This window comes from Haliotis cracherodii, unplaced genomic scaffold (genome assembly GCF_022045235.1).
Source record: "Haliotis cracherodii isolate W230 unplaced genomic scaffold, xgHalCrac1.p SCAF_15, whole genome shotgun sequence".
Lineage (NCBI taxonomy): Eukaryota > Metazoa > Mollusca > Gastropoda > Lepetellida > Haliotidae > Haliotis > Haliotis cracherodii.
In genome coordinates this window covers 21,427,042-21,694,228 of record NW_027266270.1, presented here as the reverse complement: position 1 = coordinate 21,694,228, position 267,187 = coordinate 21,427,042, and the positions used below count along the sequence as shown (strand labels likewise).

The 267,187-nt window shown below is 39.5% G+C and overlaps 9 protein-coding genes and 2 pseudogenes across 10 annotated transcripts; 9 read left to right on the top strand and 2 right to left on the bottom strand.

Moving 5' to 3' along the window:
• Positions 1-2,531: 2,531 nt before the first annotated feature.
• LOC139462376 (CD82 antigen-like) lies at positions 2,532-23,094 on the bottom strand. 2 transcript variants are annotated; one of them, XM_071244054.1, is made up of 9 exons: positions 22,940-23,094; positions 8,942-9,016; positions 8,114-8,323; positions 7,519-7,593; positions 6,847-6,954; positions 6,427-6,489; positions 5,286-5,420; positions 4,294-4,377; positions 2,532-3,876 (listed from the first exon to the last, which is right to left on the bottom strand). In XM_071244054.1, the coding sequence occupies exons 2-9, from the start codon at positions 9,005-9,007 to the stop codon at positions 3,820-3,822; spliced, it is 798 nt and encodes a 265-aa protein (XP_071100155.1). In that variant the 5' UTR covers positions 9,008-9,016; positions 22,940-23,094; the 3' UTR covers positions 2,532-3,819. The 2 variants fall into 2 exon arrangements, with proteins under 2 accessions (XP_071100155.1, XP_071100153.1); XM_071244052.1 differs by lacking the exon at positions 22,940-23,094 and adding an exon at positions 20,513-20,656.
• A 5,543-nt stretch (positions 23,095-28,637) lies between these two features.
• Positions 28,638-57,283, top strand: LOC139461941 (uncharacterized). Its single transcript, XM_071243427.1, has 19 exons — positions 28,638-28,737; positions 36,195-36,214; positions 36,965-37,046; positions 37,477-37,568; positions 38,241-38,331; positions 39,145-39,281; positions 40,277-40,362; positions 41,349-41,431; positions 42,884-42,985; positions 44,097-44,222; positions 46,171-46,359; positions 48,880-48,977; positions 49,508-49,598; positions 49,763-49,899; positions 51,394-51,479; positions 53,565-53,653; positions 54,491-54,589; positions 55,561-55,680; positions 56,790-57,283. Exons 1-19 carry the CDS (start codon positions 28,677-28,679, stop codon positions 56,954-56,956), a joined length of 1,956 nt encoding a protein of 651 aa, XP_071099528.1. The 5' UTR covers positions 28,638-28,676; the 3' UTR covers positions 56,957-57,283.
• A 3,818-nt stretch (positions 57,284-61,101) lies between these two features.
• LOC139461940 (A disintegrin and metalloproteinase with thrombospondin motifs 20-like) lies at positions 61,102-85,778 on the top strand. Its single transcript, XM_071243426.1, has 6 exons — positions 61,102-61,405; positions 73,514-73,663; positions 75,298-75,572; positions 80,245-80,418; positions 84,538-84,682; positions 85,565-85,778. The coding sequence occupies exons 1-6, from the start codon at positions 61,102-61,104 to the stop codon at positions 85,627-85,629; spliced, it is 1,113 nt and encodes a 370-aa protein (XP_071099527.1). The 3' UTR covers positions 85,630-85,778.
• A 6,669-nt stretch (positions 85,779-92,447) lies between these two features.
• LOC139461939 (uncharacterized) lies at positions 92,448-101,222 on the top strand. Its single transcript, XM_071243425.1, has 6 exons — positions 92,448-92,754; positions 93,531-93,704; positions 94,263-94,528; positions 95,870-96,040; positions 100,265-100,409; positions 100,921-101,222. Exons 1-6 carry the CDS (start codon positions 92,448-92,450, stop codon positions 100,959-100,961), a joined length of 1,104 nt encoding a protein of 367 aa, XP_071099526.1. The 3' UTR covers positions 100,962-101,222.
• An 11,441-nt stretch (positions 101,223-112,663) lies between these two features.
• Positions 112,664-125,671, top strand: LOC139461938 (uncharacterized). Its single transcript, XM_071243424.1, has 6 exons — positions 112,664-112,970; positions 118,558-118,731; positions 119,460-119,725; positions 122,405-122,575; positions 124,745-124,889; positions 125,631-125,671. The coding sequence occupies exons 1-6, from the start codon at positions 112,664-112,666 to the stop codon at positions 125,669-125,671; spliced, it is 1,104 nt and encodes a 367-aa protein (XP_071099525.1).
• A 26,908-nt stretch (positions 125,672-152,579) lies between these two features.
• Positions 152,580-175,113, top strand: LOC139461937 (uncharacterized). The gene is made up of 7 exons (XM_071243423.1): positions 152,580-152,918; positions 153,412-153,502; positions 167,357-167,524; positions 169,856-170,124; positions 172,605-172,763; positions 173,239-173,380; positions 175,073-175,113. The coding sequence occupies exons 1-7, from the start codon at positions 152,580-152,582 to the stop codon at positions 175,111-175,113; spliced, it is 1,209 nt and encodes a 402-aa protein (XP_071099524.1).
• A 13,386-nt stretch (positions 175,114-188,499) lies between these two features.
• Positions 188,500-197,325, top strand: LOC139462138 (mucin-22-like). Its single transcript, XM_071243642.1, has 4 exons — positions 188,500-188,548; positions 193,709-194,188; positions 195,309-195,836; positions 196,400-197,325. The coding sequence occupies exons 1-4, from the start codon at positions 188,500-188,502 to the stop codon at positions 197,323-197,325; spliced, it is 1,983 nt and encodes a 660-aa protein (XP_071099743.1).
• A 5,544-nt stretch (positions 197,326-202,869) lies between these two features.
• On the top strand, positions 202,870-209,677 carry LOC139461584 (uncharacterized). The gene is made up of 4 exons (XM_071243060.1): positions 202,870-202,912; positions 206,521-206,997; positions 207,805-208,326; positions 208,785-209,677. The coding sequence occupies exons 1-4, from the start codon at positions 202,870-202,872 to the stop codon at positions 209,675-209,677; spliced, it is 1,935 nt and encodes a 644-aa protein (XP_071099161.1).
• Positions 209,678-224,507: 14,830 nt separating this feature from the next.
• On the top strand, positions 224,508-233,899 carry LOC139461936 (adhesive plaque matrix protein 2-like). The gene is made up of 9 exons (XM_071243421.1): positions 224,508-224,547; positions 224,778-224,934; positions 228,354-228,497; positions 229,500-229,616; positions 230,161-230,277; positions 230,823-230,939; positions 231,484-231,600; positions 232,343-232,456; positions 232,900-233,899. The coding sequence occupies exons 2-9, from the start codon at positions 224,901-224,903 to the stop codon at positions 232,974-232,976; spliced, it is 837 nt and encodes a 278-aa protein (XP_071099522.1). The 5' UTR covers positions 224,508-224,547; positions 224,778-224,900; the 3' UTR covers positions 232,977-233,899.
• Positions 233,900-237,104: 3,205 nt separating this feature from the next.
• Positions 237,105-240,696, top strand: LOC139461935 (uncharacterized; annotated as a pseudogene).
• Positions 240,697-242,928: 2,232 nt separating this feature from the next.
• Positions 242,929-245,671, bottom strand: LOC139461934 (uncharacterized; annotated as a pseudogene).
• Between the last annotated feature and the right edge of the window lie 21,516 nt (positions 245,672-267,187).

Genomic DNA, 267,187 nt, shown 5'->3' with positions numbered 1-267,187 from the left:
TGTTGAGTTGCAGCTGCCAACTGTCTCTTCGTGAGTTTTCGCTGTAACTGATGTATGTACACATGATCTCTTCATGTGTTGAGTTGCAGCTGCCGACTGTCCCTTCATGTGTTGAGCTGTAACTGATGTACATGTATGTACACATGATCTCTTCATGTGTTGAGTTGCAGCTGCCAACTGTCTCTTCATGTGTTTTCCCTGTAACTGATGTATGTAACATGATCTCTTCATCTGTTGAGTTGCAGCTGCCGACTGTCTCTTCATGTGTTTTCGCTGTAACTGATGTACATGTATGTACACATGATCTCTTCATGTGTTGAGTTGCAGCTGCCAACTGTCTCTTCATGAGTTTTCGCTGTAACTGATGTATGTAACATGATCTCTTCATCTGTTGAGTTGCAGCTGCCGACTGTCTCTTCATGTGTTTTCGCTGTAACTGATGTACATGTATGTACACATGATCTCTTCATGTGTTGAGTTGCAGCTGCCAACTGTCTCTTCATGAGTTTTCCCTGTAACTGATGTATGTACACATGATCTCTTCGTGTTTTGAGCTGTAACTGATGTATGTACACATGATCTCTTCATGTGTTGAGTTGCAAATGCCAACTGTCCCTTTATGTGCTGAGCTGTAACTAATCTGTGTACACATGATCTCTTCATGTGTTGAGTTGCAGCTGCCGATTGTCCCTTCATGTGCTGAGCTGTAAGTGATGTATGTACACATGATCTCTTCATGTGTTGAGCTGTAACTGATGTATGTACACATGATCTCTTCATGTGTTGAGTTGCAGCTGCCCACTGTCACTTCATGTGCTGAGCTGTAACTGATGTACGTACACATGATCTCTTCATGTGATGAGTTGCAGCTGCCGACTGTCACTTCTCGTGTTGAGCTGTAACTGATGTATGTACACATGATCTCTTCATATGATGAGTTGCAGCTGATACATAATACATGATGTGTAAATGTCTTGGGGCGCATATGGTGTATGTGCACACGATGTTTTGAGCTACATCTACACTCATTCTGCATTTAATTTGGCTTTTATATGAAAATACGCATGCATCGATTTCCATTACAACCTGAGAGATGAATATTTAATATGTCATACGTTTTTGTCACTTTGCAAACATAAACAAATGCCTAAGGAAACTAACATTCCAAAGATTTTGGTATAAACTAAACTAAAATAATGTGTTGCCTAACTATTCTCCCACTGTATACAAGGCATGTTTGTAGTGTCTACTTAACATCTGACATGCGAATGCGAACATCTAATATAACCATTGATTGCGAGAACTATGCCTTCAGTTCATATATGGCCAAGTTCCAGAACATTGCATGTTGGGAACATTAGCACGTACAGAGTTACCCCCCTTAGCATGTTCGACGCGATTGTGTCTGCGTCTGATCCCAAATGATTCCTCATGTTTTTGCTGTTGTTTATTATATGGTATAAGGCTCTCTTTGCTAATGTATTCCGGCTATTATTATTTATTTCTGAAAATGTAAACGTACTACAGTGCTTTGTAAAACAGAGAACTATGCCAAGTTAATCTTCACGTGTAACACAACAAATGACATGTGATGTTTCAGGAGAAAACATATCGATACAAGACTGGTAACAGAAAGTGACTGTGATAAATACACACTTTGTAAGGACAGTGTTGAAACATTAGAATATATTTTCTTCGATTGCACCCGTGTACAAACAATGAAAAACCACTTTGACAGTTGGAATAAACAAAATCAATTAAAAATGTATAATTAAGTTATAATAGGTTTGGAATTATTAACACGTATAGATATAACTGTCGACATAACGAAGGCGTCTTAGTCTCTCAACAATTGTTGAACCTCAATTTTTCTATTTAATACCTGAAAAAAAAGGTAGAATAATCAGATGTTTCAGGAGAGTATAAGAAAATAATGCTCAGACGAGTCAGCTCTGGTGTTCTGTTGAGCAGAATATGTTTTTTATACTTAAACAAACGAAAGTTATAGGTAACAGTATTTACCGACTTAATGCACGTTTACAGCGTTGGTGAGACGTTGACAAACCAAGGATCATAATCAGGACGAATACATGATAGTATCCTGGCATGCTTAATGGACACAACTTAGCACAGAGAATTCCGGCGCCTTAGACGATGTGCCTATGACCACCATCCCCTCTCGTGTCTCCAGTAAATGGTCTCTTGATAATGTATATCCTGGATGACGTACAGTCGGGCCACTCAAGCAGGTCAGTGTGTGTCCTATTCACCCGTCACCATAACGTTGTGAGTGAGTGAGTGAGTGAGTGAGTGAGTGAGTAAGTAGGGTTTTACCCCGCTTTTAGCAATATTCCAGCAATATCACGGCGGGGGACACCAGAAATGGGTTTCACAAATTCTACCCATGTCGGGAATCGAACCCGGGTCTTCGGCGTGACGAGCGAACGCTTTAACAACTAGGCTACCCGACCGCCCCCATAACGCTGTGGTTTGTGCCCCACCTTCCAGAACGTCACAACATGGACATCGTGTAAGAAATATACTTTATTTTCGAATATTAAAAGACTATATACACAAGTATTGTATAAACGGTACATAAATGTTTTATATAGAGAGTGAGACTCTAACAAAGTGTCCATAGCCATGTTTAACCAAACGTCTGTGGAACGAAAGTATTTGCATAGTAAAGAAATGAGATTGAAGATCTTTTCAGAAATATTTTCTGGCAATTTGCAATTATACAGCGCAGAAAGTAACGGATTCTGAAGATTCATGTATGTTAAAATATTTCATACCACAACGATTAACGTTGAAATTATTTCGAAATATACACAAACTTGTTAAATACACAACGAACAATGAACTGAGCAAACCGTCTTTATACAATAAAATCCACTGGAACTATTTTTTCATGAGTATTGTATTAGCTACATAAGGTAATGTCAAATGTACTTAAAACACATAATAATTTACATTTTTTAGAAATATTTGAACATTCAAGTGGATTAGACACGGACAAAAAAATATTTTCAAATGTATCCATAAAATAATTCATGCAGCTGATTATGAGTAACACAAGGAATACCAACGAATTAAATAAAGACATGAAACGACGTGTACAAAAACATGGATGCCTGTGAGAAGATATGGTTCTGCGGGAAATGTCTTCACTAGATTCACGAATTATTGTACAAGTCGAAAGTAACAGTTGAACATCAATGTATTGGTTAATTCACAAAAATACCATCCAAATTGTTTTCATCACTTATCAGACGTCATTATTTTGATACCGTGACTGTTGTTTATGAACAGAAATTGAATTCTGTCCACAACTCGATACAAATAGCGTTGGTTGAAGTTATCTGGCAGCCAAATGCATGCTCTCGAAGAGAATATGTTTACAACGAGATATGAAAGAAATGTACGCATCTGAGATGTATCTAAATACTCACAGCCATGTCCATTATACAATTTTATTTCAAGGAAAGACCTGAGTTTAGGAATGTTGTGGGATTATATTTATCAAAGAGCAGGTAGAATGCATTTTCCTATAACTATAACTAGCGTTCTTAATGTTTCGATTCATGTGTCGTTTAAATACATCACCCTCATTCAACTAAAATCTGTCACTTCTTATTCAGACTCTTGTGAACCAGCCATCGAGATATGTGGATACAGGACCAACATTAAAGAAGCTTGCGACATGTCCCTTACCTTACTCTTGATGAGAAGCGTTTAGATAATTTAATTACATAATAAGTGTGATATGCTCTCTACGGAACAACGTCATGACGAAACTCCGAAAATGACGTGAAGAGATCATACTTTTTCTTCACCTCTTCGGCACAGACACGCAGCAATAATGATCCCAATTATCTGAAAAAGATATAGAGTTTTTTTATTTAGCATACTTGCATTCAATTCGTTATTCCGACAATGGAGTGGCCCCGTCGTCTAAGGCGCAGCAATTCGCTGTGCAGAGGTATGTCCCTCGGTGAAGCCAGAAGCCTATGATCGTGTGTTAGAATCCCGGTTCGCCCAAATTATGTTTCTAGGTTTGTCAGCACCATACCCATGCTCGTGAGTTTCACCAAAGTGGCAAACGTCTGAGGCCTGCATTACTCTGGGCTCTCCTCCGACATCAAGCTGAAACGCCGTGATATAAGTTGAATTCTGTTCAAAGCGGCGTTAAAACCCAACTCACTCATTCACTATCCCGACAAAAATATTAACCTCGACAATTATCTTGATTTGACGTCTTTATAGACGGGTTATATCGATATAACTGCTTACTGTGATGGCAATGATGACTGCCTCGACAATGAGAAGCACAGTGCTGTACTGCTTCACCGTATCCCTCAGCAACTGGAAGCAGCCCTGTAAGAAGAACCGTTATATTAGTATCAACACAGACACAACCAACACGTGACATCACTGTACACATGCAGATCAGACGCCGCAATTCATTGTGACTCGGGTCAGTAAGACATGCCAGAAACCTGTGACCATGGATTTCAACCCAGATTCGCCCTGGTCGGGATGCTGGCTTTGTCAGCACCATCCCAGTGCTCATGCGCTGCATCAAAGTGGTAAACGTCTGAGACATGCATCACTTAGATTTGCCTTCCACTTGATGCAGGCTCTCCGTGATATAACCGGCAAAGAGTGTTTCATATTTAATATCACTATATATATGTTAGCATGTGCCTGAATATCATACACTTTGCCATGAGCACATGTTTGTATGTTAGAGTCGTGTACAGCATTCATTGCCATCGATGCATGAGTTTTTCTTTCTTTCTTTGTTGTTTAAAGCCGCACTCAGCATAATTCCAGGTATACGACGGCAGTCCGAGTCTGGACCAGACAATCCAGTGATTGACATCATGAGCACAGATCCACACAATTGGGATACGATGACATGCATCAACCAAGTCAGCGAGCCTGACCACCCGATCCCATTAGTCGCCTTTTACGACAAGCATAGTCGCCTTTTACAGCAAGCATGGATGACTGAAGACCTATTGTACCCCGTGCCTGTATATATGTGCATATGTATGTGGGATTGACATAGGCACATTCGCTCATGTGGTATTACATGTCCCACATACATTGTGCATGTACATATGTTTATAGTCGTTAGCACAAACGTGAATACGTAATATGCACCAAATGTGTCTTCATTTGTAATACGTATGTCACGCGTGCATGTAACAAGAGTGTAAGTAGATTGCTGAATAGTAAGGATATGTGATTATTAGAAAACATATCTGGCGATGTCTTACCCTTGTGTGGAGCTGTTCACTCTTTTCCAGGTTGGATTTTCTAGAGTCTTCCATGCATTTTGTTCTGTCCACTGGCATAGGATCATCGGGTTCCTGCGCTCCTTTCAGCTTACAGCAGGTAACTGGTACTTTCTCCTAAACAAATGTATTAGACAAATAATGTACAACATTTGTCGTATCGTGTCACATATCTGAACATTAATTTCGTTTCACTTCTGTGTCTTTATTTACACATGACGCCATTATCATTATGTGAAGCAAGATGTTGCGCTGTCATCAAGGAATGCTTGTTGGCTTGTTTCTCCCTTTACTGTCGACAACCGTGTACGATCTTTTAACAAAGTTTGTGTTTTTATCTCAAGGTGATACTCTTTACGTCAAGCCCAATTTATTATGTGTTAGGTTTCCTGGACATGCCATAGTATAATCTATACAAAATAGAAAATAAATACATGTATGTATATCCGTCACGCCTTCAGTGGATATGAATCTCACTTATTCTGATTACATGTGCTCTGTATTTAGTCTTCGCTTAGATTCTGATCAGTGATTATAATTCATTAAATTGTGATCTGCAGTTACGGTGTGCCGGGTGCGACCCATGAGGTAGGTCACACTCGCCATTTCAGAGACACCTGGTATATCATCCCAATTTGATATTGATTATTCTATATAGCCTGACGAAGGGACGAATCGTAACGTGTTTCATTGTACCAAACTGCAAATAACAATGGGTGAGTTGAGGTGAGGTAAAATTAGGTTTAACGCTGTGTCCAAGATTATTGCACTTATACAGCGACGTGCATGCACGTGTGTGTGTGATTGTGTGTGTGGCTCCTTGTGCCGATTTATAGTGCCAGCCCACTGAGATACCATGCCCAAGTTTAACATGAATACACCACTCAGACACAGTATACTGATTCCGAGCCGACCAGTCCTTGTTTTAGCCCCTTAATGCCGAACACCGGACAGGGTAAGAACAAGTACCATTTTTTAGCGTCTTTCGGTATGATGTTGCCTGGGATCGAACCCTGGACCTTCCTCTCTTGGGTGCACGTTCGAACACTAAACTACGGAGGCGGTCGCAAATTACAATAGCTGTGTCGTGAAACATTCGCCAGCATGGTCACCCGAGACTTACCATGGTATTATTCACGTAGACTGGTGCATAGTTGGAGTAGCTGGAAACAGCGCAGCACTCGAACTGTGAAGACAAAGATACGGACTGTGAATACAGGTTTACAAACATCCTAGCACTTCATGAAATATGTCGATGGAAAGGAAGATAGTTTACAGTAGAATGTTCATTAAACGAAAATGAAATTAACATTAAATGTCTTCATGGTGCAGATTTGTAACATTATAATAACATGTAAATATACATGGTTTGTATGAAAATAGTTAAAAAGCGATATGATCATAGGTCTTTTTTAAAAGTATGAACTTCTCGGCGAGTTCTACAAATTACTTCTCATTATTATGATTTGAACATGATATGTGACCCACGGTCATATATCGGACTATTCCAGAAAATGTCCCTGACTGCTGAGGATGATCTCACCGTTGCCTGAACGTAATCCCAAGGTTGTGTGTACTTGGTCCTTCCGGGTCGGTAGTTATCAGCCAGTGTCTTCGCAATAGTGTTTTGGAAAGCGTCGACGTCATCAGACTGAGGGAAAAGACGTATTAATCCTGAGTCAACTTTTAGGCCATGCCTTTCGCAAATAATCGACTGCATTGTACCTGAATAACTGTCAGATACGGCGAGGTTTTAAATACATTACTGTAAGATGAGTGAGTGAGTTTGTTTTTAGGCCCCCTTAGCAATATCCCTGCAATATCACGGCGGAGGACACCAGAAATGACCTTCACACATTGTACCCATGTAGAGAATTGAACCGGGGCTTCGGCGTTACGAGCGAACGTTTTAACCACAAGTCAACCACACCTCCCCCATTACTTTAGGGATGTTCCCCACGGTGGATATGATGGAGAGGCAAGACTAGGCCATGTGTCTGAAAACAACTGCTGGAGCTGGTGAATAGATATTACTAATTGTAAATATTATGTATATATAACATCTTCTGATTTGAAAATCCTTATATTCTGCGTTTTGTGAACGCATTGTAAAAGTCATCGATAATTTTACATTTGAAATCTGTATATACCTTCAACTCAACTGAATATCTCTTGACTCGGAATTTGAATGTGTCATATAATAGATTACACGTACCCGTACAACGAACAAGATTGTGACAACAAATGCTCCTATTTCTCCGATGACGATGATCACTGCAAAGATGATGTACTGAAACATTAAATATACAAGGTCAACGCCGGAGAATATTCAGTCTCGATTATCCGCCGAAACAGAAAAATATACGAATGGATCACTGAAAATCAGCGATCACACCAGACATATTTATGAAACAAGCGATTGCAAATTAAAGTTACTGAGAAAACCATCCACTGGGCGTAAAAGATAAAATAGATGTGAAAATATATGAATGGATCACTGAAAACCAGCGATGGCACCAGACATACTGTTATCATGAAATAAGCAATTGCAAATTAAAGTTACTGAGCAAACCACATAGCCCGATCCAGCTCGTCATGGTAGAGTTCATATTTGACGTGCCAAGCCAAGGCTTCATGACGTCCCATAAGTAAAGATGTACTTACATATCACAGACTCATGTAATCGTGTGTAACATTTAACTGTGTAAATGCATTCAGATATCGAATATGGGAACACAATGCGCAATATATATATATTTTTTATACTTTCTTAGTGACTTTTGTGAACAAGAAATGTTATTTGTTCGTACCAGCCCCAGCATGCACTTGTTCTTGGCAGCAGCTCCGACACAGCCACAGAAGCAGACCAGCAACACAAGGGCACCGAAGCCAATGATGATCCATGCGCTGTTGGTGAGATACACCGATGAATTGCCCAGTTCCACTAGGTTTAGTAGTTGGGCAGTTGAAGGGTGTACCTTGAGAAAAATCCCAAACCCTACTGTGGCTAAGCCGACAATCTGTAGAAAATAATAAAAAAAACATTCACTTTGCGATCTTGCTGAGGCGTATACAGATGTAGAGGAAAATACAGATTCTAGAGTGTGTGAGTATGGTCTTGCGACGCATTTAGCAATGTTCCAGCAAACAGCATGGCGTAAGACACCACACATAAGCTTCACACATTGTTCCATATGGGGAATAGAACTCGGGCCTTCGGCGTGATGAGTGAACACTTTAACCACTATAACGCACCAGAAGTTAAGAAACACTCGATGCTGTGTCATTGAAATCATAAGAGTGATACGCCTGATATGCGCGTATTTCTTCGATTTTAAAGAGTTAATTAATATTTAATAACAAACGGTGCATCTGAGACCTGAGAACGAGAGTAGTTGTTAACGTAATTATACTGAACAAAAAATGTTAGGGATCCTATATTTTTTTTGGGATGTTTTTTGAGGAAATGGCCAAGCACACAATTTCTTAAAAATATGCCAAAGAATTTTCATGATCTACAGTTCACTGTAGTTTGATAACATTGCATATGTTATAAATGATTATGATCTTAATGTGACTGTCATGCCATTCCGTATTTGAAAACATCTCCACAAGGAAGTGGATGTATCTGAACTTACCGCAAAGATGACATTGAAGAAGATGAAGAGACAACTGAAGGTCTTCCCACAGCAGCCGAACGCCATTTTGATGTGCTGTAACCAAGACAAAACTGTAAATAGCACACCAGTGTTTATTGCTATCGATAACGTAGAATCTTCAAACGGTGGCGAAGTTAAATTAAATATAATACACGTAGCACAAAACTCAGGAGCATCAGTAATAGACGAAGGAGTAGAAGTGTAGTGGTAACAGAGGTCGAGGCAGGAGTTTTAACGATCACCTACGACGACCTTACTTATATGTTGTTGTTTGTATTGATTTATGCATATCAAATATCCACACATAAATATTTCTTTCACCCACTGTTTTCTCTGCAACAACTATAAAGTCTGTAATTAATACTCTGTGAAAGCTTAAATCCATCTACATTAAAAACCTAAAAGAAAAATAATGTTTGGAGTTCAATATTGAAGAAAAGCGTATGTATTTGTGATGTAGACCTCTTAGCGTATGAACAGACAAAGACACACTGTTAGTCATTGTACTTCTTGTAATGAATGACAATCACAACAGAGGTCATAGGGAGCTGGGAGTGAAATACCTGAGTAACATAGCTTTTGCGCTGTCCGTATGAGTTCCTCCATAGCCTATTTGGATCGGATTTGTCAATCTGCACTCGCAATACCCCCTTCACAATGATCCACGATAGTTAAGGAACCTATTAGTGTCACATTTAATAAAAACAGAGAGCATGTCGTGGTGTTTGTTCGTTCAAATATCGTCTTTTGTTGACGGATTTTACGATAAATATCACTCTTGTGCTCACTGAAGCAACTGGTTGTTACAGCAACGCCCCACTGGCTCTGCTATTTGGGCCTAAGGATCACTTAAGAACATACAATCATATAACCAAATTATCGCCTACGCCCAAGACCTGGAATGCTTATTCGGCTGAAAATTTGTGACCAGGAGTTTGCAAGGTATAAGCATAACACGTAGTTGTCTCGTAAAACGTGAAATGTTCAGGTTCTATAATTGCTCAGGATTGGATCCCTTTTGGCTCACTGGAAGTTTTATAGTTACTTCATAATAATAACTGTGTGGTTGACGACCAGCCTTTTCTCTTTCTTACACTATCTACTGATATGGTCAACTATATTTGCCATATTCACAATAGCGTCATTGGGAAACCCGCAGATTATTTTACCTCAGTGACAAAAGAACTCATCGCCTTTGCTAAGATTTGTGTCAAAAGTAAGATAACTTTGGGATAGGTTTTGACAGCTTAAAGAATAGACCCTATGGTGATGGCAGTCGTTATTTTAGTCGTAAGTTACAAATATTCATCTTTGCGAAGACAGCTCCGTCAATAGGCCGTCTAGTAACTTAAACATACGATAAGGTCATTCCAATTTGTATTGACTGTACAGCTGATTTCACTTCCTCGTCGCAGTGAGGAAAACACTTCAAATAGATACTACATAACATACATACACATATTTTACATCATGCATGCATAGTAGACGTATCGATTACACCTGTAAACAAACAATGAACGGAATAGACAAATACCTCCTTGGAGTCACAACATCTATTGTTAAGTTACAGAGCACCCATTCACACCCGGTGTCAACGCACTCACTATATGGTGACTTCTTGTGAACTTCTGAATGCTTGGCACTGTTTCACGAAACAATGTGCCCGTGGACAGTTAGTGGCGAGCTCTTTGGAGACCAAATGACAATACGTATCCGTAGAGGGTACATAAGAGAGCTCTACCACTAGACCACGGAGGCGGTCATATAAACCATAAACATAAGGCCTATGTGTGACTTAGTCTTTATGATCTTTTCGAAGTAAAGTTTCGTGAAGAAAGATTGCGGATGTGAGGATCTGAACATGTGCCAGTGACATGAGAAAATTTAGACAATTTGTTAAATAGCATCCATTTCTATAATCATAATAATAAAAGCGTCAAAATCGGGAGCTGCTGAAATATTACTCGACATCAAAGGGAAGTTGACTATTGAAAAGCTGATGTCATCCGTCTTGTCATACAATCGTGCGGATATTTTTTGTCACTCTCAATCTTAATGTACATATCTAAGTTTGAAACAGATAAGGCTGTTTCACAGTTCTCTTTTATCTCTAGTTCGGGTGGGTAAATCAGTGGAATGGAATTGGATCGTGGATATTTTGTATCGCCTAAATCTTTATGCAATCTTATCGATATACCCGAAGCTTCAGTTAAACATCCTGGCTAAATTCTCTTGTTCTGGTTTTGTCAATCCGATCAGTAATTCCAGCTCATGTGTATAAAGAGATCAACAAGAAGGACAGCAGAATTAGTGCCCATAGAGATGCATCAGTCATGCTTCAAAATAGCGCCTTGAATATATCGATGCAACAACTATGTTGACTTCCGCCACGCCTCCAGCCTATACATATGTAGGTTTACACTGTGTATTACATTTGCAATGCACATGTAACCAGGTGATAAAAACATCCACCATACATAAATACAGTACAGTGGTCGGTATTGATTTCAAGACAATTATTTGCTGTATATGGTAGGTATATTCAAACACAAACCACCTTTACTCAACCATATAAAAAGACTTTCAAGTCACTGAGACGCAAATCTCCCCACAAGGTAAACGCCTAATATCATGTGCCTTTGTTAATATTATTCTCGTAGTCAAATGTAAATATGTCAACCTACGACCAATAGGTAGGTCAATGTTTTCAGGTGGAGTGAGATCGCCAAATGTTGCCATAACACTGCATGCGGCTCACCTGATATATTGTATGGATTTAGATAAAAACACAATTGCGTGAAGCTTGAGGTAAATGCTATTGAGGGAAAATAAATGGTAATTGATAGTTCAAAGTATAGCACCCAAGTATAAAAGTAACATGAGTCCATCACATGGATGCATTTGTTGGTCGGGGTTTACATGAAAGTGAATTGTAGGTTGAAGTACGTTAAAATCGTACACTGCCAGATGCATGTTAGCATTAAGCCCTGATACATGGAAATGGAAATGGTATGAAGTGGACGATCCTTGACAAGAGAAGTAAAATATATATATTTCGGTATAATATAAGCACTTGGGTGGAGTTTTTGTGAATGGCATTGCGAACATGTCCATCCATTTGCATCGATGTGTTAGTTGTGTTTTCCCAAACGGCGAAATAATTAATCTTTGGACTTGAGACATGTTTGACAAATGATCCAATTTCAGTTCATTTTCGGAAAATTAATTCAAGAAACTATGGGTTGACACATTGCTACTGGTAAGGAAGTCTGACCCTTATAGATCTATGTCAGCAACGGTGTTACGCAGGTAGTTATGGTAATATCTCAAACAGTGTTTGAACACTTTCCTGTCTCATACACTTTTGTACAATATCAGTGACCTATACTGTAGACGAACACCACCCAGCCTTAAACATATGTAACACATACACATTGCGTGCGTGTATGTGTGTGAGTAATAGTTATAATAAGGACTAATATTGAGGTAGAATAGGTCCCTGCCTAGCACACCAATGTAGAGCGTACACTCATATTACAATAGACTACGCCCTCGCGGTACACGCCTGTCTATACTGAGTACTCATACTTAGATAGAACAAGCCCGTGCCTTATACGTGCATGATCAATAATGATGCGTACCAACACACATATCAGTGAGTGAGTGAGTTGGGTGTAACGTCGCTTTGAACAGTATTTCATTCATAACACGGTGTGTCAGCTTAATTTCGGAAGAAAGCCCGAAGTGAAACCTTCTAGCATGGGTATATTGATATATAACGTACATGTAACTACACAACGTTTATCTGTATGAGTTATATCACATCATTGGCATGGTTGGCATGGTGTTGACCAAGGATCACAAACGAGGCAAGTCTAATACATTATTACCCCGGTAAAGGGATCAGTGTGCAGTCGATTTTCATTACCAACTTCCTGGGACATATAGCACCTAAACTTCCAGTGAGGCGCCAGATAGTTAACAGTCACATTACTATCTCATCCTACTGGGTACCTATTCCTTGCTGGGTGAACAGAGACATTTTTCGACCATAGTCTATTGACTGAGGAGACACCACATGTGCTACATGTGCTTCATTGTGGGGCAGAACTGAAACCCCCGAAACAGCCGAAAACGACCACCTATCCTACTCTCCGCGAGCAAAGTTGCTTAACTAAACTATTTGTTGTGACCTGTGCGCTGTACGCACGTCCAGCGGATTCTTGCTGCGCAGGGACGAAACTTGATTTGCACTTCGAGTTAAAAGAGTACTCGTAGCAGTAGTATTACTTAGAGAAAAGAAATGAACTTCAAGTCGTGACTCAAATTTCAAATAAAGGATATTAAATTGTCCCGCAAGAATTCTTGTGCGACTAAACTAGGAATAACCGGACACATACGATGTTCTATACATCTGCGAATGAACGATGCTCCAAGTAACCAGTCAAGTTTGCGAATCTCTTCTAGGCCAGTTATCAACTTTAGACCATTCTCAACATTACGTAAGCATATGATTTGGCTCACAAGAAGAAAATACTCACTATTATACCTTTCTACACGCCACTCACAAATGACAGACAAAAATAAAGATGATAACTGCCAAAAGTTAAAACACTTTTAATGGAATCGTACTAATAGATAGATTTAAATGAACACGCCCTTTACCTGTCTATCGTTAGGGTATTAACAACCACATTCTCGGCGCAGCCATACACAAACACGTGTTATGTATATGGATAGACAAACAAGTTATTTTTGTATCCACATCATGATCATGTGTCATTCCTAGATTCTATTGAAAAGGGAAGGTGAATCTATTTCCTTGCCTCTGTACGTATTGTCTTGCACATGGTAATTACAAATAACAGTAAATGTATATATGTAACTGTTTTTGAAACAAGCTTAATTAGTTGTATACTAGTACTCATAATATCACTCATTCAAGTCAATGTGGTGTTTTGTAAAGGGTTAATGCTAGGCATAGATATGTTTGCCTAATGTTGACACTGTCTGTGAGTTCATATTGACATGGCCACTCGAATTTAATTGATCACGTCACGCCATTGAGATGACGAGGAGAATACAAGGGTACATCGTGGGACTGTACATTGCGCAACCTGCAACTGGTTTCTAGTTGGTCTGTAAACAGACAGCGAAATGACTCTGAGTCAGTACTCGCTTCTGGTCGTGACGATGTTAGCAGTTCCTAGCCTGATGCAGTGTTAATGGATGTAAACAATGTTTTACTTTAATTTAATTTAAACACACAAAATGTCCAAGCTGAATTTTGAACTGTAATTTGAATTTAAAAACTTCATAAAAACGTACAAATAAAACTGTATTTATTTGGGTTAACCTAAGCCAAATTAAACGACAGTTCATGTTTGAAAATGTTATTGATATACTTTTGCTTTTATATGTACAATTACGGTAGTTCACACATATCGCTGGTACAGTACATACATTGACTCATGAGTGTGACTGAAAGTGTGGATGTTGATATGTTTAAGCCCAAGCAATGCAGTCAAGCTGTAAAGTTCTCAGAGATAGTTTAGTTTGAATTGACTTTACACCAAAGTATCAAATTCATGAAATAGTACAAAGTGTCTACTTTGTATCGGAAAAAGAGATCTTGATACATTCTTTTCAATCATTTCATGAAAGCACTTGGTCTATGCAAGAAGACATCAGTGAAGCTTTCAAAATGTTTTATGGTGACGTGTGGAGGACATTTTCAAATTTTATGCATCAGTGACAAAAATGATGTCCGAGGCAATTCCCTATTTGTACTTGTACCATATGTTACTGTTATGTTTTTTTACTATCCCTTGCGTGTATGTGTGACGGGTGCCATCGGTACGGTGGGGCAGGATATGCTCAAAGTTTCGTGAACACCTGGTGTTGCATCTATCGTAAAAGAAACTCTGCTTTTAGCGGATATTTCATATGTTTATGGAAATGTATTTTGTAGCTTATATTGTTCTGAAATAACCGATTATTTCATGAAGGAGAATTCAAACATGGGACTCATTGTTTGTGATCATATTGTTACACAGCAGACTGCCAATTATTAGACCACCACAAACGACGAAATTAAAGCCACATAATGATCCAACTAAGCATACACACTTGATACAGTGATATGTGTAACATTAGTTTCTGTCTATTGACATCCACAACAAAACAAGTAATCCCTCACCGATCATTGTGAGATTACACACATCTAATGAAACACGTCACGGATGTGCCCCGTCAGTGATTTAACTGAATCAGAAGGTAGACATGAATGAAACTGATCTGATTGCACCACTTCAACCTTTCCAGCATTGTGTGTTGGAGCTACACCAAAGTCAATCATCGGAAATCGATTCCGCATTCGGCTTAAGGATATTGTTATCGACATTTGACGTGCAGCACTTTGACGGCCTGCTTCTTGACGCCCAGTCAACCCTTTCCACTATTTCCTTGTACACACGAGGGACGTTAGTGTTTTTTTTTATTTATATCGCAGAGGATATTACCCAGGAAGGGCATATAGAAATCAACATACATGTATGAAGGTCCATAAGAGCACAGCCAGTTGGATGTATACAGATCGACACCCATCAACTCTTGATAACATGGACGGGGAACGTTGCAGATCAACACACATCTTGCCATGATAACATGTCCTATGCAGTATACAAATCAAGCCGTGTGCTTCATATAACTTCACGGACGATGGATTGTTGCAGATCAACACGTATCATTCCGTGAAACTATGGCTGATGGGTTGTTGCAGATCAATACGTATCATTCCTTGATAATATGACCGATGGAATGTTGCCAATCAATACGTATCATTCCTTGATAACATGGCTGATGGAATGTTGCCCTTCAACACGTATCATTCCTTGATAACATGGCTGATAGAATGTTGACCATCAATACGCATCATTCCTTGATAACATGGCTGATAGAATGCTGACTGTTAACACGTATCATTCCTTGATAACATGGCTGATAGAATGCTGACTGTTAACACGTATCATTCCTTGATAACATGGCTGATAGAACGTTGCCTATCAATACGTAACTATCATTCTTTGATAACATAGCTGATAGAATGTTGCAAGTGTTGAACGGGGTCTGGTTAACTATATCCGTATCACTAAGATAGTAATAGGTTTGGAACGGGGTCTCGTCAACTACATCCGAATCACTAAGTGAGTGAGTGAGTATGGTTTTACGCCGCTTTTAGCAATATTCCAGAAATATCACGGCGGGTGACACCAGAAATGGGCTTCACACATTGTATCCATGTCGGGAATCGAACCCGGGTCTTCGGCGTGACGAGCGAACGCTTTAACCACTAGGCTACCCGACCGCCCCCGAATCACTAAGATAGTTACACGTGTTGAACGAGGTCTGATTGACTAAATCAGTACCACTTTAATGTTACATGTGTTGAACGGTGACTGGTAAACTACATCCGTATCACTAAGATAGTAACACGTTTGGGACGGGGTCTCGTCAACTACATCCGTATCACTAAGATAGTAACATGTGTTGAATGGTGACTGGTAAAGTGCATCCGTATCACTAAGATAGTAACACGTTTGGGACGGGGTCTCGTCAACTACATCCGTATCACTAAGACAGTAACACGTTTGGAACGGGGTCTGGTTAACTACATCCGTATTACCTTTGTGGGTATTGCTAGGGTGTCTCACTTTTAAAGTTTTCAATTACTATTAGTGCTAAGATGAACCTACACGATTCCCATCCGTCATGGCGACCTGCTGTAATCTGTTGTGGGCACATCACCGACCACTTGTTACAGTTTGGTAAAGGCGTATGTAATAGACAGTCTATAAATACGGCGGCTAATTTAGCTTTGTGATATGCCACGTATTTAGACTATCATTTCTATTCTCAGATTTCCTTTTTATGCAATTTGTGTGAGTGGCGGGCGTATGGTAGGACATGCTTACCCTTTTCGCGAAAACCTCGTGTCAATGATTTTAAGTTATTCATTCAGATAATTGTCACCGCTATTTTGACTTTTACGCCAATATGGAATATGTTTCGGCGGAAAATCGAGACTAGTTAATATTTTCTATTTGGTTTTGTGAAATATTTCTCGGGTCACCAGATAATATTCTCGATTTTCCCAAACTGCTAGTGTTCATGTAGGGTATCTGGTTTCATCGTCAGTGATTTTCGAGAACACATGGTTGCATCATTGTTTGAAAGTGATATCATAAACACAGGCTGATGATATAGTCGGAATCATACAATGGACTTTCAATGATCAGAGATTTCTTGTGATTATGGAAAGGGTTTTGTCGCTTTTATTTACAGTAGTTTGTGAATGTGATGCAGAGTGACTATGCCAACAGGCCTGCTATGGCTAACAGGCCATATGGTCATGTGCATATGCACATATAAACTGACGTCAAAAAGAAACTTTACCAACTGAAAATATAAATTTCAGACAAAGTATAATTTTTTTTCGATGAAGTCTATCTAAAACACATAACTTAAATACAACAATAGTGTATGCAGAAAATGTTAATCGTCTGTTACATGTTTGCGAGATAACACGCGAAAAAGTGAAAAACACGTGCACCACGGACAACTGCAAATGCACGTGCGGGTAAGGGTATAAAACGATTGCAACGGCAAGTCAGACATCCAGAGTGATAAAAATACCTCCAAAGAAATGCCACGACTCACAGTCGAACAACGTGAGCGAGCCTTGGGTATGGTCGGATGGGAGCCACCCACGCCCATATTGCACGAACCTTCGGTTGCTCCCGTGTTGCCGTTACCAACTTGATGCAACGTTACAGACAGACAGGGCGGACCGCTGACAGGCCAAGAACAGGCAGACCCAGGGTGACCACGCCCCATGATGACCGGTACTTGCGTACCTTGCACCTCCGAAATCGCTTCCTGACAGTGACGTCGTCGGCCTCAAATGCCTTAGGTCACAGAGTTAAAAAAACAACTTTTAGACAATACAGAGGACAGCTATTGACAGCGCAACATCGTCGTCTGCGATTGAGATGGGCCCGGACTGTACGACGTTGGCAACGCCGTGACTGGCAGAGGGTTGTCTTCACTGACGAAAGTCGATTCTGTATGTTTAGGGCTGATGGAAGACAACGTGTTTACCGCCGAAGGGGTGAACGAACGGCAGCGAATTGCGTGCAGGAGGTCGTACCATATGGTGGAGGGAGTGTCGTGGTGTTGGGAGGGATCTGTGGGCAGGAGAGGACACTGCTGGTCATCGTTGACGGAAACGTGACAGCTCAGCGTTACATGGATAACATTCTTCGTCCAGTTGTCCTACCATTTCTCCAACAGCAGCCACGTGGTGTCATTTATCAGCATGACAACGCTAGAGCCCATACAGCCATAATTGTCACTAAATTCCTCGCAACCAGCAACGTCAACGTCCTGCCGTGGCCTGCACGCTCACCCGACATGTCCTCCATGGAACACCTCTGGGACTTGATGGATCGTCGTATTCGACAACGACCACACTCTCCAGCCAACCGGCAAGAACTGATCTTGGCCCTCCAAGACGAATGGCGTCAAATCCCACGTGACCTCATCAGACGACTGACTTTTTCTGTGCGCCGAAGAGTTTTTGCGTGTATTGAGGCATTTAGAGGTCACACACGCTACTAATGACTTGTTATTGAACGTGAGCGATTGTTTATGTACTCTGCCTATTGTCCATGATTCTGAAAGCTCGAGTTTTGTACCACACCCAACTTTTGGGGGGGGGGGGGGGGGAACTCTGACGGCATTCTCGGTCGCGGTATGATTGTCATTTTCAGTGTTGATTATGTTGATATATTGATCTTCGCAATACACTTTACTTCATGCATGTATGTTTTGGTGTTTTTGAGCAAGAGTGATTTCAAACTCTGGTAAAGTTTCTTTTGGACGTCAGTTTATATGATCATGCACAGATACATAACGAGATACATGCATAGATAGATACATGTATATATTCATATATACACATGCATATATATATACACACACACATATATATGGTTAGGTGATTATTGCGTTCAAAATTATTGCACTTATATAACGACGTGCATGTACACGTGTGTATGTCTCTGCTTGTCCAAGAGCGTGCCCACTGAGGTACCATGCCGCAGTTTAACATAAATATCACACTCAGACACAGTATACAGACTCGGTCGGGGATCGAACCCACGACCTTCTGCTCTCCGGGTGGACGCTCTACCACAAGATCACGGAGGCGGTCCAATACATATACAGACACACACACACACACACACACACACACACACACACACACACACACACACACACACACACACACACACACACACACACACACACACACATATATATGTACACAAAAATGTTAGACAGGGTGCGGAGGTATACACACATGCGTGTCAACATACCCGGGTAGAATGAGGAAGCATACCCTAATTATTGACACAGCCTGTTAAAAATCTGATACCAACACACTATGTATTATGCTCTATTATTATACTTCGTGGGTACAGGTTTATCAGGTAATTTACACTACCACACCGAGAATGCAATTGTATTGACTGCGTCAGCGCAGTTTTGGGGAACATGCCCGGCCTGCTGTCGATACGTTTGCGTGATGATCCCCATTGTATTCCGGGATTACTCGACATGTTAAACGGGTTACTTCTCGTTTTCTCCGTCACGATTCCTCGTAACTGTATTTCGGAGTCCCGTGTAAGAGGCTGAGGGTGTGTTTGATCAGCCATAATACATGTATACCCTAGCTACTGAAAATAAATACGCCCTGAATCTGAACCAGCTTATGTCGTAATATGAGTTTCTGAGCAGTATAGTAAGCTGTCAGAGGTTTTCCTATTGGAATATCCTCACAATATTTTGATTTAAATACTAGTCCAACCTGTGTCAAAGTGGCAGCTTAAGAGCCTTCTTTTTCTTGCTATGTCCACGAATGTCGACGGTAAATCCGTACGAGTAAATATGTGTATGGCATAACATTAAGTTTTTGGTCAAGACGTTCCTCTCAGTTTCTTCTCTGCCAAGATATAGATCTAGATATATACCTAGACCAAAGTAGTAACCAACATCTACCTATATACGAAACATATATTTAATCAGAAACGTGACCTAGAGCTTTAGGCAGTAATCTTGATCTTAATCTACTAGTACATGTATACATAAATCTACACCCAGGTCTAGACATAAGCACGATGCCCCGAAAACTGTACCATCTATTACTAGGAGGATACAATTGGAGCAGAAACTATACAAATTCTGAAAAACGACACAGATACAAAAAAACCAGAATCTATGGTTGATACAGACGATGATTTAAAAATTATGTAAAATGGTCTAGGTTAAAAGTACTTATATTGTACAAGGTGTCCCGCTTCCTGACCGTACTCCAGCTTTCACGAGAAACACATAACTACCTTTCGTCACATTCCACAACACAGAATTAACAGAACTAGAACAATCTAAACTATGATGGTTAAGTGTAAGGAATGTCGAGGATCTCACCTGGGCCTTTAGGTAAACAACCCTTGATATAACGTGTGTAGGAGACCCGCTCACAGCCAACTGATGTCGGTTAAACTCAGTCAGATAGCTCGGCCGCTGGCACACAATCTACCCCCGGAAGGCAGGAGGCGGAGCAGCACATCCTCAGAGCTCAAACCGGTTATATCGGCCGACTGGTCATGCAAGAAAGTGGTGAAAGTGTCGCGGATATGTGTATTCTGGGTTGCAGTTGCGTGGTCCCCTATTGTGAAGTGACTGATGTTTATTTTCTTTGCGTTCTTTCTACATTGTGCTTCTTCCAACTAGATAATAATCTCAACAGTAAAATGTGGAATGTTTGTATAGAGTGCACATGGTGGCTGTCTAATCTGCTAACGAATGTGTAAACTACAGTAAACTACGGTTATAACAAACTCAAAGGGACCGCTAATTTTAGTTCATCATAGCCGTTGTTCGTTATACAGCATATATACAGCAAATAATCGGGGGAAAAAGTAAGTTCGTTATATCCGTATGTCAATACAGTGGTATACAATCAGCATGAATACTATAGACTATTCCAAAAAATAATAATGGAGACTATAAGAATAATGTAGAATATATCAATATTTGACAATGCGTGAAAGCCGCAGAATGCATAAATACAGGGCTATGCATGACCAATATAGTAAGCATGCATTAAGTATGCATATTAGACAATAAGGATTCGTATGGATATTACAGAATATACGAATACTTAAGAATGTTTATTTGTTTATTGATATTCCAGCTATACGATGGCGGTCTGTATATAATCGAGTCTGGACCAGATAATCCAGTGATTGACATCTTGGACATCGATCTACGCAAATGGGATACGATGACAAGCCATAAACCAAGTCATTGATGATGACCACCCGACCGCGTTAGTCGCCTCCTACGACAAGCATGGGTTGCTAAAGATCAATTCTAACCTGGCTAGTCTCGGGGACTTAAGGATATAATTTATGTATACTAGATAATGTATCATATAATAATGATAATACTACTGAGTTATAACTGTACATGAATAGTAATATCAAGACTAGAATTCGAGGAAAAGTATGAATACTAGAAGTATCAATGTAAAATTACTAAAAAATGTAAGACTGTTCGAAAACGTAAACACCCTGATATTGTAGGAATACTAGAAATATAGTAACAATACGTTTCGACTATGAAAGTACAAATAACTAAAATTCAATCACTTTTCAGTGTGTGCAAGGCATATGTCAGAACAGGTTTTGGTATAACGGGGTGATTGCGCCGTCATACATTTTCACGCTGTACGTGTCCCTGCCTGTTTTAAAGGAGTTTCTAAACCATAGAACGAACTGACGATTTATGCCGTGCCCCATGTGTGGAGCGCAGCGAGAGGGTGACAGGCGGAATAACAGGGCCATGTAGGGCGTGTAAGGGTTTCACAGACAGGTCATGCTCTGATTGTGCTGGTATTCCCAGTAGGGTGGGTCATACCCCGAGTATAATGGGGCGAATATATTCAGCCGGTTGGGTCACGACGTCGACTGTGTGAAATACGGGTGGCTATTCAGGTTTTCAATGCGGGTGTGGTCTACCCACGCACGGGCCGATCTTCTTACAACTGTTGGATGACCATGTTAAGGGGTTGGGGTGATAGATAGTGTAGGAATGTGGAGGATGCATGTATACGTATGGTTGATATATATTTATAAACAAACAGACAGACAGAGAGACAGACAGACAGAGAGACAGACACACACAGACACACACACACATACATACATACATACATACATACATACATACATACATACATACATACATACGCATCCATTTCTAATGATAAAGCTAACTATAACGGGCTGGCAAACAAACAAACAAACAAACAAACAAACAAACAAACCAAAAAACAATAAGTAATGTAATTGAATGAACCAACCAGCCGTCGAACGAACGAACGAAGTTGACATTTAATCCGGACTTTGTTACCTTAATGCTTACCAACATCCACCCTAACCCCCCATCCCCCAGTTAGTGTACTTTATTTAACTTTAATTAATGTAGCACGTCTATGAACAGTTGTGTTTGTTACATATATGTCCGAACGTGCTGTGGACAATTCACAATTCACTGAAACCTCTGCATGACAGCAATACAACATTGTTGGTTTTGGCTTGTGAAACTATGTCAACAAATCAGCATTCAGGCAGTCAATGTCGCCTTCCGCGGGTACAACGTATCCACCCTTCCTGAAACCCCTATGGATTGTCTATTACTGTCGATTTGTTATCTGGCAAACACATACACCTTATAACATTAACTAAACAATCTTCACAGCATTCAACAGAAGACATGAACTCAAACATTAAAAAAAAGTCAGAGGTATATTATAAATCAGATCGGATAATGAATCAAATAAGTTCTTACCCGGAGTACCTTTGCTCTGTTGTGTTGATAGGAAGCCGTAGCCTAGTAGAGGCCAACAATACGTCGCGCAGCTCGGGTCGATACAAGACGTATATATTATTCATGCAAGATTTAACAGCCAGAGTGTTGTTAACAGCGAACGCCTTACGGGCCTGCACACAAGACTCGGCTAAACCACGGTAAATTCACGCTTCGTCGAGAACCGGTTGCACAATAGTGCTGTGTTAGCTTGGAAGAGTTATCTCCACTGAATGATTGTTCCTCGCCGATGTGTTGAAGCATAACTGGTTTTATAGTCCGTTTGGCTCCAAATGAGAACGATGAGCCAAAGGGACTGGACAAAAATCAACCTTGGTGATGAATGGGGTGGTAGGATTGTTAACAGGGACTATTTCGTCGGTGAGAGAATTGGGTTTAAAGCCGCGTTTAATATTATTCCAGTCATATCACGGCGTGTCAGCTTACTGGAGGAGGAAAGCCCGAAATGATGCAGGTCTCTGACGTTTACCAATTCGGTGAAACCCACGAGCACGGGTATGGTGCTGACAAACCTAGAAACAGAATCGGTGCGAACCGGGATTCGAACCCACAATCATAGGTTTCTGGCGCAACTCTGCACAGCGAATCGCGGCTCCTTAGACGACTTGGCCACCCGTGCCCCCGGGGACTATTTGGTTGTGGTGGTTGTGTGGTGGAGGGGCCTATTACCTATGTAATATATTTCTATCAAGATTTCAAAGAGCGGCATATGACTCTTGCTCATAATCTGTTTGATCAAGGTTACACCAGTTAAGGCATCAGTACAGTTTTCAAAAGGTATTATTGTAGACAAGTCGTGGACATTTCCAAATTTGACGCACCAGTGACAAAAATGATGCCATTCCCTATATTGACATGTGCCGAATGTTCCCATGTTGTTTTCAGGTGAACATTTGACTTTCCCTTGCATGTGTCTGCATGTGTCACCTTTTCGCGAACACCTGGTATCATTACTATTTGATAGTTATTCATAAACACATACTCATGATATAGTCGGAATTGTACAATCGACTCTGCTTTATGCAAAGATTTCTATTGGATATGGAAAGGGTTCTGACGCTTTGTTTATGTACACACATACAATATATTTCTTTTCAAAAGTCGTATTTCGATTAACATTCTTTGAAAAAGGGTTATGTGAACAGGTACGATTGTTTACTTCTCAGCTTACTGGAGCATAAACACTCTTTTCTTAAAACAAACCGATTAATTAACAATACGATCAAATAGAAACACTGAAAAAGTCACTGCTTAATCTGGAACGAACATTAAAATGAAGAAAGTTTAATCTTTGTTGAGCTCCTTCTGCACACTGTATTACCACGGCCTGTACATTAGATTATATATGCTGTTACAATTTTTCAAGTAAACAGTTGACTAGACTTTGCATGTGTTTGTGTCGGATGCCGCCAGTTGGGCAGGATACGCTAAAATGTTCCCGAAAACCTGGTGTCGTCACTATTTGATAAGTATGTCTGCTAACACCGTTGAGCTTGTCTTGTAGGGCCGGTAACTCAGGTACTCGGGTCGGGTGGGTCCTGAGTAGGACCCATCTACCCACAGAACTACCCGGATCCGTGGTTAGTCACGTTATATGTTGTTTTATGACACTTACTATAGCTCAGTGGTTACACTACAAGTCGCTAATGTTCGCATTTCTTTCTGACGATGCACAAATTCCTTTTGACTCGTATATGTTGTTTGATACTTGTATCTTTATAGTTTTAGCCAGGGCCTCGGTTAAACAATTACCAATCAGACATTTTGTTCCCTACTCTTGAGACTTGCAGTGGGTACTCGGGTAGGCTCGGGTAATAGGGGTCGGGTACCCGGGTAATAAATTTGGACTCGTCCTAGCCCGAGTTGTCTCGGTTGGTTGGTGTAGCTGAGCCGACCATTAACAACTTGCGTTATCTAGGCTGGATGAGTTACCTCCCTTGAAGTGATGTACCATGACTGTAGCATCAAGCAGTGGCCTTCCTTATGGCTTCTCTGATGGTTACGAGTTACTTCTATCTGCTTCCCACCCGAACATCTCTGTGACATCGTTTGGCTTGTACTTCTTTTTTTGCATGTTGAAACACAACGAATTTGGATTAAAAATCAATTTGGAAATACAAATATGGTACAACTATTTCGGTTTATAATTTCATACAAAACACGTACATCTGTGAATAATCTCCTTTGCACACGCAGCACAAGGGCTTATTGGGTCATCTCGTCATATTCAATTCAAGGACAGACAATCATATCGTAGGCAACTGACATTTGAACCATTTGAAATAGTTCAACAGACTCATATCTCAAGCAATCGAGCCTAGTTGTAAAAGCGTTAGCCCGTCACGCCGAAGACCCGGGTTCGATTCCCGACATGGGCACAATGTGTGAAGCCCATTTCTGGTGTCCCCCGCCGTGATATTTCTGGAATATTCCTAAAAGCGGCGTAAAACCATACTCACTCACTCAAGCAATTGATGGGACATGTTGATAAGCGTATTTTACAGACGTTTCAAATTTATGTTTCCGATGAAAGTTAATGGCAGTTCCATTGATATAGTCACGTACTCTTTCATTCCCTTATTTCTTTCCGCCTTCATCCGTTTGAATTATGAACTCACTTATAAAACGGATTAAGTACCTCCAACACATGTCTTCATTGTCTATTAAAATGCGTTGTCTCAAAACACTCAGTCTGTATTATACGTGTCAGGGACCACGAATCCCTTTTAACAACAATGAAAAAAGTGAATTAATGTCAATACAAATGAAGGACAAAATATGGCACATATTAATTCAAGGCAATCGAATTTAATCAGATCTTTTACTCGGATACACCTCTGCGTGAAGATCTAAGGACATCTCCATAGAAGGTTGAATCAGGCGAACGCCTAACGGCCTTTAAGCTACCCCCACCCAACACCCCCTCCCTACCCCCCACCCCCTCCCCATCCCTACCCCCGCCCCCTACCCCTCCCTAACCCCCAACCTCGACCCCCACACCCCCAGTCTAAATGAAGTATTCGTGGCTTCATGATACAATCAGAGTGTAAGCTTTCTAAAACTATTTGGCTTAATTTCTAGATTCAAAATTGCGAGCTTAGCAAAATAACCCACCACAGACATATACCCCTTTTTGGCACAGCGCTCAGAAACCACAGAATGTGAATTCGGAACTCCCCGATTACAGCAATTTTAGAGATACAGAAATCAGATATGTTTGTCTGAATGCTTCGTTCACTCGTACCCATAATTTAGGAGCCTCGATGCGGATTGGCTGGATAAAACGTTCACCTATTATGACTTTAAGGAACATCTTACATGTTTGTTATCTCACATTACTTAAAATATTTTTGCAACTGACTATATATAATATCATGTTCGAAAGATCAATGTTCTAAAGTTGCATATTTTCACACACACACACACCCTCCCAAGCTACGGTTCTGTATAAGTACAATTCTTCGATGTAAATCTGCAAACAGAAGCTGAACGACAGTGAGACGCTGATATGCCATCAATGACATGGTGTACACACGTTATTGTATCCTCATCTTATCCATGTCCTCCTTATGTTTTAAATAAGGAGTCACCTCCGCATATTTGACATTTTTTAGAAATGTAGGTGCGAGTAGATGGTATGTTTATATCTCATTTTGCTTCTTCTATAATGTTCAGTTTTGTCATCAAAGACTTTCTTGATGTCATGATTGATTCCCAAGTTAGCATTAATTTTTTGTGGTACCATTATTTCAGCCTTAGCATATGCCGATGATAATATTTTATTGACAGAATCTGAAGATGACTTGAAGAAATTGCTACACATTTTAAATAAGAGGTATGAAACTATGAAAAGTCTCATATTGTACATTTTAGAAATCCTTGTGTCCCAAGAACACAGAGCAGTTTGTTGTTGCTGGTTCGGCTTCAGATTAAAGCTGCCAGGGTTTATCGCTGACTGAGCACATCTTGAATTCAACGCAATGTCAAGGCTGTGGCAATCTCAGCTGACAGAGATTAAGGCCTACTTATTTTCAAATTTAAGACAATCGGATGTGTGCTTTGCAACACTTCAAGTTATATATGGCACTATTGTGTGGTCATCTCTTAGTTACGGCGCGTCCGTAAGGGGTAATCGTGTCTGATGTATCTGCAGTTAATGCACTTTACCACCAGGCTATCAGGTGTTTTTTTCGGTATGTGCAGATATGCACCTAATCTAGCTCTATATAGAGACACAGGGTGGATACCTCCGATTGTAAGTCAGTGGATATGTATAGCTAGACAGTGGTGTCGTTTTACAAATATGCCTGATCGATTAAATAAACATGTCTTTCTATGGGCGGAAAGGAAGGCCGCTAATAGTAGGAATTGAAACTCACGTTTTTCGGCAAAGTTGGCCGACTTCAGCACTCAGTATATATTTAACACACCACTGTTTTTAATACGACAGCTAATGCAAGCAAAATGCAGGATGTTCTTATGGAAAGGTATCTGATAAGCTTGCAGGAACGTTTATTGAAAAATAATGTTCGTATTGGTACAAGTAAGCTCAGTACATACAGGATATTTCAAGTTTGTTTTTTCTGTGAAATATATGTCAATGGCTGTATGTCCCGGAGTTACCGTTCTGTCTTTGCCAAACTGAGATGTGGTCCTGCAGCTTTGAGACTCAGATATGGCAGATATGTTTAGTAATACTAAAATATAAAAGACAGAGTGTGTTTTATCTGTAATGATCATATTGAAGATGAAGACTATGTTTTTTTCAATTTTTCAATGTCCATTATACAATGATCTTAGATTTACCTTCATAACAAGTGCCCAAACATTTTAAACCTGTTGTGCGTCGTAAATGTCACTGCCCAAACTTGATGTTTGTTATATTACAACGCAGATAGCATTTCTTATATTGAGTAAAGTCCTGATAACTCTATCATTTAGTTTTGTACCGGCTGTTATAACATTATATGGGAGCTGTAATATTGTTTTTCTATATATAAGCTCCTATTGTATGCTTGATTTTATTATGTAGAGCTGTAGGACGAACATAAAATACATGTCTTTCTGCTGTTAGATCCCCCGGAGACACTGGATAGATAAGATGCCACTAATGACATGATATTATTACGTCAAATGCAATACAGTTTTAAGTTTTTAAGAAGCAGTCACCCGGCACATTGAAAATGTTAAATTTGCCTCAAAGAAAGGAGAACGTTATTCGAATGCGGTAATAGAAATAGAGTGACCACAGGCGCGTGCAACACTTGATCAACTGATAAATGTTAAAGTCATTTCGAGTGATATCAATGTGTGTTTTTCTACTAAAGTGGACAATGCCAACCCCGTTAACGTATATGTTTGAGAAAAAAATTATTTATTATATTTTATGTTTCCATTTAATTGTTTCAAACCCGTGGAATGATAAGTAAGAGGTTAGATCAATGGCTATTTAATGTAGTTGTTGTTAAGTGTATTTAAACTCGTCTTTTGCTGTTTGTTTTCTCCGCAACTGATAAGAAACGGCGCGTGTCTATGTATGAGGAACGACATAGCGGGCCTGGGCGTATGGACGGTTGTTATCTGACAATTTATCAACTCCATAAACCCTCTGCGCATGCCCATATCCGTCCACGTTGCAAGAAAAATAAAATAGGAGAAGTTCAATTAAGTTTGATTTGATCTCTACCACACGTTCAGAATGATGTTTAAGATCGTGTTGCTATGGTTGTTTGTAGCCGGGGAGAGATGTGGAGCAACTGGTAAGTATTGATTGATTCTTCATTTTCTGTTATCAATAATTCCAATTGTTGTTATGTGAATACACTGTTTTTGTTTCTTTGTTTATGGAGAACAAAGAGGTGTTATATTATTACTATTTTTTTGCGGCGACCAATATATACATATAAGTCTTCAGGGATGCTACTAAAAAAGTCAAACGGGTCTTTGTTAACCGGTAATTGATACGTAAAGACAAACGGCGACTTTGTAAAAACACACATTCTCAGTTTATAAACGCTGGTATATTTGTTGTGATAATGACAAAAAAACATTCAATCCTTATGAATTATAAATTTAGACTGAAACAGTTATTTAATTTTCTGCAATAGTTTAGTGACTATGTCCTTTTCATACATGCGTGCTCTTGTACGCCATGAAACAATGTTATGCCTGCATCACGTACACGAAAAGCTATGATAAAATCAGATATGCACAGGTGAAAAAGTGCTATCTACATCACACTAGAAAAAGCGTTACTGATAATATCCACATTGTGGCGATACACCATATGTCTGTGTGTCAGTGTGTACATGTATTTCGTCGTTATATTTGTGATAGTCTTCCAAGGACTCTGTGTTGAGTCGTAATGCAACATTGAGGCCACACTTTGGGACGCTGTTTCACTTAAAGCGGACATTGTTTAATTGCTTCTACCTAAAAGAGGCGATGCTATAGGAGGACCTGAAATGACATATGTGGAAATGTGCGTTTCAGAGACGAAAGAGACTATTATGTGCACGATCAATAGTGTTTTCGTCAACATGTCAATCTATTTTCTTATCTGTGATTCAATAGTGGGCGAGGCCCGTCAACTCATGTGGATTAAGATAGCGATTCATACGTGAACTGGACTGTTCATATTAAAACGTCAAGGGAAAAACCAATCCAATCTAAACACTAACTGATAAGCACGATATTACTCGGCTTTTCAGTGCATGTCACGTTTTTGATTTGAATTTTATACAGTATTGATTTAATGACATTATAATGGCCAATGTTTATTTTATCTGAATTCTAGAATTTGGACATTAATCATAATTCTGTCAAAACATTTCTTCATATTAATGATAAACGACTTGTTGGGAAAGTATATTTGCCCAATATTGAATTGGACAGAAAAAAACATACAAGTAAATGGACATGTAATTTCCCTAAAATATAAAATACCCTTCAACGCCAGAAAAAAATCAGTCACGATTATCTAACGAAACAGATTACAGTAAAGTACGGTAATAACGAACTCAAAGGGACCAGTGAATTTAGTTCGTTATAACCGTTGTTCGTTATAAGCACAGTTTAGCATGTATACAGCAAATGAACGGGACCAAAAAACAGTTTGTTATATCCGTCAGTTCGTTATAAACGTAGTTTACTGTACATTGGGCGTAAAAGAATGGATTACTGAAAATCAGTGTTGACACCAGGTGTTCGCGAAAGCGGCAATCATGTTCTGCTCTACGGGTAGCTCAGGCTTCTCGCACAATTTACAGGGGCGGTCGGGTAGCCTAGTGGTTAAAGCGTTCGCTCGTCACGCCGAAGACCCGGGTTCGAATCCCGACATGGGTACAATGTGTGAAGCCCATTTCTGGTGTCCCCCGCCGTGATATTGCTGGAATATTGCTAAAAGCGGCGTAAAACCAAACTCACTCACTCACTCACTCACAATTTACATAAAAGTGTAACTGTTGGTTGTATAGGTTACAGACAACGTAAAAGGCAGTAGACATTATTTGACATGAACCAATACAATATGTATCCAGGACATAGATAATTCATTGCAGGGAAGAGTTTTGTTGTACATTTGATTAAAGGAATAACTTTAAACGAACTGACAATCTTGCTATTACAGATCTTATGTCAACATTAAGTTCATGCAGTTTGATACACTAAACCTGACATGAGTGCAACACACAGCATAAACGTGGTGGGCACCCGGTAATTCTATATACTCTTAAAAAAGTAGGGCTGAAAGTAAGAAATAAGTTAAGTTTCCAAAAGTGTAAGATATATCAGTTTCTAGTAATAGTTGTATGATAATAATGAATGAATTGGGAACACATTACAACCGGTGGTGACATATGACAATAGAGGTTATGACCATGAACGATCTCGGAGGACGATAGGGCTTACAGTAAACTACGGTTATAACGAACTCAAAGGGACTACCAATTTTAGTTCGTTATAACCGTAGTTCGTTATAAGCATATATAAAGCATAACTACAGCAAATAGTCGGGGCCAAAAAGTAAGTTCGTTATATCTGTCAGTTCGTTATAAGCGTGTTCATTATAAACGTAGTTTACTGTATATCGGAATTTTAAAGTTAACGTTTATGGCTCAGTAGTAGGTAATACCGCCACGACTGGTCAAACATTCATTCACTCGACGAGGCATACTGCGTATGAGGCTCCCAAAGGCGATTTGAGGGAGCCTGCCCCACTCATCTTGCAGTGCCTGGCCAAGTTCGGCCAACATGGTCGGCGGCCTATGACGTTGACGAACACGAATCCCTATCATGTCCCATATGTGTGCACTTGGGGAAAGATGAGGGCTCATTGCTGGCCATGGCATTCTATGGTGGTTGTGCCGCTGGAGGTGAACATTGACGATTTGTGCACGGTGAGCATGGGCATTGTCGCCCTGAAAGACAAAACTTCGACCAAAACACCTTACAAAATGGACAATAAAGCGTGTCAGTATGGTGTCCCGATAGTACTGTTAAATTACCCTTCCTTGCACAATATTGAGTGGGGTTCGCTTTGTCATAGTGATGCCACTCCTCGCCATAACCAATCCAAAGCAAAGTCTCTGTACTGAGGCCTCAGGTTGACATTGGCATGGCGTTCATTTCGACGTCGCCAAACACGACCACGTCCGTCAAAGAAGTGTTAAATGAATCGGGACTTATATGAAAATGCATATGACCATTGACCAGCAACGATTACCCAGTTTCGACGTTGTGTACACCACTGACGTAATTTGGCAATATGATGATTTGTATGTGACCGTCGAACATTGAGATGAACTACAGGAAGACGATTTGTAATCGTCTGATTCGTACCTGGTGCTCCAGTAGCCCGATCAAAGATTGCAGCAATTTAATTCGCCGTTTGAGCTCGATTTCGTAGAGCCTGGTTTCGGATCAAACGACCCTGTACTCTCGTCGTTGACCTGGGCTGCCCTGGTTCGATCTTCAACCGTTAATTGAATGTATTGGTCACAGCACGCTGGCTTCTGACAGTTTCCAGCATGTCAATAATACGTAGACGCTCCTCGCTTCCTCGGTATTTCATACATAAACAATGAATGCAAAGAAGTTAATCACGATTGTATGATAAGCAGAATCAATAAGGTTGACAGAAATAAGTCCACAGAGACTTAAGTCCACATAAGTCCACGACCTTCCGTGAAAGTCTCAAAATCAGGAATGACACCCAACGCATGTGCAAATTGTAGGATGTGTCTTGATGATGCGATTTACAGACATAAACGTTATTGCATAGGATGTTTGCTGTCAACACTTTTCTTTCTTCTGATACTTGGTATCAATATTTATATATAATGATCCTCTACTTTGTGTTATCAAACTGTTTACATTGATTAATACCACAGTGTAGCAGTCACCCAAACACACATGCGGGAGAAACTCTGAAGTATAAGGGGGCACGGGTGGCCCAATCGTCTAAGGCGCCGCGATTCGCTGTACAGAGTTGTGTCCCTTGGGCACGCCAGAAATCTATGATTGTGGGTTCGAATCCCGGTTCGCTCCAATTATGTTTCGAGGTTTGTCAACACCATACCCGTGCTCGTGGGTTTCACCGAAGCGGTAAACGTCTGAGACCTGCATCACTTCGGGTTTTCCTCCCATTAAGCTGACACGCCGTGATATAACTGTAATACTGTTAAAAGCGGCGTTAAACCTAACTCACTCACTTACTCTGAAGTATCAAAGATATAGACCATAAAGTTTACAGAAAATTCTATTTGGTTTGACTTGTTTTAAAAAAACATCTTATATGACCTGTGCGTTAAGGAACAGCCAGGGTTCTGTATTAATACAATGTGTGAAGCCCACTTCTGATGTCCCTCGACGTGATATTGCTGGAATATTGCCCAAAGCGGCGTAAAACCATACTCACTCATTCTGTATTAATGCTGCTGTATAATCTGTGTAATAATCAGTCGCATATACATCTTAGGGAACAAGGGTTAGGCATGCCTTGAGCATATTTGCCAGAAGTTTTCGAATATCCGTTTACCTGAACCAAATAGACTAACCTGTTTAAACAATTCGTGTGAAGGGATCCTGACATTACAGCCAGATATTGGAATGTAATTGCGTCATTTGACCTAAGTGCCACAAGGTAATTAAGGCGTGGCCTTGTAGGTCGGCATCATGACGTATGTCGGTGTACGATAGGTACGCCGATAAGAGGATGTTTAGTATCGTGGATGGGCGATATCTATGTTGTCACCTGAAAGTGGTTTTCAGTGAGTACGTCAGACGACCTCACGGAGTCAGGTTATCAAGTCCGTCGACGCCGACTGGTTTCACTGTTTCTGCGTGGTACGCCATCTACTGACATGATGTCAGCGTCCACGTGTGGTGAGGTGAAGAGGGTTTAACTGCGCGTTCAAGATTATGCATGCACGCATGTATGTTTAGCTCATGTACTAGCCCGGACTAAGGGGCGGTCGGGTAGCCTAGTGGTTAAAGCGTTCGCTCGTAACGCCGAAGACCGCCGTGATATTGCTGGAATATTGCTAAAAGCGGCGTAAAACCATACTCACTCACTCACTAGTCCGGACTAAAGCCTGCTCTATAGTGCTAGCCCACTGCTATGCCGTGCTGTGGTTTAACATCGATACCCCTCACAGCCACAGGGTACTTACTCCAAATTGACCTTTCCTTGGCATGTCCCCTTAATGCTGAGCTAACAAGTACCGTCTTATAACGTCGTTTGGTACGACGAAGCACAGGCCTTCAACTATCTGCGTCTACATGTAGATATGGAGTTTGTTAGGATAGGACACCTGGTGTCATCACTGATTTTCAGTGATGCATTCATGTAGTTTTCACCACTTGTGTGCCCTTTACGGCCAATGAAATTTGTTTCGTCCGATAATCGAGACTGGCTATTCTCTGGCGTTGACGTAATAGATTTATAACGTTGTAATGCGGAGTAACTGATAACAACACATTGTATCCATCCTCCCGAGGCAAGGGCGCCATCTGACTATAAAGTCAAGTTTCCACCCATGCCGAACTGGCCTTGCATTTCCTGGCTCGATCATAGCGTCACCAGTGGCTATTACGATTACGAGTTATGTCACTTGTATGTCCCTCCAACTGACCAATCAGATTCAATCTCTCATATCACTTGCATTTGCTTCAAACAAAGCGGCGGGCCACAGTTAAGACAATCTGATCGATAATCATGATCAATATTGTTATAAAACAGGGGTTTACCCGCAAAGTGCACCAAATCCTGTGAGGACCTTGATTAAAAACATGAAAAGATTTGCAAAATATCTGTTGACGATACACATGCTTCGCAAATCCTGCAGTCGACCGAAATCTGCGCGTTGAAATCCATGTTGTTTATGAACCGATTGTCTCGTTCGTTACGCGATTTTACGTTCGTTTCGCGATGGCTTATCCATGGACGCGTTAGTGTAACGCCGGAATTCAAGCCTAGTTAGGCAAGGTTGGAAACTTGACTTTTATAGTCAGCTAACGCTCTTGTCTCGGGAAGATGCATTGAATCGTGTGACAATTAATCTAGAATATGCGTGTTAATTATATCCTTCTTTATTAATGTTTGCGCATGTCAAGTGTATGTGTATCTTACAGAGGTAATGCACATTGTACGATTGCGATACAAATCATGCAATGCACAACTCCCCACGAGACAAGAGGGATTCAACTTTCCAATAGTTAACTTTTCCTTTATGTCGAGCAATATGTTTGTAGCTCCAGCCCTTTGGGGTCTGATTTCACAGCATTGTAGGTACTACCGAACCAACATGGACTCTTGCTCAGAAGCTGTTAGAACAGTCAAAGCCTTCAGTAAAGCTTTTAAAAGGTTTTATGGTATGGTAGACATATTGAATATATTTCCAAATTTAACGTATCAGTGACTTGTACCAAATGTTCCAATGTTTTTGCAGGTGAACATTTGACTTGCCTTTGCATGTGTTTGTGACGGGTGCGACCGATGGGCAGGATACGCTCACCTTTCCGCGAACGCCTGGATTCACTACGAAATATGCTTATGATATGGTCGGAATCGTACAATCGACGAACGGGTTTTATCGCTTTCAACCAAGCCCCTTTATCAAGCATTTACAAAAAAGTCGTCCACCTAACCGCGAATAACTGCAATATTACCGATGCGGATAAAACCAACATTCACTCACTCATGAGTCACAGTTAGAGCATCGACGAATCTAGCTACCTCTCTAAAAAAATGATGTTAAATCACTCAGTGCTTCACACACGAGTTCAGATCAGTCATGTCTGAGTCAAGTTTATTCTGTAGGATATTCGCGGGACCATGTGGCACACTTATAATTAGAAGCGACCGCATCCGTGGTCTATTGGATAGAGTGTCCACTTGGTGGGTCGGTGGTTTGATCCCGGCCCCGTGATACCAAAAGATGTTAAAAGATTGGACTTGTTGGGATGGGACTTGATGAATACCCTTCTCAGACACAGTACACTGACTCCGAGCCGACCAGTCCTTGACCAGCCCCTTAATTGCGAGTGCCATCAAGAAGGGCCATCTTTTAACCGTCACGTCTTTTGGCATGACGCGGCCAGGGGTCGAGCTGTGAACCTTCCGCTCTCCGGGCGGACGCTCTACCACTAGACCACGGAGGCGGTCGTATCACAGCTGAGCCGGGTCTCTAATGAAACAACTCCTCAACTAACATTATAAGCATTTTGCCTGACATGGACATCCCATACAAAGAGTGTTATTGACGAGGGGAAATCGAAAAGTTCCTTGTTTGTGACAAAATCTCCACCACGCATGAGTGAGTTTAAGGTAGAGATTCAGAGGGTGCTGGATCAGTACAAGGAAGTAAAACAGTGCCACAATCAGCAACTGCATCCACCTGAACGGAGCACTCCTTTATAATAATTTAAATGCCTTTGCATGTGTTTGCGATGGATGCCACCTGTTGGATAGGATACTCTCACCTTTTCGAGAATGCCTGGTATCATCACTATTTGATATTGATTACAAAAAAACATGCTTTTGATACAGTCGGAATCGTCCAATCGACTCTGCTTTTAGCTGAGATTTCTTGTGGCTTTGGGAAGGGGTTCGTCGCTCAGCTGACGCATTTCTGTGGCATCGTATTGCCCATTGATAATCTGACCTTGTTAAATGTAACCCATATATACCATATATATATTGTTGCCTCTTTTGCAGGACCTGAAAGCACACCAACTGTAAGTATTCTTGAACAGTATTTAGTTATATAATTGTGAGAAAACAGGAGGAAACAAACAGTAACGCAGGTCAAGGTTGTTTTTGACACACGTGTATCCCACGAGCACGGGTATGGTGATGGGAGACCAAGGATCATAATCGGGATGAATATCGGATTCAAACCCACGTTCAAGAGTCTCCTTGAACGACTGAGGGACACAACTATGAACAACAACCCTCGGCGCCTTTGGTCACTGAATCTCAGACAGTTAGACATTAGGCTGATGAGACGTTTGCTTCAATTTTGAATTCAATTCGCTTTTAATTTTCGTGGTCGCACAGGTCACAAATCAAGTGAAGTTAAGCAACGTCGGTAGTGGAGAGTACTTAGATCGGTGACCGCGTTTCAGCAGCTTGGCTCCTTAGAGTTCTTGGTTTTCGGCCATGTCCCACACTGAAGGGCAAGTGACTTTGTTCGAAATGTGTCTCTGTTCCCCCAGCAGTGAATGGGTACCCGGTAGGATTAGATGGATGTTTACCTTCTAGCTCCTAACGGGTAGCTTGGATTGTATACTCCCCAGGGAGCTGAACTGAGAATGATTGTTGAGTGCACACTGATTCGGTGATCGGGGTAATAATAGCGTTTTGAGCATGCCCCTGAGTGGTATGGATATATGTGCAATATAAATAGCCTTTCATTATTATTATTATTTTTATTATTATTATTATTATTATTATTAATAATAATATTTATTTATTTATCATTTCAGGCAACAGCATGTACTGAAAGGCTGAAACAAGTACCCGGACACACAGCATGTCTCAAGCCCTCACCTCTTGTTAAAGTGTCAGGTATGTCAGTGTTGCAGGGCATTATCTAATCGCAGTTTACAAAAAGTGTATTACGATATGCATGACAGTCGCGTTATTTGTTCTCATAAATAGGATTGCCATCTCGCCCAGACTGGTGCTATCGGTAGGGTCGGACATGCTGGGCAGTGGGATTGATCACCTGGTACTTAAGCAGTGCTGTTATTTATTTACCCTTTCTATACATTTTTATACAAACTACTACATATAAACAATGAATTGCCACAGAATGAATCCTTTGTTTTGAAAGTATGATTGACAGCTTGAACACATAAATATTACATTTTGTTTGTTTGAATGTATACCAGTCTGCACATGTATGTTGAGTATTATTATATCATACGAAATAAATGAAAAAGAAATACACTGTCGGAGTTAATATACAAACAAATCATTATTTGATTCATTTCAGGTGTAAGTGAAAATGAAAAGAAAATCATCATCGACGAACACAACCGATATAGAAGCAACGTTCAACCGACAGCAACCAATATGCTGAAAGTGGTATGTAAACCTCAACATAGATGTTAATGTACCTCGACAAAAATATTTTAAATGATTATTATTCGACCTCTGGTGCAGCCTACATGAATCTGCAATTCATTCACAGTGCAGCATCCCAGTGCATATTGTACATTGTAGATGTACTTGATAGTATTGTCATAGCCCGTGTTTACGGCGTGATAGTGCAAGAAAAATCACAATTATTGCAATAAAACATTTTTTTCAGAATTCAGCGGAGATACCGATTATTCGCAATTTTATTGCAGAACACAATAACAAACTTTTGAGTTGTAGTCGAAGTCTAAATATGTATGGGTCATGTAACTTGAAATGTGTTTAAGTCGTTGTAAAGACAGGATTCATAAAAAAGCCGGGTATAACCTTGTACACGTTTGGTCATTCACACCGTACGTGCATTTGTGATGAAAAGCATTCACTATGCTGCATAATCTAGGATGATTACATGAAGCGTATACAATATATACTGATTAAATGAAATAAACATAGATTGAACCATTTAATTAATTTTGTTCTTCATTGTGGGTTATACATTGGTAAGAAAGTAAGGAACATTACAACAATATTAACACATTTATGATTATTCTCTTATTAGCCAAAATGATCATTTACGCTTTTCTGTTGCAACTGAAATCGTGTGGTGCTGTGTTCTAGTACTGGAACGAGGAACTGGCGCTCATAGCTCAGGCCTGGGCGAGCAACTGCAAGGTGGAACATGACGCCATGGGCAAGAGAAACATCCCCGGTACGTCAAACATATTGGACAGGAATTCTTACATGATATTTCATGGTGAAACATAAAACAGAATAACATAAACTGCTATTATTTATATCTTACATGAATACAAAACATGTTTGAATCAATAGAGTCAACATTAACATATATGTCTATTGTTATGGATACAATGTATGTATATTTAATACAACCATCTTCCTTTAACACGTGTAGACAGGGATGTCATGGTGGTTTATATATCACGGCGCCATACTTAATTGTCCAGGGCCCTAACCAGTGATAGGATATACTTTACGTGGTTTCGAGTTCGAGATTCTTGTTTTGACACGGGTTTAAATCCCTGTTCAACCAGATTATGTTTCTAGGCTTGTCAGCACCATATCCGTGCTCGTGTGTTTCACAAAAGTGGTAATGGTATGAGATCTAGCACGTCGGACTTTCCTCCCAAATTAAACTGACACGCCGTGATATAACTGGATTACTGTCAAATAAGCCCAACTCACTCGCTCACGCTCACTCACTCTTGTTTTGTCAGCACCACACCCGTGCTCGATAGTTTACGGAAGTTCTGCACGTCAATGCAGTTCGTTTCTTTCGGCTGTCCTCCCATGTCAAGCTGACAAGCCGTTTTATAACTGAAATACTTTTCACAGCGGCGTTAATTTCAAACTCACTCACTATCTCATTCAATGAAACTTGAGTTCTTTGATTTTATTGTCTCTTTCTCTTCCCCGAGTATGATCCTCAGTCTTTCAGCACAGTACCTGTGCCCAAAATGGTCGTTAATGAAAGACTACATACATGAACTTATGGGTTGATCAGGGGTGTACCAGATTGGCCAAAATTGGGCAATGGACTACCGAAACTGGACACAATCTATAGCAGGCTGGCACTCGGAGGTCAAGTCCTTCACGTATAACGGAAATAACGTACCAGACAAAGTGGGGCATTACACACAGGTAAATTATAAGGTTATAGACCCCACCCCCAAATTACTCAGCATGTATTTAACACAGCCAGCTTTGTCGCCTTTATTTATGGTAAGGTGAGGTGTGCGTTTGGCTGCCAAAACTTGCTCGGACTTATGCCAGTTTTATAGTGCTAGCTCACGGAGATACCATGCCGCAGTTTAACAAGGATTTCCTTCACAGGCACAATGTACTTTGAGCCGACCAGTCCTTGTTTTATCCCCCTTAATGCCCAGCGCTAGGCAGTGTAACAAAAAGCACCATCTTTTGGTATGAGGATCGAACCAACGACCTTCCGGTCCGCGGGCAGACGATCTATCCACTACACCCCGTAGACGGTCCTTTTATTCAGGAACAGCACTGATTTAGTCATTATGGCTATGCTTGTTACCAAAGCTGAGTTGGAACCCTGCAAATTAATCTTGGTTTGTCTCCACCTCATCAAAGCTGGTGGGCTCGAGTTGTGATTTCGTCACACACTGTTTTGATTTCCCTTTCGGTATTGACGTGAAAAACAATGAAGAATATTGAAATGCATATCTTTTGTATACAACTATGTACAGAAACGGAGAAGAAGATCCGGGGTAGAATAGAATTTCAGCAACCCATGCCTGCTGTAAAAGGCGACTATGCTTGTCGTAAGAGGCGACTAACGGAATAGGGTGGTCAGGATAGCTGACTGGGTTGAAGCATGTCATCGTGTCTCGATTATGTACAGATCGCCGTCATATAGGTGGAGTGAGGCGTTAAACAACAAACAAACAACGAAAACAAACAGTTTATATGTAACCGTAAGATGCATTCCAGTATCAGGCTTCATGTAATTCGATATGGTGTTTATCGGTTACGGATTCAGGCTGTGATTTGTGGAAACGTGCGATATCATGTATCTAAGAATAACCAACTGGCAAACTAACTCGGACTCGAACACAGTCTGTTTAAATACAACATATGACATACTTAAAGCTTTATAATTATATTTACAGCTGGTATGGGCGGACACAACAAGAGTAGGATGTGGATTCGCCAACTGCAACACTATGCTGTTCTATGTCTGCAACTATGCCCCTGCGTAAGTATATATGCCACCAACTGAACACGTCCCGGCAAGACAATGTCGCCCATATATAGTACTAGAAACCCAAATGAATGCAAGGGCAAGATCTGTCGAGTGTACCAGTGTTGTTTCATGTTGTCAGAATGATTCTGTTCTCTGAGTGAGTGAGTGAGGTTTGACGCCGCTTTTAGCAATATTCCAGCAATATCACGGCGGGGAACACCATAAATAAGCCTCACTCATTGTACCTATGTCGGGAATCGAACCCGGGTCTTCGGCCTGACGAGCGAACGCTTTAACCACAGGTCTATCACACCGCCGCCTGTTCTCTGAGGCTTTCCACTTTTGTAGTAGGTGATAGTAAACAGCTTAAACGTGATGTAATACTGGCAGTCATTCTATCTTATTGTTATACCTGTATTGCGAATCTTGCAATTCCATTATTTAATCTGTACCACGTGGCGAAACATTTCAATGTAGACCCCAAATCACGTGATTGGCACCGGCCTCGAATATTGACTTGTCACATGATCAGTATTGACCTATCATGTGGTGAATATTGACTATCGCCTGCTAGGAAACAATATGGCGTCTGGTAATAACATTTCACCGTTCGCAGGCAGATTTTTATGTGAAAAGAGTATAAGGGTTCATAAACTTTCATGTGAATTTCTGTAGAATAAAACAAATGATTACTCTCGCACCTGTCCCCTCGCATATTGTCCTCTCGCATATTGTCAATGTTTACTCTTACATAAAATTCCGCCGAATTATATGAACACGAATCTAGTCCATCTGGATTCATTCGCTAAGAACTAAAGGATGTCGACAAGTGTTTTGAATTATATGTAAAGGAAACACGTCCTCACAATGTAGAGCTAAGCATTGTAACATCTTAAGCGTGTCATCAGATATGTTTGTCGGATAGTCAGGAAGATTTACAAATGAATTATATACATTTATACTATCGATAACATGTCATTTAATCTGATCCGTTTTAGGGGCAACAGAGGTGGATACAAGCTACCGTACAAGAGAGGGACGCCTGCAGCCGAGTGCAAACAAACAGACAAAAATCTTTGTGGTAGTCCTTTTTAAGTCATATTTTGGTTTCTTGACATTCGTATACTGACCATGTATGACTCTTATTGTCGGATTTAACGTTGCTTGGTAACAGATGTCTATGCCGCTTATGGGTTGATCAAATATTAGTATTACAAACAGTACTGTACCTGCACCTTCGCCAAAATAGATTCTATTAATGTTATGACCATCTTCCACCACTGTGTTTTACACAAACATTCTGACATCCTGCAAATATAGTTCTTCATATAAAAATGATGATGTGATAAATGTCCCCCCCCCCCCCTCCCCTCCCCCACACACCTCCTTTACACAGTAACCAGGCAAACTTGCATTGAACTTTCTCATTAACAACGAAGGTTGATCGATATATTCTTGCCCCCCCCCCCCCCCCCCCCCCCCAAAAAAAAAAAAAAGACATCAAAATAATATATTCTTTACATAATCGCCTTCCATATTGATACTATTGTCAACGAAGTTGGGGTTATTTTGTACCGGTTTCGTATTAGTCCTCTTTGTTGTCCAAAACTTTCTCTGCTATTGGGTCATCGTTCTAATCGAAATGGGTTCCGACAAGAGCTTTATTCGTGATTGGATTATAAGGTGGTGCTGAGTAAGTTCAAAGTCACACTCGTTGATTGTAGAAAATAGCAGTGACTGACTGGTGCGATGGTGCTGTGTCTGCGTGGAAGTGTACATCTCTTCTCGGCATCCCATGTTCGTAGTCTGTTTCATTCGGTAATTGCATCAAACGTGCAGCACGTCAATATACCCAGTTTATTGTTTTACCTTTTGGAAGATAGTCCACCATGATGACACGCCGGTTGCATTCTTTGGTAATGGTGATTTTAAATGGTTCCCATGTTTTGATTGTTGTTTGGACGTGGTGAACCCAGGTTTCATTCACAGTCACAATCGTTGCAAGAACCTTCCTGGATCAGCTTCAAACAGAGCTACATTATCACGAGACGTGTGGGCCTAGTGCGTTTTTGATTGCACGTCAGACGTTTTGGAATCCAAAGGAGCTGATACTTTCTTCATTGTCAAGGTTTCTGTGATAATTGCATGTACTCTCCCCTACAAAGTGTCAACAGAACTAGCAACATGATGTTTAGTTATTCGCCGTCCGGTCATCACCATATCATGAATTATCTGAGTCATTTCTGGTGTTGCTGACGTTACAGGCCTTCCACAACAAAACACGTTACACAAATCCTTCTATTTTACGCTCCGGATTTGAACCCGTAGATAGCATGACATTCCGTTAATTTATCTGAATCTGCCATATTTATTAATTTGATTGACGCGGTCATGGTGCGGCCATGGCATCACGCTCGACTGCGACAACAACACAAATAGTCCGGATAAAATCAGCAAGTTGTTAAACAGTTGCACTTATTACTGAAAGCTGCGTAAAATACCATTCGTGAAACGCGTAACATTCTACTTCCAGATTGTGGAGGGAAAGCGTGTGAAAATGGCGGTACGCTTAACAGAACAACATGTACCTGCAAATGCATCGTAGATAACGTCTACGTAGGCGATGTATGTAAACGTAAGTATGTTGTTCCTTTATATTTTCGAAATCAACCACGATTCGTTGTATTGTGAGAAGTATGCATCGACATAGAAATGGTTTGAGCCAGGAGTGAGTGAATGAGTGAGTTGTGTTTAACGCCGCATTTAACAGTAGTCCAGTTATAACGAGGCGCGTCAGCTTGATGTTGGAGGAAAGCCCGAAGTAATGCAGGTCTAAGACGTTTACCACGTCGGTGAAACCCACGAGGAAGCGTATGGTGCTGACATTGAGCCAGGAAACATTTGTGAACAACTCATAGCTAGAAAAAACAAAGTGCGCAGTTTTTAATTGTGATCGCGTCTCCACAAAACGTTATGGATGTTAGTGCCAACGTTTTGTTTTTCAATTACGTTTCCTTGTAGGGCAGCGTGCGTTGGGTTTTACACCTTTATAAGGGTCTTACAGTGATATGACGTAGTATCTGCAACATGTTGGAAGAAAGTCTGTAGTGATTCCGGTCGCATAATTTTACCACTTCAGCCATACTCTCGAAAAATAGACGTGATGTCGAGAGAAAAGTGTCATACTCTTTGAGAATATGGGATTCAAACACAAGATTCGCAGCTCATGGCACAGCTAATTACAAGGGACGCAAATCATTACAACGAATTGCGACACCTCAAACATCTGGACTCCCATTGACCTTCCAAATATTAATATGCATTTACAAATAACATGGACAACCTTCTCTAAAATCATTTCACAATGAGGTGAAATTTTTAACTATATTTGTATTCATGAATCGTTTACAATAATTATTGTTAAACTAGTTTGGAAAACATATTTGACACATGTTCCGTTACTCGTGAGACATGAGACTTTATACCGGTACTACATATGTACTTTCAGTCTGACACAATGACACAATGGTGTTCGTAGTAAGATTATTATGGACATCAGTAAGAAAATACATATAAATAGAACGTATGCATTTGTCTTTTATTATCAAACCTATTCATCTCCTCTCATAACTTCTTGATATTTTGCAAGAAAAAATACAATATGCTCTGCAATGTATATATCCTGACCACAATTTGAATGAATAAATGAGTACATGCTAAAGCATGATCATTTTGCTATATTTCAGTTGACTGCGAAAATGCAACTGTTAAAGAGCCATATTACTGCAACAAAACCGCCTACGTTGAAGAAAACTGTCCCAGAATAGCTGATGTACCAGACCGCTGCCCTAAGATGTGCCACAAGTGTCCATGTGAGTAGCATTAAATAAATGCAAAAGGTATCAACAAAATAGGTGTAATCATGCCAAATGAATTAGTTACGGTCTGATACCGCTCTGAACAGTGTTCGCTTAAGTCAGGTCGTAGACACATACATGTACGTCTTTTGCGAAACCCATGATCGTAGATATGATGTTATGATGATATGATAAAGACTAAGTATGATAATGGGATTATTCTGAACTTTGAACCTACGACCAGTGATTCCTTACAGCTACTTCGTGCAACCTGTAAGACAATTAGCGAAACCACTGACCAATAAATGACCACTTTCCCAAGAACGTTTCACGAATACTGCACTTTGGGTCATACTATATGCCTCAAGTTATACAATGAATCGCATGGTCAATTGTCAACGTTATGTTAACGTAAACCGTGCATAAGCTCGAACAATTACCACGATATCCTATATTGGCGATTCCAATTCAGAAGGGTACATTGACATGCCCATGGCCAGGTTGCAGTCAAAACGGCCATTTTCAACCGGTTATGGTTTCCGACCAGAACAAAAAAGTTAATTGTTTCGTTTCATTTTGAAAAATTCAGGTATCAAGAGGAAAAGAAAAGAATTGTTTTCAGCTGTTCACTTGAACTGCCGGGCAAAATGAAGTATAAACTTGAAACTTGGGTTTGACCAAACAATTACAAACGTTAACAAAAGATTACTAAGCTGAAAACGGTAGCCTAAGCACTGCAAACTTTAGGTCCAAAACAGAACTATGATACCTGTATCAAATACATGCCAATCGAATAATCATTTCTTGTCAGTTTCTATTTTAGCCCCCAGCAAACATGGGTATATACTGTCACTGCAGTTTATTGTAGAACGTCAGAATCTTGCTGAAAGGATCTTGCTGTGAATTTGACATGTTGATAGCAGTTTACCACATTCAAATATAAAATACATCACAACTACTACGTCAAGGTCATCATATGCACTACACCAGGGTGATCAATCATAGTCTGGCTTACGATAATACGACAATTTGGAGATCCTCGGGCATCAATGAATGACGTTGGACATTGCCAGCAACGACCATATCCGTGTCATATTCTACCATGCCCGTGCAATATTTTACCCTGTCCGTGTCATATTCTATCATACCCCTGTAATATTTCACCCTGTCCGTGTCATATTGTATCATGCCCGTGTAATATTTCACCCTGTCCGTGTCATATTGTATCATGCCCGTGTAATATTTCACCCTGTCCGTGTCATATTGTATCATGCCCGTGTAATATTTCACCCTGTCCGTGTCATATTGTATCATGCCCGTGTCATATTTTACCCTATCCGTGTCATATTGTATCATGCCCGTGTAATATTTCACCCTGTCCATGTCATATTGTATCATGCCCGTGTCGTATTTTACCATGTCCACGTCATATTGTACCATGCCCCTGTCATATTGTACCCTGTCCGTGTCATATTGTATCATGCCCGTGTAATATTTTACCCTGTCCGTGTCATATTGTATCATGCCCGCGTAATATTTTACCCTGTCCGTGTCATATTGTACCATGTCTGTGTCATATTTGATCATGTCCGTGTCATATTTTACCCTGTCCGTGTCATATTTGATCATGTCCGTGTCATATTTTACCATTGGAGCTGGGCATAGTTTTTGACCAAATATTAATTTGCAATAGTTGATTTTGACACATACATGTCAAACCATATACATGAGAGTATGCAGATGTACATATTAAATAATACGTTTAGTGTATGATGACTATACTTCTACAACTGTAAACGTTTAGTGGTATATGTGCTCGTGCAAATGCACAACTACTGATGTTTCTTGTCGCCTGAAAAGCTAAAACAACACGCTCTCAATCCCACAGGTAACTTATATACAATATGGCATACTTAAGGTTCATAAATATGTGAAGGCAAGTATGCCCCTTTTCAATCTTCAGATGGTGACTACAGATACGATTACAATGAACCTAAGCCAGGAACTCCTACAACCACGATCACAACCACGATCACAACCACGATCACAACCACACCGAAACCTCCACGAGTGTGTAAAGACAAATTTAGTGTTCATCGTGGTCATTCCGCCTGTCTACAGCCTTCAAAACGACTCAACCAGACAGTAGCAGGTATGAAAACATTTATTGAGTGTCAACAACAGAAGATAAGATTGCATTTTATACCATTTAATAACAGAGCATAACATTATGTTAACGTAATGTAAAAACAAAAGTTGCGATCAAATCATCATATTAATTACCTGAAATAATTTATATTCCATTGTTTATTAGTAAAAGACATGGCAAACACTCATTTAAGGTACACTGAAACACCAATCCACTTCCGACACAGGTCCCTTTGACATCATCAGTGTAGAGCGTGACACCCACTAGTACTCCTAGCCGTCCACTCAACACCAGTCCCCTTTGAAATCAGCACTGTACGGCGTGACAGCGCCCCTCCGTCCCCACCCCTCACCCACCCACTCCCGGCCGCTCACAAAACACAAGTTCCCTTGACATCATCACAAAACAGTGCGACACCCACCCACTCCAGGTCGCCCTCTAAACACATGCCCCTTTGAAATCAGCACTGTACGGCGTGACACCCACCCACTCCAGGTCGCCCTCTAAACACAAGCCCCTTTGAAATCAGCACTGTACGGCGTGACACCCACCCCCTCCAGGTCGCCCTCTAAACATTAGCCCCTTTGAAATCAGCACTGTACGGCGTAACACAAACCCACTTCAGGACGCTCCCGAAGCAAATCTCTTGATATCAGCAGTGTACGGCGTAACACCAACCCACACCAGGCCGCCCGCTGAACACGAACCGTAAACTCCTGCGATCGAAACATACTCGGCCCCGTTCCACAAAGCGATCTTGGCGCAACGATTGTCTTTGACCTGTGTTAAAGTATGTTAGTTACGATCGACTTGTTGGTCACAGTCACATTTTGGGTTGAAGGATTCCACAAATCTTAATAGACTTTGAAATCGTTCCTATTTAACGCCGCACTCAGCAGTGTTCCTGCTGAATAACGAAGGCTTGTAAATAATGGAGTCTGGGCCAGACAGTCCAGTAATAAATGTTATGAAAAAAACGTCGTCGGAGTACGCTGACACGCCATCAACGAAGTCACCGAGTCTGACCATGCAATCCATCGAGTCGCATCAAAGCGTAGGTTGCTTGGGACAAATTCTGTCCCGGAATCCTCACATGTCCCCACGTTATTTGCCTCTAACGGTTTTCAATGTGGTGCTTGGGACATATCCCACCCGGTCCCCCACGGGATGCTTCGGTATTTGTACCTCATCTGATATGCAGGGCAGGTCGATAAGGGGAGTAAACAAAAGGTAATCAAAGCTACTATATTTATTGACCGCCTCCGTGGTCTAGTGGTAGAGCGTCGGCCCGGAGAGCGGAAGGTCCGGGGTTCGATCCTTGGCCGCATCATACCGAAAGACGTTTAAAAATGGTACTTGTTGTTACCCTGTCTAGCGCTCTCACCAGGACTGGTCGGCTCGGTGTCAGTATACTGTGTCTGAGTTTGGTATTCATGTTAAACTGCGGCATGGTATCTGGCACTATATATCTGCATCAGCCCGGACTAGTACAAGCAACCACACAAACACACACATGTACATGCACGTCGCAATATAAGTGCAATAAATCTTGGACGCCACGTTAAAACCAATTTCACCTCACCTACAATAGTTAGACAAAACGTAATTTAATCACTCAGCATTTGTAACTATACTATCATGTTATTGTTAAGATGTTAATAATTTATTTTAATATTATGTTTTCTCTTAATGTTTTCCTTCGAATATATGAAAGCATCAAAACTTAAAACATCAATCTTAAAACTCATACCGTGCGTTTGGTACTGTTTGTGTTGTTAGGTTCGGTTAACTTGTCTGGAATCGCGCACATCGTAACGTAAACGATTGACTTTTGTGTACTCATTATGACCCAGCTTTATTGATTGTTGCTTTAGAAGTGTATATTGCGAAATTACATTGTTGGAATCGATTAAATCAAATCGATTAAAAAACGCCGGGAGCATGTACATGTATTATCAAGATTCTTTGGGAATTAGTATTCCTAGTTGTTTCAGATTAGCATCTGAAGGGTCCATTGCCGTGATTGTCCGTTGTTGTTATTCCAGATCGTGTTTTATTCTGATTTTGACAAACACTTGAAAGTGACTAGCAGCATCAACACTGACGATATAGAACTCATACATATTTAGACAAAGACATAATTATAACAACCGGTAAGCAATCGTGGACTGTGAGAATCTTGTGGATACATTGACCATCGTTTGTGCTGTCGACGCTTTAAACTAACAGACAGATAATTACCTTATATTAACTTGCCTGTTATGGAGGTTGATACTATCAACATCTGAATATTGCACAACCAAGTTGATGGAAAAGGGTTTGTGATTCACCAATTATGCATCAGAGTCATTGGTAGAGAAAACAAACATGACATTGATACATTAATAGAAGTCAAACAGAAGTCAGTTCATAATTACACATCTGCTACCCACCATGACATACATGTTGCCTTGGTAACGTGCGATGGATATCATTATTGTGCAGTTGTCATGAGCGTTTAAGTATGTTTCTTTTATTTGTCAGATATGAATATATCATCATCCGATATAGAGCTGATACTTCAACAACACAACATGCACAGACGAAACGTGACGCCATCAGCCAGAAACATGATGAAATTGGTAAACATATACGTTAAATCGAATTAGTTTGTCGTATGTCACATCACTGATGTTCATCGAATATGGATGAGGCTGTGATATAAAAACAACAACATTCATTACTGTATGTCTTTGTCTTTTGTGAACTTAACTTCAAGCTTTAAAGCGAATAATTGATGGGCGAGTGCACGTGCAAACCCAATAAAATCATTTTTCTTATCACGCTTGAATTTAACAAAAATTCACTCGGAAATGTCTGAGAAATGTGTGTGTGTGTTCTGGTCTGTCAAATGACTCATTATATCGACTTCTCGTGATCTGATAAGGAATGCTCTTGTATGATGGCGTATATGCTTCGTTAACTAACATGATGATATGAAGATGCTATTTGATGAGGAAAAGGGTAGGAAAATATCTTCCATTGGCATATCATTTTTCAAAACCGAGAGTTCATGGATCCTAGCAATGTAATACATTGTAAATAATTGGAAATGCTGTTTTAGGGTTTAATTTATTTCGAAATGGTGTTTTAATTTTTGTTTTATTTTTAGACTTGGGACGCTGAGATTGCCATGGTTGCACGTGTGTGGGCGGAGGCCTGTGAAGAGGGCTCAGATGAACCATCACATCGAACAATTCCTGGTATCCTTAGAACTTATGCACTCACTCGTTTCAGAAACATTGTAGCTAACCAGATCAAGTGTAAGGATAATGATGTCGTAAGATTAAAACATGCAACTCTATATGGATAATGCCGTTTTTTGTCTTGTGTAAACAAAACAGTATCAATTTTTTTTATATTTTAGGTCGTTTCCGTTTAGGGCAAAACATTGCCGTTGGTTTAGACAGTTGGACAGACGCCATCGACACATGGTGGCACTCGGGGAAGGATTTCGTGTATGGCAGCAATACCAATGTTGATAAAACAGCCCCTTACACACAGGTTAGCAAAATACACTAATATAAAAAGTTAGGGATCCTGAATTGTGGGAAGAATTATGGTCTCAGTCTTCACTACATAAAAACATCCTTAAAAATTATTCCTAACAGTTTTTGTTCAGTATATATAACAGTGAAACACGGAAGTCCATACGGTCGAACATAAAGTGAAACCCCGTTAAACCAGACGGTACCGTTCCTTTTTAATCACCCGGATTAATATATCTCGGGCACGTATTATTATTTCTTAAATCTTAATACTGTATTCGACGTAATAAGCGCTCTCAAAATTAGAAAGAGGGGGCTCTTATTAGAATATTTTTTGGGTGAAAAAAAACGGAGTTGATTGATAAATTTCGTGGTTTATGCTGACAGCCTGAAATGTTTATGTATTAATTGCCCATAATTAAGGGTGCATATAACACACGAGTGCGTATTATTCGCGAAAAAATGAGTCTTGTGTACATTGATCAATCGGAAGGGGTGCCAATTGGGATTGTTCACTAGCCGTGGGGGCTTATTAGAGCGGGGCGCTTATTACGAGGAATACGGTAGTATTCCTCCGCTTGGCGGGTTTTCCATTTTAACGGGGTCCGGGTGAACGAGGTTTCACTGTTGTTCGAGATATGCGTAGTTCGAGGTGACAAGAGTGTGGATAACAATTTTGTCGGACCACTGCATATGGTCGTCGTAAACGATATATGGAGTCAAATGAGTTTAAAATTAGATCAATGTACTAACCGAAACATCTGACACCAGATGCCCTTATGTTCTAATAACATGCACATCTACAATCGAGGAACTATGTCCCTTCAAACTTGTAGTGGGTTCGTGTCCGAGATGCGCCCTGATTATGACACTTGATCAGTCATTACCATACCATTTTGTGTAAGTTTCACCGAAGTACCCAGCGTCAAACGACCTGCGTCACTTCTGACGTTATTCTCACATTTGTCTTTCAAGATAAAATATAGTATTATTTGGTGGGGCAGATGCATAACGGAAAACTATGTGATTCTTTGTCAATAATCTTGACCTAGAAAATTTGAAACGTATAAAAAATTTAAAAAAAAAAATTAAATTGTTATAATTTATAAAATATGTAACAACGACTTGAATGTTGTATGCTTAACAGTTATCGGGTTTTATTGATATATAAAGTTCTACACCAGAATGTACATAAATATTTAGCATATGCACTTTCAAATTCCTACAAATATGCAAGGATCTGTCTTGCTGGTTACCATTTTTATAGAATTTTAATTCTTCAGTGTGTGGTGAAGAAAATAAAAACCAAAAATCGACTTGAGCACTAATGCCTGCAAATCCATTTCTTCCTGACATTTCGCCCTGTAGTCACAACTGTCATACTGTTCAAACTTGTGTGAACCCAACTCACCCTGAGATACAACTTTCCCGTGGGGGTTCTGGGAGTGCATTGGTCCCTAACAGTCTGTGCTGGTAGTAATGAGGGGTTCATTGTTTACTTGTTCTTCAGCTCGTGTGGGAATCAACGACAAGAATTGGGTGTGGTTTCGCGGACTGTGACGGAAGGTTTGTTTATGTCTGCAATTATGGACCAAGGTAAGAAATCAATCAGTTTGTATAGCCATGCTACATTTACATGCATAATTTATATTGCACTAATTAATGTCTGATTCCCATGGAGCAGTATGGTCAATAGTTTAAATCGATAGAAAAATGGATGTGTTACCATCGTTTTGAGCCCTATAGGCATTAAAATAGTATCTCACTATTCTGTTCAAAAATGATTTACCTACATGAAGGTATACAATGGATATTATCATCATCGCTTATCAATTTTCAGTTCTCAAAATATACTCTTCGAAAAAAGAAACGCAAAGACGGATTTGTATGGACCGCCTCCGTGGTCTAGTGGTAGAGCGTCCGCCCGGAGAGCGGAAGGTTCGGGGTTCGATTCCCGGCCGCGTCATACCAAAAGACGTTAAAAGATGGTACTTAATGTTACCCTGTCTGGCGCTCGGCATGAAGGGGCTAAAACCAGGACTGGTCGGCTCGGAGTCAGTATACTGTGTCTGAGTGGGGTATTCATGTTAAACTGCGGCATTGTATGTCAGTGGACATGAGTCCGGACTGGTACAAGTTGCCACACACACACACATGCATACACGTCTCTATATAAGTATAATAATCTTGGACGCGACGTTTAACCTCATTTCACCTTACCTTACCAAATTTATATGAGGTAGGACAATACATTCACACGAGGAACCGTACAAGGTACTGAGCTAAAATGTTGTGGAGAGAACACTTGGTGATTGTAGTCATCTTAGTTATCGGTACACAGGAAAGGTCTAAGGTGAAGGTCATCTACCATCAATAACGCGTATGTCCTCCGTTGCAATCGATAGCGGCCGTGACCATGGAAGAGAAGAGTATGCGAATCAAATCCTGGGGAGAGGTAACCCACTCGACCAGCAACGCAAATGCAACTGCTGCAACATCTGGGTTTGTGGTTGACTGCTCTATCGGGTTCAATTCCAGGGATCTGGAGGGCCAGGGGAGAACATCAACGTTATTGTTGTGTAGACAGGCTCTTGTGATCCGTGCTGTATGCGGTCGAGCTTTGTCCTGCTGGAATACACCGTTGCCGTTGGATGCAATTGGGAGGACGTATGGTAGAAAAAATTCGTTGATGTATCGTTGACCCGTAAGATTACCCTGGATATGGACTAAACCTGTCCTGCCATGATGAGAGTTATCTACCCACATCATAACGCTACCCCCACCACACCTATCGACATTGTTCGCAGTTTCGGGCGTAACGTTCTCCCCGACGTCTGGAGACCCGTGCTCTCCCATTCCCTCGACAGAAGAGATATTCGTCGCTGAACCAGACATCTCTCCATCGCAGTTGAGACCATTCCCTGTGTTGACGACACCAATGCAGTCGTTGTTGACGATGTTGTCGAACAGGACGTCTTGCTCGTAGACCTGCTGCTCTTAAACGGCTTCGCACGGTCTGGTCGGAGTTTCTGCGCAGTCCGGGTATTTGGGATGCGGTTGAGGTCGCGCAATCGGATGTAGCGATCGTGGGCGGGGTTGGTTACCCTTGATCGTCCCGACCTTGGCCGATCACATGTTGACCCATGCTGTTGAAACCGAGCCCAAGGCCCTGTGATGGTGCTGGGCACTACATTGAAAACCCTGGCCACGGGATTTCCCTGCCTGCAAGCGGCCTATGACGTTGTGTCTTTGAACTTCTGTTAATCTTGGCATGTTGTTTAAGGTCACTGTTCGGTTGACGCAGATAACAGGCAATCAAAATCCTATCACTTTAATACCGCACATGGTGCTCCTGCACGTGCAGTACGTGCAGCTCCATGGCCCTTTTGTTAAGGCACTGTGTGCGTTTTTCCGAATCGTACTCGTTTCCCGACTAAAGGTTTGCATGTCCTTGTTGTGATCATTTTGATCCGGAAAATGTGTCACTGACACTATAACACATTAAACCTCTTTATTTAAACCTTAAACCTCTTGGTCCGATAATTTTATTTTTATTTTTGCGTGTTTTTTAAGAGTATATTTAAATGCGTACTGTTACTTTTGTCCTAAAAAAACAATAACATATGAAGTTGCAGTACTACTTGACGTGTATACATATAAGGGTGTTTGTTGTATGTGCAGGGGCAACACGCGTAAGGACAACAGCAAACCTTACACCAACGGTACAACGTGCAGTGCCTGCATTAGCAACTGTGATCGTGGACTTTGTAGTGAGTCGACTACTTTATCTTGTTTAACATGCTCTGGGTTTCAACAGTGGCCGCTTGATGTCAGTACCTCACTACATTGAAAGTAACACTTAGATGTAGTCATTGCCGAACCCCTATCAGAAACCTAGCATGAGCAGACATCGTGATCTTAACCGTGAACCCAATCATATCGCAAGATCTTATTATTAACCAGTGTTGATATATACAGATGTACTTGGAGCAATACAATGTAGACGTGCGTTAGATGTACGAGTTGTATGTGGATGAGTGAGACACCATTAACTGGAACCCAATTACCACGATACATCGTGAGTAAGTATTGGTTAACGCCGCTGTGAATAGTAATTCATTCATATCACGGCGTGGCGACGTGAAAGCGTGAACTGATACATGTCTTAGACGGTTACCACTTTGGTGAAACACGACCACTGGTATGGTGCTGACACGCCTAGAATCAGGGCCAATCTGGGATTGAAACCCACGATGAGAGGTTTCTTGCACATCTAAGGGACGCAACTCTGTTCAGTGAATTCCCGCGCCCATGTCGATTTGGCCACCAGTGATCCCCTGCAACTTCTTGTTCCTGATAAAATTACTGTTAAGACCATGGTCCAATTTTAAGACCTGTGTTGTGTCTTGTGAATGGATACATGGTAACCAGAATACCTGTCCGAATTCTAATGTAACATTCACCAAAATAATAAGTGACAGAACATAAGCCTTTATTAATCATTTTTTTAATATGTTAATCCGTACATTTAAACATTCATCCTGTTATCCAATTATTTATTTTTTGTTGACAATTTCTTGCAAAACCAACAATGGTCTGCATTCCAGATTGCAGCGACAAGTATTGTGAAAATGAGGGTATCATGGATCCTTCTGAATGCACGTGTTCCTGTAAGACGGAATTCAATCAACACCCCGGGTGCACATGTGGGTATACATAGCGGTCACAGATACCTCTACATGTTTTCAAGGAATATATTTTGTTAAAATAATGGCATTCATCTATTACAGAATGAACAATTGTGTTCCTTTCGCAATGATAATTATTCACTTACAGTCAATGCAAGTCCTGATAACAGGTTACATAAAATAACTATATTTTGTGGCTATACTTGGCGTTGGAAATGGATTCTTGACGTCTTTAAGTTTAGATAGCGACCTTAAACCTGAGCATGCACTATGCAAATATATACTTTATCTTTCTGAAACAACATGTGTCATATGTGAATAGATACTTTATCTTTCTGAAATATAAGCGAATAGTTTCTTTGATTTTCTGAAATATCATAAGTGAAAAGTTACTAATCTTTCTGATATATAATAAGTGTCATACGTAAATGGCTTATCTTTCTAAAATAGCATGCGTGAATATTTACTTTCTTTCGGAAAATCAGATATGTCATATGAAAATGGTTATCCTCTTTCTGAAATATCATAAGTGTCATATGTGAATAATTACTTTATCTTTCAGAATTAATGAGTCACTATATATCATCGAGTATCAAGTGTATCACATCTTCATTATTATGCATTGTAATGATTCGGTCTGTATCCTACAGTTGCAGTTGTTAAACTATATGAACAATGTGTTTTTAAGTATGTTAATAATTTTCCCGTGGATAAGTCAGTGATAACAATATTTCCGTCTCGTTTACATTAGGAGATTATATCAATAATCAACTGTTACAAGACGCACACTGGACGCGTCACAAAAGTGCGTAGATAATATGTGTCACTGGACGCGTCACAAAAGTGCGTAGATAATATGTGCTATGAACCAAGCTTTCGAAAACATCTTGCATACTTTATAAAGGTAGTGTGATAAATCTCCTTTACGAATTCTTTAGAGGATAAATCTGCATTACAATAACTGTCATCCATATATGATGTATCCCCAGTGTCCTGTGATGACGTCACAGAGCCATTCTTCTGTAACGAAGAGACCTTTCCGGGCGATGCGTGCACTAGGAATCCCCTAGCTCAGGTCTTCTGTCCTATCCTGTGTAACGTATGTCCATGTAAGTCTTCAAACATTCAAATGTTCGTTGATATAGTGAATGCATATTCCACATCTTATGGCATCTGCATGTCAACATAAGCGACTGTAAAAGTCGACTATGTTTGTCTTTAGAGGCGACTAACGGGATCGGGTGGTCAGACACGCTGACTTGGTCGATGCATGTCATCATATCCGAATTGCGTCGATCGATGCTCATGAGATCAATCACTGGATTGTCTAGTCAAGACTCGATTATATACAGACCGCCTTCATATAACTGGAATATTTCTGAATGCGGCGTTAAAGAACAAACATTACAACAAACAATGTACCTTTAAGTTTCCAATATTGCAGAACAATACGTTATAACTGCCAAAATAACTCTGTATTGAAGGCAAGCCATTCATTGCCTTGCAGTTACAAATAACCACACTTAGTGCGCTTCTGAAGACTGTGTTAACTTTCTCTCTCTCTCTCTCTCTCTCTCACACACACACACACACACACACACACACACACACACACACACACACACACACACGAACACACGAACACACACACACACACACACACACACACACACACACAGACTGCCTCCGTGGTCTTGTGGTAGAGCGTCCGACCAGAGAGCGAAAGGTCCGGGGTGCGATCCCCGGCCGCGTCATACCAAAAGACGTTAAAATATGGTACTTGTTGTTACCCTGTCTGGCGCTCGGCATTAGGGGCTAAAACAAGGACTGGTCGGCTCGGAGTCAGTATACTGTGTCTGAGTGGGGTATAGATGTTAAACTGCGGCATGGTATCTCAGTCAGCTAGCACTATAAATCGGCATCAATCCGGACTGGTACAAGCAGCATATGACATATATTTGTGTTCATGACATTTGTGTTCATAACATATATTTGTGTTTATAACACATATTTCTGTTCATGACATAAATGTGTGTTATGAAACACATATGTATCTGTGTTTATGACATATATTTATGTTTATGATACATATTTATGTTCACGATACATATTTGTGTTCGTGATTAATTAAACAAGAACCGAGTTCTCAACTGTCAAGGGAGTAGAACAGTTAGGGCAGTGGGGTAAGTATATTTATATATTGTGTTTGTTATTTCAGATGCCGATCCTAATTACGTTGATGTGGGTGCGACTCCGCCCCCTCCCACACACACCCCCATCGACCCCTTCCCGTGCGGGCCGATCCAAGCTGCTGCTCATCTTGAAGTCCAGATGAGAATTGTAATTGTCAGTGTTGTAATTGCAGTCACAACGTCATTGTTTTGAAATCATACAAAAATATGACATTACTGTATTCCGTACTCGTTACGGACTAACTTCGAGCATAACATAATAACTATTTCACAAAATCTGGTATAAAATAATGATCAAATGTTGTTTTGCACCTTAACCAAAGATTTCGAGTAGTTTTTCAAATGTGTTTACATGTTCGATATCAAAATTTCATCTGCAAGTCAACTGATGCCTTTAAAGATATGATTCGCTTAATACAACATGTATATGATAGTTTACATAATCAGAATTTCTCCCCATCACTGTCTGTCATTTGTGCATGAGAGAATGACAATGAGTTAAAATGTAATAAACCTGTTTCGCCAGATAATCGAGATCGGTTATTTTCTTGCGTTGACGTATTGAATTATGTAACTCAACAAGTACCTGAGAACGTTAACATATATGTCGCAATATAGCGTTGACGCCCTTACAATATCAAACAAAAAGTGTCCAATTTAACTAAAGCGGGACATGGTGACAACGAAACAACGGTCAAAATGTCGCGTTGTCTCCCGTACAAACACAAAGCACGACTATACCCCAACACGACAATGTCCCTTCCAGGATTCCATAGAGAATAGGCTACCTGGTCGGCTCGGAGTTAGTATAAATATTAAATGCGACATGGTATCTCAGTAGGCTTTAACTATAAAACTTTGTATATAACAAGGGTCGTCATGCGGAGGGTGAGCGAGTGTGAATAAGTGATTGATGTTTACGCAAATTAAAACAATATTCAAGCCTGTAAGCAGTTATTTCTACAGTTGAACCGCATTATGACACAGTGAATTATGTAGACAATAACACAATGTACATATATGTATATATGTAATGTTTGCTTAAAAGGTTTGTCAACAAAAGGTTTTTCCTCACACAGACACGCCGTGATATAACTGTTCATTTAAATCGTTTCATCGTATTGAGTGGAGGAATATTTTTCTCAATACCAACACAAGCAATAGTGGGTGTCATTCCTTATAATATATAAAAGCGACAAAACCCTTTCCATCTTGAAAAGAAATCTCTGCCAAAAAGGAGTCGATTGTACGATTCCGACAATATCATGATCATGCGCATGTGTTTATCATTACCAGATAGTGATGATACCAGGTGTTCGCAAAAAGGTGAGCGCATCCTGCCCCACAGGTGGCACCCGTCACCAACACTTGCAAAGGCAAGTCAACTGCCCACCTGAAAAACAACAACACGGGAACATATGGTAAAAGTCAAAATAGGGAATTGCATCCGACATAATTTTCATCTCTGATGCGTCAACTTTGGAAGTGTCGTCCAGGTGTCACCACAAACGTTTTGAAAGCTTAACTGAAGGTCTTGAATGTTGTAACCTTGATCAAACAACTTCTGAGCAAGAGTCACATGACGCTCTTTGATATCTTGGTGTAAAGAGCATGCACGATTGTACCTCAAAAGCTGTGAAAGAAATGTATAAAGAAAGGTATAAAGCAATGCACGGCAGTTTGAAACGGAAGATGAAGTGATTTTTTTATTTCTCACTATCCTAAACTGTATAGATTAATCCTCAACAAGAAAAGTTGAACCCTTCATGTTTTTCACCTCCTTTGAATTTACGTATTTGTCATGTTAAAACGCAGGTTGGTTGGGTGCGTGGCCTTTATGTATATGTGCCCTACCTGCGTATGGGATTTCTTTGTTTCCATGTTTCTGTTGATTACCGAGTTTCATCAGGAGCTCATCAGTCGTGAATTATGCTGAGTCAAATACAATCTTATAAAATTTAGATCTTAGTTCTCGCTGCCGCTGAACAAAAATCTGACGACATCCCATTACGGGTCACGTCAGACCGACCTTTCATCCGACCAATCAAAGCGTCGCTTACCAAATCATGAAAGTGACAGTCGGGATGTGTTTTCAAATCATGCAATCTCGAAAACGTTAAAACGGGGTATTCCAAACGACAGTTACGGCCCCTACGACTGATTCCGTCAAAATTATCGTCTATCTCTCGTTCTCGTGGGATAAAAATTTGAACGGTGGGGGCGTTGCACAGTACGTGGGAAGCACTGCCGTACAATCGCAACCGTATATTAGACATTCCGGAATGTTCGTTTATTCAGTTTTCAAAATTTTAATCGAGAACTGTGTCAATATATTTTTCAAGCGCAGTCAAAATGGAAGTCGCCAGGTTGAAACGAATACCGTAAAGCTCGAGAAAGCTGCTTTCTAATTGGCTGATGTCGACTTCTTGTTAGTCGTTTCAATGGTCGGTCAAAGTTCGCGAAAGGTCGTTCTGACGTGACCGGTAAAGGGATGTCCTCAGATCTTTGTTTAGCGGCAGCGAGAACTTAGATCTGATTCACAATTACTATATCGTTTTTCGTTCAAACAACATTAGTAAACGCGCTTTCGTGTGATTGGATTTCTGTACATCACTTTAGCACTTCCCTTTCTATGCAAATTGTGTGAGAGGTGGGTGCTTCCGGTGGAGCCCTCAGGGTGGCTTGTACATAATCAGTCATGTCTCCATTTAAAAGCATAAGGCCTTCCTACGCCAGCAGTGGGTAGGAGCTATTTCTTTCTGGATATCCGCTTAAGATCAAAGGATCAAAACGTCTCTCTGACACTCTGTCGTCGTACAATGCTGACTGGGCTTCAGCTATAACAGCAGTATTCAGATTCCAGTATCACGTTAATGTTGAACATATTTAAAGATCGGGGCGGTCCTCATAGTTCATGTAATTTATAAATCGCCCTGTCACCGTGCACGACGGTTTTTCGCAGCCATGGACACTGAAAAGTAACGGAAGTAGGTTAAATGATTTTAAATATGTATTACTGTTAATAGGCAGTTATTTCAAACCCACTGGTACCGGACACATTACTTCAACGCCAGAGGATAATCAATTTCGTTCATCTGCCCGAAGAGATTCCCCGGGCGTAATAGACAAAATAGCGGTGAAACCACGAATGGATCATTGAAGACAAACACGTGCTCGCGAAACTTCAAAATAAATAAACGCTGTGATTTTTAGAAATTGAGAAATTTAAGAAAAGATTTATTTGAGCATTTTCGTCACTACCTCTTGAACCTGTCACCCCTAAAATGGAAGAGATCATGTCATATTGTTTTCAAAGAAGTGAGATACATGTATGTACACATGAAATCGATAACAGCAATGCTGTTTACAAAACAAAGCAAACATGTCATTATTAAACAGAAACGTTAGTTATTTTGCTCAATATATTTACTGCAAAACAGAATAATATACTACCTATGCAACAATCAAATTTAGAATTTTTCCTTCACAAATCACTCTTTTCAAAAACATTGCTGAGGTGTATTAAAGTGGAACTCATGCATTTGCGTTATGGTAACTGGCGATTATAATGACCTGTATATTCTTCAAAATATGATTTTCTTGCGAATTACAATCAAAGCTAAATTATGGCACGCATATGGATTGCTTTGTGTTGCTACATGTACATATCATATCAAATTTTTCGGTTCTCCAGAGTTTCAACAAATTGATTTTTTTTTCATATACATTCAAGAAACGAAACCCGACTAAAACAGAATTAATGTAATGTAAAGATTCAGCTGACTCTGACGCAGAATACATTTCTAAAGGATAAACTGACGGACAATGCGGATGTCATTGTTCCATGTGAGATACTAAAAGGCAAACATAGATGACAATAACTGCCTCATTTCATCAAGTAAAAGCACAATATATGCTAATCAGCCACTATACAACACGTATTTGTCTTTCACTCATCGTGGTCTGGTGAGAATATGATCGGAAAAAATGTTGGCATATTTTGTTTAGATGCGAGTTACTGGCCTATCAGCAGAATGCAAATATGGGATGCATGCAGTCCATGCATCGCTGATAGTGAATATATGAGTAATCCTGTCTCGCAAACTTATCTTTAACAACCACAAGAGATCAATGGACACTTCTCTCTGAGCAGTGTCTGACTGTCCTGGCTCTGCATACAAACGGCTCCATTAATTATGAATGTTACGGGCATTGAAGAGCTTCACTTTCTGTATAAAACTTACACTGTCGATTCTGACACAGTTGTTGCAGGAGCTCAGATCATTCATTTGGAATCAGTTGGACTTATGTTTCCACAATATCCGTGTTTATTTCACAATGATCTTGTATTTTAACGTTGTGATCGAAGTTGTCATCTTCATCAGCGGTTGCTGTCAAGGAAACGTTCGTACGTTAACATTTACTGAACATGTAGAAGTCAGAGAGAAAACAGTAAACTTCCCTGCGTCCAAGACGGTAGGAAAAGTTTCGAGAAGATACTGTGCCATATTATGCAGCACCAGTAACACGTGCGGGTCGTTCTTCTATGATGGCAATAACCAAACATGTCATTTGCATGATTTTGTATTTCCAACTGCCGCTGTGACTACTTCAAGTCCATCGACAAGATACTATATTCCAAGTAAGTACATTTATCATATAACGTGGGGCATCACACATCCTTTTTTCATTACAATGAATATGACATTTTCCTCAATAGTCTGCAAGTTCTATTTAAACGTTACATCTGTGCTTAAGTGACTAGGATCTAAATACATTGTTGTACCAGGTATACTACTATTTCTGCTGACAATACTTTTCGGTCATATAATCCTTTTCATATTTTTAACTTTACACAAGTAACTGTCATGTTCTCATTCGTCATGTTGTGAAGAAAATAAATCAAAACTTCTCCTAGACTCCCTGAAGTGATTTAAACATACAGGTGTTTCATTGGACCAAGAAGAAATTTCAACGATTTTCCATTTCTTAAATCATCTGCCCTGATCTTTCGTAATATATTTAGGATATTGTTATCTATACTGTCTATAAAACCGAGCAATCTAAATCATCATAATTATCCACCGTCACGAAACTGGGCGGGGGGCATAGGTTTGGGCTCCGCCCGCCCGACTTCATGATCAATTAGAACAGATTTCCTTGGAAGCTTTTATGGACAATTTGCATAAATCATTAAGGGATTATAATGTTGATCATAGACAATTATTGCTTTGAGTTATGACCCTTGTTTGATCGTTTTATCATAGTGCACATGTACAGTAGCGACAATGTTTTTGAAAAGTGAGTTTGCTGTAATACTTGCAGCAAATTGTAATAATTTTGACGTAAATTGTAATAACAACGTAAATTGTAATAAAATTTGACGTAAATTGTAATACGCAAATTGTAATAAAAATTGACGTAAATTGTCATAATTTCTACTTGCGGTAAAATGTAATAATTTCTTACGTAAATTGTAATAACCTTACTACCGTAGTGTCCAAGACGCCAATTGACTAGAAATGATCTTTGTCAGTTGAGCTCACTGCGTTTCACATGTACAATTCGAGAAATACTGTGTATGACAAACGTACAAAACTGTTAAGTTAGGAATGGTTGGTATAGGCTTTATCGTACAATCGTCATTAAAGGGTGGTGTCAACATCGATAAATTTAAATGACTGAAAGATCCATCCTCGGGTTCAAAATGATGGGTTACACAACCGTATATTCGACAAATAACTTAATTGTGACATTGTTCAATACTCTTATCAGGCTATTCAAGATGTTTTTTGCATGACTTGCTTCAACAGTACGTTGACCAGTTCGACACGACTGAACGAGTGATGACGAAGGGTACAAACACAGGCTGGTCAACCAGTGTGTCGATTTGCAGTGGAAACGCTATACGAGTTGATAAGGACTACATGATCCTTTTCTTGAAACAAACGGGGAGATTTAATCATATTTATACAATTCATTTTATTTTGACGAAGAATTCAAATACAACAAATGAGTTGACAGATCCCGTGCATACACAAATAACATCCGGTATCTTCGGGTAACTCTTGCACAGTTTCAAAGAGTATACGAATTATCATAAATTTCTGGCAATCAATTGCTGAAATATATCTGCTTGTATCCAAATAGAAAGGAATTGAAAATTTATAATGAAAATATGTTTGTCACTAAAGTAAATTTTCTCTTTGACCTTGAAACGTACTTGAAGATCATTAAACTCGACAATCGTTGTTGGATGAAAACACTAGATACTATCGTCCACTTACATACTTCCATCTACGTACATGATACTGTCATCTAGAGTATGTGGAAGTGCAGTCATATATGTGATACCAATGACATACTGTCATTACATACACACCTACATGCGCGCACGTACACACACACACACACACACACACATATATATATACATACATACATATATATATAGTGTTTGTGTGGGGGTGTTTTTGTATGGGTATGTAGTGTGTGCAACACGTGTTTGTGTCTGTATCTGTGTGTGTGAATGTTTGTGTGTGTATGTGCGTGTGTGTGCGTGCGTGTGTGTGTGTGTGTGTGTGTGTGTGTTTGTTTATGTTTGTGTTTGTGTGTCTATGTTGATGAGTGAGTGAGTGAGTGAGTTGGGTTTAACGCCGCTTTTAACAGTATTCCAGTCATATCAAGGCGTGACAGCTTGATGTGGGAGGAAAGCCCGAAGTGATGCAGGTCTCAGACGTTTACCACTTCGGTGAAACCCACGAGCACGGGTATGGTGCTGACAAACCTAGAAACATAATTGGGGCGAACCGGGATTCGAACCCACAATCATAGGTTTCTGGCGTGCCCAAGGGACGCAACTCTGCACAGCGAATAGCGGCGCCTTAGACGACTTGGCCACCCGTGCCCGATCTATGTTGATGAGGCCCAAGTATCGCAGCAACATTTGGTTTCGTTGATAGTTACTAGTCTTTTCATCAGAATTTTAACAAAGTATGTTGTAATTTCATTACAGTACTTGATGTTAGCTGGAATTATTTTAATCCTCTTAAACCCCCAGAGAAGATTATCCTCTGAGATCGAGAATACACAATATCTAATAGTATATGCAATGTAGGTAAAGAATATCCGAGGCTCCTCTTTTGATATTAATAAAACATTGCATATAATGTTATGTATTAAGTATTCTCCTTTCCCATGCATGGGAAATCTATGCTGCATTTGCTGACGACTGTTTTTCCCTTTGCCATTGCACAGGAGATCTGTCAATCATTTGTTGTGTTTGAATTCTTCGTCAAAATATAATGTATAAATACGATTGAATTGTCTCGTTTGTTTCAAGGAAACGGTCATGTGCTCCTTATCAAATTAAGTAAACCTCCAATGCAAATCGATATAATTTCAGGGTCCAGTTGCACTCGTAACTCAATCTTATTGCAATGGACTCCTAGCTAAGCTACTATTGGATGATAAATCAATTAACCTATTTGTCGAATAGACGTACCTAATGTAATCCATCATTTTTAACCCGAGGATGGCTCTTTCAGTCATAAATTTCGATGTGTACAGTTGCTAGAGTATCATTCAAACAATACAGACATGACACAAGCTGCACGTAAAATAATTGATAAAGGTAGTCCTTGCGGGTTCACATACCTACATGTACATCGCCCAGGACATTGTCATTATTTGCTTTACATCCTCCGAGCAACGTTAAAAAAATTGAAACTTGAATAATAAAAAATTGATATTATGTATGTGAACATGTATAAATCAGCTTGCACACAGACTATTGCAGAATGACATGTCATCCATTTGCTAGTTTAGTTTAGTTTAAACATATTTTATTCACAGAACAAAATGAGAATTGTATTGGGGACAAGTTCTTGCAACTTAGTAAACCCCACTCCGTATAAAATATGTACAAATATGCAGTTGCAAAATAAATAAATTTGCTTCAGTCAGTAAAATCCAGACTTTCCACATTTACACATCAATATATTTGTGTAAGTTTGTTACGTTATAATCATTCCATTGTGTATATTACTACCTACTTTACCAATTGAAATATGATTCCATTAGGTTAAATATAAACAATTAGGATTAAAATCGCCAATAGGATATATTACAATTAAGTACAAAACACACAGAGTATTTCTCAAATAAATAAGAAAACTAAGTTCATTCTTGTAATTAATCCTCTTATGGACAACCATAGAAATGAAATTCCAATGCGTTTATATATACATATAATTATACAACAATGTACGATAACGACCTCAATCCTCCCCCACACCCATACTTTCATGACGATTGTACGATTAACCCTGTACCAACCCTGACAAGGATAGGTTCGAGTCATTTGACGCCTTTGACACAAAACTTATAAGGTTATTACAATTTACGTAAAAAGTTATTATATTTTACCGCAAGTTGAGATTATTACAATTTACGTCAATTTCTAGTAGACACAGCTAGTTAATGATATTGGACGATAATTGGATGGGTCTGTATGAGACCGTCCGGATCCAAGTTTTGGAATAGGAATAATAATAGCATTGTGCCATGAAGGAGGAAAATTTCCGGTTGTCCATATTTCATCAAATATATTCAGTAACGTTTCCAAACATGAATCGAGCAAGTGTTTCAGGAGCTGATAGTGGATGTTGTCGACTTCTGCTGCAGTGTCATGAGCTTGCCCAAGGGCAGTATATAATTCATGGAGTGAAAATGTTTCGTTACAGTCCTCACCATTATCAGAGTTAAATATTACTTTTTTCTTTTCCCGCTGTCTTTTAAACCTCTGAAATTGAGGATTATATTTTGATGATGAGGAATGGTTTGCCAAAGTGTCACCAAGTTTGTTGGCAATTTCGGATTTAGTAGTTAAAAGTGTATTACCATCTTTGAGATGGTGAATTTGGTTCCTTTGCCCTTAATCTTTTGAATCATGTTCCACACCTTGGACATTGGTGTGCAGGAATTGATTTTTGATTCATAGTTCCTCCAGGATTGATGTTTATTTGGCTTAAAGGTACGTCTCGCTTTGGCGCCGGGGATTTTAACATTATTCAAGTTGTGGACTGGGGTTTCGGCAGAAATATTTCTCAGCTTTCTTCCTATTTTTTTCTAGCTTGTTTACAATTATAATCGAACCATGGTTTACGTATACGAGGGTTTGCAGAGGACTTAGGAATGCTTTCGTCTCCAATAGCATTTACTATATCTGATAAAAGTTTTATATTATCAGGAACATTTTTATAACTTTCAGGTTTTATTTTTTCACTTCAGAGTGTTTGGAATAAAGACCAATTGACCTTTGTTAAGTTCAACCTTGTTGAAGGTGGTTCGTCAGACGGATTAATAGTTGTAAGTATTGTTGGAAAATGGTCACTTCCACAAAGGTCATCATGGACCGACCATTCGAATTTATTCAAAATATTTGAATCTGTCAGTGAATGATCTAGGGCAGAGTATGTGCCAGTGTCAGGATGGAGATTGGTATTAGCACCATCATTGAAGATGCATAAATCATTGTTCGAGGTACAATCTTCAGGACGTTTCCTTATTATTTGTATCAGTACTCTCCCATATGGGATTATGACCATTTAAATCGCTCATGATGATACAGGGCTTCGGGAGCTGATCGTACTGAAGTCTGAAGATCTGATTGTCGGATAGATGAGGAAGGTGGGAGATACAATGAACACAGTGTAAACACTATGTTCAAAGTAACACTGACAGCAACAGCTTGTAGAGTAGTGTTGAGTGGAACAGGGCTATGGATTATGGTCTGCTTAACCGGGACAGAAGAACCTACTGTAGCTTTAGCACCAGGAGGGGAAAACAAGTGTACTGTACTGATCCTTTTTTACCGTAAATCGTTATACAGCAGTGACAGACGGTTGGACAAGTTCTTTGACTATTTTATCCTCGGTCATGCTGGACAGGCAGCGAGCCCTGTCACGGTCAATTCACTTGCATCAGTTCAGTGTCCTGTTTTCAGAGACAGCAATCTTGATATTTAAAAACTCTTTCAAACTAAGAAGATTGATGGATTGCTGTCTCCATGCACATTCCACAAGGAGAGAACCGGATCGAAGCTAGGTACCAGCGATACCTTTGGAGATTACAAACATATTTAGTTTTATGGGTTTTTCGATAATCAAAAAACGTGTCCAATAGTCAGATCGGTTGGTGGTATTTTCGTCATGTGAATTGTCAGATTCAATTATATCTATGTTTTGAACCAGGGTGTTGGGAAGCCATGTCAAAAGGAAAACGATTCAGCACCCCTTTTCCCCACCCACCATGGAGTGTCTACATGGACAGTCTTATACTGCAGCGGATTTCCAGTCTGCAAAGACCGAGGATAACGGGGTTTTATACTCCAGCAAATTTGACACGAAAAGCTATAGCTATCAACCAAATTAAGTCAGGCTGGTTCGGCCCATGACAATTAATTGGAGACGTACAGAATTCGGAGGTCAGCAACACCAGATTGGCCCATGCCTTCTGGGCATAGGGCTCTAAGCAAGTTGATAGATTCATATATATACATTTACAATAGACATTAAGAATAGATTTATTATTAGGTATCAAATGTTTGTGCGAAATATTGTATGCACAGGGCATGACATGGCCAGCCGGTTGATAGAATCGGGCCCATTCTACCGCCCGTCTAGGCAAAGTTAGGGTCGAAGTGGACTAAGGAGCACTATTGCCGGCTCCATCGCCCTCAACCACCAGAATCCCTTCCTCTGCCGACACGGGGTCGCAGCCCACGGCAAACAGGCAGCCCATTTCGGTCGCCTTTTACGACCAGCAATGTGGTGCTGAGAACACATTCTCGTGTATCTTCCCCGGGTCCCCACGGTGAGTTTCTGAAAACACTAAACATGACATCGTGAATACATCATTGAATGATGAAGATATTTTCGCATCATTCCATAACTATTTTAGGGAGTAATGCCCCTTGTCTTTTTAGCGTTTTCTCAAGTAAGGTATATACACCGTTTCATATAACTTTGTATACACACCAGGCAAACGCGGTACTGGTGCCTTTGCTGTTCGGGTCTTAAAGAAAATATATCTGTTGGTTTTCCGAGGCAACACATTCAAATTAGGATGGGATTTCTTTTCAGACGCCAAGCTGTGCATTACGTTCTTTCTAAAACTTGCAATTATATTGTGCTGCCTATCGTTTTCGCATAAATTCAATATTAGAAGTTTAGAATTGTAAGAATGCAAGGAGTTTTTAGAAAACATCAGAAGATAAGAAATCCCACGACCTCCACAATAGCAAAAGGCACCACCTCAGTCCCTGACTAATACATGTACCAAGTTTGGATGAAACATCTTTTACGGTGTTCAAGTTAAGCTCCAACTAACGAAATACGGACGAACGGACAGACAGACAAGATGTTTACTATTACCCCCTACATTATTTGCCGAGGGGATACAAATGACAACTATATGACTAAAAGCCATCCTGCACACATAATACGTTTCTTTGAACGTTTTCAGGATCGCTTTTAGTCATATGGTAACAGTGATTATTGATCAAAGAATTATTTGATAATTGATTAAGTCTATGAAACGTGGAAATCAGAATATGCAAAACTATTTCATTGTCAAGAGCGATAAAAAAACAGGAAACAGGAGGTCAGAGGGTAAACACACTGCTTATAACTTCTACGGCCCCTTTAATGAGGCCGAAGTGGTCTATTCCTTTCGTTGTGTCAAGCATGGGAAGACTTAGAGAATATATGATTACGGAACATTATCTCAAGTATATATTTATTAACCGGTGTTCCGTAAGCGGGAACCCAGGGCTACTTACACCCAGTACTGACCCACATGACTTATTATCATAAAACATATCACCTTGAGGTCAGTGATGTACAAGCTGTACTGTACTATCTTAAACATCAGTCTATCGGCGAGGGCAGACAAGAGTCATCAGAAGATGACAAATGCCCTCGGCCCCCACAAAGTCGAAAGAACAAATTATCTGCCTGTTAAGTCCACTTGATGAAGATTTTCTATTTGATCTGTCAGTCAGTATACAAGAGTAGTTATTGAGCTATCAAAACAATACCATGGAATTGGGATTCGGAATTTTGTATTTCTATGTCAGGTTCACACCAACATGAACAGTCAAAGTCAAACTTGTTGCCAGGGAAACGGAAGAAACATAAATTTTAAATAGCAAAAGGCACCAGATGACAAACTGATCATATGTGTGCATAGTTTCAAGGAAGAATACCTATTAGTTTTAAATGCCATGAAAACAGGAAAAAAATATCTAAATTCCTAAAAGACACCACGTCAACCCCTGATTAATACATGTTCCAAGTTTGATTCAACACTGTTGAACAGTTTTTAGTGCTGCTCCAAAAACGACACCAACATGTACCTCCGTTTCAGCAAAGTCTAACTTGTGTCCATGGATACACGGAAAAAGGAAATTTTGAAACATTCCTAAATAGCAAAAATATTTTTTTTTAACAATTACAAAGTAACAAAAGGCACCACTTCAGCATGTGACTGATCCATCTTTCAAGTTTCATTCAAATATACTGAATTCTGCCCCGGAAACGGATCTCATCCCCAATGCAGTCTAGGTCCATAAAAATCTTTAAAATTAAAAGTCGAAAAATCCCCAAATATCCAAATGCAGCACGTCCTGTCCCCGAAAAGGAAATTATTACAGACAGACTGGCTGATCGCTATATCCCCCGGGGGGAGCAGTGTCATTATAGAAAGGGGGGGTGGGGGGGGGGGGGGGGGGGGGTTTGGCAGCAGTGTCGTTATGGAAGTGCCAAATTGGTTCAGGAGAGGTAGAACCATCGTCAATCACCTCTCTCCATTGACGTCAATCGTCAAAACTAGTACTCTCCGATTTTACTGGTTTTATTGATTTAAAAAAAGCTTACGACTTTGTTGGTCCATGTATCCTCCGGACAAGGCTCGGGTAAAGGGGCCCCTGCTGCACGTTCTGCAAGACATTTATGCAAAACTATGCCAATCAGAGCAGAAATTCCGACTCGTTCCATAAAGTCACAGATCAGAGGAGCACAAATTTTGCCCACATGGATGCCCTCCACCCATTTGACATAGATGTCATCAATGAGGAAGTCCAAAATTTTACATATTGTTTCCTCAGTTAACTGCTGATAACAACTGCTTTCGTTTTTGACAAATTTACCTGAACCTCAGAAAATTAATATGCAGCTATATCTATGGTCACCATGTTTTGTAACAAATGCCCAATGGATCAAGCAATGACGTTTTCCCTCAAGTTTCTTATGTAGTATAGTAGCGTACACGGTTGAACAATCAAATGATTTGACAGAATTGAACTTTCTGACCTTGTAAAAAAGAATTAAGCAACTCCTTTGTTCGCTTGATTGTTTGTTTGCTTGTTAACGCCGCACTCAGCAATATATCAGCTATATGACGGCGGTCTGTAACTAATCGAGTTTTGGCCAGATAATCCAATGATTAATATCATGAACATCGATCTACACAATTGGGATACGATGCTTTGCATCATCAACTAGGTCAGCGAGCCTGACCACCTGATCCTGATGAGATTCCATGACGTCCACGTTCTGCAACACGTTCCTATAACTGAACAACCTCATTGAAATTGTGTTCATAGGAAAATGAAATATTAGGTGGTTCTGAAATTGGAATAGTGTGGGACATTTTGGAAACTGATTTGTGTCTGAGAATGCTACTTAAATTTAAGGTATCAATTTCAAATTTAGGAAGACGTGGTGTTTGTCTGATTTCATGGAGTCTATGTCTGATGTGGCCAAATGTTTGAAAGCAATATCAACTATACTCAAGTCGATACTGGTGGTCCAGTTGTTTGTAGACCCATCCACCGTTTCTTTCAATAACACAGAGTATACTCTTGTTCTCACTTTGCGCAGTCATAATGGCCCCTGAAGGAGCGGCAACAAATCGTTCGTCCTCCAGTTGTGACCATTACTGCGTCGATGTCTTTGAGATGCCGGAAACATACTCAAGACGTTGGTAGTCCGTCGGTTTGAAAGATTGCCGACGTCTTTTGTCTTTCCAGTACATCCGTATCACATTGCTGTACACAACAGTCGAATCAAATGATTTTCTCTGGACATTCTACAAGGTCGACTGTTTTTAAGGTTATTAGATGGAAGGTATATGTTCTATAATATATTTACTTGCATGGCTGCCTTAAATATATGCATCAATGAAGTCTCTCTTCAACTGTATTTGAAACATACCCTTAAGATAAAAATGAAAACCGAAAAATTCAGGAGATTCCAGAAGACGAACTGAAAGATCTCTCGTGATCCTTTCCTTGAAATTCAGACAAATGGAACAGTTAAGAAACATACGCAAAATAGAGCAGTAAAGGGAACTTCCAAAGCGAAGTGATCATGACCCCATATCCAACATGCATTGAGATTCTTTTAGAAAACAACATGGATCCGAAATCCTCAGGCGATCATAACATTGTGCAATTTGGTCTCTGTGGAAGTGATAAGTACAGGGACATTTGTTGGGGAATTATTTCCTTAGAACTGCTTCAAAAGGAAACAAATACTTATGTTTAATCGAGAAGCCATCCCAAACATGTCCTGGCGATGGTAATTCAGGTGATACAGCGAATGTGAAGCCGAAAATGCCACACTGGCACGAACGCAATAACAAATTTATTTCTGTAAACTGATGAAGTCACATGGTTCCGTTGTCAGCGGCTGCGAACATTAAAGCGTTCCTAATATCTGAACCTCCAACACAGCCGGCCGTTGAGTTTGCTGCTTGTGACGCTCGAGTGCCCTGGTATGCATGCAAGGGAAAGCCCTTGTGCTTTACAATGTTGCAATATTGAATACAATTCTGATTGTTGATTGTGTGATTCTGAAAAACGTTCTTGTCACGGAATGATAAACCTATTTACCACATAATGATAATTTGGGCGGTTCCATGAGACGGAACGGAATGCCACCTAGAGCTTTCATGGAGCTTTCTTGATATTCTCACGAGGTTTTTAAGGTAATTATTAATTCAGTGAGTAAAACAATGGAAAATTGGGTGATGTGGAAACCCCGAAGACTACAAAATCTTTGTTTTGTCTGGTCCCTAGAGTGGTGTGAAAACCCGTAAACAATATGGCACACTTTTACCATGTATTGATTATCATTTATATGTCAGGTACCTTATTCATGTGTTGAAAATGTTTTTGCAACTTTTTAGCGGGATTATCTAGCACTTGTAGATCTTTCTCGTGTATTTATGGTCATTCTTGCCACCAAACTAATTGTACATATCAGGATGTATAACTTTACTGGTACCGTTTGATAGCTTATGTTGGGCGCTCTATCTTCGCTTACATGCTCTGTTTTGGTTTTGTAGTTTCCCTGTGGTAAGAAACTCACTTTGGTCCCCTCACCAGGCTATTGTTTTCCCCAGTGCTGACCAGTTGTTCTCTACGAGGTCCGCGCACACGGGTTTACAACCCTTGTTAAAGTCAAGTGTCGTTACCTCCAGGTATAGCCGTTTACGGGTCGTCTTGCTTCCGGTTTGGTCAGGTCGAAACTTAGGTGTCGTTAATAAGTGGTTAGTAAATTCTCTCTGGTACTGGTACTCCAGTTGTATTAAGCTTATTGTATTGGCTATTTCATTGTCCAAGAGACGTATGTTAGGGATAGGCCCTCTGGGTTTAATTCCCGCTATTTAACCAAGCCGAGGTTATTCCCGCATTAGGGTTTTGAGTTAAAAACCTCCCAGGTGATGATTGGGCTGTTCCTCTCGTCAATATATTGTCAAAGTGTTGTTTTAGCTACCTAAATTTTATTATTGTTATATTGTTGCTTAGCTAATCAGCTTGTGTATATCTCATTTATTTAAACAGTGACCACTGTCAGTGTAAATTGGGTTTTTGATCCTTTCTATTATCATCTATGCTTACAACTAGCAGATAATGATAAACATGTGAACCCTTTACCAGGTTGTCGCTATTTTTTAAATTCCTTTTTAATAACACCCTGGTCTCAGAAGCACAGCTTCGTGACAATAGATTACATTCATATTGTTTGCGGCAATGTCATTTGAAGAGCCTGATCATGATATATAACTGTGGACATTTGCCTCTTTTCAAGGTTTTTGACAAAATCATTTTGTATTAACTTATCACTTACTCATCCAGGAGGCATTATCACAAAGTACCTTTTTAGCAGTTGTGTTTCTTCTCATAATATATCACAGTCCTCTTGATACTAATGTGGCCACAGGGCGATATTCTTTTTAGAAAAGTTCATAAAAAATCATTGAAACTGTTCGAAACGTGAAATTTATACCTTATGCGTATTATCTTGCTCTTGTGTGATATCTAAATGGTAGACAAAAAACCTTTACCAGTTTTTTATTTGAATGGGCAGTAAACTTGTGAATGGTAAAGATATGTGCAGATGGTAACAACTAGCTATTTGTCGCTTTGTCACTTGGAACGGTTGGGTAGCCAAGTGGTAAATTATAAAGCATTTGCTCGTCACGCCGAAGACCCGGGTTCGATTCCGAACATGGGTACAATGTGTGAAGCCCATTTCTGGTGTCCCGGCCGTGATACTGCAGATTCTAAACTTGCAACTTCTTCCAAAAACCACTTTTAAGCCGCGTCAAGGGTATCTTATTTACGGATTGAGTTCAACATGGCTTTTGTACATGCTAATGACTTATAATTTTTGTGTTACAGGTTGTGATGAAAGTACGCCACCGTTTTCGAATACCACCCTGCTATCTCTGAATGGCGCACCGAACATTAAAGCTGGTTGTGTTAAATCAGGGGATCTGTCTGAGATAGCCTGTGCATCACATGGACATTTTATGATTTACGCCTGTAAGAGTAAGTACAATATTTTGGAACTGCAGATCTGTTTATGTTTTAAATCTCCTGTTATACTACACAGGTCGAGTAAATTTGAGGCAGTTAACATAAGCACTTCGTTCATGGCGCGCCCTGCTTAAATGACAGAGGTCTTAAAATATAAACATTCACAAGAAACACAGTACAATATGGTTACAATCAGGGAGAATCTTAGGGCATCTCATCAAACGGTCCTGGACGCACTTGTACCAAAGTTGAAGGATGAAAAAAGTCAATTGTCATATTTTTTTCATCATCTGAAACAACAACTAATGGAGCTGCACATGGTTAATGCGTTCACCCAACACGTGTGAAACTAGTATTCAATTCACCACACGGACGAAAAGGAATCACAACTATTGATAATTGTAACAAACTTTTTTTCCAGTTCAAAATAATGGTCACAATATGAGTTTTTCAGAAAGTATTGATGAAATAACCCTCAATAGATACCTATTCAATTTCATCTTAACCTTGTGTATAGTTGCACTGTTCCTGAAAACTGTTCAGTAATCGATCAACTGTGATGACTGAAATCAGCACCTGAAACTTCCTGTAGTCCTTCATAATGTCCCACTTGTCAGTCAGTATCGTGTGAGCCCATCAGGGCACCACAACGTCTGTTTGTGACCTTGGGTTTTATTGCGGAGAACTTGGTAAATGTAGCGCTGTCCAGTTACGTTTCCTTCCCAAAAACGACCAAATCCATCTTGACTTGGCTGCAGATGCCGCGACCTCCAAATGGATTTTTTCCTCATCGGTGGTAGATTCGAACGCTTCCATCTGGTCTGAAAACTGGAATCTGCTCTCGTGTTTGAACATGACTCTTTGCCAGTTTGCGTTTTACCAGTGTCACAGTGTTGGAACCCATCAGCGTATTAAAAGTTGGTTTTCGGGTGTCATCGTTATGCCTGAAAATTGTCTGTAAGCTTTTATTTTGTACCACCGCAGTCTTATTGATACTTTCCAGAGACTTACAGAATTGTCAATGCAAGTCGCCTCTTAATAGTAAGATTCAGTATATACCTGTTTAAAGAAGACTGTCTAAATGATATTGTAACGCATATTCCATTTTTCTGGTAAACACGTAAGATATTAATTTAGATTATGCTGTTTATGCCTACTTTCTTGTGCAATTAGCAAATATTCCATGTGTATGGAAGCCAATATTTCATGTTTAACGAGTGTGACATTATTTAAACAACATACTACTACTACTTTCAAATACTTAGAGGACACAAGAACTTGTTTTTAATCATCACACCAACTTCTGAATGTAGCTCTCAGAAGTTACATACCTTAATCGACTCTCTGTTATCTGGTAGTCAGTATGAAAGTGATGTCTTCAATTGAAAATGATTTAATTTAAGACATATCTTATACCGTTTATTTGTATTTACTGTTTCGAAAGGTCGAGATCACGAGAAGGCCCCTTACAATATTCCAATGTAAACACTCATTTTTTTAATTGTTTGAGAGGCATTACTCAGAAGTTGACGGATGGCAAAGTATTTATGGACAGCATCTACTTTATATTACTGTTATGGCGTCGTTTTGGTACGGATCAGTATACTGTTGTCAAGCATGGCTCATTTTTCATTCTGATGATACAGAGCCTGAATCGTGTGCGGATATCAAGAAGTTAATAAATCCCCCCATGGATGGTGATTACTGGCTATACCCTCCGGGACTTGCGGGTCAGGAGAGAGTTCGCATCTACTGCCACAACATGATCACCACCCCGGAAGAATTCATCAGTCTACCTATCCCCAATAGTGGTAACTACCCAAACGAAGAGTTGATACCATGTTCTGGGCCTAAGAAGTACAGAGTCATCGGTGGCGGTTGGGGCTCGTGGACTTACAACAAAATCAAGTTGGCCTTGACGGTAGAAGTTTATTGTGCAACGTTCTGATTTGATGTACATAACATTTGTATTAGTGTAGCCATTGTTAGACAATGTTTATGACGAAGGGTACATCAGAAGATCTCTTTACACACGCTAGCTAGATACATGCGAGGACACTGTCCCTATCATTATCAGATCCACGAACCCTGTCTATCGATACTGGGGGCACGGCTGGTTCATGTCACTGAGGAGAGCTGCGTCCCTAAGGCGTGGAAGTAACCTCCGTTAGTGGGCTTGAATCCCTGTTCGTCCTCATTGTGTCAGAAACTTATAACTGAAGTACTGTACAAATCAGCGTCACAACCAAACCATCATTAGGTCAAAGATCAATTAAGCATCAAAGTAAATAAATGTCTTTTCTTTGTTCTCAGGCGTTGCACTCTCGAACAATTCAGCTATATGATGGCAACAAATTCACCTATCTTAACCACCATTTAGGCGCTTCCTTCGACACTGTCGCTGTGTGTTGCTGAGGACGTATGATTCTAAAACTCGAATCCTCACGGTGACTGTCAATATAATGATGGTTCATACATTATCGATAATCTCGAACACTGTCATTATCAGATCAGTTATCTCGGCCTCTCTCAATATCACATCGAAGTATGTATATATATATACGGAACAACAAAAGTTCCTGTGACATTGAATAAGATTTAATGCAAAGTTATGTTTTTTACCAAATCTGAAACAATTTCGGTTTGCAACAGATAAAAGAGTATGTTCTTGAGTTTTGTTTGTAAAACTGTACTGTGTTTGGTATTTTCGTTCCGTTTTAGAAGTGCTTCGAAGTCAGTGTAAATTATGTATGGTACCGACATTTGATTACTATAATGCCCAAATTTCATAGATTATATCCCCTTTTAATTTAGGCATAGCAGTGATAGTAGTCTGCCCAACACATCTGTGGTCTTCTTTATGCTCTTCTGAAAGATCTTGTCTGCTGTATCGATGCAGACATCTTTCTTTTCCTTATGGGTTGTTTGATCATATAATAGCCTGCTTAAACTCTTTATCCATGTATAATGAAATTTCCCATCTGTTTCGACCAGAAATAAATTGTGTACAACAATTCCCTTATAATGCCCGAAAACATTTATAGTCAAACCATTTTCCTTTTCCACCTTATTAATTTGTGAGATTGGTGTAGGCACACCTATACCTTTACAGTTGAGTCCATCGTTTTGGGGACAGCTCGAAGGTCTATCTGAATGTTTGTTTGCGGGAAACAAGGCAGATCTTAACATCCATCTTAAACAGTTATCATCATTATGTTTTGCATTAATTATGTTTTTTTTTCCTTATAATAGGAGGGTAAATCGATATAAGATGCACATTTCAAAGGCATATAATTTGCTATATATAAATGTAAAGTATCTATTCTATCTGAATCACCACATTTTTACATAAATGGTTTCTAGCGTTGAATTAACAGAATTTGATATATTTTGCAATATTGTGCTACATTTTGCTGAAATTTACCAAGCAGCTGCTAATTGTTGCTTAGCAGTTGCTAAATTTCCTAAAATTTGCTTAGCAGTTACCAAAATTTCCTAAGCAGTTATTTAAACTTGCTAAGCAGTTGCTAAATTTTGCTAAGCAATTGCATAAGCAGCTGGTCGGTCAGTTTTTAATATGTGTTGAGATTTCTTTGTTTCCGCTAGCAGTTTTCTTACTTTGTCTCGCTCGAGCTTGGTAGAAATAACATCATTTTCGCGTAGACATTCCTCATATGAATCTCGACCTGTGATGATCGGGGGATTGTATTGATTGTTTGATGCATTCCATGCTTGATCCTGCGGTAATGTGGCACTAATTTCTGCAAGTATATGTCTAATCTGATAGTATACATGAAATCATAAAACAGACTTATTTAGTTCAAAGCGGGCGGCAAAAAGAGATATACCACATCCTGTTGTGGCACTATATATGGCAATGTTTTTGCCAAAGAGTTGGTTTTGCCAAAATTGCATTGGATTGAGGAAGCAATCATGCACCATTTTGGCGCTAGCTGCTGTGAACCTGTATCTTTCAAAGATATCAGGGAAATGAACAAAAAACTTAGCACCAGAGGCTCTTATAAAATCAACTAGTTTGTAACGTTGATGACATATTTAAGTTATAATATAGTTTTTTTGAAAATTTAATATGTATGTTACACTCCTGGGAATAACAAAAGGCCAGTCTATTCAACTGCATCATGCTACTGATAACTCGGTGGGGCAACTTGAAGTTGCTCTCAGCGAAATAATGTATTACCCATGGTGGATCAATATAAGTACTGCGAGAGGTATTAATAAGTTATAACTAGATAAAGACCGTCGTACTATATCTGATGGATATTACAGTGTATGTTCACTCAATGATGAACTTTTAACCCTTTAGGAGCTAGTCTCACACGAAATGAGTCAAATGGGTGCTGATTCTAAGCAGTGGGACACGTTCTATAAAACTTGACAGGGACTTAGCAAATTGGAATTATAAGAAGAGAAGTGGCACCCAACACAACAGTGCATGGAGTTAATTACCCGATATAGTTCCCTATCAAGAGTTGTGCATCCATCTTGAACAGATTAGTACAAAGGATAACATTCAACGTGAAAGTCGTTCAACTCAGTCAAAGATGAAAAATACAATAGTGGTAGAACATAATCTTTCTCGTCATTGCAGTATAAGAAGTTAAGGCGAGGTATTATAACAGAGCTCACAGTTTCTGTATTAGATGTAAAACATCAACCTGTACATATAGGATATTTGAGTGTGTCACTTCATATTATAAACAATGGTTGATTCTTCAGGTCCTGGAGGGCATAACCTTAGACAATGTAATACAATTGGGCTTTCCAATCTTGGAGACACAGAAGGATTTGATAAACCTGGTATCAAGGGCAAGTTATATGCTTTACACTTACTAGATCATGTATACAAGCGGAAGGAAGTTGTATTCACAGAAACTAATTCCTCAGCACCTAACTTAGGGGATTTAAATGATATCAGGGTAAGAAGACAGCATAAAAACACTTCATACAATCTTGCTCGCAACGATTACAATGAATGGGTTATGCTCGAAACAAAAATCAAATGGCTACTGAATACTGTCATTGCCCCACCATATGTGCGACGGGTAAGGCACATCATTTAACTAAGATAATGAATAGTGGGATCATACTCGGGGCTTATATTCCCTCAAAACGAAAGAATGTGTTAGTTGCTCCATTGAGTGAGTGAGTGAGTATGGTTTTATGACGCTTTTAGCAATATTCCAGCAATATCATGGCGGTGCTCCACTGACAGATGGCCCAGGCTATATGTTATTGAGTTGTCCAGCATTAAAAGATATTTACTTAGCTTTGGTTGCTGAATTCAATTATATATTAAATAACTTGAATGCTATACCCGATAATTATTATGGAATTCTTGATGGGGGACGCGCCAGAAGATGTCCAAGTGATATTACCGGGTCTATCAATTAAATAGCTAAGAAACATGAAAGTCAACGTTGTAATAGTATTATTCAGTCAAGGAGTTCCGTTGCAACAGACCTGTGAAGATTCCGGTGTAGAATAGGTCTTCAGCAACCCATGCTTGCCGTAAAAGGCGACTATGCTTGTCGTTAGAGGCGACTAACGGGATCGGGTGGTCAGGCTTGGTGACCTGGTTGATACACGTCATCGATCCCAGTTGCGTGGATCGATGCTCATGATATCAATCACTGGATTGTCTGGTCCAGACTCGATTATTTACAGATCGCCGTCATATAGCTGGAATATTGCTGAGTGCGGCGTTAAACAACAAACCAACCAACCAACCAACCGTTGCAACACTTAAGCAACACCAAGTTAATAGTTGGAACATTTTGCTTACTAAGATATTTATGCCCAATCACATACACCTAATAAGGCTATGTTTATTCTCAAGAAATTGTCGATTGACCAATTAAAGACTCTTATATAATATAATAATATATATTATGGGTTTATATCCACCGCTCGGTGTACCATCTGAAAAGATGGATACTGTTGATTGATTTTGATTACATCAAATAAGTGAAATAAAACATCAACTAGAGAAGGATACTTTGATTGTATAAAGAGAATCACAGAGCTGTGAATTTTCTTGATGGAGTTGACACTGCACTTGTAGCAGCTGGCATCGATGACTTCGGCCTGTTATTGTCAGATCAATAATCTCGGTGTCTGCAAGACTGGTCGATGATTTCGGCATCTGTCATTATCAGATCGACGATCACGCCCTGTATCAATATGACGTCATTCAAGTCATATTGGGGCTGTCGTCTTTTTATGGGATAAAGAATGGCGCTGGAGGATCGTAGGGAAGGTCTAATTGCATACCCCTGAGTCCAGATTCGACTACTTACATACCGTCGCCATACACCTGGAACATTGCTGAGTGCAACGTTAAACAGCAAATATACAAATCTGGGAGAGCATCCACTGTTTTTGAATCAGTTTCACATGGGGTCTTTGACTTACAGACATTTTCAAAATTTAATTTAAAGTATAAAGTATATGGAAAAAGAAGTAGCATCGTGCTTAACATTTTAAATGTGTATATTGAAAAATCCTAATACAAGACATGATGTCACAGGAGTTGTCTAAATGTTACATCAATACCCAATGCTGTGTTACAGACACTGGTGGTTAATCAAACCGACCGCACCTTTGCAACATGGATTGGGACTCCACAAGACTACGGCGAGTCCTTGGACTGCTACCACAACCATGGCACAACTCGTGGTCTATGCGGTCCAGTAGGAACCTTCACAATAGACACAACTGGGACCGGATTCCGTGTCAGCCCTTCCGTATGTAGAGTCACTGGGTCCCCTGGCTGTATTCCGCTACCTTCATAATATCTACCCGTGAAAATTTGGGTTAAAGTTGATCTTTAGCAGACGATGGTTATCGTAAGAAGTGACTAACGGGAGTGGTTGGTCAGGCTCGGTGAATTGTTTGATGCATGTCGTAGTATCCCGATTGCGTAGATCGATACTCATGTTGTCAGTCGCTGGATTGTCTGGTGCAGTATCCAATATAGCTGCGTTAAACAACAAACAAGCAAACAAAAATGCGAGACCGCAGTGTTTAATGATAATGTTTGTTTACACTGTAATCTCTGTAATGCCACCTTTTCTAGTCCATTATGGGGGATACGTTATTTATTAGTCATTTGGAGCAGCACCTTTTATACAGTATACAATCGTGAGTACTGGTAAATGGATTTGGGCCTTTTAATTTTTTAAGTATCTAGAGGGTGGCACCAGGGAGATCTTTTGTCTCCATACATATTTCTTTTTTGACCAGATATACTAGCAATATTGACACGAAATGATTAAGGAAATACAGTCGTGCCTCGTTTATACGGACACTTGCGTCATTTAACAATTCGTCCGTATAAACGAATTTGCGTATAACTGAACACAGCTTCTTACTGGAAGAGTTACTTCCCTTCAATTATGCAACTCATAACAGACGACAGGGCAAACAGATACATCCACTCAATCTTTATTCAAGACATACACGTTTAAAAAAAACTGTCATGGAAGTTTGAACTTTACCACATTTTGAGGTTTGAATTTTTAACAATAATTCCAAATTGTCCAGATCGCCTGTGTTCTCGTAATAAAAATGTTTAAATGTCACCAATTGTACCAAATCACAATTCGTTGATTACACCACCTGTGTTCTGCATGGTTCCGAAAGATAACCCTACACAGTAATACAAATGCAAATAACTTTAAGGTTATTTCGTGCTCAACGGAAATTTAGTTTTCACTTTCATTTGAAGATGAGAGCAAATGGAAACAATGCAGTCACGTGCAGGAAACTAGTTCCATTATATATTAGTGCTATTGTTGTCCGAGATTCTATGAGGCTGAGACGAGCTGAAAGATCGTGAAACCAGTATTCAATATTCCAAACAGAATAAGGGAGACCGTGGGTGAACCTGTAATATAATTACGATGTGTTGCTCTCAAAAGCTTTCAAAATTGTGACTACATTGATGAAGAGGCAACATTCCATGTCTTTTGATATGTTACGGTCTACAAATAAAACTAATGACTAACGGTTGGATGATCTACCTGCTGCGATAATACCATTTTAGTAGGTATATTGTTTAACTGATCGATTACTATTCCCGAAAGGACATTTTTTGTGGATTTTCACATTCTAGTTGATGTGCATTTGAAATTAACGGAACTGCATGTATGTATATTTTGAGGACGCGTAATGGTCGTCCTCGGATTCGGCGATACACGAGAGAATGTAGTGAAATCAATTATCAAATATTTGAAACTATTTTTATAAGCTTAAAAAGCTTCAAAAATAATATGCATGGTGCTGTATTACATTATGTTACCTATGATGGCGTTCATTTACTTAGAGAACCCCTTGCCGAGAAAACAACTGGTAAAAAGCCAGGACAAAATTATATATCATTGTTCAGGGAACATTATGTCTTATTTCCCCGTTAAAACGTGCTGAAAACGTACAGGTGATTGTTAAATACTATACCCCCATCACACCAAACTAATTCTAAATAGGTTCGTGAAAATGTTGTCGAACGGGCTCCAACTGTGTAGGATCGTAGCAACTATTGGCAGTCTCTTTACGAACTTCATGGACGGGCTCGTACGGTGTGGGTGCTCTAGAACTTTGAGTCTGCTCAAAATGTTATCCCTTGCATCCCGTTCTACAATTAGTCGGATTGACAACGTACTTGTTAAAATGTTAAACGAACGGAATTGCCGCACGTCGTACCGACTAGGGACGTGTTTCGACGTGGTGCAGTCGGACATAAACTTCAGTACGTGTGCACACCGACCGGAAGAACGCGATAGAACTGCAGTGGTGTGATGGTAGCATTAGGACTGCAAGAAATATTAATGCACTTAGCACAAAGTATTGTAAAGATCAATTTGCGACTGTTGCATCATGTTTAACACTTGTTGCGTGCATTTGCTATGAAGGAATCTGGTTTATTATCTAAGTACTTTCCACATTCTGCAATTTAACTTTGAGAGAGGAGATATGTGTCTTACTTATTAACGAACACACAGTTACAAGTATGTTCACCTGAACGTAACATGGAGTTAACAATTTTACTTTCGTGCTAAGCCTTGCCACGAATAGCTGCACGATTGCAGATGCGGCGTCACGCAGTAGTCACTAACTTACTCGTGGTGAGTAATAAAAGTATGTAATTTCAGATTTAGTAATATGTATATTAAAGTCAACACGTTCATATTCTGTTGTTTCTGAGTACAAATAATACTTTATGTGTAAAAGTTAAGTCTATAAACATTTAGTAAACAAATATATGCATGTAAATAGATGCAAGATTCCTTTATATTTTTTCTGTCAGACACTAAGGCCTATTCCATTAAAATCTGTCAGGTTAGACGCAGATGATTATTGATGCATTCGTCCATGACCTACGCTGTCTTGATGTGTGTAAAGAAAAGGTCGATACATAATGACATTGTGTAATGTAAATTATCTGCATAATATATATGTCGCAAACGCCAGAGAAAACATAGTATCGATTATCTGCCAAAACAGAATCCAGTAGGCGTAAAAGGTAATTAAGCGGTGAAAACCTATTTGCTTAAAAATTAAGTGTTTGTTGCCTTTTCTGCCATGCTACGACGGTGTCACAGACCAGACAATAAAGTGATAAACCAGTAAGTCAAGCGACACGATGACGCATTTCCTGATTATGTTGAAATATTTCAAATGAAGTTAATGCAAAATTATAATCTAACCCCAAAAGAAAACTGTGCATGGGAATAATTAATATAATACATGAAGTATAAATCACAGGAATAAGAGAAGTAAACCCAAAAGTGCGTGGGTGATATTGAAAAGTCGGCTGACCGTGCCAATGAAAATGCTTTTGACGTTGGAAGGCGTAATTCACGTGAGGTAACAAGCATGTTTTGCATGTGAAAAACGTGCAATGCATGCAATAGTGCGAGTGAGATGCAGTGCGATATCGTGATGAAGTTGTGGCACCAGTTGTTATTACCTTTATTTAACGTCATGGCCCTGGCAACAATGGCCCCCGTGTTATGCAACAATTTCTCCAACAGCAACTAGTCGATGTTCTGCCATGGCCAGCAATTTCACCGCACCCTCGCCAAATGCGCATGTTTGGGACGTAATGGATCGACAACTTCGACGTATTCCACACCCCTCTGTAACATCTCGTGATCTGCAATTAGAACATGTCGGAATATGGAATAACATCCCTCAACACTTTCAAACGCGATTAATTTCATCCTCGATGTACAGCTGTAGTTCATGCAGCCGTCGGACATACTCGCTACTGAATCTGTGACTTTTAATTTTGACCCCATGCACCTCATTAGCATCCTGAAGTCGATACTGTATAGCACAGACATTTAATGTTGCTCATTTTTGTAGACAAATGAATTTCGTTTCATACAATATCATTGCTTTTGAATAAATTCATATTGTATCATTTACTGTATCCATTGTTTGCTATGCACAGTTTCATTTTTGGGGTTAGTATATATTTTTATATAGCCCAGATGTGTTGTTAGAATGTATGCAACGACGGTAGTTAATATACACCTAGCTATGCATTTACATGTGTGAAGCTATGTGAACAGGAATATATATTTATCAATACTGTCAACAATAATATGAGTGAGCCCACTAACTAAAAAAGGACTTAGCTTTTTTCAAGTTCGTCTCTTGTAAACAAACACGAACGTGCAAAATCATGGTATTATATGGCATGCTAAAAAATTGGCCCATGGTACAGATGAGGTACTGAGATTACTGTATATTACACAAATATGTTCCGCTAAAAAGTAATAGCTGCTCATGTCGGTGATGAGGTGTTTGCATGTATGGTGCGTTTGAGCTCCTTACATCCCATTTTCCTACATTTTCAGCTGTCATGGAAATCGTTCGGTTGGATGCCGTGGACCATCTTCTCTCGTGCCAGCAATGGCTTGGTGGTGAACTTGAACTGTGGAGGATACTGCGGGGGTTGTGCTCCTGACGGTCTTCTCACACTCCAGCTATATAAAGCAGATGGTAGGACATGGGAAATTCTGATTCGCCCTGGTAATGATTCCTGGTTTGAGAACGCTGAGGGCCAGTATCAATTTCTCCCACATTAAGCTGAAACAGTGTGCAACTGAAATAATGAAACCGGTTTTCACGCACTCATCACTCAGACATTGTAGTTTCAGAAAAGTAAGTGACTATGGTTTTACGCCGCTTTCAGCACATCTCCAACAATCTCACGACAGTGGATACCAGAGATTGGATTCACACTTTGTACCAATGTGGAGAATCGAACTCGCCACGATCGAACGCTTTAACCACTAGGTTATCCCATTGTAGGTAAAGGGGCGGTCGGGTAGCCTAGTGGTTAAAGCGTTCTCTCTTCACGCCGAAGACCAGGGTTCGATTCCGGACATGGGTACAATGTGTGAAGCCCATTTGTCTGGTGTGCTCCGCCGTGATATTGCTGGAATATTGCTAAAAGCGGCGTAAAACCATACTCACTCACTCATTGTAGATATATGCGTCCACCGGTACCGTAGAGTTATGGTAGGTGTAGCCGTCACAGTGTAGTAATATTGCAAATATATAAGGTCGTTGTTGCATCATTCCAATGTAGAAGGACATTATATCACATAATAATATACCTAAAAGTGACCATTGCAGCATTATTGTGTAGGAGGTCAGTGCAGCATTATAATAAATAGATGCCTCATTCGTTTATCATTGAACGCATATTCCATCGATAATTTGTGAGGACCTTCTGATGGCGTTGTCCGGTGCCCATGCTGTCAATCACTGGCGTGACTAATCGTAAATGGATCGTGTACAGATTACTGTTACTGTGTTAATGTCATCTTTGGCCTACGACACCATTCAATCAATAATTTGTTTCTCCGTTTCGTCTAGAGCCACCTTTATCCGAGGCAACAGTAAGTCCAGTGATCTTCGAAGTGGCCCGGAAGTTACCATAGTTTGGAGTCATGTAAGCTGCTCATAGAAATACAAGGGGACAGACTTGCATTGGTGCGTTTATTCCATAATACGCATTTGTTATGACAGGGCTTGCTATTAATGTTATCTTGAATGTTAGAATTGTTTTGTTTGAAAGTGAAATACTTATTTGTTACAAGCCTACCGTATTTTTTTTTATATCTCAGAATACACAATTACATCCACGTAACATCAAAGTTTGTATGTGTGAATAATAAACTGATGATATTCTTTAACGAATTTCTTCGATGAATTTGCCTACGTAAGGATACATTTCGAGCATAACCTACAAGTTCGAGGACTGAATGCTCTTCTGGAGCTGTATTTAAGTGTTGTTGGAAAGTATAGTGCCACGAAACTGTTCCTCACGTGGATATATAGCCAACAGATTAAAATGTATACAAAGACATCATATAACAAAGTTCCTGTCACCTTGTCAGCATTTGGGATACCAGAACAAACAATCAACCAAATCAACGAAACTGACATCCCTATCCAGGTGGTTTTAGGACATATCATTGGGACCGGAATCCTCACCGGTTTACGTGGCCAAACATGCATTATTCCTTATATGCAAATATATTTTTAGAGTAGATATTGTTATACTGGAGTAGAGTAGCCAGTTATGTACACACAAGGGTAGTGATGACAATCATCGGTGAAGTCAGTGACATAAACAAAGGATGAAGCCATTAATATAAACAACGGGATTATGGCTGATTGGGGTCTTTGATGAGTTGATGGTACGCCAGGGGCTCTAAAAACACCCTCCTCTCACTCTATATATCACTAATTAGGTCCAAACTAGACTATGGCAGTGCCATTTACGACACCTTAAACAACTCTCTCATTAAAAAACTAGACTCAAAACTAGTATCAGGCCCTAAAACTAATTACACGAACTCAACATGGCACCTCTTCCACCTCACTCCAGGCCTTAACAGGAGAAATGCCACTTAAACTACGTAGGGAACAACTTACCCTAAACTTCTGGGCCGCGTCCCAATCAAACCCACTAATCGAAAACTTAATAAAACAAAATATTAGCCCTAGAAACCAAGCCCTAGCCCGGAAACATCCACTACTTACTCCAATTTCCCAAAGAATAACCAATTACCTAAACGAACACAAAATAAATAATCTTAAACAAAACAATAAATCATCCAATATCTTCACTCCAGAACTTAAAATACCAAAAATAGACACAACACTAGCCGATACACTAAATAAACAGACCGATCCTAACATCGCTAAAACCACCACACTAGCATACATACATGAAAATTGGCCAAATTGGTGTCACATATACACAGACGGATCCTCAGATCCGATCTCAAAACACACAGGTTTCGGAGTCCACATCGCACAACCAACCAAAGACACACAATCTTACCGACTCCCAAACAACCAATCCATATTCACGGCCGAACTAATGGGCATGGCCTCAGCACTACACAATCAGCAATCTAAAAAACACCAAAAAATCCTCATCCTAACCGACTCCCTCAGTGGACTACAAGCCCTCAAAAATAAAAACACTAAAAACCGCCCCAAACTAATAAATCAAATACTCAATAGCTCAAACAACTTAACTAAGGTAGGTAAACAAATAGAGTTCATTTGGATCCCCGCCCACGTAGGAATCTTTGGAAATGAAAAGGCAGATAAAGCAGCAAAATTATCCCTTAAACTCCCAGAAATAAGCTTAAACTTACCCAGCTCAAAATCAGAAATCAAAAGTGTCACTAAACAAAAAATTAACAAAAACTGGCAAAATATATACCAAAACTCAAATAGCCAAATCAGGAAAGTACTCAAAAAACCCCTAAATAAACCCAAAATACTACACCCATCCAAAAAAATCGACAGAATAATTACCAAACTACAAACAGGCCACACCAAACTAAATAATCACCGTAAAATAGCTAAACTACACACAACAGGAAACTGCCCACATTGCAAACAACAAGAAACACCAGAACACGTACTCATTCACTGCACACACTACCAAACACACCGAACAACACTACAGACCACCCTAAATCTTAAAACCGGACTAACACTAGAATCAATCCTAAATCCACAAAATAAATTAGAAAAATTCAAAGCCTTAGGCATATACCTAATAAAAACAGGACTAATTAGTCGCATTTAAACCCCAAATAAAATATTAAAACCAAAACTACCTTATTTGATAACCACCCAACACACACAGCTCCCTTAGTTCGTCCCCCACCCACTCTTGGCATTCTTTCCAAATCTCAAAATTTCAAAATTACTATATAAATAACCCCTAAAGCCCCCTCCTGGGTTGCACAAACTCACTTTTCCCCTTTTTGGAAACACATTAAATGGCCTGGCCGGGCCCGTGTGCGACATACGCTTGCAGTCGGAAAGCGCACGTTAAATCTCCAATATAAGTAAGTAAGTAAGTTCTGTATATCACTTGCTTGATAACGGTGTTAGAACTTACACCGAAACGTCGCTCTTAGTTGTAATAAAGAAGTTGTTCATCCATAAATTCTTATCCTTACTTAATACTCCAACTTATAAATCAAAGAAGTAATGAATTGTATTGTTCATTATGCTCAAATATGTTTCACAACTTGTTTTTAAATAAAACTTTGCATAATTAACTAAATTGTAAAAATATTAACTTGGTCTCGTCGCTATATAGCTGAAATAATGCCGATGCGACGTTGAAATGTTAATTCACTCAGTCACTCGAAAGTTGTGAGAATGCTTACCTCTCAAATCCTGGTGAATTTCTAATACATCTACTATGAATCCTTTTATAGCTTTGTTTGTTGCAATATCTACTGATGGGAAATATGAAAATAAAACATTATTTTAAAATATGTAAATTACAAAGACACTATAAAAACCTTAGACTTACACAAAACAAAGTCTCGTGGAGAAGGACATATCGAAACTGAGGTAAAATTGTTGGATTGCTTCCATTCAATTCAAGTCTAAGTGTATGACATTTCCATAGAAACAAAATCATTTCGGGAATCATAAATAGTAAAAGCCACATCTACACAAAAGGTGAATGCGTTTTCCAAGTGTCTTAAAGATATCTCTAATAGTTTTCGAGTTTTGCTCCGGAAATGAAACCCACTGCTTCCATTCAGTTCAGAGAGTACAAATTTTAAACATTTATATAAAATATTTGTCAAATCCAGGGGAAACCGAAATAGCAAATGTATATGTGCATATCAAATGTTTACATTCAAAGTAACTGAACTTATCAACTTATCGCGCTTATTAATGTCCTGTCCCTTAATGTCTTGCCCGAACCTGGGATGGCCTGAGAATTAATTTAATTGGATAGTGAATTGGAATTGTGAACCTTGGATAATGAATCTGTTTATATAAATTGTATAAGCATGTTTACTATCCAAGGTTCACAAGTAACTGGAAAGTTAAGAATTGTTAGGATGTTCTCGTTTCTTGCAGTCAGTCTCGCCTCTTTGAGCGATATATGGGTAAAATGATTTACTCTGTTCTACGTGCCGAGTAATTATCCAAACTAGCCATCACAAGTAGGAATATGTTCTATCTTTCTGGATTCGGCACCTTGGCTGGTTAATCTACAGTATCAACACAATGTATATGTTACTACGTAAGCTACCAAAGCGACATCTGGCCTCACATACATGTACATGTACGCAGATGGAAAATTTGACATACAATGTAACTGTGAACCATTTTTTAACACTCATTAGGACAACGACTTAATATACATGTGTTGGCGAGCATGACATGATACACCAGACAATAAGTTTGTAATAACTTTGGGTTCATTTGACCTCATGACGATTCTAATGCCATTTTTCCAAGGCTCTTGGTTATTAGCATGTTATTCACACCTGATTAAGAAACAGACGGTGCGATACAAAATCCGTATTATTAAAGTGTAGAAAGCCCATTAATGAAGTGTTTGTAAATGTCTCTCGTTTTCATGATATTCCGTCACTTCTCTCTCGTGGAAGTAAAACGATGTAAATTAATACCGTCACAAGATTGCTTATGAATGACAAAATATATACTCTGTAAAAGAAGAAACGCAAAAGTGATTCTAGACGTATATTTTATACATCGCATAAATAATCAACAGATGGTAATCGAGTGTTTAAAATTTGCACACATCATTATCATTGACCCAGCTGGCACACACGGAAAAGTAGATTTTCAAGGTGGAGGGACACCATTAGATTCCAAAACTTACTGCCATCGTCGTCCCATAGAAGCAGCCAGATCCTGAATTGTGGCCTGCGGATTGTTCACCCACTTTGCCCGCAGTGCTTCTTGTGTCAACTGTCGGAGATTCTATGGTTGTTGCTGACGTGCTTGCAGTCATTGATCCAGTGCATCCCAAAAATGTTCGATTGGATTTAAATCATAATACACAACAATACATACTTGAAGTCATGCACCGAATGACATTTACAGTGACCCTAACGTTTGATTGAATTCAATAACGCATGGGGAAGTAACTTGTAATAAGGTGAAATTAAATTAATTCTTTCTAAGATTGAACACTGTATTATAAAGTGTACACGTAGTTATGCCTGGAATCTTGACTTAAACCAGAACCTTGTTTCTTACACACCTGTGGGTGAGAAACCCATTTGGGATAACTGGTATCAAACATATGTGTGAGATCGAATTCCAAGCCCGTGATTGGCTACTCCTTGGTGATGACCAGAGGTCAGATGATGACAGACTACTCTCCTGAGTGTAAGTCATTCATAAGTTTCGGTCGAATGTTCACCTACTTTTGTATTGAACAACAGGCCCGTGTAATTAGTAATAAAAATGAAAAAAACCCGTCCTCGTCATTATCTGTTATGTCAACGTTATCGGTTTTCTGAGTGTAAACCCCCTGGATGCCACAGCGACACATATGTCCTTCCTCTTCAACCCTCACTTCGAAATCGAGTAAAATTCAAAATACATCACGCAAACTAATACACCTTACAGTTTTAATTTGCCCTTCTGTTTATCATTTACTGTCATTTAGGCAAAGTAAAACTACTGATCATGACTTCTGAAATTTAGGTACATTGTAAATCTCGCCAAATTACAATTAACGACGTTATTTACTGTCTGTTTTGAAATCTAAATATCGGATATTTACTCGAATAATTAAAGGAGAAAAATAACATATTTGTTATCACGGGTATCAAATCACTAATGCTAAGTCTGCAACGTCGCTGATAAGCCTAGAATCGTTTAGAATGTTTTGGAAAATACGCATACACGTACGTTCCGCCATATTGGATTGTGTGTACAAAATGCCGGTTGTGAGACGCCTATTCGATCAAACCTGAATTCCTCATACATTTTAGAAACAAATGACAAATGGTCTTTGTCACCAATGCAAATTATCTTGATGAAATCATGCGAAATAAATTAGGCATGGAAACGAAAACTGTGCTCGGAAAACTGTACTTGCTGAAATGTTAACAAAGCAAAATTCAGATTTTACTGTGTATCATTTTTAGAGGTACTTTTGTCTAATTGTTACATACATTGGCTCGATCACGCAAGAATATTCATGGGAAGAGTATCGTTGCACTAATTATGGAATTACACATATATACATTACAATGTTGTTGTAAATTCATCAGAAGCCGTAAAAGTTTCCGTCCTGTCTGACGCCATGAGTGAGTGAGTGAGTGAGGTGGGTTTAACGCCGCTTTTAACATTATTCCAGTTATATCGCGGCGTGTCAGCTTAATGTGGGAGGAAAGCCCGAAGTGATGCAGGTCTCAGACGTTTACCACTTCGGTGAAACCCACGAGAACGGGTATGGTGCTGACAAACCTAGAAACATAATCGGGGCGAACCGGGATTCGAACCCACAATCATAGGTTTCTGGCGTGCCCAAGGGACGCAACCCTGCACAGCGAATCGCGGCGCCTTAGACGACTGGGCCACCCGTGCCCCCTCTGACGCCATGACTGACGCTAAATCACATGACGAATAGTGACGGTAGTTATCTGCATTTCTGACTAATTCTCTTTGTTACATTGGAAAACATGGTAAACAAAAAAAGTTCGCAGATTGTTAGGATGTTTCTGATTACTTACGTGACGCATTTATGTATATACGATCCCTCAATCAACGAAAATCCTCCTCTGGAAATCTCGCGTACTGTTGTCAGTGAACACGCCATTTTGTAAATGTCGGTCACCGGTACTGATGTCATACGGAAGTTAACATTGTTGTATATATTTTGTAAACTTTTAATTCGACACCCAGCGTGTTTTTTTGTTTTTGTAATGTTTGCATTATTACCATCACCTTGATAATCTACAGATATCGCGGAAACCCTTTTGTGTAGGGTCACATTATTTATGAGTAGTAAGCAGTACATGGGATGACGTCACTTATGACAGTGATGTTATGTTTTAATGCACTGCTACAATCATGAGAAAAGACAAAATGCATCGGTTCGATGCTAAAAAGGTGCGACACAGACACACGGTTATCAATGTGAAAAAATACACAACAAGAGCTGAGACTAACACAAAGACGCTTTTTGTTCTCAGATTGTCAAACGTAAGTTGTATTGGTGAGAAATCAGGTGATAAAAGTCGTTTCCTTTAAGGAATGATGAATGGGTATTCACTCGCGCATGTGTTGTACTGGCGATATTCCCTATAGTAATCGTATTGACATGGTTCGTGACCATATCTCTTAGTTACCAGGCTAAGAACATTCAGTATTCGCTGTCTCTCGGCGTGATGAACTGTTCATTGCCTTGGTTGTGAAACACCCTCGTTCGAGTATGATTATGAGGATCGCCATACTATTGTTAGTAAAGTTAAAATTATTGTTGGCGACATTATGTACAGAAAGTAATTTCGCCTGGATATATGTGCCATCCCATGATGGAATCATTAGCTATGAAAACATCCTCTTGGAATTGAGCGGAGTACCCCGAGCAGAATGTGCTGCAAAGTGTGGGTCACATCCAGCGTGCTGGTCTTTCTTCTACAATGAGGGAAATTTGTCTTGTCAAATTCACTCCATGATATTTGTGGAGCCGACTGGGAATGCCAGTGACGGTAGTGCCTACTTCAGGAAACCGACAGGTAACTTGTGTTCACCTTCTCTTGAACTCTTTTGCCGCGTCTATAAAATCTATTGTTGCATCATGTAAACGTGTTGATAAAGAGCATGCACAGTGCACAGTGTTACACAGTGTTATTAGATCTTCAATGAAACACGCCAATCCCTCACATGTGTGTGTGAACATTATCTGAAAATGTCTGAGACATTAAACTTTGTAAAGAAGGTGACCAATGTATGTCGGAAGTAGCTCAAAGGTGGTAGAAAAGGTTCACCACAAGGACTATTTAATCTTGAATCGTAGAAATGAATTTGACCATAATTATTTGCGAGCCTCCAAAGCAGTGAAAAATAATTCACCCCTTTAAAATCGCTTGTTTACCGTAACAACAGTATTATCCCTACCAACAGCATTATCATGTGGTTCTCATGACACATGAACATTGATAAGGATGATTTGCCAGTTTAACACTTTTGACCTTTTTCATATTCAATAGAAATACACATGGTACACATTTCCTGAATTATTATAAGTGGTTACATTTTGGTGAATATCACTCATCGCTGGTGTTTGCATATCATGAATGTCAATTGTGGCCGGTCAACCCCGGGTTGATAATATTTCATTTTGAAGAATATGACAATGTTTTGCATTCCAATTCTCTGTGATGTTATCAAATGTACATAATTTCGTGTGTAATAGTACAGATGAACAATAACTTTACGTTTAGGATTTAAATTTCGCGAAAGCTTTATGTATGGTATAAATGTTTCCCATACGTCATGCTCTTCTTTTCAGAATGTTCTGCAGGCCCCACAGTTGAACACAGCATGAAGTTGTTCGATCCCACGCAAGAACCTTATATTGCCGGCGAGGTGGTGACCTATGACTGTGATACAGGTCGGTTACCAGACACAGAGGATGATGTTACCTGTCTCATCAGTGGAAATTGGACATCTATGATTTGCAAACGTAAGCGAAAAGTTTAATTGGCACATAATAGTGTTTACCTCCACTGCACTGTTAAATTTAAAGCAATGGGTGTTTTTCAAGATATATAAAATATCAAAATAAAGATGTATCAGGATGTTCCTCAGCATTAATAGTCTTCGGTGATGTCTTGTAGTTTGATAGTATATCAAGCACTGGAAAAGAGAGTCTTTCTAGAAAAAGAGCAGGCTTTGTTTACCAATCCAAGCGTTTCCCTCCACTGTGCTATTACATTTAAAGCAGTGTTTTTTTCGAGATACATGAAATATCAAAATCAGCGGACTGGACATAAAGAGAATTAGAGTTATCAGGATGTTCCTCAGTAGCAATAGTCTTCATTAATGCCTTGTAGTTTGGAAAAAGAGTTACTTTTTGTTCAAAATATGGATAACCAATAAAAAAAGGAATATGAACAGAAGAAGAAAAGAAGTGTTTTTGTTTCAACCTAACAACCCTGACTTTTTAGGCCAACGATTTGTTTCATGTGTTTAATCTTAGTCACACTTTGACTATATTTACAACATGTATATGCGTTCATAGGTCCTTCCACGTGTGCAGAGGTAAAGCGCTGTGAGACCGGTCGCACTGATGGAGAATACTGGCTCTACCCTCCTACGTTTAATGGCCAAAAGGCCAGGATTTATTGCCATGGAATGTCGGGTAACGCCCCGGCCGAGTATGTGTCACTCGGGACTCCCAACAGTGGACACTTTCCGAACACGAAGAGAGCAAACTGTGGGTCAACGGGAACATGGCCAGGTAAAGGCGGTGATACAACGTTTACCAAGATAAAGGTCAACCCTGAAGTAAGTGTATATGACGTCCTTCAGTGAATGTGAAGTTAATAGCTTGTGGCAGTCTGAAATATACCTGAATGTGCTGACCTAAACAAAAGAAGGGACATTGTGTCATCTCTCCCAGGTCATAAAGTAACCTTTTTCAACATTTTGTTCAACCATTTGCTTTTTAGTCCATTTTCCAAGACAGATTATTCGACAGGACCATTATAATTTAGGTGATACACATATTGTTGTCCAGAATGAAGTAATCCATGCATGACGTATAAATTCAATTCCGTTGTATAAGGTATATATGCCAACAATATGAATACAAAACTTTCTCAGTACTTTTCTGTAGCACCTCTTTTATGCCAAGATAAATCCAATTAGTTATCTGGAAAGTAAAGATGTCTGCAAACGAATAATTGGGTTCATTTCCGTACTTTTCACTGCGTACTTTTCTTAATGGGTATCATTTTGTCTCAATCCCAAACTTGAAAACGAACCGTACAATTCGGGTTGGCAAAATGTATACCGGACTGATACAATAATAAGTTTGATCAACATATGTCAGAAGAACCTCGAACCTTAAATTGTTTTTTGTCCATATTCTGCTAAACAAGCGGAAACAGTTATCACGGATGAATAAGACGTGAATTTTAAAAAAACCCACATATATGAAATCGAAGTTCATAACCTCTACATTTAAATCATAGTTGTTTTGTATATATGCTATCTTGACACAGTCAGAAAAACAACGTGAACTTTTTGGTAGTAGTGGAAATTGCTCTGCCACGAAAATAGAAGACAATGTAATTCTTCACACCGATCTTGTTAATTGCCGCTTTGAACAGTATTTCAGATTACCACGGCATGTCAGTTTAATGCGGAAAGTGATGCATGTCTCACCACTTACGTTAGGTTTTGAAATTACTAAATTCAAGGCTTGGTATGGCTGGCAAGCTTTGGTATTAGGTTTCAAACAGGTTGCCAGGATCTCTTCGGACAATCATATACATAGATAGTCGTTGTTTTGTCGCACAATTGCATATTTTCTTGACGTATCCATGAAGATGAAACACAATCAGACATGTCACAAAGCCCGATCCCAACGATATTTCGTTATTTTTCAACTTTACAAAGTACATATTGCTGGAAATATCACATAAACGATTTGTTTCTTCTGCTACTGTTTGAGGTACATGGTTATTAAATTGAAAGGCACAAAGACAATATTCCAGCTGAGAAATAAGAAAAATGATATTTTGCGATTGGGCATCACAACTGTATCAATGAATGATAAACGTGTGATATGCCATCAAAGAGTGTTCAAACAAAGCTAGTAAATTAGTTCACATATTCCTACAGACAATGGAGATTGTGTCTGCTGATCATCAGTTCGCTACATCAACGAATAACCTGTTCCCCTATGGGGAGGCCCACGATTGTTACACAAACCACGGGTCCAACAACAATTGTGGACCTCTTGGGACGTTCACTATCGACACCACAGGCACTGGGATGAGAGTTGATCTTCAGGTGAGTTTTTAGGACCCCGTTTTATTCACGATAGCGTGTTTGAATCTATTATCATGAGACATGAGTTCTCATGAACATTTCCCTGAATACAAGCATTTGTCAGGCATGTTGAATTAAACATCAAGCGTGATCAATGCCAGACACCAATGCCAATAGAAGTGTCGTCGAGGACATTCATTAGTGACATTCCAGTGATTCTTACTTCATACATGTACCATTAGAGAGGAAATACAATTATCGGCCTACCTTTAGAATACAGTAGCACAAACTGTTCAAACACCTGACAATACCGTATAACGTAATTTGTAGTATTTTGTTGCCATTCACAACGGCGAAACAATGCCCTGTGACTTTAGGGGTTATCGCGTGTGCATAAGCTCCTACCAGTGATCTATCATCTCTACTCGAAATGTCATTGAATACGCCAAGCGGTGTGGGGAGTTTTGAATATTGGCTGCGGCGGCGCATTTTATAGCAAGCGCTAGTTTACGAAAGCACTTTTATTTTTTATATATCTTTTATTTCGTTTTTGTCGTAATTCAAGTGGCTAAAATGGTTGTAAATGGGAACTAAAATATATATAATATTATTTGTTCGGTTCATTAATTTGCATTATTATGCACAAGAATGCAGTTGATTAGGGATATTATATTGTTTCTGAACACATCCAAATATCGCTAGTGTTAGGGTAGATTACCCCGAACTGTCTCCTTAGCCCTTGGATCCCCTTTACGATCAATCACCCCTTTACGATCATTAGGGTAAGGTACCCGTTTAGTGGCTATTAGATTACCCGAACTCAGTCCTTAGCCCTTGGATCCCCTTTACGATCAATCTTCCCTTTACGATCATTACGGTAAGATAAATATACCCGTTTAGTGGCTACTATAGATTCTATAGCGGCTCCTAATATTCTTCACACAAAAACGTCGAGTAAAAAGGATGAAATAGTTTTGTGTCGAATTCCTTGGCTACTGGAAACTGTCCTGGAACATTCACACAAGCCACTTTCACCGGCTACATTTTTTCAGTACTGATTCAAAAGCGAACTCACCGTTGTGTCGTCACTAACAATGCACATGCCTCCCTCGTTCCTTACTATTATCCACATCATCCTTACAGCGTTCCCTACCACAATTTTGTGTCACAAAATCCACCCGACGAAGTATTAAATACCATGTCATTGATTCGAACTCGCGAGTTCGACGTCTGACGCCTCGGGCCGTTTTCAGAGACATAGGTGCTTTTGGTTCAAGGTAAAGTACAGTTTTGACCCCGCACACCCTCTTGATATTTCAACTCGGAAGGGTGTTAAGGTTTCGCGAACATTTCTGGGTTTGGTCCTTGGGCTCAAAACGGTAGAATTTAGACATTTATCGGGGCTCCAAGCCAGTATCTTCAACCTAAAATACTTCATACTGTATGGCGCACTTATCGCAAACTAAATTTGGAGTCAAAAGCGACAGAATTCTTTCCATAATCAGTAGAAATATGTCCATTCTATGATTTCGACTATATGATATCACTATCACATAGTGCTGATACAAGGTGCTCACGAAACGGTGATCGTATCCGGAGGTATTCGTTTCAAACTCATGCTAATGCAAATTTATTATACACCTGAGATAAGGGAACATATGGTTCAAGTACAGAATTGCATCAGACCTACGTTCTGTCACACTTATATATACTGAGTCAAATTAAAAACTTCACATTTTTAAAAGTAATCCCATATATGATATACAACGGACAAATGTATCAGAGAAGGTAATTTTTAATCATTAATGTCCAAAGAAGGATATTAATTAACGGTGGTAACCATAATTTGTTCCAAGCACCTACGGTATTCGGTAATAACATCAACAGTTTAAATCATAAGTCCCAAGCACGAGAATCTGATGGCACACAAGTTCAGTAGCGTGTATGGCCACCATATGCGTTGACAACTGTCACTCAACGCCTCCGCATGGACCTTGAGATGCTTGTGAACACATGGTTGGGAAGACGACGCCATTGTTGCTGCAAAATGGTGCCAAGATCTTGCAAATTCCGTGGTTGGTTCTGGAGAGTGCGCAGACTTCTGCCAAGAGCATCCCAGACGTGTTCGATGGGATTGAGGTCGGGAGGCCTTGACGACCAGTCCATGACGTTGACTCCCGCATTCTGAAGGACATTCCTTGTCAAAATTGTTGTGTGGGATCTGGCATTGTCGTGTTGGAAGATGAAACCGGGTCCATGACCGTGCTGCCATAAAAGGCAGAAGTTCTGGTGCCAGTACTTGGTTGCGGTAAGCATCAGCGTTGAGGTTGCCACGGATGACACGAAGCCTTGAACGTGCATTGCCACAGAAAGCACCCCACACCATGACACTTCCGCCTCGAAATCTGTCAACTTCCTGTACACAACACTGGGCGTAACGTTCATGACGGCGCCTCCACACCCTCGCCCTACCATCAGCAAATCGAAGATTAAATCGGGATTCATCACTGAAGACGACTTGATTCCAATTCCTCTGAGTCCATCGTAAGTGTCGCTGTGCCCACAATTGACGTTGACGTCTGTGTAATTGAGTCAGAATCGGCCCGAGGTATGGCCGTCGTGCTTGAAGGTGAGCAGTTCTCAGACGGTTTCGAACAGTTTGCGCACTCAGTCTACCCCTAAACAGTTCATTTCTGGTTGATGTAGCCGTCAAAAATCGGTTACGGGGGTAAGACAATCTGACGATCCTCTGCATGTGACGTCACACGTGGTCGACCTGGCCGAGGGCGATCAGCGGTGGTACCCGTTTGCTGTAGACGCGTCTGTAAATCATAAACAGTGCGTCGACTACAACCCATCGTCCTTGCGACTTCAGCTACGGACGTTCCCATCTGCAAAATGCCGATGGCACGTTCACGTTGCACATTTGAAAGGCGTGGCATGACAAATGGCCGTAAAGACTTTTGTTTTCTTGTGTTTTTCTTTTTTGTTTAGTGACTGCTAACAAGTATGGCTGAAAACACGTGCGGTATTATGGCATCGTGACCAGATGCACGTGAAAAAAACACTTTTGCCACTCTAGTGCTGTGCACATAGTTTTGGTCGATTCACCTGCACAAGAACGGGTGTTATATGAAGACAATATGTGGCCGTTACTGTTTAAATACACAATAAGGGCCCACAAAGATAACTGGTCAAAATTTTAGGATTGTGAAGTCTTTAATTTGGTTTAGTATATCTTCCATGTGTCGGAAATGTCCTCCACATGTCTACCATAAAACATTTTGAATGTTTGACTATCACCTTGACTGTTGTTGCCTGATCAAACAACCTTGGAGCAAGCGTACATATGTCGCTCTTTAAAATTAATCTCCGGCGCTGCTGGAATATATGGCTCAACACAATGGAAATCTGACTATTTGAAAACTGAAGTCATCCCTCTTGTCTTGGCTAGTCACTCTGAATCTTTATTCGTAGATATTCAATATTAAATATTAATCTTATGAAGCGCTTTCACTGGTATTTTATATTTCTAGCTCAGGCGGGTAAATCAGTGGAAGAAAATTGGCTATTGGAACATTAATGAACAATATGAGTCCTCGCTTATCTGAAGCATAAGTTAAACTTCTTGGCCAATTTCCCTTGTTTCGCCAAACCGAAAAGATATTCTGACTCGTATGCATAAAGGAGGGGAGTGCAGCTGGTGCCCATATGGATGTCTACTTCTTGCACAATGTCTTGTACAGATTCATTGGATGAAGCTGAATTCCTGTTGCATTACGTGTTTCCGAAACATGATACGACGAGGCATTGAATTAACAGAACTCATTTCAAAATAACCAAATCAGGCGTTACCTGTCGCAATCTGTCAACAAATGTTAAAATTATCCATGAATATAATACGATATGGATCCGTGTAAATTGTGCCATAAAACTGTCAAAAGTGTTGTATTTGGCTTGTGGGAGCATATATGAAAAGGTAGTGATGAGGTTGTGTCTGACTTGTGACACCGCCATTTTCTAGTGCCCGTGTGGACAGAATAGGTCCCCAATCCCATTCCTGTGATGCACGTCGACTTGGCCTTGTTGATCACAGTGCAATAGGTAACAGACGGCGTGGACCCTTGCCGCTGCTGGTACAACAGGTTTGCCTAGCTCGTTTAAGTACAGGCCGACATAGTACCTGAAGACTAAGTACTGTATGTAAACCATCATTCACTCAGTTGCCATATTCTGTATCCCCAGGTTAACTGGGTTGGACGTGGATGGATGCCGTGGGCGATATTTAGTCGCTCTAACGATGGACTTGTCATCAACTTGAACTGTGGAGGTTTCTGCGGTCACTGTGAAGCTGACAGACCATTTGTTCTGGAACCATATCCGTCCCAAGGTATGTCTACTAGTTGCTAATATAAGTTAATCCTTGCAAAAATAGATCTTTACAATAAATTACTGGTCTATTTCAGCGTCACAGCGATAGAATATTCAACAAAACGTCGCTATTACAATATTACGTTTTAAATGTATGCTATTTTGTCGGCCTCTCACCGGTGAATGAATCATCACAATATTACTTTATTTATCTATCATATATTATGCATTGTATTCGTCTAAATGGCGTTTTCTTGCCAATAAAATACACAACAAATGACAAAAGTATATTTCCATCAATGCATGTTTTCGGAAAATATTCAACATTGGTTTTTAATCAATATAACGGGGAGATTATACGTCAACATACTTAACGAAATAACTTTGGTACTAGTAACATCGTTCCATCATGTGTGTTTTCGGAAATTATTGCATTCCTTTTAACATTAGTTTTCTGTCAATATATCAAGGTGAATAACATGAGTATTTTTGTAGAAATACATTTCAGGAGTGTTTTTTATTGTTTGCAGAGCCTGACATCACCACGGCTACCAGTTTGACATGTGACTAAACTAGACATTCACTGGCTTCCGGGACAACAACAATACGTAAACTGATGATTTCAGATGGATTTTGGACCCACAATGTGTTATAGGAATTCTTCGTAGATATTATGATCCCCATATTGAGAGAATGAATGTAGACACTAAGTTTAATGATACTTCAATTCTTGGAATGATAGTGTCGGCTATAAACACACAACACTAAACAAGCATAATTGTGTTTTACGTTTACGTGCAGTGCATTTCATGACGGTGAATGGCGACAGTAGTGCATGATAGAAAACAGTATAATGAAGCCATAAATTGTCAGTAGACTTGCTTGACACTGTTTCCGATAGAAAGTGACAAATCGCGTTAAGAACCGTTCTTCTGGGGCTGTGCCATAGAACAAGGATCATTGATCAAGTTTATTCCAGGATATCTGAGGATTGCAAGACCAACCTCTTCAAATGAGCATACGACAGAGCGCTCGTTAAAATTTCAACAAAACATGAAAGGAACCACATTTAGATTGGGCTGTTTATTTATCAATATAAACATTTATCTTGAATTTATAACCGTAGCCAGATATATCTTTTTAGAGGTATATACCCATTATGTTGTTAAGAACCGCTCTCAGCTTTAATCCAGTTATATGACGGCGGCCTTTTGATATTCAGGTTTGATCCAGTCAAATATGTAATCATTTTTAACGTCCCACACAATTGTTTCTTTGTGCATGCCAGGACATTTAAGTTTGGTTTGTTTGTGTTCAACAACGAACTCAGCATTATTCTTAAAATAGTCGAGTCTGGACCAGACAATTCAGAGATTGACATCATGAGCATCGACCTACGCAATTGAGACACGATGGCATCAACCGAGGCTCCGAGCCTGACCATCCCATTCCGTAGAAGACGTCTTACGACAAGTCGGGATCGCTGAAGATCAGTTGTAACCAGGATCTTCTCGGATCATTCTACGGGTTCGAAATTGTACAAAGCTGGGTGAGCAGCTGTTGACAGCATAATGCATTACGAAATAGGGCAAAATTTCGGTCTTTGATAACGTAATATTGTGATGAAATCAGTTAATGATTCTTGACAGTGCTGACAATAGTGTGATAATATGCTGAGTGTGTTGATTACCTGTATAGATGCAGAAGAAAACACACATTTTACATTAGATCCGACGGGAAATGATCTTCGTATGAGTTATGAAGAACGCATAGAAACGGACCAAATACTCACCAAATACTTATTTCTATTTCCGACAATATTTTGGAACAAATAGAAGATTGATAACGTCGAACGTGTTCCAGGGACGGAAATTAAAATATTATTTAAAAAAATAACACTTTTGTCACATATAACATGTCGCACTGGTACATTTGAGGAACCGTTTTATATCTTATTAATAATATCGTAGGTCAAAAACATTGACGCTAAAAGAATCATACTAACGATATCGCTATCCCGAAACAAGTGAAATACATTTTCATCTGCGTACCCAAACCTTGATTGATGAAAACTTCGTCCGTTTGCTAATTTCATCTGACATAAGGTGAAGAGTAGATTATTCGAACCACAACCACGAAACCACCCCTGGAGGATCTAATCCCGAATATCAAACATTGATGATCCGATGTGCAGCCAAACGAAACACGATATTCTCATGAGCACAACCCTCTTTCACAAATCTAAGAAACCTGCTGACAAAAGAATCCCAACACTTTTATGCCAGTCCCCAGAGCTCGTAGTCACACTATGAGACCTTGTACCTTTGCTCACTGAACAATTCAATGTATCGACATTACCGGAAACTTGGTAGCCTTCAATGGATTTGTTAGTGTTAGTGTCAGAGAGTTTTGTTTGGACAGTTAATGTTAAAGTAAAGTGGGTACGAGCAGGACACCACGCCTTCTCAGATGTATTTGTTATAAATCGTGTTTATTTTCTTAAAAATTGTTTCCCGGATGTCATGAGAACATAATACCATATGTCTATAAAATGAATTGTATGTCGTTTCATTTCAGAGTTAAACAATGTGTGTTGAAGCAGTAATAAATATATTGAATAAATGCGACAAAGCTCTTTCCATATTCAATAGAGTTCTCTGCTAAAAGCAGAGTCAATTGTACAATTCCAACTATACCATGAACATGCGTTTATGGATTACTATCAAATACCAGGTGTTCCCGAAAAGGTGAGCATATCCTTCCCCACCAGTGACACAAACACATGCAAAGGCAAGTCAATTGTTCACCTTCAAAAACACGGTAAAATGAGGAACAAGTCAAAGTGGGGGCATCACTTTAGTCACTGATGCGTCAAATTGGAAATGTCTGCTATCAAAATATTTAAAGCTTTAGTGAGGCCTTGAATGTTGTAACCTTCATCAAACAACTTCTGAGCAAGTGTCGTGTGATGATCGTTGTAGAAAGAGCATGCTTGATTGTATCTCAAAAGTTGTGAAATGTAAACCCCAAAGGCTGGAGCTGCTGGAATATTGCTCGACATGAAGGGAAAGTAGACTACTGGAAAGTTGAAGTCATCCCTCTTGTCATACAGTCTTTCGGTGAGTGTTTTGACACTGAATCGTTATGCATAGATCTAAATATGAAACAGATAAGGCGGTCTCTGTCTCCTTTATGTCCAGTTCAGGTGGGTAAATCAGTTGAACGGATTTGGCTCTTTGATGGTTATTGAACGATATTAGATAATCGAACTTAAGTTAAACCTTTTGGCCAAATTACCCTGTTTTGTCTTTGCCATTCTAGGCAGAAACGCCGATTCATATGCATAAAGAAACAGATCAAGAAAATGCAAGAAGGGGATCACAATTGGTACACGTGGTGATGTCTTCTTCTTTCCTAAATGTTTTACACCCACATTTTACATGTTATCAGTGAGGAAGTGCAGCATTTCAGATATATATTGTTTTCACAGTACAATTCAGATGACATTTGCTTTCATGTTTGACAAATCGCCCTGAACCTCTGAACATAGATATGTAAGTGTATCTGTGGTCACCACGTTTTGTAACAAAAGGACCATGGATCACGGGATGACGTTTTTCCTTAGGTTTGTCAAGTGGGATAGCGGTGTACAAGATGGTCATAATTCCACACTTCTCAAATAATTTCTGTGTCATTCTTTGATTGTATTAAAAATGATAGTTCGTCTTTGAGACAAGGATTTAGTTGTACACTTGCTGAACCCAACAATACATCCCTTGTTGTACGGGTTTGTTTTAAGCTTTGGAATCCAGTACGAAAGAGGAACGGACAGATACTACTGATGCATGGTTTGCATGTAAAGCCCATTGATAGCGTACTTAGCCGTGACCTGACTGGGATATAATCAAAAACGACTTCTGAACAGATTTATTCTTTCACTTGTTATAAGTTAAAAAATAACAAAAACGTAAATAACTTTAGATGTCACAACTGACATGTACATGTTTGGGCATATTGTATCTCCTTAAAATTTAGCGGGCGAATTAGATTCATGGCGTCTGGCAGATAGCTATATGTACTTCTTTAAGCTGTATGCCCACTAGCTCATGCATTACAAACAAACAAATATCATGCATTATGGATGACCTGTGTCTACATGGAATAAGAACTCGAGATTCATAAGTATTTTACATAAATCTCCTGAGTGCATCAACACATATTCAACAAAAAAGTTGTTTGTTTGTCTTATTTCCCGGCCGAAGCAACGGAAATGCCACAGAGCGGCAGAAAATGTATGACATAGAGTTTATTTTTGGCAATTTTTTCAGGCTGTTGCTTGTTCCTTCCGCACATGTATCATACTGGAGCATGAAGGGAGTCCGATATATACACAATGATTTTAACAGCATTCCAGTTATATATCAGGGCGTATCAGCTTAACCATGAGAGCAAAGCCAGAGGTCAGACGTTTACCACTTCGGTGAAATCCACGAGCACGGGTATGGTGCTGATAAACCTAGAAACATAACCGAGGCGAACCGGGAATCGAACCCACAATCATAGGTTAGGTTGTCGTTATGAATTAAATAGGTACAACCATCTATCCTGGATTTTCTCGAACTATTAACCTTGCCATGTTTGTTGTTTACACAACGTTGAAAATTACTCGCTGCGGTATACCGCGAAAATCGGGCCCCGTCAGCACTCAACATTTTGAGACCGCTTCAACTAACTGTTGGCAATGTCTGAGACAAGGTATTTGCATGTGTAGCGCGCATGAGGTCCTAACATCCCATTCTCCCACATTTTCAGCTGAAATGGAAATTGACCGGTTGGATGCCGTTGATCATCTTTCTCGTGCCAGCAATGGCAGGTGTAGACGTTGAACGTATATTCCATAAATATTTTGTAAGAACGTCCTGATGGCGTTGTCCGTAGCCCATGCTGTCAATCACTGGCGTGACAAGTAATAAATGTATCATGTATAGTTTGATTGCTATTACTGTGTTAATGCCACCTGTGGTCTACGGCACTGATGTTTTGTTTCTTTATAGCCACCTGTTTCAGAGGCAGCAGTAAGGCCTATCATAGTTTGGAGACCTGTAAGCTGCTCACAGGAAATACAGTATATTACAATACATATGAATATTCTTCTGCAGTAATATTATCTTGAATGTTAGATTTGCCTTGTTTGAAATCAATATCTGTTACAAGCCTACCATACTTTTTTTGGATATCTCAGAATACACAATTACAAGTAAGATCGAAGTTTGTATGTGTGAATAATAAACTGATGATATTCTTGAACGAATTTCTTCGATGAATTTGTCCACGTTAGGATTCATTTCGAGATAACCTACAAGCTTCGAGGAATTACATAAGTCCTTTCTGTAGCTGTAAATAAGTGTTGTTGGAAAGTATAGTGTTGTTGGAAAGTATAGTGCCATGGCACTGTACCTCACGTGGAAATATAGCCAAAAGATTAAAATGTGTACACAGACAACGTATAACAAAAGTTCCTGTCAACTTGTTAGTATTTTGGGTACGACAAAACGCACGTCACCGAACATGGCACACTGCTGGTTGTAATCAGGCACGTTAACACCACACCATCAATCTTCATCAGACTGACCATGCCAAAGATCCTTTCAAATTTTGAGGTACATGTACATCCGGAATGGGACAGAACCAAACCTCGTCTGACCTGTCGATATATAGGATCTTTGGTTGTTGCTGAGGTGTTCGCAGTCGTTGATTCAGTGCATCCCAAAAATGTACGATTGGGTATAAATCTGGAGATCTGTGGGGGGTGGGGGGCATGGCAGGACCCGGAAGTTGTGTTTCCTGAAAAAAAGGCCCCAGAACTTACATCAAGTCTCTTCTACCAGGTTGCCCACATCATCACACTACAATCACAACATGTGTCCACTTCATGTTTCGTGCATAATGTTTTCCGCGACGCCTATAAACACGACGTTTATACGCCGCTATTTCAAACTTGTCTTCATCGCAGTTGTGGCAATACTTTCTGACATTGACACCACTGACGTCGCAGCCGACGATGCAGGTCCGTTTCAGACACTTTGAACTTGTCGTCTTGCGCAAATACCTAGTAGTGATACATGGTCGACCCGATCTGGGAAGGACCCAACGTGTGTCTGATAACGGTTTATGGTCTCTAATAATGGTGCTTGGTGCTACGTGAAATATCCTGGTTACAGCTGAAGAGTCCCCTGTTCGAAGTCGGCCGATGGGGTTGTTGCATTGGTGGTGGCATGTTTTCGCTGTTCGCTTGCTGTGAGATTGTGATGGCATGCAAATGAAAACCCAACGTTTATATAGGCCAATAAGTGATGTTGCACGTGCATGTCATGTGTTGTTTCGGCGCCTGACTCTCACGCTGTGTTTTTGCGATTATTTCATCTTTTCACCAAATTTCGCAGTAGCTCATTCCTTCACACTAATCAATCCCAAACCATGCAGAAATGACCAATTAATATTTTGGTATTAATTGTATATGGATGTCGGCAACACTAGGTCAGATATTTACGCTTTTACTACTTTTGCGGGGTTTAATTTTCAGAGTATATTTTACATGTGACCGAGGTCACGTTTATCCAGTTTAATTGAAAAAAACGAGGTCAACCTTGTATGACACACGTGTGACGTACGGATGCATTACCTCACCGCCTGTATCTTCATGGGGTTAATACTGTAGGAATTACACTGGAAATAATGGATAAAACAATCTGTACATTTATTCGACGTATATATAAGTCTGCGGTGAAATCAATGGACACTACTGATAATAGCACACACAGGGACACAATCCGTTCAGCCCTCCATACACGCCACGCAAACTAATATGGTTAACATCCGTTGCAATGTATACACATTTTAACCATATCACAGTTTACGGTCACAGTCCTTTAGTTAGGCTGGAGGATGCCTGTCTCAGACAGGTGGCACTTCTTCCTCCCGACATGCACCCTCAAACCGTCACATGCGTCTGACTGCAACGCAGCCTCCCCAGATGAAACACACATATCACTGGTGCTGTTATCATCAACGAAATTGTCACAAATCCCTGTTGGACCACCCATCAGTGATCTCTGAGCTATCAGATTACCTTGTAATTTCATGTTTAGTTCCCTGGGATAGTGTTTCTGTATGACTCATACTTGTGCAGGTGCCCCAGTGAAGATGTTCACTTTATTCCTTATGAACCATTATTCCTAGGAACTGTTTTTCTCCTGTTCTAGATGTTGATCCTATACAGGACGTCTTACAGTTGTGATAGCATTTCGTGTGGGCCTTCCCACCACTTGTATAGTTTCTTGCACTCTTCTCGGCGAGGAATAGGCTTATGTGGCCAAACCTTATCCCCTTCTTTTAAAAGTCCACTCTGTGCTGTCTGGTTGTGTGTGTTTCTTCGAGTTTGAGAAGATACTTTTAAATTCTCTCGTACCTCCTTAAACGCTGCTTCCATCTTTGTCCTTATGTTATCTGTATGTTTGGCAGCATCTACAGTTACAGTGTATTTCTGCTGGACTGCCATACACAATGTCTGGAGGCAATCAAATTTCACGACCAAATGTGAGCACTCGATTATTTACAGACCGCCGTCATATACCTGGAATATTGCTGAGTGCGGCGTTAAACAACATACCAACCAACCAACCAACATACCAATCTGTTTACTGATTGTTTACAAATGTACTCAGCAGATCTCCTGGTGTCCTATTCAATCTTTCCACTTAGCTGTTTGACTGATGGTGGTAGGGAGTAGTGCGCGTCTTTTGTATTCTAAGAGTATTACACAGTGATTTGAATGCAGTCGATTCACAATTTCTTCCTTGACCAGAGTGGAGCGATTCTGGTACGCCATGTCGACACTCAAATTCAGAAAACAGTTTAATGCTTACTGTTTCTGCTTTTTGGTCTGGAATTGGATATACGTCGGCCCACTTTGTGACGTAATCCACAACCACAATGTTATATCAGTTCCCTTCTGATGTAGTTGGCAGTGGACCTGTTATATCAATAGCTCGTCTCTCCGTTGGTGTTTGACGAAATATCACTAACAAGTTGGGCTTTTAGTTTTCGATACATACCGTTGTTGACCCATCAGATTTCTTAACCAGCACTATTGGAGATGCTGGACTTGGTGAAGGCTGGATCACAGCTCGATCCAACATATCTACCACCATTTTTTTCACTTCTTGTCTATAATGAAAATGAACTCTCCTTGGTGCATGATGAACAGGTCGATGATTTCCAGTATCAATATTGCGCTTCATGATGTTAGTTCTGCCTAAATCTTTTTCCGTCTTCGAAAAAACTAAATGATATCTGCTCAAGATATCATAAGTTTTCTTCTTCTGACATTTGGAAAGATTGCTGTTAATATTTCTATCTTGTCTTGCCAGGGTTTTTACTATGTTATTTTCTTGAGGGTTCCTTCTGTATTCCTGGCTAAACAGCATACTTCCTCTTGTACCTGATCCATATCATCCATTAAAGGAATGAACATCCCAATATTGGTATTCTGTAATGGGTCTATCACCTTCTAATGTTCCCTTCAAATCATTTGTGCACTCCTTTAATTTCTCCGAATAATTTAGAATCCTCAAGCCAATCATTAAAACCCCTCTCACCTGTGTACGAATTCGGCAAAACAATTGGTCTTGAAATCCTTGTATTTCCATCTCGTTGTATTTCATTTTCCACATTCGCATTGCCAGAGGCATTTTACATCTTGAATAAGTGCCAACATTGTAGGAATTACATCGAGAACACTGGATGAAACAATCTGTACATGTATTCGACATTGTTTTGTTTTTTTACCCTACTTACTTAATGAGGGTTGGGTATCTTTGTGTCAGCTCCTATTCCGTGACGCTGGGAAAGTGCAGCATATAATTAATGAGAGTAGTTTTTATCATGGAAGATCCATGTGGACGTGAGCTCGGCGTTTTGTAAAGGATGGCCGTTGCATGCGTCATGTAAAAGAGATATAGCAGTGTTGTCTTCACGGGTCCATTGAATAACACTCCCAGCGCTACTGTCAATACTAGTATATCTTCTACTTTAGCCTTGATCACCATTTGGCATTGAGGATGTATTTTTTCAACGTACATTAATATTTTACATGCATGTGTTTCAGAGCATTTGCAATTTAGTAAATAAGGTGGTACATAATTATTATTTAAATCGCATAAAAAATACGAAAACAAGATATATATGTAATCCTAAAGTATATGTTCCACATGCAGAGCCAGGACAAAAACTGATAAAAAAGAAGAAGCTTGCCCTTACATATATGTAGAGACATCATCTGAATATGACTACTCATGTAAATGTTACGATACTGTGCCTATCTACACAAACTATTATAAAAATGGGCATAAGGTAATGAAGTCAAAGGCTATAGATATAATACGATCAGGAACAATATTAATTTATGTGGTCATTATGTGATCGAGACGGATCCCCGGGAAAAAAACACTGAACTTTTAATTAGTAAACCAGTATTTATGCAACATAAATAATACATCTCTTACATTAATACCCACTGTTTGTCTTCTTGATGAATACAAAATGATCCAGTCCATTCTTCATAAAAGCTAGACGTGTGACTATCAGACCATAACTTGTTGTTTTAAGACTGTAGGCACGAGTGGAGTGAAGGCGATATGATACCAATCCATAAATATTTCATACATGCTGACTGACACTCTTGATGGGTGTGTGATTAAAACAAATCAATACACACGCGCGTGCGTGCGTGCGTGCGTGCGTGCGTGCGTGCGTGCGTGTGTGTGTGTGTGTGTGTGTACAAAATAAGTAGTAAAACTGAGTAAGCTGTGTGATCGACTGTTGTGTAAAAACAATGCTTCAGAATGGTCGACGGCATGTCTCTGTGAACAAACACCTATAGATTATGGATAGGTCTGTTGGGTTTCTTAATACTTTATTACATTTGCTGGATAATATATTTCTTGTACATCAAAATATGTGAATGTTAAGGCTTTACTACCGTTTTTCTTTATTTAGCTGTCCCCTCGTACCAAAAACAGCCTAACTGTTTACTTACTATATCCCGCTATGTTTTTCATCTAAACTGTACATTACTATTATATCAGGCCTTAATCTTATCTTTATTTAAAACTTTCTCCTTCTTTAACACAAGCCATTGGTTTCAGTATTATTAGTAATATATCCGTATTTACATATAAACATCCATCATTTATAATTTAAAGTCAACATATTTCAGAAATAAACGACACATGGTCGTTGTTTATCGTACAATAAAACACTGCAAGAAGAATAGACCACGTGGGGCTGCGCTTGTCTGAGCTTGGCTGTCGTAGGGTGCAGACGTGTTTGGGGATAGCTCTGTAGCACGGGCCTTGCGTATTTATACAAAATATGCACATCTGAACATTTATATAGTCTCTGACAGCGATGGCGCAACCTTCTGACGATGAGTCCGTCTCTACTGTCATGGCGTCCCAGGTCAAAGCGATCAGTGATGACATTGATCATCCATCAACACCTATTAAATCTAACATGTGAATAAACTCAGTTCACTGAAACTTAAATAATTAAATAATTAATACTTCATCGCAAATAGACACATGCACCTGTGAATGTGGAGATCACCCCCAACAGTCGTGGTGGCCGTAACCTTGCATATCAAGGTTTTAAATACCGAGTGAAACAATGACGAGATCCCGCCTACACTGGAAATGTTGTATGCTGCATGTCCAACAACCGCCAACACCTCTTATGATTTTATGGCGAACCAGAGCCTTGCATAACTAATCTCATGACATTGTCCCTGAACTGGTTGAGTGACTTCCTTCCATCAACATGAAAGGATTACCCTTAGAGAAAGAAAGGATTAAAATCTAAAGATAACCTATCTACACAGTACAAGTAGTCACAACTATTTTTCTCTATTAATAAACTGTTACCTTTGGTATTCCCTGCAAAACTCACTTTGGTTATAGGGCAAAAATCAAAACCCCAAATGAGATTCTGTCTACATAGTCACAAAAGGTGATTGTAAAGATCTCAAATTCTATCAACAATTAAACACCATGGCTGTTCATATTCATTTCCAATATCCTCTTACAATTTGTGGCGAACATTGAACAACCCGCGACAATCCTGTCAATTCGGGGGTTCCCCTGGAAATGAACGCGCATCCAAATTCACTACTCTGCTACTGACGGCAAGCCACAATGGCTAAACTGGACCCTAGTGGAATGGTTCATGCCATATAAGTCCAGCAACCGAACATTAATTAAGCGTAGCCGACCTTGGGTTTATGGTCAATATGACAATAGCTGCTCATTAACTCAAGATTTACATATCATTGTTTTGATTAATCTCACCATTCATTTGATCTGTTTGTCACTTTCAACCGAAACCTATTCCCGTGTTACACGCATGACACAGGCGTGTGCAACGATTGACCCACGCGTGCTTAACGGGTTGCGCACCCGTGGCACATGAGTGTTACACGCGTTCTCAACGCGTGTAAGGGGTATGAACTCCCAGGCAGTAGTGTATATGCTTTGCCAGAAAGCAAAGCGTATGATGAGAGAGATGTTATGTATTTCGAATGTATGTATTTGCAAAACACAGGTCCTCGAACACACATACAAAATATAGTTATCGACAGCTCAGACGAGGATCTCAGTTTTCATTCAGGAGATACCTTAAATTTGAAAGGGCCTAGGCATTTCCAGTCTGATGAAGACTGAAGATGTGGTGCTAACTTACTATGGATCATAATCAAATCATAATATAGGTTTTGAACCAGCAGTTTGTTGATCCTGGCAAAGCTTACATACGAATCTTTGAATAATAGCACCTTTGACAACTGGATACGTAATGTGATTATCTTCGTGGTATTTAAACATACATACATGGAGTGATGCCGAGAATGACCTTTACTGTGACTGAGTGAATTCAATAACGCATTAAGAAGTTTGTTCACCAACTCATCATTTCGTTGGGAAATAAGAACTAATTTATTAAGTATTGGTGAGAACTCACGTTTTACATGTTGTTTCCATTCAGGAATGATGAATGTGTAATCATACGTCAATGTGTTGTACTGGCGACATTCCCTATGGTAATCTCTTTGACATGGTTCGTGGCCAAGCCTCTCAGATTCCAGACTAAGAGCATTCAGTATTCGCTGTCTCTCAGCATGATTAACTGTTTACTGCCTTGTTTGTGAAACACCCTTGCCCGACTATGATTATGAGGATCGCCATAATATTGGTAGTAAAGTTTAAAATATTGTTGGCGACACTATGTACAGAGAGTAATGTTGGCTGGATATATATGCCAACCCACGGTGGAATCATTAACTATGAGAATATCCTCATGGAATTGAGCGGAATTTCCCGAGCAGAATGTGCTGCAAACTGTGGGTCACATCCAGGGTGCTGGTCTTTCTTCTACCACGAGGGAAATTTGTCTTGTCAAATTCACTCCATGATATTTGTGGAGCCGACTGGGAATGTTAGTGACGGTACATCCTACTTCAGGAAACCGACAGGTTATTTGTGTAAAATTTAATAACGTCATATCACTAACTGAACTGGACATACGATATGGAAAGGGCATATGTGTATCTACTGTTGCATCATGTTGAAAAAGGACGCGTATGTTAACGTTACATCTTTAACATTGCTTATTTACCTTGCCCAACAGTATCATCCCTGCCAACAACATTAGCATGTGTTTCATTCCAAATATGACATATAGACCTGTTTAACACTTTTGAATTTTTTATCTGTTAAAAGCAATAGATTTTTGTATGTTTCATTCAACGCCATGGCTGACTGGTACTTCCCTTGTTTTGACTACCACTCACATCGGCCTGTGACACTTGTGACAACGCGAAGCATATTCAAAGAAATGCATTTGAGGGCCCGACTATTTGATACGCTGGTTTAGTAGCTGAAAATGAAAAAAAACCATATCTAATCTCGAAACAATACAGAGTTGTAGAGTAATACAGTATTCCGTCAAAGCATATTTCGGATTGTATAGAATGACACAAAACATTAGGCTTGGAAACAAACATTGTCATATTTCAAACCGAAAAGGTTGCAACACACAATCAGACTCAAACATAATAGGTATCAACTGAGAGCTAAGAATCAAATGCTGTGAACAAAAGTGACCTTTGTTTTAAAAGTTATTTTTGTCATCCCTTTTTAAAGCAATAATTTCTCGATTGAATATGTTTCTTTAAGTAGTTTTAAAAAGTATATTTTTTTCAGTTTGATTCCTTTGATACCCCATGCATAAATATGCCTTTTCCCCAATAAATGTATATGACTGATTAAAGTATTTGTTTCATTGCATTCCCAAAAGGCATGGGTGATGTTCCCATTGACAGCATTACAAAAGCTGTCTCAAATATTGTTTATAATTAAACTCACAGTCAAACATAAAAATAATGATTGATTGCCATTTATTACTAACTTGTTATATCATATTCATTTAATATTAATTTATCATAAAAAATTCTAGCGCCTTTAACAGGTTTCATCAGATCACTTAAGCAACTGTTCTTATACACATTCTGTAAAAAGAAAATTGTCACGTTTTCTTGATTGTTGTTTTCCATGAGTCTGGTGTATTGAACATTAAATATCTAAAGTCTAATATTGTACTTTTTATCGGATATTTTAGTTTCAGTTCTTCAAATGACATTGCTTGTCAACATTAGCACCCACAGAGAGTACATGTATATCTTTAATTGGCTCTAATGTTAATCATGCGTTATCCACCTTTCTCATATGAAGAGCTTAGGGCGAAAAGGGGCCAAAATGCACTTTGGCCCTTTTTTCATAGTATTGCATAAATAACATCCATGAGTTCTTGTCTGCCTGAAAAAATATTGTATGTTTTCGTTGATGCGTTTTTGAAATATAGCAACTTAAAATTCTATAAAAGGGCCAAAGTCAAGTTCCAAAAGGGCCAAAGTCACTTTGCTAGATTTTGGCTGTTTTAGCTCTCATTTCCGTGTGTGGTTGAGACTGAATGTCTGAGAGAGATTTTGAAAGTTTGAACACCTTTTATTTATATTTCAACCATTTCAACAAAATTAGCATTAGTTTAAATCATTGAAAAGTACTTCAATAGTATGTATTTGTACTTTATCAATCTCACATGTTAAATCCCATGCAAATGCCTGAGGGTCAAAAAGGGCCAAAATACAGACATTGGCCCTTTCCACCCTTACAGAAATTAAAAACGTAAGTTTATTCCTTTTGAATGTTTTTTATATCAACATTTATATCTCTGCTGTCAGAATGCGTTAATGTCTAGGGATTTATCGGTAAAACAAATGTTATTAACATGCATAATATTATGTGTTTTCATCACTTTTCTCAAAACAGACTCCACAAGACATTGGCCCTAAGCTCTTCAATTATTTTCTTGTCAAAGTGGGCGTTTTGCTTTTGTCTTTTTTATTGTTTCGGATAAAATTGTGAATTTTTTTGTCAAGTGATGAGACAAAGTCCCCAGGAGGGTGTGGTAGCGTCGAAAATATGTGAACCAGTTTTGACAATGCTAAAGGTTTAATGACTGTAATTTTTCCTGTTATAGTTAGATTTCCTTTTCTCCAATTTGCAAGCAATATATTTATTTCTTCTGTCTTTCCTTCTGTATTGATTATCCAGAGTTCACTTAAGTTTAGAAGAAACATAATTCCTAATACTTCATAATTCCTTATTGTGCAATTCTATTTGTAAATCTTGACATAATCGTTCATTGCCACCCGCTTTTGAGCCTATCTGTATTGCTTTTCTCTTGTCTAAATTACTGTTTAGGCCAGACATTCTTTAGAATATGTTAAGTGTTGCTCGTCTTTTAATTTACGAACTTCATTGATGACATATCTTGTTCAGGTGGTGATATGGATGTGCAGTTACATTATAATTCTAGCCCTGGTGATCATGAATTAGATATACAGCCTGACTATTCTTGCATAAACAAATCTGTTGTTATACAATGTCACCTAGGGCCAACTTTATAACAAAGCATATACAATGACATGAAGCAAACTGTCGGGCTTAGGCATATATACACTTCTAGAAACCTTTGTCAAATTCATGATCAGTGATGCTGATACAAAAATCATATATCACAATGTCAGTAATGGGCATTGAATATGTAACTTTGGTCAGTTAATTGAACAGTTCGATCAAGTCTCAAGTGAAGTCAAGTAATTTAATTCTCAAAACCATCAATGGTGGTACAAGAGCTGATTTTACAGAATATTTACAATTATGCACATAATTACACGTAATGAAAGACAGACACATTAGTTCGGGTTCAATATACAGCATTATTATATACATTATTTCTTTTTTTATATTTTAGTCTTGCAGGACAAAACACACGTTTATATTTAAAAACACTTGGCAATGTAAAATCTTTTCCCTGTAAATGCATATATCTATGAGAGCTAAAATTAAAATAGATAGAGAGTGAGTGAGGAAGTGAGTATTGTTTTACGCCGCCTTTAGCAATATTCCAGCAATATCACAGCGGGGGACACCATAAATGGTCTTCACACATTGTGCCCATGTGGGGAATCAAACCCGGGTCTTCAGCATGACGAGCGAACGTTTTAACCACAAGGCTACCCCACCGCCCCAAAAATAGATGGAGAAGCACACAGACGGCATGTTGTGTCCCCACGGTCAATTATAATCAGAGGTTCTGTCTTTAGTAAGTAAAGGCATTGATATGTTGTGGGGAAGTAATAAATATTTTTCGAAAGGAGGAGATTCTTTAAACGAAGAATACAATAAACCCTTGTAACTATAGGATGTATAATTCCTCCATGATGGTATAAAATGATCTCGTAGTACAGAGGTGAGGTGAAATTGGGTGTAACGTCGCGTCCAAGATTATTGTACTTATATAGCGACGTGCATGCACGTGTGTGTGTGGCTGCTTGTACTAGTCTGGACTGATGCTGATTTATAGTGCTATCCCACTGAGATACCTTGCCGCAGTTTATCATGAATACCCCACGCAGACACAGTATACTGACCTCGAGCCGACCAGTCCTTGTTTTAAGCCCCTAAATAAGTACCATCTTTTAACGTCTTTTGGTATGACGCGGCCGGTGATCGAACCCCGGACCTTCCGTCGTAGTACAGTTTCAACTGAGATTTCGGTAAAGGTATTAGAATTTTGGAATACTGCACAAAGTCCAAAGTGATCCCAAATTGTCATTACATTAGATAACCAATACTTTTTGTTTTTATTTATACCATTATCAAGTTTAAGAAACTTCAAGATCGTAAAGGAGACTGTGTTTAATCCTTTTTTCGGTCATCTTCTCGAGGCAAGGGCATTAACCGACTACAAAAGCCTTGCCGAACTAGGCTAGAATTTCCAGGTTCGGTCGTAGCCCTATTACGAGTTACGCCCTTTTCATGTCCCTCCTATTGACTAATTAGATTCTATCACTCATATTACTTGCATTTGCTTCAAGCAAAATGGCGGCGCCCAGTCTAAACGATCTGATCGATAATCAAGATATATTATATTAAAACGGATCTTACGCAGGAAAGTGCATCAAACCACTTGAGCACCTTTATTAAAAACATGGAAAGATTTGAAATCCATGTAGTTCGTTGCGCGATTTTGATTGGACTATGCAGACTCGTTAGTCCAGCCAAAATGTAACTCTGGAATGCCAACCTAGTTCGGTAAGGGTGTGAACTAAACGTTTATAGGCAATTAACGTTCTTAAGGCAATTAAGATGTTTTCAGTTGATATGTTTTACCGATAAGTAATAATTTATTTTGAAATTTGGATTCTTCTGTGTTATCTTCCCCGTTCGCCATATACTAGCAAATTTGGAGTAGAGTTCCTAAAACCAGTTATTATATTCTTAAATTCTTGGTTTTCACATCCCCAGATTTCACAATACAGCAGTATTGGCAGTACCATTATCCCAACAGCCTTGATTGTGCAGTCTATTGATAGACTGACTTCGTTGTTGCTCTTTTCAGAAGAAAATAATTAATAGTTGTTAGTGTTTGTTCCTATAAAAAATTTAAATCTAGATAATTATAAACATCTTTAATTTCAGTTTAGTCTACTCCGAAGCAAAAAGTCAATCGACAGTTGTTGGCTGGCTCGCCGCCAAACTACTTTCATCTTTGATGGATTAAGAAATGATTTCAATTTGGAGCAGTCTCATGCAAATGCAGCTAACGACTTTGTAAAGATTTGGGGTTATCGCCAAATATAACTGTTTCCTCTGACATAAAGGAGAATTAACATTTTAACATTAATAATAACTTATCATCTTTAGAGCATTCACTATGTACACCATTACATTCGTGAGTTAACGGGTATGTTTTCAAGTTTTTTACGTACAGTGAAAATAATAATGGTGACAACTTTTTATCTTTTGTCTCACGCCCGAAAAACTGTGGAAATATTCTGCGGAAGTATTATTTACAAGAACACACGACTTCATATTATCATACAGACATCTTTATAATTATCAACTTGTTATTATTATGGATCGTTGCTCATAACTTACTCAATGGGTTGACTCCTCCAGACTCGATTACTTACAAACCGCCGCCATGTACATGGACTAATGCTGAGAGTGGTGTTAAACACACACTCGCATGCACGCACACACGCACCCACAACTCTTTCATAAACGTATAAACTGTGCCTATTCATCATGTCAAAGCCATTTGGGGATTCCAGAATAAGTCCAGACATTTCATGTTTGACGACGGATCAAATCAAAATGGACATCGGGTAGCCAGTCTTTATGTTGATTCCGGTGACTTGGATCAATGCTCATGATCATGCTACCCATGACTGGTTTGCCTGGTCTAGACTCTATTATGAAGCGACCGTCGTGACACAGATATATATAAAATGCAGACTATGGCATTGAACAACATGCCCTTACTCAATAATGCTTAATGCTAACCCAAACATTTTTAGGATATGATGAAAAAGCTAAAACAGTGGTAACTTCAAAAATCAGTTACCATTACCTTTATATTCAGGATTTAAACTTCGCAAAAGCATTATGTACGGTATAAATGTGTCCCATACGTCATACTCTTCTTTTCAGAATGTTCTGTAGGCCCCACGGTTGAACACAGCATGAAGTTGTTCGATCCCACACAAGAACCTTATATTGCCGGCGAGGTGGTGACCTATGACTGTGATACAGGTCGGTTACCAGACACAGAGGATGATGTTACCTGTCTCATCAGTGGAAATTGGACATCTATGATTTGCAAACGTGAGCGAAAAGTTTAATTGGCACAGAATAGTGTTTACCTCCACTGCACTGTTAAATTTAAAGCAATGAGTGTTTTTCGAGATATGTGAAATATCCAAATTAGGATGAATCAGCATGTTCCTCAGCATTAATAGTCTTCAGTGATGTCTTGTAGTTTGATAGACTATATTAAGTACTGGAAAAGAGAGTTTTTTTCGCTGGCTTAGAAAAAGGGCAGGCTTTTTTTCGAAACTTGGTTTACCAATCCAACAAATTGTAATGTTAAAAGAAGAAGAAAACTAGTGTGTCATTTTTCCACCAAACACCCACGATTTGTACTCAGCAATTACAATCCTTCAATGTGTTACCGTGCCCCGAACTTTTCACAATAATATTCTTGTCACGACTATTTAGTATTTCAGTTGTAGACTGCTTTTGATTTCCTTTGCCTGTGTCATCTGAGTTGGTATCATGTCTTTGTTGATATATGTGGAAAGATGGCAACTACGTTATGAAATAGCATAATTCAAGAAGGATGGGAAAACAAGTGTTTCCCGTATGAAATAGACCAAACTTCTTGTTCAAAATATGGATAACCAATAAAAAAGGAATTTGAACAGAAGAAGGAAAGCAGTGTTTTTATTTCAACCTAACAACCTTGACTTTTTAGGCCAACGATTTGTTCCATGTGTTTAATCTTAGTCACACTTTGACTATATTTAGTGTATAACATGTATATGCGTTCATAGGTCCTTCCACATGTGCAGAGGTAAAGCGCTGTGAGAGCGGTCGCACTGATGGAGACTACTGGCTCTACCCTCCTACGTTTAATGGACAAAAGGCCAGGATTTATTGCCATGGAGTGTCAGGTAACTCCCCGGCCGAGTATGTGTCACTCGGGACTCCCAACAGTGGACACTATCCGAACACGAAGAGAGCAGACTGTGGGTCAACGGGAACGTGGCCAGATATAGGCGGTGATACAACGTTTACCAAGATAAAGGTCAACACTGAAGTAAGTGACGTTCTTCAGTGATTTGTTTGTTTGTTGTTTAACGCCGCGTTCAGCACTATTCCAACTATATTACGGGCGGTCTGTAAATAATCGAGTCTGGACCAGACAATCAAGTGATTGAAATCATGAGGATCGATCCGCGCAATTGGGATACGATGACATGCATCAACCAAGTCAGCGAGCCTGACCCTCCGATCCCGTTAGTCACCTCTTACGACATCATAGTCGCCTCCTTCAGTGAATGTGAAGTGAGGAGCTTATGACGGTCTGCTGAGCAAAACGAAAGAACGAACGTTTTCTCTACAGGGTTATAAAGTAACCTATTTCAACATTGTGTTCAACCTTTTGCTTTTTAGTCTAGTTTCAAGGAGAGATTTATTCAGAAGGATCATTATAATATAGGTGATAAACACATCGTTGTCCAGAATGGTCGGCGTAATGAAGTAATCCATGCACGACTTTTATATTCAATTCGTCTGTATGTATAACGACATGAATACAAAACTTTCTCGGTACTTTTCTGCAGAAACTCTTTTATACCGTGAGAAAACCAAACGGTAATCAGGAATGTAATGTCTGCAAGAAGTCGACTGGGTTCATTTCCGGACTTTTAACTGCGTATGAATACATTTTTTGATGGGTATCTGTTCGTCTCAATTCCAAATTTGAAAACGAACTGTACCATTCGGTTTGGCAAAATGTAACACTGATACAATATTAAGTTTGATCAACCAGAAGAACCTCGATTCAGTTGTTTTTGTCCATATTCTGCTAAACAAATGGAAGCAGTTATCAAGGAAGAATAAGACGTGAATTTGAAAAGTATACATATATGAAATCGAAGTTAAAAACCTCTATATTTAAATCATAGTTGGTTTATAAGCATGCTCACTTGTCACAATCAGAAAGGGGGCACGGGTGGCCCAGTCGTCTAATGCGCCGCGTTTCGCTGTGCAGAGTTGCGTCCCTTGGGCACACAAGAAACCTATAATTGTGGGTTCGAATCACGGTTCGCCCCGATAATCTGTCTAGGTTTGTCAGCACCATACCCGTGCTCGTAGGTTTCATCGAAGTGGTAAACGTCTGGGACCTCCATCACTTCGGGCTTTCCTCCCACATAAAGCTGACACGCCGCGATATAACTGGAATACTGTTAAAAACGGCGTTAAACCCAACTCACTCACTCACTCACTCACAATCAGAAAACAAACCTGAAGGCTTTGGTTGCAGTGACATAGGTTGAGACTGATATTTTCAGTATATGTAAAGGGCGAATTTAGGAATCAGTAAATCTTGTTTCATCTGCTCACATGTGCCTGCTTCATGTACCCAAACCATGATGTTCACCATTATATTTGAACCACTTCAACATACATTCCTAGGGATAATGAAGCGACCTTTATGATGATGTGTTCACACCACTACTATGATGGTTGGAAGTCTTAGCATTGTGACGCGATAGCGATGATGTGGCAGTACGTAGCGCCGAAAGTCAACTTGACTAAATTGTACACTTTCTACATATTTTTTCGTCAAGCATATATTTGTTTTGTCAGGCGATTGTTCAGTGTTATGACCTATAATTTTGTGGCCTTGACACAGTGGTCACCATGTATTTTACTCATTTTTTGTGCGTTCTGAAATAGATTTCATCATATTTGAGAAGGCGCCGTATACTCGCTAATGTGTTAACGGTGGCCATTGGTATATGCGTTGATGACCAGACTACCGATAGATTGTTGTACTCATAAGCAAGGCTTTTGTGTATATTTTAACGCATATTAATTTTGAGTTATCGAATGAGATTATATACCTGATTTAAATCTTATTTTGCTAAATGAAGCAAGCATTCCTCACTGTCATGGTAGATTGTATCATGACGTTATGACATTCAAGTGTGACAGTCTCAAAACTGTGAGAGTGCTAAGAGCATTACTGATAACTTTTGTATTATACAATATCGATGAACATTAATTTTGCCCCCTAATTTGAAAATACATAATTCTATGTTCTACAATTTCAGAAGATTTCCGGGTTTAGATTCAACAACCTTTTTTAATTGATCAGATTGCCGCCACATGCATTGCGCGGTGTTTTTAGTGGACACACAGAAAACAAAAATGTTATTCTTCATACTGAGCTTGTGAAACCCTGCTTTGAACAGTATTTCAGATTATCACGACACGTTAGCCTTATGCCAAAAGCCCCAACAGATGTCTTACCACATACGGATGGTTTTTAAAATGCGTATTTTAAGTTTGGTGTGGTTGGCAAGTTTAATTTTGGTATTAGGTTTAAAATAGATTGCCAAGATCTCTTCCGAAAATCACATACATATATAGTCGTTGTTTTGTCGCACATTTGCACATTTTCTTAACATATCCATGAAGATGAAACACAATCAGACATGTCACAGAGCCCCCTATACCAATGATGTTCTGTTATTTTCAGCTTTACATTGTATATATTGCTAGCAATACCACATAAACAATTTTTTTCTGATAATGTTTGGGGTACATTGCCATTAAAGTAAATGGTACATAGTGAATATTCCAGTAATCAGAAGAAAATACAGCGATTGGGCATCACAACTGTATCAATGTACCAATGATAAACGTGTCATATGCAATCAAAGAGTGTTCAAACAAAGCTGGTAAATTATTGTACATATTCCAACAGACAACGGAGATTGTGTCTGGTGATCATCAGTTCGCTACATCAACGAAGATCCTGTACCCTTATGGGGAGGCCCAAGATTGTTACACAAACCACGAGTCAAACAACAATTGTGGACCTCTTGGGACGTTCGCTATCGACACCACAGGCACTGGGATGAGAGTTGATCTTCAGGTGAGTTCTTAGGGGACCCATTTTATTCATGATAGCGTGTTTGAATCGATTATCATGACACATTAGTTCTCATTAACATTGACCTGAATACAAGCATTTGTCAGGTGTAATGAAATGAATATTCATGCGTGATAAATACCAGATACCAATGTCACAAGCAGTGTCGATGCCATTCATTCCCAAAAGGTTTGTTAAGTAATTCTAACTTGATACATGTATCATTAGTCAGGAAACACAATTATCTTCCTCTAGGTTAGCTAGAAACATTGGTCATTTTGGTTCAATCTTGTCGTGTCACCCTGGGCAAGTGAATTTGTTCAAATGTGCCTATGTTCACCCAGCAGGCAATGGGTACCCGATATATGAGGTGGATGTAGAACCTTCTAGCGCCCCAAGGCACCCTGGGTTGTATACTCGGCAGGGAGCTGAGAATGATAACTGCAATATGAACGGATCCACTTGGCGGGGAACATATAAAACCGCATTTGATTAGATACCAGTACCTGGATACCTGCGCTATTTACATGTATAATATTATAATGATAATAACATAGACATGTGTTTCCCCAAACCGTAATGTAAGGTATTTATTAAATCGTTAGAATACATGTGTTTTCTGTACTAGGCCATCATGTCACAGTGGCCAAGAGCCATATTGTTATTGTACAATCTGTTATTGTCATTATCTTTTATCATTCCGCCGTTTTTTACCAGCTATATTTCAAGAACAAGTCGTCCGATCCTGTCACCAGCAGGAGGACCAGTGCATATCAAGATCAAAACTTGGGACTAAAGGCAGAAAATTAATCCATTTAAGATGACATTGTTTATGCTCCCCAGCAGCCTATTCAGCTGTCAAACTTGGCAAGCTTTGCAGCATCAAATGCCCCTTTTTTGTCTTTGACTTATCTGAATAATTGCGTTGTTCGGCAGACATATTGGATTTAATGTTTTCAAATTTCATTTTGAACTCTTTTGGGGTAATTGTCTTCTAAAATGTCTGGTACAAGTCAAAATTAGAGGCATCGGAAATCATTTGTGTCACACACATATATACTTCAGATATGTCCTCCAAAGCGTTACTAAGACCTCGAATGTTGTAACCTTGTTCAAACAAACTTTGGGCATGTGTCAAATGTCGCTCTTTGAAACTATCTCCGTAAAAAGTCGTGAAATGTTGGCATCAAAGGATAGATCTGCTGGAATCTATAGCTCGTTATAAGGGAATGATAACTATTGGAATATTAAAGTCATCTCTCCTGTCTTTTAGTCTGAATCTCAATTCGTAGATATTTACTATTAAACATAAATAAGATGATGCGGTTTCACTGGTCCGTCTTATCTCTAGCTCATGTGGGTAAATCAGTGGATGGAAATTGGCCTTTTGGAACATTTATGAAGGATATCATCGATCTACCTGAAGCTGAATATGAACTTCTTGGACAATTGCCTTCGTTTGCTTTTTGTTAATCCGAGAATCTATTCTAACTCGTATGCATAAAGAAAGGAGTGGAGCCCAATTGGTGCCTACTTCTTGCCCAAATGTCTTCTACCCCAAATTCACATCAATATGGAAGTCCATTTTTATAGCAACTGTTTTCTCAAGAAACTTCTGATGACATTTACGTTCTTTGTTGACAATTGCGTGTATCCTAAATGTTTGGAGATAGCTCATTGTGTCTGAACTTACATCAAGCTTGAAGGGAATTCACCTGATCAAGCAAAAAAATCCTGTTGCATTACGTAAGTGTTTCCGAAACATGATACGACGAGACATTGAATTAGCAGAAGTCATTTCAAAATAACAAGTCGCAATCTGTCATCAAATTTAAGATATGGATGCGTGTTGAATCTACCATAAAACAATCAAAATGTCAAAACTGTTGTACTTGGCATGTTGGTAGTTGGGGGGCATTTATGAAAAGGTAGTGATGAGGTTGTGTCTGTTTTGTGACACCACCTTTCCGAATAGGTCCCCAACACCCCATTCCTGTGATGCGCGCAGACTTGGCCTTGTTGGTCACTGTGCAATCGTTGACCTTGGCCCCTTGCTGCTGCTAATACAGCAGGTGTGCCTGGCTCGTTTAATTGCAGGCCGTCAGAATCTCTGAAGACAAAGTACTGTATGTAAAATATCATTCACTCAGTTGTCATATTCTGTATCTTCAGGTTAAATGGGTTGTACATGGATGGAAGCCATGGGCGATATTTAGTCGCTCTAACGATGGACTTGTCATTAACTTGAACTGTGGAGGTTTCTGCGGCTGGTGTAGGGCCGACAGACCATTTGTTTTGCAACCATATCCACTCCAAGGTACGTCTACTGAATGCTAATTAATTATTGCAAAAATGGATCTTTAAAAGAATTAACCGGTATAGTTCAGCGTCATAGCGATGAAATCTTCAACAAAATGTCGTGATTACAATATTCCATAAACAAGAACATTGCTGTCTCTATTATGTTGTTATTAGTTTTAAATGTATTCTATGGCATCGACCTCTCACCAATGAATGAAGAATCACAATATAACTTCATTTGTCTGGCACATATTATGCTTTGTATACGTGTAAATGGCTTTGGGGGCGGTCGGGTAGCGTAGTGGTTGAAGTGCCGAAGACCAGGGTTCGAATCCCAACATGGGTACAATGTGTGAAGTCCATTCCTGGTGTCCCCTCCCGTGATATTGCTGGAATATTGCTAACAGCAGCGTAAAACCATACAAACTCATTCATTCACTCACTCACTCACTCACTCACTCACTCACCCAAATGGCTTCATCATGCCAGTGAAATACACACCTCATGACAATAGCTTATACATGTTTTCTGAAAATATTTCCTTCGTTTTAAAATTGGTTTTTAATCAAAATACAGATGGAGAATATACATCAACATACTTAACGAAATATCTTTGCTAGCAGCATCGTTCCATCAATGTATGCTTTCGGAAATTATTACCTTCCTTTTAACATTAATTTTCTATCAATATATCAAGGTGATTAACATGAGTATTATTGTAGAAATACATACATGGGGTGTTTTATACTGTTTGCAGAGCCTGACATCGCCACAGCCACCAGTTTGACATGTGACTGAACTGGACTTTCACTGGCTTCGAGGTCAACAGCAATAATTATCACCCGCATCTTTATATAGGAATTATTCGTAAATATTATGATCCTCAAATTGAGAAAATGAGAAAAGGAATACAGACACTTAGTAAAATGAAGCTCCATGTATTGGAGTGATAGTTTTGGTAATAAACACACAACCATTAGCATGCGTAATTTGTTTTACGTCTACATGCAGTGTATTTCATGGCGGTATACAGTAGAATATGGTATAGTACAATATAACGAAGCCATAAATTATCAAGCGACTTGCTTGACACTGTTTCTCATAGAAATTGACGAATTGCGTTGTTAACAAACGTCCTTCAGCAAAACTGGGACTGTGCCATAGAAAAAGGATCATCGATCAAATTCATGCCAGGAGGACTTCAAAATCAACCTCTTCAAATGAGCTTACGACAGCGCGCTCTTTAAAATTTAAACAAAACCTGAAAGGAACCACATTTCGATGGGGCTGTTTATTTATCAGTTGAAACATTTATCTTTAGTCTATAACCATATACAGAGGTGTATATCCTTATGTTACTTAAAGCCACACCCAGCTATAATCCAGCTAGAGTTATGACGGCGGCCTGAAAATATTCGGGCTTGATCCTGCCAAATATGTAATCATTTGCAACGTCCCACGCAATTGTCTCTTTGTGTATGCCAGCACATCCAAGTGGTTTTTATTTGTTTGTTTGTTGTTTAACGCCACACTCAGAAACATTCCAGCTGTATGATGGAGGTCTGTAAATAACCGAGACTGGACCAAAACAAAAAGTCCAGTGATTGACATCATGAGCATCGATCTACGAAATTGGGATTAAGACAGTTCTAACCCTTATTGGGGCGGTCGGGTAGCCTAGTGGTTAAAGCGTTCGCTCGTCACGCCGAAGCCCCGGGTTCGATTCCCGACATGGGTACAATGTGTGAAGCCCATTTCTGGTGTCCCCCGCCGTGATTTTGCTGGAATATTGCTAAAAGCGGGGTAAAACCATACTCACTCACTCACTCTTACCCGTATGTTCATGGGTTGGAACTGGTACAAAGCTTGGTGACCAGCTGTTGATAACGTTCTGTGTGATGATTAGCTGAATGTGTAGGTTACGCAAAATAACACAAACGGGAAATTAAATTGGAATGATAATTATAAAAAATGTCAGAGACGGGCCGTGACATCAAAACCAAATACTCACAGGTCAAAAGACAGGTGCAGACCTTTTATGTCTATTTCCGACACCACTCTGATACAAATATTTCAATAACGTCAAACATGTTCCAGAGATTGAAATAAAAGAAAAACATAACACTAACGTCACATATGACATGTCGCGAATATCTTATTAATAATATCGTAGGTCTATACTTAATCTTTTCTACTTTATGACAAAAACATTGACGCTAAATGAATGATACTAACGATATTGCCATCCCGAAACACATGAAATATATTTTCATTTGCGTACCCAAACATTGATTAAGGAAAACTTCATCGATCATTTCATCTAACAAAAGGTGAACAATAGTTGATGTATTTGAACCACGGCCAAGGATCGTCCACTGCTTAATCTGATCCCATCTATCAAACATTGATGATCCTATGTGCAGCCAACCGAAACACGACATTCTCATGAGAATAACCGTCAATAGAATAGCCCAAGCAGTTTCTACCAGTCACCAAAGCTCGTAGTCTCACCATGAGTAGACAAATACCATTTACATATTTAACATATGGCAATGAAAGGACGTGATGAAAAAAAACATGTTAGTAGCCTTCAATCAGTTTAATTTGTTAGTGTTATTGTTAGGGGGTGTTTTGTGACACTTCATGTTAAGGTAAAGTGTGAAGGAGCTGCAAATAGGACGCCACGCCTTCTCAGATGTCTTTATTATACATCGTATTTTTTTAAATAATTGTTTAATGGATGTCCTAAAAACATAATGCTATATGTATCTAAAATGAATTGTATGTGTTTTCATTTCAGAGTAAAACAAGGTGTGTTTAGTCAGTAAAATATATTGAATAAAATATTCTGTCTCAAGTAATATTAGTTGGAAGAGTCCATATACGTTTGGTTAAGCCCAGGAGAAGTGACATATGTTTACATACCATGTTCTATTCCCTTGTTGATGAAAGTGTAAAGCCCATCGATAGTGTACTTGCCGTGACCTGACTGGGATATAATCAAAAATATCTTTGGATGCCACAACTGAACCGTTTTCGTATATTAAATATCCTTAGAAATTTGCGGATGAATTACATTCACGGCATGTGACCAACAGCCATATGTACTTGCACTTCGTTAAGCTTTGTGGTGACTCGCTTATGCATTACAAACCAACGTCATGAGGAGCAACAGCATGCATAATGGACTACCTGTGTCCCCATGGAATAATGGAATAAGGACACAAGATCTGATTCTTCTATTCAGAGCAATTCATTATGCATGAGTACTGACATATTCTACATAAATCTCCTTGGTACATCTACACTTACTCGAGTTTATATTTTTTAAAATTTTATTGTTTGTCTGTCTGTCCCCAACGAAGGAACGAAAATGCCACAGAATGGCTGAAAATGTATGACATCGAGTTTATTTTTAGCAATTATTTTAGGCTGTTGCTGTTCCTATGCGTGTTGTATCATATCGAAGAATGATAAGGTCATTGATGTTTATAGTGTCTTAATGAATTATACAGGTACAACCATCTTTATGAAAACTGCCCCGTCCTGAAACCTCTCGATTTGGAAGGCTTCTTAGTCACTAGCTGCAGTCATGACAGTGCTCAACATTTTACCAACGCTTCAATAACTTTCTGCTAAATAACAGTAACTGCACCATGTATTTGCATATGATTGTTGTAATGCAGATGCCCACTGCACACTGAGGCCTCAAACTAATTTCCAAAACAAGAATAATCGAACCTCATTATCACTCACCGAGTAAACTCGAATCTTTCGATATATAAAGATGTAAAAATTCAACCTGTGTATTGAATAATAAACACATCAGATGGTATACATGTATATATCGTTAGAAGATGTGTCCATATTGTACAATGATACTACAGTTCGGAGATTAACCTCAAATTTGAGGTAGACGAATTACAGATAAAGTGCTTCGTTCTAAGTTAAAATGAGAGAAATCTAATCTGTAGTTAGACTACCTCAAGCTTTAAACAGCAGGTTTATGTTCATTCTACCATGAGGACAAGAACTCTTTGACAACAGTGCTCTGTGAACAGGCATACTCACACATAGTGCAATAGGCCATCCATCTTAAATTCTGCCGAAATGGGTCATAGGCTGTGACAAACATAAACAATATTACTAAAGTTCAAGGTAAATTATGGGGGCATGGGCGACACAATGTGTTGTGCACATTTGCGCCCCTTGGTCAGGTGATCGTGGGAATCCCGTTTAGCCAAGAGTATGTTTCCTGGTTTTTCATCATTATACCTGTACTCGTACTCTTGTTCAAAGTGGTAAAACCTGCATCACTTCGGGATTTTCCCCCACTTGAAACTGACATGCTGTGATATGGAATATGGAATACTTTTTAAAGCAGCGTCAAACCAAACCCACTCACGTAAGATTAATTCCTTATATTTGTGACTACACAATGGTTACAATACATAGTTTTACAAAAGGAATTGATGAAATAACCATCATAGAGGTATATTTATACCATTCCAACCTGTTGCATATTTGCACTGGTTGGACTCATTTCTTGAACATCAGCATGACATCTTCCATAGTGGAGGTCAAAGGTTATAGAAATGGTGATAAAGAAATGCTCAACTAATTTTCTTTTACAAATCATTAGGAAGTTGTGATTTTGTACTAGTTGGTGTGAAGTAATTCCCCAGTAACAGAAATACATAGTCAGGTTGACTAGCTCTCCAAACCAAACTTCGACATGCCTGAACTTGACCTACCCCCGTTACTCTTCACGTGCCATGGATGCCGAAATAGTTGTTCAAGGTGACCGTGCTGTATACAAATTGCATAAATCCACGGGATCAAGGCAATTTGTTAATAGAACCGAATTATGTTCACAACTAACATGATGATTCACTGATGAGCCTGTTGGCACAACCTAAATGCAAACGGCACCGTCCTGAAGCGTGTCTGAAAACCGCAGTTTTTTACTGCAAGCGAGTCGGCATTGTGCCACACGAGAGAATGCTCATTTTGGGGACCGATGATCGAATGGAATTAGATACATGACACATGATTTGACTAATCCGAGACAAACATTCTTCAGTGTCAATTTATGCATTATAGTCCACTATTATAAACCTCTTCTTTCGTGTGATGTTTCTATGTAATCGTCATGCAACACTTGAATACTGGATTCTGTCAACAAAACTGTTCACGACATAAGCACATTTTAAAAATAAAAATACAATAATTTCTGTCCTTCTCTATTTGGGATTTACCGGCAGAATACGGACATAAAATATTCGCCAGGAAATATCTTTAAAACGTAAATAATTATTCACATGTTTGATGCACATCTGAGACCCGATCGTAGAGCGGTAATGCCAGTGGCTTTGCAATCAGATTGCAATGAGTTTGAAAATCCACCTAGATCGGATAACATTCATTCGTTATTGAATTGCTACCACATGCCAAGATTGACAGGAAATCAGCGACACCAAGCCCTTGGACGATTGCAAACTGGACAAACCGCCCGGCAAGTAGCCAATGCATTTCAAGTCCACATAAGGACAATATACAGGCTCCAGCAACGGTACCAGACCACCAACACTACAGATGACCGACCACGTAGTGGAAGACCAAGGGTCACCACCCGACGTCAGGATTGTCAGATTGTGCGACAGCATCTTTAAGATTGCTTTGTTACTGCTGCGGAAACTGCTCGACAGACCATGGGGACACATTAAGGCGGACACCGCGCGTCGACGATTGACGAGTAGACACCTCCACTGTCACAGGCCAGACCGAGGACCCATTCTGACACCACGTCATAACCCGGACCGGGTTTTCAGTGGGCAACACAGCACCAGCATTGGCGCCACCAGCAGTGGAGAAGAGTCCCCTTCTCAGACAAGAGCCGTTGCTGTATCTCAACAGCAGATGGCAGAGAGAGAGAGGGAGTCTGTCGACGCCGTGGGAAACGTTATTCGGATGCTCGTGCTGTTGAGAGAAACTCGTGGGGTGGTCCGAGCATCATGGCGTGGGGTGGAATTGGTCTTGCACAGAGGGTCGGCCCCGTGGTCTTCTTGAACAACGATCAAGGGAGAGGCAATGGTGTCACAGCAGCTCGGTACATTGATCAACTCTTGAGACCACACGCCATACCTCATATGGCACGTCGCCGCAACCACGAGTTTCAGCATGATGACGCCCGTGCCCACACTACAACAAGAGACTTCCTCTAGCAGAATAACATCAGAACCATTCAGTGGCCTGCCCTCAGTCCCGATTTAATTCCCATTGAGCACCTGTGGGACGAGATTCAAAGACGGCTGAATGACGTCAGACCAAGGCCGACAACTGCAGCTGAACTGCGTCAGGCATTCCTCAGAGTGTGGGATCAAGTGCCTATGGCCTTCATCAAACGCCTCATCCATTCCATATATCGACGCTGCACGGCAGTCATCAATCCAAATGGCGGACACACGAGATACTGACTTGTGATGCCATGTTGTCAGAGACTAGTGTTGTGTTTCACTTTAAGAACATTAGACACTTTAATTTCAACCTTGATGATCAGTTTTGCCAAGTTTCATCTTTTTAATATATCTCAAAGTATGTTTACAGTGTTTGGACAAATAAAGTGTCTCATATATCTATCCATGATGACGTTTCTTTTGCGGTTCAGTGTATTATACTTCTACTGTGGACATGCAAAGAATATATCTAGCCACATTGCCACGGTTATAATAAGAGTATCCATGGAAACGAGACCAACGTTATAAAGGCTTTTGTTATATTGAATATTCTGAAAAATGACCGCATTCGCTGTGCAAACTTGCGTCTCACAGTATTGACAGAATCTGCTTGACATGTGTTTGAATACCCGATTCGCCTGCCTTGTAATCGTTGGGTTGTCAGTACCATACCCGTGCTCGTAGTTGGGTTGTGACGTTTACAACCTGTGCGACCTCGACCTTTCATGACACCGTTGTGAACTGAAATACTTTTCAAAAGCGGCGTAAAGTCAAACTCACTCACTCACACCCTGAGCTGAAGATAGACAGACACAGCAAACACAGATGCAAACTATGAACGATGCGCCGTTAGACGCAAGAAAAATACCGACACGAAAGAGGATTTCTGGTTTTAATGCTGAAACGAACACACTACAATGATATGCATCATCCACGAATATAATCCATATGACCTGTGCACGTGTGATTGCAGCGTCTTCTCGGTGAGCGAAAGGTTGGTGGTTCGATACGTTAAAAGATCATTATCATGGTATTTGTTGTTAGCCTGCCTGGTGTTCGGCATAAAGGCTAAAACACAAGGACTGGACAACTCGTGGTCTGTATACAGTGTCTGAATGGGGTATACATATCAAACTGCGGCATGTTATCTCAGTGTGCTAGTACTATAAAAGCAGCATTAGTTTGGACTTATACACGCAGCATATACATACATAGAGCGTCTGTCCGGAGAGCACAAAGTCGTGGTTTCGGCATTCAGGGACTTAGACAAGGACTGGTCAGCTCGGAGTCAGTATAAGGTGTTTGAGTTGGGTATTCATTTTAATCTGTGGCATGGTATCTCAGCACTATTAAGTGACTCGGCATTAGTCCAGACGAGAACAACAGCAACACACACACACACACACACACACACACACACACACACACACACACACCATATGCATGCAATATTCTTGAAGGTGACGTTAAACTCCATTTCACCTCACCTCACGTAGGTATGTAAGTGCAATGATCCCCCTTTCGCCTCACCTATTTAATCCACGGAGGGTACTCAGTCATAGCCAGGAAGGGTCCTTGTTTCAAATTTGCTGTAGGAACATTATGTACAACAACTCTTGAGAAAGTGTCGAACCAATGCAGAAGCTACGCTCGGTGATAACTTCTTCAGTAGATACATCAGTAACAGCTGGCCACGATTACAAAATACATTTCCATTTTCACTCTTCGAAAGCTTGGGCGCCCTCTGTGTCTGTCAAAACAAGATTGAGTTGTTAGTGTGTATATATGCTCAAAGTATATCTGAAAAAATGTGATGTGAATAGTGATATTTTTGGCTCCTCATCAGGGTACAAATGCATGTTGTTTGTGATGGGTGTGCGTCTGTGGAACAGGAAGGTATTCACAAACACATGTTTGATAGAGTCACAAACATATGCTCATAATAGAGTCGAAAACGCTCTTAGCAATGATTCCGTATTAGACGAAAACATACAACGCAGAGCACCCCCCCCCCCCCCCAACCAACGCCATCACACACACGCCCCCCCCAAAAAAAACACACAAAAAAACAAAAAAAAACAACAACAAACAAACAAAAAACAAAACACAAAAAACAAAACAATAACAAAACACACACACGCAGACCCACAAAGCATATATTGAGGTCGCAAGAGTTTGTAAGGGTATAAGGGGTTAATACAGTCTGATTGGGTGATTGAAAGTCATACATGGAAATACAACTTTAAATCGGTTTCGACAATGCATATTAGATTAACTCATTTGTTTAAAACAATTCATAAGTAATGTGCCTTTTCGGTGCTTTGAAAGGTATAGTCCTTGTCACTTGAAGGAGAATGATGAAATATCGCAATCATTAATCAACAAAGACAGCTATATGTGTACTAATACTTTTAAAGTGAAAACAAGCCATTCCGCCAATAAATGATATTACTTAATAAATGACCAAAAAGGCAGAGTGGTAAACATTATCGTAGAGTTTTGATCACGTGGTTACAATCCAACTGCGAGTGACTATATTGAGCATCGCGTGCAGAGTAGGTACATTATCTGCACGAACTGAAGGAAAAACACGCGTAGATGTAGTATTTAAAGCGCATGTGCCCAAGGTCATCACTCGCAGTCATCTGATTTGGGATTGATTTTCGACCACCATTTGACGTTTTTGCCACATATTAAATATCTAAAGACTACATGCCTGAAGGCCCTTGATTTTTTGAAAGTTGTCTCGAATTCTGACTGCCGATTCGTACCCGGATTGAAACCACGTGAAACTCAATGATAATCTTGATCGCTAAGAAAATTGACATTTCTTGAAAAGCACACTTTGCAATGTCTGTCATTGCTTTATATAGTATCTCTTGTCGGCAGAATGACTTTTTTGAATTTAGCGCACATGCAGCCATCTTCGTTAAATGATCATCGCGATATTTCGTGATTCTATTTCAAGTGGCAAGGACTATAGTAACGGAAGCAATCGCAACTTTCACCATACTTACAAAAATCCCGGGCCATGGCAGCATGCATCCTGTTTTCATCCCCCGCATCCAAAGAGTTCCGGAGAATACCGGACACCCATCAAAAGAATCCATTTCGACATCAAACCTCTTCTGCATCAATGCATTAAATCGAAATGCTTGAACGGCGAACCCTGAAGATTTATCTCTAATATGTATGACACTTTCATCAGAGTCACAGCTTTCATCAGTTACAACCAGGTACCAGATGTCATCGACTTCGACCTTTCCTCTGGGGACCTCAAACCTCATCCTAATCATGTGTCCAAGAGAGGTTAAGCGCTGTCCTTCATCTACTGGGTAAAGGATCACCATGCTACCATCTATGTTGTTGTTGGGTAGCTCGTAGTAACCCCAGTTATTGATGAGAACTGTTACGAGGACTTTGCTCTCAGATATAACAGTATACATCTCATGGGAAGTAAGCTTAACTACCTTGGCCTGTCCTCTGGACAGAGAGTATGTATAATTGTTGATGCGAACGGTATTGTTGGATTCGATACTTAGTATTTTAGCTTGGTAGGTTCGTGGTAAGTCGGGAATGATCGGAACGACGTAAAGGGTGCCAAGAGCTTGAATTGGAGGCATTTGCTCAATTATGTTATCCTCTCCTATCGTATGTGTGAAATAATCAATTGTTGTGACATCAGAACCGGAGAAAACAGCGACACGTTTATTGGATCGTACCAACGTTCCGGAAAGATCTTCAGAACACTGAAGTTGCAATGTATCATACTTATCAAGAAACATGTTTAACGATGATCCTGAAGTGTATTTAACGTTTTGGAACTTCACAACACAAAAGACTTCCATATGGAAATATACTGTCAGGTATGTCTCGTCTTCGGTAGCAACAATCATCACCAGGCACACGTTCGTTTCACAGAGGGTGACCACCATGTACTCTGTACCGAGTTGGGCGACAGGGAGGACGAGAAAGCCGCCTACAGAAAACCGGCCAGTGTTGAACCCCTGAACATAGATGTCCCGTTCGCTAGTTACTAATATCGCAAGTTTGCGTTTCGATGTGTAAGTTTGTATGAGACTTTCAGGAAGTTCTATTGTGAGGGAGGTATTTACGACTGCCCGGATTGGTGATAGGTATCGTAGCGTGTGTGGCATTGAGATCAAAACGGGTGTAGGGTCACTGCCCTTGTTAATGATAGTCAGCACAGGTTGTGACCTGCCAGTTTTATGTTCGCAAAATGCCAAAATAAACTCTGTCCCTGAGAAATCCAAACTGTTTCCATCTAAAACGTGAATAAATTTGTTATCAGTAACAATATTTCATCATTTGAGAGCAAGTGAGTTGTGTTTAACGCCGCTTTGAACAGTATTTCAGTTATATCAAGGCGTGTCAGCTTGATGTGGGATAAAGCCCGACGTGATGCAGGTCCAAGACATTTACCACTTGGAACCAAAAGGCATGGTGCTAGCAAACCTTGAAACATAATCGGGCTAACCTTGATTCGAACCCACGATCATATGTTTCTGGCGTGAAGGAGAGACGCAACACGACAGGACCACCTGTGACATCTTCATCACCTGTAGCGACACTGGTGCGCGTGAGTCGAGTTTAACGCCGCCTTGGACAGTATCTATGAATAACATCAACGACGTGTTATAAGTAAGACATTTACTACTTTGGTGACACTTTGGTATGATGCTGACTAATCATACTCACGGAGAATGTATATGAGACTATCAATCCAAGCATCATCGTATTCTGGCACTACTAAGGGGCGCTACTCTGCACAGCGAATTCGACGCTTTTGACGACTGGGACACCAGTTTCCCGGCAATATTTGAACATATCAAAACATGTTGCTATGGTCTTGTAATATTCGGAATTGATGGTCTGCTTTTATCGAATCTTTGTCGTTTCACCCAGAGTGATAAGGCAGTTTCAAGCATTACGATTTTTAAATCTATTGTTACATGCATGCAATTTGGTTATCATGTGTTGTTGCGTCAAATGTAACGTATATACTGTCATAATCACAGCCTCTCAGAATACTACTTAATTACACCATCTTAAAACACATCTGTGACTTCGTTCTATGGTTTAAACGCTCCATTATGCTTAATGAATGGACAGTTAGTTGACAATATTACATTATCTGGAACAAAATTTTCAATTAATTTACCTTTGGAATACTCAGAACGATTTGATTTCATATTTTGACAAGAGAATGATTTCATATATTGTCCGAGTTCGAACCTGCATCGTTTCGCCCATTGGGGTCTAGGCTCCATGACTTTGATTTGGTTGGTTTGTTGTTTAACGCCGCACTCTAGCAATAATTGCAGCTATATAACGGCGGTCTGTAAATAATCGAGTGTGGACCAGACATTCCAGTGATTAATATAATGAGCATCGATCCACGCAATTGGGATCGATGACATGCATCAACCAAGTCAGCGAGCCTGACCACCCGATCCCGTTAGTCGCCTTTTACGACAATCATAGTCGCCTTTTACGGCAAGCATGGGTTGCTGAAGACCTATTCTACCCCGGAATCTTCACGGGTCCCATGACTTTGACGGAAAGCAGAGTTCCTCGAACATTGCCCTCTTATCATATTTATAGTTTTAACGACATAACATGCTTTCAAAGTTAGGTCATTTTCATTATGTTAAAGAAGTAAATTATGAACTCGAGGTTCCCAAGTCCGAGTAAAGATTTATTTATTAATTACTACCAACCGTTTCCAAAGGCCATCGCCCAAAGTGAGTGAGTGAATAAAAATGCAATGTTTCATCGGCATAATTTCAGCCATATAGCGACGAGAACAAGTTTATATATTCACAAGTGGGTCATTTCTGCAAAGTTATATTTAAAACAAATTTTATCCAATACATTGGCTTAACACTATCAATCATACAGTTTAGAAACACGGGCTTCAGGCCACCAATAACCAAAGCTAGGCCACCTCCCTGGGGATCATTGGGACTTACAGTACCTCTGCTTCCTGCATGATACCCAAATTAAAATATATTCAAAAATGAGTTGGCTTAAAGCACTTGTTCATGATAGTTACATCGATTATGATAGGATTACGTGTCACACAGGGTCTACAATCATTTACGGTACTTTAGCCTCGTTGACAACCATGTTAGTTAGTTAGTAAGATCATCACACCAGATTTCTAAACAAGCAATTCATTATTCACATACATATTTAAAATTTATTATACAGACTTATTTCTTTCATCTAGCTGAAAATGAGATGTCCGCTTACACGGGAAGAGGGATCTTTCAGATTTACCGTTTGATAATGTGAATCCCTTGCGATTGCAAGGTCCACACAGACAAGCAATACATGCTTGAAGGTGAACCTAACATCAGAAGGGATACACTATCGCCCAAAGAGTTTGCGGGAAATCGCTTGGGGTCTCGCTTGTTTATTTCGTCAAAAGTAAAATTAGAAGTTCCCGAGATCTGGATGTGTTGGCTGTAAAACCGTTTACGTTTTTTGGTTGGGATCTATTTTCAATAATCAATAATAGTTGGATGCCAAACACGATGATCTTTGTGTACAATAGAGACATGTTTCTCCACCAAATACATTCAGGGTGTTGATCTGGAGGATATAACTTTGAAAAGTTTTGCCTAAAAGTATGCTTATGATTTAGGTATAAGGTCTGCGAGATCATATTACATAAATACACATGATAAAATATATAATAAAACATCTTGACACAAAAGATCATGGTACTTACACAATAGGTAGCACAACTGTGTACAGAAGATGGCTCTTAATACTCGATTCCCCATCTGCAAGCGTTTAATGTTCCCATGAAAACAAAGCATGGACATTGAATGACTTTTTTTTCAAACAAATCATTATTTGGAGGTATTAGTATATGAAAATAACAAGCATTTTAGTACGTTTAGATTTTTAGTCAATGTGTACCAAATGTTTCACTCTAAGGTGTTCAACCATACTTTGTTTCAACGATATGAAATCAACATTTCAAACGTTCAGTCAGTAACATAACAGCATATTACATTGTTAGCTTTACAATATAGTTTTTAAGCGGTAAAACTCACGTTACCGTTGTATGTCCAGTGACGAAATGGTAGCCGAGGATCTGAATATAAAAACGACAACACACATTCATTTAATAGGTCATACAACGCAGAAGCTCGAGCTACTCTGTTCATAGATACATATCATATGTCATTAGTATTTATAAAGTTCATCTCTGATGACTACTGTTGATACGAGTTCGACTGAAGTTTGACATTCTTTAAAAGGACAGGAAATAATATATTAATACCTATGGGTGATGACAAAACCTGATAACAGTATAACATTAGATGTCCTTGATGCCCTGTGCGTGTATACGAACGTTTCCTTCATGAAATATTCACCGATACTGCCTGATCAATATCTTCAATATGTTTTCATCCAGGCGATACTGACACACAAAGGCTGTTAAATTGACCATAATTCCCTCGTGAAATCATATTTCACAGAACGTTGTATGATAACGCATTGTAACTGGCTGAAGGGCGACCCAGTCGTCTCAGGAGCTCAAGTTCCGTTTGGGTGTTTGAGTCACTTAGGCGTACCGAGACCCATTGGTTGCGCATTGGAATGACGAAATCGCCCTAATTATGATAATTGTTGTGTCCGCACGACTTCCGTTTCACCAAAGTTGTAAACGGCTTTTAAAAAAGACGTGCATCACTTTCACCAAAACCGAACGATACCCTTGGAGTAGAACCGTACGCCGGATGAGGGTTCGAATCCCGGTTCGCCCCGATTATGTTTCTAGGTTTGTCAGCACCATACCAGTGCTCGTGGGTAAACGTCTGAGACCTGTATCACTTCCCACATTAAGCTGACACGCCGCGATATAACTGTAAAAAGCGGCGTTAAACCCAACTCACTCACTCACGTACGCCGGAAGATTGAAAATTTGCATTGTGAGTTTCGGTACCTTACGCCAGCTGGCCTACCTAGAATGCACTGTAATCTTCATGATTTTAAGAAAGAGTCTTTTAGACGGAATGTTATTCCATGCACCTGTCAACCGTATTTCATGTTTATACCGGCACCTTTAAATGATGGAGAGAGGATATGTCATTACAGACAGCGTTCAGCTCACATATTTGTGTAACACCCGATTCTTGTGAGACAAAAATGGGGCACGAAGCAGCAACAAAAGATGACTCAAGACTTTAAGTCGTGTTTTTAGTCCCTAATAAAAGACCCATACTTGCCGTAAAAGGCGACTATGCTTGTCGTAAAAGGCGACTAACGGGATCGGGTGGTTAGGCTCGCTGACTTGGTTGACACATGTCATCGATCCCAATTGCGTGGATCGGTGCTCATGGTATTAATCACTGGATTGTCTGGTCCAGACTCAGTTATTTACAGACCGCCCTCATATAGCTGGAATATTGCTGAGTGCGGCGTTAAACAACAAACCAACCAACCAACCAACCCTAATAAAAGTCACTGCTAAAAGATGTTAAAAGAGCCAAAATATGTTAAAAGATGGTACTTGTTGTTACCGTGCCTGGCTATCGGCATTATGGGAATGAAACATGGACATGCAGGCTCGTTGGAAGCATATTGTCATGTGTACAGTTAAACATGGGGCATGGTATTTCGGAGGGGGGGGGGGGGGGGGGGGGGGGTTGGGGCGGCTAGCTATATATGCGAAATAATTCCATTTCATCTCACTGTTTCTTAATAGTCTACATAGGCAGGTAACCACATATATGACAGATCAATATGGCTACAGTGATATACTGAAACAAGCGGTCCGAAATCGTGAATATTTCCCATCTCAAATTCTCGGATATGAAATTTCACAATCCAAATGAATAACACCGAGTGAAGATGCACTACTCAGCACTCTGGGTGCCGAGTAAAGTTTCGGGGGCACATTTTTCTTAAGATCTGAGAAGTACTCGTTGTGCGGGAACTGCGGTCGCTCGGCACTTGGTCTACTGCTGACTATAAAAATTACACAAAGCTGTACATTATCCCATTTCCTAGCGGAAGGTATGAAAATAATGTAATATGCTAAACAAGTTTGAATAACAGACAGCGCTTTATGTTGTTGTGTTTCAAAAAAGCAAATGTCGCCACGTTTCACTTTACACCGATAGAAAGAAAGTAGAGCTTGAACTACGCAGTGTTTTGTTTTATAACTGTCAGGAGACTGTGAGCGAACAAAATACTGACACATATCCTTATATAAATATCTGTCAAATAGATTTGTAAGTTTGTGTTAAATGTTATACATTCAACATAGGTCAACACCAGGTCAAAAGCGACCGAGAAGTAGAGACACACACAGAGGAAGAAAAGGAAGAAAAGGGGACATAACTCTGCTATAACTCTCCATTGAACATTGAGGTGAAGAACAATATATTTGTTGTTTACAATGAATACCCCAGGCAGACACAGTATACTGACTCCGAGGTGATCAGTCCTTTTTTTAGCCCCGTAATGCCGAGTGCACAGGGTAACAACAAGTACCATCTTTTAACGTCTTTTTGGCGATCGGGCCCCAGACCTTCCTTTCTCCGGGCGGACGCTCTTCAACTAAACCACGGAGGAGGTCCATATGGCTGGAATATTGCATTGTACGACGTGACGTAAAACAAAAAACAAAGAAACAATTCAAACCTTGGAGATACATACATGTCCCTGGTACAATCCCATATCAATAGATATTCAAAAAGAGGCAAGCGTTTTTGTTGAGAGGGATGGGTGATCCAGTCGTCCAAGCCAACATTGTTCGCTGTGCAGATTTGCATTATGTAGGCGTGTTTGATTCGTGGGTTCGAATCCAAGATTAAGCCTGCGAGCGATTCTTGACATGTCAGCACCAAACTTGTGCTCTTGAGATTCACGATAAGCTGAGTGGTAAAATCTGAGACTTGCATCACTCCGGTCTTTCCCCACACAAGACGTCCACACGCTTTCATACTACTGAAATACTCTTAAAGGCTGCGTAAAACCAAATTCAGTTACTCATTATCAAGACCTCCACGATACATCGGAAACAATTGTCATCGCAAATTCAAGTCTCAAATGTACGAATGATCACTGCACTAGGGCAAGTTTCCCATGGCTTAGGGGTTAGAATCCCCAGCAATCGTTGTTTTTAGTAAGACGCGACAAGGTGAATCGATGACCAATGGGACATTTGTCACTGAAACGTGGTGCCATTAGATAGAGTTGAATCTCTATTTGCAAAGGGTTTGGACAATTTGATAAAACAAATGTCACCTGAAGTAAACTGAGAAAGCAATATGTGAATTGCTGCACTTACTCGTATATCATAAGTGAAATTACGGGGTGAGACATATGTGCAAGAAATAAGTATCTCCGAAGGCATCAACTGTACTCCCCTCCATCTCTCTTTATGAATATGAATAAGAATTACTGCTTGGATTGGCAAAATCAAAACAATGGAATTTTGTCACGAACATCAACTTAAGCTTCAGGTAAACATATTGTCTGATATCGTCCTATATCGGTCGGGTGTTATCATTTACCTACCTAAACTAGAAATAAAAGACACAAGTGAAACCGCCTAATCTGTTTCATATGAAGATCTGCGCATAAAGATCCAGATTGACGAACAACTCTCCACAAGACTTAATGACTGGTGGGATGACTTCAACTTTCCAACAGTCAAAATACACCTTATGTCAAGCAATATGTCTGCAGGTCCAGCCTTTGGTGCCTACGTTTCACAACGCTTTAAGTACAATCAAGCATGCTCTTTCTACGCAGATTCAAAGAGTGTCATACGACTCTTGCTCAAAAGTTGTTTGATCATGTTTAAAAGTAATAGTCAAATCTTTCTAAAAGTTCTGTGTTAGACATGTTGAGGTCAATTCTATATTTGATGTATCAGTGGTGAAAATAGTGTCCGATGCCATTCCCCTATTTTAACTTGTACCACATGTTTCAGTGTTTCTTCAGGCCATTTCTTGACTCGCATTTGCATGCGTTTTGACGCATGCCACCGATGGGGCAGGCTACGCTCACGTTTCGTGAACACCTTGCACCATCACGAGTTAATGATGGTATTGTCGGAATCGCACAACATACTCTTATTTATTCTCATTATGTCTTAAAATTATGGAATTATTTTTGTTCGCATTTAATGGCAATCCACACTTTTTTCGAATGTACATGTAGTCAGACTGCCAGATCAATATTTTTGTAAATTCATTGAAGATATGGGTGTATGTGAATCTTCTATTCCAGTTTTTCTGCTCAATTGGAAATTCTTTCTGCATTTCTGCGCTGGTAATGTACTATTGCAAAACAATTAAATAATATAAACTTATATCAGAGAATTATAAAAATGAGGAAGGTTATTTTAGTTGTGACATACTATTATACCTTCTGAATATTGTTATTATTCAATTTCAACGCAGAATATGTTTTCCATCACCATAGTTGTTAAACGACAGACATACACAAGTTAAAATCCAAAGCTAGAAAAGACGCATTTATCACATGATTCGAAGCAATTAAAATGAAATTTGTTCATAGGTAAATGTTTGACTTTAAAAGTAAAGATCACATAAAAACAAATGTCACTCTATTAAGGGAATCATTGCTAAATCTAATGTATCACTGAAGTAAACATTTATTTCTGTAAATGTGACATATATTGCTTCAGCAGCTCAAAATTTTTAAATGAGCTTGGTGAGGGGAAAATGTAACGGTAGATACAAAACTGACAATTGTAAACATAATGGAGTGTAAACGTCCAAACTTGAGGACAGACACCCCTTCAGCAACAGATTGAAGAATGTACATGTACGTTTCATTTAGAACAAGAAAGAAGTGAGCAAAGCTCATATACCCCCGTTATCTTGCAAATATATTTCAAGCAAGTGTGGGATAATCAATGCTTAGCACTACATGCATTCTTGATGTTTCTTAATGTGTCCACGAAAACGGCAAAATTAAAAAATTCAGAATCTTCAAATTAGCACAAGGTACAAGTACTCATTGTGGTAAATGGGTGTAGCACGTTTGGTGAAGCTAGGGTGCACGGTTAAAAAGATATGGGCCGCACAAAACACCCACCCTATCAGTTTAAGTTTCTAATGTTTCCATGGAAACGGCAAAACATTACAAACTACAGAATCTTCAAAGTAGCAAAAGGCACAAGTACTCATTGTACATGTGGTTAATGTGTGTAGAAAGTTTGGTGAAGCTAGGGTGCATAGTTAAAAAGATATAGGCCGTACAAAACACCCACCCTAACAAAATATGTTTCTTAATGTTTCCATGGAAACGGCAAAAATTTAAAAATTCAGAATCTTCAAACTAGCAAAAGGCACAAGTACTCATTGTGGTAAATGTGTGTAGCAAGTTTGGTGAAGCTAGAGTGCATGGTTAAAAAGTTATGGGCCGTACAAAAGCTCGGACGGAAAGAAGGACGGACGGACGGAAGAAAGGACAGACGGAACGCTATAAACCCCCGATTTACGTCGTAAACGGGGGTATAAAATGTGTAAGTGTCTTGAGTTCTAATCAGGTAAAAATCGGACGGACATGCTGCTAGCTAAATCCCCTGCATTATATGCCAGGGGATAAAAAACTGTTAAACATTCATGTTCGTTTGCCGTGATAGCCTTGAAGGAACAGTAAGCCTGTTTATATTTGGAAGATGTTACTGAATCAAAAACGTAACACAAAGTGAGTTGGTAGTACGATGTATTTTATTGAATAAATATGGAGGAAAACTACAAGTAATATCAGATGGAAAATTTTAATGGTAATCATCAAAGATCTGCACCACTTCAGGCTGCCAATAAACATTAAGCTGATATGAAGTTATGTAACTGAAATATCAAGGTAATCTTAAATCGATAACACGTACCAGCATAAAAAGAAATTGATTATGGGCAAGGCTCAACTAATACTAGTATAATGATGAAATAAACATGCTGAATACCGTTAATCGATAAGCCTCTATGTTGGATTCAATATGTCAAGCTTCCCACCGTCATTAATAACGAAATTCATTGCCTTTACTTAAACTGACATTTTCATTCAGAGTTTTTCTTTTGAAACAAACGTAAGAAAAGTGTTTAGCTGACTTACCCATATAAGTGTTAGGTTGTCGCATGTCTTCCTATTTAGATGTACTGACGAACTGTCATTGACAAACCCTAAAAATAGAAGGTATGTTATCGCAACGTGTAAATGCATAGACTCGTGTTGTTGTCATGAACTCCTCTCTGAACACCTTCTTCACCATTTCAAAATAACTGACAATACTTCTGTTTTGTAGGGACGTCAAGGTTATCACATGATTATCGTCGAGAGACATCGACTTAAATACGTTTGGTTATTCCCATAACCTTGGCATTTGGGATACCTCAGCTGTAGTATAATTATAAACACTTAGGGTACCTGCATTATTTGTCTTAATTGACACTTCCAACCAAATAATTAACGTGTGCTTGACAATTTGACGACATTCAACCGAAGCGTACCGCCTACAACATCCCTTTACTAAAACTGTACTTTAAATTCTGTCAAAAAGTGTCTGAAGAGAGAGTTACCAGCAAGACAATATTGTTCCTTTCATTCCATGACATAATTTCGAATATATTTCCGAGACACAATTACCTCTCTTTGGTGAGAGCCAGTCTTTGAGGATCTTTGATGTTTCCTCATAAACATTAAGACTGCTGTATATGTCGCAGGAGCCAGTGTGTAGGGAAAAAATGTATTTTTCTCCTTTTACGCCACGTACATGAGGAATGTTGAACTTGTGAATCTCTCCTGTTCCAGCTGTGAGATAGAATAGCCTCCGGGTCTTTCTTTTCACGGAAAACTGTTGGAACAAAACTGTGGAATAGGAACAGTAAGGTACTTTCAGTCTAGATGATTGTAGAACTTGTTTGTCGGTTTGTTGGCGACATTCTTTTCAGGTCCCGTGTCACGTGCTTTCGTATCCTGAAATCCAAACTTGGCACAAACACCCTGACAGTTGTGTTCTGGTCCTAATTCTGTGCACTCTAGTTCCTTAACTTTTAAGATGAGGGACTCTTTATTAGACACATCCAAAATACCGAATATTGATATACACATTTCAATGTTAAAACAATGACGACTACGTTTTGTATTATAACATCCATCCCGTATATGTTGAGACGGAAGTCGAGACGATGACATTTTGATTGATTCCGTGTCTGGTATGTATCCAAGGAAGTGAACTCAATTAAATCTATCTGTGTCATTCAAGCAGAATATCATATACAACGTTCGGCACAACCGAATCTTTAATATGATTGACAATGTCTAAACATTTACTGAATTGGAACGGAGAAGCCGAGTGACATTTATTGATCTAAGGATGGAGGTGCTGTTGCGAGCGCCACCATAATTGGATCCAGGACAATATCTTTAAGACTTCCAGATAACTGTTCCATTTTTACGGCTGAAACCAAGACCATATTAACAGCATTAGAATACATAAATAACCAATCCAAACATAAGCAATATATTATATTTTCAGACTCACTTTCGTGTCTTCAAGGCAATTAAAAATCAATCTTGTAAGCATCCACTTTTACTTGAAATTATTGAATTATTAACTGTTCTTGCTCCTGGCCAATGCGACATCGTTTTTTGTTGGTTACCCAGCCATGTTGGTATCATTGGTAACACAATGGCCGATGCTGCAGCTAAAGCAGCTCTCAACAAATCTGTGACATCACTTCATATTCCATTCAGCGATTATAAACCAGTGATCAGATGTTATATCCGAGATCTGATTCAAGAGAAGTTGGACACCCAAGCAGGCATCAATAATTCATATGAAGTTAAACCAACTATTGGCTACACCCAGATTTGAAGAGGTAATAATACGACGATGTCGTATTGGCCATAGCAGGTATACATATAAATACATATTGAAAGGTGAGGATCCTACATTTTGTATCCCTTGTGATGAGAGAATTACAGTCAAGCATGTCCTGCTTGACTGTATTGATTTTTCCATCACAAGGGATAAATATTTCAAAGCGTCATCAATTAATGTTTTTTTAAAAGCATCACTTCTCACTCCAGGCTAATCATTCGGCGATAAATCAATGTACATGAAAACACAAATGATACAACCCGTACCAAAAATCTAGATTTTCCTCGAAACACATTTTCAAGCGGACGGAAGTGCAGGCGGGCAGACAGACAGACGAGACGTCGACTATATTCCCATCCATTATGTAAGGGGTATGAAAAGTAACAATAATGTTCTACTTAAATTGTACTATAGGTCATATATCAATAAAATCTCTTCTGTTTTGTAACATTTTATGTCTCAAAATTATAACTATCATGGCACTAGTTTTTACGCGTTTGTCAAAACCGGTGGCCAGTATAAAAAAACGAAAAGTAATTTTTATTTTTTTTTAATGATTTTACAATGAAACTCACAGGAAAGTGACATAAAACAGATTGTTTCAAAATTTTGGATCGACGGACCAGGTGATATAAATATAGCTAAACATCCATGATTTATTGCCAAAAGTACATGAAGTAGGTATACAGACGAATAATATTGACGAGTGAAATTGGCGTAGTCGTAAGTATCATTACTGATCTTTAGTGAACAGGGCGTAGATCTGACAGGATTTAATTTATCCTCGATTGACCAATATATATATGTCCTTTCTAAAACGATAAACACCCTGGACACATTTCCTACCATAGCTTTAGGTGGGAACGAAACGAGGAAAAAACTAGACATTGAATCAAGTCGCACTGTTATAAGTGTTGAAAAAACGTCGATATCACCAATACCCGGCACTGCCTCGTTACATATTGTCTCAAGGAATCCTTGATTAATACGCATTGAAAACAAGGCGCATGATCATTGAGGATCTATGTCCAACTCTCGCTCTGAAGAGTCAAGTCGATATTTTGTGGATTCCATGCTCAAGAGCACGAGAGCTACGTTAGTGCTATGGTAGATAGTAGCGAGGTAACTTCCGAGTGCGTACGTGTGTTTGTGTATATGTGTGTGTGTGTGTGTGTGTGTGTGTGTGTGTGTGTGTGTGTGTGTGTGTGTGTTATTATATTTTCGGTGCATCATAGTGTATATTGTAGTGGTTAATTATTGTTCGTCTAATTAACGTTCCATTTATTAAATCTCGCGTCTCACAATAGATGGCACTTTATATACAGGCATTGGCTATCGCGGGTGACTGGTCTGACGCTACTTTGAACAGTGATTTAGCTACATTGTATACCACAGTGCGTCATCTTCATGTGGGAAGAAAGTAAAACAGGTCTAAACAGGGAAGTGTACACGCAAAAATCACTTTCTAATTCGAAACTAAACGCAATTTTAGAATTAGTAATTGAAAATATAAACTCACTTTTCTCACAGTGAAAGTAGGAAGCTCACAATAAGTGTGAAAATGCTATGTCGTTTTCCCATCTAAACAGGCCTGAGTTATCCCCCCTTGGATTATGACGTAATTGGTGCCGATTTAACTGGGTCCCTGTCTTGTCAAAAGGCAAAAGATGTCAAGTACCAGTTTAAGGTGAGACAACACGGCATCCGATACATTGCCTGATCCGAAAGAGTTCCCTTGATCCATCAAGAAATCGCAAAAACATACGCTTATGAAACAACGCGAGAAGTTTCGCAATATGGAAACGATGAAAATCAAGTGGAAACAAGAGAAGACCCACATGAACTGATGTGTCACCCGACCCGGACAAGCCATGTACACAGTTACCAGTGACAACGTGGTAAGAATAACACTTTGATGTGTGTATATCTAAATTACCTATATGCTCATTATTACATATTCAGAAGCCGAAACGTAATATTGTAAGAGATATTTGTAACGCGTGGTGACCTCGCATGTTTTGTCAGCAGGCCTATTCATCCTGTCCCACCCTGTTACGACCCTATCGCCGGTATCGGCATTGTCGTCAGTCTAAGTTTGCCTATTTTAGGTACACCTATTCCCACCACCTATAAGGACGGTCGGGCCTTGTGGTTAAAGCGTTCGCTCGTCACACCGAAGACCCTGGATCTTTTCCCGACATGGGTACAATGTGTGAAGCTCATTTAATGTGTCCCCCGCCGTGATATTGCTTGAATATTGCTAAAATCATTCTCACTCACTCACTCATTCCCACCATCTATAGGCTACCGATCAACTTGTCAATATCAAGAAACAAATACGATCTGTCGCCAAACGTCGTCTCAACAACATTTTACACATTACCAGCTCTTTATGAGAGGATATGCTTTGAGTAACATCAACAAACCGTCCCCATTTGAAAGTGAAACGATAGATCACTCCATTGATGTCTTTAGTGTTTGAAACCAGTTACTGTGGTAGGCTTTTATCTCTTTAATAGATAATTGGTTATTGGTTTGTTCTGACAACCATTCATGGAAAATGAATTGCATCTTTGTAGGGAAACTATTTATCATCCATTATGAGGCCAGATTATTAAAACCATGTTCATAAACTAAAAAGAATAGAAGAAATGTATGATATATAATTAATTATTAAAAACAGTGGGTTGTTTAATTGAGTGGACCAGATATATGTAAAATGTTTACAAAAACCTCATTTACTGTCACGATCAATACTTTATTATCAAATACAATAATTTATGTAAGAAACTGTAAGTAAAACTTTAAAAATAGCGGAAATTTTAAAGTTTTGTTTTGACTTTTGGACCTCCTGACCTGACTTTTTGTGCAAAACATCTGAAACAACAACCCCTCAAAACTCTGTCCAAACTGACTGGAAATAATCACATGCAGATCAACCATATAACCTCTGTTCAGTAGTCCTAAATGTTAACATACCTTATATCATGCGGTACAATATCAATTTTATAACAATTTACTGTATGTGTTCAGTATAACAGTGTTATTTATGTACTTACACATAATTAAACCATTGTGGCGATTAGGATCAATTATGTAAATTAAGAGATATAATATATTAAGTACATGTCCACAATATTACAAGAAGGATTCAAAGCAATAGTAATAAAGAGATCATGTCAACATGATAAAAAACTATAAACTGTTTTGGTTATTATTGAATTATTACCATGGTGTAAACATTATGCATATATCATCAATATAAGTTGCTTCTTATATAGGCATCCCTTTTGTAATGTTTTGTATAGTGCGAATAATAAAAGACACTTTTTCATTTCAGAATCTATCTATACCACATAAACAGGAGGTTCACTTTTGTGATGTGCAGACATAGCTGAAGGATCATAGAAAAGTTATTCCATCTTGTGTTGTCGGGGTGGTTCGTGAACGATTTCCATCTGATGTATATACTGCTTTTCTCAATGCTCACTAAACTAAACATGTTCATTGAAATCTTGTTTTTTGACAACAATCAGCCTTTGTTGTTTCTTTTTATAAGTTTCTGTAATACAGGGTCGCTGATGCTGGATGAGGGAGTTGTTTGCAAGGGCGAAGGACGGAGAAAAGACTGACTAAAATAGCACAAGCACTGGCTGAATGCTTCGTGGCGACTTGTTAGTGCATTAGTTGACTATTTCAAAAGTACAGTTCTCGTGTTGTCTAAAGCACTGTACCTCACAAGACACACTTATATTTTCATGACTTTTCGCTCTGCATGAAATAAACACATTTTGCACACAATGAAAATGAATCTCAACACCAGGAATTTCTTCTGACACTGGTGGGGCAGGATATTCTCGCCTTTCGCGAACACCTGGTATCATCACTATTTGATAGCGATTCATCAACACATGCTCACGATTTAGTCAGAATCGTACAATAGACTCTGCTGTTGACAGAGATTGCTTATGAATATGGACAGGGCTTTTATTTTCTTCCCTATAATCATTTAGGGACCTGAAAAATAACAATTTGTTTATATAAGTTTGTCAAAATAATACGTACACTGACTAAGTAATTGTAAAAGTAGGCGGTAATACATTTAGTCATCCGCTGTGTCAGGCATGTCATTGGGTGCCTGAATACAAATGTCATCAGTTTACAGTGTACAAATTGCATAAGATCTATACTTTTATATGACATTCACGTTATACTTTCATACGTCATCCACACTATACTGTTACATAAAAAAAGACATTCATGCTACACTATTGAATATGATAGATATACAAAATAGTTCAATACAGAAATTATTTGCATATTGTATCTAATAAAGTTTTATGACGTCATTCCTTTATCAATTGGCGCCAATGAACTCTCGGTAAATATGGAAAATATGAACCAATTAAATGAATAAAATAAATTAGATACTTGAAAAATAGGTTCATGTTCGTGTGAACTTGCCCTTTAAACTTATACCACAATAGTGAACCAAGTTTGGTGTTGAAAAGGCTTGAAACATGAAAAGGCGAAACGGGATTCGGACCCTCGTGAACAGGTTTCTGGCAATTCGAAGAGATACGACTGTGTCACACGTGCCCTTCGCAAACATAGTTCTGCAAAGATGCTATGTTGTTCATGTGTAAGATTGATTCGGTATATATATATATCATTGTAGATTACCAAGTTTGTTGTTATTATCGACGCATGTAGGAATGTATTAGTGTTCATGTAACGCACTACTTATTATCTATGGTTCTGTCCTATTACACTCACATGCGTGTTGTGGTCCACGAGTATTTCGCTGACTCAGTGTGAGAATTATGATCACCTGCGAAACCCTCATGAAATAGACCGCCTCCGTGGTCTAGTGGTAGAGCGTCCGCCCGGAGAGCGGAAGGTCCGGGGTTCGATCCCCGGCCGCGTCATACCAAAAGACGTTAAAAGATGGTACTGGTTGTTACCCTGTCTGGCGCTCGGCATTAAGGGGCTAAAACAAGGACTGGTCGGCTCGGAGTCAGTATACTGTGTCTGAGTGGGGTATTCCTGTTAAACTGCGGCATGATATGTATGACTATAAATCGGCATTAGTCCGGATTAGTACAAGCAGCCTCACACATATACAAACACATGCATGCACGTCGCTATATAAGTGCAATAATCTTGGACGCGACGTTAAACCCCATTTCACCTCACCTCTTGAAATATGTTTGTGGTATTACGATGTCGGATTGTACGTGGCATCGTGTGCAGAAGTTACAAATATACTGATTACACATGCATGAGGTGTGAGTCAACCGTGCGATATATTTTGCTTTAAAACGATTCACCTGTATATGTTAACAGACTGAGGGGTAAAGGAAGGAATACCGAGTAATCGGAAACTGAGTGAGTGAGTGAGTGAGTGAGTGAGTGAGTTGGGTTTAACAGTATTCTAGTTATATCACTGGGTGTCAGCTTAATGTGGGGGGAAAGTGATGCAGGTTTCAGACGTTTACCATTTCGGTGAAACCAACGAGCATGGGTATGGTGCTGACAAATCTAGAAATATAATCGGGAACCGGGATTCGAACCAACAATGACAGGTTTCTGGCGTGCCCAAGGGATGCAACTCTGCACAGCGAATCGCGGCGTCTTAGACGACTAGGACACCTGTGTCCCCAATGGAAAACTGAAAGAACTGTAGTTACATTTAATTGTGTTATCTATTTAACCATCAAGCATTCCGGCAAGAATTTGATTGGTATTTCTTTATTCATTTCGCACTGTAGGCCATCGGCCCATTGTACATTTAGATAGTCAAGTCCACAATGGACATTAACTAGCTTCTGATATTCATGGAAAGAATTTGTAAAAAGCAAACTGTTGCTGGGTACTTTTATGTAAGAATAGATTGGTTCTATGACGACTGGGGTAAGAAATGACCCCTACCATGTTCGAAATGACAATTTGTGCCATAAAAGCAAATTCCCTGATTTTCAAAGAGATAACCCATACGATGTTGGATATTGTGCGAAATGCTATGTTTTAATTTTTAATTTCATATTAAAAATATAACCTTGGATAGGCATTCTTTGAGTGTTGAGTAAGTTTATTCTTTGAAAGTAGTATCGCTGACATAAGATAATTTCAAATGAAAATCAAACATGATAATACAATCATCTGAGTGGTTTCTTTTGCCTGAGGCTCTCAGCCCTTATAAATAACATGGAAGTTACACCATATGTTCTTGTCTGTAGACGTTATTGTTATTGACATTTTAAACATGAACAAACAAGCAAGCAGAAGGAAAGATCACTAATCATAGGCAGTTTTAGATATGCTTGTACATGAAATATACTCAATCAATAGATGCATTACCTTGTATATTTCACGGCTTTAAACACATTGAAACTGCATGCATTATTAATGGACAAATTCGACGTGTAAATAATTTCTAATGAACCACTTAAATTTCCCATTTTCGGGTCGTTGCCATGGGCACATATAAACATATTGATACGAAAGGTGTACATGCATGGCCTTACCAATAGACATACATTGAAGAGAGCCTCAAAACACTATGCCACGTCTAATTGTGAACTGGATTCGTAGAACACTATTTCTATATACAGTTGTTGACTTTGTTGGTGCCATCGAGAAGACTTGTTCCCCCATTATTCAACTACTTGTACAAGAGAATTCAAGATTAACAGGAGCTGTGATTGACACTGTTATATCTTCAGGTGTTGTTACTTGCGCCAAGGAATGCCTGTCAAGACATGCGTGCAAGTCCTACAACTTTCATCTTGATGACGGGACATGCGAGCTCAATAGTGAGGATATCGCAAGTATTGATGGAGCAGTGTCAGCTACAGGGGTGAAACGCTTTGTGTTCTCTGTGTCACAAAATTGGCCTCAGGTGAGTTTACCTATATTGTTAAAATTTATTCAGATATGTATTTCATCACAGTTATTTATACATACATATATAGGTTAGGCAGATCACACAGTAACCGGACTTAATAATGGTATTTATGATTTTTTTGTGTTTATAGAAACCTATACGCTGAATGTAATGTTGACAAATACACAGAAATGGTAGAAGAACAATCATATCTTGATGTTAATCTATTAATGTTTCGAAAGATGTCATCATAACAAGATTCTTGTATTTTGCTTTTAACATAGATTCGTTCTTTCAGACACTGGTTTGCCTGACCCAGGCTCGATTATTTACATGACATGATATGGCTGGAATATGCTGATTGTGGCGTAAAGCAATATTTACTCCATTGTCGATCTTTAAATTTATGTTTACAGTTCATAGAATCAGTTACAAATGTCATAGTGTATATACTATATTTTCATTATATATTGACAATTGATTCTGATAAAACTCAATCTCCCACCAGAGAATACTTGGTGCATGTAAAGACCACAACTGTCCTTTAAACACACGGTGTGTGGAAGTAAGGGGCAATACCTCGCTGTGTGTTATAACATGTAAGTATGTTGTACTAAAATACTGAACCGCAAAAGAAACGTCATTATGGATAGATATATGAGAAACCTTATTCGTCCAAACACTGTAAACATACTTTGAGACATATTATAAAGATGAAACTTGGCAAAACTGATCATCAAGGTTGCAATTAAAGTGTCAAATATTCTGAAAGTGAAACACAACACTACTCTCTGAGAATATGGCATCACAAGTCAGTGTCTCGTGTGTCCGCCATGTGCATTGATGACTGCCTCGCAACGTCGATACATGGAATGGATGAGGCAGTTGATGAAGGCCATATGCACTTGAGCCAACACTCCGAGGAACGCCTGACACAGTTCAGCTGCAGTTGTCGGCCTTGGTCGGACGTCATTCAGCCGTCTTTGAATCCCGTCCCACAGGTTCTCAGTCAGATTTGAATCGGGGCTGATGGCAGGCCACAGCATGGTTCTGATGCCATTCTGCTAGAGGAAGTCTCTTGTTGCTCTCGCAATGTAGGCACGGGCGTTATCATCCTGAAACTCGTGGTTGCGGCGACGTGCCAAATGAGGTATGGCGTGTGGTCTCAAGACTTGATCAATGTACCGAGCTGCTGTGACACCATTGCCTCTCCCTCGACCGATGTTCTGGAAGACCACAGGGCCGACCCTCTGTGCAAGACCAATTCCACCCCACTTAATGATGCTTGGACCACCACTCTCTAAACAACACAAGCATTCGAATAACGTTCCCCGCGGTGTTGCCAGACTCTCCCTCTGCCATCTGCTTTTGAGACAGTCCCGGCGATCACGAGGTGTCAGAATGGGCCCTCCGTGTGGCCTGTGACAATGGATGTGTCTGCTCGCCAATTCTAGACGCACGGTGTCCGCACAAATGTGTCGCTGGTGTGTCCCCATGGTCTGCCGAGCAGTAACAAAGCCATCTTGAAGATGCTGTCGCACAATCTGACGATCCCGACGTCGGGTGGTGACCCTTGGTCTTCCACTACGTGGTCGGTCATCTGTAGTGCTGGTGGTCTGGACCCGTTGCTGGAGCCTGTATATGGTCCTTACGTGGACTTGAAATGCATTGGCTACTTGCCGGGAGGTTTGTCCATCTTGCAATCGTCCAAGGGCTTGGAGTCGCTGATCTCTTGTCAATCTTGGCATGGTAGCAATTCAATAACGAATGAATGTTATCTGATCTGGGTGGATTTTTATAGGGCAAGAAATGGGGGAACGCATGTGCATTTCAACTTGCACGGAACTCACGTGCATCTGGTTACCATGGCTGTTGCCGTGATGCGTTTTGGCGATCGGTGTTATTGTCATCTGCTTTCATCAAATTTCATTTTTCCGGACAAGGAAATGTTAAATTTTAGAAACTTTGATCAAAATTACCCAGATATCTAAATGACAATTGTTCATGCAATGTTACTTGGGGTGACGTTTTTTTTGCGATTCAGTTTATATTGATTGCGTCCCTGTCATAATGAAGGCACGTCTGAACCGACGCTATTCGCTGTGCAGAGTTGCGCTCCTTGAGCACGCCAGAAACCTATGAATAGAATCCCGGTTCGCCCCTGTTATGTTTTTTATAGCTTTTTTCAATGCTCTGGGTTTATCCGATGTAGTAAACGTCTGAGACCTGCATTACTTTGGGCTTCCCTTCCACAATAATCTGACATGTCGTGATAGCACTGGAATACTGTTCAAAACGGCCTTAAAGCCAACTCATTCACTAACTCCTGTCCTGAAGTTGTGGTTGTGTGGATGCTTGAAATTAGAATCCATTTTTATTGTTAAAGTAGTTGGCAATAATTGAAAACATCACGTCCTGCGTCACCGTGGGATTACGGTTTTGCCTAAAGTTTGGGACACAAAGGTAAATTTCAAAGCCTAAATAAATATATTTTTTCAGATCTTCTTGTTGTAGTAACAAAAATACTTCGTCTATGTCTTTAACAAAATTACCAGCACCACCCCTACTCCCCATTTAACTCTCCGAAATAATGTATTGCTTTATTTATCAGTAATAACGTTCACCGGTCGATTTTACAATGAACAAAATTTACATGCAAATAACATGAATTCATGAATTATCAACCTACTGCATATTTATAGTGACAAAATACTTGTACACATTCCTGACGTCAAATGGGATATCACTTTGAAGACATGACACAGAACGGATGTCAATCATTCGAAAGATCCTATCGATTCTTTTAATTATTTGGTAGAGAATATTAAACAGTTCTAAACCATAGCTTTCGTTTTACTGTTAACAAAATCGAAACTGTCACACCGGTGCAATTCAGAACGAATCGCTATGTTTAACGTAAACTAAGCTTTGTCAGTAGCATCGCCCTTCACCTGGAGCTGAAACACCTAGTCACCTAGTATATACTGTATATATTCAACAAATCGCTTTGTACTTCCTGTCTCAACTGAACAGTACATACTCTCAATACTAAAGCTACATTGGGCAAATTGAGGTGCACAGAAAACACCAAAGAATGTAGTTGCCCGAATATATAATATCGACATGAATGGAAAGTTGAAGTCACTCCTCTTGTCATTCAGTCTTGTGGATCGTTTTTATCGCCCTGAATCTTTATGAATACATCCACATGAAACAGATCATCCGGATGCATTGGTCTTTTTCATTTGTAGCTTATTATTCTATGACCACTTATTAACGATATCAGATCAGCAATATACCTGGCGCTACTTCTTGGCTAAATTCCCTTGTTTTGATTTTACCAACCTGAGAAGAAATTCTGATGCGTTTGCATAAAGAATATATCAGTAAGGAAACGAGAACAATGTGTTTGCATAAAGAATATAGCAGTAAGGAGACGTGCACATTTTGTGGTCATTAGAAGGCCTACTTCTTGCTAAATGTCCAAATGCCTAAATTCACTTTGATATTATTTATGATTCATTTCAAATATTGTTTTCTCGGTATACTTCAGATGATATTTACCTTCATTTTTGACATCTTGAACTAAACGCCTGAAAATAGAGATGTATCTATGTATATGGTCACTGCGTTTTGGAGACATATGCCTCACCTTTTTAGAACCCACATAGTATTTAGGGACCGACCACTTGATATTCTAGGTATTTTTTATTTAAAACTACGATCCTGAATTCCCTTTAAAGACAAACATTTTGCATCAATGTAATTTGTCAAAGGTCTGAAGCAAAATATGTTTTACAAGACGACAATTGTATATGTTTTCTATAAAATTGATAAAATGTTCGATCCCTAACTCCACTTGTCTCAAATGCTTTCTGTGAATGTAATGAAAGATCTTTCGTGATTGTATCAATAATTATATGGTTAAGGTTTGAGGCTGGAACTCGGCGGTACATTTGCCGGACCCAGCAATAACTTTCTCTTTGAAAGGAATTTTATAGAGCTGTGGATTCCAGTACAAAAGAAAAATGTATATGTCTTCAGGTTTGAGAGTCAAGTCAAAGGTTCATAGTGTTGATGCGTGGTTGTGGCAGATTTCTTCCTCAGTTAACATAGTGTCCTTATATTGACATTATTCGATATGTCCTTTATACAAAGTTCTGTCTCTTATACTAATGAATGTTAAATGCGTGAATGTTAAATGCGAAAAGCAAAATTCGATCATTCGTGGCAAGTCAATAATATAGGCGGTGAATTGTGAAACCAAAATCGACCCAACACGAAACCAATATGTTTCTTGTTAATTATCATTAATGTTTAACATATGTCGAAAGAAAATCTTCATGTGTTTTCGCTTGGTTGTGCTGTAATAATGACATTGTCAACAAGTTCATTTGTATCAACGCCAAGCGAAGCGCAAACGATGCCTCGTTAAAACCAATTAGTTTCGAATCTTGAGACAGCTGTCTTGTGATGCCAGGAGATGCAGTCATGTGTGTATATTGGAAGAACAATAAGAGTCACCAGGGCTCGTCTCAACATGTTTATTGCACACAACTACACATGTTATACAGATTATTTTAAGAATTCATACATTGCACAGCAAATAATCTGATGTGTCTACATGTCATTATCATTTATTAATACACTACATAGCACATAATCAAATTCAAAACTACCAATTTAGGTTCAACAAGATGTGAAACAGAATCTGTATATTGTACGGGTGTCTTTACATGGGCCAGAGGCTGGTCCTTTTCGCGTTGGAGAAGGTGTTCTAAATCTCTATACTTCTGTCGGGGAGGATGACGGCCACCTGACAACAGCTGACTGATGGTTATCTCGGTATGATTCTGCTCTTTTTGGAGGATGCTGATGAACTTGAACAGATTCGGATGTGGATGACAAGTCTTGTTCATTTTGGCATGCCAACCCTCTACATTTTTCGTGGTTCTGGACCCATCGTTGCTGAAATGGTTCCACATTGTTCTATCAGGTTTTTCTACCCACTGTAATGTCAAATAGTCCGCAAGCTGAAGTAGTGAAGGGTCGGCGGCTGGGTTTGCAAGGTCGGTGTCTTCAATGCCATGCCACCAGACATTATCCATGTCACCAATCCTCACCAACGGCAAGGCACAAGCACGTCTGACAAACAGTTTCACGACTGGGTCAGTATTGAATCTTGTCTGTAGTCCAATCTGAACATTTCGCCATATGGCCTGTCTGTAGTGAAACATGCAACCACGTAGTCGGCACTGAAACACTTCTGCGGCAGCTTCTTGGTGATGTAGGTTGGTCTCAGGTGAAGATTCAACTCGGCTGTCTTGCTCTGGATGCTTACTTACTTTAGAGATTTAACGTGCGCTTTCCGACTGATGCGTATTTCGCACACGGGCCCGGCCAAGCCATTTAATGTACTTCCGAAAGGGGCGAAAGTGGTCTGTGCAATCCAAGAGGGGGGTTTAGGGGCTGCTTATATAGAATTTGGGAATTTTGAGATTTGGAATAGATGCCGATGGGGTTGGGGAGGAGAACTAAAGGAGCTGGGTATGGTGGATGTTTGTTTGTTTATGTGATTTTGATTTGGTAGGTTATTGTGTTTTTAGATGCGTTTTATTAGTTCCGTTTTTATTAAAAATACGCCTAAGGCCTTGAAGTTTTCTAGTTTATTTTGTGGGTGTAGTATTGCTTCTAGAGTGAGAGCCTTGTTTAGATTGAGGGTGGTTTGTAATGCGGTTCGATGTGTTAGGTAGTGTGTGCAGTGGATGAGTGCGTGTTCTGGAGTTTCTGGTTGTTTGCAGTGTGGGCAGTTACCTGTAGTGTGTTTTTTTAATTTTTTAGGTGGTTATTTAGGTTGGTGTGTCCTGTTTGGAGTTTAGTGATTATTCTGTCGATTTTTTTTGATGGATGGATAATTTTTGGTTTGGTTAGTGGTTTGCTGAGCACTTTTTTGATTTGGCTATTTGAGTTTAGATATAGGTTATGCCATTTTTTGATTGTTTACACTTTTCTGATTTTGAGATGGGTAAGTTTAAGCTTATTTCTGGGATTTTGAGGGATAGTTTAGCTGCTTTATCGGCGTTTTCATTACCGTATATTCCTACGTGGGCGGGTATCCACAAGAAGGTTATTTGTTTGCCTGCCTTAGTTAGGTCGTTGGAGCTTTTAAGTATTTAATTTATTAATTTAGGTCGTTTTTTTGGTATTTTTGTTTTGGAGGGCTTGCAGTCCACTTAGGGAGTCGGTAAGTATTAGGATTTTTTTGTGGTTTTTGGATTCTTGATTATGGAGGGCTGAGGCCATGCCCATTAGTTCTGCCGTGAATATTGATTGGTTGTTTGGGAGTCGGAAGGATTGTGTGGTTTAAGTTGGCTGTGTGGTATGGACTCCGAAACCTGTGTGTTTGGAGGTCGGATCTGAGGATCCGTCTGTGTAAATGTGACACCAATTTGGCCAATTTTCGTGTATGTAAGCTAGTGTGGTAGTTTCAGCTATGTTTGGGTCGGTTTGTTTATTTTTTTGGCTAGCTAGTGTTGTGTCTATTTGGGGTATTTTAAGTTTAGGGGTGAAGATATTTGATTGTTTGCAGTTTTGTTTAATATTTTTAATTTGGTGTTCATTTAGGTAGTTTGTTATTCTTTGGGATAAGTAAGGGGTGTTTACGAGCTAGAGCTTGGTTTTTGGGGCTGATGTTTTGGTTTATTAAGTTTTGGATGAGAGGGTTTGATTGGGACGCGGCCCAGAAATTTAAGCTTAGCTGTTCCCTGCGTAGACTTAGTGGCATTTCTCCTGTTAAGGCCTGAAGTGAGGTGTAGGAGGTGCCATGTTGGGTGCGTGTAATTAGTTTGAGAGCCTGATATTGTATTGAGTCAAGTTTTTTAGATAGAGAGTTGTTTAGGGTGTTGTATATGGCGCAGCCGTAGTCTAGTTTTGATCTAATTAGTGATATGTAGAGAGAGAGGAGTGTATCTTTGGAGGCTCCCCCGTTATAACCAGTTAGGCATCTTAGGGTGTTTAGGTCTTTACTGCATTTAGTTGTTAGGTTATGCACTGGATGATGTTGACTCGGTACTTATGACCCCCATATACAAGCTCATGAGTTAACCGTGGTCACTGTTTGGGACCTATAGCGGTTGATTGTCTGAGTGAGATCAGTTCACCTGCCACCTTTGGACATGCTCCCTTTACTTGTGAAAAACACCACGACTGTTAATCCCCACCAGCCTGGTGGCAAAGTGAGGATAATCCCTTGTACGTTCTTAACTGTGTTTATATAAATGTCAACACTGTAATAGATAGCCAGCCAAGGAAACTCCATCATCGGTAATTATCACGTCATCCTTATTCACATACATCACTCTCACCGAATTAATCACAAACCCCTAAATCCTTAAAAACAACAACACTCAACTCTTATAAATAACCAACACCTTATCCTCCCCCATCTCCCTAACACAGCTCGCACTCATTTCTACTCACTACCCACGCCCACCACTCAAACACACCCTTTGACCCAACTCCTAAAAACAAAAAACACCTCATCCCCCCTTCTCCTTAACACAACGCACGCTCTTTCCTACTCACCACCCACGCCCACCACTCACATACCTCCACTCCTTCGACTAAATATCTCCTAATCCCCGCTTTCAACTTGTCTCACCTAATCCCAGCCTTCCAGCAACAAAATAAATCTTTAATAATGAATCCATTTCCCAAACCCTCCTACTAAAACCAACAACAAATAAACACCGCAACCTCCTCCGCCTCCTAAACACAACTCCAGTAAAAACAACAAACCAACTCACCTCCCCAAAACACCACTCCCACTCCACCACCACTCACCACAACACACGCTCTCCAAGTCTCCAACACAACACCCAAACAACATGACTGACACCCGCAACGCCACACTCGCAGACATTCCAGCTCCTTACTCACCCATGCCTGCGGAAGCGCACAACACTTCCGGGAGGTCACTCGAAAACACGTCACACCACCCCCACCAAACCAGCTAACTCGCCACCTCAAAACACCAAAAAACGCAAACTCGACACATCCACTCCACCTCCATCGCCCACACCCTCCCCGGCCGTCTTCCTCACCACCTTCGCCCTCTACTTCTTGTCAGCAGGCTCAGGCACCACTCCCTCACTAGAACTTTCGGCAGATAAAATAGGACTTTGGTTTAAAAGAGAAAAAATAAATTACAACATTATTAAAAAAGCCAACAAGGGATACCAGATAATCTTCCCTAACCGAGAATCTTACAACGCAGCAAATAAAAATAACTCAAATATTCCACGTCACGGTAATCAAACAAACACCTAATTGGCAACAATATACACGAGGCGTAATTAGGGTTAACCCAAGGGAAACAACTGGGGACTTACAATTATACTCTCTAGAAGCTAACATAAACCAAGACCAAAACCCTCAACCCCTAATTACCAGTACGCGTAGACTAACCTCAACTAGAAACGGAAAAACGGTCCCAACCTCCATTGTCATAATCAACTTAAAAAAGACCGCTAAATTCCCTGAAGCCCCCAAACATATATCCTTCGGAGCCCACACCAACTTAGAAGTCAAACCCTATATAAAGCAGGTTAAGCAATGTTCAAAGTGCCTCAAATACAACCACACTGCCTCCCAATGCACATACCGTAAAACTAAATGTAGAAAATGCGCACAAACAGACTGCCCAGGCACATGCACAACCTGGTGCATCCACTGCAAATCCACCCAACACACTTCACTTTCAAACCAATGCCCACACAGACACACACTCACCCAGCAGGCCAACAAACACATAAACATAGACACGGCTAAAATCCAAACACGAAAATTTGCTACACCTGCATCTAAACCACTCCTCCCTACACCACACCCAAACACCATCCCACAAACAAACACCACACCCATAACCGACAGCTCTGTCTGGGGCCCTTACAGAGAAACCGCACCCACCTCACACACACAAGCAGCCACTCAACCAACCACGAAACCTCCCACATCTCACATAGCCAAAACATCAACCCCGCATGCAAAACAAACCTCAAAATGACCACCACAACACGACCCTCATCCAAGCACCCTACAGCCCATATGGCAACAATACTCTCCCACAAGCAAGCACAACAACAAAACACAAACACTAAGAAATCATTAGCTACACCCATCCCGCAAACACCTTCACAATCCTCCACATCACATGCCTCCCCCATGGAAACCCAATCAGCTAAACCTAATCTAACCAATGACGAAGATTTCTCCACTACTGAGGAAACAATAGACACTACTTCAACTAAAACAAACCAAACTCCCCAACCAGCCAACACCCAAAACCTAAATAACCTCACCTTACTCGTAACATACATGCATAGTCAAAACTCACCAAAAGATAGCATGAAATCCTTCCACAAAGTAGCTTTCAATCTAAAATTAACCGATCTTCCCTTCTTCAACTTTAACCTCCATCTAAAAGAACTCACCGAATAAAATAAAAACTAAAAACTAAATCACCAATCACACGAACCCAATAATGGAAGGACTAAATATTTTTCAGTGGAACGCCAACGGACTCACCTCCCACGGCCATGAACTAAAAACTAAATTTAAACTAAATAAAGGCCCTCACATTGCTTGTATACAGGAAAACAAATTCTCAAAAAAATCCAAATTCACACTACCTAACTACAACTCAGTTAGAACTGACAGAGCTAAACCGAAAACAAGAAGAGCCGCAGGAGGACTAATCATATTAGTCTAGCCCAAAGTACTCAATGGGAAGTGCACGACGTCCCGCTAGGTAGTGACCACTTCCCCATAAACATAACCATAGTAAATACAAACGTACCAATCCAAACAGAAAACCAAGAACCAAAATTCCATTACAATAAAGCTAACTGGGACCAATTCCAAGATATCTGCAACGAAGCTAACTTAAACGTAATAGAAAATAATGATCCAGAAACCTATTGTAAAAACCTAACAGACTATATAATAAACGCAGCCAAAACCTCCATCCCCTTCAAAACATCTAAGACAGGCAAACCGACGGTACCATGGTGGAATGAGGAAATAGAACAGACTAGACGAAAACGTAAATCAGCCTTCAATAAAGCAAAACGCGACTACAAATATTTAAACATAGCCCACGAACTAAACCACCAGGTTCAAAAACTAGTCCAAATAGCCAAAAGTAGAGACTGGAAAAAATTCTGCGAAGGTATAAATATATAACCGTACAGATGCCAGAATGGTCTGGCGAAAAATCCACGCCATCAGAGGCTTAAAACGACATTAAAAATAACCTAACATTGACAACTCAACCAACTCCACCCAAAAAGCAAATAATCTCGCCAACCACTTTTCGGCCGTCAGCAGTAACAACAACTTCAGTCAAAAATTCCAAGATAAACTTAAAACAGAAAACAAACCCACTAAAGAACCAAACAATAACAATCTAGAAATAAATCAAGCCTACACAATGGAGGAGCTCCTCTACGTAATCCAAAACAGGAAAAAGGGCACAGCCCCTAACTTCTTACCAAATAATTAAAAAACTCCCCCTAAAACTACTCCAGGCACTACTCAAACTATACAATCTCATCTACCTAAACGGACAGGTTCCTACTCCCTGGAAACAGGCCCTAGTCATATCAATCCCTAAACCTAATAAACCAGCTAATCAAGCTAACTCACATAGACCAATATCCCTAACTTCAAACTGATGTAAAGTAATGGAATCAATGGCTAAAAATAGATTACAACATTACTTAACCCAAAATAACATCATAAACCCAGATCAAAGCGGTTTCACTCCTGGCCGCTCAATCCTAGATAACCTCGCCCGACTAGAACAAGATATTAAGACAGGACAACTAAATAAACAATATACCACAGGCATCTTCTTAGACTTCTCTAAAGCTTTCGACATGGTATGGCACGATGGGCTAATACAAAAACTTAAAAAAATAGGACTCAAAGGTCAGATGATAAACTACATCCAGGATTTCCTAAACAATCGTAAAATAACCGTGGGTATAGACCAAACTCTATCGGACCAATGTCCCCTAGAAAATGGCACTCCACAGGGCAGTATCCTCAGCCCCACCCTCTTCAATATAATGATAAACGATCTACTCGAGGGCCTATCCCCTAAAGTAAACAAATCAAAATTCGCGGATGATGGAGCCATCTGGATCCGCACTAAAAGCATGAAAATGGTCCAAAATTTACTCCAAAAATCTCTTAATAAAATACAACAATGGGCTGACAAATGGGGCTTCTCCCTTAACTCAGAAAAAACAACAGGAATAGTATTCAAACATAAAAACATGAAACCCGCCTCCCCAATCCTCTAGCTAAACAATCAAACAATCAAATTTCAAAAACAAACCAAATTCTTAGGACTTATTTTCGATGAACATCTCACCTGGGATGCTCACATCCAAAACCTAACAACTAAATGCAGTAAAGACCTAAACACCCTAAGATGCCTAACTGGCTCTAACTGGGGAGCCTCCAAAGATACCCTCCTCTCTCTCTACATATCACTAATTAGATCAAAACTAGACTACGGCTGCGCCATATACAACACCCTAAACAACTCTCTATCTAAAAAACTTGACTCAATACAATATCAGGCTCTCAAACTAATTACACGCACCCAACATGGCACCTCCTACACCCCACTTCAGGCCTCAACAGGAGAAATGCCACTAAGTCTACGCAGGGAACAGCTAAGCTTAAATTTCTGGGCCGCGTCCCAATCAAACCCTCTCATCCAAAACTTAATAAACCAAAACATCAGCCCCAAAAACCAAGCTCTAGCTCGTAAACACCCCTTACTTACCCAATATCCCAAAGAATAACAAACTACCTAAATGAACACCAAATTAAAAATATTAAACAAAACTGCAAACAATCAAATATCTTCACCCCTAAACTTAAAATACCCAAAATAGACACAACACTAGCTAGCCAAATAAATAAACAAACCGACCCAAACATAGCTAAAACTACCACACTAGCATACATACACGAAAATTGGCCAAATTGGTGTCACATTTACACGGACGGATCCTCAGATCCGACCTCCAAACACACAGGTTTCGGAGTCCATACCACACAGCCAACTTAAACCACACAATCCTTCCGACTCCCAAACAACTAATCAATATTCACGGCAGAACTAATGGGCATGGCCTCAGCCCTCCATAATCAAGAATCCAAAAACCACAAAAAATCCTAATACTTACTGACTCCCTAAGTGGACTGCAAGCCCTCCAAAACAAAAATACCAAAAAACGACCTAAATTAATAAATCAAATACTTAAAAGCTCCAACGACCTTGTGGATACCCGCCCACGTAAGAATATACGGTAATGAAAGCAGCTAAACTATCCCTCAAAATCCCAGAAATAAGCTTAAACTTACCCATCTCAAATCAGAAATTAAAAGTGTAAACAAGCAAAAAATCACCCAAAAATGGCATAACCTATATCTAAACTCAAATAGCCAAATCAAAAAAGTGCTCAGCAAACCACTAACCAAACCAAAAATTATCCATCCATCAAAAAAAAATCGACAGAGTAATCACTAAACTCCAACAGGACACACCAACCTAAATAACCACCTAAAAAAATTAAAAAAACTCACTACAGGTAACTGCCCACACTGCAAACAACCAGAAACCCCAGAACACGCACTCATCCACTGCACACACTACCTAACACATCGAACCGCATTACAAACCACCCTCAATCTAAACAAGGCTCTCATTCTAGAAGCAATACTACACCCACAAAATAAACTAGAAAACTTCAAGGCCTTAGGCGTATTTTTAATAAAAACGGAACTAATAAAACGCATCTAAAAACACAATAACCTACCAAATCAAAATCACATAAACAAACAAACATCCACCATACCCAGCTCCCTTAGTTCTCCTCCCCAAACCCATCGGCATCTATTCCAAATCTCAAAATTCCCAAATTCTATATAAGCAACCCCTAAACCCCCCTCTTGGGTTGCACAGATCACTTTCGCCCCTTTCGGAAACACATTAAATGGCCTGGCCGGGCCCCGTGTGCGAAATACGCATCAGTCGGAAAGCGCACGTTAAATCTCCAAAGTAAGTAAGTAAGTAATAGATTTTACTGTTAGAAGTATGACGACAGTAACATGAGACACTACTAAAGCACACACCATTGTAAATGTGTTAGAGGTACAACGCTATGGTGAGTGAATATTGAATAACAGCTGGCATAACTAAAAGGTTGGTTTGACCTGAAAATCCGAAAGGCGCCGTGCCTTATTTGTTATGGGTTTAAGAAAATGAAATTGGGATATCGGCCATGGGGATGAATAGTCATGGGAAAGATGTAATCAAACTTTTGAAAGAAACTTTATCTTTTATGTGTATAAAGATATGCGAACATACGAAATATATAAAGAATCATTTAAATATTTTTTAAACATCCCTTACAGTTAATTATTACAATCATAACAGGGGGCCACGCCATGTCCTAGACTCGGCTTGCCTGCCCCTGAGTGCTTGAGTTCATCGCCTGCAGCCGCTTGGAGGCGAAGGGAAGGGTATAACTCAAGCTTTATCCGACCTATTTCCCCATACAGCATATCGCTATGCGGGAAACGTTGACTCAGTTTCATTTAGCGAGATATTTGCACTTTTGGAGAGTGTGAATAATTGAAGTGTCACGCTACAGGAGTAAACATATTACCATTTGAGAGATAACTGTCATTGAGAAGTAGGGTTCCTGGTAAAAAATAACAAACGCACTCACAACGTTGTTGGTTTCAATTTTGACAATATCTGCTCGTATGCATGTGCAGGTCTACTTCGTTATAAAATGATATTACAACACTGTACTATTACTTTGAAAAGATTAATTTTGAAAAGTATTAATTACTTTATGAGTTAATACCACAATGATTGTGTCAACCTAATACCCCATGTTCCTTGAACAAAAATACAAACATTTCAGGATGTCATAATTGTGAGTACAAATTATGAGTTTTGTTTTCATAAAATGTTTATTTTCTATTTTTATATAACTTAAATCTTTAAACTGAAATGTGTCATATTCTCATTCCTGATTCTGAAGGTATCACATGCAGAGTTATAGTTTTGTTTTCATAAAATGTTTATTTTCTATTTTTATATAACTTAAATCTTTAAACTGAAATGTGCCATATTTTCATTCCTGATTCTGAAGGTATCACATGCAAATTTTAAAATTTGTTTTAATTTCTGTGTTACAAATGTGCGCAGAGGTACTTGCATTAATAGGTAGGTATGCTACAAAACATCTTTGCGCCGTGTCGATCCTCTGGATCAAAGTTCTCTTGTATTTGTTGTTGTAGAAGTATAATATTGCTGTTATGACGTATATTAACATATATATGTCAATGTGTCTACTTTGCAGACTGCACAGCTCCTCCTGCGGTTGAACATGCCACAGCGTCGTCCCCGGTCAATCAGGTAACTCCAGTAAATCAGTCATTGCAGCTCGAGTGCACTGCAGGATACGTACCGTGTGGAAAGGCCGTCACATGTAAGCCGGATGGAACATGGACGGTTATGACTTGCAAGCGTAAGTTGAAACAACGGGATCAGACATACATGTATATTAGTATGATAAGGAAATGTTGTTTAGAACGTAGCGTGTGAGTGAGTGAACGTAGCTTTACGCCAGTCAGCAATATACTAGCTATATCACGGGGTTTCTTGAAGAATCGGGACTAAGAAGCTGGTGACCGGTGAGATTCAAGGAAACATGGCACAGCTAAAAAGGGGGTGGGGGTCGCCATTTACCATATAAAAGGGGAGGAGTGGCCATGAACATGTGACACAATTCTATTGTGATTAGAACAGTATTTAGCGAGTGCTACTTTAGTATAGAGACGGTGTGTGTGTGTGTGTGTGTGTGTGTGTGTGTGTGTCGAATGTTATTTGTATGGGGGCCTTGCGGGAGGGACGTGATAAAAAATGGGGGCCAATATCATTCTACTTCTCCCCCACCTTGGTTGCAAGACATTTTACCTCCGCTTCCGTAACTATTGAAGAAATAACAGTTGATGCATGTCATCGTATCCCAATTGCAGGGATCGATGCTCATGATGTCAAACACTGGATTGTCTGGTCCAGGCTCGATTATTTACAGACTGCCGTCATCTAACTGTAATATTGCTGAGTGCCGCGTTAACCAACCAGCAAACAAACAATAAATGGATGTCACATATGTAAGGAAGAGATGCGGAAAAAATACCTTATGCAGAAGGCTGTATGAAAATAAATGTTTCTCGGGCACTTTGTTTTATTTAAAATTAAAAACACAAGTGAAAAGGAAGGAAAACTATATTTTGTTTTTCCTCACCAAGCATACTAACAAACAGAGCGGAGCACACATTGATGTCGTCTCTTTAATACAATGAAAGTTGTCAAGCATTGAGAACAGCGTTTGCTTCACATCACGCGGCCAATTTAAAAACAAAATGTTGTTATTGGCGATACAGAACGACTGGCATGCGGAATTCAATCCCTCAGATGCCACAGAAACAAATATGTCCATTCTTTGCAACCCTCACTTTGAACTTTATGAAACGGATGTCATAGGTTTGAATTCTACGGGGGAATTCTCTGTGCTGTAGCCTGAGATCTGTCATGATATCTAAAATTGTATGGTTTCCGTATTGGCATTTGAGTTTGGTTACTCATGAACAAATCAATACCAAAATGAATTTTAGTGATCTATGGCAAAGTACAAAGGTCTAGTGAAGTAATGATGTTGTTATAGAGGTTATCACGCTTGTGTGTTTGGGGATGGCAAATATCCTGCATTAGGAATAAATATTGTATTTAACGAGCCTTGGCGAGCTAAATACATATTGTTTATTCCTAATACAGGATATTTACCATCCCCAAACACACAAGCGTGATAACCTCTTCACATATAATGTCATTCTTTAATTCTGTGCTTGAGCAACATATACGCAAAACAACAACTGTTTTTGATTGCCTTACGCGGCAATCCATCGGTCTGTCCGCTAGAGTAACTGCCCTTTGTCAAAGGGAAGCTACTCTAACCCTAGTCTATGAGACGTCACGGCCACGGTCAGACGTTGTTGACAGTCGGTCTGTCCTGTCATAACGTTAAGAAGTGTAGTCAGATGTACACACAGCGACAAAACGAAACAATGTAACAATTCAAACATATTTCGGCCAAATCCAACTATTTTAATTTGTGGAGAAGTTTTCAAGCCGCAGAAGTCTACAAGCACAGATATGGCTACTGACCCCGCTTGGCTAGGCATAGTGCCCTCGCAAAGTTGTTTCGAAATTTATATCTACTAAGTGGCCAAACTTATAAAATGCCTTAGCTACGTCACAGTTAGACACTGATTTTGCTAATGATAGCAATTATCCCTGTAGTTTATCCAGATTCCCGATGGTTAATTCTGACTCGATCGCCGAATGACAAGGGCGACGCCATGTTTGTTTATAAACAGTGAAAGTAGTCCCTACTTGACCTTTGATATTTGCATCGCTATCCGCATATGACCCCAACGGATATCGTTTTTATCCGTTGGCTTTATCCTGCCGAGAAACCTACCCATTGTATGATAAATAAAATTATTTTACTGAACAATATTTCATTCCCAATTAAAATTTTCATTCTTAGATAGGAAACGTACTGTTCGACACCTTTACATAATTTTATAATTTAAGTAGACACAGTGCCGCGCGACCGCAATGCTCGCACGACTTTCACTTTGAAAACTTATGAAAATGTTTACCAGCAAAATAACCCCGCATCTAGGGGTAAATGGTGCGCCGATGCCCGGGAAACAATTTCTTTTTAGCCTTATCTAGTTGCATCTATCCCTTTCCTCTTTTCTTATTATTTACGAAATTTCATTTGCAGGTCTGTCAAACTGTGGAGATGTGCTTCAGTTTAGTCCCACGTACACTGATGGAGAATACTGGCTGTATCCACAACCACTGAATGGTGAACGTGTAAAGGTGTACTGTCATGGCATGAATAATACACCCTCCGAGTACATCTCTCTGACCACACCTTACTTCATGGATGCTCCTAGGATAGAAAATTTCAATTGTTCAGGAAAGGACACACCTGTTGAAAAGAACTGGCTTGGACATCATATTTATTCAAAGTTTGGCTTGGATGTCCAGGTGAGGTTGACTGCAATCAGAAACGTGTTGGCACGACTTGACTCGGCATTCATCGCTGTTTCATCAATGTCCCCTTCCACCACAACTAACTGGCGGTCTAATGAAATTGCTGCTGTGTTTTCATGCTGGCCGATGCAAGTCCCTATTTTGACTTGTACTATATGGCCCCGTGTTTGTTCATGTGAACACTTGACTTGCCATTACGTGTGTTTGTGACGGGTGTCACCTGTGGGGCAGCATACACTCACCTATCGCGATCACCTGGTCACATCACTATTTGATAGTAATTCATAAATACATTGTTATCCTATTCGACATCGTAGAATGAACTAATTTAGCAGAGATGTCTGACGGATATGGAAAGGATTTTGTCGCTTTTATTTCATACATGTAACTAGTGAGTGAGTGAGTGAGTGAGTATGGTTTTTCACCGCTCTTTGCAATATTCAAGCAATATTCAAGCAATAGCACGGCGGGGGACACCAAACATGGGCTTCACACATTGTACCCGAGTCTTCAGCGTGACGAGCGAACGCTTTGACCAAAAGGCTACCTGACCGCCCCTACACACGTGACTAATGTAGTAAAACTTTTACATGAGAAAGTCTAACACATCCCGGCTAGAATTATCACTTTCAGTTTGAGCAAAAAGCCAGTGCCTAATGAAGTTCCCTTGCTGTTTTATTGAGAAAGCTTAATGCGAATATGCGTTTCTAGTCAAATGAATGAGTGAGTGAGTTCAAATGTAACGTCACATGGGCAATATTTCAGGCATAAAGCGATCCCAGTCCAATTAATCCTATCCTGGTTGTTGTTTCAAATGTCCGTTGCCGTAAAACTTTAAATCCTAAAATAACACGACCCTTACTGATAAAATTACCTATATTTTACACCAGAACGCCCTTTGCCCCGAAATAACATATAATAACAAATGTAATTATTACTATGAGTGTCAGTTTGGTCGCAATGATATCAAGTTAACATGTAAACTATAATTTGAAGGCATATTCCGTCAAGAGAGACCTGTGCCAGTGAACATGCTAAACAATTTCTCGTTGCAATCATACTGTTCTCCAACAATACATGTATGTAATTATTATTAAGAATCATTATATTAATATATCTTAATTAATATTAATGACTATTATATTGATCATAATTATTACAAGTATGTAATACCAAATCACGAGGTTACATTACTTAAAGAGGCACATCTACTTGCCTGAAAACCGAACTAAATATTTGAAACTTGACCAGTGTTTCAGCGTCCTACGGTGATGGTATTCATTTTATGAACATTTTATTAAGCTTGTCAAGCAAAATATGTTCGATCTAATTAGTCATATCATATAACCACGAAATGGACATTTCACCTTTATATATTTTCTACAAGAGGCTTAAAGTGTCACCCGTGATTTATTAATCACCGTTTTTGTGTCCTTCATTTTGGTAATTTAAAGGGTTCACAGTCTGCAGGGCCACCTATATGATGGCATGTACTACGCTTCATTGTCCTGCTCTTATTGCTCACATGTTAGCCCTCGTAAAGGTTCGGGTTAGAAATGGCAGCCAACAGCAATGCTTGTCGTAAGAGGCGACAGACGGGATCGCGTAGTCAGTTTCGCCGACTCGTATCCCAATTGCGTATATCATGATGTCAATGACTGGATCTTCTGGTCCAAACAAGATTATTTATAGAACGCCGTCATGTAGCTAGGATACTGCTGTGTAGGGCGTTTAACAACAAACACCAGCTTAAGGTGAAGTCGTGACATGGGAGATGGTGGGTGAGAAAATATTAGATAATACCTGAGATATAGTATGCCTATGAACACAAGCTCCATGTAAGAGGCGACTAACGGGATCAGGAGGTCAGGCTTTCAGACTTGGTTTATGCGAGTCATCGATCCCAATTGCTGTGATCGATACGCATGATGTCAGTCACTGGATTGTCTGATCCAGACTCGATCATTTACAGAAAGCTGGAATATTGCTGAGTGGGGCGTTACACAACAAACGATAGGTTGTGCTTGCCTGAGAGTGACAGGATTTCCTTTAATTCTAGTGTAGTGGATACAGCATTTACGCGGAAAGCGGAAGGTCGGCGGTATGATCCCCTGGTCACGTCATACAAAAAAACGTATAAATATAAAGAAGGAAGGCTTTCTTACCCTGACTGGCACTCGGAATTTAGTTGAAGAAAAGTACTGGTTGGATCTGAGTCGGTACAATGTGTCTGACTAGTATGTCCATGTTAAAGTATGACACGGTATATAAGTGGGTTAAAACCGGTCAAAGTCTGTATTAGTACGAGCAGCTGCACACACAGGACATTGTGCATGCACGTATTCATATAAATGAAATTATCTTAAACGCGACGTTAAACCCAAATTTACCTAACCTCATGGTAACAGATCGCATCTGTCTCAGTGCAGGTACTATATGTTTTTAAAGCATTTGTATAATAAATATTTTTTCAGACCATGGAAATCAGACAATCGGATGACGATTTCTACAGCAAGCAGGGGAACAAACCTGCAAGAGTGGGTGAAGTCCGAGACTGCTACTCTCGTAATTGTGGCCCAGTAGGCCGTGCGGTGATAGATCTGAGAGGGACCGGATTTTCTCTTGATACTAGCGTAAGTTTTTTTCAAATCAGTTAGAATTACTGCCGCTAGTTCTGTGTCAGTCCGTTCTGAAACAGTGAACTGTGAAACCATTTTCACTGGAAACTAGAATGGTCGCACTAGATCATAACTAAACACAGCATCAGGTTCTAGTTCTGGCTCTGTGTTTTTGGCAAAGTTGGTTGTAACATACGTTATATCTTAGTATTATGACCGAATTTAGCTTGCCCATTGCCTCCGTAGGGATGCCAGATAAGAATAATTCCCCAGCAACTTAAGTATTATTATCGCAAGAGGCGACATAATGGGTGGTCAGGATCGGTGTCATCGTAACCCGTTGAATTGAAAGTAGTTCATGATATCAATCACTGGTTTATCTGGTAACGATTCGGTTATTTAGGGCTCGCTCATATAACTATAGCCGTGTGTGGTGCTAATCAATAAGAAAACTAACAAACTTGTCTATTCATTAATGAAAATGTTTCAGGTAACATGGAAGATGCTTGGTAAATGGGGTCCGAATGTGACGCGATCATCAAATGGCCAATTCATCGAAATTAGGTGTGGAGGATATTGCGGTGTGTGTAAAGTCAACGGTTCTCTGTCCCTCTCTTTGGCTGAATCTGATGGTAAGTATATTCATTAAGGTAACAGTAAGTGTGATCATATGCCTAATGAATTTGGAACCTAATAATCATGGGGATATAGATATATGAAGGTATATATAGATAGATAAGGTTGGCCTTCCATACATTAATTATATACATATTTCATGTATACCACTGGTCAAGACACCACGGACCTCCGGGTAACTCGTTTGTCATGATGGGACAAGGAGACATTTACCCTCTTTAAATCCGATGATGGGAACATGTAGACAAGTTTCATTAGTTGTGTACAGAATGCATAACTTTCTTGTTACAATTCGGATTCGCATTTGTGAATTTCGATTACTGTTGAGTATTTTAGGCCTCCAGAAAGCTATACTATATACAATTTCCCTCTCATAAATAGCTATATGAATTTGAAGAACTCGGTCACATTTACATCTGGGTAAACAACAGAACGATATCAACATAAATGTAGACTATTTCATTGTGATAACATTTAAGTTGGTGGTCTCAACAGTTATAGCTGTAAATACAGCAACTGTCGTAGAGGGAACAGAATAAGGAAGCGCATTGTGGGATGTTCACAGGCATGGAGGAACAAATAACTTAATTGTTTGGTTTGTTGTTTAACGCCGCACTCAGCAATATTCCAGCTATATGACGGCGGTCTGTAAATAATCGAGTCTGAACCAGACCATCCAGTGATTAATATCATGAGCATGGATCCACGCAATTAGGATCGATGACATGCATCAACCAAGTCAGCGAGTCTGACCACCCGATCCTGTTAGTCGCCTCTTACGACAAGCATAGTCACCTTTTACGGCAAGCATGGGTTACTGAAGACCTATTCTACCCCGGATCTTCACGGGTCAAAAAATAGCTTGACAAGGGCCCGAGGCCAAGTGTCCGTTTCAGAATACAATAACCCTGCTACTATTTCAGCGTCAGATGAATCAAAGTCAGAATTAGTTTCTAAAAGTTCAAGCCTGTCCCCTGCCCTCCATTTAGCGCCAACAGGGGCACCATATGTCAACTGCATTCCAGCAAACTAACACCATAAGGACACAGTTATGTTATACTCTAACATATCAAGAGGATCAACCAGACTATGGTCCATGAGTCACCGCCTTCTGGGTATATTCTCTTGGCAAGTATATTAAATAACGTTATGAACAGAAGACTATTTGACAATTAGGTTTTTGAGTCAAACCATACAGAAAACTTCATACACATGGCTTGACATAATCAGCCAATTGATAGAAACTGGTCCATTCTAGCACCCGTCAAGGATTTGGTTTTGGTTGTTGTTTAACGCCGCACTCATTCCAGCTATATGACGGCGGTCTGCAAATAAACGAGTCTGGACCAGACAATCCAGTGATCAATATCATGAGCATCGATCCACGCAATTGGGATCGATGACATGCATCAACCAAGTCAGCGAGCCTGACCACCCGATCCCGTTAGTCGCCTTTTATGACAAGCATAGTCGCCTTTTACGGCAAGCATGGGTTGCTGAAGACCTATTCTACCCCGGAATCTTCACGGGTCTGGGAGCGTAGAAGCACGAAGAGGAGAACTTTTGTTGTTCAGTATACATGTATGGTAGACAGATATGTAACAGTATCTATGGTCACCAAGTTTTGTAACAAATGCTACAAATATACCTTCGGTCGCAATTGTTTTTTGTTTTTCTATATATTGCAGCTCCAGCAGAGAACAGTGCTACGATCCCTACGTGTGCATGATGAACAACTCACCGTCCCAGTCTCTCTGTTCATGGTTTGAATTTCCACAATTACCATTAGGGTTGCAAGCCAAGAGGATGGAAGCCCTTTTGTAATCGTTGGAATATCATTATTATTATCATTATTTACAGATTTAAATAAAAAATGCAGCAAAGAGGGTTTGGGTGACCCTGGCACAGTCTGACTGTTTAGGCCCATTGTCAGGGCCCTTGCCCTCTCTACTCTCAGCCTCCGACAGCGAAAGAATAGGGTCAGGTTTGTTGGCCTGGATAGGTCTGAAGCTGTTTACAGGCTTATTCCTGAATTTTGTATATATAATTTTCCATGACGCCATCTACGTTGTCTATATGAGGCGGTAATAAAAAAGATCGAGCCACTTCATACTGTGCGTGTGCCAAAGCTGATCTTGAGCTATTTGATAAATCCAATACAATAATAATAACATTGAATTATCTGTCCCTTTTGACACTAATGTGATTGATAGACTTAAGAAAAACATGAAATGTCTCGAAATGCTTGCATCCCAAGACCCCATTGTTCTCGGTGTCAGGTTTGGTACCCCTAATCTGTAGACGGACATTGGGAGAGTATCCGGGGTTTACAGCCCTTCTGACAATCTGGGTAATGCTGAAGGATGCAGTGTTGGGGAGTCTTCAAATTCGTCTAACAGTTCTTGGTTGGTTCGACCAGGCAACGCTTCCTGGCAGAGGTCCCATTCGCTGTCTAATAATAATAATAATAATAATAATATATTACCGTCTTCGCCATGATTTTGGTTTTGAGACAGAGGTCCATCCATGGTACGACCCAGAATATGTAGAGGGCGTCATGGAAAATGATAAATACAAAAGTCTTTGGAATAGGCCCGTATACAGCCTCAGACGTATCCAGGCCAACACACCTGATCTTGTCATTTTTGATAAATCCAATGAAATCATGTATATCATTGAATTTTCTGTCTCTTTTGACACTATTGTGATGGCAAATGGCAAACATGGCAAATATGCGGACCTCGCTTTCGAAATGTCACGCTTGCGTCCCAAGTACCAAGTTGTCTGACTCCCCATTGTTCTCGGTGCCTTAGGTTTGGTACCTTCCATTACCAACTACTTCTGTACTCGAATGAGTACAGTTTGAAAAGAAAACTTTGGTTATCAGGAACCACAGTACTGACAGAAATAGTTTGTCAAGTTTACTAATTTAGTTGACCCCTGATTATCCGGGGTAGAATAGGTTTTCAGCAACACATGCTTGCCGTGAAAGGCGACTTTGATTGTCGTAAGAGGCGACTAACGGGAGGCTTGCTGACTTAGTTGATGCATGTCATCGTATCCCGATTGCGTGGATCGGTGCTCATGATGTCAGTCACAGGATTGTCTAATCAAGATTCGATTATTTACAGACCACCGTCTTAAAGCTGAAATATAAAAAAACACTCAAACAAACAACTAATTTAGTTAGTTAATTTCACTGTCCACTCAGACACTAACATATTCGTGGACTTTACTACTCATTAAGTATATTTCCACTAGGTGGCCTGTCGTCACGAGGTCAGTAGTAATAGGATATACTGTCATTATCTACATCCTATATAAGAGAAATGCTATTAGGCATACAGCAACAACCCAGTTATGAACACAAAGAATTTTATACCTCGGGGGGGGATTCGAACCTGCAACCCCTTGATGTGTAGTCCGTCCCGTTACTACCTGTGCTACGGAGAATGTTGTACGAATATCAGTTGTCTTAGTCAACGTTAGCTTGGTTTATTTATGTTCTAAACATATTTGGATTATGTGGATGCTGCGTTTACGTGGTGTCATTTCATGTGTTTAAACCCTGAACGTGTTGAGACAGAACACACCAAATATGCATACCGTTTAGGATTGAAACACATTCCTAAACTTGTCTTGTATGTGTTTACATTCTTAACATATTATTGACAGTGTGGTTTAAGTAGTGCATTATACTAATTTTGTGAGTGATATCAACAGATCTTCAGCATCTTCGTGCAATTTACCATGCAGGATAGTATATTCGTTGTTTACTAGCCACCTGGCAGATGTGCCTAATTAAGTACAATTCACTAGATGTACATGTATGTCCCAGTGAGAGGTAGTAAGACCGAAACTTGTATGAAATAATATAACTTTGTGTAGGTTGGTTGAAATCTGTTTAAAGCAAGAGGGCTCATCATTTAGCGTTTGCCCTGTACATTGGTGTGAATATACCGTTTCCTACTGTTTGACCTGCTGCAAGGCATGTGCTTAATCATAAATAACGCGTAACTTTTCTGAGAGGCATTGAGAGTTGGAGTACAAGGTAAGGATAGGTATGTGGATGAACAATTTCTTTATAACAATTAGGAGAGACGTTTTGGTGAAGGTTCTACAGTTATCACTTGCTTGATATCCATATGTTGTTCATCCATAGATTCTTTTCCTCAATTAATGACGCGATTGTAATAAAGCTATCAAAACTGACGATTGTTTTGTTCAATCTTTCATATAGACGGAAACAGAATTCAATGAGTTCGATAAAGATGTTTCAGTTTCGGTGCTAGTTTCTACGTTCCTTTTGTGCTAACGTTAAGGTAGACAACAGCAGCTGAAGTGTCGCAAGACATAGGTGTTGTTGTTCCTGTGCTAAGCAATTTCACATCACAAAACTATGGGAACGTTTTTCTGCCGTTTATGTATAACTGGTTATAACACTCGGTCGGCAGTGTCATGATGGGGGACACAGAAAATATTTTCTTCACATTTTATCCATAACCGTGCTCGTGGGTTTCGCCGAAGTGGTAAACGTCTGAGACCTGCATCGCTTCGGGCTTTCCTCCCACATTAAGCTGACACGCCGCGATATAACTGGAATACCTTTTAAAAAAGCGGCGTTAAACCAAACTCACTCACTCGCTTTTTACGGAATAAGGACCCATCACATGATCAAACATTCAGTGACTTAATAATTCCATGGGAACCCGAATTCGGACGAACGAACGCTTTTTAGTTTGCAAGATGAGTTGGTTTGTTGTTTTACACCGGAGTTTGCAAGTGTTTTGAGGATAATCTAGGGAAGCAATGTTTGAACAGATGCATATTTTTCTTGACTTAGTTTCAGCCCTAAACCAGTTGTTTGTTTTCGAACTGCTTTGTAAGTCCGATCCAGATCCCTCCAATGTCCATAAGGAGAAACGGAGGGCCTGGTGGCGTACTTGGCAATGTCACTGAAAGTTTGATCATGTGATGGGTCCGTATTCCGTGAAAAGCGAGTGAGTGAGTTTGGTTTAACGCCGCTTTTTTAACAGTATTACAGTTATATCGCGGCGTGTCAGCTTAATGAGGGAGGAAAGCCCGAAGTGATGTCTCAGACGTTTACCACTTCGGTGAAATCCACGAGCACGGGTATGGTGCTGACAAACCTAGAAACATAATCGGGGCGAACCGGGATTCGAACTCACAATTATCGGTTTCTGGCGTGCCCAAGGGATTATATTCTTTTCTGTCAATTTTTTCAGTAATGCCTTCTAGAATCTGCCAAAGGACAACATCCACTTTGATGCGATGGATTTTCCTGCCGCTTCATCTGATCTCAGTCGCCTTTTTTTGAACAATGCTTCTTGACGCATGGACATAATTCATGACATTATACACATGTACGTATAAAATTAGTTCCACCGGTAGGTTCAAGCATAGGAGCAGATTATGAATAGCATGTACCCTAAGTAAACACGACATACGGACACATCCATCAATCGCGTCACAGAATCATGGAAGGGTACTATTTCGCAGTTATGGTAATTTATGATTTTACACAATAATCATTTTTTTAATTATTTCCCTCAGCTAGGTGATCAAAGAGCTTTTGATTTTGCAGTAACTAGCTCATGGATATACAAACATATGACAATACCCATTCTAAAATCCTACGCAGTACATTTAGGATAGTTTCTGTAATCATCACTACAACAGGGAATATATAGGAATACATATAAGATAGCACGTCACTCGATTATATCAAGACACTATGTATTCAGTTTAGTTACCAGGTATAATAAAGTATTCAACTTATACTTCTTCTTCTGTAACCATGGCATCAGGGTTAGATTTTATGGAGAATAGGTCTTCAGCCACCTATATTTGCCGTAAAAGGCGACTATGCTTTTCATAAGAGGCGACTTGGTTGATTCATGTCATCATATCCCAAATGCGTGGATAGAAGCTAATGATATCAATCACGGGATTGTCTAGTCCACACTCGATTATTTACAGACCGCCGTCGTGTAGCTGGAATATTGCTGAGTTCGTCATAATAGCAATCAAACACAAACATTTTATGGATCTATCGATAGTAAACTGCGTATGCAAGAATCATGTGTCCCTGATCGTTTTTCCAAACACTTAAGATACTCCACTCACGTAAATGCACAAACGTACAACTTCATAGATAACAGACCCATGTAATCCGAGTTAGAACAGGTCTTCAGCAACCAAGGTGAAATTGGGTTTTAACGTCGCGTACAAGATTATTGCACTTATATTTCGACGTGCATGCACGTGTGTGTGTGTGTGTGTGTGTGTGGCTGCTTGTACTAGACCGGACTGAGGCCGATTTATAGTGCTAGCCCACGGAGATACAATGCCGCAGTTTAACATGAATACCCCACTCTGACACTGTATACTGACTCCATGCCGACCAGTCCTTGCATTAACCCTTTAATGCCGAGCGCCAGACAGGGTAACAACAAGTATCATCTTTTAACGTCTTTTGGTATGACGCGGTCGGGGATCGAACCCCGGACCTTCCGCTCTCCGGGCGGACGCTCTTCCACTATACCACGGAGGCGGTCCTTCAGCAACCAATGCTTGCCGCAAGAGGCGACTTTGCTTGCTAAAGGCGACTAACGGGAGAAGGTGGTCAGGGTCACTGAGTTGATTGATACAAAGTGTTGCATCATTTTATTTAATTTTGTCAAAGATATTAAGCAAGAAAAGTAGGTATACGTTTAATATAGATAACATACTAGAAACAGTTGTGAGTATGTTCCGATTAAACTTTTTACCGCATGTCCAGGAATCTTAAATTTTTAGTTAGTGTGAAGACAGATACAAACAATACAGATGTTTTTTTTTATATAATTAATTGTAGCATTTGCAGCGTTTACATAATTCTCCACATCGAAAGTCAGAGATAAACCTCTTTAAAATAAACACAACACTATGTACATCAAATACCGTTCACATGTTTACAAACATCAATGTCATTCACGTGTTGGCGAAGTTGACCGAAACAAGCAGCCGGTGGATTTATCTCCTCAAGGTTCGACAAAACCACTTTATTTCCTATTATGTCCAGTATTCGCAACAGTAGTGCTAAAATGAACAAATATATTAGTATTTGGCTCATACCAATGGCTAACGAATCGGTTAAAACATTGTTTCCGTTTTCAGAAATATCACGATATAGATACATGTAGGTCCGCCATGGTATAAAATCTATGAGAATGTCATAGCAGAAAACTTCTTTTCATAAATTACTCAAATAGCATATGATGTCCCGTAGGGCACCCATTTTAAATCTGTGAATCAAATCCTCGATTGCATATCTTATATCCAATAAATCCTGAGGCTACCGTTATCTATCAAAATTATAATAAAAAAAACAATAATAAAAATGACAAATGTTACCGTTTGTTGGACTTATTTTTCAACAAGGTAATTAGTTATCTTATTATTATGATAATGTGCCCTCCGGATGTATGAAGGTAATCGCTTTCATTGCTCCCTTATATTATTTTTTCTATTTGTCAGGGTTATTCATGTTTTGAACGTTTTCCGTTATACACATTTATATACTCTTCAAAAAAAGAAACTTGACACTGACTTTCAAAATGTAATACAATGCGATTGTTTCAAAATAGGACACAGAAACCATAATTGAAACACTGTTTGAAGATCAATGTACACAATGTTCAAAACATTAATCGTGTCACGTAGACAGACCCGCGTACACGATACAGTTAATATAACAGGGGTACAGAAAATGTCAGTATCGGTTGTGCCCACCACGTGCATCAATCACCGCTTGACACCGACGACCCATAGATGCAATCAAGTTGTCAAAAACACGCTGTTGGATGTGCTGCCATTCATGCTGAAGTGCATCAAGAAGCGCCGGAAGTGTTTGGGGCGGTGGATTCCTTCTGCGAACGCGTCGATCCAACTCGTCCCACAGATGCTCAATCGAGGACACATCTGGTGACCGGGCTGGCCAAGGTAATGTCTGGATGTTGCTGTGCTGTAAGAAGTCCTGACAAACACGTGCAACATGCGGTCGAGCGTTGTCCTGCTGGAACTGTCCGCCATGAACGTTGACGTGAGGAAGAACGTAAGGCTGTAGGATCAAGTCTCTGTAACGCACACCTGTCAATGCACCTTCCACATCCTACCACCGTGATGAATTCCGGCCCATACCATGACACTCCCGCCGCCAAATGGGACAACCTGCTGCACACAGTTGGGGGCGTAACGTTCACCCCGACGTCTGTAGACACGTGCGCGCCCATCAGCATGTGTGAGTAGGAAACGGGACTCGTCAGTAAACAGTACATTTCTCCACCTTGCAAGTGCCCATCTAACCCTCTGTTGTCACCAAAGCAGACGGTCCGCCAGATGACGTGGGGTCAATACATGACGTCGAACATGTCTTCGTGCAAAAAGTTTAGCCTCCCTCAGTCTGTTGCGTACCGTTTGATCTGATATTCTGCGTACCCCAGGGATCTGTGTGGTTGTAGACGTGGCTGTGGTAGTGCGGTGTCGCAGCCGGATGTATCGATCTTGTGCTTGGGTTGTCACCCTTGGTCTTCCTGACCAACTCTGTTGGTGTTGTTGTATCGATCGGGTCCACAGTGCGGAGATTGTCTGTCTGGATACGCCAAAGTGCCTGGCCACTTCTTGCTGAGTTGCTCCAGCTTGTAATCTCCCAATGGCGTTGTTCCGTTGGGCTGCATTCAGTCTTGGCATTCTGTCACCGCCTCTGCTGCCGTTATAAGGACTGTATATGAACAGCCGTTGATGTGGATTTTTATACCCATTCAGCAGGGGGGGCCTGCATGCCTAAATGCAGGATCCTGTGCTGCACGTTTTTTAAAATGTAAAGTTGATCCCCAAACGCCACGTTTATGTGCTTTGCATGTGTTTTCGCGAATTATAGACACATCATCTTTCTGTTTGACTTTGGTTCTCATTTAATGTAATTATTCTAGATATTTGGCAAAAAGTGGTTTAATATCTATGTCAAGTTTCTCTTTTTTGAAGAGTATATATTAGTGAATAAGATATTGATGGTACTTTCGACCATAACTGAATTCAGAAATTAACTAATTAACTAAAAGGTAAAAATAAGTCATACATGTATGTGTCCTTACAACAAATCTTCTTTTCAATAAGACTGATTATTGTGCTTCATCACTGCTCTAGTGATCTATTGATATAACTTCACCACTAGTTTGCCTTCTACGCAATCGAAATCTGAATTTAAAAGGACTGTCTATCCAGTTCTGTTTATACTATCGATTTCAAATGCCCCATACAATTCCACCGACACCAATGCTGGTGCGTTACCACTGTCTATCAATTTTCTAGTGCGTTAACGCATCCTATCAATCGCGGGCAAGAACAGCATTATACCAATGATTCTCTTTCAGATTTTGTTTATCTGGTCTCACAATCATCAAATGTCCATGAGATCCTATACGTGTCATGCCTCCATAAGTTTACTGTACCACGGGTAATGAGTACCATCCATAAGAAATATACATAAGCATACTTGAAGGCGCGCCAACTGGAACACGTTACCTTGACGAGGCCTGTATATTTCTCCTCATATGTTAAGACAAATAAAAGCTACAAAACACTTAACCATAACAAATATAAAATCAGAATCCGCAGTACGATTTCGACTATGTCATGACCATAATTGTAGGAATCACTATCAAATATTGATGATACCAGGTGTTCGCGAAAAGTTGTCCTGCCCAACCCGTCATAAACACATGCAAATGCAAGTCAATTGTTCACCTGAAAAACATATACGGGAACACTACCTGTCCGCTATCGTCAAACGTTTTCAATTTTTTCTTGATTTAATTTGATTTTGTAAGCTTGAGGAAACAACTTTCGAGGAAGGATCGTATGACGTTCTTTGTCAAACTAGGGAACTGCATCGGACATCATATGAGTCACTGATCGAAAGAAACGATAAATGTATGATGTTATGCTTCATGTCCTGCTTGTAATCAACTTTTGATGTAAACACTTTCCTTGAATGTACCTCAGTTTTAAGACATATTCGGTAATGAATGTCGGCTGATAAGTGATCATGAGGTTTGTAGGTATTTTTCACGACATGCTCTTACATGCATAAACATGATCATGACCGATTTTCGTACAGACAAATAAACATCGAATGAAAGCATGTATTGTCGAACCATTCCATGGTTTCCCAACAACATTTAAAACAAATTTAAGCTATGTCGTCCTTTGGCACTTCGAAGAATTTAGAAGTGTTGTAGTAGGGTAAAATGTATTTTGATCAGAACAGTGAGCTATTGGATGTAGCAGTTGCTGCTGATGTAGCAGTGGAATTTGCAGTATTACCACAGCTTCCTCTGTTTCATATTCACATGTATCCATAAACATGTCCACTGTGTGACTTCAACTTTCGAAACGTCAAGCAATAGTCCAGCAGATTTAGCCTTTGTGTGTCTACATTTGATAACGTTTGAGATACAATATCGAGCATGCTCTTTCACTAAGATTTCAAAGAGCGCTATACGACTCTTGCTCAAATGCTGTTTAATTAGCGTTAGTAAAGCTTTCACGAATTTTATGGCAGCCACGTGGAGGACACTTTCAAATTTGACTCATCAGTGAACATAATGAAGTCCGATGGAAATCACTATTTGTATTCCCTTGGTAGTTCAGGTGAGCACTTTAGTTTGACTTGCCTATACATGTGTTTGTGTTTAATGGACATAGAAGTACACTGAAATAAAACATCTTCGAGCAAGATGATTATCGTAACAGTTTATTAATAAATAAATGCCACAAAACTCTTTCTATTATCAAAAGAACCTGTTGTACGATTCCGACGATATCATAAGAACATGTTTATAAAACAGCATCGGATAGTAATGTTTGCGAAATGTAATCGTATCCTTTCCCACAGGTTGTAACCGTCGCAAACACATGTAAAGCAAGTCAAGTAATCACCTCGACAAGCACGGGAACATAACTGCCAACCAGACCTACCATTTAGAGACACGGTAGGAACTGAGTTTTTAAAAAATCTAGTTTGAATGTTCCTTCAGATAATTGCAGGTGAATTTGTGGGACTACACTATATAAGTCACCTTTGATTGTCTCTTCTTTTTCAAACCTAATCACGTAACTGCCATCAGCATGCGATAATTATAATGTCTTGTCACAGTATAATATCTAATAAGGTACTGTAAGTACTGAAAGGTCGTTGAAACGAACACAATAACTTGCCCCTGAGATTGCCCATGATCACGATACCATGACGCTATAGATCCGATTATAATTCAACCAAATGTATGAGACAGACCATAAGATAGTATTGAAGCAAATGTATACCGACGTAGTTCGTGAGAACAGTCTGATAAGCAAACGTGAAACACCAGTTAGCATACATCACAGACGCTTTTAAGCACACACACGAACGTACACATTTACACTTACACACTTAGTCACTGCCGTCAGTGAAGAAAGCCACGCTACGTACAAATAATTTTAACAGTCGTGGTGGAAGTAGTAGCAAAACGATAGTAGTGGAAACAATGACTTTATTGCGGATAGTTTCAGCAACATTACTAATAGTAGTGGTAATCGTTATACCACTAATATTATTAGATTAGGGGCAAGATGTTTGCTATTTTTTCAAACAAATAATGCCTCATTAAAGGCCATCTTTTTTAACTGAGAAATTAATCCTCCCAAACCACGTTAAAACTTTTAACTTGGCTTTAAAACCTGAAGAAATGCCAATACTCTTTTGTACTTGATTCCAAAGGTCCATGATAATCCACACAAAGAGATATATTTATAATATTGCTGGGTTCAGTAAATGTACCAACAAATCCCTGCCTCAATGATAAGCCCCACAGCCTAAATACAACTAAGGGAGGATTTGTTTAATATTTGCATAAAGCATTGAGACCAGTGAAATTAATACAAGGGGGATTCTCAAAATCTCAAATCAAATTGATTGAATTTGTGCAATCAAATTCCGTCCAAACATTTGAGTTTTCAACTTTGTTCACGGGTATCCCAAATGACAAAACTTGAAATGCCTAAATGCTGGACTTTCTCATTGATAACATCCATGTGACGTTTAGGTAAGAAGTAGGCATCCCAGGGGGAACCAAATGGCCTTCTCTTCTTGATGATCTGTTTCTTTATGCATAGGAATTTCTGCTTTGATTTGAAAAATCAAACATAGGAATAAGACAAGAAGCGTATCTTAAGCTTCAGGTATATCGATGATCTGATATCCATTAAAAACGGTCACATTTTCACGTCACTTCCATTCATCTACGCTCCTGAACTAGAAATAGAAGAATACTTTCCAAAAGTCAATTTTCCCTTTACCTCGAGCAATATTCCAGCAGCCCCAGCCTGTCGTGTCTACATTTTACAACTCTTGAGGTACAATCGAGCATGCTTTTTTACGGATATTGCAAAGAGCGCCATACGAGTCTTGCTCACAAGTTGTAAAGGTTTTAAAAAGTTTTTTGGTGGACATGTGAATGGCATTTCAAAATTTTCACGCATCTGTAACACGAATTATTTTTGATGCAAATCACTATTTTGTTTTGTACCATACATGTATGTTGCTTCATAAATTGACTTGCATGTGCATGTGCAGGTGTTTGTGAGGGGCGCCGCCAGTTGGGCAGGATACGCTCACCTTTTCGCGAAAAGCTGGTATACTCGCGTTTGTATAGTGATTCATAAACACATGTTCATAACATATTCTAAATGGTAGCATATATGTCTCATGAATATGGGAATGGTTTTGTCGATTTTATTATTATTATTTACAGATTAATATAAAACAATGGAACAAAGAGGGATTGGGTGATACTGGCACGGTCAGACGGTTGCATTACACAGATTGTCAGAAGGACTGTATTACTTGCAAAAAACCTGGGTACTCTCCCAATGTCAGTCAACAGATTGAGAGGTACCAAACACCAAAGGCACCGAGAATAATGGGGAATCGGACAACTTGGGACCGGGGATACAAGCGTGACATTTCGAAAGCGAGGTCCGCATATTTACCTTGTTTCCCCTGAATCTTGTCACTCACATAAATGTCAAAAGAAACAGAACATTCAATGATATAAATGATGTACTTGGATTTATAAAGAAAACAACCAAAAAAACACGACAAGATCAGGCTGTATAATGGCTATTTCAAAGAATATTGTATTTATCATTTTCGATGACGCCCTCTACATATTCTTGGTCGTACCATAGATGGACCTCTGTGTCAGAACCATAAGCATTGCTAATACGGCAATAAAAGGATCGAGCCACTCCATCATGTCGCTTAAGGTACTGTGGTTGTGCCAAGGCTGGACATCTACTGACAGTGTGTTGGACAGTCTCATTAAGTTGATTGCATATTCTTCATTTCATATTTAAAGCTTGATGCAAAATCGGTTTGGAGTGGGAAGTGACTAATCTTGAGCAGCAAACACAAAGCTTTCTGTTTCACTTTTCAGTCCAGACGACTTCATCCAAGAGAAGGACTCTGCAGGGTTGCTGATCTCCTCAACACACTGAATCAAAAATCGATGCTGTGGTCGTTCAGATAGCCTCTCCTTAAAACACTGGGCCGATTTGATATGGCACTTCGCTTTGTTCACAATCATTTCTGTACCGTCAAGTAGTACAGATCCATCAACAAAATCAACAATGTCATTGAGATTAGGTCCCAAATCCTTGGCTCGTTTAAGAAAATTGTGGAATGCCTTGTTTCATCTTGAGTCTTGACATGCTTTACAAGAGGATCATCAGACAAATAAGTGTGTGCAAAAATGCACAAAACAATTCTATCACGAAGAGCCTCCACGTTTATCAAACCACGCCCTCCTATCATGATTGGTAAATATAAGCGATCGAGGGAAGTGCGATAGTGGTGGGATCTGTTGTCTGACATGGTTCTTCGTGTGAGGGTGCAATACTATGAATTTCTTGTTTCTACCAATTAACAACACCAAAATAATATGAAGGGACAGGCAGAGCATCAGTATTTGTGGCTTAAACTTTATTAATCTTATTATTATCATTATTATTGAGAACATGTATGGAGTCAGAACATGTATGGAGAGAAAATCATTGCACGAATTGCGGAAATATACATTACACTGAAACTTGCTGTAACCTGCTGTTTGTTTAAAACATTGTTTACAGTCATAATTTATGTATAGAAACGAGAAAGTCCTTTCTTAAAGTGATGGATTTTCTTGTCGTGTTTATTAACAAGTCGATCCCAAACAGCCCATCTAATCTATGTTGACTTGCGCCAGGCCACGTTCAAGTTATTAGATGGCGTCTATATCCTTGACCGATTTGTTAACGTACCACCGTTAACAAATTGACACATTAAGCTAGACGCCAATGGTGTTCAGAGCGTAGAAACTGGGCGAATTGCCGAAGATCTCGTGTAATGTTGCAACAGGAGTGAGAAAATTCTCTCATACTGTCAAATAAGAAGATGGATTCGGACCATGCTACGCCGTCCAAACGAATGTTTGCCCAATCCTGGGTGCATGACCTATTTCTGATCATGTCAATTCAAACGCTCATTCTTTCACTACACAATCCTCCGATTTCTTGGTTGTTTGCATCCTTACAATACACTACCAACAAGTTATGGTGATTGTCATGTCACACCCAGTCCTTCCTTGTTCTGATCCATTCCTTACTTTCCGCCGACACCTCTTTGTGTTGTTTTTTTAACATCAGTTATTTCTAATACCCCAACGTTTTGTAGAGTATATTTAAAACGGCCATGTCCTATGAATAGAGGTAAAGAAGTACGTAGTAGTCGTGTAATGATGCAGTAAGAGAACCGCGGATACGGTAAACATTCGACCAGTTGGACTAATGACAGAACATATACATACTTTGTTTGAGAAAGATAATTATCTGCGATCACAGAACTCGTGATGAACCTTCTTAAAAACACACTATACATGAGTTCAAATAACTAGCTGCCATGGAAACATAACTTTTGTATGATATAAAGAACACCAGAACCAGTTTTGCATTCCACGTGTGCGGCTTCCAATCAGCCATGATGGGTGCACTGCGTGTGTTGTTGTTGCTGCTGCTGCTTCGACAGGGTATGTGATCATTTGGTAGTATTTCCTCTCTTGAGCAGCACTCTTGCCATTTCCTTTCTTGAGCAGTGCTCTTGCTATTTCCTAATTATATAATAGTGCGTTTTAACTCTCACCATCATGCATATATATTCTCGTCATTTACGAGTATCTGATGTTCGTATATTGAATGGTCCCAACACAATGTCCGTATCAAATAAAATTCCCTTCCTTAAGTAGCATTCTTGCATAATTATCTCCCGCCACGAAGTGGAATGGGGATATAGGAATTGGCTCTGTCCGTGCGTCCGTCAGGTTTCGTTTACGAAGCAGAACTAAAAACACATGACATATATCTTTATGAAACTTGGCTTAGAGATGAACTGGTGCCTTTTGATAGTTTGGGCTTTTTTGAAAACGTATTTTTCATATGTCAGTGGCAACGACTTTGACTTAGACTAAAAATGGCGGTAGTGTTCGTTTCCGGAGCAGATCCTGAAAACCGTACAATATTTCTTGCCTTACCAGGTGTTTCTTGTTTAACGCCACACTCAGCAACTTTCGAGTTATATGTCGGCGGTCTGTAAATAAATCGAATCTGGGCCAGAAAATCCAGCATCTTCCAAAGGCAAGGGACTGTAGAATAAAAGCGACAAAACCCTTTCCATGATCGTAAAAAATCTCTGCCAAAAGCAGTCGATTGTACAATTCCGACTTTTCAATGAACATGTGTTTATGAATCACTATCAAAAAGTGTTGATACAAAGTGTTCGCGAAAAGGTAAAAAGCACGACAACATTTGGCACAATCAAAATACGGAATTGCATCGGACATACAGTAAATTACGGTTATAACGAACTCTAATTTTAGTTCGTTGTAGCCGTGGTTCGTTATATGCATATATACAGCATAACTACAGCAAATGGTCGGGACGAAAACGTAAGTTCGATATATCCGGCAGTTCGTTGTAAGCGTGTTCGTTATAACCGTAGTTTACTGTACTTGTTACCTTGATCAAATAGCTTCTGAGGGAGAGCTGTAGGACGCCCTTTGCAATCTTGTTAGAAAGAGTATGCTTATGGTGGCCGAGAACATTCATGATTGCTTTCTCGCCTACAATTACTGCCGCGAGAAAGTAATGAAACGATAATACGAGTCAAGAAAGCGATAACACGAGACGAGAAAGCGATATCTCACGGTAAAGCTATTTTATCTCTTGGCCACTATAGGGTTATGTGTTCTATACGGTACAAAGTTCATTCGTAAAACAACAGTAATGCCTTGTTAACAAAAGCGACAAAAATCCTTTCCATATTAATTAGTAATCTCTGCCAAAAGCAGAGTCGATTGTACGATTCCGACTATATCATGAGCGTGTGTTTATGAAACACCGTCAACAAGAGATGATACCAGGTGTTCGTTAAAAGGTGAGCGTATGCTGCACCACCGGTAGCACCCGTCACAAACCCATGCAAAGGCTTGTCAATTGTTCACCTGCAAACACACGGGAACAGATGGTACAAGTCAAAATAAGGAATTGCATCAGACTGATGCGTCAAATTTTGAAATGCCCTCTACATGTCTGCCATAAAATACTTTGATATCTCTACTGAGGCCTTGAATATTGTAAGCATGATCAAACAACTTCTGAGCAAGACTCGTATGACGCTCTTTGAAATCTTGGTGGAAAGTGCATGCTCGATTGTAACTCAAAAGTGAAGGTGAGATGGTCAGGTGAAATGGGCTTTAACGTCGCGTCCAAGATTATTGCACTTATATTGAGACGTGCATGCACGACCATGCCACAGTTGAACATGAATGACGCTCTCAGACACAGTATACTGACTCCGAGCCGACCAGTCCTTGTTTTAGCCCCTTATATTATTATTAATGCCGGGCGCCAGACATTGTAACAACAAGTATCATCTTTTATGACGCGGCCGGTTGTCACAACGGTTGTCACGGGGGGCAGCTGAAAAGTTTTTTTCTTCATAAAAGCGAGCAGGGATTTTTCCAATCATATTTCAAATTATACCATAGACAGATTGTTGAAATTGTCTCACTATTCACTAACCATAATAACTGTACAGACGTTTTAAAACAATGCACGGATTTCTGCGAAGACTAATTGATTATTTAATGGCCCCCAATAGATGTTTTAAGGGCCCATTACGCCGTCAGCGTGTGCTGGGTCATGGCAATATTCTCTAAATAAATCAGGTTAAAATCAAAATATATATCATCAAAAAAGTCAAAGAACATCTGATTCTTCCATATCACAATGAATAATCAGTCATGGCTAATTGTATTGCTAAACAGTCTTATAATTGTCACAGTGTGAATGCCTTGATACTGTTGTCCGTGAATATTCTTTATGACACTTGATTAATGACCAACTTGTATTGTCTCTCGTCTTGTACAAATCTGCAAGTATATGTACCGCTTTTAGTGAGTGGATATAGTTTTGCGCCGCTTTGAGCAATAGCACAGCAATATCACGGGGACACCAGACTCACTGTATCCATGTGGGGAAAGGAACCCGGGTCTTCGGCGTGATGAGCGTGATGAGCGTGTGTGTGTGTGTGTGTGTGTGACTCACTGTCTATGTATATATGTAGATATTTACATAACTCACATAAGAACCCACAATTGATAACACCCAGACCGTTTGATAGATAGAAAGCTGTTACATAACAATGGATATTCCTGCTTGAACAAAGTGTTCAATTCCACTGCAGACCGTCCGAGAACCGGCCGACCCCTACACAGGATCACTATGTTCGACTGTTCCATCTACATCATCACAATGCCACAGGCCGCCTCTGTGGTCAAGAGGTAGAGTATCTGCCGGGAGAGCAGAGGTCCGGGGTTCGATCCCCTGCCGCGTCATACCAAAAGACGTTAAAAGATGGTACTTGTTGTTGTCATGTCTGGCGCTGGGCATCAAAAGGACAACGCTCCACCGCACACAGCTAGTGTCACGGTAGGCTACCTTCATAATGCCAACATCAATGTTTTGCCCTGGCCGTCGAGATATCCAGATCTTAACCCAATCGAACACCTCTTGAATAAACTGTAATGAACTCGTTGGAACACGCTGCGGACACTCCTACAACTGGCTAACGTATTACAAGGAGAATGGAACAGAATTCCGCAGGGGCGGTCACACGAAATACTGAGTTCATCATTACCTTGTGGCCTTGTGACCTGACAATGAACAGTTTTCAATACCTTTGGACGACAACATGTGACTATTGATCTCCAAAATTTCATATTTGTATCCATGATATTAAATTGAATATATCGACTTTATTAGGTACAATAAATTTACTAAAATCTTGCTGTGTGGTTTCTTTTTGAGGAGTAAATATCTTTATCACAGCACTATAAATATAGTATAATTATCATTCCTAAATCGGACGGGGGGCATAAAAGGGGCAATAAAGTTTTTTAAAAAAATCGCACATAATCCGCGGAATTTTGCGAAATAAAGAAAAAATGGCGTCTATGTGAATCTTGCTAATTTACTACAATACAAGTAGGTTAACAAATGCGTGTACATATGCAAACGAAACAAGATTGGATTCTGTATCAGACAAATGTATCTCTGCTACAAAATGTTGAAACGTTCTTGGTATAAAAGGCAAAATAGCGGTGAACATTATAGAAATGGATCATTGAATATCAGCAAAAACTTTGTTAATGTACGACATTATTGGAAATATCGATTTCCCGCTCTACTGCTTTCTCGCTTTCTCGTTCAATCGCTTTATCGCATCATTCTTTCGGTTTCTCACGTCACTGCTTTCTCGCCTAGTTCTATCGCTTTTTAGCGGCCGTGATTGTGAGCTGGAAAGAGATGTCCTCTCCCTGTCACCATACGTGCTCGATTGTACCTCAAGTTTCCGCCCTTGCCGAACAATGCTGGAATTTCGTGGTTCCATCGCAGCGTCACCAGTGACTTTTACGAGTTATGTCCCTTTTATTTCCCTCCTATTTACCAGATTTCACGTATCATATCACTTGCATTTGTTTCAAACAAACTGGCGTCGCCCTTTCAAGACGATCACATTGATTTGTATTGTAATAAAGTGCATCCAATCACAAAGAGCATCCAATTAAAATTAAAGGAATGGATCACTGAATATCCTCAAAAACCTTATATAATGTACGGCGTGTCCCCCTAAAGGCGGTGCCCTGTCAAGACGATCAGATTGATCTGTATTGTAATGAAGTGCTCTTACTTCGCAAAGTGCATCCAATCACTTGAATACGTTGATTGAAAAAGATGAAAGGTTTGGAAAATATCCCAGTTGACGGTAGACTAAAATCTAGTCTCTGAAATGAACATATTTTAAGAAAAAAACCGTTTATGGTAATATAGATTTGGCAATATTCTAGACTTGCATGGGCCTTATTGGATATATTTGTTTCAGGGACTGTGTGACCGACTGAGTTGATGATTAAAATCTTCTCGGCAGTAGTCATGTTATTAATGTTATATTTGAGATGACACTTTTTTTTAGTAAATTACAGATTCTATTACTTTTGGGTTTGAGTCCCATCCGGAAATCGAACCCACACTCCCAGAGTGAGGCAACCCATCGCCAGCACACAAAGTCAGCGATCTGACCCACTCTAACCCATTCATCGCTGTCTCTGTGTGCTGGCGAATTCAAGCCCAGTCCGGCGAGGGTGGAAACTGGACTGACTCCCTTTCCTCGGGAAGATGCACCAGACATTCCAGTTATTGACATAATGAGCATCAATCTACGCACTTGTGATACGATGACATCAACCAAATCAGCGAGTCTGGCGTCTCTTACGACAAGCATGGGTTGCTGAAGACCGATTTTAACCCGGATCTTCTCGGGTTAATAACTGTCAACAAAATGTCCAAAAATGATTAGAATCAGCGGGTACGTGGACGGTAAACACGCACGTGAAGACATAGATGTCATCCAACATTTTGAAAAAGGAAGGTGCGCACTATTCCCATCAGACAAAGAAATGGACATGATTGGGTGACAAAAGGCTCCTCTCTTGACCCCCGCCCGCCTGTACCACTGTTTGAATATGTATAATGCTCGTTTTCAAACGCGATGTGAAACTAATTTTAAAACTTGTATTGTACTGCCTTTATGTCTTGACATTAACTGAATATACCATTATTTTCCTTATTAGAGCTCCTGGTGGAGTCCAAGGAAATTCGAACCAATGAGTCTGGTAACTGGGATTACACTACCAAACTCAGCAACAAAGGCATAAATGTTGCTGGGATGACCACCTTGACATTTAGCCACAAGGGCTGCGGCAAAGCCAGTGTGGAACTATACCAACAAGGCTTTGCTGAAGACTCACTGGCACTGAAGTTCTCGCTCATGATAAAAGATAAAAAGTCTGGACACCGATTTGGCGACATGAGGAAATGCATTCTGACTAAGACGAAAAACATGAACTGTGGTGACAAAATTAGAGCAACAATGACCTCCTCATGTGACGACGTTAAACCCTTCTGGATCAGCATGGCAGAATCAGGCATATTCATGGTTGGAGAAGGATGCAAGCCTGGGAACAACATCTTGTGGAAACTATCCGACATTGGTTCCTTTAATCTTGGTGAAATTGGTTTAGGCTCTGATGATACCACTGAATGGAAATTCGGTAAGCAGATCTATTTCTCATTTACATTATTATTGAAGGAGTTTGTACTTAATGTTCTTAAATATCGTTTTCCTTTTCTAACAGACATTGTAACTATTAAAAAAATGGCTACATATAAAAAGAACATATCTGTTGCCTTAAGATCACTTATCTTCCGGCCCAAATTCGCATGTAAAGGGAATCAAAGGAAGTGAAGGCATTCAAAGGAACGACTACAACTAGTTTAACCTCACATGTTTATATAATTATTCTTTATGAAAGGATAATCATTAGATATGTCAGTGTGATAAGTGTTTTAGGAAATGACTTCCATATACAATTTCTAATGTACGGCGACGTTCAATTTTGCAGTGAGGTTCAAGTTTGAAACGTTGTAGGGCTACTCACATTCCCTTTATAAGCTATATACCATAACATGTCATAACATGAGGGGTGCTTATTTGAGTGAGTGATTGAGTGAGTTTGGTTAAACGCCGCTTTTAACAGTATTCCAGTTATCACGGCGTGTCAGCTTAATGTGGGAGGAAAGCCCGAAGTGATGTAGGTCTCAGACATTTACCACTTCGATGAAACCCACGAGCACGGGTATGGTGCTGACAAACCTAGAAACATAATCGGGGCGAAACGGGATTCGAACCCACAAGCATAGGTACATGGCGTGCCCAAGGGACGCAACTCTGCACAGCGAATCGCGGCGCCTTAGGCGACTGCGCCACCCGTGCCCCCAGCCTGTTTGATAACAACTTACTATATGATATATCTTTAGTAGTAACAATGTATATGTAACTCTTATATATAATAACAGGTTTATCATGTGTATCGCGAGTACTCCCGCTTTTAGAGGGTTGTGGCGTCACACATACATTAAAAATACTCCGATGATGGCTTAATTATCAGTGAGTTAGATGTTTTACGATCGTTCTTGTGATTAGTGTCAGTGTCTTTTCTGCATGTCAGCCAACAGTTCTTCACTTAAAGACAAGAGTGGTTTCAGTGATCAACACATATACAATATAATATCATGTAATTATTACATATGCCTGTAATTAAGAATACCCCCAAGGAATTGCCATTATAAATTGATCTTACTTCACTTGGGTTCACCCCTCTTTCTGCTCAGGTGAGGAATGTATCGAAGCTGTTAGTGCATCTACCAGCCCCACCACTACTGTGCCAGTGTCTCACTTGCCCGTGCAAGTGAACCTAGAGACTGTCAATGAAAAAGGGTTTCTCAGGTTGAGCCAAAATGGTATTGCTGTAACCAGGTTATCAACCCTGTTTTTCGAAGTGACCTCTTGTGACAAAGGAAGGATTATTCTCCTTCCTGAAGGCGAGAAAATCGGCGACAGGGCCCATAAATTCGTAGTTCAGCAAACGACAACAGAAGGAAACGTTATTGCCAGGCATTTGAAATGCACAGTACTAGGTTACGAGGACTTTGACTGTGACGGGAGTGTTTCGTACGCAATGGAGCCAATCTGCAATGAATATAAAACATTCTGGATCAGATTGAAGTCATCAGAGGTAGTGGAATATGGAGAAGGATGCAACCCTGAGAATGGTACCATGTTTACGTATACTGGTGAAAGTCCTTTTTCCCTCGGTGACATAGCAGTGAAGTCACGTGGTTCAGCCAAGTGGAAATTCGGTCAGTTTCATTTGTATGTAATTGCTAAATGTAGGACATATATTTCTATATATGTGCTCAGTATGTTTTAGAAAGAGCTAATACTTGAGTACAATATCCATTTCCAATTAGGCATATATGTTAAGGTTACTTGAACGGCCAGAAAACGGTACTAGGCAGATTGTGATTAGAACAGTGTCTCGAAGTAAAACACAATTTCCTAACAGTATCCTTAAAACATTCGTGATCCCTAACGTTTTTGTTCAGAATATATTAATGAAAGTTTGCTGATTGTCAGCTCAATGTTTCATGTTGTAGTTAAAACAAAATTTATGATCATGACAACATCCATTATTGTGTGCACAATCTGTACCTATTTGGAGTAAACCTGGATTCGAAAATCATGACAGTAATGAATAAGTAATTGATATTTTCAATCTCACTGCATTGTGTTTGTGTGAGGAAATTACACGACACATTTTTGTCCCTAACATATCTGTGGATGCTTATGCATTTATGCCAAACTGACATCATAATCCTTGCATAATATTCTCATTTGGTTTTCTTTATCCTTACACTTAAAGGTTCTTCCGTCTGTAACAGAAGTCTAACTACAAGTACCATTGACGATGACGAAGAAGATGATTGGAAGGATGGGGATGATCCCGACATCAGTGGGTCAGGTATAGAGGTTGGGTCGGACAACACTGAAAAAGCGGCGTCAGTCAGCAGTGGATCGGCGGGTGAAGTAGGGCCTGACAACGTGGGAACCGACGTATTGGGCGGGTCAGATGGCAATGGAACAGATGAAGAGGATGAATCAAGGATCAATGGTGACAGGGAGCACGCTGAAGAGGTTGAGCCAAACAACATTGGAACGAATGTTGCGGTTGACTCTGTCAATTCTGAACAGACAACAGCTGCAGAGGTAGGTTCAAATAATAGTGGAACAACGCAAGAGAGTGCACCTAACACCATAAGAGCAGATGCAGTGGGTGGATCAGTCAATGCTGAAACAACTGAAGAGAGAGGATCTGGTAGTGTTGTAACTGATAATGGAGATCCCGACACCATTGTATCATTGAGATCGACAGACAGCCCTGGATCAGCGGGAAATGATGGTTTAGACCACAGTGGAAATGCTGGGGAAGGGGAGTCAGATACTAGTGGATCGGCTGGATTAGAAGCTACAGACGTCAGTGTGTCACGGAGCGAGTTGGGCAACAATGAAACAGCCTTGGAACATATCAACGAAGAAAGTGGTGTTACAACAGGGGAAATAGCTGCAACTGAGCAAACATCCGTCACGGTATCTGCACAGAGTGGAGAACTTGCAGATATGGCAGACAGAGACGAAGAAGAAGACAATCCTAATCTGTCCTCCATTCTAAAGTCTTTTCTAGATTCAGATGGGTCGTCAGCTGGGACAAGCACACCTTCTCTCGGTATGATACTGGCGGTGTGTCTGCATCATTTGTGGAACAGGCTTTTTGGCCAAAATGCTAACTAAATTCAATTATCTTTGATGTGGCAGCATTCCTGACCATTGATATATAGCAATATATCGAGGCTTGTAATCAGATCAGAAATAAAATAGTATCTGCATCTCCTTACTTTAAATGCATACTTTGTGGTGTAGCAACCTTTTAAAGTAACATTAATAAAGTGTTTGACATATCTGAAATTGACACATTCTAGTTACATGTTGTTTAACGCCACACGAAGCAATTTTCCAGCTAAATGACGGAGACCTGTAAATAATCGAGTCTGGACCAGTGATTGACATCGAGGATACGATCTACTTGTACGCAATTTGGGTACGATGACATGCATCAACCATGTCAGTGACTCTGACCACTCGATCCCGTTAGACACATCTTACGACAAGCGTGTGTTGCTGAAAACCAATCCAACCAGGATCTTCATGCGGGACAAGCTTGGGTTGCTGAAGGCCTATTCGAACCAGTTCTTCTCTGTTGACACATGTTAGCACTTATACAATTTGGTCTAGTGACTCGTATAAGGCTCAGCAAACACTGGTGCAGAGTTGACTCATCAGATAAAATATTCAGGTCTGGCTGAAGGGATAAGCGTTTGTCGATCGTGTGTGGCTTTCCACCAAATTAACGCATATGTGCATGACATCATGGAAATCCGTCCAGAGTGGCGTTACACCAAAGCTCCCAATCTCCATGTATGACTCGTACATGTGATATTCCACATGCAAAGGAAGTTGCTGTAGTGAATATGTACACTGATATTGAATGTTGGCTGGTGTGTTTGCAAGTTCAGGGGTGTCACAAGATTGCAAAAAGAGACGACTAATATTTTTTTAAACATATATTTATTCAATTTTCTATAATATTTTACATTCCAATATCATACATAGAGTGTGCATAGATTTATTGTGACATTGTTGGCATGTTTGTAGCATGGACAGATCATAGTTATACAGAGTTTCTAAATAATACATGTAGAGAAGGCCAGAAGGCATAGTTACAATTTGAATATGCAATACATTTTAAATTTCATAATATCAAAGTATTTCCTTTTGAATTAGTAAAAAGATTGGTTTGGCTTGATTTTTATTAAATGTGTACAACATGTATTTTGTTATCATGCATTGAGTGAATTGTTATTCTTCTCTTTAAATCCATACAGTATGTGTTCATTGCTAAAATTAACTCTGCCTTCTGTATAGTTCCCAAACCAATCTGGAAGTTTCGTCCATAAATCAGCAGCATAGTGACAATTACATAATACATGAGAGATTGTTTTAGATGGTTCTTTACATAATGAACAAACTGGCGATTCAACATATCCAACGACTTATATGAGTGTCAAGTGGTTGCAATGGGTGATTGCGTTGCAACGGGTGAACACTCAGTGTCGTATCTGATTTTCAGTCATCCATATACATAATTCACATAGCCATTTTGTTCCATGCGATCGAGATTGATTGTTCTCTTGCGTTGACATAATATACTTCATCGCAACCTCTGTCACATTGTATGCACGGATGCAGTGTTAACCTGGGATTATGTGAAGGGAACTAAATTTCAATGAATACATTCGGAAGGTTTGTGTAGTTGACAGTAAGATCGCACTGATGTTTTAATCTGTGGTTAGATTAACTGGATCATGAATATGCATGAACAGAAATGATTTCCACACATCACATAATTTTTTTTTCTCTTTATGATTTCATAAATAACGTACATTACTACATTAAGACACGTTTACAGTGGAGCAATGGTTATTTTTACTTTCAGAAAAAGAGCCTTTAGCGTCATGATCCTAACCTCAGAGCAAATAAAGGCTTGTTCGATCTTTTACTAAGCTTTACGCAAAATGTATATCACACTCAGCTTGATAAACATTGACACCCAATTAGTATTATTTCGTTACAAATGTCACTTTTTCATACAGTCACATTTACTACTTCACACTCAGAGACACAAAGAGTGAACTTAGTGTGTTTCCGACTGGACGGTACTGGAGACAATAACCAGGCGTCTAATACAATCATGGCCTCTACTTATTTTATATATTTGGTAACACTGTTCATACAAAAAATCTGTCTGAATCGATTAGTGTTAATTAACATTCAAAAGCTTTTCTTTCATTGTAAAACGATATTTGTTCCTTACATTCTCCATCGCTCATTTTCGGGACGTTTAGATGTACATGTTTCCACACTTGGCTGTTCTATTTTTGTAAATGTATGCCTATGTACCTTATTGAAAATGGACCCGTGAAAATCCGGGATAGTATTATAGTAAAACGCGACTCTGCTTGTCGTAAGAGGCGACTAACGGGATCGGGTGGTCAGGCTCTCTGACTTGGTTGATGCATGTCATTGACCCCAAATGCGTGGATCGATGCTCATGGTGTCAATCACTGGATTGTCTCGTCCGACTCGATCATTTATGGACCGCCGTCATACAGCTGGAATATTGCCGATAGCGGCATTAAACAACAACCAAGCAAATTATTGGAAATGTGTACATGTATGGACATGTAATTATAGTTATGCATGAAATACCACCTACTCATATTATCTTCCGCCTACTATCATGCAACACATAAGACAATATATAACAACAAATGTAAATCGTTGTAAGGAACACTTTCATATGGACTAACCTAATAGACGACAAGGTAGTATTTTATGCTGTAGGGTCTGGGACAGTACAAGTAATTATAATACCTCAGGATTGGACATATATGACCATTCACTTCAACCGTCGTTTTGAAGTTGAATACAAATCACGATACATTACGCAGAAACATACACTTCAAAGTTGTCAATTCTGCGTGAGGTTCTCTGTTTCGTGATATCAACAGCAATTATTTCAAGCAAAGCAAAATGACGTATATCGTTACTTTTGACATTTGACTAAATCACCATTCACGGCGTTGTTTCGTGTCAGTTTTTATATCCTGGTCCAGCTTTGCTTACAATTTCTTGTATATGGGTGTGTTTTTTCAACAACTGTGATAAACCTTACAGTTGTACTGTCCTTTGTCGACAGATATTTTATAATGAACGCCTTCTTCACATCGCTATTTGACTGCAATTCTGCTGATGAGATGTAAATGTTTAACGCAATCATTCACTGTGCTCTGAAAACGGTACTTGCTAGAAAAGTGAACAAAGGACAATTCGATTTTCCACTGTGTAGCAATATCACATCATCGTATGACTGCACATGCAGCAGGTTACATTAGTGTTAGTGTTGCTCTTCAGCGCAGAGCAATGTCACATCATCGTATGACTGCATATGCAGCAGCTCACATTAGTATTAGAATTGCTTTTCAGCGCCGAGCAATGTCACATCATCGTATGACTACATATGCAGCAGCTTACATTAGTATTAGAATTGCTTTTCAGCGCCGAGCAATGTCACATCATCGTATGACTACATATGCAGCAGCTTACATAAGTGTTAGTATTGCTCTTCAGCGCAGAGCAATGTCACATCATCGTATGACTGCATATGCAGCAGCTTACATTAGAATTAGAATTGCTCTTCAGCGGCGAGCAATGTCACATCATCGTATGACTGCATATGCAGCAGCTTACATTAGTATTAGAATTGCTCTTCAGCACCGAGCAATGTCACATCATCGTATGACTGCATATGCAGCAGCTTACATTAGTATTAGAATTGCTCTTCAGCGCCGAGCAATGTCACATCATCGTATGACTACATATGCAGCAGCTTACATTAGAATTAGAATTGCTCTTCAGCGCAGAGCAATGTCACATCATCGTATGACTGCATATGCAGCAGCTTACATTAGTATTAGAATTGCTCTTCAGCACCGAGCAATGTCACATCATCGTATGACTGCATATGCAGCAGCTTACATTAGTATTAGAATTGCTCTTCAGCGCCGAGCAATGTCACATCATCGTATGACTACATATGCAGCAGCTTACATTAGAATTAGAATTGCTCTTCAGCGCAGAGCAATGTCACATCATCGTATGACTGCATATGCAGCAGCTTACATTAGTATTAGAATTGCTCTTCAGCGCCGAGCAATGTCACATCATCGTATGACTACATATGCAGCAGCTTACATTAGAATTAGAATTGCTCTTCAGCGCAGAGCAATGTCACATCATCGTATGACTGCATATGCAGCAGCTTACATTAGTATTAGAATTGCTCTTCAGCGCAGAGCAATGTCACATCATCGTATGACTACATATGCAGCAGCTTACATTAGTATTAGACTTGCTCTTCAGCGCCGAGCAATGTCACATCATCGTATGACTGCACATGCAGCAGGTTACATTTGTGTCATAATGGCTCTACAGCCTGGCGACAATAATGCCCCCGGTGATATAACAGATCTGAATCTGTCCGCAGTGTCACATATCTGAAACATATACACAAAAGGTTAAACATTGAAAATGACATACGTTGCACAACAGGAAACAGTGAAAGCATGGCCACTATAGTATTTCTAAAAGCGATAATGAACAATTTAAATCTTCACACCTCTTAAATAATACCCCTGATTAATGCCACCTACCGGGAAAGACTACTCACTTATATCAACGTCCTTCATCCTTCAAACGAAGGAAATTATACTAATAATGAAATGCTATCATGGGTACCCAGCCTTGTCTAACAAGTTTGCGTACTTGTACCAAGAATACCTTCATGAACATGAACCCATGGGTAGCACATGTTAGAATTGGTTCTCAGAAACCTTTGGTGGTAATAAATAGGCGTATATCTTTGCTCATAGTCTCAATCATTAGATTGTCTGGTATAGACTCAATTATTTACATTTGCAGTCAGATAGCTGTTATATTGCTGAATAAGTGAGTTAAAAGTTAACGTCACATAGGCAATATTTCAGCCATATCGTGTAATATTGCCGAGTGCGCATCGACAATAAAACAAACAATCGATTAAACCCATATTCGTCTCTATGATTTCAAGTTATTGCAAGTTTATGTGTGACGCATTCCTAGTGCGTTGTGTAGTGTAGTGTAAAGAACGTATTTGTTCTTAGTGTACTCAGGTAATATTTGTGATGGCATCGAGCAAGAAACCCAAGAGAAGCAGGTATTCCAAATAGATGTTTAACAGCTGATGAATGTTATGAACTTGTTTCATGTATCCTACGTACCTGCTGACAGGGATACAACATTCTCATAAAAATAGATAAAGGTCACGTAATTATCGTGCTGTTGGTATGTAGTGAGGTATATCATGAATAAGTTACTGGCGTTCCTAGGCAAAATCACCAGGCATAAAAGTATCGTGCACAAAGGGTTAAATGTGGTACGGTTGATGTTGTGTATACACATATGTGACTGATGCTAATTAACTGTACACATATGATCACAGGATCCGTGTTGAACCTTTATGACAGCAACACAATTTACGTTCAAAGTAGAGATTAACACGAGGCAAGCAGCTACATTCGTTTTGAAGATATTTATGCTGCCATGGCATCACATGATGTGTATGATATAAAGAACACGAAAGCCAAATGTTCACTCGACTTGTGCGGCTTCCAGTCAGCCATGATGGGTTTTCTGCTGGTGTTCCTGTTGCTGCTTCAACAGGGTACGTGGTCATTTAATAGTATTTCCTTTCTTGAGCAGTGCTATTGCTTTTTCATTCCTTGCGTAATTAAACAATAGTTAAATATTAGATTGTTGTATTTTGAAATGAGCACGTGTTTTGTTCCTAGCTCTTCAATAAGTACCTTGTATCTGAATCTCAACATAACACATATATACTGAACCACAAAAGAAACGTCACCATGGATAGATATATGAGAAACCTTATTTGTCCAAACACTGTAAACATTCTTTGAGTCATATTGGCAAAACTGATCATCAAGGTTGAAATTAAAATGTCAAATGTTCTTAAGTTCAAACACAACACTAGTCTCTGAGAAAATGGCATCACAAGTCAGTATCTCGTGTGTCCGCCATGTGCATTGATGACTGCCGTGCAACGTCGATACATGGAATGGATGAGGCGGTTGATGGTCGGCCTTGGTCGGGCGTCATTCATCCGTCTTTGAATCTCGTCCCACAGGTGCCCAATGGAATTTAAATCGGGACTGAGGGCAGGCCACTGCATGGTTCTGATGTGATTCTGCTGGAGGAAGTGTTTTGTTGCACTGGCAGTGTGGGCACGGGCGTTATCATGCTGAAACTCGTGGTTGCAACGACGTGCCAAATGAGGTATGGCGTGTGGTCTCAAGACTTGATCAATGTACCGAGCTGCTGTGACACCATTGCCTCTCCATGGACCGATGTTCTGGAAGACCACAGGACCGACCCTCTGTCCAAGACAAATTCCACCCCACACCATGATGCTTGGACCACCTCATGAGTCTCGCACAACAACATAAGCATCCGAATAACGTTTCCAACGGCGTCGCCAGACTCTCTCTCTGCTATCTGCTGTTGAGATACAGTAACGACTCTCGTCTGAGAAGAGGACTCTTCTCCACTGCTGTTGGGGCCAATGCTGGTGCTGTGTTGCCTACTGCAGATGGTCCGGGCGATGACATGGTGTCAGAATGGGTCCTCGGTGTGGCCTGTGACAGTGGAGGTGTCTGTTCGTCAATCGTAGACGCACGGTGTCCGCACTAATGTGTTGAGCAGTTTCCGCAGCAGTAACAAAGCGATCTTGAAGATGCACAATCTGACGATCATGACGTCGGGTGGTGACCCTTGGTCTTCCACTACGTGGTCGGTCATCTGTGGTGTTGGTGGTCCGGTACCGTTGTTGGAGCCTGTATATGGTTCTTACGTGGACTTGAAATGCATTGGCTACTTAACGGGCGGTTCGTCCAGCTTGCAATCGTCCAAGGGCCTGGTGTCGCTGATTTCTTGTCAATCTTGGCATGTGGTAGCAATTCAAAAACGAATGAATGTTATCCGATCTGGGTGGATTTTTATAGGGCAAGAAATGGGGGAATGCATGTGCATTTCAATTTGCACGGACCCACGTGCATCGGGTTACCATGGCCGTTGCCTTGATGCGTTTGGGCGATCGGTTTTAGTGTAATCTGCTTTGTTTTTTATCATCAAGTTTCATTTTTCCGGACAAGGAAATGTTAAATTTTAGAACAAAATCACTGTATAAGAGCTGGGATAGAATCGTCCAAACCCACCCTTGAAAAAAACATGCACAATGTGCCTTATGCAGGTGAAACGTAACCCAGCACGTGTATTCAAATGGTTGAAATACTGGCAGAGGTGAGAAGTCGATGTCAGTACGATTTGAGACATGGTTAGACGTCATTTAACCGCAGCTGCCGTGGCCCGAGCCATAGGAATAGTACAGGGTGCTATGACTCACACAGCCGTTGTAAATCAGTACAATGTTCATGGCGGCGTCATTTCAAAAGCGATAACCCGGAATCACCAAACTGGTCCGATGACAGAAAGACCACGCACCGGCCTTCTGAGGATGACAACTATGAGAGAGGACCGCTTTCTGGCTAAACTCGCCCGGAGAAGCAGGCTCACCACAGCACGATCTCTCCAGAATAACCAACAAAGAGTGGCAGGGAACAGGGCGTCAAAGAAAACAGGGCGGAACAGACTCAGTGCAGAAGGCCTGTGGTCTAGAAGACCCGTACACTGTATGCCATTGACTGCATTCCATCCACAACAGAGGATGATTTGCTCAAATCAACATTGCAATTGGAGAGTTAACCGTTGGCGACATGTTCTTTTCACAGAGGAGTCCAGATACTGCCTGTACTTCAACGATGGCAGGGCGCGTGTCCGGAGGAACACCAAAGAACGAAACGATAACTACACCAAAGGAGAATCGTTTCAAGACGGAAGCTTGATGGTGTGGGCTCGCATCAAGGTTGGCCGAAGAACCGATCGTGTGGTCATCAGACGGGGTACCATGGCTGGCGTACGTTACTGAGATGATATTATCACACCTGCCATGGATGATAACGCACGTCCACCTCGAGAAAAAGTCGTTACTGATGTGCTCCAGGCCAATATTACACCCATGGACAGGCCAGCGAGATCACCGGACCTCAGTCCAATTGAACATACTTGGGACATACTTTGGGGACCTGTTTATGGTCGCAATGTTCAAACCCAGACTCTGGATCAACTTTAGCAGGCGTTACGGGTAGAATGGCAGAATATTCCCCAGCAGTATCTTGATCGTCTCATTTGTTCAATACCAAGACGTGTCCAAGCCTGTAGTCCTACCAACGTGTATGGCCATAACACACCGACTGGATGTTGTGAAATCATTCACATGGATTTTCCGAATCATGCAGAAAACACATTTTCACGATGTTTCCAAGGGTGTATGTGTTTCCACGTTTCCAACTCTGCTACTGTTCAATGAATTTTTCTGTGACTTTTAGATATTATGCGCATACCATTTATTTTGCTAATACATAATTCATTAACTTGACACTTGTGTTAAGAACAATATTATCCTGAAAATAATTCTTGTTGCTTAACTCTTTTGTGAGGAGTATATAAATCCCAAGCACAAAGTTGTCCGACTCCCTATTGTGCTCCCAATCTGTTGACGGACATTGGGAGAGTACCCTGGTTTGCTGCCAGGAATACAGCCCTTCTGACAATCTGGGGAGTGCAGAAGACTGCAGTGTTGGGGAGTCTTCACATTCTCCGAAAAGTTTGTTGTATGCGAATTGGCAGAGGCTCCTAGGAGAAGTCCTGTTCGCTGTCTGGGTTGCGTGTAGAGGGGGAAAGGGCTCTGAGCTGATGATGAGCCTCACCAGACAGACTGTGCCAGGATCACCAAACCCTCTTAGCCGCGTTTATTTATTTTAACTTGTGCTATATTGCTATATTTTAGCACCATTCATTTATCTATAATGACAATTCTTTAAGATGTGGATTACCCTTTGTTGATGAATATTATAAATGTCAAGATGAGTTTACACCACATGTATGTTCTTCCCATATTTCTGCATACACAGTAATTAGTGTATGTACGCGATTAGAACAAAAGACACCACCCCTACCATCACCCCACCCGTGAACCACAGACATTTCCAATATAGTTAATCAGCTGTCAGTCAGTATGATGATACACAGTCATGAATTCATTGAACTTTTCTACCTCTGAGTAACATTTTCGTGTTTTGAATGGACTCGGAGTTTCTCAATCTGTCAGAGCATTGAGTAGTTTTGTTTGTTTTTTAGACTTTCTGGTGGAGTCAATGACGATAACAACCGAGAATTCCGGGGGCTGGAATAGAACTATCAGGGTCAGCGAACAAGGCATTGATGTTGCGGGAATGACTACCTTCACATTCAGTCATAAGGGTTGCAACACATCCAATGTTAAGCTGTTCCAAAAAGGCTTCGAAAAGGACTCACTGGTACTGAATTTCTTTCTCATGAAGACAAATAAGAAAGGTCAGATGTTTGGCACCATGTGGCTATGCACTTTCAAAGAGAAGAAGACATTAGATTGCAATGTCAAATTCAAAGCAACAACGACCAACTTTTGTGACGACTATAAACCCTACTGGATAAACCTTGCGGTATCAGGTACTATCATGATCGGAGAAGGCTGCGAGGTTGGGACTAACATCTTGTGGAAGCTATCCAACATGGGTTCCTTCAGTCTTGGTGAAATCGGTTTGGGATCTGAGGGTGTGGCTCAATGGAAGTTCGGTAAGGTATATATACTACTATATTTACTTGACCTATGTCATTATTTTTTTCCAACCACATACACAAATCAGTACAGGGACAAAATAACAGTCAACACAATACTTGCAGCTGTATAGTTGTCACAACGTTTCACACTTTGAAGACTCGTACACCATTTACAGTGATATTTTCCATCAATGACCCTTTGTGTATATTCACGTTTACAACAGTGTTCATCGGGAAGGCTGGTACAGGGTTCACCTGTATATTATAACTATGTGGTGTCTCAATATGATTAAACGTGGTATTTTGATCAATTACAATTGCATAAATTCTCTCATCAAATTCAAAACGCTATATGAACAGTAAAAGCCAATGCATAGTGATAAAGGTATTTATAATTTTACTACAGACATCTACATAAGCTTCAGTTACTTTGCAATCCTGCTGGAGAATCCGTCCAATAATAACAAGTTAGGAGGTCTAGCTTTGATTGCTTGTTGCCTATACCCTTTTTACTAACTAACTTTCTGAAAATGATTTACCTTCTTTGAGAGGCATTTAGCTTTGGTGCACAAAGTAAGAATAATGCATGGATGAACAACATTTTTGTTACAGTTAGGAGCGACGTTTCGGTGTAGGTTCTGATGTATATTCTAACGTATATATATTAGAATCTATGTTTGACGTTGAACAAGTCCAGTAAACTTTGCATATGATTTCATACTGACTGATATTGATATTATTATTACACCTACATTATTATATACCTATACGTACACTGTATATGTGATGGTATTTTACATTATTTGTTTGTTTTATATTTAGGTGAGCAGTGTACCATCGCAGGTAATGCATCAAGTTTGCCCTCATTTGACTCTGTGTCCATGCTGCCAACACTCATGACCCTGTCGACTGACAAACAAAAAGGCTTTATCAGGTTGAGCCAGAATGGTATCAATGTGACCGAGACATCAACCCTGTTTTTCAAAGTGACCTCTTGTGAGAAAGGACAATTTTTCCTCCTTCCTGCAGGCGAGGTAATCGGCGACAGAGTCCATAAATTTGTAGTTCAGAAAAAGACAGAAGGAAACATTATTGCCAAGCATGCGAAATGCATAATAATAGGATACGAGAACTTTGAATGTGATCAGGGTGTTACCTATCCAATGCAGTCAATCTGCAATGGAACTGAAACATTCTGGATCAGGATGAAGTCATCAGGGGAAGTGGCGTTTGGGAAAGGATGCAATCCTGAGATTGGTATCATGTCTACACATATCGACGAAAGGCCATTTTCCCTTGGGGACATAGGACTTAGCTCGAATGGGCTAGCCAAGTGGAAATTAGGTAAGCTGTATTTTTTAAATGAAGACAAGATATTTATCTACATGATTGGGTTTCAGCATTACTTTGAGCACTACTCCTGTTCCATTATGGCGTGTCAGCCTCATATGTGTGTTGTTATACAAGCCAAAATGATCCATTGATGATTGCTTTTTGCCGCATTAGTAGTCAATGCGGACTGTAAAAGCTGATGAGGTTGATGACTGTCATGCTCATGAGGATGGTTTCAACTTAATGAGAGCACAGATTGACCACATCCATAAGATGTGATGAATCAACAAATTGATACTGTGTAATGTTTTCAAAGGGACATGCGTACAGATTAGTTCTTTAAATACAAGAGGTTTAACTAATGTAATCCTTCCAGTGTATTGGGTGTCATATACAGTTCCTTCTAGCTGACATGAATATAATAATTGCACATGTTTCTAGTTGGTTACCTTTTATCTTTTCACGTAAAGGTTCGTCTATCTGTAAGGGAAAGTCATCTACATCTTCAGCTGAAGAGGAAAGCTCGGGCAATACTGAATCAGTTGACGATGGTGGGCCTGACAACATTGCATCAAACGTAATTGGTGGTTCTGTCGATACAGGAACAGCTGAAGAGGGAGGGTCAAACAACACGGGAACGGGTCTATCAGGTGGGCCAGACAACATTGGAAACACTACACCATATGATCCCAATGACACTGGGTCAGTACAGACGCCAGTCACTAGTGGACCATCTGGCGGACTCGGTAGCACTGGAACACTGGGCGGATCAGAAAAAACTGGATCATTGGGCGAGCCAGACAGTTTAGTGGAGGGAAAGCCAAATAGCCCTGGTTTGCCGGGCGAGACAGACACCACTGGACCAACAGAGAAGGTAGAAAGCAGTGGATCGTTGGCCGGATCAGACAGCGGATCACTGAACGAACCAGACACTAGAGGACCAGCAACAACGCCAGACACCAGTGGACCAGCAGAGACACCAGACACCAGTAGACCAGCGGCAGTGGGAGGTTTAGAGCACAGTGAAACAGAAGGGGTCGAAAAGTCTGACAACAATGAAGCACTTTTTGAAAGTAACAACAAAGAAGCACTTTTTGAAAGTAACAACAAAGAAAGTGAGGTAACTGGAGACGAAAGAGCTGCAACTACAGAAACAGATGTCGCAATATCAACACACAGAGAAGAATTATCAGAGGATGCAAATAGGGACGAAGAAGAAGACACACCTAATCTGTCCTCCATTTTAAAATCTTTTCTAGATTCAGGTGGATCGTCAGCTGGGACAAGCACACCTTCTATTTGCCTTCTCCTAGCAGTGTTTCTGCATCTTTTTGTGGAGCAGGTTATCTGGCCAAAGTGGTAACCTATATGTTTAATGAGACATCAGACCTTGACAACAGCTGTAACAACATATTGATGCATGTAATCAGAACTGTAATAAACATGTTATCTGCTTCTCGATTTAAAAAAATAAATTATATTGTGGTGAGGTAAGAATCATGAATGTTTTTTTATGACAAAATACAATGTAGTATACTCAATCAACTGAAGAATGCCATAGTTACATGTAGTACAATGCATCACATATAGGTCATACATACATTCAAATTCGCACGCAAATATGTAGACACAAATGACATTTAGTTTTGTCGACTTATACGTCTGGTTTACGTCTTTGATAGTTCTGAAGACAAGTACCAGACCAAAAAACATGATCTTTACTTCATGTCCATTAAATTCCAATTATATTGCTCATGAACGATATTGCCTTTGTGACTGAGAAAGGTCAGATTGAGTATTAATTCACCATTATTTTAGGATTCAAAAGGTATTATTTATCTCGTTCTCCGACCTACATTGACAATTCACTGTCTATGCATTGTTTGGGCGTATCTGTTATATCCATCTTTTTATACAACTACGCCATGTACGAATGCGTTATTTCATATTGTTATCACATATGCATAACCAAAACGTCCTTATAGATAAATTTAAATGCATATTTTTAACGACGCACTCGGCAAAATCCCAGCTATATACGATGGCCTGTAAATAAACGTATCTAGACGAGAATGTCCAGAGGGTGATACTATGAACAACGATCCACGGCGATGGGGTACCATGACAATCCATTCAACCAAGTCACCGAGCCTGACCATCCAATCCATTGAGTCGTCTCTTTCATTTGTTAATGGTGACCTATTCTAACACAGAATTCACATGGGGATGACTGCATACACGCATGCATGTATAGAGCACATGTAGCCCATAAACACATTGAATAACAAAAGAAAATTATTATTATAAATAATGCAAAGGAGACGTAAAGAGAAGACAGGCGGTATAGATATTGGTCTCAAATGACTCAGAGATAACATGTTCTGTATACACATTGAGGAACAAGTCACTCTAACATGCACAAACGCGCGCGTCTTTGTGTCATTACAAGACCAAAGCGCTGTTATTGAATGCAAACTGATAAAATAGAGAATAGCTAACATCTTAAAAAGAATGAAGTTAGTATTGTAGTTCTATCGTAGCGTATGAATGAGGAAAGACCGAAATGAAAGTGTCAATTTACCACTTTGGTCAAGTCAATAAGGCCATTGGACCTGAATAAAAAAAAACTATCTTCACTTGAACACTTTATATAATTTAACAGCTTGGATACGAATTAAATTAGTTTATCCGTTTCTGATATAACCAACTTGGTCCTTTATACAGTAGTGTAGGGCAATTCTAAATATATCCATATACGGAGCCTAATGTATACGTACGCGAAAGACTGGAATGATATAGTATTGCCCCGACGTGAAACCTACCAATTCTATGTGTCGACAGCAGGAATAATTGCGTGTGTAACCCGCGTCCTGGTATAAAGCATAGCAGTGTTAAAGTCAGTTAGCAGAAATAGGAGTATGTGTAACACATGTCTCCACAGAAAGTCTTGCAGTGACACAGTCATTTGGCAGCAATGATTTTGTGTGTAACCCACGTCCCGATATAAAAGCTAAGGGTGTTGGCAGGAATAGTTGAGTATGTAACAACGTCCCGACATCACGTCTGGCGGTTTAACTGGAAAATCAGCGGTTGTACTCTTATTGTTGATGTTCATGTCCAGTAAATGACCGTTATTCTAGGTCTAACGGTGTCTCAACTAATAAATACGCGCTCCAGATGAATTGAATGTGTGAGTAGGCAGGTAGAATTTTACACCACTTGTCCCAATAGCCAAGTAATATGGGATTCACACGTTGTTCCCATGCGGGAAATCGAACCCGGTTCTTCTTCTTTGTTATATGTGTTTTAAAGAATGTGTTATCATATTATTTGATCGTTAGTTAAGGCATGATATACAGTCGTAACAGGACATTATAGGCTATAATATCCCATTCACACGCACAACATTTACGTAAGTATTATTGAACATCTAGAGCTGTTCCTACTTGGGTATGGGTAAATTTATCATGCTTACACATGGCAATTAACTATGGTGTGTAAATTAGGTGTAAGAACACGTAATTATCAGTCTGTTCACGACTTGAACATGGAAAGGTCGAATCAAAGTTGAATGAGAAGGGTTACCTTACAGAAATCTTCGCATGAAGCAACTTGTCCTTAACTTCATCTGTACACAAATTTTAACTTCTTGAAACCCGAAGAAAACACCGTCCGCCCAGCTGTGTATGTTGGCATAATGGTTGGTATTGCTGTCTAGTGAACTGTTGATAATTTGTTTGGTGTTGGCAAATCAACATATATAATAATTAGATCATCATCTGACGTTGGCATATACGTTCACATTAAGACATTCACATACAGTGCAAATTTACATTTACATTTGCAAATGCTCCAGACATGATGCACATGTGTTCCTGGTTTAAATATACACACATGACTAAACGCGATCACATGACAAGTATACTCTAGTATGTATATTTAGACACTTATGAAAAAATACACACTCATACAAAAATACACATGGGGCGGACGGGTAGCCTAATGGTTAAATCGTTCTTTCGTGGCGCCGAAGACCCGGGTTCGAATTCCGACAGGGTACAGTATGTGAAGCCCATCTTTAGTGTCCCCCGCCATGATATTACTGGAAAATTGCTAAAAGCGGCGTAGAAACATACTCACTCAAACATTCCCACATGTACAGTGTATAGTGGCGCATGTGAATGAGGTTTCAGATACCACATATACCTAAAATCCGTTCATATTCCATTCATTATGGTGTTTTCCCAACGCTTACACTCGTTATAACGACACAATATAACCAAAGCGTCAAGAGACAGTAAAATAGGTTCCAATACTGTAATAACCTATGATCAATGATAGTTACTGCCAAAACATGTACACGTTGGGCCCCTGTACTTCGCGGTGCATTTACAGGTCCTCTGTCAGATCACTAGTACCTCCACTGAGACAGTCAGAATCTTCAGTGCAAGTCTAAGCTGAAATATGTGAAGAGTGTGATGCTTCAAGTACAGCACTGAACGTGTAAATATTGTAACACGTTACCCGGAACTCCCGAATCCATGACCAGCTCTTGCCATCGCGTCAAACAGCATTAAGTGGCGCAAAACCTCTGGAATATCATTCAATACCGCATAAAACTGAAAAAATAATCAACCTTCAGAAGGTTTTATAAATTGAAAAAGTGTCCAAGTGCTGTGTTGCTGAGTCACGCAGATCCTTGGTCAGTCAGATTGGTTAGGCTCATCAGCTCAGGCTGTAGTTTACATGGCCCAAGAAAACTATCCGCCGACATTCACTATTGTAACAAAACCCTAGAACACTATCCTCCGATATTCACTACAGGTACATGTTCAAGACCGTAAAAAAGCAATCTCGGGGTGACCAGTTAGATCGCCTCATCTGTTTAGTATTTAGTTAGATCTATGCATAAGGGATCAGAATGACAAACCACTCTCAAAGGACTGTGTGACAAGAGGGACGAATTCTTCTAACCAATCGCCCGTTCTCCCTTTTATCCTTCTGTGTTTACATTTTACAAGTTTTGAGGTAGAATCGAGCATGCTCCTGCTACTAAGATTTCAAGGAGCGTTAACGACACTTGCTCAGAAGTTGTTTGATCAAGGTTACAACATGCAAGGCATCAGTAAAGCTTTCAAAACGTTTTATGGTAAAACATGTGTAGGACATTTCCAAATTTGACCAAACAGTGACAAAACATATGTCCCTATTTTGACTAGTACCATATGTTCTCTTGTTGTTTTTCAGGTGAACAATTGCCTTGCATTTGTATGTGCTTGTGTCGGGTGATCGGTTTGGGCAGGGTACGCCCACCATTTCGCGAACACCTGGTACATGTGTCTCACTTTTTGGTAGTTAGTGTTTGCTTGTTGTTTAACGCCGCACTCAGCAATATTCCAGCTATGTGACGGCGGTCTGTAAATAATCGAGTCTGGACCAGACAATCCAGTGCCTGATATCATGAGCACCGATCCACGCATTTAGGATCGATGACATGCATCAACCAAGTCAGCAATCCTGACCACCCAATCCCGTTAGTTGCCTCTTACGACAAGCATCGTCGCCGAACCGTAAGGGAGAGTGTCAGTGATATCTAACATTAGCATGAAGACACGCAACGTGTCTTACGGTATGAATACCAGACATTGATTCTTCTTGGAAGGTGAAGCTTATCAATATCAAGAATCTTAACATCAAGTAACAGACGAATGAACATGTGTCCGTCTTCTGGCACGGCAAGTTTATATTTTCAAACAGACGATGAATTGATAAACACGCTGTGGTCTGAGCTAAATATCAGTTAAGTTGAATTTTCACTCAAGGTACATGTACATGTATGTCTTCATTTAAGTTAAGCCTACATCAACCGCAACATACAACAATCATGAAGTACAAAACGGGTATATCTATATGGTAATACAAAAACCGATCATAATTATGATCAATATCAGCGCATGTCTCGTAACATGGATTCTTTCGGACCGTCCTCCCAGATCCTAAGTGTAAGCAATCGTACTCACAATGGCTATTGGATGGGTATTTGAACGATATCAGATCATCGATATATACTACTCAAAAGAAGTTAAGGATCACCCGATTCTTTCATAATGGTAACGTTAATCTGTCATGACATGAGAGATTAACTATAGTAAAATGAAAGAATCAGGTGATCCTTAACTTCTTTTGAGTAGTATACATTACCACATAAACGATATGTGCATATTTATACGATGTCAGTTTGTACCAAATTGATAATGTCATTGGTGGATCCATCAAGCTCTGTAACCACCAAAACCTACACTCAAACGTAACGATTAACAATACAGAAAAGTACCCCACGTGAAAACCTAAGGATTGATGTGTATGCATGTTCTACGCGTACAACATCTCGATTTGGCCTCTAAAGTGGTCGGTTGCCAAAACGTCTTTTGTGTTAAGTTCTGCTACACGTATTGTCGGCCTTTACGCTTTTACGCACAGGTTATTGGGAACCTCGTCTAATGCGGAATCCCCACGTGATTTAAGACTATTATCCAAATCATAAGCCCAACATTAATTAGAGATTGACAGTGTATACTCTGGGGCATACTATACATTGTGGGCATCTAGGCATCGGACTGAGCCAGCTACTAACAATTTAAGATCATGCATTATTATTCAATGATATTTATTTTATCTTAAATTTTCATCTTTAATTTTCAATAATGTGTTCACGGAATGAAAAGGTACCCAGCGGAAACACAAAACAGAACACCATATTACAAATGTATTTGATTGATGGATCACAACATTTTACAAGGTGTATGTTAATTTTATTCGCATTATATTATATAATCATTCTCATCTGACACATTAACCCCATGTTAGCATGTGGGGATCAAGGCCTTGATGTGGGAAAATATGAAACAAAATCCTAAATTTAATAGTTTATACAAACAAACTTGCTAAGTTTAACCTTGTGTCATCACTGATTTTCGGTGATCCATACATGATTGTAACCACTATTTTGCTTATACGCCCGGTCGAATCTGTTTCGGCAGATCATCGAGACAGAAAAAGGTTCTCTCGCGTCGTGGTTTACATTTACGTGTGTTGGGAATGTTATCAAATTTTATTAAACGATTACAAGGGTTAAAGTTAAACGTAATCAATATCGAATCGGGACGCCTCAAGCCTATGGAAAGGTATTTGCCCTGGACATCGCATACTCGGTAAAAGACAATCGATAATCAACTGGCGGATCTACTGCCATTTGTTGTTGAGAACCATTCCCAGGGGACTCACCTGGGTTTGAATGCGGAGCCTCAGCAGGTTGTCCAGGATGATGATGGTTGGTTGGTTGGTTGGTTTGTCGTTTAACGCCGCACTCAGTAATATTCCAGGTATATGACGGCGGTCTGTAAATAATCGAGTCTGGACCAGACAATCCAGTGATTAATATCATGAGCATCGATCCACGCAATTGGGATCGATGACATGCATCAACCAAGTCAGCGAGCCTGACCACCCAATCCCTTTAGTCGCCTGTAACGTTTAAGCATGAGTTGGTGAGGACCTATTCCACCCCGAATCTTCACGTGTGTTTTGTTATTATGGAAAAGGGAATCTGTTTTCATATAATTTTATATTTAAGTAAAATCGTTTTGGTTCTTCAAGATGTTTCGCATCAACACGCATATATACGATTATGTTACACGCAATGCATGATCCACTTGCTTTTGAAAATAAATGTAAAATCCCAGGTCTTGGAACGATTTTACGATCATTGCTGTTTCATGCAGTGCACGGAGTTCTTTGAGGGCGTCATTTGTGTATAATTGATTGAAGCGCCGTACAATAACCATAACAGTAGAGTGATTCTGCACTCATGTTTGTTTCTTGTTCCATGCAGCTTGATGACTTTGACCTGCAAGTCTGGACCAGATACTCCAGTGACTGTATACAATGACATGCAGTCCACCATGTCAGCGAGCCTGACCATCTGATCTATTTAGTCGCCTCTTACGACAGGCATAGCTTGCAGTGGACCTATAATCTCTCCGAAATTTCTATGAAAGGAACGATTGATGGAGTGTGCGTGTACTTATGTTCTATGCCAGTCAGCAGTACCACGAGTCGTATTTTTCTTATGTGGGATATCAATATTATGAACAGCCTCTTCAATAATGTTAATAAATGTACAAGCTTTAACAATGCTTACCTGTATTTAAATGACTGTCTTCAGAAACCCACGCTTGCCGTAAAAGGCAACTACGCTTGTCGTAAGAGGCGACTAATGGGATCGGGTGGTCAGGCTCGCTGAATGTAATCGAACCCCTGAAGATCCTGGGTAGAATAGGTCTTCGGAAACCTATGCTTGCCGTAAAAGGCAACTATGCTTGTCGTAAGAGGCGACTAACGGGATCGGGTGGTCAGGCTCGCTGAATGTAATCAAACCCCTGAAGATCCTGGGTAGAATAGGTCTTCAGAAACCTATGCTTGCCGTAATAGGAGACTAACCGGATCGGGTGGTCAGACCCGCTGACTTGGTTGATGCATGTCATCGTATCCCAAATTGGGTGTAATCGATGCCCATGATGTTAATCACTGGATTGTCTGGTCCAGACTCGAATATTTACAGACACCCGTCATATAGCTGGAATATTGCTGAGTGCGGCGTTAAACAACAAACCAACCAACCAACCAACCAAGAATGTCAACAATCCCAATTGCGTGGATCAATGTTCATGACATCAACCACTGTATTCTCTGGTCCAGACTTGATTATTTACAGACCGCCATCAAATAGCTGGAATATTGCTGAGTGCAGCGTTAAACAACAAACCAACCAACCAACTTTCACTCATATTCTCATAATTCTCACGTCGACTATCTGTCCCTTTTCTCTCCCACTTTTGGACGCGATCGTTCGGTCATTGCGTGCATCTACGTTGGTCAGCTACATCTATGGGGAACAACTCACTAGACACTTCCCTGTCAAAAATAACGTCGTCTAATTTACAACGTCATCAAGTTTCGAGCGTCTGTTCGAATCTCCAGAAATGACGTCATGATAGAGTGAGTTATGATTTAACGCCACATCGTGACGAGAACAGACACAAAATACACAGATTTAAATGGACAAAACACCTGTCAGCGAAGGACAGTAAAATAACTAGAGTATCCCAGTTTCGATTTTGAAACTAGTTGAGAACATTTGAAAGAATATATTTTTAATCATTATAACAATATCAAAATGGGCTATAGATCACAAGTAACCAAAGTTAGCCCACCTTGCTGGAGACTTACAATACTTCTGCTACCTGCACGGCTCCCCAGCAGGAGTTACACCATCCCTTCATGATCAGCTGCTGGTGATGGTACGCAATTAAGCATACAAATACAATAAACAAATATACTACCTTTAAAACTGAGGTAAGGATAAATGTACTTTGAATGATGTGGGCCTACATATCCTCTCAGGGGGGTGGGGGGGGGAAATAATTTTACGCTACTTCAACCACATTTGAGGATATAGCCACAAACCATCTAAGTTACGAATTATATATTATCAATATAAAATAAAGCTATTTATACAATTCAAAAATTATCAATAAGTTCAATTTATTTTAAAAAAAACAAGAATTAAATGAGTACTTACCTGATTAAAACGATCCTTGATTGATGAAACCTGGAAATAATTATCCCTTGTGATGGAAAAGTCAATACAGTAAAGCAGGACATGCCTAACTGTGATTCTTTCTTCACAGGGATATAGAATGGAGGATCTTCACCTTTTAATAAATATTCATGGGTATAACGCCCGAATGGCCAATACGACATCGTCGCATAATGACCTCTTCAAATCTGGACTGACAACCCAAGTAGGTGTAACCAACAATTGGTTTCATTGCATGTAATTTGGTAATATCTATTTGGGTGTCCCACTTCTTTTGCATTAGGTCTTTGACATAGCATCTAATAAGAGGTTTATAGTAACTGTATGGTAGTAGAAGTGGTGTCACAGATTTGTTGAGAGCTGTCTTCGCTGCAGCATCGGCCATAGTGTTACCCGTGATTCCAACATGACTGGGCAACCAGCAAAAGACAGTGTCGTATTGGACAGTAGCGAGGTGATTATATAGTTCTAAAATATATAAAATGAATGGGTGGTGTGAAGAGCTAGATTTGATTGCCTGATTTACAACTGGGCTGTTTTGGGACATACTCAAAGCAGATAATATTGCTTAGGCTTCAGCGGTGAAAATTGACGTCATGATAGAACAATGTTTTATTGTCAAATAGACCACGCTTCATTGTTCTTTGCGATTTAACGCGAAGCTATCTTATATTGAAGTGTTAATCTGTTTGAAGCGGCTGTGAAATGTGTACACTAAATAACTGGCTTGTTGAACACTGCTAAACAGGTGCATGAACATGTCAAGTCTATAGAAATTTCGGTAGAAGATGGAAAGTGATTTTCCTTGCAAATCTGGGTGGCAAAATCTGAATACATTCACTGGAATTATCGACTTAACGTTAAGTGGATCTATTATGGTCTGGGACCCGTGACGATCCGGGGTAGAATAGTTATTCAGCAACCCATGCTTGCCGTAAAAGGCGACTATGCTTGTAAGAGGCGACGAACGGGATCGGGTGGTCAGCATAATATAATATTGGGAAAATATACACTGTACTTAAAAGTATATGATTAAAGAATTTCAGAATCAACTGTTTCTTGTATTTATGACCGACTACACACAAACTGAATAATTAAACATATGTTTATATAGCTATAATTACATGCATGACACCTACATTATCACGAAATAATAATATTGGTCATGTTTGTTAATTTGTACATTTCGTTGTTATTGGTATCCTGAGGATGTAATTATACACGTGTTCTGATATTATTTGACGTAGAATACATGAACTGGTTGAGTGACTTTCGTCCATCAGTGTGAAAGGATTTCCCACACATAAACCCTAAATCCTTTGTCAAACAGAAAGAAGTCATATAGATATCATATCTAACTGGTACCAAAAGTTCACTATCAATCTCCTCTCATAACAAACTGTTACATTTAATATCCCCAAGCACCAATACCCAGTATGCTCAGGGAGTAATTATCAGAAACCTGAATACTATCCTGTCTACATTGTCACACCCGGTGATTGTTAAGACATTCAGACAATATGGCAGTCTGTATTCATTTCTTATATCCCAAAAGTCCCCACCAAGCTTCCTATATAAAAATTGTATTAAATTATACATATATACATAAAAACAGAACAAAAACGATTGGTCAACAGTTTGGTGCGGTCGATGGAAAGGTGTTCAATTACTAAGAAAAGCTATTTAACTGTTTAATACTTAAAATACGTCTTAAAATATGAATTAATTCTTAAGTTATAACATTAGTGCAAATTCACCCGAACGTAGGATGTACATGGACTGATTTCAAAATAGCTAAATTGACAAATTGTTTCCCATAAACCACTGAATATAAACTCACTTAGCCTTTAGAATTGAAAGGCGAATCGTTTCTTAATATATTGTCTTTTAAGCCGATGGAAGTTTAAATCACTACAACCGAGTCCGAGGCGATAAAGGATTATGTGACAAAATCTGGTATCATGGCTTAACTGTGTATAAGTAACACTGTCCAAGTTTAATAATCCTCTATATCAGATGACTATTCCAATTAATAATGGTATCAGGTAGGAATAACTTGGCATAGCATTCTGTTCTACAACATATAGCGTGTATATTGGTTCGATTTCTATAAATGTAATTACTAACAGCAAAGATGTTTTCCATCTTGTAAAAAGGTGTAATGACTGTGTTAGTTTCTCTATAAATTTTCTCGTGGCCTGTACCCCTTATCGCCCCACAAATAGTCCGTATAGTCCGTATTGAGTGAGTGAGTTAAAATTTAACGTCTCATCAGCATTATTTCAGCGTCCGAAATGAATCTTAGTGTAAACATTCTAGGATTAATTCTTGTACTTGGTAAAATTATCCCAAATATGGGCATTATATGCTTGTTCATAACGATTTATGTGAAAGGAGTTATTTAACTGAGTGAGTGAGTATGGTTCACGGCGGTGGACACCAGAAAGGTATCTAAGACTTCTAAGGCAATTAATCATAGGGATTTCCTTTTTCACTCTATCGTCAATATCAGAATCTGACTGAAATATTATTCCCAAAGTCATAAATATTAATTCCTTTCATTTTAAGATTAGGTTTTGCACTTGGGAAGAATTTAACGTGAAATAGAAAAGTTTCTGTTTTCTCTGTATTCAATTTTACTTGCTTTCATCCATTTGGTAATTTTCTCAAAATCAGCATTAATATTTTACGCAGTAGTATTTGGAATTGTCCATTCGAGGAATTGTCTGGACCCCACCGCAAACACAATAAACAGAAATTCCAATGTGAATAATATGTACAATAGTTTGTTGGCTCGACATGCAAGATTCCATAATTTTAGTTTAAGGTAAAAGTCATAGTAATATTAAATTATATTTTAAAAAAATCATTAATGTATTTGACATGGAAGACGAAGCGACACACATTGTATTTTATAATAATGCACACTTTTGAATGCTTTAAACCTGTTTAAACAAATACTGGATTTGATGTTGTCATATAGTGAATCAATATGTGTCTAAACTTCCAAATGTTCTATTGCGAACACATATAGTGTCAGCGCTCATGATCGCCATATCTATGAATGAATGAAAATATCATCATTAAAAAAATTAACCTGAGCTCACTGTGTGTTCTGAAGACAAATCGCTGTTAGGCACCCTGCACGGCTTCGTTCACGTTCACCCTCAAATGTACGATAGAAATCTGCGATTGTGCGTGTTCAATGTTCGAATGCATTTATGCGACAGGCGTTCTTTTATTTATTAAATTTCCACTAATTCATAAATCACATTGAGCTGCTCGCCTCTTCCCCAGTTGCTCACACTCTCAACTGATGTAGCTCTTTGATTCTATCAGCTAATCACGTAATGTTCGAGATTCCATGAGATTGCAATGCGCATGCGCGAGTCAGTGCAAACCGCGCTTTTAGCGAGTGTAGACGCATTTAGAGTTGGGACAATTTTCAACTCATTTGCTATCAGACAGTGTATAATTTATTGGTTTATACATTGACTCAGAGAAAATGACACTGGCTTTACCGGATGACAAAGATCAGGCTATCCAAACTAAATGTAATTTAGTTTTGACTCAGCAACAATGTTCTGTAAGGACAGTGGCTCAGTTGCTAGGTCTATTTGTAAGCACATTCCATGCTGTCATTTTCGGACCACTGCACTACAGACAACTAGATAGGGAAAACACGGAGGCACTTCAAGAAAATTATGGTGACTTTGATGCAATGATGGTATACAAAAAGAAAGCAAGAAGATATAAATAGATTGCTTGCAAATTGGAGAAAAAGAGATCTAACGATAATAGGAAAAGTTACAGTCATAAAAACTTTAGCATTGTCAAAATTAGTTCATATATTTTCAACACTACCTAACTCTCCTGAGGACTTTGTCTTGTCACTTGACACGCACACTATTTTACAATTTTATCTGGAATAATAAAAAGGACAAACTCAAAAGGAGCACTTTGACAAGAAAATATGAGGAAGGTGGATTACGCATGATTAACATTAGAGCCGTTATTGACGCACTAAAACTCTCTTCACTCAGATTATATTGTAAAAAAACAAAATATAGTAACCCTTGTAATGTCCCAATTAAAGATATACTATCTTTTGGTGCTAATGTTGACAAGCAATCTTTTGTTAAAAACCCATACTGGAAAGATGTATTGAAAGCTTGGAACAACCTTTGTAAAAAGAATATTATTAACGTTGATAATACAGAATACATTTTGTCCCAACCATTATGGTTTAACCACAACAAACAACATACTACATAAAGCAATTGGCTAATAGTGGAATTTACTCGATTAAAGATATATGCAATGAAAATGGACTGATGTCATTTGAAGAACTGAAACTAAAATATCCGATAACAGGTACAGTACTAGACTTTATTACTTTCCCGTGAAGAGATCACCCGTTTAATAAACATACAGTTGTATTACACATTGTGTAATACCAAAACGCGTGCTTATGTACTCTCTGAACACGTTTCACGAAAAATATTGAAAGCTCTCAACATCCCTTGGCTTATTCAACGACATTGCGTGTGGAGATGATAGATCACTGAGAGGAGCTTAAGCACACTCGATGACCACAGCAACCTTGTTGCTAGGCTGACGTCACATGGCATTGTTTCGCCGAAGGATCTTGCAACAAAATTCCACAAATTACGTCATCGGGTATTGTGACGTGATTGTAAACTTTGAGGTGCAAGGCCCCGTTCCACAAGGCGATCGTGCTGTAGCGCAACGACAGTCGTTGGTCTAAGTTTAAATATGTGAGTTGCGATAACCTTAACGCTACGATAATTTTGTGGAACGGAAGCCTGAATTCTAAAGATAGACCGTTGTATGGTATTAAATTCATACGTTTCAACTTTTGACGTGTTTGAAGTATTATTCTGTTAAACTCAATTGTATTATGCCGTGGATCGTGTAGGTGTCAGCCTATTCACACTCGACAGTATAATTCTAAAAACGTTTTAAAAGGCAAGTAATAAATAAAATACTAAACTCGCTACCGTGTAAAACCAATTTTATGAAACTCGTGAATAGTTGTGGTATCTGACTCGCTTTCGCTCGTCAAATACCACAACTATTCACTCGTTTCATAAAATTGGTATTACACGGGAGCTAGTTTAGTAGTCTATATATAGATATGTAATCTTCAATATACCAGAATCATGGAAAACAACAATCAAGAAAACTAGAAAAATAATTTTACAGAATTTGTATATAAACAGTTGCTTATGTGATCTTTTATGATAAATTAATATCAAATGAAAATAATCATAAAGATTGTGATAAATGGCAATAAATACTTCACTGTGATTTTAATTGGAAAACGATATTTACTGTTTATAGATATAAACTGAAGGATGCAAAACTTATAGATTTTCAATACAGATTTCTACATGGAATTATCTACACAAAGAAGGAACTACTAACAATGAATCTTGTGGAAAACAGTGTTTGCAGCTTTTATGATGCTGTCAATGAGGACGTCAGCCATGTCTTTTGGCAATGTAATGAAACTAAACAATTTTGGAATGATCTCGAACTTTGGCTTAACAATTATCTTTCACAAAAATAATTAATCGACAAAATGTCTTATTTGGTTTGACTCAAACTACTCATATACTTTAATCAATCATATAGTTTTATTGGGAAAAGGGCATATTCATGTAAGTGGAATAAAAGGAACCAAACCGAAATTAGATATACTTTTAAACTATTTAAAAACATATATTCAATCGAGAAATTTATTGCTATAAAAAGGATGACAAAAATAACTTTAACAAAAAATGGTCACCTTTATTCTCAGCATTTGATTCATAGCTCTCTGTTGATACATGGTATGTTTGAGTCTGTTTGTGTGTTGCAACCGTTTTGGTTTGAAATAGGACAGTGTTTGTTTCCAACCCTTTAATTTAAGAGTGTATTGTGCCATTCTATGCAATCCGAAATATGTCTTTGATGGAATACTGTATGAATCTACAACTCTGGGAACAATAAAAACGTTTAAAAAACAAAACAAACTATGAACCAGAATGGGTTTTTTTTAACTCTAAAACTATTCAAGACTAAAACCCGTTACTTGTGAGCAATGTTGCGTTTCTTATTTGACACCGTATACTGTATTTTTGTGGTTTGCTACATCACTAACATCACGACAATATTGCAATCATTCACCAGATACCAAACACTGCAGGGCAGGCGCACCCAATAACGTGGAGTTGTTGGCTTCTTTGTAGATGTACCAGCAAGTTGCGTCATGCCAAGTCATGTCTGTAACGAGTTACATATATGGGTGATTTTTGGGTTTGACAGACACATGTGCATTCGTCTATGACTTGGTGTTATGATTTACAGAACTAATGGAGACACTGATCCGCTGGGAATCATTGCTGGTACTATTATCACTGGACATCTTGCGTGTCTTTGTCTCATATCTTCCTATGATCTGTCTCCCTCGTAGTTGACACTGTTGCCCTTGGTTGTATTGCATGTTCTCCACGTTGGTATGCCGTCATCTGATCGACGTATGCAAGTGACCTGCACAAACAATTGTTTAGGTATAATCCAGTTTCTTCATATTCATGATTCGTAAACACTATTTTATATGTTGCTTCATGACTAATCTTGTTGAATTTAGTTTTACGATCCAAACCGGCATTAACATGTACACAAACTAATTCTTCTATCAATTGATATCAGTAAATATTTTAAGGTCAAGTCAAATTCCTTCCCATGTCCAAAAGTTTAATACTGAAATAGTCGAGATCATGTTACTGTTATGTTCCAGCCATGTGACACAACATTTTGGTGCTATGGAGACGGGCTTTACAAATAGGGGGACGCACTGATCTCATTCGCAGACTATCCCCGTCCAGACGAAGAAACGGTTCTCAGGCAAACATTTCCAGTCATGTTAAAATTTGGCGTGATGGTGGTTCTTCTGGGTTAGTTGTTTATTTGCTTTGGTATCTAATATTTACGTCAGTTACTTAACATGTTATCCATTTGGAGTTATCAATAATATAGGTGACAGTTATCAGACACATTCTAGTGTTCCAAGCAATTTTAGGCAGTTTAATGACGAACTGTGTTCGATTTTGTACACTCGATGTTCCAATGTTAAACAAAATTATAATCAGTTGTTTTTTTCATACTTGAATTATAAGTCGTGGGGAGGCGTGATATCGAAGTATATTTTATGACTATCATGAATAATAGAAATTAAGTCTGATTCATAGATGTTTGGAGACGTTATATATTTCAGGTAAATGTACATTATTTACTACACAAATAGTCTGTTAGTATGTTAGAAAGTCGGGTGTTTTATATTCTGCCATCGCTACGTGCCCAGTGGGTTCTTAAAACATTTTCAACAATGAACACTGATAGAAAATGTACGTCAACTATTCTGGATATTGCATAATACACCTTCAATGCTTGTCACAAATTGAGATTTAAATTTCGGAAAGATGAACAGACACATTGTAGTTGTAGTGGTGAACTAGTGCCTTTTGATGATTTGTAATTTTTCATTAAATTTTTGTATAACTTTAATTGTGTTTTCATGACGATAAGACTGCAAATACAAATGGTGGTAGTGCTTGTTTCCGGAGCGGAACTCACAAACTGTTGAATATTTCCTGAATGATTGATTGATTGATTGATTGTTTGTTGTTTAACGCCGTACTCAACAATATTCCAGCTGAATGACGGCGGTGTGTAAACAAATCGAGTCTGGACCAGACAATCAAGTGATTGACATCATGAACATCGCTGATTTGGTTGATGCATATCATCGGATCCCATTTGCGTGGATCGTTGCTCATGTCAATCACAGGATTGTCTGGTCCAGACTCGATTATAATCATGGACGATTTCAATGGCTATTATCCTCTATGGGTGAGTACCGATACCAATAATAAAGGAAAAGTCATCGAAGATTTTACCTTTAAACACTGGTATTTTTGCATTTTCTATGATGCGTATAACACTTTTATACATCCTGCCACTGGAACATGCTACGTCCTTTAATTATCTTTTTCACAAAGATCCAAATCTTTGGAACGAGATTAAATAGTAAGTGGCTGATATCAATACTTTTGGATATCAATCTTGCTGATGAACCACCTTCATCAAGTGACAATCTTGGCTTTTATTACAAACTGTACATCATGTACTGGAAAACTAAACTCTGTCGTTCTCATAATGTTTCTGAACCCATAATACTATTTCCGGGTCAATTACATGTATACGAAATCATTCGAGTGCTGTGCAAGTCCTCATATGATTTGACATTAATATTGTTTAAGGAATGTAAATAACCTAGAAAAAAGATGGAAGAAAGCTGAATAAAGTACACTCTCAGCTTCGGGTACACTTGTCCGATTCTTGTTTGTAAAAATGCTACTTAATATATTTGATATATATTTTTGAAAAAAAGGACAACTCGAATTGTTTCTCCTTTGATGCATAATGCCATTATCATTCCTGTACAAAAGCATACTGATCCGTCCAATTACCGCCTTCTATCTATGACTAGATATGGTTGTAAAACCATGGAACGCATGGTCACCACTCGGTTAGTCTGGTACTGTAGATAACCTCTTTAGTAACATCCAGTGCGGTTTCCGAAAAAGACATCAGAGTTAAGTCTTTAAATGGCATATAGTACCATTGACCATTTGGTGCGCTTAAGATCATTTTGCTAGTAGACAACATGCTTTGTCATTTTGTTTTCGACTGAGAGAAGGTATACGATACAACGTCGGAACATGGTCTCTCAAAACATTTAGATGAGGTTGGATTGATGGGCAGATTATCTTACTTTATGTCTTGAACTAACAGACACTTTCAAGTAGGGGTGGGCTCTACACTCTCTCATCATTTCAATCGAGAATTTAAATCCGTCAGGGCAGCATACTATCTGTCCCATTTATATACATCACAGTTTATAATCTCACTAAAATTGGGAACACTAGTTTTGATGGTCCCATTTCATGAAGGATTCTAAAATTTCTTATTGCAGTAAGAATATGCATGCGATAGAAAGAGAGGTACGAACTAGGTGTTGACAACAACAAATATGGGCCCGTCAAGTCGGTCATCTCCCAATCACTTGTAATGGTCATTAAAACACAATAAGCTTGACTATGTTTCCAATATCGATGGTGGAGCCTGCAAAAGCAACTTAGAAATATAAGACTCAATACCCCATCAAGGCCGAAGTCTCCGTCGTGGAGCCTTTAGGACCTCTCCCCTGCACAGTCTGTATGTGAAAGCTGACGAACTTAGACCCAAACATCGAACTACACTCAAAGTAAAAGATATTTAATGCATTTAGGGCCTCTTTAACGGGTGTCTGCTACACCTTCCATGGATCATACAATTGGGTGTTGATGGGTGTAATAATGTTTTACTGTCTAAAAGAGGAAACCCCTGAAGATCCGGGGTAGAATAGGTCTTCAGCAACCCATGCTTGTCGTAAAAGGCGACTAACGGGATGGGGTGGTCAGGCTCGCTGACTTGGTTGATGCATGTCATCGATCCCAAATGCGTGGAACGATGTTCATGATATCAATCAGTGGTCCAGACTCGATTATTTACAGACCGCCGTCATATAGCTGGAATATTGCTGAGTGCGGCGTTAAACAACAAACCAACCAACCAACCAATTGGGTTCATCATTGCCCATGATGTTTATCACTTGATTGTCTGGTCAAGACTCGATTATTTTACAGACCGCCGTCACATAGCTGTTATATTGCTGAATGCGGCGTTAAACAACAAACAAACGAACAAAGCTTTTCGAGACAATCGTTTCGCTGAAATCCCCATACTTCTGATCCACATAAGGCTTGATTGGATTTGGGCATCATAAAATTTAGATCATACATTCGGTGTAAAATTTCCCTCTTTCGGCAAGACAGATATTACATGAATTAATGCCTTCTTTGCACACGATGTTAAATCCGAAACACTTTTCTTGAAGTTCATTGTGTGGGTAAACAGTACACACAGAAAAATGACACATTTACCATATTTCATTCAATGTCACCTGACCCCATCTTCAATATTTCCATAAATAATTCCTGGTCAGAGATGTACGCTATGGAGATTAATCAAACGAGTTTATCAATTCGAGGGAATAGTTCACACTACAAGCGGCTCATATAACTATTCGAACAGTTTACCTAAATTCTCATCTTATTTCAGATAGTATGTCTTTAGAATGTAGCATCCACCCAATCTATTGTGAGATGCATCATAACACGGAACTTGATATATGTGGTGTTAATAGTTTTGTCATAGTATCATTACTGATAATTCAAGTGTATTATGATGGCGCAATATTTTGTACTTTCAGCCGTGATGATCCTTGCTGTGATCAGGGATGTCAAAGCTGCAAACTGTGGTAGCGCCGCCGATTGTAACAGCCACGGTACCTGTCCTGACACTACCGCACCATGTGTGTGTACAGACGGATACTCAGGGGATGACTGTGTAACAGGTAACAACGTAACACATAACACATTTGCACACAAAATATGTTACAGTATGAACCATCATGTCGTATTCCCATTTTTGATGAACAGCTTTTATTTATTGCAGTGTATGTATGTTCAAATTGTAATCCTACATTGTATTTATTTTATTGATACTTTGAGATTAGTACCTGAACGTATGTTCAGGAGATTTTCAATGAATGAGAACAGAATCTAGTATAAGCTAGTTCGGTAAATATCCGAACGATACATACGTGGATCCAATGGCCTGATATTGCCACTAACAATTTAACCCACAGTCTACCAAAGTCGCTCAGTTTATCTAAAATCTATATATGTTACAGTTCCTTCTTTTTTAATATTCTCTGTTAATCCAAACAGGATCAGAATGTGGAGCGTAATTCACTGAATACAAGTCAGTTGACCCAAGTTACAGCATGTGTGTCACTTTCTCGACTCGCAGCTAAGATGGTGTCATTTCATGTGGTCAAAATAGTACAGAAACACTGCACTCCGTAATTACTATAACATAAAGACGTACATTTCATCAACCGCAATTTTACCCATTTGATTAGTGAGCAATGTAGAACATTGGCTACTATCGTTACTTGCATCAATAAATATTGAACCCGTGAAGATCCGGGGTGGAAAAGGTCTTCATCAATTCATGCTTGCCGTAAAAGGCGACTATGCTTGTCGTAAGAGGCGACTAACGGGATCGAGTCGTCAGGCTCTCTGACTTAGTTGATGCATGTCATCGTTTCCAAATTACTTTTATTGATGCTTATGATATCAATCACTGGATTGTCTGGTCCAGACTCGACTATTTACAGAGTGCCGTCATATAGCTGGAATATTGCTGGAAGTGACTGAATGATAAGCTCGCTCAATTCATATATTTTCTATTTAAAGAAGCTATACAAGTCTAGATTAGGTCGTTGAACTATCGGTTCGTTCATTGGTTAATTGTGTGTAATGGACAACTGAAATTGTTGCCATTTTTCCAGCACCTGTTTGCACCGCCAGTGGAGGTGGATGTGGCCCCCACGGTAGCTGTAACACTAGCGGCACTATCTATTCCTGCACCTGTACTGATGGATACACAGGCGCCACGTGTGCAAACCGTACGACGTTTTTGAACATATTTCATCAACTGAAAAAGCCAAATACAAAGACTTAACTAAGAACAGTTTAAATCCAATTACAATGATAGATATAATTTGTGTAATGTTCCGTGTATGTGATGTATATTATTGCTGGCAACGATAACAGTGAGCCCGATGTACCACAATATAAATATCTGTACCATGTGAAGAATATTGCTGAGTGTGGCGTTAAACAACAAACCAGCCTTGATGTAAAATGCCATGTTATTCCATCAATATCATCGTTATCTGCATTAAGAAATAATGCTAACATTACATGGTCTTGTATCATCTCTGTGTTAACATTCGTTTCAACATCAAGATTATTTATTGGCGTCGAGAAAAAAATCACACTCTGAAAGGCCAAATTCACAGATGACATAGTGACAGAAATCATTTGCAAAAGTGGCATTCTTAAACATTTAAAGAAGCTATACAAGTCTCGATTAGGTAGTTGAACTATAGGCTCGTTCATTGGTTAATTGTGTGTAATGGACAACTGAAATTGTTGCCATTTTTCCAGCACCTGTTTGCACCGCCAGTGGAGGTGGATGTGGCCCCCACGGTAGCTGTAACACTAGCGGCACTATCTATTCCTGCACCTGTGCTGATGGATACACAGGCGCCACTTGTGTAAACCGTACGACGTTTTTGAACATATTTCATCAAACTGAAAAAGTCAAATACAAAGACTTAACCAAGAACAGTTTAAATCCAATTACAATGATAGATATATATTGTGTAATGTTCCGTGTATGTGATGTATATTATTGCTGGTAACGATAACAGTGAGCCCGATGTACCACAATATAAATATCTGTACCATGTGAAGAATATTGCTGAGTGTGGCGTTAAACAATAAACCAACCTTGATGTAAAATGCCATGTTATTCCATCAATATCATCGTTATCTGCATTAAGAAATAATGCTAACATTACATGGTCTTGTATCATCTCTGTGTTAACATTCGTTTCAACATCAAGATTATTTATTGGCGTCGAGAAAAAAATCACACTCTGAAAGGCCAAATTCACAGATGACATAGTGACAGAAATCATTTGCAAAAGTGACATTCTTAAACATTTAAAGAAGCTATACAAGTCTCGATTAGGTAGTTGAAACATAGGCTCGTTCATTGGTTAATTGTGTGTAATGGACAACTGAAATTGTTGCCATTTTTCCAGCACCTGTTTGCACCGCCAGTGGAGGTGGATGTGGCCCCCACGGTAGCTGTAACACTAGCGGCACTATCTATTCCTGCACCTGTACTGATGGATACACAGGCGCCACGTGTGCAAACCGTACGACGTTTTTGAACATATTTCATCAACTGAAAAAGCCAAATACAAAGACTTAACTAAGAACAGTTTAAATCCAATTACAATGATAGATATATTTTGTGTAATGTTCCGTGTATGTGATGTATATTATTGCTGGCAACGATAACAGTGAGCCCGATGTACCACAATATAAATATCTGTACCATGTGAAGAATATTGCTGAGTGTGGCGTTAAACAACAAACCAACCTTGATGTAAAATGCCATGTTATTCCATCAATATCATCGTTATCTGCATTAAGAAATAATGCTAACATTACATGGTCTTGTATCATCTCTGTGTTAACATTCGTTTCAACATCAAGATTATTTATTGGCGTCGAGAAAAAAATCACACTTTGAAAGGCCAAATTCACAGATGACATAGTGACAGAAATCATTTGCAAAAGTGACATTCTTAAACATTTAAAGAAGCTATACAAGTCTCGATTAGGTAGTTGAACTATAGGCTCGTTCATTGGTTAATTGTGTGTAATGGACAACTGAAATTGTTGCCATTTTTCCAGCACCTGTTTGCACCGCCAGTGGAGGTGGATGTGGCCCCCACGGTAGCTGTAACACTAGCGGCACTATCTATTCCTGCACCTGTACTGATGGATACACAGGCGCCACGTGTGCAAACCGTACGACGTTTTTGAACATATTTCATCAACTGAAAAAGCCAAATACAAAGACTTAACTAAGAACAGTTTAAATCCAATTACAATGATAGATATATTTTGTGTAATGTTCCGTGTATGTGATGTATATTATTGCTGGCAACGATAACAGTGAGCCCGATGTACCACAATATAAATATCTGTACCATGTGAAGAATATTGCTGAGTGTGGCGTTAAACAATAAACCAACCTTGATGTAAAATGCCATGTTATTCCATCAATATCATCGTTATCTGCATTAAGAAATGATGCTAACATTACATGGTCTTGTATCATCTCTGTGTTAACATTCGTTTCAACATCAAGATTATTTATTGGCGTCGAGAAAAAAATCACACTTTGAAAGGCCAAATTCACAGATGACATAGTGACAGAAATCATTTGCAAAAGTGACATTCTTAAACATTTAAAGAAGCTATACAAGTCTCGATTAGGTAGTTGAACTATAGGCTCGTTCATTGGTTAATTGTGTGTAATGGACAACTGAAATTGTTGCCATTTTTCCAGTGAGCCCGATGTACTATAATTTAGATATCAGTAGAATGCGAAGTATCCTGTAAATGGACATTTTAGTAATATATTGTTAAAGCCGTAGTGGAAAACTATAAATTATGACGTAAAGTCGCCATACCCTTAGAGCTATTTCTGAATACTATCATACGTCTTCATATTGTCACATGAGATCATACATCTACTACTCTTCAGCACCACTGTGTACCCGCAGCGGTGGTGGGTGCAATAACGGAACCTGTAATACAGCTGGCACCACCGTGAAGTGTGATTGCACACCTGGCTATACCGGGACCCTTTGTACACAACGTATGTATGCACTATATGTCCATTTTCTTATATTCCCAATGCAAAGATACTTCATCTACAATGTAGACTCAAACCTATTGTAGATAGAACAAATGAAAGAAGAAATAACTGTCGTTCGGTCATTGCTGTTAAAAGAAAGAAATGGTTTATCAAATGGTGGTTTGTGAACCTCACAATAGTACATACGGTCAATGATCGCTCAAAGCAAGATAAGTACATACAAATGAAAGACGTGACTTTGTTTCATTTCAGACTCTGATACCCTTAAAAGCTGGTTGGGATTGTATTGACATCTGATAATATTTGTTACTGTGAACTAACGAGCACAGGGATTGCTGTGGCATCAATACGTTTTATGACAGCAAGTAGCTGCAGTATTTGTAGCCCATTATTTTGTTGGATCAATTCAAGTATACTTGCAACTTCTTTTCTTGTTTTTCCAGGATCAGGAGGAAACCGTGTCACTTTTCTTGCACAACTTCTGCTGATTCCCATAGTCCTTTCTCGCTACATGCAGTAACAACTTTCCCCTCATGACAACAGAATGAAGACAATTCGCTCCGCTTGATACATTATTAATCACTTTCGAGTTCCTGCTCTACTATCAAAGATAATGTTTATTAAAACAACACCTTCATGTGTAATCATAATTATAATCGTTTGTGTGAAAATAATTTAGCTCTGAAATACACACGCGTGGTATATGAAGGATTGAAGTGTCCAAATGACTACAGAACAAATGCTTATCACTGCTTGAAATTATTACCATTAGTCACAATTCCATTCATATTTTTTAAAGCTCCCAGATCATTTTCATTGTAACACTATCGTATTTTGACAGATATTGTATTTTCTTACCTCAAAGACACTTGCACGTCTCAATCATCGTGTTCTTAACCTAGATGACAAGTTGAGCTGCTGACTGATGTCAGTTGTTCCGTCGAAATAAACGGTTCAGTTCACGACAAATCTGTGTTCGTTTACTTTGTTACAACATACACCATATTTTGTGTATTGGATTTATTTGTATTAATTATTTGTTTTTATCTGCCCCAATTTGCTTCGAAATCACATATTTGCTTCGAAATGGTATTAACGTTAGATTTTAGATGTAATCGTTGCATGAGTATTTGCGGATTTAATTTAACAGTCGGACTGCATGAATGCTGTTATGTAATGTCTGAGCGGAATGTAAATGCTATTTTTATCTACATGTGCTCAAGTATTTCCTAAAAAGTGGGCTGGCTATTCATAAACACATCCTCATACTTTAATCGGAATCGTACAATCGACTCTGCTTTTGGCAGAGATTTCTTATTTATTAAAAATCCCAACACCAACTGTTACAATGTGCTACAAGCACACAAGCCAAATGACTGTTTTCCGAATGGTGAATCCATGTTTAACAATACACCTTATTAATGAAATCCAAACCTGTCTCAATACGGCATGTTCACATAAATATTGTATCTGCATTTCAAGTGTCTCGTGTCTTCACTTCGTGTATCTCACTTGCATATTCTGGTGCTTCGAGCACGATTACTGTAGGTCCAGCGTTTGGTGTCTACAGTCCCAACTTTTTAGGAACAATCGACTACGCTCTTTCCTCCACGATTTCAAAGAGCGTCATATGACTCTTGCTCGGAAGTTGTTTGATCAACATCCAAGGCCTCAGTAAAGCTTTCAAAACGTTTTAAAGTATACATGTTGAGGACATTTCCAAACATGTCACATTTTTGTCAAAAATTGTGTCCGGTGCAATTTGCTATTTTTACTTATACCAGGTATAATCACTATTTCACAGCGATTTAGAAACACATGCTCATAATACAGTCGGAATCGTAAAATGGATTTCTAAGAATATGGAAAGGGTGTTTTCGATTATAATTAGACACAACCCCTCAGCTAAACCTTGTGGCCCTAGTTAAACAACATGTTCAACATTTATAAATTCAAAACGTCAACTTCTGAAACCAATCAGTCTCAAACAGCTGTCGAAGCTGATATATCTAACATATACATCACCACATATCACCAATACGTGAGCAGTCACGCGACTTGCGCACAGAAGCGGTCGTACAATATATCACATGTGAGCCGTATGTGTTTCTGCATTGCTTTCTCTTGTGCAGACTTGTGCACCAGTTTCTTATAGTTTTTCATTTAAAATTTAGATTGACATTTTCAATGATTCAATTTAAGGTTGCCAAGTTACATGTACGTTGGAAGGTCGTGAACTTTTGCGTCGCTGCTTGGGAGGATTTAACTAAATAGGACGCTGGGGACAAATTCGAACTCGGAATTCGAAATGGAACATAGGCACATGAACCTTACGTTATTATCTTTTCACAAGTTTGAATTGTACAAGTACTTTTACATACTTCACACTGTTTAGTCATTAAATTCCATCTTGAATATTTTGACAACATAAGGAACAGTAAATGTTTCGGTTGTATGTCCATGATAGTTAGTATTTGTTCTATCATTGCAATGAAATTCACACAAAAATGACCTTCACAATGCTGAGACTGTTAGGGGCAGGCAAGCATATTCTACATTGATCTCTATATATTCACATGTTAGTGATCGTAGTATTCAATGACAGGTCATCCCCATCTACATCGAGGTTACTTGTGTCATTTGATGATAACATGCATGCCTCTTAGCTACTTTAATTAATTTACAGAAGGGTCATTTTGCCAAAACAATTATGCTTCGGGTTCAGAATCTGATACAGTCGACCTCATTTCTTTCATTGCCACGATAAATGAGTATCTTCATCCCACATATCAAACTCAGTTGGATAACATAATCAGTGTCCTATATATGTGGGTCTATGCACAGAAATCCAAACATGGGTCAACCTACATGTATGTACCAAGCTGTAGGGATAATTTCGTTTTTCCCATTGTGAATTTCTCCTTCATTGTCCAGCAAAATACCATCAGCTCCAGCTTATGGTATCTACATTTCTCAGTTGCTAGGTACTTAAGAACACGTTCATTGTATTCAAATGTCATGTAAAGTCACATTTCGGTAACGTCTAAGTATTTCAATCAACGTTTCCTGGTTAAGTCATTCCAGAAAGTTTATGTTAGTTATTCAGAGGCATTTATAGGAAATAACTCGTTGCTGGTCAGTTTGAAACGGGATGATATCGCGTAATAGGACCTTTACAGGGAGTGTCAACACCTCCTTACTTATTGTAATAGATCAGGCTCAGTGACGTGGGTTGACAGCGTGGGGTGCTTCCCCGTCGACGTGGATCGACGCGGAAACGTCTTAGGACCTGCGTCAAGTCGGACTTACTAACTACATGATTAAATGGTATAGCTGACGCACTAACCTCACTCACCAAAGCAGTTGTATCTCATGTGTAAGTTAATATCAACTCATTATCACATACTTATTTTATCAACTCAATGTGGATGAAGGATTGCAGACATGTTGAACATCAGTCTTGATATAAGTTAAATAATGATTATTTTTCCACAGTATTTGAGATAATATAAACTACCACACTGCATATGTAGATATGTGCAACCATCCCATTACAATCACCACGATAATTAGGATAAATAGAGGTCATCACGCGAGTGTGTTTGGGGATGGTACATATTTTGTATTAGGAGTACTCATTGTATTTAGCAAGCCTCGGAAAGTGTTTTTTTATACAGCCGCGTAACCTTTTGACTAAACATTTTTATCGTCTTACCTTTCGCGGTAATCCATCGGTCTGTCTGCTGGAGTAACCGTCCTTTATAAAAGGAAAGCTACTGTAACCCTTGTCTAGGCGACGTCCCATCCATTATATGATAAAGAACACTGATTTATGTTTATTATATCTACATGTACTAAAACAAAAACAATCTTGACATGCACACTATAACGTCCCTTGATGCATAATTTACAGTCGTGATAGCACACTGATAAGTTATATATGATCAAGTTTCAAGTGTTTTCAAGACTAAATGTGAGATAACCATGCTTGGTGTACTGATTGTGCGACAGGAAAACGGTATGTTGCGGCTATTGCCTCCCGTGCAAGCAGACAGTGCAATGTGTATCTTAACGACGGTGAGGATAGTTCAGTGAGTCAGCGAATGTTAAGGATTTATTACTTATTCCTACTTTGAAAGCAGAGTGAGGTGTGAGTCTTCCCTACAACTACACTAGGCTACATAACACTAACTACCCTGTAACTTGACGAAACTGCGCGAATACAACCAGGGAAGTGCTCCATTACTGTACTTGACTCATTTGAGTGGGTAACGCGCACAATAGAAAATCAGGACTCTTTACAAAGTCTGATCTTCCGCCTAAAAGTAATAGCTCGGATTTGAGAAATGATCATATGTCGACAAAGTAATTAACTTTCCTAGATCTGAATTAAAGAATTACAATGTGAGTGTGTTCGTGAAATATTTCTTTATCACAAAATAGAGAATACATACGTCTCAGAAATTAAGTTTGTCTTTGAGCAAATGAATAATACGTGCAATAGTAGTAATGGGGAGGACCGCCGTACTAATCCGCCAGGGGCGTGCGTGTACTAGTGGTCATACTCTGTGACGGTTCCGCCATTAGAATGCGCTGCGAATCATTTAGTGCGAATTTCAAGTAGAGCCGTAGCCAAGTTTGTGTAAACATGGCCAGCCAGTACCTGCTATGGTCCGTGCCAAAACTTAAATGTGCGCTCTTTCAACGAAAAGCTTCGACACAGCTGGAAGGAAACTTGAACTGATCGAGAGGTATGTAACCCATTTTTGAGTTATCAAGTATGCTTATCAAGTATTAATAATCTGCGATATGCACCGCAATTTCTACTAGGCCCTTTTCTTGCCTGTCAAATAAGTGCCATCTCTGTCACTGTCAGGCCTACTGTGACTGACAAAATCAACTATCGATATATTTCAGTTGTTGCCTTCCATTAAACCATGACCTACTGTATAGTTACCCATAACCAAAGTACTAACTGTGGCTCCCGGTCTCAGATTATATAAATCCTCGATAAAAGGCGCAGTCTCCATTGCGTCGTCTGTTAACATTCACCGCACTCCTGAGACGTCACCTGTTTTCGAACACCCGTTTGCTTTTGTAGTTTAGCGGGGCTTTTTTATGAATATGATCAGCAGTGTTTTGACACGTAGTTCTCAACAAAATTCGGTACGACTTCCGCCCGTATCCGCCAACATTTTTTTCAAAAATAATTAAAAGTACTGAGCGTCAATGCATTTACTTTAGGATGGGGGTTTCGGGCGGAGGATTTTCCCATAATGCTTGCAAGTCGGCAGTAAAACACAGAGGGTTTATATAACTTTGAAACCTGTTATATTCACAAAATATAGACGTTTTTCAAATTATAGTGTTATATTTTACTCTTCCTTTTCGTCATGATATGGGCACCAAAATTCTGAATGACTTATGATAGGTGTACAGTGCAGTGCTTACTGACATTTCTGTGTCCATGAAATGATTATTGAAACTTGGCTACTCTATGTCACATTAACAATTACCATATATTTATCCAGGTATTTTATAAAACAGGAAATGTGTAATAATTTGTCTTCTGGCTATATAGGCATGATATTATCAAACAACAGTTTAATCATACATGTTTCATTGCTTATTCATGATGCATGTCATTTATGAGATATATTAGTCATAGTGATAATGCTATGAATTATTTTCCTATAATATTATGCCCCTATGGAAATCTGAAATAGTAGTTGCACAAGTTAAAATCTATTTAATTTTCATTTCAGACTTGAATCTTATGACAGAAATGATGATTTTGTTGGGCCATCTGTCTCCATCCCACGTCCAGAAGATACATCATGGCCAGTGTCAGGATTTCAACAGCTGATGCCTTCCCATCGTCAACTGCTGCCTCCCATTTCCAAAGAAACCATTGAGGGTTACTTCATCTACCGTATGACAGGAGACAACCAAGCTGCACATGATATCAAGGCCATAGAGAAAGGTGATTGATGTTTGAGGGGGAAAGGGTGCTGGCATGCAGTGGTCACATACGTGCATCTACTGATGTATACTTAAGTGGCATCGTCAATGCATCTATGAAAAACAAGGTAAAATATTTACACACCATAAAATGAAAATGAAAAATAAAACCTTTTTAAATTATAATGAAATTTGTACTCAAAGATGAAGCTAATCCGAAACACATTCTTGTCATAAAACTGATTGAAAGTGAATTTATTAAAGGGAAATTAAATTGCACATACATCACATTATATGCATGACTTCTATGCTTGGGTTAATGTGGGTAGCCTAGTGGTCCAAGTGTTTACTCATCTTGCTGAAGGCCAGGTTCAATTCCCTAAAAGGGTTCAATGTGTGAAGCCTATTTCTGGTGTCTCTAGCTGTGAAAGAGCTGGAATATTGCTAAAAGTGGTGCATAACCATACATACTCACTCACTCTATCCTAGGTCACATACAACTACAAGCTGAAGGTAGAGAAGACCGGGGAGCCAGTCAACTCCCACTGCGAGTGTCCTGCAGGGAAAGGACCACATTCAACCTGTAAGCACATCGCTGCGGTGCTGTTGATGTTGGAGCATTTCATCTCAACTGGCAGTGTGCAAATTGGAAAGAGCTGTACCGAAAACTTGCAGTTGTTCCACAAGCCCAAAAATCGTACAAAGGTAGGTACAGCCTAGGAAATATCATACCCAGGCCTCAACTACAATGTTATGACGAGGAAGAGAATGTATGAATGTCAACTTCTATATTATGAGGTTAAGGGTGTTTCCTCATTATATAGAAGTTGACATCCATATATTCTCTTCCTTATGTGCATCACTTCTAAATGCCTTAGACACGTTATGATGGTTTATGATTTTGTATATAAAAGAGAAACTGTATATCACTAAATATTATGTGTTGGATATTGGAGTGGAAAAAGTTTTTAAATATTTGTATAAGTGTTGTTTTGAACAGGATTATTACGGCAATGTAGTATCAAAATATTGTATTCAGGATCACCCGTAACAGCTGCAGAACTGCCGTCAAAAAGAAAATGGTCACAGCATATGCTGGACGATCCAAGGCCACAAAAATACAAACACATGAGTGGCTACAATGATCATGTGCGCAACATGATGACAAACTACTGCTCAAAGTCATCTCATAATATCGCCCTAAGATATCTTCACCCAAAGACTGATGTCTAGACAGCTGCTGAGGACCATCACTACCTTAAACAGCCACAGAGTACATGGTTGACATGGCACTGAAGGTACACAACACTGGAAATTCTGTTGTATAATACATGTAAAAAATCTTTAAAACCTAAAGTTTTTCAGATTTGATCTTTGTAATACACAGTTAAAATCATAGCTTGTGAGGAAACAGCAACATCTGAATGTGTGGGGTTGTGAGTAATTTGTAAAATGCAATTAACTAAGTTTGAAAATGCCTAATCATGATCAAGCAGATTAGTTCCCTTGTAAAAGAAATATAGACTTGTATATTAGGCATTTTTCAGATTACTGTCATGTAAAACAAACTATGTGAAAAAATAATGTTTGGGACATATCTTTTATGTCTTGACTTTTGTTTTTCTTTACAGGTAACTGAGGAATCTGCGAAAGATATTGAGGCAGCAACGCAAGACCAGTCCCGGAGCCCGGTGTGGCACACAGAAAGAAAGTGGCGCCTCACAGCCTCAAGGTTTGGTGAAGTGACCAAAATGACCAACCGAAGAAATAAGGAGAAGTTATGTAAATCAATTGTGTCCACAAAAATGTTATCATGTAAGCCTGTAATTCATGGAAAGCAGTATGAAAAAAGAGCACTTTCAAAATTTGAATCCATGTACAATATCAAAACAAAGAAGGCAGGTCTATTTGTTTCCTGTTCCGAACCCTATCTCGGTGCTACGCAAGATGCCATTATTGATGCTGATATTTTGGTTGAGGTGAAATGTCCATATGCTGGAAGAAATGATCACATTAAACCTTGTAAACATTTTCCATATCTTCATTACAATGTTAACAATCAGATTTGTTTAAATCCCAGTAGCCACTACTACTGTCAGGTACAGGGACAGATGTACTTAGCAAAGCGTCAATTTTGCTATTTTGTTGTTTACACATTCTGTGACATGATTGTAGAAAAGGTCAGTGTTGATAAAGATTTCTGTCAGTACTCATTAATTCCAAAACTTGAACTGTTCTATACCAAACATCTAAGACCATACATTGCTTCTACATTGTAAATCATGTTTTTTTCCCTTGGATACATCATTAAGGCATTTATGAGTCCGAGCTTGTGTATGTACCAGTGGTAATAACCGTATGTTTGATTCCCATTGGGAGTTGTGTTTGTGTAATAAGCACAATCAGGTTGTCTTATTCCTGAAATTAACTCAAAATCTAAAAATGTCATACAGTTATATCCAGATCTAATAGGAATATTCCTTGGACTTTTTGTTGATGATGGTCTTTTCTCTTATTCGGTAATTGGTCTCTAGCATCAAATCAACATTTTGGAAAGTTATTGTGACAAATGGTGACTGTTTGTCAGTCTTTATAACTAAAGTATCATTTTATGCTTGGGTGTAGTAAACTCTGTATCACTTAAGAAAAAAAATATCCAAATAAGTTCACATATTTTCCAAATATCAATTTGTTTCACATGCTCATGTCAACATCAAATGTTATATTAATACAAATTATTATATTGTGCATACATCATGCATATTCTGTGCCTTGATCTATATTTGCAATGAATAAGCAATTTCAATTGTAAATCATACACATGTCCAAAATGATTTAGCTACCATTGAGACAGTTTAGTGTGAAGTTGAAGATTCATGAAGATTCCATTTGAAGAATATACACAGTACTCAACTAATGTTCCATATATACACATGTTTATTCAGACACTCAAGAGAAAGATTTTGGGTTTCCTCCAGATTTCACTGAACAGGTTTACAACCTGTTACCACGATGTACATACACATTGTAAGAGCATCAGTGGAGCGGTACATTGAGCTCAGGTGTAACTACAGTACACAGAGTTAGAAATAATAATCTGCTGTGGTTTGAGACGATTACAGGTAATTGGCAAAGTTAAAATATTGTGGTTTTGGTTTGCCAATCAATTGTTTGACTATATATGGTAATACCACCAAACAAAATGACAGCATGTCACCTTTATCTTTCATTTCAAAGCTTACCATATGCATAAGTAACTAATGAAAAGAAGCAATTTCTTTGACACATGAGAGATTCACATTTTGATATGACATGCGTGTGTCACAAGTTACACTCCATACACTTTTTGGGTCGTGAGGAGATTTTCACACTCAGTTGAAAGCCAGAAGCCAGTACAAATGTAAGGTTAGCCTTGTATGAATATGTTTTCAGTGGGATAAGCCTCAAATAACTGAAATATTGTGAGCCCATTGCTGTTAAAAACTGTCTCTTTGACTAAAAATGACATATGTTTGATTGAAATGTTTCAACCTTTGAAAAATGTTGGTGCAAATAATGAAGTAATTTTCAGACAATGTAGGACTATATATATCACACAAGTGATTGTCAATAGTATTCATTATGTACATCATATTAGGTATTGTTAGACTTTACCTTACAAATTGAATTTTCAACACCACCAGTCACATTTTAAAGCTTTAATGAATTCAGTTCAGCTCCATAAATGTGAAAATGTAGGTAACTTTAATACTTTATATACATATTGTCATTTAGTTGGTTTGATTGTTTGTTGTTTTACGCCGCAATGTTCCAGCTAAATGACAGCGGTCTGTAAACCATCGAGTCTGGATCAGACAATCCAGTGATTGACATCATGAGCATCAATCCACGCAATTGGGATAGATGACATGCATCAACCAAGTGAGCGAGCCTGAGCACCCGATCCCGTTAGTTGCCTTTTACGGCAAGCATGGGTTGCTGAAGACCGATTCTACCCCGGAATCTTCCCGGGTCTACTGTCATTTAGATTTTGTTGAAGATGAGTATCATATTAGGTTTATATGCTTACTCTGTAATTAAAATTACCTTTTCATAGCTTTAACAACACGCATTCAATGGTCAATAAGCTAAATACAAGAACTGTACATATCCTTAAATCTGTTGCTCTGTATATGAAACATGTTTTCAAATTACGAGCTCTCACATGACCACTTATTATTACGAAAAACTGTACTATAGGCCATGTGACCATACCGATTATATTACTACTGTATAAGGCAGTGGGGTGGCCTTATGTCTAAAGTGTATACTCGTCACGCCGAAGACCCGGGTTCAATTCCCGACTTGGGTAACATGGGTGAAGCTCATTTCTGGTGTCCTCCGCCATGATATTGCTGGAATATTGCTAAAAGTGGTGTTTAACAATTCTCAATAACTCACACTACTGAATAAAATTCTACTACTACTACTACTACAAATTTCAGTCACAGATATCACAAAGAAGAGATGTTTCAAGCAAATTCATTTACAATGGAATTTCTGAAATTTGAAATAGCAAAACAAACATAAACATTCCGCGATCCAAGTACTACTTTACTTGGTGGGAGATGTTTTTTTCAGAATTTTGAAAGTTTTACTCAGACCAATTATACGTTCAACATGGATTCTTTTAGAAGCAATTCTTCTATCCTTAACAACATCTTCTGGTTCTAACTGTGACTTGCCTTTTAACATAGTTGGGGTGTTTACTTGAACATCTTGGGCTGCAAATAAGTCTTGAACCATAATGCCCTTGTCAGCCATAATGCTATCTTGTTTTTCAAACATACCATGTGATGGGTTAAGTAAAGGAGACTGTTCTATGATCTGTCTGTCACTCGCAGACCCCCCAAAAGATTCACTAATAAATGAGACTGCCCCCCCTGGGTGTGCAACCGATCATGGTTTTCAATGTGTTTTGATGTTTACAGCTGGACCATGTCATGCTCTGAGCATCAACATGAGATGGCTTCTTTATTGGTATCTCTGTTGCATCCAAAATGACTCTAGTATTTTTAAACTTCTTACCGAAATCTGTTGGCATGTGATCATCAACAGTTGCTCTTGATGGCCATATCTGTAGTTTCTTCAGTTGGAGATATAAGAAATTGATCCATGTTATTACAATTTGGGAAACAGTGGATGATGGTATGCCAAACAAGAAACTTAATTCAATGTCATCCTTGGCCTGTCTTAATTTCATTAGAGTTAAGAACAGTTGGTCTTTTGGGTGCAAGAGTTCACATTGATAGTTCAGTTCATAAACTGCTGGACCAAGCGAGTGAAAGAAAAACATGAAATGGTCATAATCTTGGAAACCAGCAAAGTACAAAACAGCTTTGGGATTTTTTATGTAGGTTTCTATGGAACAACTTCCTAACAAACTGCACTGAGTAGACTGAGAGTCACTTTTACATGTTTCAAGAGGCTCATTCAAGCTACTTGGGCTTGTGATAGCACAATCCTCTCCAATACCGATTTCCACCTCCGACGACACATTCAATATAGCTATGTTGGCTTCTTCTTCACGGAGTTGATGTGCCCTCTTTGGTCGAGTTGGTAGTGCTGATGTACTGGTGCATGATGTATGTGGGAAGATGGAGGGAACCGCAGCTGCCCGGAGACGACTTCGTTCACCTTATGTTAAATACATTTAACGTAAGTTACAGAAAAATGAAAGGTTTCAATTTATTGAAAAGAAAACAAATGCATATTGAGGTGATTTTCCTCTTAAGAATTAAGAAAATAAGCAGGTCTTATTAATTATATGAAAATGCAGGTGAAAATTTAACAACAATGAAGTAATGTTACATGTCGAACGACCTCAAATTCCTCTAGTGATTTACTTATAGAGTTTACCAATAATAGAAAATTGTACAAAACTGAGTTTCCCAGGCCTTATTGAGTAATTCTTCTGTCGGAAGCTTCAGGCTTGTCATCGTTTGTATGGCTCCTTAAAAACAGGAATTTAACACAAAGCAACAAGAACAAACATTTAACAAGGAATCAACCAAAATAATATTATCTAAATTCACTTGCAAACATGGCATAAATCAACAATACACAAGTTGAAGACACATTCATGGTTGTTTTTGTATGATATTCATTATCAAAATGTGTGTGTACGCTATACAGAGCTACAGATAAGCTGCACATTTGTGTAAAATACTCCCCAAAAATATTAAAAACCCAATTACACACTGATTATCTTGTGTACAAAAACGCATGCATTTATGGAAAAACTCAAATGTATGAAAACAGCATGCGTTAATACCCAATGAAGCTTTTTCAGCAATCGTAAAACAGGGCTAATTTCCGAAACACAATTATGAGCTAATTTACTATCTGAGTCAAGACTATATATTAAGTACAGTTATATATATCTCATGATAAATGTTCACTAATTTTGGGAAAATCCGAATAGAGTCATGAATGGATGATTGAAATGATATTGGTTACCCTATGAAAAATGTTATACTTATAACCCATTTAAAATAGAAACCCTAGAATAAAAACTCATTTGCACAAAATAAGCTATCTGGAGCTCTGATTATAGAAATATCTTTACATTGCTTTATGCAAGCAGAAACTTAATCATATTTACTTAGGAAAATGGGTCTGTGAATGAACAGCTGCTGAACAGTAGCATGAGGATATTGGCTATTCAATATTAATAAATCACATTTTGACATGTATATTTTTGTCTATGAATAAATTTACTTCGTTGTTATAGTTAATAAAAGAGAGATTGTTTACATAATAACATACATAAATAAATATACAATCAAATGTTTAGGCCTATTCATTAATGTTTGGGTCTGTGAATGAACAGCTGATAAACAGGGCCCAGTTACCAGTATCATGAGGATATTGGCTATTCGATATTTGTTATAGGCTAATATGTTCTGCTTTTGCGCTTTTCTTTGCCAATATACAAAAAAAACAGTAAGAAAACCATGCACAAATAATTATTTATCATTCTCAACAGACAAAATAATACTTTTTTTACGAACCTAATCGTGTATCCACGAAATCATCATCAGTGAAGTGAGCCCTACAGACTACGTCGCCTGTCCTTGGCTTCCACAGATTCTTTGCTGGAACATCAAATCTTCTTACCGCCACGTGCCACTTTTGTTGCAGGTCGGGGTCTGAAGGGTATTTATGTCCTCCAATCTTATTTTTAGAACCCGGAACAGAGCAGTATCTTGGCATAGCTGATAACGGTCGAGTGAATCTTCCATACGAGCCACTTTGAAAGCTGACTTCCGGTTGTGACATATAACCACTAGTACATTTGCGCCACCTAGCGAGCAAATTGGGGCGGTGTCTCCCATTGAAATAGAGATGGTCACAAATATGGATTACTCACGCATGGTACTATTTCCACGCATCAATTACATCATGTGTGTTTATGACAGCCCGAGGGCGAACTAAAACGAATATATAGACTGCTCGGTCGCTCTTATTATCAAAATATGTCAGGGACAGTTAGTAAGACAAGTGGTGGGCTCGTTGTGCTGGGTTCAAATCCCAAAAGTGTTACAATGCACGAATGCCATTTCTGGTGTCTCCCTATTTTGAACAATGCAAAATGTGGCGTGAAATTATATTCACTCACTCACTCAAAATGTCTCAAATCACTTCCGCATCCGTCTGTATCACATCCGCATCCGTCTGTAAAGTGCTTTTTTAGTTTTCTAATTGTTTGTTTCAGTATCACTCTTTTTCTTCTTTTTTCGGCTATCCGGGCATATCTGTCCATGTGTCTGTTTACCAAGTTGCTCCTTGTCTACCCATTTCAAATATTCTTTAACTTTGCAATGCAAGGTTTTGATACTTATGGTGATCGATTTCCATGACTGATAGCAAGTAATGCTAAATAAACGTCAATTCAGATAAATAATTTGTTTATGCTACGATTCAGAACTGACCCTTTGATCAATGTATGTTGGTAATCCATAAAAATCCATACAATAATCAATTATGCATAGGTACACGATACACAAAAAGTGCATATGCCTTTTATTAAACAACCATAATTTTACATGCGATAACTCTACACGTCATTCAGTCACACCATAAGGGTTTAAACATGGACGCTTCCGACATCGGAGAAAAAAGATAACTGTTGCCTGATGCTAGTTTGACGTACGTGTTTTGTACAAAATCTACAATCATCAAACGAATTATTGAATGGCTACAAATTTTACAGCGCCTGATAAACTAGAGAAACGTTGACACATTAACAATCACGCTAACGCCATGGTCATGACCACACACCGTTTATGTGTAGAAACATGTGTTAGACATTTCAGAAATTCGAATAATTTGAATCAGGGAATGTACATATATGTGTATTCCGTCTTATGGCAACCACATTTTATAATGGAGATCGACGCTTAACACAGAATTACTATGAGTTAATATTCATTTACTACATACTTAGTTTTTCAAATGATACCGACCTTCCTCATATTGAGAAGATAAAAATGAAGGTTTTTGAACAAATGACGGGATGTATTACTAAAACTATCAATTAGCTAAGATTGAAACAACAAGTGCAACCAGGAATTTTGTATCGAGGGTAGATATTAATGGAACGTCGATTTGCTAAAATGTTATGGCGGGTTTTGGCCACGCAAGAAATCATATCAACATTTGATAAAATCTGTGTAAACCTTTCACTATAAGAGTAATTATTAAAATTCGTAACTTACGGTGATTCAGAAGATCAGCCCTCGCGTCGTCGTATAAAGATAAGTAAAACATGGATCTCGTCTTCCAGCTGGTATGTTCAAATCTAGCAAAATCTCTTCTGGTGGTATGTTAGTGTAACGTCCAGTCTCTATCTTAAATGGGGCCACTCCGCAGCTGGATTTAGCTGGGGAGCTCCTGTGAGCAACACTGAGAGGATATTCCACGTATTTTACTGTGCTATTGACTTTCTTTAACAACCTGTAGCTTCTTAGTTAGTTTCTTTCACGGTTTCCTTTCTCCAACAATCATTTGTCCCTCCATTTAGACTTATATTCCAACATAAGGAGTTCTTGCATCGTTGCAACAAATAACTTTGTTTCAGTTTGGGTATTTATGCTTGTCAAATGTCCCAGGTCGATTCTCTCTAGACATGACGTCACTCTAACATTCCAGCTCCTCTTGCAGCTGCTTGATCACACACATATCCTCTTGGTTATTCTTCTGTTTGGAATGTTGATAAATCTGGCCAAGTGTCTTGAGACTCTTGTCCATGATCTGATATATGGTGCGATCCAACTTACTTCTCCATTTATTGCAATGTTTGGTGCATATTTTCCAAGTCCTCGGAAAAATCAAATAGCCCGATGGTGGAAAGCATTGACAACAGAATACTCTGTCGTTCCTCATATTGCCGGTATAGTTTAAAACCGACCATACCACAGTGTCGTATAGTTTGGTATAAACGTTAAAAGGCATACCATCAATTGCTTTAAATGTGTTTGCTTATTTCGCCGCACAATAAGCAATTGCGTTATAGTCTAGGTGTTCGGTTAAAAGCACACCGAGATAATGATACGAATGTTCATCGCCTAAAACGGTATCACAACTCTAGAATACTGTTGCTGTCCTTGGAATGCTAGGACCTCTAAAGTGGACAATCTAGGATTTTTCTGATTGTGTATACATCTTATTATCTTCACACCATGTGTTCAGGGCTGATAAGAGAGTTTGCAAGTCTGCTACATGTTCTCCCAATAGAGCAATATCATCTGCATGAGCTAAAGCAGCAATATTTTCCTCTCCGATTTCAATTCCCTTCCCAAGCCCTATCCGTAGTCGGAATTATACAATAGACTCTGCTATAGCAGATTTCATATAAACATGGTAAGGATTACTTACTCTTATTACTCATTGTGTGCTTATTATAAAACTTCTGACAGCATAAATGTTTAGTGTGCTTCAAACATGTTGGATACTATATGTTTGCGCCCCCCTTCAACCTCCGTACAGATCCGCATATGCATATCAATTAAACATGTGTATGCCAGGAACTCCATCGCAGTATCAACTCGTTTATAAGTGAAATAAAGTCAAAATCGTCTTTAGCATTTAGTATGTGAATTATGTACTGGACATTCCCTATATGGATTACATCCGAAATGATGGCAAATGTCGCCACCTCAGAGCGAAGATTATTTAAACATATGCTGGTCTGTCTTTCAGTCAGTAAGATTTTATAACGCTTTGTAAACTAAGTGGTTTGTGAAACGACCTTAAACGTTCTGTTTGTGGTGTCCTGCGTGGTCGATATCGCGGCGCTAATGGTTTTCTCTCCACCTGTATGACAAGAGCAATATTCTTGCAGCTCCAGCCCTTGAAGTCTTCATCTCACTACGTTAAAGGTAAAATCGAGCATGCTCTTTCTTTCAAGATTTCAAGCAGCGACATACGAATCTTTCTCAGAAGTTGTTTGATCAAGGTTACAACATTCAATCCCTCAAAAAACACTCTATGGTAGAAATGTGGATGACATTTCCAAATTTGACGCATCAGGGACAAAACTTATGTCAGATGCCATTACCTATTTTCACTTTACAATATGTTCACGTATTTTTTTATTTGCCTTTGCATGTGTTTGTGACGGGAACTACCGGTGTGGCAGGATACACGTACGTTCACGTTTTCGGAATTGTACAATCAGCTCTTGGTAGATATTTCTGATGAATATTGAAAGGGTTTTGTCACCAACCACCCTATGCATGACGTGTCGATTAAAAAAAAAGATTCAGTCATCATGCCCCGGTGACGTTGTTCGTTTATTATTAACATTATGCCAGGGTATAGTTGGAATGTTACTGACTTTTACGTGAAATAATAATGACCCACTCAGGTACGCATTTGAGTGTTCACGACTGAACGTTTCTCCTATTAAGGTAACGCTTTACACGTATATCGTGAAGACTTAACATAGATATAGACACATGTGTGGTGTTACTTGAGTGAGATTTTAGCATGGCACCTTTTAAAAGAATTGTCAGTTTTGTCAACAGTATCCTTATTCTTCATTGAATTAAACACGTGTTTTGTATCTTGTAAATGGAAGATGCATTCCTGGGCAATCTGTAGCAGCTAGAGCTGCTCGCCAGTAGCACAGACTGACGATTGCGCGGTTCTCATGACCACTCAGTTTTATTAGTTGCACATACATTCATACAGCAGGGTGAAGATAGTGAGTAAAGTCTCCGTGAACAGAACACACGTGTTAACAAAGGTCGAGGTCAGAAAAGACAGATTATTGTTTCTGTGGCACCTATCTAATTAGGACACCGAAATGCGTTTTCATTTCCCTGTGCAGATTTCCTCGTAGTTTTGCAAGACAGAGTATTTGTCACAAAACCAATTATACATCTTACCTGCATTTTGCCGCTTTCGTACCTGGAGGAGCAGCTTCCAGGGTTATCTGGTATATACATGTGTCATGATCAGTTTCAAATTATAGTACCTACATATCAGAAGTATTTTACAGAGTGTTTCCACCACTTTCCCACAGCCCCTGTGAAGACCCAGATTAAATTGCCCTTCAGCAATCTACACTTGTTGTAAGAGACAGGTAACGGGATCGTTCTCTAAAACTGTCGGTATTGCTTGTGCATGAAGACAAGCAAGTGCAGACCTTTTCCTGCTATTTAGCGTATTTAGCAATCCACGGGACACTCGTATATTCTAATGAATATGAAAGTGTTTTGTCGATTTTATTGACAGAATGGCGTGTCTTTGTTGAATTGAAACATCTATTTCTTGAAACATGGAAGTTACATTTCTGAGGACAATGCATTGACTACACAGACAAATCTTGATTATTTGCCTTAACTAATTGTTGGCTACTCAACATATGACACAGAATCAAACAATGACACATCACTCGGATATATTAGGTCCACCAATCTATTGTGTCTCGTAAGAGGCGACTAAATTAGATCGGGTGCTCAGACTCAGCGTCTTTGTAGATGAATGTGACCCAGCCATGTAGATGTATAGGCGGCCTTGTTAAGGATTTCTTATTTCTAAATGCAGCGCAAGCAACCAACCAAATAAAAGTAATTACAGAAACATTTAACACTGACTCCAAGTGTATAAATCCAGATAGAAATATTCACCGACAACAGTATGGTCACATTGTAGATGCCTTGCGGTAACTGATTACAATTAAACCGTCTGAAGATAATGATGCTATTTATTGCTAACCCTTCATGTGTGGGTCAGTTCAAGTTGTTGCATTACAACGCGTGATGACCAATGGTTTCTTGGTCCATTCTCCATATATGTTCATGTTCACACTAGTTCTTGAACTGCACAATGTATTTCGACGGAACATCAACTTTCGTTAGAGCTTGACGTGTCATTATGGCACAGAACATTTTGTATGCATATCTGAGATTATCACCTTCGAGGTGACAAGTTGAACTGCGAATATCTCAGATTCAGAGAGGAATGACTTCAATTCATTAAATTGTCAACTTATCCTTAATGCTGAGCAATATTCCAGCCTTTGGGATCTACATTTCACAACTGATGAGGTACAATCGCGCATGCTCTTTCAACGAAGATTTCAAAGAACGTACGCGTCATAAAACTCATGCTCTAATGTTGTTTGATCAAGGTTACACTATTCAAAGCTTTGAAATATCAGTTATCCGTGAATGTAATGACTTAATTCCGATCCTCATCACTCGTTTGGCAATTGAGAATACAAAACACCATATTCGAAATGATGCTGATTTCCCTCCTTGACACCTGATCCTCGTTTGATTAATATTGTGTCAATTCAAAGGTACAAGTTAATGTGTAATTTATTCAAATAATCATCTTAAGTTAAGTCCGTCAAAAGGAACCAACAATAAGACTCTACTGTGGACGAATATGCGATAAACACCTCAATTCTGAAGAGTGTCGACTGTACTGATGCAGATGAATACATACCACAAACCTTGCCGGTGTAACCAGTAACACATGCACAAGCGTATGGCGAGACTGCCTTGTTGCAAACCCCACCATTCTTGCAGGCATCGTCAGTAGTACATATCGGGACTGTAAATATATAGCAATATCATATTGTAAATGTATTGCATTTGGTGAAATTTCGCCATGATTTGCTCGTTGACTGTAATAGGTGTATTGTTCTGATTGTCTGAAAGCGACCCAAACATGCGGATTGTCGCAAGAAATTGAAGAACAATTGAATGTTTTGTGTGTCGTCTTTCATCAAAAGACTGGCTGAGCTGTTCTCTCTTTGTGTAATATTCTTCTATGTTTCCTTGGTGTGAATAGGGGACTTTGGTTTCACGCCGATTTGAACAACATTTCAGTTATGACACGATGCGTCAGCTTAACTTGGGAAGAAAGCCCGTCATCATGATGGGTTTTAACGTTTTCCACCTAAACTGAAACCAATTAGCATGATTATGGTGCTGACAAATCAAGGAACATATTCAGAGCAAAACTGGGATTTAAACCAACGAACTTTGGTTTCTGGCAACCCTATTGGTCTCAACACTTTACTTTGTCGCCGGGGTACCCAAATGGCGTCGGTAACAACTGCTTTAAGAAGCATATACGGGCTTTATACCGTTATGTTAAATATAACGCACACGAATATGCCAGAAATTAACACAAACAGATTGCGCGCCATTACATTGATCACATGCATCCTGATGCCTGTTCTGATCAGCACATTACTGGCTGCTAATACTGGCACATTACTGGCTTGCGAAGCAACTTGTAACACAGGCTGTTTTATTTCTGGCATGTATTTCTTCAGTTCAGACAGATAACATTCCAGGTTGTGCAAACCTACGTCAAAAATGACTATAAGTACGAATTTGTATGGTACCTGTGATAATGGCTGTCAGTGAGTCTGTTGATCTACCATCAGCACAAGTTGTTCCACCGTAGCCACCGGTGCAAATACAGGTATAGGGAGAGCTGCTTGTGTCACATGTCCCAGAGTTCAGACAGTCCGCATCTTCAGTAAATAGGACGTCGAATCACCTGGATGATAGTTAGTTGTTTGTTAGTTGGTTTGTTTTATGTTGAACACTCAGCAATATTCCAGCTATGTGACGGCGGTCTGTAGAAAAATTGCGTCTGGACAAGACAATCCAGTGATTGATATCATGAAAAGGTACCCAGCGGAAACACAAAACAGAACACAATATCACTAATGTATTTGGTATTTGATTTATGGATCACAACATACAAGGCGTATGCACATTAACACATTAACCCCAAGTTAGCATGTGGGGATCAAGGGCTTTGATGTGGGAGAATATGAAACAAAATCCTAATGGTAAGAGTGTATACAAACAAACTTGCTAATGGGGCCTTTACACAGGATGGCGACCTTTGTGCCTCCCGTGTGCGACAATAAAATTTACCAGGTCGTCGTTGGAGGCTCAAAGGAGGCAGAATTGTTGCCTAGGTCGTTCCAAGGTGGTACACAGAAGGTTCAGGCATCGCCATGAACGCCATGGTCGCCGTCAATTTTTGAACATGTTAAAAACAGTCGCACAAAGGTCGCCGAGGAGGCTGGCTGCTCAAAGGTGGCTCAAAGGAGGCAGCAGGGAGGCACAAGCATTGCCGCCTTTGCAGAATGAAGGCCCAGTGGTCGCCCAGTGGTCGCCCAGTGGTCGCCAGGTAACAGATGCGTTCTGCTGAAATATTTTCCCGTCAATCATGGGCGACGCATCTGCCTCCCTTTTGCCTCCTTTGGGCGATCAGCAGCGTGCATTGACCGCCATGCCTCATTCGGCGACCACGGCACCCCTTGAGACACCATGGCAATCCTTCTGCCTCTTTTCTGCCTCCTTTGAGCTACCTGTAGTGCCTCCTCAGCTTGCCTAGAAATATAGGGCGTGTACCTGCAGTGTTTCATTGTGGTTGCAGACGCTGAAAAACTCGAGCACTTACTGCTGAACAACTGCTGGAGTAGTTACATAGAAACATGATTTTCTGGGTTTAGGCGACCATTGAGCGTCCTGACCGGTTTTTGATCACTCAAAGGTGGCAGAAAGGTCGCAGCCCTGTGTAAAGGGGCATTAAGTTTCACTTTGTGTCATCACTGATTTTCTGTGATCCATTCATGACTGTAACCACTATTTTGCTTATACACTGTTTCGGCAGATCATCGAGACAGAAAAAGGTTTTCTCGCTTTGAGGCGTTGGGAATGTTGTCATATTTTATCAAACGATTAAAGGGGTTAAAATTAAATGTGATCAATATCGAATCGGGCGCCTCAAGCCTCTGGAAGGTTGTTTATCCTGGACATCGCATACTCAGTAAAAGACGGTCGATAATCAACTGGCGGATCTACTGCCATGCATTTTGGAGAACCATTCCCAGTCCCAAAAGTTCTCTTGGTGGTGTACATGTCTGCTAAGCACATCCAAGGCACGAAAGTAAGGGGACTCAACTGGGTTTGAATGCGGATCCTCAGCAGGTTGTCCAGAATGATGAGCTTAAGATGAAATCGATTGTTATTATCATCACAAAATCATCGCTGTGACCTTGACCTTGAGCAAATGGTGACGTCGAAGGAGGCTATGACGTTGTCGGTGTAGGAACAAAAGACTGGCATATGCGGAGATTCCTTCCCACCCAAAAACACCCTGCCGATGGCGTTTTTCATGACGTCGTCAATAACTCACACGACCATCATTGAATTGGATTGTTCGTGAACCTTAAATGTAACCACGTGGTCCTTCGTTGATGGTGATGTTACTCTTTCACATTGTAACAGTGAGGATTGTTTTGTGTTTGTTTGTTTGTTGTTTAACGCCACACTCAGCAACATTCAAGCTATATGGCGGGCGGTCTGTAAATAATTGAGTCTGGGCAAGACAATCCAGTGATTGACGGCATGAGCAACGTTCTACGCAATTGGAATACGATGACAAGCAATAACCAAGTCAGCGAGCCTGACCACCCGATCCCGATAGTCGCCTCTTATGACAAGCATAGACGCATTTTAAGGTAAGCTTGGGTTGCTGAAGACCATTCTATCACGGATCTTCACGGGTCGATTTTTTCGGAGTGGTGGTTTACGCTTTGTTACTTAATTCTGAGCATGTTTGTTGATAAACGTGGATACGTTACATCTCGTAAATTATTAGGCACTACGCTATACGACATGGCTGGACAGAAATATATGTCCAGCGAAATTATATGACGGTACAAAGACAATGGAGCCATGTCAAATAATATTTAGCATTACTTCTGTAGTACTACTACTAGATCTGTAAAACAATATGCGAATTTCTTTGGTGACGAAGTGTGTGTCATATTGAAGGGACGTAAAATAACCATGACAGTACTGTAGAATTCAGTATTTTGCGAGAAATCGGACGCAACACTCCAGCCTTTTGATGGTGGCCTGCAATCAGAGCAACGTGGTGGTACACAGTGGCATGCAATCATCCAGGTCATGACAGAGCCTGACCACCCGAACCATTAAGTCGCCTGTTTACATATGTGCGAAAGGATCTGTTCTGAAACGTTATCTGAACTCATGTTGCTATATTTAAAATATAATGACACGAAGGCAAGATCCTAGTCATCATCCAAAAGTAAAACTAAGATGTATTAATGGATAAGGTGAATTGGGGTTTAACGTCGCGTCCAAGATTATTGCACTTATGTAGCGACGTGAATGGACACGCAATACTCCAGCTATATAACCAGCTATATAACGTCGGTCTGTAAATAATCGAGTCTGGATCAGATAATCCAGTGATCGACATCATAAGCATCCATCCCCACATTGGGATACGATGACATGCATCAACCAAGTGAGCGAGCCTGACCACCCGATCTCGTTAGTCGCCTCTTACGGTACGCATTGGTTGCTGAAGACCTATTCTATTCCGGATCATCACGCATCGATTATTACACGAGTGGCTATCGGATACCATTTATCTTACAACGATTCATACGATAAAAAGAGTATAAGAGGGAAGAGTGCAGTAATGTGTGTTTTACACACACTAACATCGCTTCATTTTAGGATCAAATAGGTGCTTATTCTGGTCTTATTTTCATAAACGCAATGGCGCATGAGTGACTCTTACAACTCATTTTGAGTGTTTCTTGTTTAACGCCGCACTCAGAAATATTCAATATGACGGCGGTCTGTAAATAATCGAGTCTGAACCAGACGATACAATGATTGATATCATGAGCATCGGTCCATGCAATTAGGATCGATGACATGCATCAACCAAGTCAGCGAGCCTGACCACCCGATCCCGCAAGTTGCCCCTTACGATAAGCATAGTCGCCTGTTTCGGCAAGCATGGGTTGCTGAAGACCTCTTCCTCCCCGAATCTTCACGGGTATTTAGTTATTATGGAAAAGGGAATCCCAGGTCTTGAAACGATTTTACGATTATTGCTGTCTCTTACAGTGCGCAGAGTTTTTTTGAGGGCGTCATTTGTGTATAACTGATTGAAGCGACGTACAATAACCATAACAGTAGAGTGATTCTGCACTCATGTTTGTTTCTTGCATAAATTATACTCAAGAATATCATAGCTTCATTAATTTGACCTGAAAGTCTAGACCAGATACTCCAGTGATTGACATCATGAGCCTCGATCGACGCGACTGTATACATCCGATCTATTTAATCGCCTCTTACGATTTGGTTGGTTTGTTGTTTAACGCCGCACTCAGCAATATTCAAGCGGTCTGTGTAAATAATCGAGTCTGGACCAGACAATCCAGTGATTGACATCATGAGCATCGATCCACGCAATTGGGATCGATGACATGCATCAACCAAGTCAGCGAGCCTGACCACCCGACTGACCACCCGATCCCGTTTATCGCCTTTACGACAAGCATCCTCGCCTTTTATGGCAAGCATGGGTTGCTGAAGACCTATTCTTCCCCGGATCTTCACGGGTCCACTTACGACAGGCATAGCTTGCAGTGGACCTATAATCTTTCCAAAATTGGCATAGCTTGCAGTGGACATATAATCTCTCCAAAATATCCATGAAAGGAACGATTGATTGAGTGTGCGTGTACTAATGTTTTATGCCAGTCAGCAGTATTAAAGCTTTATCACAGAGATGAAGATATCGGGTAGAATAGGTTTTCAGCAACCCATACCCAACCGACTGACTATGCTTGTCGTAAAAGGCGACTGACGGGATCGGGTGGTCAGGCTCGCTGACTTGGTTGATACATGTCATCGATCCCAATTGCGTGGAGACCTGTGAAGATCCGGGTAGAATAGGTCTTCATGATCAGCAACCCATGCTTGTCGTGAAAGGCGACTAACGGGATTTAGTGGTCAGGTTCGCTGACGTTGTTGATGCATGTCATCGATCCCAATTGCGTGGATCATTAAGAAATAAATGACGAGTAGTTGCTCATCTTACGAAAAAGACTCTGCAGAGAGAATAAACATTGTTTAAAAGGAATAAATTGTTTATTCTCTCTGCAGGGTTTTAATGTACTTTAAAACAACAAGTCGTATTTTTCTTATGTGGGATATCAATATTATGAACAGCCTCTTCAATGATGTTAATAAAATGTAAGTTTTAACAATATTAACTATATTTAAATGACTGCCTGATTAGAATCCGAACTAGGCAATGTCAGAAAGTCCATTTTATGAATGACGTTGTTATATTTGGTTTTCAGCAACGTAGAATAGGTCTTCAGCACCCCATGCTTGCCGTAAAAGGCAACTATGCTTGTAGTAAGAGGCGACTGACGGGATCGGGTGGTCAGGCTCGCTGACTTGGTTGATACATGTCACTCATCTTACCCCAATTGCCTTGATCGATGCCCGTGATGTTAAATCACTGGATTGTCTTGTTCAGACTCGAATATTTACACATCAATCCCAATTGCGTGGATAGATGTTCATGATATCATTCTCTGGATTATCTGGTCCAGACTCGATTATTTACAGACCGCAGAGCGCGGCGTTAAAAACCAAACCAACCAACCAACTTTTACGTCAATTATCTCTCGCTTTTCTCTCCCACAGTTGGACGCGATCGTTCGGCCATTTCGTTTATCTACGTTGGCCAGCTACATCTATGGGGAACAACTCACTCGACTCTTCCCTCTCTAAAATAACATCGTCTAATTTACGACGTCATCAAGTTTCGAGCGCTTGTTCGAATCTCAAGAATTGAAGTCATGATAGAACAATGTTATATTGTGAAATAAACCTACGCTTCATTGCACTTTGCGATTTCTTGCGAAGCTATCTTATATTGAAGTGTTAACGTGTTTGAAGTGGCTGTGAAATGTGTACACTAAATAACTGACTTGAACTCTGCTATACATGTGCATATACATGTCAACCCATACAAATTGTAAGTCTACAGAAATTTCGGAAGAAGATGGAAAGAAATTTTCCTTGCAAACCTGGTGGCAAAATCTGAATACTTTCACTGGAATTATACACTTAACGTTAATTGGAGCTATTGTGTGGTCTGGGACCCGTGGAGATCCGGGATAGAATAGTTCTTCAGCAACCCATGCTTGCCGTAAAAGGCGACTATGCTTGTCGCAAGAGGCGACAAACTGGATCGGGTGGTCAGGCTCGCTGACTTGGTTGATGCATGTTAGTTATCGATCCTAATTGCGTGGATCGATGTTCATGATATCAATCACAGGATTGTCTGGTCCAGACTCGATGTTTTACAGACCGCCGTCATGTTGCTGGAATACTGCTGAGTGCGGCTTTAAACAAACAAACATTATGGTCTGTATCGTATTTATTCATGAGGCAAATCGATGTGATATCAGAATTTACTGTTAAGTGTATTGTAGCATAAGCTGTAGGTATTTGGTTTGTTTGTCAGCAATATTCCAGCTATACGACGGCGGTATGTAAATAATCGAGTCTGGACCAGACGATCCAGGGATTAATATCATAAGCATCGATCCACGCAATTGATGCAATACGATGACATGCTTCAAACAATGTCAGCGAGCCTGACCACCGAATCCCGTTAGTCGCCTCTTACGCCAAGCATAGTCGCCTTTTACGGCAAGCATGGGTTCTACCCCGGACCTGTAGGTATTTATAATTGCTTCATTGAAGTAAGAATGTATGTTATGCTCCTAAACAGCGGGTGATAGCTTGCTAACTGACGTAGTCGCAAAGATTAAGGTTCGTTTCGAGGAGAGATTGGGTAATTCCTGTATGAAAATCAAAACAGTTTTGACATGTGATAACACGCGTAGTGGGTGTGCAGCTTACACAGGTTAAGGTCACCCATGAATAATAGGATCAGAAGAACAATAGGGATCCAATTGTAGGAATTCAGCTACTTCAAACATTTAGAGCCAAAGAGTTGACACAACGGGTGATGATGCATAAGAAAACACCTTCAACTGAATGTAGTGCAAAATGGAGTCATAACACGTTAGATGACAAACAAAAAAGGGTCTTTAACGATTTGATTCAAGTTTGTTTGGACTGCCAATTTGCCTGAGCCATTACTCACTTAGCCCACAGCATGTTAATTGTTTAAATATATATATTTAAACTTCCATGTGTTCCATTGTGACAGAGCGCTTCAATTTATATTGGCTTTGGAATTTCCTAGTTTTTAAACATTTTTTCAAGATAGAGAGCTAGAGAACTGCTGTCGTCATTTGTTCTGAGTAACGATAAAACTTGTGCATGGTAGAATATTTATTATAATATTACAAGGGCAAATATCTTGACCTTAAGTTAGTATAAACTGGACATATAAATAGTGCATGGTATCCATTACCTAAGTCTTCTTTACAGAAATTGCATAGACTGTCAGCAAAGTCATTATCACTAGACATTCTATGTTTATGTACTTTAAAATCATATGAACAACATCACATTTTTGTAAAAGCTCTTCTTAAATTTACAGTCTTAATCGATGATATATATTTTTCAGGTTATAGTAGGTATTTGTAGGTGCAATGTAAATATATCCTTGGTGAGTTGGACATACAATCTGACCATTCCTGCATAAGCAAATCTCTTGTTCTTGATTTTAAACAGTATTTAATTTCCATTACTGTTCAGATTGTACATTACATAGCATTACAAACTGGAAAAAGGATTAGCAAACAGGTCAAAAAGGCCTATATTAATGCTTCTCCTTGTTCTTTCCTCAAATGTATAAATAAAAGCATCACAGTGTCCGACATCAACCATACATAACCAAAGCCATAACTAACCAATATATATCTAACAAATAACCCAAATTTAATAACCTAATTCATCATGTTTACATAGCATGAAATAGCAATGCTTTTGATAGCTACCCAAAGGCAGTCTTAAGTTCATACATTCTCTTTCTTCCAGGTTCACCTAAAACAGCAGTATTTAAACATTTTTATCCTATTTTCAAAGTATAATTACAATATTTAGTGTGTATAATTGCAATGCTTTTTCTTACTTTTGTACACCATATCTCCGCACCATATTTGTGTGTACAAAACTATATCCATTTGCAATTTACACCTTCGTGTTTACTTACTTTTTATTTGCATTTGGACCCGTAAAGAACCGGGATAGAATAGGTCTTCAGCAACCCATGCTTGCCGGAAGAGGCGACTAACGGGATCGGGTGGTCAAGCTCGCTGATTTGGTTGATGCATGTCGCAGACGCTCGGAGAGCATCCCCTACACCACTTAGGCGGTCTAGTAAATATGTATGTGTGATAGTTGGTTACCATACTATGAACAATCTGACAGCATTTACTAAATACAGCCTGAGTGTGTAAAGGAAGCATTTAGTTAACGTTTCATGTGGCAAATGCACTGCGCCCGATGCTTGGGTAATGTCTAAATCGACGAAGCCAAACTGATTACAACCAAGTATGTTGTCAGGGATAACACATAATTTAGCTATACCCTGACAATGATCCTATCTGTGTAGGCAGACTGAGGACGGTTGTAATTGAAACCGAAAAAAATGTGTTCGACAGGTCAGATTTCAGTCTGCTATTAATGCAAAGGGTCCTTCACCCACTGGGAGGAATATTTTAGGACTGGTGTATTTAGACGAATGGATATTGTTTACATGTCTAACTGTGAACATAAATCATGCAGCAAAGACTACAATGAGAAACAGTATACCCTATTGGGTTCGAACACGTGTGTTGATGAGTCAATAACTTTGTGCTGGTCTTCATACAAGCTGGTACATTTAGCTCTACGTTTTACGTGCTTGGTATCTAATGGGGATTCTGTATCTAACGTCACGTGGAGATAATAATATATGTTAGACTAGATTAAAAATTGAATGATTGAAAATATGTTCCTGTACATGTGTGTTGTTTGGGAACAACTTGTAAAACGTTTTTTGTTGTGCTACTCATACAGGGGAGGGGCGGTCGGGTAGCCAAGTGGGTAAAGCGTTCGCTCGTCACGCCGAAGACCCGGGTTCGATTCCCAACATGGGTACAATGTGTGAAGTTCATTTCAGGTGTCTCCCGCCGTGATATTGCAGGAATATTGCTAACAGCGGCGTAAACCCATACTCATTCACTCACACCTACAGGGGAAATTTGTCATGCACCATAAAACAAAACAAACAGCACATCGTTTTTGAAACAATAGAGCTCATCAATGTTTTTTCTTCATATTGTAAATTATTTCATCTGTTAAATGTTTTAAGTACTAAACTGATAAGGTGTGAGTGTCAATAGTAAAGCATTGTTAAATATGTTCGTGTCCTTCGTTGACAGCCAAATGTGTTATATGAATTGAATAAATTCCCTACATGTTGTTCGTAATAACCATATAAATCTGGTTGAAATGATAAGCGAGTCCGAGTCACCCAGGTCTGCAAACAAGACTTTTAAGTTTATGACATCAGCCTCGTCATCTGCATCAACCTTACCCCCTTCAATTACTATTATGTGCTCGCCTTGGCACGTCATTCGAGACATATCCTCTCCTCTCATTACCGATCTTCACAAGTGTGCACAATTGTCTATGCTTGTTTCTGCCTCTGAAAATGCTCACTCGATTGAACAACGTGGCGCCTCCATAAATAAAGAGCCTCTTGGTTAAAATTACAATCGACATCCATAACAATATCAGAATAACAAACATGTTTTGTTATAGACGGGGAGAATATTGACTTGAACCAACACATGGCAGGTCATGAAATGACATGCATTCAATGCTGAATAGCTTTGAGTAACATCTTAAGTTACAGTTAACATCGAGGGTGTGTGAAAATACAAAGACGTGCGTTCCTTGATGATAATGGAAATGTGTTTTTTTACATTTTTTTCTGATGCGTAATTTACGCGCCGCGTCAATGCAAAGTGGGGTCCATAGGCAATTGTGAAAACTATAATCTGATCGTACTGTGTTTGCTGAACCCAATATGACTGTGCTTTAAATTGATATATCACTTCTTTCACCGACACAATGACACACGCCTCAGGAATTTGCAAAATATTTTTGTTGCATTCGAATTTGCCAACAAAAATAAAATTGTGTATGTAATTATTGTTTTATTTTTATGTAATTATTGTGACTATCATCTTAGGGTTAACGTATGCAGATAATGTAAAAATACATGCGTCTACGCAGTTAGTACTTTTAATTATTCAAAGAACACTAACGGATCAACAACAATAATGTCAAGTCACCTTTAGGAATTCACTTTGCGAAAGAATGATAAGTACTGTTTGACTCCTAAATGTACAGTATGTTTATGGATTATTTATTTGGTTTTGAAGTTGTCTTTTAAATTGAAAGAGAATGTTGAGGAAGTATACTAGGAGTGCCGTTGGCTCACAAATTAGCTGTACTTTACGCTTCAGTGCTCCTCATATATGCCAGTAAATTAGCCCCGTGAAGATCCGGGATAGAATAGGTCTTCAGCAACACATGCTTGCCGTAAAGGCGACTATGCTTGTCGTAAGAGGCGACTAACGGGATCGGGTTGTCAGGCTCGCTTACTTGGTTGATGTATGTCATCGATCCCAATTGCATGGATCGATGTTCATGATGTAAATCGCTGGATTGTCTGGTCCAGACACGACTATTTACAGACCGCCGTCATATAGCTGGAATGTTGCTGAGTGCGGCGTAAAACAACAAACCAAAGCCAGTGAATTATAACATAAATAGTACCACGGCATTGTGGCTGATCTGAATATGTATTCAACAATAAGAAATGCCAAAGAAGACAGCCACTTACCATTAGGTATGCTGTTCATATATATTTTCTATATAAATATTGAACACTAAAAACTAAAACTAAAGCTACTGACTGACAAATGAGTATGTCATTATAACGAGAGGTGACGGTGTAGTAAAAGGGGGATAAACGTAGCGTCTAAGATATTGCACATATCCATCGAGGTGCATCCGGGGTAGAATAGGTTTACGTCTTTAAACAACAAACAAAAACAAAACATGTTCGCTGCAAGTCTGCTTGTTCTAATCCGGACAATCCAGTGATTGACATCATGAGCATCGTTCCGCGCAATTGGGATCGATGACATGCATCAACCAAGTCAGCGAGCCTCACCACCCGATCCCGTTAGTCGCCTTTTACGACAAGCATAGTCGCCTTTTACGGCAAGCATGGGTTGCTGAAGACCTATTCTAACCCGGGTCAACTGAATAATGTCCATAAGGAATTGACCATCTGATATTCAAGGGGAGAGGGGTGGCAAGGTGGTTATCGTGAAAAGATGAAACAAATATCTGGTTTTGCAGCTGTTGCTAAAAACATATACATTCTCCAGACAAACTCCAAGCACAACCCCCCGAATTTAGCTTTTTATCAATATCGCTGCTGTGCCGTGTTGGCCTCCAACTCTTTACATTCGTTGTGCAGCAACAGATCAGTTATACCTTGCAATCAATATACCGGAGTCTGAGTGTACAGGAAACACCGTGTACCGTTTAGGATGACTGTGTACAAGACTAAGCCAGTAATTGATTTTTTTCCATTTTTTGATTTTTTATCTTCTTACTAAATAGCCACACGTAACCACGATTACACACAGAAAGACACGAACAGATATATTTTTCTCGGACATTGTCACATTACGAACTATATAAAATGCATACTTCTGAGGTAATATTATCGTATTAAGCGTATAATACATCGTGGGGGGACAAATAGTGAAAGACAGCGCGTTAAAGGAAAGGGGACAATCATAATCCTGCTGATACACACACAGACTCATTGAAGAACTCACAGACTCCTTGAAGATCTGGGTTTGAATTGATCTTCAGCAAGCCTTGCTTGTAGGAGGCGAATAACAAGATCGTGTAGTCAGGCTCGCTGACTTTGTTGATACATGTCATCGTATCCCAATTGCGTAAATCCATGCTTATAATGCTTACTAAAAATATCAGACTCGATTATTAAGTCAGCCCTCACATAACTGAAAAATAGTTGAGTGCGACGTGAATCAAGAAATATACAAACATAATATGTCTAAAACAATCGACTCCAACTTGGACGTAAGGGGCTAAGATTTAATTTGCATTCAGCTATTAACCTACTTTCTCTTATTTGAAAACTTGAATGATCTACCAAGGGACTAACAGTAATAAAATTGAAACAGTGTTACTATTGTATACATAATATCAATGTCAATGCAGTGGGTCATTATATTTTTAATAACCCGAAAATAACATCCTACCGTCAGCACCACTCAAGAAACTAATTCACATCTTGATCAATTGTATAAGAGAAACATGTATGTCCACCAATTTTCTACAGTATACCTTGATGTTGTTTTGTGAATTCAAATGTGACTATATACAAAATCTTAAGCAACTGTATTGGAAAACTATCATTGTTGTTCATACAGCAAAACATTATAACAAAAATACCCTACAGAAGACATAAAAAGAAACACATACACATGAAGTACCTGCCTCCAATGTGGCATTGTAACATTACGTGTAAAATGCATTTATCTCGTTTCGACTGGGCCATTTTGTAACCGAGATCCTATCAGTTACGTGTGACGCGAGTGCTGCCAATCTGTACATTGATCGTGCAGAATAGAAGTCTAACATTTGAATGGTGTGGTGCATGGCTGTGTCAAACAGATTAAGACCATGCAGTGTAAATGAATGGGCCATAAATTGATTTTCCGTATCCATGCATTTTACGATCGTTATACCATGTAATCTTGAAGTATGTGGTTTCTGTGGTATCCATCCATGAATATTAACCGTATGCCAACAACAACTGAATTTCTGTCTACTGATGATTAGCATGGCGTATCCAGCATCCATTGCTGGTCGTAAGCGGCAAGACCCGTTAAGATTCCGAGGTAGAATAGGTCTTCAGCAACCCATGCTTGCCGTAAAAGGTGACTATGCTTGTCGTAAAAGGCGACTAACGGGATTGGGTGGTCAGGCTCGCTGACTTGGTTGATGCATGTCATCGATCCCAATTGCGTGGATCGATGCTCATCATATCAATCACTGGATTGTCTGGTCCAGACTCGATTATTTACAGACCGCCGTCATATAGCTGGAATATTGCTGAGTGCGGCGTTAAACAACAAACCAATCGTAAGCGGCAACTGACCCGTGCAGCTCCGGGATAGAATAGGTCTTCAGCAACCCATACTTGCGGGAAGAGGCGACGAACGGCATCGGGTGGTCAGACTCGCTGACTTGGTTGATGCATGTCATCGTATCCCAATTGCGTGGATCGATGCCCGTGATGTTAATCACTGGATTGTCTGGTCCAGATTCGATTATTTACAGACCACCGCCATTTTGCTTTAATATTGCAGAGTGCGGCGTTAAACAACAAACAAACGTAAGCGGCAACTAGAATTATTCGGTGTTTGGAGACTGTGATCTTAGTGTGTGTGATCGTGTCCCGGTATGGTTAATGCCTGCTCATGTCTGCAGGTACTGTACAAATTAGATGAGGCCGCACAAACGAAATCAATGTTTCTCGGTCACATTTACCTAATTGTGAGGAGAGAGGTAGGAGTTCATGTTATGTTTTACCTGCAACAAAATAAGTAAGTGTTGCTGACAATATTCACTTGCATTTATCTTTTAACGACATGGTACATTATATTAGTTGATATGATAAATGATGTTAATAATAATTAGAAGAAGAAGACAAATAAGAGGAACAGCAACCCTGCAGAGTCCTTCATATCGATGAGGTAGGCTGGCCTTAAACGTGAAACAGAAGGCTTTCTGTTTCCTGCTCATAACCCGTCACCTCCAACCAGAGACCCGTGAAGATCCCGGGTAGAATAGCGGTTCAGCAACCCATGCTTGCCGTAAATGGCGACTATGCTTGTCGTAAAAGGCTACTAATGGGATCGGTTGGTCAGGCTCGCTGACTTGGTTGATGCATGTCAACGATCCCAACTGCGTGGATCGATGCTCATGATATTAATCACTGGATTGTCTGGTCCAGATTCGATTATTTACAAACCGCCGTCATATAGCTGGAATATTGCTGAGTGTGGCGTAAAACAACAAACAAACCAAACCAAACCAAAACCGCAAGTATGTGATTTTGCATCAATATGAAAATAAAAAAAGTAGATTTATTTAATGAGACTGTCAGTGGAAGCCTAACTTTGGCACAAACACGACTCTTAAGCGACATGAAGGTGTGGCTTGATTCCCTTTATTACCGTCTTCGCCATGCTTGTGGCTTCGACACAGAGGTCCATCCATGGTACAACCCAGATTATGAAGAGGGCGTCATGGTAAATGATAAATACAACATTCTTTGGTATAGGTCCGTTAACAGCCTCAGACGTATCCAGGCCAACAAACCTGATATTGTCCTATTTGATAAATCCAATGAAATCATTTTATCATTTCATTTTCTGTCCCATTTGACACTAATATGATTGACAAGATTCAGGAAAACATGCGGTAATGCAGAAGGCTGCAGTCTTTGGGAGTCTTCACATTTTCCGAAATTGTTCTGTGTGGGTTTGACCAGGCAGCGCTTCCTGGGAGAAGTTCAATTCACTGTCTGGGCTGCGATGAGGTGATGGTGAGCCCAACTAGCCTGACTGTGCCAGGCTTACCCTAACCTTCTTTGCTTCAAAAGTTATTTTGATCTGAATATAATAGAATTGATAATATATACAAAGGCGTGAATGCTCAAAGCTTGATGAAACAACTGTTGAGAAAGGGTCGCATCACGTTCTTTGAAATCTCCGTAGAAAGCAATGTGCCAAGCTTACCACGTGTACAGTACAGTTTATGCATTCATTTGCGTTTTAAATATACATTTACATCTTTTTGTTCAAGAAAGATTATGTGTTAGTGTGTTACAACTTTTGTCCACTCATTGACAAAGGTTGTCACGTTTGGTAGCATTGCAACGGCAAAATATCTACAATCCATAGTAGCAGTGTGGCACTTGAACAACATGTAAAATGCAAATAACCATATTCATAATTATATTAATAATGTGACAAATCTAATTTGTTTAAAAATAACAGTCACATTTAAAGGTATGACGTTGTCATGGTAATTACAAACAGCCTGAATATTAACACGTGAAATTAATACGTTGTAATTGTGTCATGCTTGGCAAGTGTCAAGAGTGGAACAGCAAATTGCCGTGATTCATGTGCCTTATCGGCATCTTACTGACGAAGATAACTGTGAGTAATCACCAGAACAATATGTATGTCGCTGAACATTTTCAGGCCAGGGTGCACGCGTGGCCCAGTCTTCTAAGGCGCCG

Coding starts and splice junctions, on each gene's coding strand:
- LOC139461941 (XM_071243427.1), top strand. CDS start 28,677: ATGATGTTTAAGATCGTGTTGCTATGGTTGTTTGTAGCCGGGGAGAGA. Junction 53,654..54,490: donor CTGTGATCGTGGACTTTGTA/GTGAGTCGACTA, acceptor TCTGCATTCCAG/ATTGCAGCGACAAGTATTGT. Junction 54,590..55,560: donor TCAACACCCCGGGTGCACAT/GTGGGTATACAT, acceptor ATGTATCCCCAG/TGTCCTGTGATGACGTCACA.
- LOC139462376 (XM_071244054.1), bottom strand. CDS start 9,007: ATGGCGTTCGGCTGCTGTGGGAAGACCTTCAGTTGTCTCTTCATCTTC. Junction 6,955..7,518: donor CAATCTTGTTCGTTGTACGG/GTACGTGTAATC, acceptor CTTTTCCCTCAG/TCTGATGACGTCGACGCTTT. Junction 5,421..6,426: donor TCTACGTGAATAATACCATG/GTAAGTCTCGGG, acceptor ACATTTGTTTAG/GAGAAAGTACCAGTTACCTG.
- LOC139461937 (XM_071243423.1), top strand. CDS start 152,580: ATGCCACGTCTAATTGTGAACTGGATTCGTAGAACACTATTTCTATAT. Junction 152,919..153,411: donor TGTCACAAAATTGGCCTCAG/GTGAGTTTACCT, acceptor ATCTCCCACCAG/AGAATACTTGGTGCATGTAA. Junction 170,125..172,604: donor AGTTTGGCTTGGATGTCCAG/GTGAGGTTGACT, acceptor ATATTTTTTCAG/ACCATGGAAATCAGACAATC.
- LOC139461936 (XM_071243421.1), top strand. CDS start 224,901: ATGTTAAAATTTGGCGTGATGGTGGTTCTTCTGG. Junction 224,935..228,353: donor CGTGATGGTGGTTCTTCTGG/GTTAGTTGTTTA, acceptor TTGTACTTTCAG/CCGTGATGATCCTTGCTGTG. Junction 229,617..230,160: donor AGGCGCCACGTGTGCAAACC/GTACGACGTTTT, acceptor CCATTTTTCCAG/CACCTGTTTGCACCGCCAGT.
- LOC139461938 (XM_071243424.1), top strand. CDS start 112,664: ATGATTATGAGGATCGCCATAATATTGGTAGTAAAGTTTAAAATATTG. Junction 118,732..119,459: donor GACATCTATGATTTGCAAAC/GTGAGCGAAAAG, acceptor ATGCGTTCATAG/GTCCTTCCACATGTGCAGAG. Junction 124,890..125,630: donor GCAACCATATCCACTCCAAG/GTACGTCTACTG, acceptor TACTGTTTGCAG/AGCCTGACATCGCCACAGCC.
- LOC139461939 (XM_071243425.1), top strand. CDS start 92,448: ATGATTATGAGGATCGCCATACTATTGTTAGTAAAGTTAAAATTATTG. Junction 92,755..93,530: donor CTACTTCAGGAAACCGACAG/GTAACTTGTGTT, acceptor TCTTCTTTTCAG/AATGTTCTGCAGGCCCCACA. Junction 93,705..94,262: donor GACATCTATGATTTGCAAAC/GTAAGCGAAAAG, acceptor ATGCGTTCATAG/GTCCTTCCACGTGTGCAGAG.
- LOC139461584 (XM_071243060.1), top strand. CDS start 202,870: ATGATGGGTTTTCTGCTGGTGTTCCTGTTGCTGCTTCAACAGG. Junction 202,913..206,520: donor CCTGTTGCTGCTTCAACAGG/GTACGTGGTCAT, acceptor TTTGTTTTTTAG/ACTTTCTGGTGGAGTCAATG. Junction 206,998..207,804: donor TGTGGCTCAATGGAAGTTCG/GTAAGGTATATA, acceptor TTTTATATTTAG/GTGAGCAGTGTACCATCGCA.
- LOC139462138 (XM_071243642.1), top strand. CDS start 188,500: ATGATGGGTGCACTGCGTGTGTTGTTGTTGCTGCTGCTGCTTCGACAG. Junction 188,549..193,708: donor GCTGCTGCTGCTTCGACAGG/GTATGTGATCAT, acceptor TTTCCTTATTAG/AGCTCCTGGTGGAGTCCAAG. Junction 194,189..195,308: donor TACCACTGAATGGAAATTCG/GTAAGCAGATCT, acceptor CTTTCTGCTCAG/GTGAGGAATGTATCGAAGCT.
- LOC139461940 (XM_071243426.1), top strand. CDS start 61,102: ATGATCTTGTATTTTAACGTTGTGATCGAAGTTGTCATCTTCATCAGC. Junction 61,406..73,513: donor GACAAGATACTATATTCCAA/GTAAGTACATTT, acceptor TTTGTGTTACAG/GTTGTGATGAAAGTACGCCA. Junction 84,683..85,564: donor CCAGCTATATAAAGCAGATG/GTAGGACATGGG, acceptor CGTTTCGTCTAG/AGCCACCTTTATCCGAGGCA.